This window comes from Molossus molossus, unplaced genomic scaffold (genome assembly GCF_014108415.1).
Source record: "Molossus molossus isolate mMolMol1 unplaced genomic scaffold, mMolMol1.p scaffold_m16_p_12, whole genome shotgun sequence".
NCBI lineage: Eukaryota > Metazoa > Chordata > Mammalia > Chiroptera > Molossidae > Molossus > Molossus molossus.
Window position 1 is genome coordinate 56,995,371 of NW_023425347.1, and position 288,358 is coordinate 57,283,728.

General features: G+C 37.5%; 3 protein-coding genes across 10 annotated transcripts; 1 reads left to right on the plus strand and 2 right to left on the minus strand.

Annotated features, from left to right (window-relative positions):
* The first annotated feature begins 25,198 nt into the window (after positions 1-25,198).
* Positions 25,199-222,159, plus strand: DOCK7 (dedicator of cytokinesis 7). Of its 8 annotated transcripts, none has more exons than XM_036255522.1 (50): positions 25,199-25,341; positions 45,228-45,333; positions 52,021-52,196; positions 52,388-52,456; positions 56,282-56,411; positions 56,512-56,724; positions 57,078-57,163; positions 63,172-63,238; positions 65,526-65,675; positions 74,804-74,884; positions 76,596-76,761; positions 83,782-83,924; positions 88,504-88,597; positions 89,250-89,412; positions 117,909-118,026; positions 121,186-121,256; positions 125,125-125,263; positions 125,722-125,823; positions 133,299-133,385; positions 135,943-136,174; positions 140,738-140,902; positions 142,697-142,866; positions 152,142-152,234; positions 153,414-153,503; positions 154,451-154,546; positions 156,465-156,605; positions 156,694-156,807; positions 156,919-157,089; positions 160,530-160,669; positions 165,844-166,013; positions 167,097-167,251; positions 177,107-177,289; positions 177,395-177,557; positions 181,622-181,718; positions 184,375-184,471; positions 184,811-184,945; positions 185,814-185,966; positions 195,182-195,340; positions 196,159-196,259; positions 197,264-197,456; positions 199,616-199,759; positions 203,025-203,156; positions 204,671-204,685; positions 211,328-211,453; positions 212,971-213,060; positions 213,165-213,401; positions 213,745-213,888; positions 215,037-215,143; positions 218,460-218,627; positions 221,711-222,159. In XM_036255522.1, exons 1-50 carry the CDS (start codon positions 25,304-25,306, stop codon positions 221,751-221,753), a joined length of 6,423 nt encoding a protein of 2,140 aa, XP_036111415.1. In that variant the 5' UTR covers positions 25,199-25,303; the 3' UTR covers positions 221,754-222,159. The 8 variants fall into 8 exon arrangements, with proteins under 8 accessions (XP_036111415.1, XP_036111417.1, XP_036111419.1 ...); XM_036255524.1 differs by having other exon boundaries at positions 177,395-177,530; XM_036255526.1 differs by lacking the exon at positions 152,142-152,234.
* Positions 97,962-106,902, minus strand: ANGPTL3 (angiopoietin like 3). Its single transcript, XM_036255531.1, has 7 exons — positions 106,359-106,902; positions 105,602-105,712; positions 102,723-102,837; positions 101,733-101,846; positions 101,207-101,302; positions 98,592-98,858; positions 97,962-98,235 (listed from the first exon to the last, which is right to left on the minus strand). The coding sequence occupies exons 1-7, from the start codon at positions 106,851-106,853 to the stop codon at positions 98,051-98,053; spliced, it is 1,383 nt and encodes a 460-aa protein (XP_036111424.1). The 5' UTR covers positions 106,854-106,902; the 3' UTR covers positions 97,962-98,050.
* Positions 222,160-224,584: 2,425 nt separating the features above from the next.
* USP1 (ubiquitin specific peptidase 1) lies at positions 224,585-238,701 on the minus strand. Its single transcript, XM_036256874.1, has 9 exons — positions 237,594-238,701; positions 235,317-235,555; positions 232,655-232,775; positions 231,967-232,071; positions 231,214-231,374; positions 228,970-229,658; positions 228,088-228,258; positions 227,251-227,452; positions 224,585-226,030 (listed from the first exon to the last, which is right to left on the minus strand). The coding sequence occupies exons 2-9, from the start codon at positions 235,484-235,486 to the stop codon at positions 225,298-225,300; spliced, it is 2,352 nt and encodes a 783-aa protein (XP_036112767.1). The 5' UTR covers positions 235,487-235,555; positions 237,594-238,701; the 3' UTR covers positions 224,585-225,297.
* Positions 238,702-288,358: the final 49,657 nt, after the last annotated feature.

A 288,358-nucleotide genomic window follows, 5' to 3' on the forward strand; every position in this document is an offset into this window, starting at 1 on the left:
ATCAGCGAGCATCCTAGTAGGTCAGTTTAGCAAGAATTATCCTACTCCCCTTCATAATTTTCCATTCACTGACGGACACCAACACCTACCTCCAACCCCCACCCCATCCCACTGTGCTCCTTGCCTATAAATCCCCACTTTTCCTTATAGTCCTGGTGAAAATTAACTGGAACTTTGAGAATACACAATCAATGGAAGGGTTAATGGGTGGAGCTAGGGCTTTTGGAAGTTGTCAAACTCTAGGTAATTGTGGAAACCCTACATGTAAGAACCCTACAGGAAGAAATCTATGTTTATAATAAAGCTTTATGGTTCTAACTTCCCCTTTCTTTAACTTCCTTTTCCTTTCTATAAATAGCCCTCCATCTTGGCATGCAGGCCAGAGTGTGGGTGTGGCTGGCCGTGTCTGCATGCCCTGAGTTCAGCCCTTTCTTTTTCACCTGAATAAATCCTTTTTGTTAACAAAACACCTAGTCGATATTATTTTTCAGTCAACGGTCCAAATTGAGCCTAATTCTATACTGAGGTCTCTTTTTCCCTATTGCAGTACTTCCTAAATAAAATCTGTTTATACCACTTTGACACTTCCCAGCTCTGTTTTTTCTGGGACAATCCACTATGATAATCCTATGTTGTAGTTACATTGAATTATTCTCCACTTCTGAGAACATTTCTTGCTTTTCCACTCCTGCCTGCCTCTACACCTGCCTAGGAATGTCATTGTTTTACTCCTCTGCCTGGTTGACTCCTAGTCATTCTTTAAGAGCAAGCTTACATCATTTATGAACCGAGTTCCTTCCTCTCCATTTCTAAAATCACTGCCAGAGCTCAGATCCTTAAAATTTCTTGGCTGGATGGCTGCCAACAACTTACATTCACCAGGTCTTTGGTGTTGAACCCTTTTGAATTTATCTTCCACACACCAGCCAGAGCAATTTATTTAAAACACAAATTGGGCCTGGCTGGTGTGGCTCAGTGGTTGAGCACTGACCCATGCACCAAGAGGTTGCTGGTTAGATTCTCGGTCAGGACACATGCCCAGGCTGTGGGCCAAATCCACAGTGGGGGGCAAGCAGGAGGCGGCCAACCGATGTTCTCGCTCACCAAGGTTTCTATCTCTCTCTCTCCCTTTCCCTTTCTCTCTATCTAAAAATCAATACAAGAAAAAAAAATAAAACACAAATTTGATCATCTTATCTTTAACTTGAATTCTTAAAGTCTTTCCATCAACTACAAGGTAGAGTCTAAGCTCTTTAACATAGGATATAAAGGTGATTCTTGAGATTCCTCCTGCCCTAGTCTCCGCCATTTCCTCTTTCACCTCTTCTTTCCTGCTACTTTTCCCTCAAGTAAGACCAAATTGCATGAGCCTCCCTCTGATACACATTCTCTACCTCTTTTCACTACCAAATTATTTCTGTGTTATATCTTTGCTTAAGCTGGTCTCCAAGAAATTTTTCCTAGTACACTGCTGGTGAGAATGCAGACTGGAGCAGCCACTGTGGAAAACAATATGGTGTTTCCTCAAAAAGTTAAAAATTAATCTGCCACTTGACCCAGTGATCACACTTCTAGGAATATATTCTAAGAAGCCTAAAACACCAATCAGAAAGAATATATGTACCCTTATGTTCATAGCAGCACTATTTACAATTGCTAAGATCTGGAAACAGCCCGTGTGTCCATCAATAGATAAATGGATAAAAAAGCTGTGGTACATATACACAAAGGAACACTATGCAGCTGTAAGAAAGAAAGATCTCTTATCCTTTCAGACGACATGGAGGGACCTCAAGAGTATTATGCTAAGCAAAATAAGCCAATCAGGAAAAGACAATAATACATGGTCTCACTTATTTGTGGAATATAATGAACAAAATAAGCTGATGAACAAAATAGACCCAGAGACATAGAAGTAGGGTACAGACTGACAAACCTCAGAAGAGGGGGGCAGTGGGAAGGAAAGAGATAAACCAAAGAACTTATATGCATGTATGCGTAACCAATGGACATAGACAACAATGGGGGCCTGGTGCCAGGGAGATTAGGAGGAGGGTGTCAATGGGGGAAAATGGAGGAACATCTGTAACAAAAATAAATTAATAAAATAAATAAATAAATAAAAGTAAAAGATATATGGGGGAAAAAAATAAATCTTTCCTGATTGCCTCTCTTCGAATATATAGAAATATTATATATGACATATACATTTAGGAGGAAAATGTATATTCTTAAATGCATATAGGAATGCTCTCTATATACATATGTGCATAATACCCTGTATATACATCACCATTTCTGCATTTACTGAGTTGTTTTCTATTTATTAACTTTTCTCTGTCTCCAGAGAGGTGATCACATTCTAAGGGCATGGACCAGGTCTCCTCAGTTCCTAACCTACTCTGTGGTACAATGTAATCTCAATAAAATGTATATTAAGTGAAGAAATTAAAAAATGCTAGAAGTTCCTTTTTTAGTATAACCTCAAGATTTTATTGTTTTTATAATAAAAATATGAAGATTAGAACTGGGTCACTTGGTCCTTTCTCTAGTTATCTTCTCTGGTTCAAATGCTTGCACCTTGCCCTGGTCGGTTTGGCTCAGTAGTTAGAGCCTCGGCCTGCGGCCCAGAGAGTCCCGGGTTTGGTTCCCGCTAAAGTCGCATACCTCGGTTGCAGCTAAGGTCGCGTACCCTTGCAGGTAAGGTCGTGAACCTCGGTTGCAGTTGTACCTCGGTTGCAGTTTGTCCCCGGCCCTGGTTGGTTGTGCGGGAGGCAGCCACTCGATGTGTCACTTTCACGTTGATGTTTCTCTCTCTCCCTCCCATTCTATCTGAACAAAAAAAATGGGAAGATGTCCTCAGGTGACGATAAAAAAAAAATGCTTTCATCTCTTAACAGTTGGGCTCAATGCATTCAAGCCTCAGTACAATTTTCTTTGTAGTTTTAGACCTTTTGCTGAAAATTGGTTTAGTCTGCCCGCCATGGCCACTCTGCTTCCTGTTGTAACACTGCTTTCCTTGTGCATACAGAGAATCCTTGCCCTTATGGTACTGTGTCACTTTGTGGGGTGCTTGCCAAGTTCTTACAGAAAGCCTGGCTGGTTTTAGGAACTTCACCATGTTGGCAAGAGCGCTATCAGCATGGAAAGAAAGAGCTCAAAGTTACCATATTTTAAAAGTATTTTTCTCCACATACATATTTTACTAACTGGGGATTTATTTGCATCATTAAGGTTCTCTTTTTACTTGCCAACTTTCAAAGAGGAAATCCATCAGTCATCCACACTTCAGTGTGAATTACTTTAAACTACTGAATACCTGGCTCAGATCAGTAGGAGTTGAGTGGTTAACTGGAGTTGAGTAGTATACTTTTGTTATTCTTATTGGCTGCACAGCACCTTTGAATACTCTTCATATGTTTGAATAGAAGCCAAACCTCACTTTCTCAGCCTTTCCTGCATGTATGCTCCTCCAGTCCCATACATTTGCACCAGACTTTGAACTGGAGGCTAGGGAAGTAAAGACTCAGGCAAGACCCAGTCTAGCAAGAGTGAAGCAGGTGTGTTCGGGTTCCCAGGAATCAGTAGCAGAGGTTCTGTTAGGAGGGTCCATGCCCCACATCAGAGTCAGTATTAGAGACTGTGATGTTTCCCTGGTGGAATTCTGTCATATCTTTTTTTTTTTAATTCTCACCCGAGGATATTTTTCCATTTATTTTCAGATAGAGAGGAAGAGAGGAAGAGAAGAAAAGAGAGAGAGAGAGTGAGCGAGAGAGAGAGAAACATTGATTGGTTGCCTCCTGCATGACCTCAACTGGGGCTGGGGACAAACTGCAACCGAGGTATGTGCTCTTGACTGGAATCAAACCCAGGATTCTTTGAACTACAGGCTGACACTCTAACTGCTGAGCTAAATTGGCCAAGGCTGTCATATCTTTTGGGCATTGGTCCCCTGAGCCTGGTTCTCTCATGTTCTGGGAGATTCTGTGAACTTCTTAAGGTCCTTTAATATCCTTTTCTGGCTCTGGGTCAGTGGTTAGAGCATCAGCCTGTGCACTAGAGGGTCAAAGGTTCAATTCCTAGTCAAGGGCATGTATCTGGGTTGCAGGTTTGATCCTTAGCCCTGGTTGGGAAACCAATCGATGTCTCTCTCTCACAGTGAGATCTCTCTCTCTCTCACTCTCTCTCTTCCCTTTCCCCTGCCTTCTACTGTCTCTAAAAATCAATGGAAAAAAATATCCTCCAGTGAGGACTAACTACAAAAAAATAGTAATAATAAAAATAGTAATAATAATTTTCTGCTTAAACTAGCCAGAATATATTCTTACATATTCTTTCTAATATCATTGAGTAATAGAAGTGGGAAGGAAGAAGAAAGTACTTGTCATGGTGTTTTGGGAAAGACAAACCAGAAGAAGGATAGGGGACTTGGGACCAGGGTACAGCAAATGTAAAGACCATGAATCCTTGGAGGAGCAGGGGAAACACCAAAATTTGCTTACTTGGTTAATTTTGCCTCTGGTATTAGTAGGAGCCATTATGGACCTAAAAATAATCCCTTATCTATCTTTAGTGAGTGATGTATATGCTGAGAAATAATGATATCTATTGGTTTAGCAAACTGCAGGTTTGAATCTTCTCCAATCTGCTCAAGCTCCCTGGTCCAGAGAACCCTGACTCTTCTAATGCAGATTGGTCTCTCTAACTTGGTGTAGCTCTTTTCTATGCAACTGCTGTTCCTTTTTCCATGAGGAAGAAGGAGAGAAGGATAGGAGGGAGGAGTAGCAGCAGCTACAGCAGAGGACAAAGACAGGCAAGAAGGAGGGGTAATAGTGTGTGTGGAGAGGAGAAAATGCTGGGGAGAGAAGGCATGCAAATACCCATTGGAAAAGGAGCATAGTCCTTTTTTTTAACCGCCTCTTCTCTTCTTGGTAGTCCTAAAGACTTTCCCATTTGAAAAGTCTTCCAGAACATATTTCTTCGCAAATATTAAGGCTCTTCTCTAAACGCCAACTTAGATATAGACCATCTAAATACATGTGAGATTTGGGAAGAAAGTATATTTATTTATCCAACAAATATTTATTGAGACCCTTTATATACGGGGCACTAAGCTCAGGAGCAGTGCTGAATAAGATAGATAAAGGCCCTTGGGAGTTTTCATTAGCATTGAACTCATCCATACTCTCATGTTTCATAATCTATTAAAATAAATGTCCTCTCCTGAAATCATAGCAGTGGTAAAATGGCAGATTAAAGTGTCTATCTCAAGGTTACATACAGGTAGGCTCTTGGTATAATTGCTTTGTAATGATAAAGTGATGATACTATTAAAACTCTGAGTATAGGCAGGGTAATTTCTTGAACTTTATAAGGCAATGGAAAAAATAAATTTTTATCAAGAATATTAGAAAGAGCTATAAATCAATCAATTGGGACCTTCTAGATAGACAAATAGATGTATTTAACCTGTGAGTATGCTATTAGCGTTATTGAAGATACTTCTTTCCTGGTCCTGATGTTTCTTCTATTTGACAGGAGCTCATTAGTGTGCATATTAGTATAGTGCTTCTGATCTTCTGCCAAGTCTGCACTCATTCCATTCTGTTAGTGACGTTGGAAAAAAGAAATCAGGCATGAACAACTCAGCTTCTTCCTCTTGGGATAAAGCTGAAGAGAGGGAGTATGTGGGACAGGCACTACCCATGCTGGGGCCAAAGCAGGGGTCTGCCCAGGTCCAGCACTGCTGCGATTGGGTAGGTGTGGCTGAATAACTCTGGACTCAGTCTTAGGAAGTCCACTTGCTTGGACATCAGCTCTCCAACCTAAATTTTATCAGTAATAAAGATTATTTCTTTTAGCTCCCATTGCCTTACTTTTAGGTCTTGTTTTTCCATAGATTTAGAAATCAGATGAGAAAAGGGGGCTAGTTATTGGCCCTTCAAATTAAATAAAGATTGTCCCAACTATTAAGAAAAATGTAAAACTTATTGGAAAGAACCCCAACTCTGACATCAGACCTGAATTTTGAATCCTGGCTTTGTGGTCTTGGTTAAACCACTTAGCCTCAGAGAATCTCATTTCTTCTTTGGTACCCTCAGAATATTATGTCTAGTATCATTGCAAAGATGAAAGGTAATGTATGTACAGTACTAAGCACAATGGCCAGCATTTAATAAATAGTAACTCATGGTGGTAGGGAGGGCAAGGGGCTGATTTGGAATATCCAACACTGGGATATTTACAAAAGTATTATTGTTTTTATGAAAACTTACCTCTTTAAGAAATAACACTAAAATTTTATTTCTAATGTTTTAACCAATTAACTAAAAATACATTCTTCATATAAAACATTGCATGTTTTAAATAATTTGGTAACTCAATAATTCTTTTGGAATTCAGGGGAAATAATGAGGATAACTGGGGTGAAAATGATTATTTCCAGTTTATTAACCTCCCTTGACTATCGTAGAAGAAAACTTTGCTAGCAGTAATAAGGTCTTCCTCTGAGTCAGACAAGATGAGGGAATGCTGGGAAAGAACAAACCAGGCATCTTACTTTTGTAGGCTATTTGTGTCCCTTCATTTTTAAAGCTAATGTTCCATGTATGAAATTGTCTGTGAGTCAACATAAGATATCTGCTCCCCGCCCCCCTTCATAGGCATATTTCTGAACAGAGTTTTCATCATCCTTGCCCATCTCTGCTGATTTCAATTCATCATTGGCAAAGGTATGGCGTGTTTTGTGGCTGGATAACAGATTTATGAAAAGAATCTAGATATGTTTCTATTATTTTTCTGATACATGCTTTCCAAGGTTCATTGGGTTTGGAGATTTTCATGTTTAGCTTAAAAAAAAAAAAAAAAAGGAAAAAATCCTGTATTAATTTGTGACCTATGACTCTACTGAAAAGTAACATAAATGGATTCAATTTAGATTGTGCTATTTGTTATGAAGATACTTTTTATTCACATTTTCTTTGTTGTCCTGAAAGTTCATATTTAGAATATTTCTCTGCAAACTGACTGTTTAGGCAAAAAGCAGGTAAGGATTTTCCTTTTGCCTGTTAATGCTTTCACAGTTTATATTCTTCTTTAACAAATCTACCCATCAGCAACTACACAAATAAAACTAGAATTAAAGAAACTATTTCTTTTGTGCTTACAAGTGGAAACTGTGTTTTTGCAAAGCACTAATGAGCAGTTTCTAACACTATGAGCACAGATTATAGGAACTCCATGCTTCGGCATTCCATCATGGAGGGTTCATGTAAGGAGTCAGCCTCTGCAGAGGGAGTTCTTTTGGATTGGAGCACTCACCCACAGTGGAAGCCATGGGAATACATCAAGTGCATCAAATAAATGACTGGAAACTTATATCTGGTAAACCCAGACAAACAGGGATATTTTAATAACTGAATTAAGTTTGATTTCTGACACTAGCATAATAAAATAAAGTGATTTCCCCCCCTGCTTTTAACCAATATTGCCTAAAACAAAATGTTCTCTGATGGACTCCCAGGGAATCAGGTTTTCAGATTGCTTTGTCTCTAACATTTTCTCCAGTTTCCCCCAATGGAGAACGACTTATTTACTGAATCAATTTTGCTAATGAATATTACAACTCTCTTAGTGACAAGCATCAAAAACTCAACTCCGAATGACTCAAGCAAAAACATGAATTTGCTGGTGTACATTCGTCAGCGTTAGATAACTTTAGTCATGGCTGGATTCTCAAACCAATGCTGTTCAATACAGGGTGGGGCAAAATAGGTTTACAGTTGGAAATAATACAATAATACAAGAAAAAACTGTCTTTCACATATGCACAACTGTCAACCTATTTTTGCCCCACCCTGTATAAATACAATAAAAACCACAAATGTGAACCACATATGTAATTTATTAGTCACATAAAAAAGGAAAAAAAGATGAAATTATTTTTGCCAATACATTTTATTTAGCTGAATATATCCAAAATATCATTTCATCCTGTAATCAATAGAAAATATTAATGAAACATTTTACATTCTTTTACTCATGCTAAATCTTTGAAATCAGAGAGATTTTACACATATCGCACCTCTCAGTTTAGACGAGCCACATTTCACATGCTCACTAGCCATGGCGGCTATTGACTATCATACCGGACAGTGCAGGGTAAAGCATCGCATCAGGAAGGTATATCTTGCTGTGGCTCCACTCGGCTTTTCTCTCCTTTGGCCCCAGCATGCAGCCTCATCTAACTAACTCCTAGTTATTCTCTCTCAGTTTTCAGTTTTATACATCCTGCTTATGGTGATCTTCTCTCTTACTCAGCCTTATTTACTAGAGACATGGCAGTGTTTGAACAGGTGTTCATTATTATTAACAGGGGAAAACTCAGGTACTGATCCATACAGAAGGAAGATTTCACCAACTCCTCACTCCGACTCCGACTCCTATCTAGGCTCTTTCCGATGTAGGAAAGACACAGAGAGTTAGTTGCATCATCTGCACAATAAAAGATAGTGTCATTTATGAAACAGTAAAACTATGTCTACATTTAGAGGAAGAGTCATTGTTGTTTATATTTGTTCTACCTCAAGAGAATTGGGAAATTTTTTTTTCTTTAGAGATTTGAAATATAGCAAATGAGAGCTGGGGAGGCTGGAATCAGAGCTGTGCTAGAGGCTGGCATCTGTGCCAGGCACTGTGATAAGCACTTTATTTTTTATTTTTTTATCCTCACCCGAGGACATTTTTGCATTTATTTTCAGATAGAGCGGGAGGGAGAGAGGGAGGAAGAGAAAGAGAGAGAAACATTGATGTGAGAGAAACACATTGACTGGCTGCCACCCTCACGACCCCAACCAGGGTTGGGGACGAACTGCAACCAAGGTACGTGCCCTTAGTGGGAACTGAACCCCAGACTCTGGTCCACGGGCCCACGCTCTAACTGCTGAGCCAAACTGTCCAGGGCCTAAGCACTTCATATACATTGTCTATCTAGTCCTCACATAAGTCCATGATGTCACTACCTCTTGTGTTGTTATCACTCCAATTTTACAGACAAAGAAACTGAACTTTAGTGAAATTAAAAAAAAAAAATGAAGGTGCTAGCATTAGTATGCCTCAGTGCTGACCCAAGTTCTTAACTACTATGCCATAAAGTCCTCTAGTAAATGTGATGTCTTTTAAAATATGTAAGAAGACACACAGAAAGGCTTCGTCTAACTACAGAAAGGACCAGAATGAAGCAGAGAAACGCTTTTAAAGTGACTGGAATCTGCTCAACCAATCTTAATATGTAGTAGTTGATGTCTCTCTCTTTCTCTTTTTTAAAATATGTTTTTATTGATTTTTTTTTTTAAGAGAAAGAGAAGGAGAGAGCTAGAAACATCAGTGAGAGAGAAATGTCAATTGCCTGCCTCCTGCACTACCCCTCCTGGGGATGGAGCTCACAACCCGGGCATGTGCACTGACTTGAAATCAAACCAGCGACCTCTTGGTGCAACTGCTAGTTGTCCTCTAGAAAATTCAACCAACTGAGTCACACCAGTGGGGCAGTAGTAGTTGGTTTTATTATATGAGAATTTGTATGATAGCCGGAACCACTGACTTGATCAAACCAGTAAGGTTGCAAATAGAGTTCAGATTACCCCAGTGCTCTTAATACACTGGACATAGTCACTGTGGTAAAAATAGGTGAGAAATAAAGATGGGGGAGGACGATAGAGGGATAGGGAACAGGAAGCACATGACGGGTAGTTATTAAATAGATTCAAAATACTACTAATAATAATTATTTAAAAAACAACAAAAATAGCTAATATCTACTGAGCACTTACTCTGTGCTAAACCCCTGAATTATTTAATTGTGTCCAACAATCTATAAAATAGGTGTCATTATTGCTCTCATTGAGGTTCCCTAACTTTAGAAAGCAGTGGCTAAACTATCTTATCAGAAATCTCCAGTTTGCTCACCATTTTCCTTGGGAATTTTCTTCCATAATGCTCTGGAATAATTTTTATAGTTCCTTCTTCTTCAAAAGTTCTCCTTCTTTGGCTTCTATGACATGACATCCCCTCCTTCTCCTCCTGCTCCCATTGTCCTTTCTTCCTATCCTTTTCCTTGGTATTTCTTCTCCACTTTTCTCTTATAAAATGTGGTTTCTGATCTCAGTCTGTTCTTCCTTCTCTCAGTTGACATATTTCCCCTGCTCTCATAGCTCAAGTAACATCTGTTTTCATACCATAAACTTCCACATAGATGCTGATGATTCCAAAGTTGGCCTACTGGATGGACATTTCTGCCTGAATGTCCTACAATACACTTCAAACTCTATTTATGCAAAACTGAGTCCTTTACTTCCTCCCTAAATCTCTTCTCATGTGCCCTTACTCAGTAAACGTTATTCACCATTATGCACCCAGGTGCCCAATCAGAAACCTGGGTATTATCTCTGGCCCCATCCTTTTTCTTATCTCCTATAACCAATTGTTAGCTGAGTCAACTCTATCTCCTAATAACCTCTCAAACTGGCCCATTCTCTTCATTTCCACCACCACTACCTTGGTTCAGGCCCTCTTTTTTTTTTTTTTCTTACTTAGTACAATAGAAACTGCTCATTGTCTGTTGGAAAATCCGTTATCCCTTTGTTTATGATGATAAAATCATTTTTTTAATTGGACATATGGCCTCAAAGAACAAAAATTATATTTTCTAGCTATCCTTGCAGCTAGGTAATGGTCATGTGTCTAAATTCTGGCTAAGGGGATTTGAGCTGAAGTGATGTAAAACTTCTAAATCATAAACTGAAAGGGAAATGTGTCCTTTTCTCCTTGTTTCTATCTGTCCGGCTGTACGTGAACGTGGTAGTGGTGAAGCATCTTGGAACGTGCAGATGAGGGCAATGCCTGAGAGTCCATGGCCTGAAGTGCTCTACCAGCCCTGGATTGCTATGCCCAGGCTACATGAGCAATACATGTTTCTCTAGTGCATATCCCTGTTATTTGGAGTCTGTTACAGCGACCAGATTTATAGACTAATACCCTTGCAATAATGCAACAGACTTTTAATTGGTCTTTCTGCCCCCACTTATAACTTCTCTTCAAAACTGTTTTCTTCATTAAAGTCAGAGTAATCACCATAGAATTCAAATTTGATCAGATTGTTCCCTGCCATCCTCCACTTGCCCATGCCATTTCTTTCAGTGTGTACTTTATATTCCATAGCCTGCATACCAAACCCTTCATTAAAATAGCCTCTGCTCTATCTCTGCAGTCTCACTTCTTATCATTGCCTACCTTGTATGCCAAGCTCAAGTCATGCAGAACCATTTGCAGGTTCACCGAGTAAGCCAAGCTTTCATAGCTCATTGCGTCTGAACATGATGTTTACTCTGCCGGGAATGCCCAGTCCCACACTCACTAGATTCTCTGCCTGGTTGGTTTCCACTTCTCCTTTTGGATTTACATCACCTCCTCTTGGAAGTTTTTCTTGCCCACCCAAGAATTGGTGATAGTTCCCTCTTATGTATTCACAAAGTCTTCTTTGCATTCTTTTATCAAATAATTGCTTATTTAGTTGTCTATTTTCCTCCCTAGCTGTTCCCTATCAACTTCCTAGAGAGCAAGGATTCTTTTCTCATTAATACCGTATCACCATGCCTTAGCACAGACCCTGGCAAACAGAAACACTAAAAAAATATGTATTCAGCCCTGGCCGGTTTGGCTCAGTGGTTAGAGCGTCAGCCCGTGGACCAGAGAGTCCCGGGTTCAGTTCCTGCTAAGGGCATGTACCTTGGTTGCAGTTTGTCCCTGGCCCTGGTTGGAGTCGTGTGGTGTGGGTGGCAACCACTCGATGTGTCTCTCTCACACTGATATTTCTCTCTATCTCTTCCTCCCTCTTTCTCTCCCGCTCTATCTGAAGATAAATGCAAAAATGTCCTCGAGTGAGGATAAAAAATTAAAATTTATTCAGTGAGTAAGTCAATGAATGAACGGATACCATGGAGGCATGAAAATAGTATTTGAATGGAAGAGAGAGACCTGAGTTTTGTCCTGCCACTGGATAGTCTGAGTTAAAATAATTTCACTGCACTTCACTTGAGACAGATAGGCTCTCAGTTTCCTTCCAGGTCTATGATTTACAAATACATTATATAGGGATAAGTAAAAGTATGCAAACTGCCTGGCCGGTGTGACTCAGCGGATGAGCATCGACCCATGCACCAAGAGGTCGCTGGTTCCATTCCCGGTCAAGGCACATGCACAGGTTATGGGCCTGATCCCCAGTGGGGGGCATGCAGGAGGCAGCCAATCGATGTTCTCTCTCATCAATGTTTCTATCTCTCTCTCCCTCTCCCTCCCTCTCTCTCTCTCAAATCAATAAAGAAAAAAATTTAAAATGATAATAATAATAAAAAAATAAAAGTGTGCAAACTTATGGAACTGACAATCTTAAGGGGCTGGCTAGGTACTTCTTGTACTAAAAACTATACTTTGACAGAAACGTCAAATAAAAGTGAACTTTTACAGCAACATTGTAAGTTATTTCTACTTACAGCTTTCAAACTATTTTTAAAGAATCAATTATTTTAACAAAACCTTTCAGAAATATCTATTGTAATCTCTGTTTGAGAAGTACAGGGTGTAAGATTCAGTGATATTAGGTTAAAGGGTTCCTGGACCCAATTCCAGTGTGTGTGTGTGTGTGTGTGTGTGTGTGTGTGTGTAGGTTTCCCCACACCAACAATGCTCAGACACCAGCAAGGTATCCAAGAACTCAGCTCTGTTCTGACTTGCCTACCTGGAGATAAAATCAGATTCCACGGTTGAAAGGCTCAGTCCCACAAGACCACCTTCCACTTCAGACACCACTCAAATGCCAAGGTTGCCCTGGCCAGTTTGGCTCAGCAATTAGAGCGTCGGCCTGAGGTCCAGAGAGACCCAGGTTCGGTTCCTGCAAAGAGCACATATCTCAGTTGCAGTTTGTCCCCGGCTCTGGTTGGGTTGTGCGGGTGGCAGCCGCTCGAAGTATACCTTTCATGTCAATGTTTCTCTCTCTCTCTCTCTTCCTCTCTCTCCCTCCCACTCTATGTGAACAAAAAATGAAAAAATGTCCTCGGGTGAGGATAAACAAACAAAGCCAAGGTTGTTATCTGTGCTTCTGATCCAGGCTGCAAATTGGCAGCTCCAACAACCCCTCCAACTCAAGATGCCAATTGCAAGTCCAGGTTGTTATCTGTACTTCTGACTGACTGGCTATAAATCAGGGGTTCCCATGACCCCCTCCTTGGATTTGATCAACTTACTAGAATGGCTCACAGAACTCAGAGAAACCCTGAGATTACTGATTAGATTACTACTCACTAGCTTACTGATTTATTACAAAGAGATTAAAGGATACAAACCAACAGCCAGATGGATAATATGGCTAGATCCTAAACAAATGAGTTTCTGTCCTCGTGGAGTTTAGGGCCCAGCATGGTGGCAAGTGGAAGCTTTCCAATGAGGTAACTCTCGGAACCCTCCTTTTTTTTTTAAGTAGGGGCTTCATTACATAGGCACGATTGACCATTGGTGATCGATTCAACCTCTATTCCCTCTCTCTTCCCATTACTTTTTTTTTTTTTTTTATCATCCTCACCCGAGGACATTTTTCCATTCTTTGTTCAGGTAGAGTGGAAGGGAGAGAGAGGAACAGAGAGAGAAACATCGATGTGAAAGGGACACATCGAGTGGTCGCCACCCGCACAACCAACCAGGGCCGGGAACAAACTGCAACCGAGGTACGTGCCCCCAGTGGGAACCGAACCCGGGTCTCTCCGGACCGCAGGCCGACACTCTAACTGCTGAGCCAAACTGGCCAGGGCTCTCTTCCCATTACTTGTATCACTCGGGAAATTCCAAGGGTTTTGGGAGCTATGAACCAGGAACTGTGGATAAAGACTGAATATACATTTTGGTCAGCTGAATAACGAAATATATATATTTCTTATAAATCACAATTTCACATTAGATAATTTATTAGAGCCAGCAGCAAAGACAGAAGCAGAGTTAGAATCTGACTCAGAATTGTCTTGATAGTGTTGGGGAGGGTGAGAATCCTAACCCCGCCACCACACACACACCCTTACCCTTCTTTAGTTCTTACAGCTGAACAATAAATGGACACAAGACCAGGTTAACAGGAGAAAAAACAATTTAATACATGTTCACAGGACATTCATAAATGGTGCTCAGAGAAATGATGAGCCAGGCAGCGTTTTATACTTCTTAGAGGAAGAAACAATAATATTTTGAAAAATTGACAGGCCAAAAGAAAAGTGCTCATTAGGAAGGAACCTATGCAAGATTTGGGTATTTGTTGGTGAGGAATCTAAATAAAGCTTGCGTTTGCATTGTAAATCAATAAAGAGGCAATAATGTCTGTACAGGCTCTTCAGCCTGAGATCTCTCAGCTCTAGTGATAATGTTGTCTCTCCAGTCCTCCTGGAGCAGGGGCACCTTTTATAGGAGAGATTTATTTTCTGCATTCAAGGAGACAAGGGAGAGTCAAGTTACCCTTCTGACACCGGCCGCTTGTCAAATAACTTTATTTCAAAATAATCAATATGCCATTATGGGGTATTTGGGGGCAACCTGTCTTGGGCCCCAGCAACAGGCTTTCTATCCCACCTATTGTAAAACGATTGTGTGATAATATAGAGCAAAACCAGTAAAGAAAGCAGTTAATTTTAAAACAAATTGTAGATAGATTAAAATAGCAAATACCAAAGCTACGGTACAAGATGACTTCCTATTTTAGAATCACGTAATTATGGGTTTGGCAGCATTCTTAAGGGATAAGTGTCTACTTTCCCCCTATTGTTAAGCGAGGCTACACCAGTAGTCCCAAAACAGAGCAAGCTGTGCAATTTTCTAAAATATTTGGAAAAAGAATGGTCTACAATTTGTTTTCACACTTTTTCTAGTACTATATGACACTGATAGCAGAGAATTTTTCTTTACCTTAATAATCATCTAGTTTTATCACCTTTATTTAGTAGCTGAGGATAAAGAGTCCCAGAAAGGTTGTGATTTGCTTAAAGCTGCATAGCAAGCTGCAGAACTAAAACTCCAGTCCCCTACTCCACCTGTATCAGGAGGAATTGTGACTTTCAGGACCTTCTGAATTTCACTCTCCACATCTCTTGGTAAGTGTTCAGTGTGGTCCCTTGCTCCCCAGCCAAGGCCTTAGCTTTTCATTCATAGACTGAATCAGTTGTAGCAAGGACCCCATGCATCTGGGATTCCCTCTTTTCCTAGTTTTGGTAGGTAGATGGCCTCCAAACATCCTTCCCCTGGTATGTATGTTCTGTGTATGCCGTCCCCAAGTGGGTGGGTGGGACCTATGTATACGATGAGATAGTCGCTCCCTTGATAGGCTACATTATTTAACAAATGTATAATGGTGGTCACCTTTGATTACATAGTGATAGAAAACAAATACATCAGCATTACATGGTTATATTTAGCGAGAAAATGGAATGCTATCTGAATGTAGCTCCCTCGATTTCCTTTATTTCCACCTCCAAAATGCTGCATGGTTTTCCATCCTTTTCTTCCCTCCCTGGGTAGCAGATAAAAGGTACCTTTTTCTCTCAAAGTTGTCAAAAGTCTCTCTCTTATATTTTCTATTTCTCTCTCTTCTCTTAGTTCTTCCCTATAACCTACCAACATGTAGGGTCTCCTACCCGACAAACCTTCCCATGACTCCAACTCTTGAACTTTGGTGCTTCTTCCTTTCTCTCTGTCAGACCTGTTTGTTCCAGATCTACCCTGCTGTTCCTAAAGAACACTGAGCTCAGCTGGACCCAGATCCAGAATCAATAATCCCCAGCAGGTTTCAGATCCTAGCCCACTGAAATCAAATGACAGCACAACAGGGCACCACTGACATTGGTTCCAAGCTGGCCCTTGAGCCAACAGTTCTTCTACTTGCTTTCTTTCCTTAATCCCTGGTTGCTTAGACCTTCTAGTCTGGCTACATGATAGAATTATTCTGTGAACTTTCAACTCTCTTTCTAATCAGCAGGTTGGCTTCTCCCTTCTGACATCATACTAATTTTTTCTCCTCTTTTTTTTTCACTTAAGAAGAATGATATAATGAATCCCAATATTTCCTGTCACCCAGCTTCAGCAATCGTCAACATAAGCCCAATGTTAGATGATTATTTTTTGTGTGTGGCCAAAAACGCATACCATTAAAATTACTATCTTAACATTTTTTAAGTGTAAAATTCAAAAATAGATTCACATTGTTGTGCAATAGCTCTCTGGCACTTTGTTATCTTTTAATACTGAAACTTTATACCCACTAATCATTACTCATGTTGGATTGTTTTTAAAGCAAATCCCAGAACGTTATGATTTAATTTGTAAATACTTCAGTATGTATAAAGAAATAGAGCTATCTCTCTCTCTCTCTCTCTTTCTCAGTAGTACAACCACAAAACCCTTATCACACCTAAATCAAGAGTTCAACAGGATAACACACTCAAAATAAGATAACTTGAAGAGGGTTTATTTAAGTGGGTATAGGGGAAGGAACCACAATGTATAGTGAGGTGACCTAGGGTAAGTGGCTAAGTTGGTACTGCCTGCAGGCCCACGGGGCTAAGGGGAGGGAGTGGTTACCAGAACCTGGAAGGAGAAAGCATCTAGAGTTGGCTTTTCTGAGAAAAGCAATGTCCTTTGGTCAAGAGACACAGCAAGCACGAGGTGACCTTGCAGGGAGAGAGGCAGGGGAATAATACCTTGACATTACTCTCCTTCCTCCCACGGTTCTCTTGCCAGTGTTTCTCACTGGTCAAGTCCATCTAATGGCTAAAGGGCACAGAAGCCCTGCTGATACAGTTTATTTAGGCCAGCCTTCTGGAGAAGAGAGCAGAGAGTGCATCTGGAGGAACAACTGGAAGATATCCAGAAAACAGTCATTCTTGTTACCACTTAATACCCTGTTAGTGATCAGAATCTGCCGACTACCTCACAAATGCCTTCTATTTTACAGCTGATTTGTTTTCTTTGGACCCAGAAAATGCCATATGTTGTATTTAGGTTGGTATGTGTGATGGTTAATATTATGTGTCGATTTGACTGGGACACAGGGAGCCCAGATATTTGGTCAAATTTTATTTTGTGTGTTTCTGTGAGGGTGTTTTGGATGAGTTTAGTATTTAAATCAAGACTGAGCAAAGCAGATCACCACCCTCCCTAAGGTAGGTTGACCTCATCAAATCAGCGGAAAGTCTGACTAGAACAAAAAGGTTGACCTTCCCCTGAAGAAGAGAGAATTCCTCCTATCTGATGGCCTTTATCCTGTTAACCAGGGGAAATTCCCTTTTTACTGTATGCAACGTTTGACGTATTTATGCGTCCCGCTCGGTTAACAGGTTAAGTTGGGGGCTTCAGTTTTGTCCTCCTTTCAGACAACTCAGAATGAAATATTGCCTCTTCCTGGATCTTGAGCCTGCTGGCCTTCAGACTGGAACAGTCTCAGGTCTCCTGGTTTTCATACCTTCTGACTTGGACTGGAACTACGTCATTGGCTCTTCAGGGCATCCAGCTTGCCAACTGCAGATCTTGGGACTTCACCTGCTCATTTGCATAAACCAATTCCTTATGATAAATCTCTCTCTTTATCATATTGGTTCTGTTTCTCTGGAGAACCCTGACTAATATAGTATGTCTCAAGTCTATTTTATTCTCTTTTTTTTAACGATAGCTTTATTGGAATATACTACAATAAAAAATACATATTTTTGGACTTTGTTTCTGATTCCTGACAAATATCTTTTAAAAGCCTAGAATTCCTGAGTGATAGAAGTGACAGGAACCTCTTTGTTATTATACAACCTCCTTTCAATCATGTCTAAGTTTATGCAAATGAGGTGACTCTTGGTAGGCCCCAAGATAGCTTTAGGGTGGGGGCTGGTTGTCAGAGGAACCAATCTTTTGATTAGAAGGTTGGAACTTTCAGCCCCACCCACAGACCTTTGTAGAGAGGAGGCGCTGGGCATCGAATTCAATCACCAATGGCCAATGATTACTCAATCGTGCCTACATAATGGAATCTCCATAAAACCCCCTAGATGATGGGGTTTGGAGAGCTTCTGAGTTGATGGACACATTCATGTGCTAAAAGACAGGTATACCGCAACTCAATAGGGACAGAAGCTCCCGTGCTGGGACTCTTGCACCCACCTCACCCTAAGTATCACTTCATTGGGCTGTTTATTCCTATCATTTATAATGAACTAGTGATAGTAAGTAAAGTATCTTCCTGAGTTCTGTGCACCATTCTAAAAAATTATTGAACCTAAGGAGGGGAACCCACTGAATTTAGAGCTGGTTGGTCAGAAGTATGAGTGGCAACTGATGTCTGAGGTGAAGGCAGTCTTCTGGGATTGAACCCTTAACTTGTGGGATCTACCTTAACACCAGAAAGTTAGTGGCAGAACTGAATTGAATTACAGGTCACCTGGTTGGTGTCCAGAGAGTTGGAGCATTGGTTGGAGTGGAGAAAAAACTTCACACATTTGGTGTCAGAAGTGTTGTGAATAAAAACAGTTTAAGACATGATTCACATATCATACAATTCACCCATTTAAAGTGAAAAATTAATAGTTTTTAGTATATTCATAGAATTGGGCAACCATCACAATTAATTTTAGAATATTTCATCACCTCCAAAGGAAGCACTATACCCATTAGCAGTCATTTTCCATTTTCCCTTCTTCTCAGCCCCTGAAAACCACTAATCTTTCTATCTCTATGGGTATTTATTGTGGACATTTTATAAAAATAGAATTATACAATTTATGGCTTTTGTGTCTGGCTCCTTTCACTTAGCATAATGTTTTCCAGGTCCATCCATGTTGTAGCATGTATCAGTTCTTTCTTTTTATTGTCCAATAATATTCCATTGTATGGATATACCATATTTTATCCATTCATCAGTTGGTGGGCATTTGGGTTGTTTCCACTTTTGGGCTATTATAAATAATGCTGTTACAAACATCCATGTAAAAGCTTTTGTGTGAACATGTGTCTTCATTTCTCTTGGGTATATACCTAGGGATGGAATTGTTGGGTCATAGGATAACTATGTTTAACCTTTTGAGGATCTGCCAAATTCTATTCCATACTGGCTGCACCACTACACATTTTTACCAGCCATTTACAAGGGTTCCAATTTCTCTACCTCCTTATCACTATCTGTCCTTTTGACCCAAGTCATCCTAGTGGGTGTGAAGTGGTATCTCACTATGGTTTTGATTTACATTTCCCTGATAGCTAATAATGTTGGCCATATTTCCATGTCTTTTGGTCATTTGCATATGTTCTTTGAATTGTTGGCCCAATTAAAAATTGGGTTATTTTTGTTTTTATTATTGATTTATAAAAGTTGTTTATATATTCTAGATACAAGTTTCTTATCAGATAAATGACTTGCAAAATTTTTTTCCCCTCTTTGGTTTATTTTTTCACTTTCTTGATGGTGGTATCTTCTGAAGCACAACGATTTTTAATTTTGATTATGTCCAATTTACCTTTTGTTGCTTGTGCTTTTATTCTATATTTAATCTTTTTAAAAAATTCCCTGCCACTTATTTTGTTAAAAGAGCCAGGTTATTTTATCCTGTAGTGGTTTCCATTTTCAGTTTTGCTGATTGCCACCCTATGGTGTTGCTTAACATATTTCTTCATCTTATAGTTTATAAACTCATGATTGGATCTAGAGGATCAGATTTGGGTTAAAATGTTTAGCAGGAATAATTTCATAGTGCTGTATACATCCTAACCATCTCCTCTTTACATCACATAAAGAGGAATATATTAACAACTTGACTCCTTTTTATTTGTGATGTTAAGATTGACCAGTTGGTTCTATTCTCATTGGCCTGAACCAACCATATAAAATTCCTCATAGGCTTTTATTTAATGGTTTATCAGCTATAATCATTTGATCACTGTTGTCCAATAGAACTTTCTATGATGATAGAAATATTCTACCTGTACATTGTCCAAGATGGTAGCATCTAACCACATGTGGCTATTGAATACTTGAAATATGCCTAATAGATCTAAAAAGTAAATTTAAAAAAATTTTTAAATCCTCACCCAAAGATATTTCCCATTTACCTTCAGATAGAGTGGGGGGGGGGGGGAGAGAAACATTGATGTGAGAGAGACACATCGACTGGTTGCCTCCTGCACGAGCCTGACCAAGGCCAGAGACGGAACCACATTTGAGGTACTTGCCCTTGACCGGAAGGAATCAAACCTGAAACTCTTTGGACCATGGACCACTGAGCCAAACTGGCCAGGGCTAAATTATAGATTAAATTTAAATGGTCACATGTGACAAGTAGTTACTGAACTGGGCAGTACAGGGCTGGATTCATTATTTCACCAGAGCTGCAATTCCTTCTGCATTTGTTAGCTAGAATTTTTCTAAAAGAACTTTCGCTTATCAGACCTGAATACCTTGATATACAGTTCATTCAGGAAAAACATACTATGGGCCTATTTTTTTACGTGGGCACTGAGCCTGCATTACAGGCTATTTTGATTGCAGTGGCCTGGGGTAGACTTTCAGTCCTTCCTAGCTCTGTAAAGCAGCAGAACCATGAAGGGTAAATACATTCTATTCTGGTAGGATTGCAAATGTAGTCTCTGCATCACTTTCAGGGGGTCAATAATACATGGCATTGGTACCCCATACTTCTTCCCCACTGCTCATCTCTGATTTTAGCTGCAGCTGTGGTGGACAGTCATGCACACAGATGGCTTTCCACATGAAATACCTGCCATATCTCTCAGGAGCATGGAATGTTAATGTCCCCAGGGTCAGCCTTCAATCAAGGAGTTTAGAAGTCATTAGCTAAATACTCAACTTCAGAGTGACAATTCAGGTGCAAACTACATAATTCTTCAGAGGGGTTTGCAGGCAGGATTGAGCCTTGTTGACCTTTGTGGTAACACCTCGATGACATGCCCTTTACTGACTTTCTCCTCTTTGTTCCACTCTCTCTACTCCCTCAGACCAGCTTTGTAGGATCACTTCCTAATAAACTACATGTCCAAATCCTTGTCTCAAGCTTTGCTTTTGGGGGAATGTAAATTAAGGCAGGAACACAAAATATTTTATTTCATGGCATTTATTTGCTCAAAAATATTCACTGAGTGATTATAATGAATCAGACAGTGTACTAGATACTGGAAATACAATGGTGAACATAAGACCAAGTCTAATGGGTTATACGGTTTAATAGGCAATGATTGAATGGTGTAGTAAGCAATATAACAGTAAATATAGGTGCTATTAGTTGTGAAGTGTGGGCAGCTTTAGAATCCCTGAATTGTCCCTTGCAAAAATCATATTGCTAGATATTAAGAGAGAGTGAATGACAGGACAGGCAGACAAAAGAATCCCTAGCTAAGACTTTGTGCCCAACTCCTAGACTTCAGTCTGGGGTTGAGGTAAACCCCAGTGGCATGCCCCAGTCATCCCTTCCTCTGGGCCACACTCATTGGATTTCCTAGAGCTTTCTAGTGGAGGGAGCCTCATGTCAATCTTATGCATGAATCCAGTGGCGCTTAATAAAAGCTCAAGCTTGGAAAAAGGTATAGCTCTCTATTCTCCCCCAAATCCCCAAAGAGACTACATTCTGCCTGCAAAGTCAGAAATTTATCCCTCACAACACCAAAACTCTGTGGCCTTAGAACCTTGACCTTGCCAAACGGTCATCTCCTTAGTGCTGAATTAAAGGGGAAAATTGAACTCAGTAAAGGTTAGAATGTGAAACTAATATGAATCCCTCTCCCCTTTTATCTTCTTGCCCTAAGTCTTCTGCTTGAAGGACTTTAGAACAATATGTGTATCTAATGAGAAAACTGTCCTGAGGTTTTTCTTACTTAAAAACTGTTTTGCTCTGTCCAGTGTGGTTCAGTTGGTTGGGTGTTGTCCAGTGCATCAAAAGTTTACTGGTTTGATTCCTGGCCAGGGCATATGCTGGGGGTGGGGGGAATGAGGAGGGTGGTGTGCAGGAGGCAGCTGGATGACGTTTCTCTTTCTCCCTTCCACTCTTTCTAAAAGTCAATGAAAATATATAATTTTTAAAACTCAGTGCTTTGAGGCTACTCTGCCAAATTGGTCCTGGCTCTTGGTAAGTAGTTCCTTTGCCAGTATCTTCCCTTCAGGGGGAGACTTGGGTTCTAAATCCATCAATGGCTGAGCCATCGATGCTCCAGAGTTCCAAATAGTCTTTCCACATTTTTAACAGGGTTGAACATGGAGTTAAACTCCATCTAGTTTTCATTACCTTATGTAAATGAACATCCTGGTGATAATCTAGTCTTTAACTGATGCTATCTAGAATTTACATGGAGTGTCCTGAATTTTTCCCATGTTAGTACTTACCATACATTTTACTTCTTTATCTCTTTAACCAGACTCTAAACTCTTTGAGGACACAAATAGTGTTTTATTTACCATTATATCTCCAGGGCCTAGTAGTACTGGTTGACTAAATAAGGCCTCTATCAGGTAAGACTCTTGCAGTTGCTAATGACAGAAAACCAAATTAATTCAAATTAGGGTAAGCAAAAACCACAAACCCAAAACAAAACCTCAGCATATTACTCTATGTAGCTGCAAAGTCCAATGATCAATTAATGTTATAAGGAGCCCATTTTTTGCTTTCCTCTCTGCTATTTGACTTCACTTTCAGGCAAATGAGATGGAGGTCCCTGGTATAGCACATGTAATTTTTAGTTCTGATTGGGCCCATTGGTCTTGGCTTGATTCACATGCCTATCTCTAAACTAGTTACATAAGTCAGGAGAATGCACTGCTCTGCTTTCCAAAGCTTGAGCCATGCACACTAATCCTTAAAACTGGGAGGGCAAAGGGGGCAGGAGGAATTAGCTCCACAGAAGCATGGCGGGTTGAAGGTGTGTGTGTGTGCAGGGGGTCGTATGGGAAGCATGAATGCCGGTTAGCCAAAGCAATTCTATTCTCACTTCCTTTGTTGAGCTCCCTTCATTTCCCTGAGATTGGACTCCTATGGCACATGGATATCTGCCCACACTGGACTTGTCTGGGACTGTCAGCTCTTCCCCAGAGGTGGGGGCTACCACTGTTGCTTGGAGTATTCCCTAAACTTTCTATCCTGCATATATCTTGGTCCTGCAAATTCTCTTCCTGCTCTAAATGGTCCCAGCAAGCTGCACAGTGCATGCAATGTCCTTCCAGACACTTTGGCAACTAGTGAGTCATGTATACAAAGAACTATTCAAAACAGAATGTAGTCAATTCTCTGTGAGAGTAGTGAAAAGATGTTTGGAGAGCAGAGATAGAGGCATACAACATCTGGCTGGGAGCTTGAGAGCAGACAATCGATTCAGGGACTATGAAGCACCCAGGACAAGCTTAAGTGTAATGATGAATAATGATAATAACAGCAGCTAGTGTGTGTGTGTGTGTGTGTGTGTGTATATATATATATATATATATATATAGTACTTACTGTATTTCCTGTTTTAAGAACTTTACATGAATTAACTCGATGAATCCTCACTATACTCTTTCAAGTAGGTACAATTATTTTCCCCAATTTAGAGTTGAGGTTAAGTAATTTGTCCAAGGTCACACAGGAAGGAAGTGGCTGAATAAGATTGGGTTCCTATTCAGAGGGTCTGAAAGGCCACAATACAGTGTTAGCTTTGATTTAGTTCTTTGAGTAGCTGTTTCATCTTTCCCATGGACTCAAACTTCCTGAGAGCAGGACTGAGTCTTATCTACCTTTGTGTTCTCTAGAACCCTAGGTGGGCTCTACACTTAGGTAGAAGCTAGATACATATCCTCTTTGAGTAAACTATCTTTACTGGAATAAGCATTGTTATATAAAGTACATGAATGAAGTCCTCCACAGTGGTTAGAGCAGTGGACAGGAAGTTCTGGATCTGACTAATTGAGTCTTTCACTTCTGACTCAGTGAGTGACTGAGCAAATAGCCTAAGGTTTATGCTAGAAATTTTCCAACTGTAAAGGAGGAAAACAAGTATCCCTCTTTCTTCCCAAAGACACAGTGAGAATATAATAATAAATAAATGAATATGTGTATTAAATTTTTGCAATATTTAAGAGGAAAAGTACAAGAAACCAAATATTTTTCTTGTTTTCACTGTAATTTCACTTATCAGCAATTATGCATTGGGAGCCAAACAATCTAGACACTATGAGATTAAAATAGAATAATAAAACATGGCTTTTCCTGGTCCCTATTTAATAATTGGATTTAATGGGCAAGATCAGTTAGAGTGGTAAACAAATAAATTATTTAATATAATGTGAAATTGGTAAAGTAGGTAGAGCTCACTTCGTCCAACATATATAAACGGAAAATGAGATCCAAAATGGGGAAGTAATAGATTCAGGAAGAGTACTATCAAGGCAGAAACTCTTCTCAAAGAAAAGGCCTGAGCTCTGGGCTTGAAGGTCAGTTGTAGTGGTTGCTATCTGTGTGACCTGGAACCAGTAGTTTAATTTTCCTGCACCAATTTCCTTCTCTCTAAAATTGTGATTTAACAACTTACTTCAGAGAGCTGTTGTGAATTTTAAGTAAGATCGTGCGTGCAAAACTTTAATCCAGGGCCTGACTAAGCACCACAAGTCAATTATTATTACTGTTACTTCTGTCGAAGATAGGTCTCTTCTGGCTCTTTTTCTATAAGACAAACCGTCCTTTCTATAGTCGGACACCATTCACAAGGTGGAAACAGAACAGAAAGCGCTTTTAACAGCCCGGAACTCGAACCAAGCCACCCCGGACAGCAGAGCACAGCCCCGCTCAGCAAAAGTCCATCTTCCATTTCCTTCTCTTCTTTTTCGGGAAGGGCCCCCTTTGCCCCCCCCCCCCCCCCCCCAGGTCGCTGGCCCAGTCTGGCTCCTCTTTCTGTCTGTAGGTCGTGCAGGCCACAGCAGCGAGACGGCCAGGGCTGGCCTCTCCATGCCCCCAAGCCCCCGTCTTCCCCTCGGTTCCCGAAGCCGGCTTTCCTGCGGGGATTGACACGCTGGGGGAGGAGCGGTTTCTTGCTGCGCTGCTCTCAGGAGCATTACGGCAGGGCTCGTTCCCGGCTCTGGCCGCCAGCCCCAGCCTCCCGAGTCCGGAGCTAGGACTGGCGGAGGCCGCGAGCAAGGGAGCGGGAGCGAGGAGGCACGCGCCCGCCGGTCCGCGCCCAGACCGCCGCTGCCGCCGCCTCTGCAGCCATGGCCGAGCGCCGCGCCTTCGCCCAGAAGATCAGCAGGTAAATCTCGGGCTTGGGACGCGCCGCCGCAGCTGGAGGGAGAGCCCTGGAGTCCTCCCGGCCCGGCCTAGGAGGCGGGTGGGTGTGGCGACGCGGTAGCCGGGATCCTGCGGCCTGGCCTGCGGCTGGGCGGAGGGGCTCGCAGCTGAGGCCTCGCGCCGCCCCGGACCCGGGCTTCAGCCTCGCCTAGTCGGGGGGCCTCGGGAGCCCTGGGCGCCCGCCTCCGCCGGCTCCTTGCGGCCGGGGCCTGGAGTTCCGCGGCGGCTCGTGGCCGGGCGGGCGAAGCCCAGCGGCAGGCTGGCTGCTCGGCGCTTTCCACATTCTTTGTATCCCCACCCCGGAGCCGGCGCTGCGCCCCCTCCCTCTCCCCGCCCACTCCCCATTTGCCCCCTGCAGGGTGCGGGCGTCCGCCCTCCTCTCCACCCCGACAAAAGGGACGGCGCGCGGGCTCCGGCCGTGGGAGGCCGCCGCTCCTTCGCTCTTCTTTCCTTCCTGAGAAATCTGACAGGGACCCTCTTTGCACCCAGGAGGCCAGTTCAAAGTGGGCTCGTGCACCCAGAATCTATGGCCAGGATTCAAAGTTGGGAACCTGTGGTCTGCACCTTCGGCGTGCAGCTGCCGAATGTTCGGCGAATTGTAGGCTGAAGCTTGATGTTAATACCATGTGCATTTCAATGTGCCCTGTGTTTCTCATAAGAGCCGAGGAAGATGGATGGTAGGCAGTGTGCTTTACACACTGGCCCTCTCGTGTTGTAGATGAGTGGAAGTGAGCCAGCCATCAAGGGTGAGGTTTCCCAGCCTTTTACCTCTTTGTGGTGGACTGATTGCCGCCTTTCTCCCCCTCAATACGAAACATTGAATTACTGTGCAGGATTCTAGTATTTGTAGGATTTCTTTGTGGAATATACCAACGTATAAGACACTAGACATTTTTTGTTTCAATAAGACTGTGTTTCTATGAATTATGATGTCCCAAGAAAATAAGCATTCTGATGTATTTTTTTACAATTATATTTCTATGGGTCTTTTGAGTTTGCTGATGTTTCTTAAAGATGTTTGGATCTCCCAAACAGGTCCTTTCTTAACTGCCTGAACTTCATAATGTTACTTTCTAACATTTCTTTGATTTAAGCTTTGTGCTTATTTTTTTTCTTTGAAGTTTTAAGACACATATTTCATTTTCTCTGGAATAGGCAAAACAGAAAATGCTGAAGAACGTGGGCTCTAGTGTTAGTCTGTGACATGAGTTCAGATCCCTACTGTTGTTTTCTAACTTGCCACTTGGCCAAATTGTTTAAGGTCTGTTAAGTTTTAGTTTCCTTCTTTGGAGAATGAGTATAATAACAGTACCCAGATCACAGAGTTGAGAAAATTAAATGGCATAATTTATGTAAAGTTTTTAGCATAGTGCATGGCTTATACTAGCCATCATTGAACACTTAAAATAATCAGCATATCCTAGAGACTTGGATAGATTTAATACGAAATTCTTGCTTTTTTTTTAAACAACTGGGTCTTGTTTTTGAAGGCAATGTCATTTTTAAAAAGTTGTGTTACTTGACATACATGCTTAGAATTTATCTTTAGTGGAACCAAAAGTTCATCTCTGAGAACATTGTGCTGATCAAGAATGTGCACATTAGGGAGTTAAATATGAAATATATACAATGTCTCTTCTCCAGCTAAGGAGTTGGTTCTCAGATGGGACAGGACAACACACACACACACACACACACACACACACACACAGATTCAGTTTTGCAAAACAACAGGAAGTTCAAATTAATATAGCCTTGTAAAGTTGTAAAGTTAAGGCAAGGGAAATGAAGAGCCATGCATTTATTAGACAGATATTTAGGAAGTAGACATGGCAGTGATTGGTGATTAATTGGATATGGAAGGTGAGGAAGACTGAGGAGTCTGGGATGACATTCAGGTTTCTGACTTGGGCAACCAGGTGGATGATGGAGGTAATTATTGAGGTAAGGGAGTACAAGAAAGAAGACGTTTGGCGGTGGAAATGAGGTGGAATGGAGATGATGATTCAGTTTGGACATTTTGATTTTGAGATGCTCGTGGAGCATTCAAAGAGAAATGTCTAGTAGGTTGTTGGTGCAGGTTTTAAGGTACAGAAGAGATTGGGCTAAAGATCTAGATTTGGGAGTTATCAGTAAATTGATTGTAATTGAAGCCGGAGTAGTAGATGAGAGTCCAGGAGAAATGTGCAGACCTAATTTGGAGGGAAGACCAAGGACAGAACTGCTATAGATGCTTATCATGAGTGAAAGGTACTTTCTTCCTTGTTGCCAAATATGGCTGAATAATATTGTGAATAAATTCTTGTTCTGCTTCTTAGTTTCCTACTAGAGGAAGTATAATAGTACAAACTCTGGAGGCAAACTGCCTGAGTCTGACATCCTAGCACTGCCCCTCATACAGTAAACTTGAGCAAGTTACTTCACCTCATCATGCCTCATCCCTATCTATAGAATGGGAAAGTAGTAAGACTTACCTTATCGGGTTGTTGTAAAGATTAGATAAATCAATACCTGTGAAGTGTTTAGAACAGTGCTTTTTACTAGTACCCACTAAGTATCAACTTTTTTTTGTTATTACAGTATTTATAAAATGGCTTAGGACCTTTTCTTGGTAATGATAATCCTTTTTATGATGTGCATATATGAAGTATGTTGCTCTGAAAAACCTGTTGCTATTTGAAATCTTATCTTCTTTCTTTTTTTAAAAACTTTATAATGGCCAGAAACCTGTACTTTAAAAATAATTATGCTGATTTCTTTTCTGGCTAAGTTATTTCCTAACCCTTTTGCTGTTATTTTAGTGCTGCTGTATTTTGAAGCTATGATTTCTCCAAGCTCTTTATTCTGTATCACTGATCATACTATTTACCTCAGCTCATCAAAGAAAAGCAGCATTGTTCATATCAAGTATTGCCTCTTGTCTCCCTACTCTTCGAGGCATGTGCATTGTTAACCCTTCCAATTATCCCCAGCATATAATAGGTACAATTTTTGGAATGTTGACTGTGGATTAATGATCTAGGATTTTGTTTGGATTATTTTGTCCAGTCACTTGATATTCAGCAGTAATGATAAGCATTTGTGTATTCTTTTTTTCTTTTTTTTAATGTTTCCTTATTTATTTATTTATTTATTTTTTGGTATGTGCCTCTAGCCGGAACCAAACCTGGGACTCTGGTCTGCAGCCAACGCTGAGCCAAACCAGCCAGGGCAGCATTTGTGTATTCTTAAAATACTTTTTACTACATTTTCATTTTCATAACCAGAGAGGCAGAAGAACATAGTAAAAAAGAATATAGGTCCCAGGGCACATTGTACAGGTTGAAATTCTGCTTATATAACATAATAGCTATGTGATTCTGGACAGTTGATTTAACCTCTCCGTCTTCGTTTCTTCATCAGTAAAATGGGGATAATTGCCTCTACAGGGTTAATGTGAGGATTAAATGAATTAATACATGTAAAAAATTTAGAACTGTGCCTGAAACATAAGAACCATTAAAAAAAAAAAGTGTTTCCTGCTATTCTTATTCCTGTATTATTTTCTGTTATTATTTTTTTCATAATCAAGATGAGGTATTGAGGTTTACAGTGCATGAGATTATTTGCCAAGATTGGGACGCAAATCCTAGTCCTCTGATTTCAGGTCTTAAGGTCTTTTTTTTTTTTTTTTTTAATTTATTGGTTTGAGGGAGAGACAGCGAGACATTGATTCACTGGTTGCTTCTTGTATGTGCCCTGACCTGGGATTGAACCATTAACCTTAGCATATTGGGAGGCAGTTCTGACCAACTGAGCTACCCAGCTAGGGCAGATCTTTTACTTTTTAATCAACTGTATTTTCTTTCTGCAAAATGTTTTCAGGAGTAGTTCCAGATTTTCTAACAGTGCCACCGTTAGCATCTCAAAAGTTATCGGTGCCTTCTTAGTCTTGCCTTTGTTAATTTAGTACCATTTTGCTGCCAAAGAAGCAGAATTTAATGAAAGGCTTTCATCAGATTTTTATTTCTTTTTTTAAATTTTTTTATCCTCACCCAAGGACATTTTTCCATTTTTTTTTTGTTCAGGTAGAGTGGGAGGGAGAGAGAGGAATAGAGAGAGAGAGAAACATCGACATGAAAGGGACACATCGAGTGGCTGCCACCCACACAACCAACCAGGGTCGGTGACAGACTGCAACCGAGGTACATGCCCTTAGCGGGAACCAAACCCGGGTCTCTCTGGACCGCAGACCGACACTCTAACCGCTGAGCCAAACCGGCCAGGGCAAGATTTTTATTTCTGATGAAAATGTTATGAGTAGGGTTTCCTAGGAATAGGCTTATTTGTAACCTCAATTGTTTTTAGTCCTGAACCTGTTAATAACTCTGGTTATTAACCTAGTCTAGTCTTTCAATCTGCTGAATCTGCTATGTTCAATTCATTATCTCACTCCTGATCAAAGTAAATTTTTTTCGATTAGTATCAACTAGTTCAGTGCTACCTGTTTTATCACTTTGGACATATACTTCATTGACCTTTTGTTGTGCTCATCTCACTAACTCTTAATGCTGAATATCTTATAACCTGTTTCTTTTTTTTTTATCCTCACTCAAGGACATTTTTCCATTTTTTGTTCAGATAGAGTGGGAGGGAGAGAGAGGAAAAGAGAGAGAGAAACATCGACGTGAAAGGGACACATCAAGTGGCTGCCACCCACACAACCAATCAGGACCGGGGACAAACTGCAACTGAGGTTCATGCCCTTAGCGGGAACCGAACCTGGGTCTCTCTGGACCACAGGCTGACGCTCTAACCGCTGAGCCAAGCCGACCAGGGCCTTATAACCTATTTCTTACATATGAGCTGCAATGTAGTGTTAGAGGGAGACTAGAACAGTCCAAAGATGATCTTTTATAAATTAATGGTCTCTCATTTGAGGTTTACTCCAAGTCATTTCTCTTATTTCTCATCTTTGTTTCACTGCACCATCTTTTACTGAAAAGTTCAACATGAGTTCTTTATTTTAATCTCAGCATACTACGGTGCCAGTATGTCATTTAACCATTTTTCTCTTGAGCCTGAAAGGTGTCTTATGCCTAAAGCTTACCTATTTTATTGTACTTTGAATCCCATACCTACCACCTCCCTCAGAACCTTGATCTCACAATTTTTCCTTTCCTTTCTAGCATCTTCAATGTATTCCTTTTAATGGATGCTTCACTTAAACCATAAGACTTATTATGCCTTTCTCATCATAAAACAAAGAACCATTGAGTCTTCTGGCCTTTCTAGCTGCCAGCCAGTTATCCCTTTTTCTTTTCTGGTCATATTTCTCACTTGTTTGTGGTATAGTCATGATTACTTCCTGCTTATTCTCATCAATCCTTGGACCATGTGGGTATGCTTACCCTGGTACCTTATATGTATTTGAATTATAGAACTCTTGGAGATTAGGAACCTTTTACTTTTTTCTTTTCTTCATCACTGATTTCAGGAACTACTGCTTGTTTAAAAAAAATTTTCCTTATGCTTCCCTTCCCTCTTCATCCTATTTTATGCTGTTTTTCAGAGCTCTCTGATGTTTGGTCTAGGTCTTTTTATCTTCAGTGCTTAGCAGAGAGTCTGTATAAACTGGACACATAAACAGTGTTTGAATGAATGCCACCCTGACTCCTTGGAGCATCTTTCATTGCCTCACTTCTGGATGACCACAACAGTGTGGAACTGATCCCCTCTCCCTCTTCTAATTCAAATGTATTGCAAATGAATTCTCCCTAAAACACAGCTTTTGTCATGGCATTCTTTTGTTCAAAAATGTATAGTGGCACCCTGGCTGGAGTGGCTCAGTTGTTTGGAGGGTCATCCCATACACCCAAAGGTTGAGGGTTTCATCTCTCCCTTCTCCCCAACGTCAGAGTACCTGCAGGAGGCAACCAGTTGATGTTTCTCTCTCACATCAATGTTTCTCTCTCTTTCCCCCTTCCCCTCTCTCTAAAAAAAAATCAATGAGCATGTTCTTGGGTGAGGATTGAAAAAAAAAAAAGAGAGAATATATAATGGCTTTCTACTGTGTTAAATACAAACTCTTGCTTCCATTTTAATATCATCTATAATCTTGTCCATCTGTTGTTGACTTATTCTCTAGCTTGCATTTTGAACCAGTTGATCTGGGGTTTGCACTGCATACCCACAGATGCTCTGCTCATTTGTATCTCTATAGCTCTTTTGTTTTTTCTTTTGATATATCCAAACTCTTTTCCAAATCTTACCCTTTTCTTTAGACCATTCTAATCCACTATCCTTACTTTTGGGATAACTATTTTCTTGCTTTTTAAAATTTTATTTTTTTTAACCACCTATTAATGTATCCTTAAGCAATGTAATTTTTTTCTGTTTTTTTAAATTCATTTGAATTAATCATACTGTATGTTTATATGCTTTACTGTCTTCTTTTGTTCAAAATTATATCTGTGTCTGTAATTCATTCATGATGTTATGCATAATTGAAGTTTATTCATTTTCATTGCTTTATATTATTTCATTGTATAAATATACCACAATTTTCCATCCTACAGTAGATGGACATTTGGGTTATTTCCAGTTTTTGGCTGTTAGAAACAATGATCCTAATAACATTCTTATACAATTATTCTGATACACATGAGTTTTTCTATGGTATACCAGGTATGGAATTGCTGGGTCTTAGGTATTTATTGTTTGTCATAGCAGTTTTATTTATCGTCAAGTTTATTAGGTAATACCAAACTGTTTTCTAAGATAGTTGTAGAAATTTTCACTCCCACAATAATGTTCTTAATATAGTTACATCATTGGTATTGCCAACTTTTTCATTTTTGCCAATCCAGTGGGTGCGTGATGCCGTCTTATTGTATTTGCTTGATTACTAATGAGATTGAGCTTTTTTGAATGGTTATTGACCATTTGAATACTCTTTTGTAAATTGCTTATTTACTTCCACCTTTTGCTATTCTCCCTCTTTGTTTTTATTCCTTTGGAGTCTGTCTTTTTCCTACTGATTTGTGTGAGTACTTTGTACACATTTACTGTATCAGTCCTTTATTGATTATATGTGTTGCAAATATATTCATACTCTGTTTTTAATCCTTTTATGGAGTCCTCAGTTTTAATGCAATGTATTAGTCCTTTTTTATTGGATGGATTTTATATTCACCTATATACCATGCTAAACTCTTGTTAATTCTAAAAATGTATTTGTGGATTCATTTGTATTTTCTATATGGACAACCAAATCATGAATTTTTGTTTCTTCCTTTCCACACCTTATAACTGATTTATTTATTTATTTATTTATTTATTTATTTATTTAGTCTAGCTCTATAAGCTATAACTTTGCATTACTGTGCAGATTATTATTATTATTTCTATTCAACATTGTATTGATATTGAGAATCCTTATTTTGTTTATGATCTCAAAGCCTGATGGTTGCTGTAGTTTTTTTGGTCTGGGTTCCCTAGAAATGGAGACTGAGATAAGGATTAAGAGTTAAGGCTTTATCTGGGAGGCATAATTCCAGGACATCAAAAGAGAAAAGGGAAGTGAGGCAGAAAAGGAAGGGAAACAATATAGGTGATAACTTATCTCATTGGCCACTGCTTCCCAAATTGCTGGAGAGAAATTGTTGACACAATTTGGCTTGCTTGGCCACACAGAATATCTTTTCATGAAGGAACAATTCCTTAAATCACTAGATGGGAGTCTGGAAGAAGAAATGTATCTACCTGCTTTTCTCCTGCATCCTGTTTTCCATTAGTCAGTGCATTCTCCTCAGAAAGATAACTCCTCTTCACTTCTGGGTCGCATCATTTGGACCCCTTTGGCAACCATTCTAGATGTCTCACTACTTTTTCAGTGGCTTTTTACAGAGACTTTTTGGTTGCAAGGGACAGAAACTCAAATCAGATTAATTTGCACACAAAAAAAGTGTTGACTCAATAACTGAGTGAGTACATCAGGTCCAGAGATAAATATGATGTCAGCAGGCCTCTTATCTTCATGTCTTGAATAGATTTTCCATTGAGTTACAATGAGAGTTGGCAACCCCAGGCTCCCTGCCAGTTTAATTCTGGCAAAAAAGATCCATCAGCTCAGTTATTGGTCTGGCTTGGGTCACATGTTCTTTGAACCAATTCCTATGTATAGGGAGGGATATAAAGGACTTTGACAGGTACTGGGTCACATGTCCTTATTTATGGCTTGGAGGAGAGATGTGATGATGGTGTCAGCCCCACCCAATGTCAAGTAATGAGTTCCTTACCAAAAAGAATAGGTTTCTAACCAAAAGAAGGAGGGTAAGTGTGTTCACACCAGAACAACTGATGTCTTTAAAATTAGTCATTTTAAGTTGCTCAGCATTACTATAATTATTTAAATATACAGCTGTACAGTCAGCTTTGTTACCTACTAAAATTTAAATGTAACTTGTGAAATAAAAAATACAAAGGAAACCAGTGTAACTTGATGCCAGCTGTGGATCCAGTCCTTTAACTTGGTTTAGTTCTGACTTTTATGCTATCTATAGCCCTTCCAAGGAGTTGTGCTTGGTTTTGTTTTTTTGCTTTCCCTTGCATCTACACTCCTGCATCATCATGAGGTGTTTCTTACTTGTCCTGTGACACCAGAAAACTGAACTTCTTAACTCATATGATCCATTTAATGCTTTTCATAAACTTTGATAGAGATGTAGAGATTGTGGTAAGGCATCTCAGGATACAAAACTTTCTAGAGATTCCACTTCAGTTTCTCTTTTTCCTGTTGTTATCATTCTTATTCTGACTAATAAACAGTTTCTTCCCCTTAACTTTACAGAGTAGTTCTAATCATACTCAAGCTCTTAAAAAAAAAATTATTGAGGTATAATTCACATAAGATTAATTTAAGTGTATATTCAATGAATTTTAGTAAATATATAGAATTGTGAAACCATCACCCACAATCCAGTTTTAGAGCATTAAAAAAATTTTTTTCCCTTTATTGATTAGAGAGAGAGGGAGTGAGAGGGAAGAAACATTGATGAGAGAGAACATCGATTGGCTGCCTCCTGCATGCCCCCCACTGGGGATCGGGCCCACAACCTGGGCATGTGTCCTGACTAGGAATGGAACCCATGACCTCTTAGTGCATGGGTCAGTGCTCAGCCACTGAGCCACACTGGCCAGACCAGTTTTAGAGCATTTTTATCACCCCCTAAAATCCCTTGTGACAGTTTATAGTCACTTCCTATTCCCACCCCAAGCTCCAGGCAACCACTAATATACTTTGTCTCTTCTCTCCAGATTTGCCTTTTCTGAACATTTCACATAAATAGAGGCATACAATATGTGGTCTTTTGTGTCTGGCTTCTTTTTTTTTTTTTTTTTTTTTTTTTTATCCTCACCCGAGGATATTTTTCCATTTTTGTTCAGATAAAGTGGGAGGGAGAGAAAGGAAGAGACAGAGAGAGAGAGAGAGAAACATCGACATGAAAGGGACACATCGAGTGGTTGCCTCCTGTACGACCCAACCAGGGCCGGGGATGAATCGCAACTGAGGTACACGCCCTTGACTGGAATCGAACCTGCAACTCATTGGTTCCATGGGCCAATGCTCTAACCACTGAGCCAGACCCGCCAGGGCAATGTGTCTGGCTTCTTTTAAAAAAAATTTTTTTTAAGTTACAATTTATAGTCAATATTGTTATTTCAGGTGTACCACATGTTAAGACAATCAAGCACTTTACAGAGTGTTTCCCCTGATATTTCCAGTACCCAACTGGTACCATACCTACTTATTACCATATTATTGACTATATGTCCTACACTGTGCTTTATATCTCTCTAGCTAATTTTACTTAGCATGTTTTTGTGAGTCATTCATGTTGTAGCATGCATCAGTACTTCACTTGTTTTTATAACTGAATAATATTTTATTGTATGTATATAGCACATTTAGTTAATCCCACCATCTAATGTCCATTAGACATCTAATGTCCAATGGACATTTAGGTTGTTTCTACCTTTTATTTTGTGAACAGTGCTGCTATGAACAGTCATGTACAACTTTTGTTTGAACACCTGTTTTCAGTTCTTGTGGGTATATTCCTAGGAGTGGAATTACTAGATCATCTAGTAATATTGTTTAATTTTTGAGGAACTGCCAAACTGTTCCACAGTGACTGTACCATTTTACATTCCCACTAGCAGTGTATGAGAGTTCTAATTTCTCCACATCCCTACTAACATTTGTTATTGTCTTCTTTTTGATTATACATTCAAATGAGTGTGAAGTTGGCATTTTATTGTGGTTTTGATTTGCATTTCCCTAACGATTAGTGATGTTTTTCTTGTGCTTATTGACCATTCACAGATCTTTGGTGAGATATCTGTTTAAATCATTTGTTCATTTTTAAATTGGATTATGTGTCTTGTTTTGTGTTGTAAGAGTTCTTTATATATTCTGGATACAAGTCCTTTATTAGGTATATGATTTACATTTTTTTTCCTATCTGGTTTGTTTTTCATTTTTTTAATGGTGAATTTTATTTTGTTTTTTTTTTAAACTCACCTGAGGATATTTTCCATTTATTTTCAGACAGAGTGGAAAAGGGGGAAGGAGAGAGGAAGAAAGGGAGGGGGGGGAAAGAGTGTGAAAGAGAAACATCAATGTGAGAGAAACTCATTGATTGGTTGCCTCCTGCATGACCCCTGAGCCAAACTGGCCAGGGCTTAATGGTGAATTTTAAAGCACATTTTTAATTTTGATGAAGTCCAATTAATCAATGTTTCTTTTATGGATTATTATTTTGGTGTTGTATTTAAGATTCTGCTTAATTCATAGTTGAGAAGATTTCCTTCTCTGTTTTCTTCTACAAATTTTTGTAGTTTTAGCTCTTACATTTAGGCTATGATCCATTTTGGAATATTTTTTGTGTATGTGTGAGATGAGAGTCTAAATTCATTTTTTACATGGGGATGTTCAATTGTTGCAACACTCTTTTGAAAGGACTGCCCTTGTCTCATTGAATTGCCTTGGCACATTTGTCAAAAAATCTGTTGACCAGCCCTGGCCCATGTGGCTCAGTTGGTTGAGTGTCATCCATGCACTGAAAGGTTGCTGGTTTAATTCCTGGTCAGGGCACATGCCAGTATTGCAGGCTTGATCCCCAGTGAGGGACGTGCGGGAGGCAGCTGATCCATGTTTCACTCTCACATCCATACTTTTCTCTCTCTCTCTAAAAATCAATAATAATCTGTTGACCATAATGTAAGAGTTTATTTCTTGATGCTCAGTTGTGTTTCATTGATCTGTATGTCTGTCCTTACACCAGGACCACATTGTTCTGATTACTGTTACTCTATAATATATTTTTTCAAAAATTTTGCCATTCTGGATTTTTTATATTTCCATAAATATTTGAGGATCAATATCAACATAAATTTTGTTATGTTGAATCTATAGATTAGTTTGGGGAGGACTACCATCTGAACAATATATATTTATTCTTGACAGATAATTGTTACAGATGTTTCTCTTTCCCCCTCCTTTACCCTCCTCCACCTAGTCCACATCCTCCCTTTCCCCTAGCCATCTGAACAATATTGAATCTTCATATTTATGAACACAGACTGTCTCTTCATTTAATAGATCTTACTTGATTTCTCTCTGCAGAGTTTAAGTTTTCAGTGTGTACGTTTTGTATTTCTTTTGTTAGATCTATTTCTAGGTATTTTATTGTTTTTTGTGTTGTCATGAATGGAATTAAAAAAATATTTTTGGTTTGTTCATTGCTAGTAGATAGAAATACAATTGATTTTTGGATATTGAACTTGTATCCTTTGATCTCGCATAATTCATTGGTTCTGGTAGCTTTTTTTTTTTGCTGTGGATTTCTTAAGATTTTTTACATACAGGACCATGTTATCTGTGAGTAAACATAGTTTTATTTCTTCCTTTCCAATCTGAATGGCTTTAATTTCTCTTCCCTCCCTCCCTCCCCTCCCTCCTTCCTTCCTTCCTTCCTTCCTTCCTTCCTTCCTTCCTTCCTTCCTTCCTTCCTTCCTTCCCTCCCTCCCTCCCTCCCTCCTTCCCTCCTTCCCTCCTTCCCTCCTTCCCTCCTTCCCTCCTTCCCTCCTTCCCTCCCTCTCTTGCACTGGCTAGAACCTGCAGTATAATGTTGAATTGAAGTGGTGACAGCAGACATTCTGGCTTTCTTCCCTTTCTCAGAAACAAGCGTTTAGACTTTCAGCGTTAAGTATGCTGTTACTTGTAGACTAGACGGATGCCGTAGGAAAGGGACGGAGGGGACAAAGATTTGAGATCTAAGAGTTAGCAATTCATTGTATATAGTTCATGCCAGCATATAATTTGTACGTTCGTGGGTAAGAAGATTCTGGCTTTATTTTTATGAAGGAGGGTGGAATTGAAGATAAATTGATCTCCTTTTGGGAGGATGGACTTTTTTTTTTTTTTTTAATTTTTATTGTTAAATGTAGAATGTATTGCAGATGTTCCACATGTTTCCCCCATTGACCCCCTCCTCCCCACTCCCGCCCCCCTCCCGCCTTTTCCCACACTATTGTCTGTGTCCACTGGTTATGCATATAAGTTCTTTGGTTTATTTCTTCCCACCCCCCAACCCCTTTCCCTTTGAGGTTTGTCAGTCTAGCAATGAATTTGTACTTCTTAATCCCTTCACCTTTTTCACCCATTGCCCCAACCCCCCTCCCATCTGGCAACCAACAAAATGTTCTCTGTATCTATGAGAATGTTTCTGTTCTGCCTGTTCATTTTGTTGGTAGATTCCATTGTTGATAGATATGTACTCATTGCCATTTTGTTTGTTCATATATTTTATCTTTTTTATTCAAAAAGACCCTTCATCATTTCATATAATAACGGTTTGGTGGTGATGAACTCCTTTAACTTTTTCTTGTCCGGTAAAGTCTTTATTTGGCCATCGATTCTAAATGACAGCTTTGCAGGATAGAGTAATCTTGGTTGTAGGTTCTTGCTTTTCATCACTCTGAATATTTCTTGCCACTCCCTTCTGGCCTGCAAAGTTTCTTTTGAGAAATCAGCTGACAGCCTAATGGGAACTCCCTTGTAGGTAACTAGCTGCCTTTCTCTTGCTGCTTTTAAGATTCTCTCTTTGTCTTGAACCTTTTGCATTTTGATGATGATGTGTCTTGGTGTGGGCCTCTTGGGGTTCATCTTGTTTGGGACTCTCTGTGCTTCCTGGACTTGTATGTCTGTTTCCTTCACCAAGTTAGGAAAGTTTTCTGCCATTATTGTTTCAAACAGGTTTTCGATTTCTTGTTCTCTCTCTTCTCCTTCTGGCACCCCCAAGATGCGAATGTTGGCACACTTGAAGTTGTCCCAGAGGCTCCTTACACTATCCTCATTCTTGGGGGTTCTCTCTCTTTTTGTTGTTCTGATTGGGCGCTTTTTGCTTCCTTATATTCCAAATCGATGGTTTGCTTCTTGGATTTACATACTCTACTATTGAATCTGTGTAAATTATTCTTTATTTCAGTTAATGCCTCCTTCAGTTCTGACTGTGCATCCATCATTTCTGACTGGTCCTTTTTTATGCTCTTGAGGCCCTCACTAAGTTCACTGAGGTTCTCACTAAGTTCATTGAGCATCCTTATAAGCAGTGTTTTGAACTCAGCATCTGTTAGGTTGCTTATCTCCATTTTGCTTAGTTCTTTTCTTGGGGTTTTGTTCTGTTCTTTCATTTGGGACCTGTTTCTTTGTCTCCTCATTTGGGCTGCCTCCCTGTGTTTGTTTCTGTGTATTACTTAACGAGAGGTATGGGGCTAGCTGAGACCAGATGCTGCTTGTTTGAAAGAATTTAGGAAAAACCTGAAGCAGGATCCAAGACAGGCCAATCCTATGGTTAAGCAAGTGGCAACAGCTTGGGTGGGCCTGAAAGCTGGGTGGGGTGTGGCGGGGCCTCAGGGAGTCACCAGGGCGGGGCTACCAGTGTGAGCCAGGTTGCTGGAGTCCCAGGTATGGCGACTGTCTGAGGCCCCAGGGAAGGGCTCACCAAAGGAACAAAGGCCTCTGACAGCACGTTTGTCCTGGAGAAAGCCCCCTCTCCAGCCCTCGCTCCAGTGCCAAACAGCTCAGTTCTTCCCTATATGTCTCTGGCGCCCCTCGAGCTGCCTCCCCTCCTAGTTTAGAGGGAGTGAGTCCGATAAGTTTGTGTGCGGGCCCTTTAAGGAGCTGCCTGGGGCTCCAGCCTCTTTAGCTTCCCTGAGCCTCAGTTCCTGCTGGTTTTTCCAGCCAGAAGTTATGGGGATTCTCTTCCTGGCACTGGAACCCTGAGCAGGGCACCTGGTGTGGGACGGGGACCCCTCAGTCCTCAGGGAGGACTTTCCCAGCCGAGGTATCCCCCTAAATTTTATCCGCATACGTGGGTGTGGGACCAGCCCGTCGCACCACCGCCACCCCTCGTGCCGCCCTTCCTACCAGTCTGGATATGGCTGCTGCTTTAATTCCATAGTTGTAGGACTTCCATTCAGCTTGATTTCAGGCGGTTTTGAATGATGGTTGTTCTGTAGTGGTAACTTTGATGTGGTTGTGGGAGGACGAGATACTGCCTTTACCTATGCCGCCATCTTGACCGGAAGTCCTCATGAACATATTTTTTTAAAGATGTCTTCTTTCATGAAGTTGTTTTCTTTGTCTTCTTTCCATATTGAAAAATCTGTTTATTCTGCTTCTCATAGTAATTTTTTTTTTTTTTTTTATCCTCACCCGAGGACATTTTTTGTTCAGGTAGAGTGGGAGGGAGAGAGAGGAACAGAGAGAGAGAGAGAAACATCGATGTGAAAGGAACACATCGAGTGGCTGCCACCCGCACAACCGACCGGGGCCGGGGACAAACTACAACCGAGGTACGCGCCCTTAGCGGGAACCGAACCCGGCTCTCTCAGGACCGCAGGCCGACGCTCTAACCGCTGAGCCAAACTGGCCAGGGCTGCTTCTCATAGTAATTTTATTTGCATAATTATAAAGCTTGAAAGTAGTTCTCGAACCAGCCCTTTGCAGAGATGTCAAAGATGTATTAGAGACTACTTTGAGATAGGTAACCATGTGATAGATCATGTTTAAATACTGCAAAAAAATTAGAGTTTCAGTAGTAGTTTTTTATCTTACCAGTTTACACGGGAAAATAATCATGTCAGCTATGCTCTTAAAGAAAGGGGTATGGCCCTGGCAGATTTGGCTCAGCAGTTAGAGGGACAGCCTGTGGACAGAGGGGTCATGGGTTCGATTTACAGTCAAAGGCACATGTACCTGGGTTATAAATTCAATCCCTGATGCCAGTTGTGGTTTGGGAGGCAACCAGTTGACATGTCTCTCTCACATCAATGTTTCTCTCTCTCTGTCCCCCTCTCTCCCTTTCACTCTGTCTTAAAAAAAAAAAAAAAATCAATGGAAAAAATATCCTCTAGTGAGGATTAACAAAAAGAAAAAAAAACAAGAAAAGACTATACATTTATAAATCTCCTATGGAGCTCTGGCTGGTTTGGCTCAGCAGTTAGAATGTGATTGCCCATGGACCAGAGTCGTGGGTTTGATTTCTGGTCAAAGGCAGGTACCTCAGTTGCAGGTTCGGTCCCAACTCCTACCCTAGCGTGGGAGTGTCTTTCTCACATCAATGCCCCCCCCTCCAAGTCTATCTAAAAAAGTCAATGGGAAATATCCTCAGTTGAGATTTAGAAACAAAGAAATCTGTGGATTCAGATTTTTCCTCCTAGCAAATATTTACCTATTTGACAGTAATAGGTTAAAAAAAGGATATGTTCTTGTCCCTTTCCAGTCAGTTAGAAACCAACTGTGCTTATAGATTAATTTACTCTTAAAAGCATTTGGAAAGTTCATATGTGATGTAGTTTCTAAATACATTCTTATTACCTGCCTCCTTTTCTCTATTTCCAGTCTTATACCAGTCTTTATGTGTTGGGCACTCTCTCTTTCTTTTCAAAATTTTTTTTCTTTATTGACTTTTAGAGAAGGGCAGGGGAGAGGGAGAGAGAGATAGAAACATTGATGAGAGAGAACATCGATTGGCTGCCTCCTGCAAGCCCCCCACTGGGGATTTGGCCCACAACCTGGGCATGTGCTCTGACCAGGAATTGAACCAGTGACCTCTTTGGTGCATGGATTGTTGCTCAACCACTGAGCCACACTAGCCTGGCTCGTCTCTCTCTCTCTCTTTTTTGATGTCTCTCTCCCTCCCTCTTTCCCTTCCTCCAAGAAGCTCACATTACTTGTTCCATTCTAGCATTCTTATTGAACTACTTTTTTGGGGGGAGGAACTATGAATTTCTCTTTATTCCCATTTTCCAATTTAGCTTTGTAATTCTTTATGTGTTGGGCACTCTGCTAAAGGGTGCAAGGTAAATAATGTGAAGACCTGCTTTTTAATTGCTTAGTTCCTTCCAAGGAGATAGGTAAATAGACTTAAAAAACAATTTGATATATGCCATGATTAAGGTGTTGTTCAGTTATCACAATGAGGTAATAAAGAGCCACCAGACAGTTAAAGAATATACAGGGTGGGGCAAACATAGGTTTACAGTTGTGAGTATGCAAAACAGAGTTTATTCTTGTATTATTATTTATTAATGATTGTATTATTTGCCATATGAACAACTGTAAACCTACTTTTACCCCACTCTGTAGACTTTCTTTAATGGCAGCCATTAACTTGCTTTGGGGCATTTATACAAAATAAGAGATAGCACAGCATACTCCAGTCAGAAGTGAAGTGTTTTCCTGTCCTTCCAAATTCCTCAAGGAGCTTGCAGAGATGCCCCTGAATAATGAGAGTGCCAGGCCTGAGAAGCCAAATTCTTGATACTTCACTGTACCTTTTTCTTTTCCACTAAATTTTATAGTTGAGGGTTGCATCACCGCTATTCCAGAAAAATCGACTTTGCAGTTTATTTGCTTCTTTTATTTATTTATTTATTTATTTATTTATTTATTTATTTTCCTTTTTTTTTTTTTTTTTTTTTATCCTCACCCGAGGACATTTTTCGATATTTTGTTCAGATAGAGTGAGAGGGAAGAGAGAGAGAGAACATCGACGTGAAAGCGACACATCGAGTGGTTGCACCCACACGACCCAACCAGGGCGGGACAAACTGCAACCAAGGTACGTGCCCTTAGCGGGAACCGAACCCGGGTCTCTCCGGACCGCAGGCCAACGCTCTAACCGCTGAGCCAAACCGGCCAGGGCTTCCTTTTTTTTTTTAATCCTCACTTGAGGATATTTTTGCATTCATCTTCAGAAGAGTGAGAGGGAGAAAGGGAGGAAGAGAGAGAGAGAAACATCAATGTGAGAGAGAGACAACTGGCTGCCACCCACATGACCCCATCCCGGGCCGGGACAAACTGCAACCAAGGTACATGCCCTTAGCAGGAACCAAACCCAGGACATTCTGGTTCGTGGGCCGACGCTCTAACTGCTGAGCCAAACTGGCCAGGGCTTATGTGCTTCTTTTAAAGGGAATGTTTACAAACTGGGCTTTCCTGTTGTTGAAATCAAATTCTCTGTCAGCAAGGCCAGATTCTTCTAATACCATAGTGGAAAGCAGTCTGGCCAGTCTGCTGCCAGTCTGAACTAGCCTCCTAGAAACTTCATTTCTTTGAATGTATATGGGTAAACACAGAGTACTTTGAAAGCACAGAGTAGTGTCCAACCTGAGTGAAAGAAACGGAACAGAACTAATCAGGCATGGCTTTATGGAGGCTGTGATAAACCAATTGAAGAGTATATGCCCCATCTGTACTTCATATTTAATTTGTTAGTTTTCCTCATTAAGCTAGAGTAATAATAACAGCTGAAGAGTCTAAGATAAATTACAGGTAGCCTTTTCAGATTGGCTTCTTTCACTTAGCAGTATTCTTTTAAGCTTTCATAATTTTTTATGGCTTGATAACTGAATAGTATTTTGTTGTATGGATGTACCCTAGTTTGTTTATCCATCTACCTGTTGAAGGACATCTTGGTTACTTCTAAGTTTTGCCAATTATGAATAATGAATTAGCTTTTTATAAAACACAAATGTGATCTAAAGTACCTCAAGTTACCCATAGAAAAACAGTTGAGCTAATTCCGTATCTTAAGCCTTAAAGAATGATAATTACCTTGTATCAAAAATTTCTGTTATGAGTAGTTGGCGCATGACAATACTCAATAAATGTGTATGGAATGATTGAGTATGAAAAAAAGCAAGGAGATATAAAAGAGGAGAAAGGGGGAAGAGATATAAAAAATCTGGATAATTTTTAGAAAACGAAATTGTTTAGAAATTCAGCTGGAAATTTGAATGGCGAGGGGGACCGAGATGTTCAGGGCTCTGAATTCAAACATAAGCTTCAAAACACTTCAGAACAAAAGTTTTTCAAGCTGGTCCAGAAACCAGTCATGAAGCATATTTCACTTTATGTGCAGTGTAAATGATAGGAAGAAAGTAGGGTTTATTTTTTGAAAAGGAGAAAAAGAACAGAAGGCAAGTCTTATAAAATAGAGAAGCGGCCAGTTGATTGTTGATCATAGAGTAGAGGTTAGGCATTGACATCAGGAAAATAATTGCACAAAATCTATTGATAGTGGGCTTTATTTTGTATTGTTGAATTATATTTTCTACTTAATAAAAATATTACTAATGCAAGGAAGTTGTTTAGTTATTGGATTTAGGACTCACTGAACATTTTGGTTGATAGTTTTGTGGAATCTAAGGACTATACTATAGATATTAATGAGCTATAAAGTCATTTGAATATCTAACATTGATTTTAGAAATGCTATTTAAGTACATATATTTTACTAGTATGCCCTCAGGGTCAACAACCAGCTTGAAATTATAGAATTTCTAAACTCTAACCCTGATTCAAATAAAGACTTACCTGTCAACTTATGTTATCATAATGCCTTGGTGGTTTACTTCGTTTGTCAGTAAGTTCAGTAATACTGTATTTTTCATAAGACTAAACAGTTACCTGTTTTGAGTACCATTTCTTAAATATTTTAACGAAAACAAAATAAATGAAATGACTGCCTCTGTTTATATAGAACATACATGAAACATGGAAAAATAACTAGGAGGAAAATGCATGTTAGGTTATTATAAATGCTCTAAGGGTTTTAAAGAAGGGTGATATTATTTTTAATTGTAGTGAGTCAAGAAATTTATATGGAGGTCTTGGCATTTGAATGCTACCCTTACAACTAGTTAAGAATTGAATTTGTGGAGAGAAATAGTGTTCTAGGAAACAATTTATGTACAATGACCAGAATTTGGGAAAGGATATGTAAGGCTAGAAAGGTGATTAGGATGAGATTATGGAAAGCCATTAATTTGAAAGTATAAGAACATTTTTTATTAGTTAAGAAAAACAGAATAGTTTTCTGGAGCATGAATGATGAGTTAGTAATAATAGAAAGAAAAAAAGAAGTTTACTCCTAATTTTTTTCATATGTTAATTTGTTAAAGTATTTTAGAATTAATTTTATATCCTTAAAATATATATACTTTAATATATACATCTTCTTATAACTTCCAGCTCTATCATAAGCCAAAGTATATTCCCTGAAATGCCATATACAAAAAAAAAAAAGTCTTATATAAGTTGGCTGTCAGCATTATAAAGATATTCTTCTGTAATTATAAGGAATATTTACTGGTATTTTATAAATTTGTAACCTTATTGATATGCTGAGGTTTTGTTATTCTTTAAATGAATCTTTAGTATATTTAACCTTTCTACCATCTTAAACCTAGGTTATTTTCTTTTTAAAAATAATGTATTTGCTTTCCTTGTTATAGAACTGTGGCTGCTGAAGTTAGGAAGCAGATCTCTGGACAGTACAGTGGTTCTCCCCAACTGCTTAAAAACCTCAACATTGTTGGCAATATATCCCATCATACCACAGTAAGTAGCATATTTTAAATATGGTATATTACTAGTATATTACGGACTAGGCCATGAAAAAATAATGGAAAGAGCCAGTAGATTAGGTAGTACCACTAGTTTCATAACCTTATTTGTTGTTTCTCTATTCTTTTCCTGAAATGTGAGTTGGGGAGAGTGTTAGGAGGCATTACAGAAGTGTTCTAATTCTGAAACTACTTTCAAGAATTAATCAACTCTGAAATTTTAACTTTGTTTTTATGCCATTGACTTGTTGAGGAAATTGGATTAGTTGTCTTAGAGAATTTCTTGCCTTTTGTATTTTATGTTTGCTTCCTTGTAAACTTATTTCTCTGTCTCTTGTACTTCCTATAACTGATTAGATTCTGGTACAGCTTTTTTGAAATTTCTTCCTTGTAGACCTGTTTTTCTGTATTTCCTGTAACTGATTAGATTCTGGTTCAACTTTTTTTTTTTTTTTTTTTAATAGCTTTATTGAGATTTAATTCACATACCATACAATTGACCCATTTAATTTACAAGTCAGTGGATTTAATATATTCGTAGATATGTGCAGTCATCGCCACAGTCAAGTTAGAACATTTTCATCACCTCAGATAAACTCTTTAGCTATCATCACCCTTTTATCCTTTTTCCCCCAGCCCAAAACAACCACTAATTAAATGCAAGCAGTTTTTATGGCACTAGCAAAGGATTGAAAGAGCTCTTCACACTAAACATGTCAGCCAGAATTCCAGTGCAGTGATCGCTGAAGAAGACAAGTCCTCACATTACCCATGAGATTGAGTGCTTCACTCTTGCTTTTCTTCGTCACCCTGCAACCCTGCTTACTGCCCCATCACTCACTCGCTTACAAAATCATGTTGTGGTCTTCTCCCTTTGTCGGTAAATATAGGACCTTTCTTTGGAATCATGTAAAATTGTTTATAGTTGTAAGCAGCTCATCACTGCATTCCAAGACTAACCCAGGCTGCTGTGTCTCCACCAGCATCAGAGAGAATGGAGACAGTTATAGCAAAAATAAATTTGTTTCCTTGATCCAGGTTTAGCTAACATACTTTGAAAGCCAATGACCTTCTCTATAAGTTATGGAAACGACTGTTTATCCTCTATTTGATTTAGTGTTTTTAACAGAGTATCATATATCATGGCTTCCTGTCCTACCCTAATACTCACTCTTGATATGGTTGGCCTTTCTTTGAGGAAAGATTAAGTTTGAGTTAGACTTATGTAAGGACTCTCAACTTTTGTCATTATTTTCATTGAGTATTCATTAGTGATACTTTAAATCCTGAAAGGTATACTGCCCCCAACATAATACCTGGGTGGAGAAGCATTGACTTGAGTTATAAAAAAATGTTCATTTAAATATATTTTATCTGTCTGTCTATCTATCTTGTGGTAAAAGATATATAACATAAAATTCACCAATTCATTTCTAAATGTATAATTCAGTGGTGTAAAGTACATTCATAATGTTGTGCAACTATCACCACTATCCATTTCCAGAACTTTTTTATTATCCCAAATTGAAACCCTGTACCCATTAAACAATAACTCTATGTCCCCTCCCCTCAATCCCTCGTAACTTCTGTTTTCTATCTCTATGAATTTGTCTAGTCTATGTCCCTCATATAAGTGGAATTGTACAGTATTTGCCTTTTTATGTCTGGCTTATTTCACTCAGCATAATGTCTTCAAGGTTCATCCACTTTGTATCACATGTTAGAATTTCATTCCTTTTTAGGGCTGAGTAATAAGTCATTGTATGTGCATACCATTTTGTTTATCCATTCATCTGTTGATGGACATTGGGTTGTTGCCACCTTTTAGCTATGGATAATAATGCTGCTATGAACATGAGTGTGCAAAATCTGGTTTTTTTTTTGTTTTTGTTTTCATCCTCACCCAAGGACATTTTTCCATTTTTTGTACAGATAGAGTGGGAGGGAGAGAGAGGAAGAGACAGAGAGAGAGAAACATCGATGTGAAAGGGACACATCGAGTGGCTGCCACCGCACGACCAACCAGGGCCGGGGACAAACTGCAACCGAGGTACGTGCCCTTAGCGGGAACCGAACCCAGGTCTCTCCGGACCGCAGGCCGACGCTCTAACCGCTGAGCCAAACCGGCCAGGGCGCAAAATCTGTTTTTGATTTGCATTTACCTCATCCCAAAAATTTTATGTTGTATTTTTATTTAGTTTTTTTTTTTTTTTTAAATCCTCACCCGAGGACATTTTTCCATATTTTGTTCAGATAGAGTGGGAGGGAGGGAGAGGAAGAGAGAGAGAGAGAGAAACATCAACGTGAAAGGGACGCATCGAGTGGCTGCTACCCGCACTACCAACCAGGGCCAGGGACAAACTGCAACCGAAGTACGTGCCCTTAGCGGGAACTGAACCTGGGTCTCTCTGGACCACAGGCTGATGCTCTAACCACTGAGCAAAACTGGCCAGGGCTATTTAGTTTTATATATTTTAAAATTTTTACTTTTCAAATTTCTATGACTCATGGATTATTTGGAAGTGTGTTAATTTTGTGTCCAAGTGTTTGGAGATTTCCCTCTTATTTTTATGTTGCTAATTTCTGGTTTGATTACATTATGGTTAGAGAACACACTGTATAGTTTTAATTCTTTTAAATTTGTTTTAGTTGCCCTGGCCAGTTTGGCTCAGCAGTTAGAGCATTGGCCTGCGGACCAGATAGTCGCAGGTTCGGTTCCTGCTAAGGGCATGTACCTTGGTTGCAGTTTGTCCCCGGCCCCTGTTGGGGTTGTGTGGGTGGCAGTCAGTCGATGTGTCTCTTTCACATTGATGTTTCTCTCTCTCTCTCTCTTCCTCCCTCTCTCCCTCCTGCTCTATCTGAAGATAAATGCAAAAATGTCCTTGGGTGGGGATTAAATAAATAAATAAATAAATAAATAAATTTGTTTTATGGGTCAGAATATGGTCCAGCTTGGTATATGCTTTTTTGGTCTTATTCTGAAAAGAGTGTTTATTCTGTTGCCATTGAGTAAACTGTTCTATAATGTCAAGTAGATCCTGCTAGTTAATAATGTTTTTGAGGTTTATCATATCCATGTTGATTCTGTCTGATTGTCTTTCAGTTGTTTAGAGAGATGTCTTGACATCAACTGTAATTGTAGATATGTCTTATTTCTCCTTTTAGTTCTATTAGTTTTTGCTGTTCACATAATTTATAGTTATGTTGTTTAGTACATACACAAGATTGCTATGTTTTCTTGTGGATCATATCTGTTATCATCAGGTAATGTCCCACTTTATATAACGTTTTTTTTTGCTCTGAAGTCTACTTTATGTGATAATAATGTAGCCACTTCTGCTTTCTTTTGATTAATATATTTATGGTATATATTTTTTCATCCTTTTATTTTCAACCTCTTTATATTGTCTTATTGAAGTAAGTTTTTTTGTTTGCCATATATGTAGGTCTTGTTTTTAAATCTGTCCTGCTAGTCTCTTATCTTTTTTGTGTGTATGTAGACCATTTAAATATAATGTTATCATTATTTTGCTGGGGCTTTCATATGCCATTTTCATTTTTATTTGTTCTCACTGTTTTTGTTTCTTTACTTCTTTTTCTTGTGTTCTTGTGAGTTACATTTTTTAGAATCCATTTTTATTTATCTGTAGTGTTGAGCGCATATCTTTGTATAGCCTTTTTAGTGGTTGCTTAAGGTATTATATTATATATACATATCACACTACTGATGTTGATATTTTACCCATTTGAATGAAGTGTAGAAGTCTTATGTCCCTTTTGACCCTTTACCCTCTAGGTATTATATTATATTATATTATATTATATTATATTATATTATATTATATTATATTACATATAGACTTCCTCTGACACTGTCCCAGCAGTAAGGAGAAGGGATGCCTTGTTATTGCTGAATGGGAGTGGATGTCCAGATTCCCTGTGTGGTCTCCATTGACACTGGGTGGGGGATTCATTACCTCCCATTAGGTATGAGAATCTCAGCTCCCGACTCTGACTTTTCTGACACCATGCTGGTTGGAGTGTTGGGGTGCCTTGTTACAGCTTGGTGAAAGTGAAGTCTACCTCCTCATTTGGCCTTTGCTGGTATGAATATGACTGGACCACAGTTTTTCATGTGATGTTCCAGAGTATAGCAGTTATTGTCTAAAAGTTTCTATTGTACTATGCTGCCCCTTTCTTGGTCCCTTAGGCTGGGGAGAACAAGCTTTTGTTTTGTTGGAGCTTTTTTACCCCTGTGCTCCTTGACATTTCTGGGTGGCGGGCATCTTTAGCTCCAAGTCCAGATTATATAAGGCAAAAAGAAATTGTGCCATCTCTTAGGTCTCAAGGTCCCAGCTGGTCTGCCTTTTTCTCTCCACCTTTCAGAATCTTCTTATGTTTATTTTATATATAATGTCTGAGGTTTGTAGTTGTAATTAGAGGGAAGAATAGGGGAAAGTATATCTACTCCATTGTCCCAGAAGTGGAAGTACCTCCTAGTGACTTTTGATGTTGAGCACTTTTTCATATGCTAACTTGCCATTCATTTTTCCCCAGAGATATCCAATTGTTCCAGCAATAATGGTTGAAAAAGATTTCCCTTTCCCTATTGAATTGCTTCTTTCCCTCTCTTAAGAACATCATCATAGTGTATTATATACTTAATAGAATAGGTAAAATAGAATGCTTATGAGAGGGAAACCAATGAATTTTAGAGCTTGAAGACCCAGTTTTAAATTTTGCTTTTTTGTACATATTATAAACCATAAATATGTAAATATTTCAATAAATATATTATCTTTTGGGGAAAAATTGTTCTATCATTTTGTGGCTGTTTTATTTTCAGAAGTTGTTTAACTGAATATAAATGCCTTTATTTATAGAATTAAAATAGTAATTATCTCTAACTTGTAGGGTTTTGGGGAAATTTAAATGAAAAACATAATAATAATAATAGTGCAAAGAAGCATAGATTAAAGCACCTTCCTTTTTTTTTTTAATTCCTCACCCAAGGACATTTTACCATTTATCATCAGATAGAGTGGGAGGGAGGGAGGGAGGGAGGGAGAGAGGGAGAGAGAGAGAGAGAGAGACAGACAGAGAGACACATCGATGTGATAGAGCCACATCGACTGGTTGCCTCCCACACGACCCAACCAGAGCTGGGGGCGAACCGCAACTGAAGTACGTACCCTTGACCGGAATCGAACCTGCGACTCATTGGTCCGTGGGCTGAAGCTCTAACCGCTGAGCCAAACTGGACAGGGCAGCACCTTTTTTTTAGTAACACATACCTGCAAGAGAGGCAGGTCCCAGTGTTTTTACCCAGTTAAACATCTTGAGAAATAACATGTTTTTTATTTTCATTGGTCCGCATCTACACATTTGTTATATAGTCCTTCATAGTTTTGCCTGAATATTTTTTCTTTCTTAAATCAGAAAAGAAGTTGGGTGTTTGGAGTGTATTTTCAACTTGGCTAAGGAATGCTGTGAACATTCTGTTATTACTAATAGAAACTTTTTTTTTTTATCCTTACCCGAGGACGTTTTTCCATTTTTTTGTTCAGGTAGAGTGAGAGGGAGAGAGAGGAACAGAGAGAGAGAGAGAGAGAGAGAAACATCGATGTGAAAAGGACACATTGAGTGGCTGCCACTCGCACGAACAAACTGCAACTGAGGTACGTGCCCTTAGCGGGAACTGAACCAGGGTCTCTCTGGACCGCAGGCCGACACTCTAACCGCTGAGCCAAACTGGCCAGGGCACTAATAGAAACTTTTAATAGGATCTGTGTACTAGTTTCCTCTGGCCAGTGTGATAATTTACCACAAACTGGGTGGCTTAAAACAAAATGAATTTATTTTCTCACAGACTTAAGTTCAAAAGTCTGAAATGAGCATCAGTGGGCTGAAATCAAGGTTTGGCAAGGCCACACTCCCTTTAGAGGATCTAGGAGAGAATTAGTTCCTTGCCTTTTCCAGATTCTGGTGGCTGCTTATAACTGCATCACTTCTCTCTTTAAGGCCAGAATCTTCAGCTCTCTCTTTGCTATGTCTTCAGATGGGTTTCTTCTCTGTTGGCCAACTTTCCCTGTGTCTTCATTTGAGGATGTATATGATTGCATTTAAGACCCACTCAGCCAATTCAGGATAATGTCCACATTATAGATCACATCTTTTATTTTTTATCTTAATTTTTTGCCATGAAAGGTTCATGGATTGGTATGTGGAGATCTTTTGGAGGGCCATTTTTCAGCCTGACACAGTCTGGTTATATAATTTTATTAGGATAATCAACAATAGCAACAAATAAAAGTACTGTTCAGAAACTTAGCAATGAAAACCCCAAAGATACAAAAAAGAGAAAAGAATTCCTTCAATGAGCATTTTGTTACTGTAAAGTATTATAAAGCTGTTAATGATCATTGCTGGCTTTACATGAGAGGCATGGGTAAAGTCTAAGCAAGAGTGTTAAAGAGAGTATAACCCAAAACATGAAGGGATATTAGAAGGTCAACACCTTGTGGTTTCTTTAGTGCATCTGTTGAAAATTTAGAAATAGCTAGGTTAAAACATGTTATATTTAAAATAATAAAAAATTTTTGCTTACAGTTTGAACATTCTTCACATTCACCTCTTCCTTTCTTTTCCATTCACCCCCCCCCCCCCCCCAATCTGTATAAAGGTGCCCCTTACGGAAGCAGTGGATCCAGTGGATTTGGAAGATTACCTCATTACTCATCCTTTAGCTGTGGATTCTGGGCCTTTAAGGGATTTGATTGAATTCCCTCCAGATGATATTGAAGTTGTTTATAGTCCAAGGGACTGCAGAACCCTTGTTTCAGCTGTACCTGAAGAAAGGTAAGGAGACATTTACTTATTTTTGGTTTCAGTTTAACTACTGAAAGGCTACCTTCTGTTATTTGATTTGTATTCTATTTCTTGCAGTGGGGGTATTTTCTGTTATACAGACAAGAGCTGTAGCAACCAAATTCACCAACATCACTGCTTTCCTGTCTAAACTACAAATATGTTTTCTTTTTTTAAAATAGTGAAATGGACCCACATGTTAGAGATTGTATAAGGAGTTATACAGAAGACTGGGCAGTTGTGATCAGAAAGTAAGTTATATGTTTATTATAACATTTAAAAATACTGAGTAAGATCTATAAATGGATTAAGGTAAATTAATAATAATTATGAGACCTGAAAGTTTATTTAAACAAATAGCTGAAGAAGCAAAAGATGTCTTCAGCTAGATAGATGTCTTCTCTTTAGGAGTTCCCAATTACTTCTACATACTTTCCTTATAAAATAATAGGTTTGTGGGGATAATATTTCTATGTTATCATAGATTACTAATAACTAATAGTATATAATGATAATGATTTATAGTCTAATTCTTTTGGGAAATCATCGACAGATATTGATAAATAATTTTATTATTAAAAAAGAATCCAATTTATTGAAACTTAAATAGCTAAATTAAATTTAACATCCGCTTTTCCAGATCAAGTTGTTTGAAACAACTCTGCCTTTTATTAACTAAATTTTTATATATTTTTTATCTATATATTCAATCAGGTAAATATTTATAAAAATGATGTTCTATTTTACCAGAAAATTTATTATTAGTTTTTATAATATCCTTTTTTTTTTCTCCATTTTTATCTTCAGATAGAGCGGGAGGGAGAGAGAGAGAAACATCAATGTGAGAGAGACACATCGAATGGCTGCCACCCACAGGACCCCAACAGGGGCCAGAGACAAACTGCAACTGAGGTACATGCCCTTAGCAGGAACCGAACCTGGGACACTCTGGTCCCTGGGCCGATGTTCTAACCACTGAGCCAAACCAGCCAGGGCCAAAATTTATTTTTCTAATGGATGGTGTTGAAATATAACATCAGATTAAGAAATATAATAGACTCCTGTGAACATAATGTTATCTATGGCATAAAACTTGCAGGTCCCATCAGCACCTGCCATGCCCTGACCGTGGGTCTGAGGGCTGGTACCGTCAGGATGCTGTGTACTGGCCCCAATGTACTCTTGCTGTGTAAATTCACAGAGAAACATGAATGGATAGCAACAGAAAATGGTATTGGAACAGTGGGAATGAGCAATTTTACACAGGAATCTTTGGGAGATGTTTATTGTAGTCTGCCTGAAATTGGAACAAAATTGAACAAACATGTGAAAGCTGCTAGTGAACTCTATTTGTCTGTATCAGAAGAAATAACTGAAGTTAATGAAGCTCTTGCAGAAAATTCAGAACTTGTCAACAAATCTTGTTATAAGGTGATTGGCTGATCAAAATGACACTGAGTAACCCTTCACAGCTATGTGAACCAATGAGTGAAGAAGCATCTGTTGAGGAGTGCAAATGAACACTTTCCCCTCCCCGAATAAAGTTAGCATGAAACTACTTGATCTAGCATAGTTGTCTTAAATTAGTGGTGGATAGAAGATTTAAAATAGTAACCTTTAGTAATACCAATGGAAGAAGAAACAACAATGCTGCTGGAAGAAAATGACCCAACTGTCTGATGTTTGCAGATAAACATAATATGCATCTTTTTACAACACCCTATGAGTTTTAGGCTAGGCTGCAGTTATAATATTCAAAATTTCTGAAATTATCTGGGTAAAATCTAATTATGAAAATTATATAATTCAAGGATAACATTGTTATCTTAAGCCTTATATAATATTGTAACTTACATCTGTCTCTGGATATGGGTCAAAATACTTAATGATATTTTCATTGGAAATAATTAGTAGTGGAGAAATTCTTTGTTAGTTGTTACAGTGTCAGATGATGAATAATACTGTCTTACTTTGTAATATACAGTGTTTTCTGGTGCTATTTTTATACAGTGAAGCAATAGCTTTGGGGGGGGGGTGGGAAACGAGAATTTAGTAATAAACATTCAGCTTCTTCAAATAAAACTACTTTTGCTGATTTGCATAATGAAGAGAAGAGTCTTTATATGAAGTTCTAAGCCTTATTTTATTTTTTTAAAGGAAATATGATGACTGAAGTAGTGGAGAATTCTTATATGACATAGTTTTCAGAAATGAAGTAATTTGTGCTCAACTGTAGTAGCAACAGTGATGTATCCATTGCTTATTGTTTTGCCCTTATGGCTACTGTCTTATTTCACTGGGTTTAATATTGTGTTAGCATCACTCTCGGGGACACTACTGACATGCTTTTTAGTTTTTCAATGTGACCTAATAAAAGCACAGGCTGCTACTCTATAAAGAAGAGCTATTTTTATGAACTTACAATTTTGATAAGAATATCAATAACCAGATTTTAGACAGTGAAGAATACAATTCCTCTGTCAAATAATTCAAAAGTCTTTACCTCTATACCTGTATGTTGGGAACTTATAATCAGAAATCTTAATAAAAAGAGTTTAGTTGTAAAATATATTAACCTAGAATCATGGAATCTACTACTTAATTCTAATCATTGTGTTGCCAACCTTGATTTAGGCAACAGGGTAAGGTAGTTAATATTTATGGGTATTTACTATATGCTAGTCATTTTCTTGGACACTTGACACTCTTCTTATTTAAGGTTCCAACAGAAAAGTAGCTTAGGCTCAGGGTAGTTAAGTAAATTGTTTGAGGTCTCACAGTCAAATAGTGAGATAGCCAGATTAGAACATAGGGGCATCAGATTCTAAAGCTTGTATATATTTTTTGTTATACTAGATATTATTTATTATCTGCAGTGATAAATGGAAGACAAAAAGGGTACTTTTGATAGACTAGATATTTTAAAGATCCATGAAGGATAGAAGAGAGGTGTGATTGGAACATAAGAGGAAACCATAGTACAGAATAATTTGAGAAGATATATGCAAAAGCTATATAGGGTTCGTAAGAAGGTTTACAGTTGTTCATATGGAAAAAAAAAACAAGGATAAATTCTGTGTTTAATATACTCACAAATGTAAACCTACATTTGCTGCACCCTGTATATAGTGTTCTAAGCTCAAAAGCAAGTCAATACAGGCAATGGAAGAGGAGTCTGGGGTAACTGTTGGGCATTTGTTCACTTTGAAACCCCCTGTACCATGTGTGCGTAGCTCTGGCAGCAAAGGTATCTGCCTTTTTATTCATTTATTTTTAAATATGTTTTTATTGATTTTTTTATAGAGAGAGGAAGGGAGAGAGAGACAGAAACATCCATGTGAGAGAGAAACATCGATCAGCTGCCTCCTGCATGCTCCCTACTGGGGATCAAGCCCACGACCTGGGCATGCGCCCTGACCAGGAATCAAACTGGGACCTCTCAGTCCATGAGACTACACTCAGTCCACTGAGCCACACTGGCTGGACTCATTTTATTATTTAACCTGACTTCCCATCATTTATTTTTACTGACCTATTCTCTGAATTGAGAGTACAACTTTCAGTTATATACACATGGTTGTCATGAAAAGAAGGAGAATATAATTTTCTTCCAGAAACTCATAATCTGCTTTCTAGTTGGATTAAAGGAACTTTAAATGGAAGTTTTTCTTAAACATCTAGTTAAATGTTTAACACACTCAAAACTGCTAGAATATATCTTTATTATGTAAAGAAATAATTCAGCCCTGGCCGGTTTGGCTCAGCGGTTAGAGTGTCGGCCCATGGACCAGAGAGTCCTAGGTTCGGTTCCCGCTAAGGGCACGTACCTCAATTGCAGTTTGTCCCCGGCCCTGGTTGGGGTTGTGTGGGTGGCAACCACTCCATGTGTCTCTCTCACATTGATGTTTCTCTCTTCCTCTACCTCCTGCTCTATCTGAAGATAAATGCAAAAATGTCCTCAGGTGAGGATTTAAAAAAATAAATAAATAATTCAGAGATTATTTGGCTTATTATATAATGAAAAAGTGAAAACTTTTCAAGAATTGATATTTATGTAACTGTTTTATTTTTAATAGATATCATAAACTGGGAACAGGATTTAATCCTAATACATTAGATAAACAGAAAGAAAGGCAAAAAGGCTTGCCAAAACAGGTCTTTGAATCTGATGAAGGTCCAGATGGCAGCAACTACCAGGATGAGCAAGTAATACTTTTATTTTTAAATGACTATAAGATGTTATTTTAAAATAGTTTATGTTTTATTCATTAATTAATATATTTATTTTTATTGTTTTGCACAACAGGATGATCTTAAAAGACGTTCAATGTCAATAGATGATACTCCAAGGGGTAGCTGGGCTTGCAGTATTTTTGACTTGAAAAATTCACTTCCTGATGCTCTGCTTCCCAATTTACTTGATCGAACTCCAAATGAAGAAATAGATCGTCAGAATGATGACCAAAGGAAGTCAAACCGTCACAAGGAACTCTTTGCTTTGCATCCATCACCAGATGAGGTATAGTTATTTGGGAATAAAGAAGCAAATAATTATGAAATAGATATTCTGGGAGTATGAATTACATATAGTACAGTATTATAAAAATGTTGAGAATATAACTTATCTGAAACATGGCTAAAATTTTTGTAAATGAAATATACTTTTTACTCTAATGAATTTATTCTTAATGAGTAACGTGAATTTAGCACATTTATGATCTAATGACTTATGTTCTAGACTAGGTCATTCTATTTTATGTTCAGTTGTGAAGACTAAAAGTATTAAATTAATAAAATAAGTTCTTAAAGAAATTGGAAAGGGTTTAAATATGATAAGCCATGTTCATTTTAGTGTTTCTTGTCAATTTGTAGGAAGAGCCAATAGAACGACTTAGTGTTCCTGATGTGCCCAAAGAACATTTTGGTCAAAGACTTCTTGTAAAATGTTTATCACTAAAGTGAGTATTTATTATGTTTCTGTATTCTTTTGTTTACTGTGTCCTCTTAGAAATATTGTTGCTGGCTTGGGAAATATAAAGACAAAGTATCTTTTTCCTTAAAAAATTGATTGTACATTTTTTACATGGTAGGCTTTTTGTTTTTGTTGTTGTTGTTGTTGTTAATCCTCACCTGAGGATATTTTTCCATTGATTTTTTTAGATAGAGTGGAAGGGAGGGAGGGAGAGAGAGAAAGAGAGAGAGGAAGAGAGAGAAATATTGACGTGAGAGAGACACATTGATTGGTTGCCTCCTGCATGGGGCTGGGAATCAAGCCTGCAACCCAGTATGTGCCCTTGACCAGGAATTGAACTCACCGTCCTTAGGCCCTCGGGCAGACTTTTCAACTGCTAAGCCAAACCGGCCTGGGCAGGCTTTGTTTTTTGGAAATAATATTCTTTTCCTTTTTTAAAAAAATTAAATATTATATTCACATTTAAATTTTGCTTCACAAAGTGCTTTCTCTTATTTTGTTTCATGCTGTCTTCAGAGTAATTCTGTAAGGTAGATATTTTGTTCATTTTACAAATGAGGAAATCAGGGTTCAAAAGCATTAACTGGCATACTCATTATTATGCAACCAATAACTGAAAACAAGCCATGCTCTTTTCATTCTTTTATGTTAATATTATCAGTTAGCTAGTTATTTGTTCTGACTTGTGAAAAAAGTAGTTTCAATTCATAGAGCTTTTTGAAAGATGCAACTCATAAGAACAGACCACTTCTATGTTTAGATAACATGGGCAGTTTTCTTTCTTTGAAAGCTAAGACTTCATATATTTATTTATTTATTTATTTATTTATTTTTAATCCTCACCCGAGGACATTTTTCCATTTTTTGTACAGATAGAGTGGGAGGGAGAGAGAGGAAGGGAGAGAGAGAGAGAGAAACATCGATGTGAAGGGACACATCGAGTGGCTGCCACCCGCACGACCAACCAGGGCCGGGGACAAACTGCAACCGAAGTACGTGCCCTTAGCGGGAACCGAACCCGGGTCTCTGCGGACCGCAGGCCGACGCTCTAACCGCTGAGCCAAACTGGCCAGGGCTATTTATTTATTTTTTAATAATTAATTTATTTATTTTTGTTACAGATGTTTCTCCTTTTCCCCCCACTGATTCCCCACTTCCTCTCCCTCCCCGCCCTGTCCCCAGCTTTGTTGTCCATGTCCATTGTTCATGCATACATGCATATAAGTTCTGAGATTTATCTCTCCCCCACCACTCCCTCTTCTGGGGATTGTTAAGGACTTCATATATTTAATTAGATTTACCTAGAAACCTGTTAGATTTAGTGCACTGAGTCTTTTGAATATCTGGACATAATTGCTTTTTTAAAACAGCTTTATTATAATGTAATTTATCTGTCATAAAATTCACCCTTTTAAAGTGTACAGGTTTGCCCTGGACAGTTTGGCCTAGCAGTTAGAGTGCTGGCCTGCGGACCAGAGAGGCCTGGGTTCGGTTCCCACTAAGGACACATACCTTGGTTGCAGTTTGTCCCAGGCCCCAGTTGGGGTCATGTGGGTGGCAACCACTTGATGTGTCTCTCTCACATTGATGTTTCTCTCTCTCTCTCTCTCTCTCTTCCTTCCTCTCTCCCTCCCCCTCTATCTAAAGATAAATGCAAAAATGTCCTTGGGTGAGGATAAAAATAAATAAATAAATAAAGTGTACAGGGTTTTAGTATGTTCACAGAGTTATGCACCTATCACTACTGTCTGATTCCAGAACATACTCATCACCTTGGAAAGAAACTCCATATCTATTAGTAAGTAGTCTGCTCAGGCTTCCATGACAAAACACCATATCCTGGGTGGTTCAAACAACAGAAATTTGTTTTTTTTCCAGTTTGAGACTGAAGATCAAAGTGCTGGTGGGATTGGTTTTTGGTGAGGCCTCTCCCTGGCTTGCCAATGGCCACCTTCTTGCATGGCCTTTCCTTTATTTTGCATGGAGAGAGCCATCTCTGGTGTCTCTCTCTTTTTTTGCGGGGGGGGGGGGGTGTTAATTCTCACCCGACGATATTTTTCCATTTTTAGAGAGAGTGGAAGGGAGAGAGGGAGAGAGGGAGAGACATCAGTGTGAAGGAGACACATCGACTAGTTGGTTCCTGCATGAACCCTGACCAGGGCTGGGGATTGAACCCACAGCTGAGGTATATGCCCTTGACTGGAATCGAACCCATGACTCTTCCTTCCATGAATCGCCACTCTAACCACTGAGCCAAACTAGTCAGTGTTCTCTTTATAAAGATACCAGTTTTACTGGATTAGGGCTTCACCATTTTGATCTCATTTAACCTTAATTACCTACTTAAAGACGCTATCTCTAAATATAGTCACAGAAGTTAGGGCTTCAACATAGGGCTCTAAATAAAGTCACAAAAGTTAGGGCTTCAACACAGTTCAGTCCATTATAATACCAATTAGCAGCATTCTCTATTCTCTCTGCCCTTAGCAACCACTAATTTGCTTTCTCTTTCTATGAGTTTGACTATTCTGCATAATTCATATAAATTGAATTATATAATATGTGGCCCTTTGTGTCTGGCTTTTTTCACATAGCATAATGTTTTCAAGGTTCATCTATGTTGTAGCACATATTAGTGTTTTATTCCTTTATATGGCTGAATAATATTCCAATGTGTATATACCACATTTTGTTTCTTTTTTATTTTTATTTTGTAATCGATTTTTAGAGAGAGAGAGAGAGAGAGAGGAACATCGATGTGATGTGAGAGTCAAACATTGATTGGCTGCCTCCTGCATGCCTCCTATCTGGGACCAAGGGCATGTGCCCTGACCAGGAATGGAACCAGCAACCTTTCAGTGTGTGGAATGACGCCCAGTCAACTGGGCCACACCGGCTAGGGCTTTTCTTAAATTATTATTACTGATTTTAGAGAAGGAAGAAGGGGAGAGGGAAACAGTGACAGAGAGAAACATCAATGGGAGAGATACATCGATTGATTGCCTACTATATACACCCCAACCAGAAATAGAACTGTAATGTAGGTATATGTCCTGACCGGGAATCGAACCCGGACCTCTTGGTACACGGGACGATGTTCTAACCAATTGATTCACAACAGCTAGGGCTATATACCACATTTTGTTTATGCATTCATCAGTTGATGAACATTTGGGTTGTTTTTATTAAAAAAAAAAAAAAAAGTAACAGCTTGAGTTATAATTCACATATTATATAGTTCACCCAGGGTATACCCAGTTTATAGTTGACTTGTAAATTCACCTAGTTCACCCAGTGGGTTTTAGTATATTCACACATTTGTGCAATTATCATTACAGTCATTTTAGAACACTCATCATCCCAAAAGAAATCCCATACCCATTAATAGTCACTTGGTTTTCCCCGACTCCTCCAGCCCTGGCAACCACTAATCTACTTTTTGTCTATATAAATTTTCTTTTTCTGGTCATTTCTATAAACAGAATCATACAATATGTGCATCTTTTTGTCTGCTTTCTTTCACTTAGTATAATGTTTTCAAAGTTTATGTGTGTTGTAACATGTACCAGTACTTCATTTCTTTTTATGGCTGGGTGATATTCTATTGGATGGATACACCACATTTTGTTTCTCTATTCATTGGTTGATAACCATTTGGGTTGTTTCCATTTTTAAGCTATTATGAATCATCTTGCTTGGACATTCATGTACATGTTTTTGTATGATGTATATTTAATTTCTCCTGGATATATACCTAGGATTGGAATAGTGGTTGGAATGGTAACTCCATGTTTAAATTTTGGAGGAACTGCCAGACTGCTTCACAAAGCAGCTGTACAATTTTATATTTCCACCATCAAGTACAAGGCTTCTAATTTCTCCACGTTCTCATCAACACTTTTTATTGTCTGATTTTTTTGTTTGTTTGTTGTATCATAGCCATCCTATTGAGTGTGAAGTGAAGTGGTATCTCATTGTGGTTTTACTTTATGATTTTCTTGACTAATAAAGTTATAAGTTTATTATTTCTTCCTGAATGAAATAAAATACAGAGTGATTTTTCACATTATGTTCTTTAGCTTTAATTTGATCAGCTCTTGTTAAAAATTCTGAATCAAGAATTATATATGTATATATATGTAATCTGATTTACCTCTGGTTAGGAAAATCTAGAATTAGGATAAGGGAGAACTTGTTCACATTGTAATTTCAGAAAAGGTCCAAAGTAAAAGTTTTATTTTAGTCAGTTATAGAAATGAATACATTTTTGAAAATAATTTCTTTTACATTTTGTTCTCTAAGAATAGCCTTCCCTTATCCTGCATGAGACAAAATTTTCTAATATTAAGAAAACTATTGGTCTAGACATTCATGGAAACTCCCTCTGGGCACAGTCATATGAGAGAGAAACAAAATTTCCTCTACCCTCAAGATTTTTTCCTCTGGTCTAATAATCAAATGAACATGAGACAGATTAAAAAGAGAAAATAACCAAATGTAGTACATACATAGGTATGAGAACTTCACATATACGAAAGAGTCAGGTCTAACTAGGGATGAGGTAATGCACCTTAAGGGTTTCAAAGGGTCATTGGAATGAATATTTCTCTTACCTTTTATTTTTGTTTAATTTCAGCTGCATCTAAAATTTTTGTTGAAAATGCAAAGGGTCAAAAGGAGGTAGGGCAGTTTTGAACAGCTTTACAAAAACAAGCAGATAGCGACACTTGTATGGATCCACATAATTGAGACACTACAGTTTGTATACAGTTAGACAAAAAGGCCAGTGGAATAGAGCTATACATACATGTTTGATTTTTTCATACAAGTGGCACTATAGACAGTGGGGAAAGGGTAACCTTTTCAATAAGTTGGCAGGACAGTTGGAAATCTGTTTCTCTTTGTCTTCTTTCCCCATCCCCCACTCTTTTTTCTTTCTGTCTTCCTTTCTCCACCCCTCCACTATACAGAGGGAGAAGATATTTCCAACACATGTACTTGACAAAGTGCTCATATCTAGCATACATAAAGAGGTATAAAATGATGAGGAAAAGGTCAAACAATAAATAGAAAAATAGGTCAAAGGAGGATATCCAGGTGAAAATTAAACATGAAAGGATTATTAAAAATCCAATGTAATACCACTTACCTACTGGAGTGGGTTAAAAAAAGATGGACAAGCCCGGCAGGTGTGGTTCAGTGGTTGAACGTTGATCCATGCACCAAGAGGTTCCCAGTTCAATTCCTGGTCAGGGCACATGCTCTGGTTATAGGCCTGATCCCCAGTGGCAGGCATGCAGGAGGTGGCCAGTCAGTGTTCTCTCTCATCTATGTTTCTATTTCTCTCTCCCTCTCTCTCTAATGTCATAAGTATTATGATTAATATTTATGTTATCCATAAAATATTAAGTTGAAAAAGCAGACTACAAAATATATATACATTCTATGTTTTAAAAAAGTCATCTATTTAACAAGTGCATTTATACGTAGAGAAAAGTTTGGTTGGATAGGCACTGAACTGTTAATTATGATTCTCTCTGTGTTGTGGAATTTTGGATGTTCCTATTTTCTTCCAAATATCTTTATGAAGCTCCTGAATTTTTTACATTGAATATGTGATTTATATTCTGAAGAAGAAAACATTAGGACTTTTAAAGTTTATTTAAAATCTAAGATATCTACATACATAAATAACCAAACTATCAGTTAAAAAGTCCTTAGTGTCAGAAAATAGACTTAAAATGCCATGAGCTTCTAGGCAGAGATTACTTGTAGCTGGAGAAATTAAGAAAGATTACCTAGAGGAGGTAATGGTTGATATAAACTGAAAGATATGCCTGAAAAAGTGTTTCAGGAAGAAGGGGATAGCATAGATGGTGTAGCACAGCTGTAGAAAAGTACAAGATACTGAGATTATTTTTGGAATGAGCATTTCTCTCCAATTATGCATTTTATATTTATTTTTAAACAACTTTATTCCTTTTCTTCCTAAAGATTTGAGATTGAAATTGAACCCATTTTTGCAAGTTTGGCTTTGTATGATGTCAAGGAAAAGAAAAAGGTAAGCTTATATGATTTAAACATAGTTTTTTGTTACAATCACAGGTTTCAGAAACCTGACTTTAAATTGTTTTGTAAGATAAATAAGTAACAATTTTTTGAGAACTGTTAAACAGGGGTCTTTTAAAAAGGAAAATAGAAATTTAAGACTTGTTAAATATTTTCTTATTATGAAATAATTTAGTTGATACCTAGTTTTTATTTCATTGAAAGAGTTCCAAAAGCCAGTAGCAGAAGCAACTTTTTAAAATTTTATTAATTTATTTTTGTTACAGATATTTCTTCTTTTTCCCCCATTGACACCCTTCTCCCGATCCTGCCTCTCCCCACCTCCCCAGCATTGTTGTCTGTGTCCATTGGTTACACATACATGCATATAAATTCTGTGGTCTATCTCTTCCCTCCCCATCAACCCCCTCTAATGAGGTTTGTCAGTCTGTACCCCACATCCATGTCTATGGGTCCAATATGTTCATCAGTTTGTTTTGTTCGTTATATTCCACAAATAAGTGAGATCATGTGATATTTGTCTTTCTCTGCCTGGCTTGTTTCACTTAGCATCATGCTCTCCAGGTCCCTCCATGTCATCCCAAAGTATAAGAGATCTTTCTTTCTTTTTTTTTTTTTTTATCCTCACCCGAGGACATTTTTCCATTTTTTGTACAGATAGAGTGGGAGGGAGAGAGGGGAAGAGAGAGAGAGAGAGAGAAACATCAATGTGAAAGGGACACATCGAGTGGCTGCCACCCGCACGACCAACCAGGGCCGGGGACAAACTGCAACCGAAGTACATGCCCTTAGCGGGAACCGAACCCGGGTCTCTCCGGACTGCAGGCCGACGCTCTAACCGCTGAGCCAAACCGGCCAGGGCGAGATCTTTCTTTCTTACAGCTGCATACTATTCCATGGTGTATATGTACCACAGCTTTTTTATCCAGTTATTTATTAATGGACAGTTGGGCTGTTTCCAGATCTTAGCAATTGTAGATAGTGCTGCTACGAACATAGGGGTACATATATTCTTTCTGATAGGTGTTTCAGGCTTCTTAGGGTATATTCCTAGAAGTGGGATCACTGGGTCAAATAGCAGTTCAAGTTTTAATTTTTTTGAGGAAACACCATACTGTTTTCCACAGTGGCTGCACCAGTCTGCATTCCCACCAGCAGTGTACTAGAGTCCCCTTTTCTCTACACCCTCGTCAGCACTTGTTGTTTGATGATTTGTTGATGGCGATCATTCTGACAGGTGTGAGATGATACCTCATAGTCGTTTTAATTTGCATCTCTCTGATGATTAGTGATGCTGAGCATTTTTTCATATGTCTCCTGGCCATTTGTATGTCCTGTTTGGAGAGATGTCTGTTTAGGTCCTCTGCCCATTTTTTAATTGTCAGAAGCAACTTCTATTTTAAGAAATAGAAAAGATAGTACAAGAAAGTTATTTTAGGCAATCTATAAAAGATAAGAGTGATGATGACATTAAGTTTTTGTTGATGTAACTTTCAGTTTCTCACTAGACAACAGATCATTTATGTATATTTTAAATATTCTGTCTTCAATACTGCTGTTAGTTTTATGATCATAGTTTACAGAAGGCTATCTCATAACCGCAGTTATTAATTTAATATTGTAAGCCTAAGGTGTAGTGGAAACTTGAAGTACCTTCAGTAACTTCTGCTGTCAAAATATTATGGTTTTCTGCAGTGGCACTCTGCTAGAGCAACCTGTATTTGCTAAATCAAAACTGCTGATATATTATTCATATAATTTAAAAAAATTTTTTCTTTATTGATTTTAGAGAGAGAGGAAGAGATAGAAACATCGATGAGAGAGAACATCGATTGGCCACCTCCTGCATGCCCCCCACTGGGGATTAGGCCCACAACCTAGGCATGTGCCCTGACTGGGAATCGAACCGGTGACCTCTTGGTGCATGGGTTGATGCTCAACCACTGAGCCACACTGGCTGGGCTATTCATATAATTTTTAAAAGACAATAATTCATCTCCATAAAAATTTCTTTGTATACTTTATTAGAGGTTACATTTCTAATCAAAAGAGTTTGGGATATGCTTCTTTAGACTATGTGTATTGTATTGTATTTCCCAAATAGTTTGTATATTTCTTTTGTTTTAGACATGTAAAGAATGGTCAATGACATATGTGATAAACTGTTACAGTAAAATATTTTAATATCTGTAATAGTTTAAGATTGGGTATGTATGATTTTTGTGAGTTTTTATAAAATGTACAAGTTTAAAATTTTAATATATGGTTGTATTTTTTAGATTTCAGAAAACTTTTATTTTGACCTTAATTCTGAGCAGATGAAAGGATTGTTACGCCCACATGTACCACCTGCTGCCATTACCACCCTGGCAAGATCAGCAATTTTTTCTATCACTTATCCTTCCCAAGATGTTTTTCTTGTAATAAAGGTGAGAAAAATGTTAAATATATTTGTTTATTTGTGTAGTGTCTATGTACTCATCTTCCTATCAATGTTGCAGCTTTTAATGGGCACAGATTTTACCTTTACTTTTTTCATCTTAATATTCCTTGACATACACTATAGGTGCTACCAATTTTTTCTTGAGTTAGGGGTTATATTAGTCAGGGTTCTCCATAGAAACAAACCAGTAGGATGGACGCCCACCCACACACACACAGACACACACACGAATTGGCTCATGTAACTGAGGGCTAGCAAGTCTGAAATTTGTAGGGCAGGCTGGCAGGCTGGAAATTCAGGTAAGAGTTGATATTGCAGTCTTGTATTTGAATTCCACAGAGTAACATACTAGAAACTCAGGCAAGTAGTTCTGAGAATGTTTTTTTTTTGAAAAACCTCAGTTTTTGCTCTGTGGCCTTCAGCTAATGGGATGAGGCTCACCCACATCATGGAAGGTAATGTGCTCTACTCAGAGTCTACTGATTTAAATGTTAATCACTTCTAAAAAATACCTTCATGGCAACATTTAATCTGGAATTTGATCAAACAACTGGTCAAATTGACTTATAAAATTAACCATCACAGGAGCTATACTGTAATATTATTATTGAGTTCCTAAATGATAGAAATACTAAACTCTTAATTATTGAGGTTATGGAGCATTATGGTTTAACTGTCAACCAAGTAAGAATAAAGATCACAAATCCTAAACTTTGAATATTACTAAGCTACTTAGCTTAGGGCAGTGATCTTACACCTCTTTCATCTCATAACACACATAAACCAGTTACTAAAATTCTGTGGCATGTCAAAAAATGTATTTTTTGCCGATGTGACAAAAAAACAGGTATAACTTTGATTGATTTACAAAATAATAATAATAATAGTAATTACCTACCCTTTTTGCTCCAAAGTGACCTTTTTTTAAAAAATCCTCACCTGGCCCTGGCCAGTTTGGCTCAGCGGTTAGAGCGTCAGCCTGCGGTCCAGAGGGACCCGGGATCGGTTCCCGCTAAGGGCATGTACCTCGGTTGCTGTTTGTCCCCGGCCCTGGTTGGTCGTGTGGGTGGCAGCCACTTGATGTGTCCCTTTCACGTCGATGTTTCTCTCTTTCTCTCTGTTCCTCTCTCTCCCTCCCACTCTACCTGAACAAAAAATGGAAAAATGTCCTCGGGCGAGGATAAAAAAAAAAAAAATCCTCACCCGAAGATATTTTTCTGTTTGTCTTTAGATAGAGTGGAAGGGAGGGAAAGAGAGAGAGAGAAACATCAATGTGAGAGGGACACATCAACTGGTTGCCTCCCATACGATCTTGACCAGGGCTGAGGATGAACTGCATCCGAGGTACGTGCCCTTGGCCGGAATTGAACCTGTGATTCATTGGTCCACAGGCCGATGCTCTACTGCTGAGCCAAACCGGCCAGGGCCAAAGTGACTTTTTAAAAAATCAAGTGCCTATACTTGTATATAAGAATTTCTGGTACTAAGAATTAACCAGTCAGGTGCAACCTTATTATGAAAGTGAGTGTATAAGATTCAACTATATTATATAACCAATATATTTATGATTCAAGACAGGGCATTCACACCAGATGACTATTGTGTTGGCTGTTGTCATTTTTTTTTTTTTACTTGACAATCTAAGGGAAAGAGGTCAGTGCCCCTGACTATTAGTCAGGTATTGCATGTTTTAAAAATTCTTGTGGCATACCAGTTGAAAATTGCTGGTGTAGATGTATGTTTAGCATAAATATATCAAAAAGTTTCCCAGAGGGATTCAACATTTTACACTGTTACAAAACTGAAAATTTGTCAGTCTTCTTAATTATAGCGATTCTGGTATTCACTGTTTTTTATTTTCATTTCCCCTGATAGTACTGATTTGACTATCTTTATATGCTTATTGGCCATTGGATATTCTTTTTTTTAAATCCTCACCTGAGGACATTTTTGCATTCATCTTCAGATAGAGCAGGAGGGAGAAAGGGGGTAAGAGAGAGAGAGAAACATTTATGCGAGAGAGCCACATCAACCAGCTGCCCTCCACACAACCCTAACCAGGGCAGGGGACAAACCGAAACCGAGGTACATGCCCTTAGCGGGAACCAAACCAGAACTCTCTGGTCTGCAGGTTGACACTCTAACCGCTGATCCAAACCGGCCAGGACTGGATATTCTTTTTTGTGAAATGCCCATTGAAATCATTTGCCCATATTTTTATTGGGTTGGTTTGACTTTTATATCAATTTGTCAAGATTCTTAATATATTCTGGATGTTTGTTGGTGGTTATTTTTATTAAAAATTTTTTTTATTGATTTATTTGAGAGAAACATCAGTTTGCTGTTTTACTTATTTATACATTCATTGGTTAATATTTGTATGTGCCCTGACTGGGGATCAAACCTGTAACTTTGGTGCATCAGGATGACGCTCTAACCAACTGAGTTACCCGGCCAGGGCTGGCTGGTTATTTTTATTTTATTTTATTTTATTTTTTTATCCTCACCCGAGGACATTTTTCCAATTTTTGTACAGATAGAGTGGGAGGGAGAGAGAGGAAGAGAGAGAGAGAGAGAGAGAGAGAGAAACATCGACGTGAAAGGGACACATCGAGTGGCTGCCACCCGCACGACCAACCAGGGCCGGGGACAAACTGCAACCGAAGTACGTGCCTTTAGCGGGAACCGAACCCGGGTCTCTCCGGACTGCAGGCCGACGCTCTAACCGCTGAGCCAAACTGGCCAGGGCTGGCTGGTTATTTTTATACCTCACATTTTTTGCCACTCTGTGCTTGCTTTCTTCCAGGATGTTATTTTTTGATGAACCAGAGTTTGTAGTTTTACACAATGTCTAATTCATCAACCTTCTTCTTTATGGCTGCGGTATTTTGTATTCCGAATATGAATTTTTTGCCTCCCCCAAAGTCAAGAACATAATTCTCTTAAGTGATCCCTTGGTAAGATTAATCATTTTATCTTTCACATATAAGTCTGTAATCTATGAAATTGACTTTTGTGCCCTGGCCAGTTTGGCTCAGCGGTTAGAGCGTCGGCGTTGGCCTGCAGTCCAGAGAGACCCGGGTTCGGTTTCCGCTAAGGGCACGTACCTCGGTTGCAGTTTGTCCCCGGCCCTGGTTGGGTTGTGCAGGTGGCAACCACTCGATGTGTCCCTTTCACGTCGATGTTTCTCTCTCTCTCTCTCCCTCCGTCCCTCCCACTCTATCTGAACAAAAAATGGAAAAAAATGTCCTCTAGTGAGGATTAAAAAAAAAAAAGAAATTGTCTTTTGTGTTTACAGTGAGGTAGAGATGAAAATTAATCTCATTCCCCCTTCCCCAAATATGGATAACCAAATACTATTTATTGAAAAGACTGTGTTTTTTTCCCTACTACTTTTGCAAAGTCTCCTTTGTTATAAACCAAGTATTCACGTTTGTGAGCTTGTTTTTATCAAGTTGTTTTTTTTTTTATTCCACTGGTCTATTTATCTTTTCTTGCTGGAATGTTGACTGGGATTACATTAAATACAGAAAGTTTACATCTTAAAATGACTGAATATTTTAGTCAGTGAACATGGTATATCTCCCCATGTTCTTAGGATTTTTCCTCTCATTTCTTCCTGGTAATTTGATAATTTTAATCCTATTTTAAATTATATCATTAAAATTTGTTAGTTTTTAAGTATATACAGAATTTAATTTTGTCAGTGGTATATAGAAATTCAGTTATCTTTTCTTTATAAACTTTTATTTACTCTTAGTAACATGAACAAAGTATACACTTTCATTAATTTTTGTATACTTAACTCAGTAACCAACATCCAGATCAAGATATAGAACATTACCCAAAAGACTTGTTTGAGCTCACTCCTGCTATTCTGACCTTTATTACTATGGATTAGTTTAGACTCTTTTTGAACTTCATGGAAAAGAAATCATGTGACATATATTTTTGTTCTCTGGTGTGCTAAAGAATTATGACTGTAAGATTCATGTAACAGTAGTTTGTTTTTCATTTTGTATAATATTCTGTTATATGAATATATCATAGTTTGTCTATTGTAATTGTTGATGGACATTGGTGTTATTTATAGCTTTTGGATATTGTAAGTAATGCTGCTATAAACATTCTCACATATGACTTTTGGTACAAGTATATTTTCATTTCTATTTAGTATATAGATAGGTGTTGCATTAATAGATAACAGTGTGTTTATAGTTTCAATTTTAATAGAAACAACCAGTTTTCCAACATGATTAGTCCAGTCCACTACCATCAGTAGTGGCTGAGAATGTCAGTTGTTTCATTTCCTTTAACACTTGCTATCATTAGATTTTATTGTATTTTACATTTTTATTTTATTATATATTCTTTTTTATTTCTGGTGCATCTGCAAGGATATATCAGTTTGGTTTTAATCTATCATTTCCTGGTGATTAAGAATTTGAGCCATTTGTGGCCTTTTGTTGTTGTTTTTTTATATTTTTAAAATCTTTATTGTTGAATGCAGAATGTATTACAGATGTTCCACATTTTTCCCCCATTGACCCCCTCCTCCCCACTCCCGTCCCCTCCCGCCTTTTCCCACACTATTGTCTGTGTCCATTGGGTATGCATATAAGTTCTTTGGTTTATTTCTTCCCACCCTCCAACCCCTTTCCCTTTGAAGTTTGTCATCTAGAAAAGAATTTGTACTTCTTAATCCCCTCACCTTTTTAACCCATTCTCCCAACCCCCTCCCACCTGGCAACCAACAAAATGTTCTCTGTATCTGTGAGAATGTTTCTGTTCTGCCTGTTCATTTTGTTTGTAGATTCCATTGTTGATCGATTTGTATTCATTGCCATTTTGTTTGTTCATATATTTTATCTTTTTCTTCAAAAAGACCCTTCATCATTTCATATAATAACGGTTTGGTGGTGATGAACTCCTTTAACTTTTTCTTGTCTGGTAAAGTCTTTATTTGGCCATCGATTCTAAATGACAGCTTTGCAGGATAGAGTAATCTTGGTTGTAGGTTCTTGCTTTTCATCACTCTGAATATTTCTTGCCACTCCCTTCTGGCCTGCAAAGTTTCTTTTGAGAAATCAGCTGACAGCCTTATGGGTACTCCCTTGTAGGTAACTAGCTGCCTTTCTCTTGCTGCTTTAAGATTCTCTTTGTCTTAAACCTTTTGCATTTTGATGATGATGTGTCTTGGTGTGGGCCTCTTGGGGTTCATCTTGTTTAGGACTCTGTGCTTCTAGGACTTGTATGTCTGTTTCCTTCACCAAGTTAGGAAAGTTTTCTGCCATTATTGTTTCAAACAGGTTTTCGATTTCTTGTTCTCTCTCTTCTCCTTCTGGCACCCCCAAGATGCGAATGTTGGCACGCTTGAAGTTGTCCCAGAGGCTCCTTACACTATCCTCATTTTTTGGATTATTTTTTCTTTTTGCTGTTCTGATTGGGTGTTTTTTGCTTCCTTATATTCCAAATCGATGGTTTGCTTCTTGGATTTACGTACTCTAGTATTGAATCTGTGTAAATTATTCTTTATTTCAGTTAATGCCTCCTTCAATTCTGACTGGTCCTTTTTTATGCTCTTGAGGCCCTCACTAAGTTCACTGAGGTTCTCATTGAGTTCATTGAGTATCCTTATAAGCAGTATTTTGAACTCAGCATCTGTTAGGTTGCTTATCTCCATTTCGCTTAGTTCTTTTTTTTGGTCAGAATTTGTCTTTTTTTTTTTTTATATCCTCACCCGAGGACATTTTTCCATTTTTTGTTCAGATAGAGCGCGAGGGAGAGAGAGGAAGAGAGAGAGAGAGAGAAAGAAACATCGATGTGAAGGGACACATCGAGTGGCTGCCACCCGCACGACCAACCAGGGCCGGGGACAAACTGCAACCGAGGTACGTGCCCTTAGCGGGAACTGAACCCGGGTCTCTCTGGACCGCAGGCCGATGCTCCAACCGCTGAGCCAAACCGGCCAGGGCCATTTCGCTTAGTTCTTTTCCTGGGGTTTTGTTCTGTTCTTTCATTTGGGACTTGTTTCTTTGTCTCCTCATTTTTTTTTTTTTTTTTTTTTTTTAATCCTCACCCGAGGACATTTTTCCTTTTTTTTTTTATTCAGATAGAGCAGGAGGGAGAGAGAGGAACAGAGAGAGAGAAACATCGATGTGAAAGGGACACATCGAATGGCTGCCACCCGCACAACCGACCAGGGCCGGGGACAAACTGCAACCGAGGTACATGCCCTTAGCGGGAACCAAACCCGGGTCTCTCAGGACCGCAGGCCGACGCTCTAACCGCTGAGCCAAACCGGCCAGGGCCATTTCGCTTAGTTCTTTTCCTGGGGTTTTGTTCTGTTCTTTCATTTGGGACTTGTTTCTTTGTCTCCTCATTTTGGCTGCCTCACTGTGTTTGTTTCTGTGTATTACTTAACGAGCAGTATGGGGCTAATGACTAATGCTTCTGTAAACAGCTGTTTAAATATCTGAGTCCCTGCTTTCAATTTTATTGGGTATATTCCCATTAATAGATTTCCCGAGTTACATGGCAGTTCTGTTTTAAAAATATATTTCTTATTGATATTTGGGGAGAGAGGAAGGGAAAGGACAGGGAGAAAGAAAGAGAAACATTATTGTGAAAGCAGAACATTGATTGGCCATCTCCTACATGCTGCCTACTGGGGATGGAGCCCAAAACCTGGGCATGTGCTCTAACTGGGAATTGGACCAGGAATCTTTTAGTGCGCAGGGCAATGCCCAACCGACTGAGCCACACCAGTCAGGGCTTTAGTTCTGTTTTTACTATTTGAGGAACCTTTGTACTAGCTTCCATAGTGGAAGTATCATTTTACATTTTCACCAGTAGTGGCCAAGGGTTCCAGATTTTCCATATCCTTGCCAGTATTTGTTATTTATTCATTTATTTTTGACAGTAGCCATTGTCATGGATATAAGATGATATCTTACTGTGGTTTTTATTTTCATTTCCCTGATCATTGGTGGTTTGAGCATATTTTCATATGCCTGTTAGCCTTTTGTATATCTTTCTTGGAGAAATTTTTACTCAAGTCCTTTGCACATTTAATAATCAGATTATTATTGTTTTGTTGTCAAGTTATGGAATTTGAAAAAATCTATTCTGGATATTAACTCCTTATTGGATACATGATTTCTCTCATTTATTATCTTTTCACCCTGTTGATTATGTTCTGTGATGCACAAGTTTTAAATTTTGATGTAGTTTAATTTATCTGTTTTTACTTTAGTTGTCTGTGCTTCTTTGTATGTGTCTCAAATCTATGAAAACATTGTCATGAAGCTTTCCTCTATTTTTCCTTCTAACAGTTTTATTAGGTGTATGTTTAGGTCTTTGTTCAGTTTGAATGAATTTTTATATATGATATAAAGTACAGATCTGCCTTGGCCGGTTTGACTCAGCTGTTAGAGTGTCGGCCTGCGGTCCAGCGAGTCCTGGGTTTGGTTCCCGCTAAGGGCACGTACCTCGGTTGCAGTTTGTCCCTGGCCCTGGTTGGGTCGTGTGGGTGGTGACCACTCGATGTGTCCCTTTCACGTCGATGTTTCTCTCTCTCTCTCTTCCTCTCTCTCCCTCCCACTCTATCTGAACAAAAAACGAAAAGGTATCCTCGGGTGAGGATAAAAAAAAGTACAGATCTAACTTTATTTTTTGCATTTGGATATCTAGTTATATTTTAACACCATTGGTTGAAAAGACTGTCCTTTTCTCATTGAATGGTCTTGGCACCTATACAAGGGTTTATTTCTGGGCTGTATTCTGCTACATTGAACTCTATATTTTATTCTTTCTTATATTATTGTAAATGGAATTATTTTCTTAATTTCCTTTTTGAATTGCTCATTGTTAGTGTATAGAAATGCAACTTATTTGTATCCTGACACTTTGCTGAATTCATTTATTAGTTCTAAAGTGTTTTGTTTTGTTTGTTTTTTTGGTGTGTGGAATATTAGGCATTTCTGTTGTGTGCAACAGATAATTTTACTTTAAAACAAATTTTTTTTATCCTCGCCTGAGGAAATTTTTCCATTTTTGTTCAGATAGAGTGGGAGGGAGGGAGAGAGAGAGAGATTAATGTGAAAGGGACACATTGAGTGGCTGCCTCCCGCACAACCCCAGCCAGGGCTGGGGATAAACTGCAACTGAGGTACATGCCCTTAGCGTGAACTGAACCAGGGTATCTCTGGACCACAGGCTGACGCTCTTAACTGCTGAGCCAACCCAGTCAGGGCTTTAAAAAAAAATTTTTTTTTTCTTCTTTATTGAATCTTAGAGATTGGAAGGGAGAGAGAGAGAGAGAGAGATAGAAACATCGTGGAGAGAGAACATTGATCGGCTGCCTCCTGCATGCACCCCACTGGGGATTGGGCCTGCAACCTGGGCATGTGCCCTGACTGGGAATTGAACCAGCAACCTCTCAGTGCATGGGTCAGTGCTCAACTACTGAGCCACACCAGCTGGGCTACTTTTTTCTTTTTTTTAAAAATGTTTTTTTCTTTATAGATTTTAGAGAGAGAGTAAGGAGAGAGGGATAGAAACTTTGTTGAGCAAGAACATCCATTGGCCGCCTCCTGCATGCCCCCCACTGAGGATTTGGCATGTGCCCTGACTGGGAACTGAATTGGTGACCTCTTGGTGCATGGGTCACTGAGCCACACCAGCTGGGCTGCTTCTTTTTTTTTAATTTGAATGTTTCTTTTTGCCTAATTGCTGACTCAGACTTCCAGTTACTATGTTGAATAGAATTAGCAAAATAGCATCTTATTTTGTTACTGATCTTAAAGGAAAAACTTTAAGTCTTTTAACACAGAATATGATATTATCTGTGGGTTTTGAATATAAGGGCTTGGTTATGTTGAGGTAGCTTTCTTCGATTCCTAGTTTGTTGAGTGTTTCTTTCATGAAAGGGTATTGAATTTTGTCCTTTTCTGTATTACTTGAACTGATCATGTGGGTATTTTTTGTCATTCTTTTAATATGATTTATTACATTGATTAATTTTTATATGTTGAACCATCCTTGCATTCCATGCTGATAGCTTATTTTATTTTATTTTTTTTAAGTTTAATCTTTAATTTTTGCCTTTGACAGCTAGAAAAAGTCCTACAGCAAGGAGACATTGGAGAGTGTGCAGAACCATATATGATTTTCAAAGAAGCAGATGCCAGTAAGGTATAGAATATCATGCCTCTCATTGCCCCCCACTGTTATATTTATTGCTTGTTATTTCCATTCTTCCCAGGTTTCCAACCCCAACTCTAAATAACCTGTAATTTCCCAAATTGTAATTTGGGAGACTACTATATAAAACATATTAAATAATTTAACTAATTTGTTTTTTCTCTTGACCTACTCAGTTTCTTTCTTTATTTGCTTTGTCACCTAGCTTGTGCCATGTGGTGTTCTATCTTTAAACTTTCCCTCACCAAATACTAATTGATTCTTTAAATTATTTTCCTTGTAGAAAACTAATTAATTCAGTTGAATTTCTAAATAATCAATTTTTTTCTTATATTTACAGAATAGTGATATTGATGGAACTTTTTCTAGCAAAACAGAACTATTTTAGACTTCCATCTAGCTGTAGATAATTAAGAATGTGGTAAAAATAGGAAATATAATTTCTGTTTTACCATCAAATGACTCATTTCTAGAATTTGGATAAACTACTTAAGCAAAAATAATTGGTCAACAATTGGTGCCAAATTCCAGATACCCTGAGTTAGGTATAGGAATAAAAGATGATCTTGGATCTTTTAACACATGATTTAATACTTGAAATATCCTGGAGAGTTATACTTGAGAAATACTTGACAAACTAGAAAATGTTTTGCTTTCTGTTTTTCTGAGGTTCAGAACAAGAATAGCTTTTTCTGCTATTATAGATAGATCCGAGCACATTATAATTTTCTTTGAACCCTGCCTATCTGGTTGAAAGCAGGTTTAAAGTATTCTGGATTTCCCAGGTTGTCATTTACAAATTAAATTTGTTCTGTTATATGGAGCTCTTAGGTATAATAGTAGCTTATTCCACATTTCTTCTTATATATTTACATATGCTGATAGAATTAAGTATACTTGATATCTAGGCTTTTAAAACAAGAACTTATGTTTAAGGTATACTAGGTATAGCAATAGAAGTGCTACCATGTAGCTATCCTTCCATCTTTTCCCAGCCCTGAATCTTAACACAGGACACTGTCAATAGAGTATACCTCACCAACAGACATACTGTATGGAAAGAATATGTGAGGAATTTGATGTAGATTTTCACACTTGGACCATTGGTTGCCTATCGCCTTAGTATTTGTTTCAAGAATAGCCTAAACATTGAGCCAGCCTCAAGATGTCTTCCAGATAGGCATACACTGTTTGGACTATTAGTCTTCTTCCAGGATTTAGTACTCTTATAGTACATTTTTCTTTGCTTCTTTTATTACTGTTCTGAGCTTGTCATTGCCTATTTGTGCCCTACACTCCCACCTCATGGTTGCTCTAAGGGATTTTTTAAGAATATTTAAAATGAACAAGTCATAACCTAGGATACTTTATAGTTTGCCGTTGCTGACTAGAACATGGTTATGTTTCCTTTCGTAAAATAGCACTTACAATGCATCAAGAAGTTTAATACTTGCTCTTCTTTCTTTTCTCAAATATTAGATAATCTCAAACAAAAATTTCAAAGACTTATTCTATACATACATTTGTAGAACAGGTTGAGTTTGTTCAGTGGTTAAAATAATACACTGTTAATTGATCTCTGAAAGGTAGATAGTTGCTGAGAATTGAGAATTCTTAATCTGTGTATTTATTTATTATGAAATAGCCTTTAATTCATTTCTTTTGAGCATAATCATATAATGTATAAAGTTTTGTTTTGCAGAATAAGGAAAAATTGGAGAAGCTGAAAAGTCAAGCTGATCAGTTTTGCCAAAGACTTGGGAAATATCGTATGCCTTTTGCTTGGACTGCGATCCATTTAATGAATATTGTTAGCAGTGCTGGGAGTTTGGAAAGAGATTCTACAGAGGTAGAGATAAGCACTGGAGGTAAGAGTGTTTTATATGAAATACTTCTAAATGTATAATTTTTTCTTACATACGGTTGTTTTATTTGTAGACTTTGCAATATGATGAAGCATAAAAAGGGTTTTCATATTTTGCCTTTTAATAAAAGCTTTAACAGCTTTATTGAGATGTAATTCACGTACCATACAGTTCACCTATTTAAAATGTATAATTCAGTATTTTTTATAGTAGTCACAAGGTTCTGCAGCCATCACTGCAATCTAATTGTGAAATGCTTTCGTAATCATTAGCAGTCCCTTTCTCTTCTCCCCAAATTCCCAAACCCAACCCTAAACAACTTCTAATCTTCTTAGTCCATATGGATTTTCTTGTGCCAGACATTTCATATCAATAGAATTATGTAGTAGTTGGTCTTTTGTGTCAAGCTTCTTTCACTTAGTATAATGTTTTAAAGTTCATCCATGTTGTAGTGTGTATCAGTATTCCATTTTTTATTGCTGAATAATAGACCATTGTATGAATATACCACTTTTTATTTATCCATTCATCATTTGATGGACATTTGGCTTGTTTCAACTTTTTGGTTATTATGAATAATACTGGCATATGTTTTCATTTCTCTTGGATATATAGCTAGAAATGAAATTATTGGGTCATATGATAATTCCATGTTAACCTTTTGAAAGACTACCAGATTGTTTTCAGGTATAGCTCCACCATTTAAAAATTCTATGAACATTATAAGAAGGTTCCAATTTTTTCATTTCTTCATCAACACTTTAATTATGTCCTTTGATTATAGCTATCCTGCTACAGATGAAGTGGTGTCTTATGGTTTGGATTTGCCTTTTCCTGATATCTAACAATGTTGAGTATTGTTTTGTATGCATTGGCTATTTGTATATCTTCTTTAGAGATATATGTAGTCATATTCTTTACCCATTTTTAAAAAATTTTAGTGATATTTATTTATTTATTTATTCTTTGGTACATGCCCCTAGCGGGAACCAAACCCAGGACTCTCTGGTCTGCAGGCTGACACTCCAACCGCTGAGCCAAACCGGCCAGGGCTTCTTTGCCCATTTTTTAATGCCTTTTTTTGGTCTTATTATTTAGTTGATGCCCATTTCTTAAGTGGTTTTTTTATTCTTATCATTGAGTTATATGAATTTTTTATATTCTGGCTACAAATCCCTTACCTAAGAAAGAATTTGCAAAGATTTTCTCCCAGCTTGTTGCTTCTAGTTTTACCCTCTTGATGGTACTATTTGCAGCACATACGTTTTAAATTTTGATGAAGTACATTTTATCTGTTTTGTCTTTTGTTGGTTGTGCTTTTGGTGTCATATCTAAGAAAACATTATCTAACTCAAGATCAAGATTTACTTCTATAGTTTTGTTTAAGAGTTTTACAGTTCTAGCTCTGACATTTCTGACATTTAGGCGTAATCCATTTTGAGGTAATATTTGTAAATGGTGGAGGTAAAGGTCGAACTACATTCTTTTAATAAAGATACCGAGTTGTTCCAACACCATTTGTTGAAAAGACTATTCTTTTCTCAGTTGAATAGTGTTGGCACTCTTGCTGAAAATCAGTTAGATATATGAGATGTAGATGTATGAGTTTATTTTTACACTCTCAAGTCTATTCCCTTGATTAGATGGCTAACTTGTGCTACTCCTATACTGTCAATTTTAGCATTGCATTAAGTTTTGAAATTGGGAAAAGCAAGTTCTCCAACAATTTTTTATTCTTTTCAAGATTGTTTTGATTATTTTGGGTCTCTTATATTTTCATATGAAATTTAGGATTAGCTATCAATTTCTGTACAAGGCAGCTGGAATTTAGATTGGAATTGTGTTGAATCTGTAGATCAGTTGGGGAGCCCTCTTAATAATATTAAGTTTTGCAGTCTATGAACAAGAAATGTTTTCTCATTTATTTAGATCTTAAATTTTTTTTCAAGTGTTATAGTATTCAGTAACAAGTCTTGCCCCTTCTCTTGTTAAAAGAATTTTATTGTTTTCTGATACTACTTTAAATGGAATTGTTTTCTTAATTTCATTTTTCAAAATGTCTATTTTTAGGGTACAAAAATGCAGTTGCCTCTTAAATATTAATTTTGTAATTTGAAACCTTTTGAACTTGTTTATTAATTTCGATTATTTTTTTCTGGATTCTTTAGGATTTTCTGTATATGTACATGATTATATCATCTATAAATAAGAATAGGTTTATTTTTTCTTTTCCAATTTAGATGTCTTTTGTTTCTTTTTCTTGTCTAATTATCTTGATTTGAATCTTTACAGTATTAAGTAGAAGTGGCAAGAGTGGATATCTTTGTCTTGTTTTTTATCTTAGAGGGAATGCATTCAGTCTTTCTTTCACCATTAAGTATGATGTTGCTGTAGGTTTTTCATAGGTGTAATTTAGTCAGTTGAAGAAGTTCCATTATATTCCTAACTTTTTTTTTTATTCCTCACCTGAGGATACTTTTCTGTTTATCATCAGATTGGGAGAGAGGGAGAGAGAGAGAGAGACAGAGGGAACATCGATGTGATAGAGCCACATTTACTGGTTGTCTCCTGAACGACCTGACCAGGGCTGGGTACCAACCACAACCTTGGCCAGAATCGAACCTACGACTCATTGGTCCACGGGCTGATGCTCTAACCATTGAGCCAAACCGGCCAGGGCTATATTCCTAACTTTGTGAGTGCTTTTACATGAAAGGGTGTTGGCTTTTGTCAGATGCTTTCTCTGACTCTATTTAGATGATTTGTATGTTTTTTGTCCTATACTCTTTTAGTATGGTGTATTGCATTAATTGATTGGTTTTTGGATATTACACTAATCTTACATTTCTGGGAGAAGTCCGACTTGGTCATGGGATGCAATCTTTTTATGTGTGTTGTTAGAGTCTGTTTCCTAGTTTTCTTTCTTGAGATGTCTCTGTTTGGTTTTGGTATCAGGGTAATACTGACCTCATGGAATGTGTTGTAAATTGTTCCTTCTTCTGTTTTTGGAAGAGTTGGTGAGGGATTGGTATTAATTCTGCTTTGAGACTTTAGAAGAATTCACTAGTGCAGCCTTCTCGCTTGGGCTTTTCTTTATGGTTAATTTTTTCATTACTAATTAGATCTCATTACTTGATTTAGCTTTATTCATATTTTCTCTTTCCTCTTGAGTCATTTGCAGTACTATGTATCATCCTGAAAATTTGTTCATCACATCTAAATTATCTAATTTTTACCTAACTGTTGACCTACAAGTATTCATAGTATTGAAATTTCTTTTTCTCTCCAAGGTCTGTAGTGTTGTTCCCTCTTTTATTCCTGATTTTAGTAATTTAAATCTTTTCTATTTTTCTCTTCATCAGTTTAGCAAAAGTTTTAAAAATTTTATCTTTTTGAAGAAACCAGATTTTGATTTTATTGATTTTTTTTCTAGTTTTCATTTTATTTCCACTTTTTTGGCATTCTTTCTAATGCTTTTTTGGGGTTTAGTTATCTCTTATTTTTCTAGTTTCTTAAGATGTAAAGTTAAGTTACAGATTTGTGATCTTTTTAAAATAGGCTCTCAGCCCTGGCCAGTTTGGCTCAGCAGTTAGAGCATTGGCCCACGGACCAATGAGTTGCGGGTTTGATTCCGGCCAAGGGCATGTGCCTCAGTTGCAATTTGTCCCTGGCCCTGGTTGGGGTCATGCAGGAGGTAGCCATTCGATGTGTCCCTTTCATATCGATGTTTCTCTCTCTCTCTCTCTCTCTCATCCTCTCTCTCTCCTTCCCACTTTATCTGAACAAAACTGGAAAAAAAAGTCCTTGGGTGAGGATTAAATTAAAAAAATAAAATAAAATAGGCTTTCATAGCTATAAATTTCCCTCTGAGCATTGCTTTAGTGATATTCTATATGTCTTGGGATGTTTTGTTTTTATTTTTACACATCTTAAGTATTTTCTAATTTTCCTTGTTATTTTCTCTTTGACCCATTGGTTATTTAAGAGTATGCTGTTTAATTTCTACATGTTTATTCATTTCCCAAATTTTCTGTTGTTACTGATTTATAGTTTAATTGTGCTGTTCTTAGAAAACATATTTTATATGATTTTAGTCTATTTGAATTTATTGTATTTTGTTTTATGGCTGGTACAGGCATACCTTGGTGATATTTCAGATTCTGTTCCAGACTACTGCAGTAAAGCAAATATCTCAGAACAGTGAGCCATACAAATTATTTGGTTTCCCATGCATATAAAAGTTACGTTTAAACTATACTGTAGTCTTTTAAGTGTGAAATAGCAATATGTATAACAAAATAATGTACATAAATTAATTAAAAATACTTTCTGCTAAAAAATGCTAACCAAAAATGCTAAGCCTTCAGTGAGTCATAATCTTTTTGCTGGTGGAGAGTCATACCTCATGTTAATGGCTGCTGACTGATCAGGGTGGTGGTTACTGAAGGTTGGGGTGTCTGTGGCAGTTTCTAAAAATATGACAGCAATGAAGTTTGCCGCATCAGCTGACTCTTTTACAAATGATTTCTCTATAGTGTGCCATGCTGTTTGATGGCATTTTACCTATAGTAGAACTTCTTTCAAAATTGGAGTTAGCTCTCTTAAACCCTGCTGCTGCTTTATCATCTAAATTTATGTAATATTCTAAATCCCTTATTGTTTAAACAGTCTTCACATTGTCATCATCAGGGGTAGATTCTATCTCAAGAAACTACTCTCTTTGCTCATCCATAAGAAACAACTCCTCATCTAAGTGTTATCATGGGATTACAGCAATTCAGCCACTTTTTCAGGCTCCAGTTCTAATTCTAGTTCCCCATGTCTGCAGTTACTTCTTCCACTGAAATCTACAACCAGTCAAAGTCATCAGTGAGGGCTGCAATCACCCTCTTCCAAACTCCTGTTAATGTTGATATTTTGACCTCTTCTCATGAAGCAGTAGTGTTCTTAATAACATATAGAATGGTGGATCGTTTCCAGAAAGTTTTCAACTTACTTGCCAAGATCCTCAGAGGTATCTCTAACTATGGCAGCTATATCCTTGCAAAATGTATTTTTTAAATAATAAGACTTGAAAGTTGAAAATACTCCTTGATCCATGGGCTGCAGAATGGATGTAGTGTTAGCAGGCATGAAAACAACATTAATGTTGTTGTACATCTGCATTAGAGCTATTGGGTGACCAGGTGCATTGTCAGTGAGCAGTAATATTTTGAAAGGAATCTTTTCTTCTAAGGTAAGTCTTAACAGGGGTCTTAAAATAGTAAATTATGTTGTAGACAGATGTACTATCATCCAGACTCTGTTGTTCCATTTATATAATATAGACAGAAGATATTTAGCATAATTTTTAAGGGCCCTAGAATTTTTGGAATGGTAAGTGAGCCCTGGCTTCAATGTAAAGTCACACCAGCTGCATTAGCTCCTAACAAGAGAGTCAGCTTTTGAACCTTTGAGGCCAACATTAACTTTTCCTCTCTAGCTATAAAAGTCCTAGACAGCATCTTCTTCTAATATAAGGCAATTTGTCTACACTGAAAATCTGTTTAATGTAGCCACCTTCATTATCTTAGCTAGATCTTCTGGGTAACTTGCTGCAGCTTTTACATCAGCACTTAACTGCTTCACTTTGCAGTTTTATATTATGAAAATGGCTTCTTTCCATAAAACTTACGAACCAGCCTCTGCTAGCTTCAAAGTTTTCATCTGCAACTTCCTCATCTCTCAGCCTTTATAGAATTGAAAAGAGAGTCTTGCTGTGATTTGGCTTTGGCTGAAGGGCATGTTGTGACTGGTTCAATCTATCCAGATCACTGAAACATTCTCTATATCAACAATAAGGCTGTTTTGCTTACTTTTGTGTTCACTGGAGTAGCACTTTTACTTTCTTTCAAGAACTTTCCTTTGCATTTACAACTTGGCCAACAGTTTGGTGCAAGAGGCCTTTGCTTTCAGCATATCTTGGCTTTTGACATTCCTTCTTCACTAAGCTTAATCATTTCTAGCTTTTGGTTTAAAGTGAGAAACATGTAACTCTTTCTTTCACTTGAACACTTAGGGGCCATTGTAGGGTTATTATTTGGCCAATTTCATTATCTCCAGGGAATCTGGAGACCCAAGGAGATGGAGAGAGATAGGGGAATGACCCATTGGTAGTGCATTCAGAACGCACACATCATTTATTAACTTTGCCATCTTATATGGGCACAGTTTGTGGTGCCCCAAAACAATTACAATACTAATATCAGAGATCACTGATCACAGATTACCATATAATAACAATGAAAAAATGAAATATTGTGTGAATTACCAAAATGTAACACAGAGACAAGTTGAGCAAATACTGTTGGAAAATTGGCACCAATAGATCTGCTTAACACAGGGTTGACACAAATCTTCAATATATGAAAAATGCAATATCTGCAGAGGGCAATAAAACAGAATGCAATAAAACAAGGTATGCCTATATTTAATCTGTCTTGGAAAATGTCCTATGTGTGCTTGAGATGAATGCGTTTTCTGCCCTTTGCTTAGTGGAGTATATCATAGATGTCTATTAGGTCTAGTTTGTTTATAATTTTGTTTAAGTCTTCAACATAGTTCTATTGGGTTTGAATAATAGGATTATCTTGCAAAAACTTGGAATGAAAGTTATCTTAAAATTCTGTTTCAAATTCAAGTGCTAAGACTGAGGGACCATATATACTATATATTATATAGTGACTAAAATTTTTTGTTCCTCATAGCTATTCTTCATAGTTCATCTTTGGTCATATGCATGATCTTTGTGCGTAAAGGCTCTTCTGTACAATGGAGAATTTTAAAAGGGAATCAGAAGATTTGGATGTAACGTTTCCTTACCGATTTCCCCAGAAGCGAAATTCTTAAATTCTTCTACTATAATCAGTATACTTAAGTGGTTAATTTTCAACCTCAGTAGATTTTTTCCCCTGTTTGGAAAGCTGCTTTAAAATAAAATTTAAATATTATAAAAATGAATATTTTACTTTTTTTTCTTGGTAGAACGAAAAGGGTCATGGTCAGAGAGGAGGAATTCTAGTATTGTTGGCAGACGATCACTTGAAAGAACAACAAGTGGAGATGATGCTTGTAACTTGACCAGCTTTCGACCTGCTACGCTAACAGTGACAAATTTTTTTAAGCAGGTATTGTTCTGTCATGTAGGAATTCTAGGGGGCTATTTGTAAATTTCTTTTGGTTTCAGAAAAATTGTGATTGTGTATGCACATGTAGTACATGTACATATAATAGTTGATTGTGATTTTAAGAATTAAAAAACTTTAAGAATAAAAATAAAAAGAATAAAAGTATAAAAATAAAAATATAAGTCATATACCTGTTGTTTTATCATTATATTGACATTGACTGGTAATGTATCAGAATCAATCCTCCATATCTATATTCTGTTTCTTACTTTTTTTGTTAATCCTCACTCAAGGATATTTTACCATTGATTTTTTTTTTTTTTTTAGATAGAATCAAGGGAGGGAGGGGGAGAGAGAGAAAGTGAGAGATACATCAATTGGTTGCCTCCTACGTAGCCCTGACTGGGGCCAAGGATTGAACCTGCAACCCAGGTACATGCTCTTGACCGGGAATTGAACCTGCGACCCTTCGGTCCATGGGCCAACTCCATGGGCCAACACCCTGACCACTGAACCAAACCAGCCAGGGCTATGTTCTATTTCTTAATTGTAATATTTTAACTTTTCTTAAATATTGATAGTTTATGGGTTTTTTTAGAGTGATTATGTGCTTATATCTATCCTCCCAACCCAAGATTTTATTTTCCTTTCTTTATCCTCACCCGAGGACACTTCTGCATTTATCTTCAGATAGAGCGAGAGGGAGAGAGGGAGGAAGAGAGAGAGAGAAAAACACCAATGTGAGAGAGGCACATCGACTGGTTGCCACCCACAAGACCCCAACCATGGCCAGGGACGAACTGCAACCGAAGTACGTGCCCTTAGCGGGAACTGAACCCAGGTCTCTCTGGCTGCCGCTCTAACTGCTGAGCCAAACCGGCCAGGGCCCAAGATTTTATTTTCACCTACCCTGTCAAATCCATGGTACATGGAATAGAACTTTCAGTTCATAGTGGTGCATCTCTGTACTAAAATACCATTGTATTTTTATAGATGAATTTGTAAGTCCAAGAAGTTCTTAAACATATTTTATTCTTTGCAAGAACATTCCCTATACTTCAAATCATCAACCAAGTCAGTATTTTTCAAATACTGGTCATGATCCATTAATGGTAATACAAATTTAGTATATAGCACTCAGCTTAAAAAACAAACAAAACAAAACCCTAGTAGAATAGAAATATAATACTGCTTCAATGAGCTTTATTCCCCCTCCTTTTTTTTTAGTGTATGCGCATACTGGATTTAGATGTAAAATAAATTTTATACTGCGAACCAAGATCAGAACATTTTGAAAGCCTTTGTCTTGAGTATGCAGATGACCAGAACCATTTAGGAATGAAAGAAAATTTGTATTAGCGTGACAAATCAGAGAAGTGCCATGCATGTGTTTTAGAGCAGATTAAAGGAAAATGCTCAGTACTCTCTCAAAATTCCTCTTTTTGCGATGTTATTCTAAATAAAAGGAGGAAATCCTGGCCTACTGACACCTTGTAACTTGAGAGCTAGATTTTAGGGCAGGGTGTTCTATGTGCTTGAAGCCCTTTCACAGTTACCTAGCAATAGCATTCATAGGCAGCTGCTGGGAGATACTCAAATGGAAAATTAAGCAGGTAAGAAGTGTCCAGGGTGGTAAGGGTCTTTTTATTATGAATTGTGGTACAAGAAAGAGTCTAGAAAAGGCCTCAATGTTACTTGAATGAGGTGATAGCCAAGTACAGCTGTGGAACAGTAGAGCAGTAGATTTCCCCGATACAATGACACAATCTTGTAGCTATGACATTTTTCTTTTTGTACTTCAGCTGCTACATCAGTTCTGTCAATATTTCCAGCGCTCTTCTTTAATTTCTTCAGCTGCTTTATCATTGAACTGGGATTGTTAACTCAAATCAATAAGTTTATCCATCCACCTATCTACCTATTTATTCAAATGTATTTTTTTTTTTTGAGCATTTATCATGTACTGAGCATCATTGTACCACCTATGTGTTTATCCAGCAAACACTTTTTGAGCACTCACCATGTACTAGAGACCAGTAACTGGAAAATAGCACCAAGTAATTGTGAAAATTTAAAAATCGATTGCTGGAGACACAGAGCAATGGAAATCATTAACACTTGACTTTGTAGAGCTCTGTAATTTTTTTAACTATTAGTATGTACAATTTTATAAGTATTTTTTAAATAGCTAGAATATTATATGTCAGACAAATGCAAATTAAGTAAAAAGCAGAGATTAAGCAGATATTAATAAAGTAGAATTTAGGGCACAAATTTCTTCTAAAAAAGATATAGAAAGCAATTTTTTTATATAAATTGATGAGCAATTACTATTCATGATTGGGATATGGGCATCAGTATTTATGTACAGATTTTAAATGTGACAAGCTAAAATTATTAGAAATACATGGAGGTTTAAAAATAAAATAAAATTCACACATTAGTTTTAAGGGCATTTTTTCTATTTATTAAAATATGTGTAAGTTATCTATTGCTTTAGGAGTACACAGCAGAAAATATGCAGTGCAGAGAAGAGGTTGTCAGTGAGGTTCATTCACATGTTTGGAAGTTGACTGGGGTCAGCTTATCTAGACAACTTCTATTGGGAAGGCGGAAATGACTCAGATCTGTTTCATGTTTCTGAGGTTGTACTCTATCATCTAGTAGGCTAGGTTGGTCTTGTTCTCATAGCAGTGGCAGAAGTTCAAGAGGGAGGCCCAGCTCACTTTGTGTAAATGTTTTTCAAGTTTCTGCATCACCTTTGCTTATTGGCCAAAGCAAGTCACATGGCCAGGCCTAGGGAGGGAATTAGTGTCCTCTCTAACAAAAGATATGGAAACAGCCTGACCAGTGTGGCTCAGTGGATTGATTGAGCATTGTCCCATGGATTGAGAGGTCCCAGTTCGATTCCCGGTCAGGGCACATGTTTAGGTTGTGGGCTCGATCTCCAGTCGGGGGGTGTGCAGGAGGCAGCTGATAGATGTGTCTCTCACATCGATGTTTCTATCTCACTCTCCCTTCCTCTCTCTCTAAAAAAATCAATAAAAACATACTATAAAAAAAAGAATGGAGATCAGTAATATAATCACTTTAATAGGTTAATTAGAAATAATTGAATCTAGAGATAATCTTAATGTAATATAAATAAGGACCGTTTAAGATATATATTCTCTATTCAAAAGGAGAGAACATACTGTTTAGACAACTGATAAAACATTTACAATAATTAATTGTATGTTAGATCACTGAAAAAATCTTCATAAAGTCAAATTTACTAACCACAACTCAATAAAACTAAAAACTCTTTATAAAATTATTAACGAAAATCTCCAACCTCTTAGAAATTAAAAAATCACTTTTTTAGATAGTGGGATAAAAGATGATCAATTCTGTACCCTGTTCAGAATAAAGTTGTGAGCAAATGGGATATTGCTAAGATTGAGCTCACAGTAATAAAGTAGCTTTAAATATATTTAAGATAAAAAGGTAATAAATGAACTATGCATTAAAAGCACCAATAGATCAAGTGCAGGAGGTTTGGGTTAATAAAATCTTAAGACTAACTCTTTAATTAAAGAATAAAATCAATCCCTACCTATTTTAATTGGCAAAAAATTACCTTAAATTGAAAATTTTCTATTAAAAATTTTAAATTAATTTTTAGAGAGAACGGGAGAAGGAAAGAGAAATATTAATGTGAGAGCAAAACATCAGTTGGTGGCCTCCTGCAGGCCCCTACGGGGGATTGAGCCCACAACTTGGTCATGTGCCCTGACCCAGAATTGAACCAGCAACCTTTCTGTGCACAGGGCCACACCTAACCAACTGAGCCACACTGACCAGAGTTCAAGAGAAGTTTTTGTTGTTACTTCTTTTCTTTTTTAAATTTAGTCAATGCTGTGTTTTTGCATTTGAGAAAATTGGTGTTGTAAAGTTGAAAAGACAAATATAAATTCAGTGTAACAAATTTATAAGATTGTAATTATATGTCTGTTTTATGTCTCTCTATATATTTTTAATCCTTTTCCTCTATCTCTGATTTGTATTGATTTTCTATATTTTAGAGCGTCCTGTAATACCTTATAGACATAATGGGCTATAAATAAATATGTAAAATTTACAACAGCAGTATCATAGCTTTTAATAAAATTTGAAAACATATAAAAGGAAATAAGTCAACATATTGATTTTTAATCATGATTATATTAATTTTACTTTTTTTTTTTTTTTTTTAATCCTCACTCGAGGACATTTTTCCATTTTTTGTTCAGATAGAGGGGGAGGGAGAGAGAGGGAGAGAAAGAGAGAGAAACATCGATGTGAAGGGACACATCGAGTGGCTGCCACCCGCACGACCAACCAGGGCCGGGGACAAACTGCAACCGAGGTGCATGCCCTTAGCGGGAACTGAACCCGGGTCTCTCTGGACAGCAGGCCGATGCTCCAACCGCTGAGCCAAACCGGCCAGGGCTTAATTTTACTTTTTATTTTGACTAAATTGAAGGGAGAATGGTAGGCAATATTTTTAATCTACCATTTTTGTATTATTGAATAATTTTTTCTTTGTTTTTAAAATCAGGAAGGAGACCGTTTAAGTGATGAAGATCTGTACAAATTCCTTGCTGATATGAGAAGGCCATCTTCTGTTTTACGGAGACTAAGACCAATTACAGGTATTTTATAATTTTGAGTAGAAATGATTATAACTGTTATCATCACAAATATATCATATTTATTTGTAATTATATATTCCTCTTTTTACTTCTCTGGCCCCTGTGTCTTTCTGTGCTTAATGCCTGTCTCTCATTTTACTCTCGTGTGGTCAAACAGTTTGGATGCAGGATTCAGCACCTTTGATAATTTGAATACTGAAATGAGAACGATGAATAATATGGCTTAAAATTATTCTCTTGAGGCAAAAAGAGTACATGAAATGGTAAAATTTAGAAACTGATTCATACTATGATCAGAACAAACCATTCCAGAGTAAAACTGTTTTTAAGCCTATCAAGTTTAAATTAAGTATGTAACCTTTGAAATGTTGGCTTATTCCTGTGTTAGATTTCTGTTTGTGTTTTTTTGCTGCTTCCTTCTCATTCATTCATTCATTCTTTCAGTATTTTACATGTATTCGTGTCTGTCTCAGTAATTTATACCTTTGAGACTTGCTAAAATGAAATAATTTAAAGGTCTGAAATGATGGTAATTTTGGTGTCTTCCCAGACTTCTTGCAAAAATAGAATCTAAGTTCTTTCAAAAACATTTTAACATGATGTTTTTATGTATTATGTTTACATTGTTTTTATAATCTATTTTTATATGCAGCTCAGCTGAAGATAGACATTTCTCCAGCACCTGAAAATCCTCATTATTGCCTAACCCCAGAGCTGCTTCAAGTGAAGCTTTACCCTGACAGTAGAGTGAGACCTACCAGAGAAATTTTGGAGTTTCCTGCCAGGGATGTCTATGTTCCAAACACTACTTACAGGTAATGCATTTTAATTTGGGAGAATTTTGAAATAAGATACTGTATATTCTAATATTACAGTAGAACTAGAATGAAACTCTCTAAAAATCTTTTTAGTTTTGTTACATATTCCATTTCTTACATGATTTTATTACTAGCTGTAATGTATGAAGCTTTTACTATGTGCTAAGTATGTTAATTATCATATATACATTATCATATTTAATTATTGTGACTTGACGTATGTGTTACCTTCATTTTAGAAGTGAATAAACTGAAGGATAGAGAGGTTAAGTATTCTTTTCTTTTTTTTTAAATAGTTTTTTCTTTGTTGAATTTAGAGAGAGAGATAAAAACATCAATGAGAGAGAACATCGATTGGCCACCTCCTGCATGCCCCCCACTGGGGATCAGGCCCACAACCCGGGCATGTGCCCTGACTGGGAATTGAACCAGCAACCTCTTGGTGAATGGGTCAATGCTCAACTAGTGAGCCACACCAGCTGGACGAGAGGTTACGTATTCTTGAGTGTGGTGGAACTAGCACTTGAATTGTGGGCTGTTAGTTTAAAATATTTGAACTCCTAGTTCCTATATTTTTTCAAATGCTCTTATTAGTAGAATCTAGCATTACACATGAATCAAGATTATTTGCCTACACTGTTTTCTAACAATCAACAGTATTTGGTGAATATATACTAGAAAATACTTGACATGAGGTTGTTGAATAGGCTATTTAGGCTGAACACTACATAATGCCAGGGATACTATTTACATATACTTTTTATGAATGATTCTCCCTGCATTGTGAATGCTGAGATTCTAACCCAAACTTCCCCACCTTAGCATATTTCATCACCATTTCCTAGTTACTGAGGCCAACATTTTGGGAATCAAAATTATTTCTCTTTTTTTTCTTACTCCTCCATTTACTCCTATGACAAGTTTTGTAGGCTCTACTTTCAAAATGTATCCCAACTTCAGTTTTTCTATGCCTTCCACCTTAAACTGAAGCCTAAGTCACCATCTAGATCAGCACTGTCAAATATAAATATAATGGGAACCATATTTATAATTTAAAATTTTATAGTTGAACATTAAAAATACAAAGAAACAAGTGAAATTAATTTTAATTATGTGTTTAGCTCAATATACCTAAAATGTTATTTTGACATGTTAATAAATGAAAAAATTATTGAAATATTTTACTTTTTTTCTCTTCTATTAAAGTCTTTAAAATCCAGTGTGTATTTTACTTTTAAAACACATCTCAATTCAGCCACATTTCAAATACTTAAGAGCCATGTGGGGCCAGAGGTTATCATAGCTGCTGATCTTGAACTTTGCTGTACCTTCCTAATGTGATCATCTTGTTTCAACCCATGCCTCACTCAGTTCTCAACATTGCAGCCAGAGAAGTTTTTAAAAGTTTTAAATCGGATAATTTATTTCTCTCTCTAAAACCCTCTAGTGGTTTCTATTATATGCAAAAAATAAATAAAATTTTTTTTATAATTGTCTATAAGACTCTACATATCTGACTTCTGCCTTTCTTTAACTTCTTGTCCATCTAATTAATATCTGCTTTGCTTATTTTATTTTAGCCTTAATGGCCTTTTGGTTCATCCTTGTACAAACAAAATTCAATTCTGCCTATGGCTTTTCTATTTGTTCTTCTCTTTGCCTGTCATGTTTTTTCCCAGACGTTTGCATGGCTTGGTTTCTTTTTCAGATATATATCTGCTTAAAGGTCACTTCCTGGAGAGGCATACTCTCATCCCTACCTAAAATGATCCACTGCTTTCCTCCTTTAGCTCTTTACCCTTGTGTTTATTGTTATCGGCCATTATAATATGGAGTTATGTGATCATTTTTTGTCTGTCTCATTAGAATATCTATTTTGTTTACCACTTTATCATCAGCATCTAGAATAGTGTGCTAGCACACAGAAAACGCATAATAAATAGTTCTTCAATGAATAAGAAACTAGAAACTATACACTGATCTAGGGTGGAATTTAGAGTCCCCTACAGATACGAATTTATAGAAGTAGTTTTTATGTTTGAGATGGAATCCTTGATCTTCTATTTTTAAAAAGGTCATTAAAACCTCATTTTGTAAAGGCTCATTATTGTGGGAGATAGTTAGTCCTACTTTCATAACCTTGAACTGCATATTTCACACTAATTGAGTAATTTTGACCTTTGATTTTCCATGAGAACACTTTTGACTTTGATAAAAAGGCCAACTGTTGTCCTTTCAAAAACTGTTGTTTTGCCCTGGCTGGTTTGGCTTAGCGGTTAGAGCATCGGCCTGCGGTCCAGAGAGACCCCAGTTTGGTTCCCGCTAGGGAGACGTACCTCGGTTGTAGTTTGTCCCCGGCCCTGGTTGGGTCGTGTAGGTGGCAACCACTCGATGTGTCCCTTTCACGTCGATGTTTCTCTCTCTCTCTCTCTCTCCCTCCCACTCTATCTGAATAAAAAATGGAAAAATGTCCTCGGGTGAGGATAAAAAACAAACAAACAAAATGTTGTTTTGGATGATCACTTGGTAGTTCATGCATAAATGCAATGCTTGTGGTTGTTAGCAATAGGGAAAAAACCGAGGACATTTGATTATCCTATAATAGAAGGTGGAATATTTAGCAATACATATTTGGAATAGGTTTCATAAAGGAGGCAAGTAGTAGGTACTGAATAAATACTGGTTAATGAATACATTTTTGATTAATGAATGAGTTAATTGATTTTTGTGAGTTAAAGAAGAAAGATTCAGGCATGAAAACATGCTGATTCTAGGATGAGAGAGAGTGGGTAAACAGATTAGGCTAAAATAGGTAACCCTAACAGAGGAAACCTGTGTACTTTGCTCTCAGTAAAATTCACATCGGTTCACAGTAAATTTTGGTTTAGAAATTTTGCAGTATAGTAGTCTCTCCTTATTAGTAGGGGATAAGTTTCAAGACCCCCAGAGGATGCCTGAAACCCCTGGGAGTGCCAAACTCTGTATGGTAAATCCTCACTTAATTGATAGGTTTTACAACTTTAAGTGAAATAAGGCTATTTTACCATAGTCTAATTGGTATAAAAAGAGTTAAGTTTTGCCCCGGCTAGTTTGGCTCAGCTGTTGGGGCGTCGGCCTGCCATCCAGGGAGACCCGGGTTCAATTCCCACCCGGGCACGTGCCTCGGTTGCAGTTTGTCCCCGGCCCTGGTTGGGTCGTGTGGGTGGCAGCCGCTCGATGTGTCCCTTTCACGTCGATGTTTCTCTCTCTCTCTCTCTCTCCCTCCCTCCCTCCCACTCTATCTGAACAGAGTATGGAAGGAGTGTCCTCGGGTGAGGATGAAAAAAAGATAAAGAAAAAAGAGTTAAGTTTCTGCAGCATTTCACTGACTTCAGAATAAAACTATGTTGAATGAAATGATGTTATTCGAGGATTTGCTATATATTGTATTATGTTTTTTTCTATATATACATACTTATTATAAAGTTTAATTGATAAATTAGGTCCAGTAAGAGATTAACAACAATAACTAAAATAAAATAAAGTACTTATAACAAATATACTGTAATAAAAGTTATGTGAATGTGATATCTGTGTCTGTCTCAAAATATCTTAGTGTGCTGTATCACCCTTCGTGTGATGACATGAGATGATACAAGTGCCTATGTGATGAGATGACGTGCCGAGAATGATATAGGCATTATGATATAGTGTTAGGCTACTGTTGACCTTCTGACAGTACATCAGAAGTATCATTGAGCCATGATGATATGTCTTCCAGCAATAAATTTAATGCCCTTTCCCTCTTATCTAAGCATTTATCATGCACTGGGGCTAGAACTTTGGCAGTTTGAGATGTGACAGCAAAACTAGCATAACATTTCTTTTTTCTTCTTTACAATTTCATGGCCAGAAGATTTGTTCTTACTGTAGATTTAGCAACCTCAGAATATGGTATTTTTTCTTTCCTTATTAGTCTAGTACTTGCACCTTTCACTTAAAGGAAGCACTTTAAGGCTTCTCTTTGGCATATCCTAATTGCCTGAGTCACTACTTTTGTGCTTTGAGACTATTATTAAGCAAAATAAGGGTAACTTGAACATAAGCACTGCAATCTACTACAGTCCATCTGATCACCTAGGTAGCTACTAAGTGACTAATGGATGTGTAGCATATACAGCTCAGCGATGCTGCACACAGGGATATTCACATCTGGGGCAGGATGAAGTGGGATGATGTGAGATTTCATCCTGCTACTCAAGACAGTGCACAGTATAAAACTTGTGAATTGTTTATTTCTGAAATTTTTAATTTAGTGTTTTTGGACCATGGTTGAGCATGGGTAACTGAAACCGTGGAAAACACGATCACAGATAAAAAGGGGAACTACTGTAATTTACCGAAATCAAATAGATTGCTTGTCTTTGCTCTTGGTGTTTTTATTACTTCTTTTCACAATTTTTATTATTAAGTTTGTCAGATTTACTTTTTTGTCTTTTCTTCGTTTGCTAAATGTCAGTTGAGGGGTACAAGCAGTAATGCTGCAAGGTTTCAGGGGAAGGAGTCTCCATTTACTAGATAGTGATAAGTGAGAGTATCTGTAACTTGAAGTATAAATAGGACCTAGCCAAACAGAAAGGACTAGGGAGGCATTCTAGACAAGTGGAATGACATTAGGAAAGTAGTAGAGGATGTTTAAAAGTAGATAATTTTGAGTAGAGCTGAGGGTTTGTGTTGGTCAAGAGGTAATTAGGGGTCAGATTATAAAAGTCCCTCAGTACCGGGAAGAGATTTGAATTTCTTTCGATAGGGTTATGCTCTTTTAATTGGGGTACATTTTTTTGTGAGGGCATAGCTATATGGTATATGCAAGTCCACAGGATAAACATGACATATCTTTCAGGAACACCACTTTTTAGAGATTTGGGGAGGAAGTAACTATTTTTATATGAAGATAGATTTGTGGAGTAAAAACACAATTCACATGTAATTTTAAGATATGATTCTAAAATTTAAGATAAAATTCTATTAAGATTATAAAAGAAATCTGTGCTTATATTAAGCCATTTTATCCTATAACCGCAGAATCTATGAGGATATGTTTTCATTATCTTTTGTTGATACTCTTTTTAAATATATATTTTTTTCTTTATTGAATTTTAGTGACAGAGGAAGGGGGGGAGAGAGAGAGAGAGAGAGAAACATTGATGAGAGAGAACATCAATTGGCCACCTCCTGCATGCCCCCACTAGGGATTTGTCTCACAACCCGGGCATGTGCCCTGACCGGGAATCAAATCAGTGGCATCTTGGTGCATGGGTCGACACTCAACCACTGAGCCATACCGGCTGGGCTGCTACACTCTTTTGATATGTTTTTTTTTTTTTTTAATTTATTTTTTAGAGAGAGAGGAAGGGAGAGAGAGAAATATTGATTGGCTGCCTCCTACATGCCCCCTGCTAGGGATTGAGCCCAAAACCCAGGCATGTGCCCTGACTAGGAATTGAACTGGGACCTCTCAGTCCATGGGACAATGCTCAGTCCACAGAGTCACACCAGCCTGGCTGTTGTTCCACTCTTTTAATAGATAAGTTTGAGTGACACAGGTTGAACTAGTATACAGCCAATACAAATTTGTTTTAGGAAGACTTAGGGGAGAAAGACATATAATTAGGAGCCAGGCAGGAGACTGTTTAGATAATTTTTTTTTCAGCCTTGTCAAAACAAGGCCACCAAAAATTTGGTTGCCTCCCCCCCAAAAAAAATGGGAGAGAGAGAGAAGATTGTTTAGATAATTTTAAGACTCTTGTTTAGGCAGTCTTTGGTAGGTTTTAGGCCGTAGAAATGGGAAGAAAGCATATCTGATTAAGAGGCTTTTCAAAAGATGATTATAACAGATTCACTGCTCTATGATACAGGAGAGATGGTTTACAAAGTTAAGTGAAAAGCCAGAGATGTTTCTTGGGTTTTAAGCTTCTGTGACTGGGAAGCATGGTAGTGCCATTAATGGGTATAATGAAATAAGGAGGAGCATGGGATAGGGTAATAAGGGAGGAAGGACCAGCAGAGGCAATAAAGCGTTGATGGATTTGTAATTTGATATGTTGAATTTGAGGAGACTGTAGGATATCAAAAGAAGAAATGGCAGGTAGGCAATAAGAAGAGGAATTGGAAAGAGATCTGGAAATAATATGCAGATTTTGGATCTTTATTCATGGAAAATAAATGAGTCTGTGAGAGTAGATTGAGTTTCTGAAGGTCAGAGTAGAAGAGATGATTGAAGATTGTACATTGGACCACAATACTAATTACTAGGAGGGAATAGGACTATAAAGATGGATTCAAGTTAGGGATAATTGTTAGAGAGTGTAATAATATTGTAGAAGCAAATTGAAGGCCAAATTTGAAAAAAGAATATTGTTGCCCTGGCCAGTGTCAGCCTGTGCTCCAAATGGTCACGAGTTTGATTCCCAGTCAAGGACACTTACCTGGATTGCAGGTTTGATCCTGGCCCAGTCTTTCCCTTGAGGGAGGCAACTGATCAATTCACATTGATGTTTCTTTCTCTCTCTCACTTGCTCTCTCTTCCACTTTCTCTAAAAATCAATGGAAAAAATATCCTCTGATAAGGATTAACAACAAAGAATATTGTTATTAGTAAGTAGTAGGGAGATCAAAGGGTATGCAGACTGAGAAAAGGACTTTAGATTTGACCACGTGAGGCAGTGGTGAAATTACAACACTTTTGGCAAAGTAGTGTGGAGAGAAGGGCACGGTTCTGTGAACAATAAAGGAGAAAATTATTTTTCTTTCTCTACCAGAATTTTCTCTCAATTTGAGCTTTATATTTAAAGCAGAAAAAAAAAAAACTAATAGTACTCCCAAAAAGAACAAAATGAAATATATTGTCTGAGAGTTGTTAAAAATTGAAGAACGAAGAGAAAGTAATTGGTATATTAAATAATACATTATTTTGCATTTTGGTGTTCTGGCTCTAAAAAGTCAATTTTGACAGTTTGCCTGTGGTTCTGAAAAGTAAAACTTACTCTATATTTTGTGTTCTTTTGGAACAAAATATTTATGTAGGATCCACATAGATCATACATGTATATATTATGTGATTTTTATATATGACACATATACTGGGTACTTTAAAATATATAATGCTGAATATTTATTGACTGTGTTGACTCATATAATTTGGGCACTATATCCTTTTAAAACTGGATTTAATTCAAATTTTTATTTCTCTTTGGTAGTTTCAGAAACTTACTTAAAAATGAATGCTGACAAGTGATATCATTGTCAAAAGTTTTGCATCTATTAATCCTGGAGGATTTAGAATTTAAATTAGAAATAACAATCACACTTCTGGTGGATATGTATAAAACAACTACAAGAATTTAAATTTCTATAATTTAGGGGACCTGGGTCTTTATTTAATTTAGAAACATACATACACATGTCTCAGGCTATTTAAACATTCAATAACTTGAATGATTTTTAATTCTATTTGAAAACCTACATATAAGTATTAGACTCACACATGTCCAGAATGAAGTATTTAACTTGATATCACAAATACATTTATCCTTATTGTATTCTGATAAGATTTCTTAAAATATTTTTCTCAGTATTAAGTGTTAACTTATATAAATTATATACATTATAGATAATAAGTTTGATAATATATGTTAAGATACAGTGGTACCTGATATTAAAGTCAGCATGACTTAGTTATCATGATGCACTGAGTTTAAGACAGTGCACCTATTTCAATACAGTATTTTATTCCACTTCATAAATAAAGCATACCAAACATTTGAAACTCCAGATTATTTTGTAGCAAAATGAAGCACCTGTTTTAAAATTTATATTATAGATTTTTATATGTACTATGAACTGAGTGAATTTTAGTTTTGAAATTAGTAATATTGTAGCATTTAAGAACTGTACATTATCAGTCTTTCATACTTATTCAAGTTTAGAATTTTACAAAGAAAACTAGGCTTTTTTAACTTGGGAACTTGTGTAAGTAGTCCACATGATGACTTTTAAAAGTCTCTTTGTAAGTTTTATTTTTAAAAGTTGTTTAAAAATTCACCCAGGTCAAAATTTACATTGTGACCATCTAAAATTGATTTCCATATCACAAAATAAATGAATAAATAATATCATAAAAATTTGCTGGAGAAGGTAAATGTCTTTTAGGTAATGTGATGATATGTTTAATCTTAAATTGATAGTGGCTTTAAAATAATCTTTTTCTAGCCCTGGCTTGTTTGGCTCAGGGGTTGGAGCATTGGCCTGGGCACTGAAGGGTCACGGGTTTGATTCCTAGTCTAGGGCATGTGCCTGGGTTGTGGGTTTGACCTCTGGCCCTGGTTGGGGCACGTGCAGGGAAGCAACCAACAAATGTGTCTCTCTCGAATCGATGTTTCTCTCTCTCTTTTTTCTCCCCCCCACCCCGGCCTGCACTTGCTAAAAATCAATAGAAAAAATATCTTCAGGTGAGGAATAACAAAAAATAATAAATAAAATTTTAAAAAATCTTTTTCTAAAGCCTTCTGTTGGGGATTTAATACTAGATTATTAAAACACAGTAACTTGGGATGATTTTAATATTTAATTTATTGGCTTTTTAATTTGCCTTACTTCATTCAGAGCTTTCTGAATCTGTTGGATGGATCAACATTTTGGTTGATTTGATAGAGTATAACTTTCCATTTTGAGACTTCCAACATATTCCTCTTCTCTTCTCTGGCTTAGTTTTTGCTCTTTGCTTGTTATATTTACCATTTAGGTTGTTTTCCTCACATACAGCATGCCACCACCAGCCTCCTAAAGAAGATAGATATGAAATTTAATGGCTAGAAACTCATATGTAGTTACTATTACTGTATTTCCCCATGGGTATATCTTCATTTTTTAGAAATATTACACAGTATCTACATGTATCTTAATCTGTACAAGTCTCACATACCCCACCAAAAATAAAATATCTGAGCAAGGTTAAAGATAAAAAACTGACTTGAATTAGAATCAAATTAATGCTTATATTAAGATATTTTTACTTATAAAAGAGTGTTTATTTGGGGTTCAGATTTTAAAGAATGGACATTGTAGATATTAGCTAATACTTTGGGAAGATAGTTTGAACATAGAAAAACAAAGTATGGATATTAAGAAAAGGATACCTGAATAATTTTCTGGACAGTTGAAGTGTCCTTTTGCTTTGTGATCCCAAGTAGAAAACTCCAAGTCTTTGTTTTCCAGGAGTGCGTTGGGGACATTGCCGGTTATCTCAACTAGGTGTAGTTTATAGTTGGTTTCATGATTTCCCAAGTGAAAAGAATATTCGATATAATACTTGGTGTTTTTCCAATCTTCCAGCTCAATGCGTAAAATATAATTAGATTGCTTTACTATGGAGTATATCTTCTCTAGACCCAACCAAAATTCTCCTGAAAAGAGAAGTTGTAAAAATCTGTGGATTGTTAACTGCAGATTAGGTACTGACATTTTTTGGGGGGAGACAGTTTTTCACTAATGTAAGTAAATGAGTTGATTTAGTCTCAAATTCCTTGCTTATTTTAGAGTCTCTTAAAATATTTATTTTTAAAACAATTTTATTGAAGATAGTTACATGTACAGAAAATGTTAAAAATATTAATAGGCTTGCCTAAATCTGATTATCCTTTCTAAAATAGATATTACAAAACATATTTCATGGGTTAAACATATTAAGTATTTTTAGGTCTGATCATTGGTAAAATATTGTCTCACCCCTAGGTCCTTATATGTACTTAGTTTTACTATCAGCTATTTATTAATACCCGTATGCTGTCAAGAGGTTTGTTAATAACAGTTATTTTCCTCACATATAGTCTTGGCCTTTGATATTTGCTTGATATATGTTTCTTTGTAAAAAAAAGAAAATAAAAATTTTAAAACACTTAAAATTAAAAGGCCTACTTTTAAATTTCTCTATAATTAAATTTTTTTTGCAATTAAACATAACATAAATACAAATAGATCTTTTTTCATTATCACAATCCTTTTTATTATAAAAGTATTTAAGGAAAAATGTCAAAATTTTCTATTGATAATTGAATTAGTAAGAGACTTCATTTTAAGGATTGCAAGTACAAATGGCTTTTTTTTTTTTTATCTCAAATATAATTTAATGGAAGGCTGACAAAAACAGGCTAAGCACTAAGATTATTAGCAAAGATGTTAAATCAATATTGCTTATGACTAGAAACCAGGAAGCAAGGGAAAGTTGGCTTTTCACCAAGCATATAAGTATCAACCACAATCAATGGAGGGAAAATTGCATACATGGGAAATAGAAATTTGGTACCAAAACTGACTTTCTAGGTGCTTCCAGTGGGTTATTATAAGAAAACCCAAATTTAAAGACATGAACAGAGCCACATATTGGGCACTTGTTCGTTTATAGACCTTGAATGCATTATAAATAGCTTACCTTCTTACCGAAATAAATGAGTACTTTGAACTTAACTGTCAGCCTTTTATTTTGGGGTTCGTTCACTCTGAGAAGAAGATTTGAAGCCACAAAATATACTACTGAATATACCTTTCAGTTAGGGATTTAACTGGTAGTTTGAGTACAAAAATATTTTAATGCTCAAATAGTATTGTTTAAAAATTTGATAAAATAATGAATGTTTTCTACTTTATAAATATGTACTTGTACACCATTCATGAATTTTTTAATGTTTTTTGAATTTTAGATCTGTTATTTATTTTTATTTTACTAATTTTATTTTCTAGTTTATTCTATGATCACAGTATAATAATTTGTATTTAGTTAACTAATTTAATTAATTAATTTATTTATTTTTAATCCTCACCTGAGGATATTTTTTCAAATATCTTCAGACAGGGTGGGAGAGGAGAGAGAGAGAGAAAGAGAGAGAGAAACATCTATGTGAAAGAGACACATCAATTGGTTATCTTCTGCACAACCCTAACCAGGGTCAGGGATGAACTGCAACTGAGGTACTGCCCTTGGCTGGAACTGAACCCGCGACTCTGGTCTGCAGGCTGACACTCTAACTGGCCAGGGCTTAACTAATTTATTTTAAACCACACATCTTATAGTATACATATATAATTTTAAGTAATTGAAATCTAAATGTTTTATACTGTACATCTGACAGCTTCATTTTTTCCATCCTCCAAATAATTGAAATCTCAAATGTTAAGAAAGTAGAGTTACTGGTGATATCTTCACCCGAGGACATTTCTCTCTTTATCTTCAGACGGAGCGGGAGGGAGAAAGAAAGAGAGAGAAACACCAACGTGAGAGAGACGTATCAAGTGGTTGCCACCCGCACGACCCCAGCCAGGGCTGGGGACAAACTGCAACCGAGGTACGTGCCTTTAGTCGGAACCAAATCCGGGACTCTGGTCCACGGGCTGACGCTCTAACTGCTGAGCCAAACTGGCCAGGGCAAGGATGGTTTTCTTCACTGCTCATTCATAGCATTTACCATGTATCAAAGTACATAGTACTTAACCAGAATTGTTTTTAATAATTACAATTATGATAATTAGAAGCCATCAAATTAAATTATGGTAAGTATACTTAAGAGCAGATGCCTAGTTGTGAATAGTATAATTCAAATACAGACTTAGTAAGTGTAACTACTAACAAATGTGTAACTGTAATCCTATGATGGCTGGGACTGTTCTCATTCACTGTTGCATGCCTAATGCCCAATTCATAATAGGTTTTCAATAAATATTTTTAACAAGTAAATGAATAAATATGAAGTCACCTTACCATCAAGCCGCCCAAAACCGTATTTGTAATTTTCCCAAGTTTCATTGAAGTTTTGTGATCCATCTATTCGGTGTTGAATTAATGTCCATGAACTACCTGAATATAGTGAACGAAAATGTGCATTTTTAGTAGATTGGTGCTGACAGATATGACAAAATATACTTGGTTTGGTTTGAATTGGTGGCTGTGTAAGATAGTTATTAATGTTGTTATGGTAATAACATTTTATTATTTATTATGGTCCCAAGAAGTTAAGTAAAGGACAACTAATGAGTTTATCTTAATAAACTTACTGACAGTAGTAATTTCAGATTATTTTATGGAAAAAGATGGAGAATATTAAATATAAGCATGAGTAAATACATAAGGAAAGACATATAAGTACTAGATCTGTATAACTACTACTTATGTTATATATATTTCATTTGATATACATTCAGAATAAAGTTAACAGAATTAGTCTGACAGGTAGTAAGTAACCTAGACTAACTACTGTCTGACCATTTTCTTTGTAGGCTAGTTTTACCTGATTTAACATCACAGTAGACATTAAAAACTTGAGAGTCGCTGGGTCTAATAGAATAGATGCCACTTGTATGTTCACCTTTGTTATAAATGGTGGTGCAATCAGCAGGAATGTCTAGAATCAATAAAATGTTATTACATAAGATACAGTAGTCAGAATGATATCTGTAAAGCTTGAGATTTTACTTGACATTTTATGGAATTATAGTGAGTGCAGCCTTGAGCCTTTTTCAGTAATGTATTGCTGAAATTAATGTATTACTGCAAAAGTACTTTATGTGAAAGCATTTTTATTAGACAGCATGTTATGCAAAGAATATCAAAATGGTTATTACCAAAGTGATTTTTTAAAGAAAAGCGACAAAATGAGAATTTTAAATACTTTTTTTTTTGGCTAGATGTAGGAAGAATATAAATTTAATACTACATATGAGACATTGGTATAATGTTTGGCTTATAGAAGGTGTCACAGATGTAGGTAGAAGAGTGAACATACATGGAGGAAACTAATAGATACCTTTTTTTTTCTGTACAAATTACATAAAAAATAAATGTGTTTTGAAAATGTATCATTTTAAGTTTGATTGGGACTGGAGATTTTGTTCCTCCATCCTTTTGTTTTTCTTAATGAAAATTTCAAGCAAATGAAAGAAGAAACATTGAAGAGAACACCTAAATCTTTCCACTTGTATTCAACAATTAACATTTTGCCATAACATTTTATAAACACACATACTTTGTTGTGCTATTTGAAAGTAATCACGAATGTTAACCCCTTAGACATTTCAGCATGCATCTCTTAAACATGAGATTATTCTCTTACATGACTACAATACCCAGTATTACGCCAGGATCCAATTTAGGTTGACATTGTATTGGGTTGCTTTATCTTTTGCTCTCTTTTAGTCTAAAATAGGTCCTGAAAATAGGAAATTTTTTGATGGAAGAAAAATTTAATAATAGCTTCAAGAAGGAAACCAAATTATCTTACCATCATATTCTACATTTTTTGTTTCATTGAAGTGAAGAGTGGGAGTAGTTCTGGGTGCTCTTGGTTTTGCAGAAAGAGAATTTTCTGTGGATTCTTGAATACCAGTTCTTCTTAACTGATAAAAGAATATAAATCTACTTTTAAAAATGATACTGAATAGCCCAGCCGATGTGGCTCAGTGGTTGAATGTCGATCCATGCACCAAGAGGTTGCTGATTCAGTTACTTGATCTTTAGTGGGGGGCATGCAGGAGGCAGCCAGTCAATGTTCTCTCTCATTGATGTTTCTATCTCTCTTCCTCTCTCTTCCTATTTCTCTAAAATTAATGAAGAAAAAAAAATTTTTTTTAATGGTACTGAATATAGAATTAGGGGAATCCTAATGAGAATATTGAAAGTACAACTTGTATACATCTTTTAGTTCATTATGTTTTATTGCTTTTGATTTTTAAGAGGGATAAACAATGCTGTACAGATTATACAGATGGTCTGTTCTCAAAATATTTAATCAGGCACATTATTTAATGAGTTAAAAATAGAGAAAGAAAGAGAAAGACAAAGAAACAAATTGGTTTAAAAACAAGACTAAAGGAAGAGACTGCATAAATATTTTAATATATTCTATTTATTTATATGAATAGAATATATATATTCAGTAGCAAAGCATTTTAAATGTAATAATTCTCAGTTGTAGGTCTTACAGCCCTGCCATAGAGCCACACCATATAATTTGAACAAGGCTGCTTTCTTGATAGTTTTTGACAGGTAAACATATCCCTGAAGATAACAAAATGGCAGGTTTATGTACTTACTTTCAATATTTCATTGTTAGTTTAGCAGTAACAATTTATTTAAAGTGCGAGGTTTGTATTTTATTGGCTGATAGCTTTTCTTACTGATTGAGAAAAGCAGAATATGTATGTAACATCTGTATTATTAGTGTTAGTTTTTTCAATGACATTTACTAGGACCTAATTCATAAGAATCTGTTATACACTTCACTTATCGGGTATCAGTCTTTTCTACTAAGTAACTGTGTCATCCTATGGTCACTTAACTTTTTAGAATTTTGGTTTCTTCATTTAAACTTAATGAAGTTGGAAGAGATGAACTAAGGCTTCTGCCAATTCAGAACTTTGAATTCTTCATACATTTTATTATTTGATGTATATCATTTTATAATAATAACATTTTACATTTGTGAGCAGGTTTGTTTAATCATAATAAAAGATGTAGGAAAAAGAATTTAGAAAAATAACAAAATAAGAATGAAATTATGGAAATCAGAACTACTTGGCAAAAAATCTTTTGGACAATTAGCAAACATAACTCAGTTATGATTCATAAATTAGCAAAAATAACCTAAAATTAAGAGTCACAAAATTACTGAAACATATAATTATATGTTTGTTTACTGGAAATTGGTAATAATTGTTTTATAAGTCTTGGCAGCTATTTTATTTAAATCAGTTTCTCCAAGTCTGTGTTATTTTTGGAACCCTCTTTAATTACTGTTTAATAGTATTATTAATATTGTGAACTGTGGTTACTATATATTGGAATGCTTAGATTCTGACAGCTTTATTCTAAACAAGTATCTTCCTCACCTACCCAGTTGTTTAACTGTAGATTAATTTTATTGTTGAGGCCCTGGCCGGTTTGGCTCAGCGGTTAGAGCGTCGGCCTGCGGTCCGGAGAGACCCGGGTTCGGTTCCCGCTATGGGCACGTACTTCGGTTGCAGTTTGTCCCCGGCCCTGGTTGGTCGTGCGGGTGGCAGCCACTCGATGTGTCCCTTCACGTCGATGTTTCTCTCTCTCCCTCCCACTCTATCTGTACAAAAAATGGAAAAATGTCCTCGGGTGAGGATAAAAAAATAAATAAAAAAATAAAATAATTTTATTGTTGAGAATTAAACTTGATTTTCAGGTACACAGTCTCTAATAATAATAGCAAGTTTTTATTGACTTTTTTGTGCTGAATATGACGTTACTTTTATTAATTCAACATATATTTATTAAGTGCCTACTAAGTTTCAGACAGTGTTCTATATTTTGGGGCAACAGCAATTTAAAAAATGAAAGAAAATCCCTGTACTCATGGAGCTTACATACTAGTGCAGGGACAGACAAATAACTAAAATACATGTTATGTTAAATAGAGGTAGGTGCTAAGGAAAAAAGAATAATGAAGGAGGTAGCAGGTTTCAAGGATGGGAGTAGTGGATTCTAATTTTTAAGTGACCTGAGAAGATTTCATTGAGAATTCTGCATTTGAGAAAGACCTAAAGAAAGTGAGAGTGGGTCATGCAGAACCAGGGAGAAGAGCATTCCAGACAGGGAACAGCAAGGGAGAGGCTCTGAGATGACAGCATGTTTGATGTTTTTCAGTAACAGTGAAGAGTCTCGTATGACTAGAGTAGAGTGAAGTCAGTGAGATAATACAAGCTCAGCTGGGGTCTTTACAGGCCAGTATGAGTGACATGAGAAGCCACTTAAGGGTTTTGAACAAAGAGAAACGTGATCTAATTTAAATTTTAATAATCACTTTGGCTGCTATATTGAGGACATACTTTACATGAGTTAATTATTTTTTCTCACAACAATCCTATAAGATAGTTTCTTCTTATTATCTTCATAGAGTAAGTGAGGAAATGAGAGACAGAGGGGTTAAGTAATTTATTAAAGGTCACACAAGTTTTAGAGTCAGGATTCCAATCCTGGTAAGTTTATCAGCTTCAGAGGCTGCAAGTGTAACAATTATGCTGATGTGATCCTTTTACTCTTCAATTATAATTATTTAAAATAATTTTAGGGTTCAATGTTTTCATAAGCCTAAAATTTATGTAAAAGATTGGTTATACCATTAAAATATTGACTTACCTGATTCTCTATTTCTTTTATTTGACTGTGCTGTTGGTTTAATTGTCTATATTGCTCTTCCACGGTCTGGAGAAGGTCTTTGATGCTGTTATCTTGCTGTTCTACAAAAGTCTGGACATAGGTTATAGGTTGATTAGAAGTTTCTTTCTTCTTTCATTTTTGTTAAATTAGACTTTTTAATTTTCCTATAACACTATCACAGTCTAATTTTTTAAAACTAGTAGTAGATTAAAACATGAATATTGGTAGTTTTTTTTCTCTTGTATGCTTCTTTCAAATAGTACATACTTTTGTTTTTATGTTTTATTTAAAATGTACCATCTTTAAAATCTGATTTTCTGAACTTTAAACTATTTCAATTAAATGGAGGGGGGAACGAAACTCACAAACAACCCTGTATTTTAATAGGAGTAAATCTTTACCATTTACTTTTACTTATTTTAAACATGGAAGAATAGTTTCAAGTTATATTCCTTTAACATCTTGCCTCCAATAATTTGCAATACTGTGTTCTATATTATATAACTGAGTTGTAATTGTCATCTGAAAGGTAAATTTTAGTTATTTTCATATATAATGCTAGAGAAACAAAAACACTTAAAATTTAAGGGAAAATTTTATTTCCTGGAGGCTTTTTTTCTTGGAAAAAATAGTACAGTATTTTAACTGTGCAACAAAGTATTTAAAGTAGCATGTCTTAAAATAGTATTTTAAAAGATTCACAATGAAACATAAACACTTTTTGGTTTCTACTTACTTTAAGTGAAGTTACTTCTGGATGTTCCTGAATTTCAGGTTGATTTTTAATTAAATTGGTTAATTGCTCTTCCAGATACTTCACTTTTTGTTGAAGTAGAATTTTTTCTTCTAGGACATTTTCAAGCTTTGAGTTGAGTTCAAGTGACATATTCTTTACTTCTTCATTTTTGACTTGTAGTTTGGATGTAGTTTTTCTAAGGTTCTTTTCTTCTTCTTTGATTTCATTAGTTTGCAGCGATAGATCATAAAAAGACTGATCAAATATGTTGAGTTTTTCAAATATGTCATTAATTTGGCCCTTAGTTTTATGGACAAAGTCTTTAAGACCATGTCCTAACTGAAGAAGGCCATTGGCTAAAATTTTTACATCATCTAACATAGCAAATCTTGATTTTGGCTGTGGAGATACAGAATCAAGTGGTGAATAATCTTGATCAATTCTGGATGAAATAACTAGAGGAACAATAAAAAGAAAGAGCTTAATTGTGTACATTTTTATCTTAATTATTTAATTTTAAGAAATTTTGGACAGTTTTCTCCTGTAAGCAGACCTAGATTTCTAAACGCTATATATACCACTGTTTGCCACATAAACAGTAAGGTTGGTAGGTGAATATAGTTAATCATTAATTTGTGTAAACTTGTACGAATGTAACCTTCCACACTGAGTTAGATCAAATGCTAAGTGTAATCAAAGAAATGAGCAACTAACTTAATAGGTCATTCTAAATTGTTACTGTACTTAATTTTGGTATATTATAAATTACTTTTTCAGTGTTATGAGATCTAGCTGTTTTTGAAAGCTCGTTTTAATTTGTCACGATTTTTAGAGATTTAAAAATAAATCCTTTGATGGGTAAATTCATCATTAAAGTTGAGAAAAATTAATGAATTAAGTATGAATTTCCCAAATTGTATTTTAGTTTTTATGGTAATGGTGACCAGTCCCTAAAAATAAATGCCTTCTCTGTGAAGCCTTCTTCCACTTTTTGGGGGGCTATTTATGGTTTTCAGTACCGTACTCCCATGGTACTATGTATAAGCTAACATATGATTATATATTTCTTGTTGTCACTGTAATTATTTGTTAGTATATATATTTGCTTCAAATGATCTATCTTAACCATATTTTTACATTAAATGGCATTTTACCCCTTTTCTCCATTATGTTTTGTCTCTGTGTTCTAGCCTGTTTTCTATGTATATACCCACTGAAAGACCAATAGATTGTGGCCTTCTAAGGTCAAACCAGAATTAAATACTTCCAGTGTCAGAAATGATTTTCCCATTATAAATTTTTCTGAAGTTTGTGAGCTTGGTAACAATTTTGATAATATAAATTAACAAAACCAAAAAATTAGTAGTATCTTTAAAAATTAATGTTTCACTTTTCTTCTTCTAACTTATGGATAAAAGGAAAAATACTTAATACTTTGGTTAAATTATAAGTGATTATCCTTCTTGTGTATTCATATTAAGAACTTTTTGAGAAAATAATAAATCCTTTAAAAAGTCCTTATTTTGACAAATTAGTATAGTAAAATTGTTAAGAGTATGGGTTCTGGAATCAGACTGTCGTTTGGATACAAAAGCCAACTCTTGCTCTCTGGTTTTGGACAATTTACTTAAGCTTCTCATACCTCATTTTGTTCAACTGTAAGTTGGGTAGTTACATATAGTACACACTTTATAGGGTTATGAGAATTAAACTAAGTAATATGTATACAGCACTTAGGACAGTGTCTGGCAAATAGGAAGTACTCAAAATGTTAGTCATTATATCACATGGAATGATTTTTAACCTGTGTGTGTCTGTAAAATCAGCCCTTTGTAAAAGAGATTTTGTATGAAGTTAATAGCCTTTATTATACAAAGGGAAAAGCTTTAAATTGTTAATTGTCAAGTAACACTTTACAAAATGAATCATTTCTAAATTTCTACTCTTAGAAATGCCTCTTCCTGGTATAAAATAGAGACCCTTTCTTTTGATGATTTAGAATTAAGGACTTTTGGATATATAATATTTACAGTAGAGGTATATGCTCTAGTGGTTGAGTATGATTATGGAGAGAGACTGGCTGAATTGGAATGCTCTGCTATTCTTCAGCTGTGTTACTCTTGGTCAAGTTACTTAGATTTTCTGTATCTTTGTTTTCTTGTCTGTCAAGTGAAGTTAATACCTTGGGTTGTATAAAGATTAAAAATTAATATTTTAAACACACTTAGAATACTACCTGATATTTAGTAAACATTGCACAGTATTATATATTAGCTTTTTTTAGTAATTAGAAACAATGCATTTATGTACATGCTGTATTATTTTGTTGAATATTATCTAAACTCATGTTAAGATGACATAAGTTGGGAAATTTTACTAGAGTCCAGGTTTTCTGAGTCTTGTTCTTTTGGACTTTAGTAGTACAAAGAATTATAATGGTTTTTGTTTAATCTGTGTATATTTTTTCTAAGTATTCAGTACAGAATCATGTAAATATTTCTGTTAAAGAGAAATGAATACAAGTAAATAAAAATATATAAGCATTTCCACTAATGAAGAAGAAAAACAAAAACATTTCCCTCATACTTTATATTTATCTTACTCTTACCAGTGGTACATGTTATGGAATTATAAAAGCATATATTGAACTAGTAAAGAAATTAGAATTTTCTCCCTCTTTTTTTTAAAGGGAAAAGTTAGTGTTGTGATCATTGGTCATGAAGGGCATATTTCGAAACTTCTCTTAACTAAACTTGTCTACTTTTCTGCCTTAAAACTATTGACCCTGATATTTTCCCCACTTTTTAGTTGAGGGGGAATTGAAATGGGCCAACTACTCATCTCTATTGTACTATAAGCTGTTTATTGGCAAGATCTGTACCTGTGTTTAATTTATATCCCTTATAGCACATTAATACAGTGCCTTACTTGTTGGAGAAAAAATAAATATTTACTGAATTAATAAGAGAATGATAAAGTCATAACGTGAGAGTTTTCCAAGTATATATTTTTCATATGGTAGATGTTCACCCCTTTTTGATATAGGAATGTGAAAAGTAGCCCCTTTCAGAGCATAAAAGTAACTGGACATTAATGTAAAAGAGTCTGTGTGAAGGAATTTTCTTCCATTTGGGTTATTGTACTAGAATATTAACATTTTTTGCACAATTTATACACTTCCTCACTTGTAATACTAACAGATTGGAGACAAGTCACATATTCTTGGCTTATGGTGTATTGTCTCTGGGTGGAAATATTTGGATAATTTTTAATAGTAGTTTGACATGCTATTGAATATAATTAAATAATTTGCCTAATTACAAGCTGTGTAAGAGTGTCAACATGGGAAATGTGATGAAGGTAGTAATTTTATAAGTGCTTTTATATTTACCTTTCAGTACTACCTGTCAGAGTACACATTATTAAAGGCAGAATATAATCTTTGTTGAACTCGTGCCTATTTAAATAGAACCCTGATCAACTATAACCAGTAATGTTATAAAACTAAAAAATTTTTATGCCAAAGAAAATAAGAAACTAAGCAAAATTAGAGCTGAATCTAAGGATTTCTAGTTTCTAAGAACTAGTATACAAAATTTTTAGCAACATAGAAATTTAGGTAGTTTAGGAGCCTTGTTTGAATTCCAAGCAAAGCAAAGTCCCTTATCCTCCCCCAGGTTGGGCAATCTTTTGCAGATAGGACTTCCAAATAAAACACATGGTATTTTTAATCTTTTGAATATAATATCCTTTTAATTTCTCCCTTTTTAACTTTAATTATTTGTTTTGTTTTAAAGACATAGATATTTATTTATTTATTTTTTATCCTCACCCGAGGATATTTTTCCATTTTTTGTACAGATAGAGTGGGAGGGAGAGAGAGGAAGGGAGAGAGAGAGAGAGGAACATCGACGTGAAGGGACACATCGAGTGGCTGCCACCCGCACGACCAATCAGGGCCGGGGACAAACTGCAACCGAAGTACGTGCCCTTAGCGGGAACCGAACCCGGGTCTCTCCAGACCGCAGGCCGACGCTCTAACCGCTGAGCCAAACTGGCCAGGGCTATTTGTTTTTTTCAATTAATATATTTGGTAGAAAGATTCTGAAAATAACTGAGAAAAACACATTTGTAAATGGAAATGTTTATATTAAATAAAGAATAATGCACCCTGGCCGGTTTGGCTCAGCGGTTAGAGCGTCGGCCTGCAGTCCAGAGAGACCCGGGTTCGGTTCCCGCTAAGGGCATGTACCTCAGTTGCAGTTTGTCCCTGGCCCTGGTTGGTCGTGCGGGTGGCAGCCACTCGATGTGTCCCTTTCACGTCGATGTTTCTCTCTCTCTCTCTCTTCCTCTCTTTCCCTCTCACTCTATCTGAACAAAAATGGAAAAATGTCCTTGGGAGAGGATAAAAAAAAAAAAAAGAATAATGCCAGAGTAATTCATTAGCTCCCGTTTCCTCTCTTTGTTCAGAACAGCATTGTCCAGTGGAAATATAGTGAATTATATAGGTAAAAAAGCTAAAAAGAAATGAGTGAAATTAATTTTAATAGTATATTTTACTTAATCCAATATATCAATTATTTCAACATGTGATCAATATAAAAATACTAATTAGGTATTTTGCATATTTTTTCAAACGTAGTCCTCTAAATATACACTGAGTTGGTATATATTTTATTTTTCAGCATATTTCACTTAGAATAGTCACACATCAAGTGCTTGACAGTCTCACTAGACTATTTTATTGGACAATGCAGATCCAAAAGATGTGGGACCTTTCCAGGAATCATTTTATTTAACTTACTTGCTTTCATGTTCACTGCTGATAACTGTTAAATGTTTTATGTTGAAAATACTTATTGTGGAAACTCAGATATTTCAAAAACCTGTTAAACATAAAAATCCTGACTTCCATTAACATTTTGGAGTCTATACCAGATCCCTTGGATGATTACTAAACATAATTTTTTAAAAACACAAATGGGATTGTGTTATATGTAGCTCATGTTATACTGTCCATGTAAATCAATTCAAGACCTTAATATTTTAATAATTATTTTCATATGAGTATGGATGGATTCACCATATTTTAGTGGCTGCACAATCTTTTATTATATGGATGTACCTTAATTTAACCATTTCCCATCAATGATCATTTAAGTTGTTTTCAGTTTTCTTTTTTTAAATTTATTTCTCTTTATTATTGAAAGTATTACAGCTATCACTCCTTTTTATCCCTCATTGACCCCCTCTTCCCTGCCTTCGACACACTATTGTGTGTGTGTATTGTTTATGCATATATGTATACAAGTTCTTTGATTTATCTCTTCCTGCCCCCCACCTTCCCTCTGAGGTTTGTCAGTATATTCCCTGTACACAGAAAATGTCTTTATATGTGGCTATAAATATTTTCATACAATAAGTTTGTAGATGTTGACTTTTAAATTATTATTTCTCTTGTCAGATTATCCTTCAAAGGGGTTGTGCCATTTTACATCCCTACCAAGAATATATGAGAGTTCCTCTTTTCCCATGAATTTTTACCAATGCTTTGAATGAGAAAGACCAAAAAAAATTTTTTTTTAAATCAATAAATATAATAGGCAAATAAATCGAGTTTATTTTGCTGGCCATCTATTTTGTTCTATTTGTGAATTACCTGGGAATTATGAAAGTGCCCCCCATCAAACTGCTAACCGCCCTTTTTGTTTGTCTCTTTCTGACTATTTTAGGAATTATTTACATAGTTGAGATGCTAACTTTGTCATACATGTAACATACAGTGTTTTTCCTATTTTTCATTTGTTTTCCTTCTATGTTTATGGTATTACCTACCCTGTAGAGGCTTTAATGACTTTTATGGCTCATGCTCAGAAATATCTTTCTCACTTATAAAATATGGTCTCTTCAAAGCTTTCCTAGTACTTTTGTGGCTTTATTTTTATTATTTAAACCTTTGGTTAATCTGGAATTTATTTTGAGGAGGGGATAAAATATGAATTCAGCATTTCCCCCTAAATGGCTAGTTATCTATCTCAATACTTTTCATTATTTTACTTTCTCCCTGATTATTTAAAATTTCTCTGAAGAGTATTATAATACAAGGTAAAGACTTACTAGAATTATATGGGAATTTATTAGTGGAGTTAGTAGTCAAATGGAAAAGAATCTGGATTCAATTGCATGCCTTTCACCTTTAGAGACAAGTTAAATTTTAAAATGTAATACATCTAGCCAATGGAATATTATTCAGTACTAAAAAGAAATGAGCTATCAAGTCATGAAAACACATGGGGTGAAGTTAAACGCATATCCATAAGTGAAAGCAGCCAGCCTACAAAGGCTACATACTGTATGATTTCAACCATGTAACATCTGGAAAAAGCCAAACTACAGAGACAGTAAAAAAGATCAGTGGTTGCCAGGGGTTTTGGGGGGAGGGATAAATAGGAGCACAGAAGAGTTGTAGGGCAATACAGCTACTCTGTATGATACTGTAATGTTGAATACATGTAATTATACATCTGTCTAATATCATAGAATGGTCAACATGAAGAGTGAACTCACCCTAATGTAACTTACGAACATTAGGGTTAATTAAGATGTGTCGATGTAGATTCATCAATTGTAACAATTGTACCACTCTGGTGGGGCATGTCTGTAATGGGGAGATTATGTTTGTGCGAGGGCAGGCGGTGTATGGAAAACCTCTATACCTTCCCCTCAGTTTTTCTGTGGATTTAAAAGTGCTCTATATAGTCTATTAAAGTTAATAATAAAAGACATACAGGGAATATAAAAAAAGTATTGCTTATATTGGAAAGAATGCTTAGCTTATATATAATATTCAGTTAATTCCCATTTAACCTGGAATCCAAACTCCCAGAAGTGTTAACTAACTAAATATTTGTGTGTTTTCTGTACTATTCATTTGTTCGTTCGTTCATTCATTCATTCATTCATTCATTCACTCATTCAACACGAGACACTGTTTTAGGCATTGGGAATACAGCGGTTAAGTAGGTAGATAAGGTCCTTTCCCTTATGGAGTTTGGGCTCTATTGAAGGAGATATATAAACAAGAAATAATATAAATGAACAAGATAAACTAGGAATACCCCTAGCAAATTCTTTAAGAGCTGTATTGAGCCCTGGCCGGTTTGGCTCAGTGGTCAGAGCGTTGGCCTGGGGACCAGAGAGTCCCGGGTTCTGTTCCCACGAAGGGCACATACCTCGGTTGCAGTTTGTCACTGGCTCCGGTTGGGGTCGTGTGGGTGGCAACCACTGATGTGTCTGTCTCACATTGATGTTTCTCTCTCTCTCTTCCTCACACTGTATCTGAAGATAAATGCAAAAATGTCCTCGAGTGAGGATAAAAAAAAAAAAAAAAGAGTTGTAATGAAATAACAAAGTGATGAGATGGTAGGGTAAGGCTTTCTGAGACTTGAAAGATGGGAAAGGCCATGCATGTCCACAAAGCTAAGACAGTGGTAATCCCAATGCAGAGATTCCGAGGGGTGGAAGAAAGCATGATGAATTTTGCTTTTCCGTGTGTTTTGCATGTCTGTTCTACTTGCAAATTTCTCACTGAAATTTGTGTGTAGATTCTTTAGTCTCATGTCCTCTTATGGGTTCCAGTGACATTCCATGTTCATAGTGCTTATCATACTACATTATAGTTATTTACTTGTCTGATCTAGCTCATGAGTCAAGGACGTCATGTCTTTTACCACAGTATTCTCAATATCTTGCATACTGCGTACTCAATGAATGTTTGTTACAGTGAAGAATTATAAACATAATTAAGGCCAGTCTGTTATCACGTGCTCTATATTCTGTTCTCTCCCACCATTTCAGGAATTTTACATTCTTGTTCTAGTATATACAAACAGTCTCAACTGGATTCTTTTCATTAGGATTTAATCAAACTCAAAGCTTTCCAATCTTAAAAAAAAACCCAGATTCCTATATTCTGTCTCCAACTGTTGCATTATCTTTCTCCCCTTCACAGCCAAACTTTTCAGAATTTCACTTATTTCATTTTCTTACCTCTTACTTGCTCTTGAACTTGCTTTATCTGTTTTCAGCCTGAGATTATTAGTGACTTTCATGTTTTTTCAATTCTTAATTTTTTTTTTTTTAATCCTCATCTGAGGACATTTTTCCATTTTTTATTCAGATAGAGTGGGAGGGGGAGAGAGAGAGAGAGAAACATCGACGTGAAAGGGACACATCGAGTGGCTGCCACCCGCACAACCCAAGCAGAGCCGGGGACAAACTGCAACCGAGGCACATGCCCTTAGCGGGAACCGAACCCGGGTCTTTCGGGACCACAGACCGACGCTCTCACCGCTGAGCCACACCGGCCAGGGCTGTTTTTTCAATTCTTAACGCATTTGATCCCTGAGTAGCACTTGACACTTAACTATTTAATTCTTATGTTTTCTTTCCCATTGGCTTCCACGCCACTGCACTCTCATGATTCCCTTCTCCTTCTCTGTGGGTGCCTTCTCGGCCTTCTTTGCGAGTTTATCCTCTTCTGGCTGACCACATAACTTTGGAGTTCCTTAGACTCCATTCTTAGAATAACACACATAAATAATTAAGTGTTATTTTAATTTTCTCATAGTTGATGTCCTTGAAAATGATTCTTAGCATGGGAAAATGATATATAGATACAGGATTGAAAAGATGAACTAAAAACCTTATAGTTTTGCATTTAAAATATCAGTATTGTTTCAGGAAATATTTCATGTTAAAAGCAGTTACCCCTAACTTTTTATACTTCAATAGCCTAGAAACCATGGGAAATCCACAATGGGAGTCCAGATTATAGCTCGGAAAATCATTTGTCATATAAACAACTACAGCTTCTTGGAGAAATGGCTGAGTCCAGGTCAGGGGGAAAGGTGTGCAAGAAGAGCCTGAAATATTCTTAACAGAGAGCAAGAAGTCATCAGAGACTTATGACTGAATCAGAAGGATTCAGGAGCCAGTTTGAATTGGCGTTTTCATTTGCCAAAGATGGGACAATTTGAACACCAATAAAGATAACTTCAGTGTATTGAAACCTATTAATTAGTATGTGTGCTCCATGAGTTTATAAGTGATACTAAAAAAAAAAGACTTGATTGATCCCTTTGAGAGAATTGTAATACACCAACTGATTTTTTTGAAAACTGACAAATAATGGAAAAGAATCAAGCATTTATTCTGCCTCTCAGTGATGACTCACTGACTAAGCAAATAGTAGATGAGGAAAAGTACTCTTCAAAGAGATATTCCAGTTACTAAATAAAGAAGGAAGGTAGAATATTACCTTTTTGCAACCTTTAATTAGTTCATGGATTTAGGTATTGATCACAATTGTCTACTAATTGCACAAAACGAGAAACAACAACCAAACATTTCCTTCCTGATAGAAGGACACAATACCATTTATGAGGGGATCTTGCTAAAAAAATTGAACCTCAATGTGACCAAGGCTCTAGATCCAACTCTCAATTTACAGAAAATACAAAGGAACATGTAAAATGTTACTACTGGGATGCAGTCAATAAGATACAGCCTCTGGAAAAATCAACACAAAAATAATCCAATTTCTTTAAAAAAATATATTGCAAAGGTAGAAGATGAAAAGACTTTCCCACAGTCAACTGTTTTCCCCTTAGCTTCTGCATAACCCTCGTGACACTACAATGTTTTGAAATGGTCTGTTTATAGGCATTTCATCCCATGAGACAGTATGGACAGAGAAGGGCTTCTTAATCTTTCTTTACTTTCCTGATGCAGAATCAGTAAGTATTTCCTATATAAAATTTTTTGATGACTTAAGTGGTTAGTCAGTCATAGTTGTCTTTGATCCTTAGTTCTTTTATTAGGAAACTGACCAATCATAACCTTTCCATATTTGCCTAATGCACTTTTGATTTTTTAAAAAAATTTTCAGTTGAGGATATGTTTTGATTGATAGTTTTAGAGGGCAAGGAAGGAGGTGGGGGGAGGAGAGAGAGAGAAAGAGAGAGAGAGAGAGAAACAGAAACATCAATGTGAGAGAGAAACATCTATCGGTTGCCTCCCATAGGTGCCCTGACCAGGAATCAAACCCACAACTTTTTGATGTACGGGACGACACTCCAACCAACTTAGCCACCCAGCCAGGGCACTTTTGACTATTTTTAGTACAAATGACTCTTCTCCATTTCTTTAGTGATTTTCAGATTGTATTCTTGTTGTCATACATACCTATTCTCCCACCTTAGAAACTACTTTATTGCCTTTTCTCATTGTAGAGATCATATATTCTCACTGTAAAAATATTCAAACAAAACTATAAAAAAGAAACTAGAGACATCACTATTAACCACTATGAATATATCAGAAATATCCTTTTTACTCTTTTCTTTAACAACCCCCACCCCTTCTTAATTTCTACAATCAATTTACATCCTATACATCCTGCTCTGGAACCTGCTTTTTTCATCCAACATGCTGGCTATCTCCTTCTACATGAATAAACACGACTGTACATTGTCATTCTGGGGGCTCCATACTATTTCTTATTAATATGTATTAATTAATCCAGTACTGATGAGCATTATGTTTCTTTATAATAATTATGTCTTATTATAACAACTGTAGTGAATTTTGTTGAACACACCCATTTGTGTAGTTTTCTCCTTAAGACTAGAGGTGGGTTTTTTGGATCAAAGGGTGTGTTCATTTAAAATTTCTGTATTGCCCTATTGTCTTCCAGAAAATTTAGACCTATTTTTGTTGTTCTAGCAGGATTTTGTTGTTCATTAGCAGGATTTTATTACAGTTAAAGTTTTGTTTATCACCTGTCAAAGCTAGTCTCTAGGTAAAGCTAATTCTTTTTTTTTTTTTTAACTCTTTCTTTTGGTGAGTTATTGCTCCTCTGTGTTCACAGCAGAGACTATTAAAGTGTGTGAGATGCAAGGTCATAAACTGGACATAAAGTCAAATACAGAGTAATAATACATGATTGTTTTGTAGTAACTACCTAAAACTGTTCATTATACTTACCATATTGTCATACATGTTTTTGAACAGTAATGTGGAATGTTATACCTCTTAAATTCTTGATAACTCTTATACAAAAGCTACATTTTAAAATATCCTACTTATACTGCATGGAGAAACTAAGAGAATTTTAGAACTGTCTTTTAATTTCTTAATAATGTTTTAGTTTATACTCATTTGTTTCCCAAAAGACTCTTGTAAAGGAGAGAAAATGTGTTTGGAAGTCTGACTGACCTGTATTCTGATTTAAGCTTACAACATACTTGGTTGTATGTGAAAATTACTTAACTTTTCTAGCCTTAATTCATCTGCAAAATTGGGGTGTATTTGATTGCTGTCTGTTTGAATGATTGCTCTAAGAATCAAATAAAACATTGTAGGTGAAAATATTTAGCATAGTGCCTAGCAAATATTAATAATTCAGTATTTGTTCATCTATCTCTTTGGTGACATGTTGTGATAGTGTTAGATATATATTCACTATTGTGTATACTGTTGCCTTCACAGAAATCTTCTCTACATATACCCTCAGAGTCTCAATTTTGCCAATCGTCAAGGTTCTGCCAGAAATATAACAGTAAAAGTCCAGTTTATGTATGGGGAGGATCCTAGCAATGCCATGCCGGTAAGAAATGTTCTTTACTTTTCCTATTCTTCACATATAGTTCAAATGTACATTTTTGGGGTTTCACTTGGTTGGCAGCTCTAACCTGGAAATTAACGTGCTCTTTGTAAACCAAATTTGTAACTGCATTGCTTTCTATAGGTAATAATAAATTTACTTGAAGTCTTATTTATTGAGGATTTGGTATATGCAAGGCACTACAGATACAAAGATGAATAAGACTTGTAATCTAGAGGATAGAAGACAAATACATAAAATTCTAAAATACTGACTTTCTAAAGAGGATCAGATCTGAGTTACCTAGGGTACTCGAACAAGGCACAGATACTTTTCCTCTGTCTTGGCATCTGGATTCTGATTCTCCTCGTTTAAAATGAAAGGCCAGGCAAGGGAGGTGGAAAGTAATGGGTTGTGGTATAGTTTGAAAATGTTCTCCAGGTGATTCTAATATGTATGGTTCTTCCCACCTTTGTTGAGAAACTTTGGCAATAGTTCTCAACCTTGACTGCATATTACACTCACCTGGGGAGCTTTAAAAACTATCAGTGCCCAGACTGAATCTCATTCCAATTAAATTATAATCTCTGGGTGTGGGAACCAGGCAGGTATCAGTATTTTAAAATCTCCCCTAGAGATTCTATTTTGCAACCAGTATTGAGAACCAAGGTGTGTGCTAATTATAGAAGATTGGTACAGGAATTCAAAAGCATAGGTGTTCAGTGGTAGGGGAGAATGTCTTAAAGGTGGTGAAAATGTTAATAGCAGTAGGTGTAGATGGTGGGGGTAGTATAGCAATTCAAGTTGGAGAATGTCCTTCAACAGAGTTACAGGGTGAGTTGCCAGTGAGCCAGAGCAAAGGAAGATAAGTCAGAAATAGTAGATTGAGGCCAGACTGGGGAGACGTGACCAAATTATGATTTAGTAGTCTGGGACACTGATAAATGCAAGTTCCATGAACGTAGATTTTTGGCTCAATTTGAAGTTAGTATCATATAGAATAGGAGCACAACTGTCACTTTAGATGTTCAAATTCTGACAACCCTAGTGGAATGCAAATGAGCTAAGAATAGATGCATTGTTAACAGTTTTATTTTAGCCATCTCTGTCAGTCATTTGAATCAAGTTCTGATTTTGTACTAACTAGGAAAGCTGTATATTTTCTTCTTCCCTATTACCTCAATTTCATCAGCATTTTTAGATATTGATAGCAGCAAGCAAAAATTATTCTTCTTTGTATTCTATGGCAGCTGTTTCAGATCCTTGCATATAATACATGTTGAATAAATATTTGTTGAATATGTAGAATTTATTTTTGAGATTTGAATTAGCATTTTGTGTTTTTTTACTAGCTTTTTATTTCTGCTGAAAGAATGAATGTACTATCATAGTTGATGAAAAGGTACTGCATTGTGAAAATAACTGCTTTGTTATCTTATATGTGAATTGCCATGTGAATTTGAGTTTATGACATATGTAATATATGTAAAATAATCTGTTCTATTGTTTGCCTAACAAACTCTTCCTTGTCTTACCATCTATACGGCCTCCTCTATGAGCCCTAGGTGCATCCAGCCACGTTGCAGTTAAACTACTCCCTGTTTTGGTGCTACCGTAGCATCTTCTCACTTCTGCTATGGGCCTTATCACTTTACGATTATGTATTTATTTCTTCATCATGTCCACTAGACTGTGAGCTCCTTGAGGGCAGGAACTTTATCTTACTCATATTTATTTCTTGATGCCTATCTTAGTGTTTGGCACATAATTGGTGCTCAGTTCATATTGATGCATGATTAAAAATACATGTCAAATGGTTAAAAAAGGAACACTTTCCTCTGTATATCATTCATGTTATGAAAATAAATTATTTACTCTGTAAAAATATGATAGCTTCCCAGAGGGAAAAAACGGTACTGCCCTTTATTTGTATAATATTAGCTATACAAAAATACAATGCTTTTATGTTTATGTGAGTGGTTGGTTTGAAAGAGTGTATAAACAGACACATTTTGCTTGCTTATATATATTTTTTAAAAGGACTAAGATAATTTTTTGATTGTATAATGTTAATAGAACTATAAATTCTAATTCTGGCACTGAAACAACCTTTTATAAAAATATAGTATCATATTCTTAGCAAATTGATGAAATTAGAGTTCTCTAAGAGAGTCGTAATTATTACACTTTACATACCCTTTAAATAAAAGGGCCTGCTTGAGATACTGCAAAGGAGACAAAATACCTGCTATTGTGTTATTTTTATTTTGGGATGGTGCCAATTAATCCCTTTGTATACTGAATAAACTTTGAGCTGTTTTAGCAGTTATGTTGATGGAAGTGTGCTGACATGTCTGCATACCTATTCAGGCATATGTAGAGTTGGCTGGCCAGATGTAAGTGTTTAATCTATGGCTAAATAACATAGCAAGCCTAATTGTCTCCCACTGGAATCATCGCTATGACCATGACATCAGTCAGCCACTGGTCTAATTAGCTGCCCTAATTAACCACTACTTGCTGTTAGAATTCAAGAAGCAAATATATAGATTGTATTATTTTACTGCTAAACCTTCTCCAAAAGTAGTATTGTATTTTTTTAATGTGGTGGATTCTTTTAATACATATGTAAGAATATAAAAAGGAGCTCCCCTCCATTGAAGAATAGCTTGCAGGGAGTACTAGAAACAAAGGATGCCTAAAATAGGATTTTAAAATATCATTTATAAATAATATATTTGACTTTCAGAATGACTGCTCTGTTGGTGGAGAAGCCACCAATTTGTATAGTAGACATATGCTACCATTTTAGGACCATGTTTCTTATATAAATTCCAAATCATGTGCTATTTCTAAATGTTAAAATTAATTTTTTATCATCTTAAAAAAAGAGAAAGAAATGTACCCTATTCCCCAATATATATAAATATAATGGATAGAAATTTTTTGAATGTTTGAATGTCAGATGGGTCTATAGTTGAAAAAAATTTTAGAATTAAGCAATTGAACTTATTAATGAACGTCAGTAGGCACATTGTTCTTCATTGGGCTGATTTTGCCCATTGTTCTCAAATAGTTATTAAATCAGACAAATTCTTACATAGATATAAAACATCCAGCATTTATTACAACAAAGTTTCAACATGCTGTTATTTGTTACAGGTAATCTTTGGTAAATCTAGCTGTTCAGAATTTTCAAAGGAAGCCTATACAGCCGTAGTATATCATAACAGGTACTGAATTCAAATATTTCTTTCAAAGTTACTCACTTCTCAGTGGCATTGTTAGCACTCACGTTAGTGTGTTTACCAAATGCTTTGCTGCACTGAATGTGCAAATTCAAGACAGCTGACATCAAAGTTATAATTTTCAACATGTGGATCCACATTTTCTGTAGACATCTCAAATATAAGACTTTCAAAACAAAACATCTTATCTATCAAATTCTCTGATCCTTTCATTTTTATAATATTACTGATCATCTTTGTGGCTTCTGGTTTTTTCATCTTTCCCTGTTATATTTCCCTAACACTTTGCAGCTTTACTTAACTCCGCTAAACTTCAACCCAGTTAAATTGATGGTATTTTCAACATCCAATAATGCTTTGATTTAGTGCCTTTCCATTTTACTTCTTTGAGAAATTGTTAACTTTGGATAACCTTTAATATCTACTTTTGTTCTTTCTCTCTTTTTTAATGGAATGCTGTTTGAGAAAAAGCACAAAATTGTACCAGTCAGGGATATCAGAGTATTTTATCATATGATGGGGCTACAGTAACTCATTTTACTTTATTTTATCTTTTTTTGGCCCCCAGAGATAACTTTTTGGTAATCTTTTTGTCACTACTTTTTTACCCTCTCTCTCATTTTGCAGTAGTTATTTTAAGTTTTTCTTCCTCTCCCTCTAGCTCCTACCTCTTTCTTGTTTGCTTTACTTTTAACTTTCCTACTTAATTAATTTGATTGAGTCCATTCCACTTGAGACCCATAAACTTTTCTGCTGTTCACCTCAAATATCTTTGTACTGATCTGCTTTTCCTTGTGTTACAAAGGCAGTGATGGCCCACATCCTGCTCTGTGTGAATCTGTCTATTTCTGCTCTCAAATAGTTTTATTCAGCTTCTTCCAGAATATGACTTCATCACTTATCCTTCTCTTGGATTAGCAGTCTCCTGTATTATTAACTCCATCTCTTATTGTCAAAAAGAAGCTTACGTTTCTTATTCTTAAAAAACAAAACAAGTCTCTCTCTAGTGCTGTTGTGTAGCATGGTTTTTCCTTGCCCTCCTTAAAACTTTCTTCTTTCTCACCTTTATTTATGGTTCTCTCTCAGTTTCCATCTATCTCTTTGAATACTTTTTTCTTCTGTAGTAATTATTCTAATTTTTCCTTTTCTTTTAAGTTTAGACATTCCATACAAAACACTAAGATTTTGTCCTTAACCCTCTTTTTCTATAATATTCTCTCCCTAAGTAATTTTATATGTATTTCTCAGAGTTAACAGTCAATGAAATGCTACTACTTTTATCTTTATGTGGACCGTTCACAACTTTCATTTTTAGTCATAACCTTCTTTCTGAGGTACAGACATGTATTTTCAATGGCCTGTTGGTAATATTCATTTGGGTTCCTGCTGCCTTCTCAATTTCTGTGTATTTTTTCCTGGCTCTCATCCAGACCCTCTGTTTATTTTTATTGATAGTGCCACCAATTTTCCAGTTACTCTGACTCAAACTTTAAGACATTCTTACCTTCCTTCTTCTTTTCTCTAATATTCAGTCATATTTTACATCTTGATCATTTTCTTTCTGCCTCATCACCAAACATAATATGTGCTGTCCTGTTTCTGGGCCTTTCTGTTATACTGATTCCCTCTACTTATTGAACGTTTACTCATTCTTTAAGGCCCATATTATATATCTCTTCCTAAATACAATTCCCTGACCTAAAACTTTAAGGACTCTGTTGAACTGTTCTTGAAGCATTTAACCTTATATGCTCTATACTAGGGGTTGGCAAACTTTTTCCACGAAGGGCCAAATAGTATATATTTAGGCCCTGTGGGCCATGTGGTCTCTGTTGCAATTACTCAGCCCTGCTGTTACAGTACAAAAGCAGCCATAGCCAGTAAGTAAAGTTGCAAATGAATGGACATGGCTGTCTTCCAGTGAAATTTTATTTATGGACACTGAAATTTGAATTTCATAAAATATTTAAAGTGAAATATTATTCTTTTGATTTTTTTTCAACCATTTAAAAATATAAAAACCATTCTTAGCTTGCAGTTTATACAAAATCAGGCAGTTGACTGGATTTGGCCTGTGGGCCGTAGTTTGCCATCCCCTGTTTTATTTATATTTCGACTAAATTATATATTTTTGAGGATAATAATTTTTTTAATCGTCATCTTTTATTATTGTTGTTGTTGTTGTTTATCCTCACCCGAGGATACTTTTCCACTGATTTTTTTTTTTTCAGACAGAGTGGAAAGGAGGGATGGGGAGAGAGAGAGAGAAACATCCATGTGAGAAAGACATATTGATTGGTTGCCTCCCACACGACCCTGACAGGGGCCGGGGATCAAACCTGCAACTCAGGTACATGTCCTTGATGGAGAATCAAACCCTTCGGCCTTTCAGTCCGATGCTCCAACCACTGAGCAATCCAGGGATTAATCTTTAAAGCTACCACAAAAGTAATACAATGCCTAACCTAAAGGCGGGCACTTTACTTGCTGATGAATAACTGGTAGATGTTTACTTTTCCATCATAGTCTTCACATAATGTAATTTGAGGAAAGACATGAACTGAAACACTCAATACAAGGAAAGATACTGATAAAGAAAGTAGTAATTTCTAAAAGTATCTCAGTTTGTGGCTGTCTTTATTTTTGTTGCTGTTAGTATTAGTAGAATTAAAATGACAGTATCGCCTAACATTGCTAGTAAACTCAACTTTCTCATAATTCAGTGGTGACTAGTGAGATCGGTAATAAGATGTATAGCATCTTTTACTCACCAAAGTCATCAGATTCTCAGATGGTTAGCATTAGCTATCTTTCATGGGGGTATTAAAAGCCTCATTCCACTTACTATTTCTGCGATCAAATCTACACCCGTTAGCATTTTTGAGGCTTATTTGAGAAGGTATTTGACCTATTAGCATCAGAGAAAAATACCCTAATTGGTTTTTGGTGGGACAACCTTCACTTTAAAGATAGTTGGAGTTACATGGTTTGGATGCATTTTCATTAAAGAGAGCTCTAAGAGGTACTAACTCAACATGGAAGATTGGGATGCTCAGGTTCTATCCCTTTTAAGTCTATATCATAAATAGCAGCATGCTTTCCTATAAAAATTCTCTGAATATTGAGATGAAAATTCCATTGGTTTCATCAAATATGATATTTGCTGTATTCTTATAGTGGCTAGAAACACTTCTAAAATGTGGGACAAATGTAATTTGTGGGTATTCCATGATATTTTTTCTTTGAGCTGTTAGTTGATACACTAGTCCATGTTTTGATAACCTTATTTATTTCTTTAGCAATGGTATAATTGATAAGACATTTCATAGAGAGCCCCACTTGATACTAAGTTGTCTAAAGATACTTATTTTCTTTTTTACAAAAGGATAATACCAATTAATCTTAATTTCAAGCTATACTTCTGTAACAGAAAAATGTTTTTCTATGGTATGGTTTTAAAATATACACTTATAAAAATTTATATTATGTTGTGTGTGATGTGCATGGAATTGGTATAGAAAGCTTTGCCCCAGTCTCCTCTTTTATAGTTTCCAATCTAATGAAGATCTCAGCATCAAGGTGGTAATTATTAATGAATTTTCAAATAGTAGGAATATTCAGCCCATTAATAAAAATGGGAGGAGAAATTTTAGAAACAGTGACAGTTCCCTCATATGTAAATAGGAGTTAGTTACTTATTTGTGAATAAAGAAAAATATTTGGACTAGAAGAAAAGTTAATTTTAAAATTATTCAAGTGTACAAATGCAATAATTATTTATTTTGAATAAATTACTGACTATTGATCTGGGTTTTTTTGTTGTTTTTTTGTTTTTGTTTTTTTATGTATGAAGGTCTCCTGATTTTCATGAAGAAATCAAAGTTAAACTCCCTGCTACTTTAACTGACCATCATCACTTGCTTTTTACTTTTTATCATGTTAGTTGTCAACAAAAACAAAATACTCCTCTTGAAACTCCTGTTGGATATACAGTAAGTATATTTTTATTAAATACTTAGCTCTTTGGTCTTAAAAATAGGTACAGTAAATATAAGATATAGTTAGTATATTTCTTATCTGATTCCCCACATTGGTTAGAATGCATTCATATCTAATCAAATAATTCTTACTTACATTGACACTATTACCCCAGTTTAAAATTGATACACTTTGTGGCCTTTTTCTGCTACCAACTTTCCCTTGGCTAATAAGGACCTTCTATAGATTTAAAAATTGTATAGTTAGTTAGTACTCGTAATATCTTAGAGTATCCTTAATAAAATATTGTCAGGGAAATTATGAAGACTCATAATTATGTAATTAAATCACTTTGGTGTTTGGGGATGTGAGACAAATGTGGCTCATATCAAGTTCTTAAAATAGATTTTCCAAGTTATTACTTTTGTAACAAACATATTTAAATGAATATTGTTTTCTTTTTATTTAAAAGTGGATACCAATGCTTCAGAATGGACGGTTAAAGACTGGGCAGTTTTGCCTTCCCGTCTCACTGGAAAAACCACCGCAGGCTTATTCTGTGTTGTCGCCTGAGGTCAGTATCTCTCACGTTAAAATTCTCCAGACTGAATGAAATGGGTTATTCTTTACAAAGTGTTTTTCTCAAACAAGACCTTGAGATTCTGTTAGTATGTTGATAATGAAGTAATAATATTATTTTCTCTTAAAATTATAGAATACTTAGAAACTTTCATACTTTTTTAAAAATATAAGAATATTCATTTTAAAAGAAAAATAAGACATGTAATATAAACTCAAAGGAAAGATAAATTTGGAAAATTTTTATATTGTAATACAAGAAGCTTGAAATAAATAAATTTCTTTTAATAGATAATTAACTAAAAGGCTGGAGGGAGGAGAATAGATTTAAATTAATTTTTTAGAATCTTTTTGTAATTGATCATATATGTGAAAATAAAGTAGCTATAAACATGCTGCTTTATTTATTTATTTTAAACTTTTTTTCTTTATTGATTTTAGAGAGAGCGGAAGGGAGACGGAGAGGGATGGAAACATCGATGAGAGAGAACATCAATTGGCTGCCTCCTGCATGCCCCCCACTGGGAATTGGGCCAACAACGTGGGCATGTGCCCTGACTGGGAATCGAACCAGTGACCTCTTGGTGCATGGGTCGATGTTCAACCACTGAGCCACACCAGCTGGGCACATGCTACTTTGCTACTTTTATTTTAAGAGACATTAGCAGCTTTAATGATTATATGTGACTTGAAAGAAACAAAAAACATTGGAAAAATTTTGCTCAAGAATCAGTAGCCATTGTTAAAAAACCAAAGTGCCCTTTGAGAGAACTATTACATGATGATTATCAATGTCATTTAATACTTTGACCATAAATATAAACGTTAATCTGAAATATATATTGTGAATGTTGTCCTGGTGGCATTTATTTTCATAATAGAACTCGGAAAGTATTAAAAAATATATTAGTTTTGTTTTTATTTTTTTTAAAAGAAGAAGCAATATAGTGCTACTGCTTTGACTTCATTTCTCCTCATTGTCTCACTCTGCTCTAGCCACATAGCACAACACCTTTGCTATTCCTCAAACATGAAAAGAGCATTCCATCTCAGCCCCTTTGCACTTCCCTGTGCTGGCAATGCTTTTCACAAGGCCTGCTAAGTCATTTCATGCAGATAGCCACTAAATGCCACCTCTTCAAAGAGGTTGTCTCTGATAACTGTTATAAGTAGCAGCTTCCACCACTTTTTATCCCGTTACTTTGCTTTATCTTCACTTATCACTGACTTTATAGATGATGTATCTTTGTTGATCTATTTATTGTTTCTAGAATATAAACTTTGTGTTGCTTGTGCATTGCTGTATCTGCAAGTACGTACTTAGAATACTGCTTGGCTCATAGTAGGCAGTCAATAAATATTTATTAAATGAATGAATAAAGATAGTAGGAATTAAGAATATGACTCTCCCCCTCCTTCCCAAATCTGTCATTTAGTTTTCCAGGGACACATTTTTTTTTTCAGTAAATAAGTTAGGCTTCTGCCAGGAGTAACATTGTATTTCAAAAAGAAGTATTTTAAAAGAAAATATGATTTTATGGAAGTTATGTATTTGTTTTTTCCTTGACTTGCAAATGCTGTCAGCTTTCTAAAGGGAGGGTGGTGGTTTCTTTCTAGCTGTGTTGTGTATGCTTATATATATAAAGAATATGGCGATGATTTGGATTTGACTATAGACATAAGTATGGCTGATTGATATGTGAGATAAACCACCTGATTAAAAGTACTTCAACTTTTGCATATTTTAGTTACTATATTAAAAGAACAGTATATATTTTTAGCTTTATTATTATCTTTAAAGAATATTAAATATTATGAGTTTTAGTGCTTAATTTAAAATATGTGAGAGTTAAGTATTTAAACATTCAACTTTTATAGGTCATTGCTTAATACAGTTTTGTATTTACTTCCCTGGCTGAGGTTGAGCTTTGTTTGATTCAGAAGGTCAGAGACCTTCTGACATGTGCTGAGTTCAGTAGTTCTTTGGGCCTTAGAATCTGAAACTTGCTATATAAGCATGCTTAGATACTGATAAAATAATTTCTATAACCAGTGAGCTATTGTTTTATGATATTTGACTCAATGACCATTTCCAGTGATCAGTGGATCATTTTATTATTAAAACTGGGTAAAAAAGGAAGGTAAACCTTTGTGTGGCTTTGTTTTGCCTCATCTTCTTGGTGGTTAACTGTTTCCTTCATAAGTTTTCATGATCCTTTCACTCTGAACCTGTAAGCACTCTTCTTAGGCAGGACGGCTGGCTTCAGTTCACGTGAACAGTACTCCCAAAGTGTATAACTTGCACAAAAATCAAGTTGTTCATGACCCCTACTGTTATTTGATGATTCCTAAATTTACTTCTCTGCTCATCATCCAGTTTTTGCCAGTTATTTGTCTGATAAAATGCCTAGTGATGTCTTTACCAGGATCTTCCACAGACACCTTAAGCATAAAATGTCCAAAGTTAGATTCACTCTTGTTAAATAACTTTTGGAAACTTATGGTGAGAGAAAAAGCATGGCCACCAATGTACTTCAACAGAATTATGGTATTTTGATGAATTTACCTAAGTTCAGTGTCATCAGCTTTTTAGGATCAATGTTTATTGGACTCTAGGAAGCAGATTCATGCTTTGAAAACTCATGGAAGATTGATGTATAGACCAGCATGGCAGTCTGTCACCAGATTTTTTCTCTGTAGGATTATTGTAGTCAGCACTCATCATAGTCGCTTGGACCTTAAAATAGTTTTGTTTGATTGTTTTTGCCTGGTGTATGTCACAATGAAAAATATACATACCCTTTTTCTCGTGAATTATACTTCTAAGTATTTATCCTACAGATATATTTGCATAGCTGTGCAAAGATCAGCATATACCATATTTTTATATTTAACAGTGGTTAAATCTATATATAGACAATTACATTTTCAATGTATTATTATTTTATTTAATACTACAATAAACACTCATGCATCTACCATGTACTCCAAGAGCTATAACAGTGACAATAACTTACATCATTTATTTGTTCCTCCCCATCCCATATTCTTTTCCCCCTAACTATAAAAAAACTAGCTTTCTTTTTTTAAAAATTTGTGGTAAATATACCTAACATAAAATTTACCATTTTAAAGCATACAGTTCTGTGGCATTAAGTATATTCACATTGTTTTGAAAACTAGCCTTATAAAATAACTTTTTAAATAAGGTATGTTTATGACTAAAGAATACAATTTTACTTTGCTTATTTTATGAATTTAATAAAAAGTTATTATTATGTATATAATCTTCTAAGACTTGCTTTGTCCATTCAGCATTATATTACCAAGATTTAGTTTTTCTTTGTGATCAAAATAAGATATTCCTCTGGCCTTTCATTGTATTTAAAATATAATCCATATTTTTTTGCCCATGACCTACAAATCTCTGAATGATCTGAGGACTTGTCCACCTCTCCAACATCATCTTTTACCACAGCTGCAGCCTTATCTCTGTACTTAGAGTTTCTCCCCCAACTTTTTTTGCCTACAGGCCTTTGAATTATCTCGTTTCTTATCCTGTTCTTCTGGATTCTTCTCATTACCTGAACTGTATATAAAATAACACCTCCTCAGAAAAGTCTCTCCTCACTTCATGAACTTTCACCCTGATGATGTACTCTATTATTTTAATCCAGTGGTATTTACTTAATACTTATTACTGTCTGAAATTATTTATTTACTTGTTTTTCTCTATTTCTGCTAGATGGTTGGTTAGTTGACTCAGAACAGACCTTATGTTTACCATGAAACCCCAGAATTTAGAAAACTAGATAGAGACTTTAGTAAATATTTATTGTATGAGTGAAATAGAAATTATTGGTATTAGCAAAAAATAAAATATGGAAATTACTTGGATATAGACCAAAAGGTTTTTTTGTTTTTCTTTTTGCATCTTGTTTTTTATTTATTTATTTTTGTGTTGCAATTTTTATTAATTTATTTTTGTTACAGATGTTTGTCCTTTTCCCCCCACTAGACACCCTCCTCCTGATCCACCCCCAGCCCCCAACATTGTTGTCCATGTCCATTGGTTATGCATACATGCATATAAGTTCTTTGGTTTATCTCTTCCCTCTCCCCCACTCCCCTCCTCTGAGGTTTGTCAGTCTGAACTGTACTCTTTTCTATGTCTCTATATAGATCGCAAGTTTAATGTTTAATTAATTTTTTGTACATCCAGCCCTGGCCGGTTTGGCTCAGTGATTAGAGCATTGGCCTGCAGACCAAAGAGTCCTGAGTTTGATTCCGGCCAAGGGCACGTACCTCGGTTGCGGTTCGTCCCCGGCCCCATGCAGGAGGCAACCTATCTATGTGTCTCTCTCACATCGATGTGTCTCTCTCTCTTTCTCTCCCTCCCACTCTGTTTGAAGATAAATGTAAAAATATCCTCAGGTGAGAATTAAAAAATAAAAAGTAAAAAAAAATTTTTTGTATAGCCATACAACAAGTGGTACAGTAGTAAGAGGAATGATGTAGATTTAAAGATCCCAATAGGATATTTATAATAAAACATAAAAACAAACAATAGAGTGACAACCAAACTTAGTATGTTATGTAGGTGTAATCCGTAATTGTATAGGAAATAGTTTGGCAAATACACATCAAATTTAACAAAGTTAGTTCTTGAAGGGATATGAGATGTGAAAATTTTTGTTGTTTTAAATCTCATATACTTTGAAAGATGGTGTGGTGAAATTTCCAGGGCTTTACTCTTGACTCCACCCCTTCAGTTGTTTGATCTTAGGTAAGTTTCTTAATCTCTCTGTTATGGACTGAATTTTGCCCCCCCCCCTTCCCCCACATCTCCTTGTATGTTGAAGTACTAACCCCCATGTGTGATAAAATTTGGAGGTTTGGCTTTTGAGAAGGAATTAAGTTTCGATAAAGTCACGAGGGTGGGGCCTCATGATAGAATTAGTTATAAGAAGAAACACCAAAGAATTTCCTTTCTCTCTTGTGAGGACACAGTGAGAAAGTGGGCATCTGCAAGCTAGAAGGAGGTTCTCACCAGATACTAACCATGTTGGTACCTTAATCTTAGACTTCTGGTCTCCAGACTGTGAGAAAATAAATCTCTGTTTTTTAAGCCACCCAGCATATGGTATTTTATAATAGCAGCCGGAGGAGCTAAGACATTCTCTGTGTCTGAATTTCTTCATCTGTAAATTGAAGAGAATAATAAATGCTTATAATAAAGGCTATGTTGATGATTGAATGATTTAATGGTATGCAGAGCATTTAGACTGGTGCCAAGCACATAAAAAGTATTAGAGTAGTATTTGCTACCATTATGCCTTTCCTTTTACCACACTGCTTGTTTAGAATTTTTTAAGACAGTAGTTCTTACTTTTAGCAAGCATCAAAATCACCTGGAGAGTTTGTTGTAACACCAGTTTTGAATTCCCCCTCAACCCCGCAGTTTCAGATGCAGTAGTTCTGGGTTGGGGGTTAATTATTTACCCAGATAATGTTTGTGTTGCTGATCTTTAGTTCAGACTTTGAGAACTACTATTTTTAAAGTAGTATGTATTCACATTTTATTTGTGCATCCGACTTTTTTTTTGAACTGAAACAGTATTTTGGGTTGAAAGAACTAGTACTGTTTCATTTCACCAACTTTTTTTTTTTCAAAAAATGTTTCCAAACCTATATTATTTGCCTCAGGAGAGGCATTACATTTTCAACCTATTTATATAGAATTATTTAACAGGAAACTGGCTTTATTTGATTTTCTTCACTACACATAAAAATATGAAACCATGGAAAAGAAATCCCCCTTTTTAATTTTTTTACTTTTAATTTTTTTTGCTGAGACTTTGTATTTTTGTCATTTGTTTCACGGATATTCATAATTGCTTGATGTAGTTCTTTTGTAAATGATGGATGTTTTGAAATAATGTTAAACCTGTCCAACATCTGTGTCATCTTAGTATTGGTGTCTATTGTCTTTCTTTAATTTAAAGAGATTTTCCTGGTTCTTGGTATTATTCATGATTTTTTATTATATTATGAACATTTTAGATATTATGACTCTAGATCTTATTTATGTCTTGTGTTTTAGCAGTGGGGGTAGGGGAAAGTAAAGGTCCACATTCCTCACTCTGCAATGTGTTGGGCTGAGACTTGGATGTCACGCTTCTCACTAGGCTATGCTGACACCTCTCTGGCTGTGAGGGGGAAGGGGAACCTTGTTACTGCTTTCCTCTTGTCTGCTGACACCACAGTTGGTGGTGGTACCACTGGGCTGGGATCAGCTCCCTCACCTCTGTCTTCTCTGATATCACCCAATGTGTGTGGGAGGGGTGGGGATCATACATCTCATTACAGTCAGCGGAGGGCGGAGACCCAGGCTCCCCACTCAGCCTACGGAGGTGGGATAGATTGCAATTTGTTTTTGACAGAGTTGGTCAAGTATTGGCTTTGACTAAAGAGAGCAGGTTTTTTTGGAGCTGTTTTTGTCTGTTCCTTTTGGCATTTCTGGCTCATCAGCTTCTCTAGCACCTAGTCCAGGACATATGAGGCAAAAACAAAACCCAGGAAATACTGCCTTATAGTTCCTCCCATGCTGAGGGTCCTAGCCTGTCTTCATTCTTCTGTCCACCTTTTAGTCTTTATGTTTATTTTGTGTATCATGTTCAAGATTTTTTTTAGCAGTAATTAGCAGGGATATTAGAGAAAACTGATACACTCTCTTCTAAAAATAAGATTTTATTATATAATTGTAATTAATTCCTAGCCCTCCAAAAATGTTTTCTCATCTTTAAAACAGACTTCCTTAACTTGTAAATATTTTAAAGCCCACTTAAAATGTAATAGGAGTGTTTTACAGTGGTTCTCAACCTTCCTCATGCCACGACCCTTTAATACAGTTCCTCATGTTATGGTGACCCCCAACCATAAAATTATTTTCGTTGCTACTTTATAACTGTAATTTTGCTACTGCTATGTCTTAGGCAATCCCTGTGAAAGGGTCGTTCGACCCTCAAAGGGGTCGCAACCCACAGGTTGAGAATTGCTGGTTTAAAATAAAACCATTAAAATGACATTGTGGACGTGAAAAGAGATTCACGATGTAATACGTGAAAAACAGGTTGCAAAATAATCTCTTAGATATCACCTATGTAAGGATGTGTATAAAACTGTATTTGCATAGAGGACGATTTAGAATTATATAAAGGGGTATATCTTTGGGAAGATAGAATTTTGAGTGTATATTTTCTGCTTTTTGCTCTTTGAGCCTTTTAATTCTTTTGTAAAAAACATTGATTTTGTAATAAGAATAAAACATAAGTTTTACATTTATTTACAATGCATAAAAATATTATTTCATGGTATTTTTTCTCATTGAGACATTGTAATTTTAAAATTTGTTTTCAGAGTTCATAATCAACTTAAGTATCTGTTATCATTGAATTTTATATTTTATAGGTTCCCCTACCTGGTATGAAATGGGTAGATAATCACAAAGGTGTTTTCAATGTTGAAGTTGTTGCTGTTTCATCTATCCATACACAAGTAAGTGAGTGTTAGTAATTTTTATGATCAAAGTTTACTTGAATATGGAACATACTGTTTAGTTCTTAGATCAGTTTTGTTGCCTGCTGTTAAGACTCGGGAGTATAAAAGTCAGTTAAAAATTTATAGATTTAGAAATTACTTTTTATCAACAAAATGTTACTTAATGTCAATAAAAGCAAATATTTTACTTTTCAAAATGTTATTAACTTCATGTTGAACAATTAAGTAATTTTGTCCCTAAGTTTCTGGTACATAACAGTACTGTAGAGTTCAAAATGCATCATCCAACATATTTTATTTCTTGTAGACTCAGGTATTTCAAATGGAAAGAGTTCTTAGGGTTCATGTATTTCAAATGGAAAGAGTTCTTAGGGATCATTTACTCCATATTCTTCACTGAATTTCTCGAATATGCCAAGCTCTCCTTAAAGCCTTTACATTTACTCTTTCTCTAGCTGTAATGCCTTCCCTCATGACATTCATTTGACCTCTCTTCATCTTCTTCTTACCTGAGAGGCCTTCTCTGGTGACTCTTTTAAATACAGCAGCCCCATTACTTGTATTGTCTTACCCCACACTTATTACTGCCTCTGCTCTCGTGCACTCTCGCACTTCTTTCTGTGTGTGTGTGTGTGTGTGTGCATATACATACATAATATGCATTTGTTTATTGGTTCTCTCATTAGACTGTAAGCTTCATGATGTCAGGGATGATGTCATTACCTGTCCAGGAAAGAGACTTCCCTTCAAGGACTTTACAATAGGGGGACATGTAAAAATAATTACAATACAATAGAATTAGTACTATATTAGACAAATGAACTAAATCAACTGCTAAATCAAGAGAGAGTTGTCTGTTTTGCTGGGAACTGAGGTATTGCACTGATAAGTAGGCATTTACCATACAGGGAGAGAAGGTGCACAGCTTAGAAGATAAACGCAAGTGCAAAGAAACAGTAATCTATCTAAGAACAGGCAAGTGATCTGGTGTGATTGCAATTAAAGTGCATGGGAAGTTGTGATGGATTAGGGTGGAAGACCAGGCTGGTAACAGATTATGAAGGAATTCGAATGCTTTAGAGTTTAGAGTCATGCTTTATTTTATTCCTGTAATCATTGTTAGTTTTTGGAGTTGGTAGTATATTTATGCTTTACTCCTAACTTTGTTTTTATGGAGATAGATACATGTGTTGTTTTTATGTGACAAAGACAGATTTGAGGCAAAATGTGTTATATAGATGATTCAGAAGCTATAGAATGTAGGGAAAGAATAAAGTAGAAGTCTACTGTGTAGGACCCTAGCCTTCATAGTCCTGTTGACTAATATTTTTCTGTTTATCTTCAAATAGGGTGTGAGTGAGAGAGAGAGAAACATTGACGTGAGAGAAACACATTAATTGGTTGCTTCCCGCACAACCCTGACCCCAGGGCCAGAGACTGAACCACAACCAAGGCATGTGCCCTTGACCAGAATCAAACCCGTGACTCTTTGGTCCGCTGGCTGATGCTGAGCCAAACCGGCCAGAACTTAAAATATGTTTCTATTGATTTTTTTAGAGAGAGAGGCAGAGAGATAGAAACATCAGTGTGAGAGAGAAACATTGATCGGCTGCCTCCTGCACAACCCCACTGGTGGTTGAGCCTGCAACCCAGGCATGTGCCCTGACCGGGAATCGAACTGGAACCTCTCAGTCCATGGGATGATGCTTAATTCACTGAGCCACACCAGCTGGGCTCATGATCTCTTTTAAAGGATCAGTTGCAGGCAATAAATAATTTCTTATGATGTTTTATACTTTGCTTATAGATCTTTGAAATTTACTGGATGTGTTGTTAGAACTCCATAGAATTAATTTTTACTCATTTAAAACATACATAACAAATTAGAACAATATTAGAATTATAAATGTGAAGCTGTTCAGCATTATTACCTTTTCTTAAAGTGTATTTTCATTGTTAACTAAGTAAAAGCCTTTCCAGGGTTTCAATAGACTTTTCTCACACCTCATTGGTCAAAATTGTAGCACATGGTCATCTCTAGGTATAATGAAGTCTGGGAGAGCAAGCATATATCCTGGGACTGGGCACTTACTACTTTTAATTAGACTGGTTCTGCTAGTGTACAGGAGGTTAAATAATAGTCGGAATTTAATCAGGAGGTGGAAACAGCCAGTCATTTGAATGGAGAAAATTTATATATAAATAATTGTTAACTAGGTTAAAGGTGATTTACTACTAAATGGGGTCAAAGAAAATACTGTGATTGTAACTGACCTAGCAATTGCAGAAAATGACAAGAAAGCAGTTAAGAGTATGCAAAATAAATAGTTCTTGTATTATTATTTATTAATGTATTATTTTTTTTATAGAAACAACTGTAAACCTACTTTTGCCCCACTCTGTAGATGCAGTGTTTGATTGGAAACAATGTTTGTATATACTGATATGTACATTTTTGTATTATCAGTTAATATGATGTTTTATTTGTGGTTCAGTGTTTGAGGAATTTACAAAGCTATACTTGTTTAGTGCTTTTGTTCATTCTTTGTTTTAGGATCCTTATCTTGACAAGTTTTTTGCTCTGGTCAATGCTTTGGATGAACACATGTTCCCAGTCCGAATTGGAGACATGCGAATCATGGAAAATAACTTAGAAAATGAATTGAAGAGCAGTATTTCAGCATTAAATTCATCTCAGTTGGAACCAGTGGTCCGATTTCTTCATCTTCTGCTTGATAAACTGATACTTTTAGTTGTTAGACCTCCAGTCATTGCTGGCCAAATAGGTAATATACTTATATCGGGGGAATCATAAAATTTATAATTTGGTATTCGTAGCTTTTCTAAAATAGAACCATGATTCCTGTTTGCTATCTATAAGGACTGCATTTGATTGGGGGTGGGGGTGAGGAGATTGTTATTTATTTGTTTCTAATGCCAAAAAATGATAACTTATTTTTTTTTAATAAAATGTGCCCTATAGCCTTTTACTCAATTGTGGAAACAATTTAATTTAATTAAGCACCAAGTATTTTATTTATTTTTAAGTCTCACCCAAGGACATGTTTTTTATTGATTTGAGAAGAAGGGAAGGAGGAAGAGAGAGGAACATCGACCAGTTGCTTCCCATACATGCCCCGACCAGGATCAAACCCACAACCTGGGTATGTGCCCTGACTGGGAATCGAACACTCTACCTTCAGTGTATAGGGTGATGCTCCAACCAACTGAACTGAGCCACATCGGTCAGGGCTCACCAAGTATTTTTTAAGCCCTTTCTATGTACCCAGACACTGATAGACACTGTCCAAGGCATGGTTTCTGATTTTTTTTTCAATCCTCACTTGACATGTTTCCATTTATCTTCACACCAAGCAGGAGGGAGAGAGGAAGAGAGAGAGAGAAACATCAATGTGAGAGAGACACATCGACTGGTTGCCATCCACATGACCCCAACCGGGGCTGGGGACAAACTGCAACCAGGGTATGTGCCCTTAGTGGGAACCAAACCCAAGACTTTCTGGTCCACGGGCTGACGTTCTAACCACTGAGCAATACTGGCCAGGGCCATGGTTTCTGATTTTAAGGATCTCACAGACTAGTTGGGAAACAGGCAAACATAAATTATGTTGCATTTATATGACATATGGTATACCTAATCTACATTTTCCCTCACATGCTCACCTCTATTTAATACAGCTGTTCTTCCCTTTATTAACTCAAAATCTCTATTTTTTTCCTTCTGTGTTCTAGAAGGAGAGGTATTTTTGTTTTTCACCCCTTTCCCAAGATTTATTTCTTTACTTTTGCTAACATCTTCCACCTAAATCCTGCAAAGTTGTGGAGCTTATTAAAAATTTTAGCTAACCTGTTACAGAAATTTTGTGCTAAGTGCGAGAGGAGTATTCATTGCCTTGGGAATTTTTTTAGAGGTAATTCTTGAGTTGAGTATTTAAAGATGAGTAGGAGTCTGGCAGGTAAATAACTAGTCCAGGGAGATGAAACAGCATGTGCATAGTACACAGATGAACCTGCAAATGTTGGGGGAATTATGAGTAATTAATGATAAATTGGAAGGTTGGTGATTAGAGATGATAGGTGGTAGGGGAGCTGAAGTAGGGTCTTCCCTGACATTTCAGGGAATTCGGACTAGGATGCTGTAAGGAATCAATAGCCTTTGAAGGATCTGGTCTTTTTTTTTCTTCTTTTTTTCTTTATTGATTTTTGAGGGAGAGAGAACATCGATTGACCACCTCCTGCATGCCTCCACTGGGAATTGGGCCCACAACCTGGGCATGTACCCTGACCGGGAATCGAACCAGCAACCTCTTGGTGCATGGGGTCCTCGCTCAACCACTGAGCCACACTGGCCAGGCTAAAAGTGGGAAAATCTGGAGTCAGGGAGACAAATTGGGAATCTTATAGTATTTCATATAAAACCTATGAGGTCCTGATAAAAGACAGGTGATGGGAGGATGGAGAAGAGAGATAGCATGGAGTAAGTACCATTACAGAAGTCATAGGAAAAGGTTTTAAGGAAAAGGTGTTAACATTGTTGTAGACTCTCTAAGAAAAATAAGAATAACGGTAGTAACGAACATTCGCATAGCATTTACCATGTACCAGGAATAGGGCTGTGTGCTTTGTTTATAGTAATGTCTGAAGTCCTCACAGCTCGGTGTAGGTAGCATTAGTGCCACCATTTCATGAATGAGTAAAGTCATGAGCAAAATACTTAAACAATTTGCTCAAAGATTCAAACCCAAGCAACTGACTCCAGAGTCCCACTCTTATCTACTATACTAGCAATTTTCCATCATTTTCTTTTCATGCCACACATAAACTAATTACTAAACTGCGATACAACAAGAAATATATTTTAGCCAATCTGACAAAAAATATAGGTATAATTTTGATTCATTCACACAGGACCCTATTGTTGTGTTGGCTGTTGTCATTTTTTTATTTGACAGTCTAAGGGAAAAGAGATCAGTGCCCCTGACTAAGTAGCCCGGTATTGCATGTTCTGAAAATTCTTGCGGCATGCCAGTGGGCCTCAGCACACCAGTTGAAAATCGCTGTACTTATACATAAGAAGTGGATGTGGGGGGAGGGAAGAGATAAACCACAGAACTTATATGCATGCATGTGTAAACAAGGATGTGGACAGTAATGCTGGGGGTGGGGGATTGGGAGAGGGTGTCAGTGGGGGAAAAAAGAAACATCTGTAACAAAAATAAATAAGTAAATACAAAAAACTAACATTATACTAAAAAAAAAAAGAAGTGTCCACTGGTGAAATTACCAAGAATAGTTTTAGTCAAATAGTGAAAGTAGAAACCAGGTTACAGAGAATGAAGTAGTAAACAGTAGATGATGAAAGGAATACAAAAAGCATATACTAATCTTTAAAGATATTTAGTTAGAAGAGGAAGCAAGGTTGATTAGGGTATAAGAATGGAAAGATTTGAGCATATTTATATGTTTTGAGCAATAGTTGTGGGAATGGGGGTGTTTTAAGTTTACAGGAGTGCGAGAGGGTGAAGCAAGCCTGTAGGACAATAGTGAAGGTGCATAGATCATTCTTATGTAGGAGAGGAACACTGCTTTCCTTGAGAAAGCGGTAAAAATGCTTTGATTCTTATAAATTTATAGGAAAAATTTGTGGTCTTTCATCCATTTCTTGAGAGCTAAAAAGCAAGATTGCTGAGAAGAGAGTAAGGTAGACCTGAGTTTTGAAGGGGATTCTTTTTTTCTTTTTCATGTTTAATGATATTTATTCAAAAATTGGGATTTCTAGAATTTTAATAAGGCATGCTTCTTTTTATTATTTTATTTAATATAAATATTTTTATTGTTGAAAGTATTATAGATGCCCCCTCTTTTCTCCATTGGCCCCCTCCTTCCCGCTCCCACCCCTCTGCTGCTTTCCCCAACCTAATGTCTATGTCCACTGGTTGTGCATAAATGCATAAGAGTTCTTTGGTTTATCTCTTCCCACTCCTCCTACCCCCTTCCCTCTGAGGTTTGTTAGATTCTGATGGTTTGGAATAGCTACTATGAGGGAAAGTAATTAACCAGGAACACAAGTAGGATTATTAACCCCCACTTTGGTTTCTCTGTCTCAAGTCTCATTCTCTTCTAGTTCAGCGTATGTAGATAAATCTTCCTAAAATGGCCGCTTTGTCTGATTATTCCACTTTTAGGAAACTTAATTGGTCTCATTATCTGTTCATAATTTCCTGTCTTGATTAAATAAATCATAGAATCAGAAATTCCATTGCTCATAATGGCTGTTTGGTTTACCCATTTATTCGGTGTGTTACCAGACTTCCCAGTTTTTGCAAAAATTTTTTTGTATACTGACTTGAATGACTGGGTAGGTATTGCCTGGCCTGACATTTAAAATGCTGTACAGTCTTACCTCAACCTGTTTTTCTAGTCTTCTTCCCTTCTAATCCTTTTACAAATTCACTCATTTCAGTTAAGTTGCTTATTCACTATTCTCTTATTATCGTAAATTGATATTTTTAATAATCTACTTTTATTGTTAACATTTTTTATTTTTTTTAAAACAAAAGTCATGTGTTCATTGTATGCTATGTAGGTTTTCAGGGTCATTTTTAAAGTGATAATTTACTTCCCACAGGTGTTATCCAAGATAGAGTTCTTTATATTCTGTGTGCTTTGTATTGTTTTACAAAATTATAGGTACCTGTGGGATTATTTTTGTTGTTGTTGTTTCATATTTTTTTTAATCCTCCCCCAAGGATGTTATTTCCTTTGATTTTTAGAGAGTGGACGAGGCAGTGGGGGGGTTGGGGAGGAGAAGAAACACCAATGTGAGAGAGACACATCAGTTGGTTGTCTCCTGCATGCACCCTGACTGGGACCAGGGATTGAACCTGTAACCCAATACGTGCCTTTGACCGGGAATTGCTCCCATGACCCTTTGGTCTATGGGCCAATGCTCTAATCACTGAGCATAACTGGCCAGGGTGATGTTTTATCTTTTTGACTAAACAAACCCATACAATTTTAATGTTATATTAGTAAAATGAGTTTTTTCTCATTTTGTTTAGAAAAATAATTTTGATTAATCTAATACAAGACAATCATTAACATCAACATCAAATTATTTAATCACTATGTTGTACACCTGAAACTAATATAATATTGTGTGTCAGCTGCAATTGAAAAATAAATATAAAAAAATCAACCTCAAATATCTTAATGCAATTACTGTGTATAATCACAATACTTGATGCATATAAAGATGACAAAATCTTGATCTTTTTGGAACTCATAGTCTAAAAAAGTTAATGCAAAAATATTTTCTTTCTTAAAAGTTAATCTAGGTCAAGCATCTTTCGAAGCGATGGCATCAATTATAAATCGGCTTCACAAAAATCTGGAAGGAAATCATGACCAGCATGGCAGGAACAGTCTTCTTGCATCATATATCTATTATGTTTTTCGCTTACCAAATACCTATCCTAATTCACCATCACCAGGTATTTTATTCTTTTTACTATGAACAGCAAATGTTTATTGAATGCCTGCTAAGTACCATGGACTATATTAGGTGTTGGAGCTAAGAAGATAAGTTACATTTTAAAGCATCATTATTTACACAGCTTCCTTTCATTTGAATTAAATCTTAAATTAATTTTTTTGAAATGAACTTGAAAATAACTTCTTGTCTCTGGAAGCATTTTTCTCATTTCCTGTTAAGATAAAGGGAATGTCGTATTTGTCATTGGAGTGCTTTTGGACATTAAAGAAGAAATGTGGTGGTTTAGTAGTTCCCTGATAACCCTGTGAAACCTATTATAATAATATAAAAGATTATTCTCTAGAAAAGTTCTGATTTCTCCATTGTTGATAAAATAATATAGCCTTTCAAAATATTAGAGCCCTAAAGGTGGTAGTGGAGGTGGTAGATTTCTTAGTTTGAATACAGTCAGCCCTTGTTTATCGCGGTTACTCAGTTCCAGACTCTACCGCGATAAACGAATTTCCGCGAAGTAGGGTTCTTTATTTATACAGTCATCCCTCGACACTTCGTGCTTCAACTTTTGCGGCTTCACTCTATTGAGGTTTTGCAAATAATTTGAAGCCACGAAAGTCGAAGTACAAAGTGGTGAGAGACGACTGTAACTCTTTAGTTGTTCAGTTAGTTTATTAATGAATATATTATGCATACCTTTCAACTTGCTCACATATTTGTCTGTGTGAATTATCATCCATCACTAGTAATAATGGTATGTACCCTTTCCAGCAATTGGCAAGGTTAATATTAATTATGACATTCATTATGAAAACTAAGCATAACAGTAATCTGACTCTGAGTTTTAGCTCATTGTTTTTCTTAATTGTAGAAACAGTAGTAATTGACTTATATTATGGTTTATAATTTCCTATCTTGATTTTTAAAATTATAGTATTAGAGGCTCTGAGTGTATAAGTGATTGTGAACTATATATAATACTCCTCCATTTACTCTTTTATTCAGTACACTGTTAGAATACAACAGATTGTGTAAAACCTCTTTTTTATATGTTGACCTGAAAGACTTATAATTAGTTGACACATATGTGTCACTTGCAAATATGACATTCAGAAAGATTTCTTTAAATAAGAAAAATGGAGATAAATTATGGATACAATCTCTGGGTATTTTAATGTTTTTAGAACATTGTGGAATGATAGTATCAGGCTTGATAATTAGATGAAAACAGTTATTTTGCTTTTTTACATAAGGTGGGCTCTTAGAAGAGTTATCTTTAGTTTTTTATATGTATATCATTTAGTTATATTTAGATAGTCACTGATGAAGATAGAGAAATTAAGCATAAATTTATTCAAGAGCTGTTGACAGTAAATTGGCTGTCTCTGTAGTGACTGTATCAGAGGCAAAGCAAGAGGGGTAGGGAAAAAAGAAGAGACACAAGCTGAAGCATTTTAGGTCGTAGATACACCTATATCTAAGTAAAGGTAATTAGTGAGTATTTTCTATTACTTTTGTTTTTTATTATACATGTAATCTATAATCATAGAAACACTGAAGAGAATTATGTTTATAATTCATATGGTTTTGCTAACTGCTGTGAAATAGAATATCTTTGGGTATCTATCATTAGGTGTTGAATGTTTTTCTTTCTTATTTATAATATTTTTCATTTAGAAATATTATAAAGCTGTTCATTGTCTTGGTGAAATTTTGTAAAGTGGCAGATCTTATTTTCAGGTTCTTTCTTGACTAATTTTCTTTGTTTAATTATGTGCTGTTTTATATACAACTGTAGGTCCTGGGGGTTTAGGAGGATCAGTGCATTATGCCACAATGGCTAGATCTGCTGTGAGACCTGCAAGCCTTAATTTAAATCGTTCTCGAAGCCTTAGTAATAGCAATCCAGATATATCTGGGACTCCCACGTCACCAGATGACGAAGTACGGTCAATCATCGGCAGTAAGGTAAACTGAAGATACGCGCCTATAAATTTGATTTTCAGTTCATGAACAAATGAGAAATGTCCAAATGTTTTAACTTATTCTTAACTTTCAAATGTATTTGAGTTAGTTATAAGCAACAAATTGTATATTTCTGTTCTATCAGTAAACACTAAGTGTTTCATGTTTCTATTAAATATGCTTGCTATTACAAACGGGTTTGTGCATCTGCTCAAAAAAATATGCCAAATTCTAAAATTTGTCCAGGATGACCAGTCACATATTACTCACTTTTTTCTGTCTAATACTTTATTAGATGAAAAATGATTTTGTATAGAATTAAAACAGACCTATGTGACTGCTGTATGGAAGGGACATATCATCAGTGATATAAATATAAGTCCTTCTTCTCCAAAAAAAAATCTAGAACAGTGATTAGCCTTGATTGGTAATTGAGCTACATTTCTTATGGAAAACTCTATGTAAGATGCATCAGGATTAGAATAATATTATTTGTTTAATGATGGTTAATGATTACCCCAGATAATAAGGAAGATGTCAGCTAGTCTAAGATCTAGCCATATTTTACTTAAAGCATTAATCTTTATTACTCAAAGAGATATACTCAAGGAACAAAAAGTTATTCCCTTTCTATATGTAAAGTACAAAAATAACTCAGAGTTTAAACAAGCTGGACAAAAGAATAGTAAGACTAAGGCCAAGAAATCACACCACATTGTGTTTTGACCAAACCATGTCAAATGTAAATACATTTGCTATTGAAAAATAGGAAGATATCGTTTTATGGAATCATAGCCAACTTTTCTTTGGCATTTTAGTCTGGTAATAAGGATATGAGGAAGAATTACTAAACATGTTTTAGGATCTGTGTTTAACACTTAGCCTGAACTACAAAGAATACTTTTTAAGGACTGGTTTTATTTGTTAGGTGAAATACTTGAACATTGTTCAAAGACATCAGAACTACTTATATCTATTCATATAGTTACAGAAATTTTACATTTTCAGAAGCTTCTGATGAACTTAAAGTATTGCTCATTTAAAAATAACTTTTAAGCAATTTTTTTTTTTTTTTATCCTCACCCGAGGATATTTTTCCATTTTTTGTACAGATAGAGTGGGAGGGAGAGAGAGGAAGGGAGAGAGAGAGAGAAACATCGACGTGAAGGGACACATCGAGTGGCTGCCACCCGCACGACCAACCAGGGCCGGGGACAGACTGCAACCGAGGTACGTGCCCTTAGCGGGAACCGAACCCGGTCTCTCCAGACCGCAGGCCGACGACTTTTAAGCAATTTTTTAAGTAATTTCTTACAGATCAAAAATATGTTTTGTAGCCTTACTCCACATATATTTCCATGTTTGGGAAAAGAACTCAAATTTTTTAATCCTTATCTTCATTTTTAATCATGTCTCATCATAATAGAGGTAGTACTTAGCATTATTTACATATTGTAAAATACAGTTCTTCAGTAGAATAGATCTGATTTGTGATTTGTGAATGTGAATTATAAGAAATTTTCCTATTAAACTATAGACAGCATTTTCTTCAGAGTTGTACTTTTAAAATGTCTCAGTTTCTGTAAGATTTGCATTGTGCCTCATGTAGCATGATGCTAGAGTTTTGTTTTATATGATGTATTTGATAAATGATAACATTTCCAGTACATCAAGATTTAGAACAAAGGTCTTAATATATATTGGAATGATTATTTGCCTTTTTTAAAGTAATTTATAAAATGGGACATAATAACATAAAGTTACTTTTGATGATATATAATGATAAATAACTTTTGAGAAAGCCATCATAAGATGAGAATTTTTTTTATGACAACACAGCCTGTGTGATCAAGTTGTATTTAACTGGTTTTTATGTTTTCTCTTTGTAGCAAAATTTTTGCTAGCTACCTTTATCTAGGACTATCATTAAGTCATAATCCCTAATATTAACAGTATGTAATTTTATTTTATTAAAAAATTGTAAGGAACGTTGAAGTTTATTTATAGCTGCTTTTCATTAGTTTGATTTTATTGGCCTAGAAATTTAAGTCACTCTTCTGTAATGATTTTGTCTTTTACCTTGCCTCAGCCATGGTCATAACCTAGATCTTGTCATTACCAATTACCTTAACCCTCATAATCTCAATTTCATGCATTTTGTTCTTTGACCGTTAGCTCCTAGTTTTCTCTTTAGTATCCCAATTCCAACAATTTCTCTACTTCTCCGCAACCTCCATTTATTTGATCCTATAACCTTTATGCTATGTCTTACCCCCCCCAATGTTATTTCTTCCAGTTGAGCCACCTAAAATGTCATTATCAATCATTATAATTATCCCATTATAATCAGACCTCAAATCCCTTATCCTTTTCTCACTTCACTGTACTTGCTTAACCAAATCTCAAACCATAGTTCAACCTAGTCGACTGCCTGTGCCATGTCACCACCTGTACCACTGAGCATGACTTGAGAAATGCCATGGTGACTGGTCTCATTGGAAATTAAAGACCATAAACCTCAGAGAGCCTTAATATTATCAAGCAGTTACATATATTCTGTATTCTGTTTACTTCCCCATTCTCTCAGGAAAAAATTTCTTTTTTTAAAAAAATCTTTATGGTTGAATGTATTACAGATGTTCTTCATTTTTCCCCCATTGACTCCCTCCTCCCCACTTCCTCCCACCTCTAGCCTTTTCCCACACTATTGTTTGTGTCCATTGGTTATGCATATAAGTTCTTTGGTTTATTTCTTCCCATCCCTCAACCCCTTTCCCTTTGAGGTTTGTCATCTAGAAAAGAATTTGTACTTCTTAATCCCCTCACCTTTTTCACCCATTCCTCCAACCCCCCTCCCATCTGGCAACCAACAGAATGTTCTCTGTATCTATGAGAATGTTTCTGCTCTGCTTGTTCATTTTGTTTGTAGATTCCATTGTCGATAGATATGAATTTATTGCCATTTTGTTTGTTCATATATTTTATCTTTTTCTTCAAAAAGACGCTTCATCATTTCTTACAATAATGGTTTGGTGGTGATGAACTCCTTTAACTTTTTCTTGTCTGGGAAAGTCTTTATATGGCCATCGATTCTAAATAACAGCTTTGCAGGATGAGTAATCTTGGTTGTAGGTTCTTGCTTTTCATCACTCTGAGTATTTCTTGCCACTCCCTTCTGGCCTGCAAAGTTTCTTTTGAGAAATCAGCTGACAGCCTTATGGGTACTCCCTTGTAGGTAACTAGCAGCCTTTCTCTTGCTGCTTTTAAGATTCTCTCTTTGTCTTGAACCTTTTGCATTTTGATGATGATGTGTCTTGCTGTGGGCCTCTTCTTGTTTGGGACTCTCTGTGCTTCCTGGACTTGTATGTCTTTTTCCTTCAACAGGTTAGGAAAGTTTTCTGTCATTATTGTTTCAAACAGGTTTTCGATTTCTTGTTCTCGCTCTTCTCCTTCTGGCACCCCCAAGATGCGAATGTTGGCACGCTTGAAGTTGTCCCAGAGGCACCTTACACTATCCTCATTTTTTTTTTTATTCATTTTTCTTTTTGCTGTTCTGATTGGGCGTTTTTTGCTTCCTTATATTCCAACTCAATGGTTTGCTTCTTGGATTTACGTACTCTACTATGGAATCTGTGCAAATTATTCTTTATTTCAGTTAATGCCGCCTTCATTTCTGACTGTACATCCATCATTTCTGACTGTGCATCCATCATTTCTGACTGGTCCTTTTTTATGCTCTTGAGGCCCTCACTAAGTTCATTGAGCATCCTTATAAGCAGTATTTTGAACTCAGCATCTGTTAGGTTGCTTATCTCCATTTTGCTTAGTTCTTTTCTTGGGGTTTTGTTCTGTTCTTTCATTTGGGACCTGTTTCTTTGTCTCCTCATTTTGGCTGCCTCCCTGTGTGTGTTTCTGTGTATTACTTAACGAGAGGTATGGGGCTATCTGAGACCAGATGCTGCTCGTTTGAAAGAATTTAGGAAAACCTGAAGCAGGATCCAAGACAGGCTAATCCTATGGTTAAGCAACTGGAACAGCTTGGGTGGGCCTGAAAGTTGGGTGGGGCGGGGCCTCCAGGAGTCACCAGGGTGGGGCTACCAGTGTGAGCCAGGTTGCTGGAGTCCCAGGTATGGGGACTGTCTGCGGCCCCAAGGAAGGGCCCACCAAAGGAACAAAGGCCTCTGACAGCACGTTTGTCCCGGAGAAAGCCTCCTCTTCAGCCCTCGTTCCACTGCCGAACAGCTCAGTTCTTCCCTGTATGTCTCTGGTGCCCCTAGAGCTGCCTCCCCTCCAAGCTTAGAGGGAGGGAGTCCGATAAGTTTGTGCGCGGGCCCTTTAAGAAGCTGCCTGGGGCGCCAGCTGATTCAGCTTCCCTGAGCCTCAGTTCCCGCTGGTTTTTCCAGCCAGAAGTTATGGGGACTTCTCTTCCTGGCACTGGAACCCTGAGCGGGGCATCTGGTGTGGGCTGGGGACCCCTCAGTCCTCAGGAAGGACCTTCCCAGCCGAGGTGTCCTCCTGATTTTTATCCGCCACACGTGGGTGTGGGACCAGCCCGTCTGCCTCCACCCCTCCTACCGGTCTCGATGTGGCTGCTGCTTTAATTCCGTAGTTGTAGGACTTCCATTCAGCTTGATTTCAGGCGGTTTTGAATGATGGTTGTTCTGTAGTTTAGTTGTAACTTTGATGTGGTTGTGGGAGGACGCGATACCACGTTTATGCCGCCATCTTGACCGGAAGTTCAGGAAAAGTTTTCATGCCACTTTTTGGTACTTCAAGCCTCCTCACCTCCTCACCAGTCCTCCTTCTCACTTTACCTTTTACTTCATTATGAAAATTGAAGCCATCAGAAGTAAACTTTAATAGACTTTGACCATGGCATCTGCCTACCTACTACCATCTACTACTACCTGATACTTAATATTTTCTGCTATAGATTAACGATCCATTTTATCCATTTGTACACAACCTCCCACTCCCTCTTCCCTGCTCAACACCTTTACTTCAGCAGTTTCTTCATTTCCGTTTCTCCCTGTTTACTAAATCATCCTAGCCATATGCAAGCATGCTATTATTTCTCCCATTTAAAAAATCTCTAGTATTTCTGCTTTTGGTTCCTTTCGTAGCAGAATTTAAGAGTTTTCTATACTTGCTGTGTCCAATTCTTTTACTCCCATTCTCTTTATTCTACTTAAATCATATATTTCTCCCATCTTCCACCCAAACTGCCCTTGTTGATGCCACCCACGCTCTCTGTGTTATAAACCCAGTGGTTAATTCTCAACATTCAGCTTACTTTACCTTCTAGCAGCTTTCGACACAGTTAAATTCTCCCTCCTCCTTGGTTTAGATTCTGTTTACTTGTATTCCAGGGTACAACATTATCTTAATTTTTCCTCTTGCTTTACTGGTTACACCTTTTCAGACTTCTATTTATTTATTTTAAAAAATTTATATATATATAATCTCCTCACAAGAGGACATTTTTGCATTTATCTTCAGATAGAGCAGGAGGGAGAGAGGAAGGAAGAGAGAGAAACATCAATGTGAAAGAGACATATTGACTGGTTGCCACCCACATGACCCCAACCGGGGCCGGGGACAAACTGCAGTCGAGGTACGTGCCCTTCAAGGTAACTGAATCTGGGACTCTCTGGTTCACAGGCTGATGCTCTAACCACTGAGTCAGACTGGCCAGGGCCACCTTTTCAGTCTTCTTTGTACATTCTTATTTTTTCTTGGTCTGTTAATCTGGAAGTGTCCTTATTCAAGGACAGTGCCTGTCTGTATCTAAGGGATGAAATGTTGCAGGGATTTGATAAAAACAAAAACACTTTATGCACACTGTGTGTATATTTAGTTAATCTTTTCTATGTTAGTTGGAGATCAGTAAACACTAAGTTATTACCTTAGGAAATCACATTGATGAATTTGCTTAATGAAGGTCTGTTTGATATAATTCTTTGCTTTTACAGCACCTAATTTATGGAAGTGATTTGCTTTATAAAATAATTGGCCACGCACTGGCCAGTTTGGCTCAGCGGTTAGAGCATCGGCCTTCAGTCCCGAGAGACCCGGGTTCGGTTCCCACTGAGGGCAGGTGCCTCTGTTGCGGTTTGTCCCCAGCCCTGTTTGGGTCGTGCCGGTGGCGGCCACTCAATATGTCCCTTTCACGTCGATGTTTTTCTCTGTTTCTCTCTTCCTCTCTCTCCCTCCCACTCTATCTGAACAAAAAAATGGAGAAGTGTCCTCGGGTGAGGATAGAAAATAAAAAAATAAATAAATGGCCACAAGTTTTCTTTAATTAAATATAATAACGATGTAATTATAACCGTTTAAGAGCCTTAGTATGGTGGATACAATATATAATTAATGGCACAAAGAGATGTATTGTTTATTCTCACATTACTGGTTAACATGCACCTTAGTTTTAAAGGAAAATTTTAAGCAAAGAGTTTTAAAAAGTGAATTTAAGAATACAGCAAAGGGCCCTGGCCGGTTTGGCTCAGCGGTTAGAGCGTCGGCCTGCGGTCCGGAGAGACCCGGGTTCAGTTCCCGCTAAGGGCATGTACTTCGGTTGCAGTTTGTCCCCAGCCCTGGTTGGTCGTGCGGGTGGCAGCCACTCGATGTGTCCCTTCACGTCGATGTTTCTGTCTCTCTCTCCCTTCCTCTCTCTCCCTCCCACTCTATCTGTACAAAAATATCCTCGGGTGAGGATAAAAAAGAAAAAAAGAATACAGCAAAGGCCTGGCAAGTGTGGCTCAGTGGTTGGGCATCAACCCATGCATCAAGAGGTCACTGGTTCAGTTCCTGGTTAGGGTATATGCCCAGGTTGTGGGCCTGATCCCCAGTGAGGGGCATGCAGGAGGTGTCTCATTGATGGTCTCTCTCATTGATGTTTCTCTCCCTCTTCTTTCCTCTCTCTCTGAAACCAAAAAGGGAAAAAATATTTTATTAAAAAAAAATGAATACAGCAATGTTATTGTTACTTTTTTTATAGAAATGTATGGTAGAGAGAAAGGCACAGTTATAATTTTGCAGAAATCAGGTGCTCATATTTTGCTATTTTTGTGACATGAGTAGTGATTCTAAAAATTGAAACTGTCAGGAAGAACTTTACACTTACACAGGGGACTTAATTTATGAGACTGGTGAAAAATTTTGTATTACCTGAAAAATGTTATGTGGTGGTTTGCTTTTTTTTTTTTTTTATCCTCACCCGAGGACACTTTTTCATTCTTTGTTCAGATAGAGCAGGAGGGAGAGAGAGAGAGAGAGAAACATCGATGTGAAAGGGATACATCGAGTGGCTGCCACCCGCACGACCAACCAGGGCCGGGGACAAACTGCAACCGAGGTACATGCCCTTAGCGGGAACCGAACCCGGGTCTCTCCGGACCGCAGGCCGACGCTCTAACCGCTGAGCCAAACCGGCCAGGGCTGTGGTGGTTTGCTTTTATTTGAGACAATATAATGGGAATCTGAGAAGACAGATACTTTATTTTAAATATATCTACTGATAACATAATTTTATTAGTATTTGAATATTGTCTAATTTACTTTGCTAGGAAGCATTTTTAAAATATGGGAAAGCTTTTGTTAAAAGTATTTTTTGAGCATTTACTATATTTGAGGCATTGTACTTAGTAATTTACTTTATTATTTAATTTTATCTTTACACTATGAGAGAGACACTCATATTCCTAATTTATAGCTAAGAAACTGAAAAAGAGGTTAGGAAATTTACCTTAGATTTTACAATTAGTAAGCAGTAGAACCTCGATTTGAATTTTAACTCTCATCTTATTCATTCAGTGTCAAATGTATGGGTGATTACTGTATCGTCATTTCAACCTCTTTGCATTTTTAGAAAAAATAGGGACAAAAGAAGGATACATTCTTCCTAAAACCTAAGCCCTAGAGAGGTGGTAGGCAGGTTTCTTTCCCTCCTCCCTCCTCCCCCTCCCACTTTTTTCTTTTCCCCTCCCCCTCCTCTTCTTCCATCCTCCCTTTCCCTTCCTTTCTCCCTCCTCTTCCCTCCTTAGCTTTCCCCTTCCCTCCTCCTGTCCCCATAAATCTCTAATCTAATTGTTTAGAGGTAGGGCCCTGCTCATTTGTAGTGGTTGTTAAACTTCCTAGGTGATACAGTCTATAGAATTGATTAACATTGTGACTACCCTTTCTTTTCTTTTACCTATCCTTCCTTTGGTGTTTTCTGGTTTGAGTCCATACTTATGTCCAGATATTTGCAGTCAGGTTCTCTTGGGTTGTCTTTCATAAATCTTACTCCAACATCCTCTAAAAATTTGTTGTAACTTGCTCCAGGTCTATTAGCAGATTCCCAGGCCCCAGGCTCAGACTGCTGAATCAGGATTTTGGGGGGGTAGGGCCCAGAATCTGAATTTTATAAACCTTCCCAAGTAATGCTCAGTCAGGTTTAAGAAATGAAGTAAAACCCCAGCTCCCTTCACCTGGAATCATAATAACCTCTTTCAGAGACAGAGAGAGACACAATTCACTTTTGGTCATACATGTTAGTAGCATATTAAATTAACTTTAAATTAGTGGTAGTGATGATGATGATGATATATTTCCTATAAATTGCTCCAGCATGTTTTTTTATAGGATTTATATAATATAGTAGCTCATTAGGTTTAATTACAACAAGCACAGTACAACTGAGCACAACCCCAAATTTACCATCATTTTTAGGAATGAGCAAAATTAGGCTTTTTTTTACCTTTTCTTAATAGTTTAATTTATTTCTCCTAATAGTCCCTAAAAGAAATTAAAAGAAGAAGCAAGATCAAATAGAATTATGGAGTATCACTGCAGAGAAGTTTTCAGTTGATGACATATGGAATGAAATTAAAGTCCTTTAGGAAAGAATGGAATGTTTTTACTTCCATTTTTTTCCTTTTAAACTCTAGTTATATTCAGAGTAAATTATCTGTTGTTAACTCATACTATCTTTAAAGAAAACTGGTGGGGCTGGTGCTGTGGGAACTTTAGTTGTTGTTACTTCAAGGTGATCCCTTTACATAAAGAGAAATTACCTTTAAATGCTATACTTAATGTTCTTGGTGATTTTTTAAAATTTATATAGTAAGATAATTTTGGTGAACTAATACTCTATAGATGCCTAAAATTTTTGGTTGCTTTAACAGTACTAATTTTAAAAATGTTTGCATTGGAAATTCTGGGTTTCTTTAGGAATAATTTATAAGCATGCCACATGTAATATTTCTTTCCTTTCCAACTGCTTTCTATTATATGCTTAGGGTTTAGATCGCTCCAATTCCTGGGTTAACACTGGTGGTCCAAAAGCTGCCCCATGGGGATCCAACCCCAGTCCAAGTGCAGAATCAACACAGGTGGTGTTTATATTAGAGGTTTCTTTATTGGCTGCTGATGTTTCCCTTTAGAACATTACTTTTTAGTATATACTATGATTTCAGTGGCTTGCTTTTTTAATCATTAAAAAGTGTGTATTTTTGTTTACTTAGCACATTTTTCAACTACTATGCATGAATACCACCAGTTGCACCAGTATTGCTCTGTTTTCCTATTTCCTGTCTCCTTCTCCTTTCCTCCTTATACACTTTATCAATATTTCAGTGCCTGCTGCTTCTGCATTGATGACTTTGATAACTTTCTATTTTAGGGGGGGGTAACGCATCTTCAATAGGAATTCTAAAATTTTTTGTGTGGAAAACCTGACAGTTTTCCATTTGCTTTTGGTTTAAAGTGTAGCTATGTATAATTTCTACTTAGCATTTACTATCTTGTCATTTTTTCATAATCACTGACTAAAAATACTGGTAATAAAGCAGAAATTAAATATGAACAGTATATGCTCCCCATTCTGTGAGATTAAATACCAGAAGCAAAAATCTGTTTATTCTGTGTTGTGTTGCAAAGTATGAAATTTATTATAACTTAGTTGAATTAGATTTTGCTTATTAAGTCTAATTGCTTGATAGCTAATACTGCATGATACCTTAAAATATACTTCTCATCTGTTTATTGGCTTTGGAGGAAAATGCTCTTGTTCTTGAAGAAACAATTACATTTTAATATTAGAATTGGTTTATATTTCATGTAATATATGGCAAACCTGAATAGTTTTAATAATAATGAAAAGTGAAAGAAATTATTCTAAACATTTTATAATTTTTTTATTGAATATAAAAATTTGGAGGTTTTTTGGGGGGGGTTGAGAGCAGTTGAGAAGTATGTTTTACATTTTCTTACTAGATATGTGCATGTGTATAGATCACACAAATAAGAGTTTCATTCTTTGCAGCACTCTGAATTTATATAATTATTAAAATACTCATCTTTTTAAGACTAAAAATATTTAGAAGCCATTTTGATATTTTTAATGCATTAAAACAGCTTAAACTAGTGAAAATGAGATGAGCAATAAAATAGATGGTTGCTGAAACCGCAGTAAAACACTTTTTAAAAAATTGTATGTATTCCTTGAGCTGCAAAGTCATCCACAGCAGACTTTAATGTTATCTCGTCATTCATTCATCTTCACTCCATAGGCTATGGATCGAAGTTGTAATCGTATGTCTTCGCACACAGAGACGTCAAGTTTCTTACAAACATTAACGGGACGTTTACCAACTAAAAAGGTAGATTCATATGAAGACAATTCATATAGGGGGAAACCAGTTCCAACAATTAAATAGATATAAGATTTATTTACATAATCAGCGTGAGATGTTGCAGTATTTGCATTGCTTTTAAAAATACATTTGAGCAAGCACTGCTTGTCTGATGCCTTTTGGGGCATACTTTTCCAGCTTAGGCTCTTTTACATCATTCTAATGTGTATATCTTTGGGACCAGCTGTTTTTAGACTTTAGTGAGTTGAAATTTGATCATCAAATTTTAGTGCCAAAAAATGTATCCTCTCTTAATTCTGTTTCTGTAACTACTTCTGTTTTGTTTTAAATCTCCAGGAAAAGGAAGATGAGTTAGAAAAATTATCACACTTAGTAAGATATGTTGATTTGCTTCCCTTATGCACAGTTTTGTTAGTCCTTTTTCATATTAATATACACTACTCTGCAAATGCTTTGTATGCATATCCATTACAAGGCAAGAAATTTCTGCCATTTTTAGAAAAAGACTTTAAATACCTGAAAATTGAAAATTAATGTCTTATGTCAAAATTTAAAAATGTAAAGGTATTTCCTAAATTGTACCAGCAAAGTTCATAAATGTATTTGCATATGTTGAAATATATGTAAGACACAAATAAGTTTCTATTTGTAACTGTGAGGTTTTGGTCTAGTTTCTGTTTGCAGGTACAATTTAGGAGGCTATTTCCCACCCGTTTTTTTAAAATTACATTTTACTGCAAGATAACATGTAATTTTTCAGCTATTCAACATGCCACTGTCTTACATGCATAAATAGCCGTTTCGTTAATGGGTGTCTTCACTGCATTGTTGAATGGTTCACATGCCTTATTTTGCTTATTCTCATTATATCTTCATTTGCAGTTCATTATTATTTGATTTGTGTTATTAACAGACTTGACTTTGATAATAACTTTGGATTTACTTCTGCGTAGCTTTTTCATGAGGAGCTGGCTTTGCAGTGGGTTGTTTGCAGTGGCAGCGTTCGGGAATCAGCTTTGCAACAAGCCTGGTTCTTTTTTGAGTTAATGGTGAGCAAAATAAACACTTTCTTTCTTTTTTTGTTAATCTTCACCCAAGGATATTTTTTCCATGGATTTTTTCTTAGGGAGAGTGGGAGAGAGGAAGGGAGGGAGGGAGAGGGAAATATCAGTGTGAGAGAGACAGACACATCGATTGGTTGCCTCCTACATGTGCCCTGACGGGGACTGGGGAACAAACCAGCAACCCAGGTATGTGCCCTTGATTGAGCCACAATGGCCAGGGCAAAATAAACACATTCTTTAATATTGTTTTCCTATTGAACACTTCTGTGTTAGTTCATTATTTTATACTAGAAATCTCTTTCTATTGTCCATCTTATGGTTTTACATATTCTTTCAAGGCAAAATTAGATATATCTCTAAATAAACATTGTGAACACTCAGCACAATTTAGTTGGAATTACAAAGCTCATTTTTGGTGGGGGGTGGGGGTGAAGGGTGTTGCAGAAGCTAGCTATTTTTTTAAAGTACCTGTGAAGCATTCTTTTTTAATTTATACATGCTACTGTATAATGGCAGAACTATAGATTTCATACCAAACATAGATAAAAGGAGCTTTATAGATAGTTAGATAGTTATTGGTTGTATGGTTAGAAAGCTCTTAGAGAAATGCCAGTTACAGCCAATTAAAAAAAACAAACAAACAAAAAAAACGTTTTGCTTAATTCAATAAATGATATTAAAAACGAATGAATTAGTATCTTGATATTTATACACACATAAATGTTTATTGCTTTTGTGTATATATGTGTTTATCAAGTGCATACAGTGTGGTATCACTGTCTTCATGGGCTAAGTATTACCAAGGAACAAAGAAATTAAGTAATTTTAAGTGTACACTGGTTGTAGATAGCAGAATTATTTCAAGTGCAAGCATTTGGCACTAGGGATCTTCTTCATTAGCCTCTAGAAAGCTGAAATCATTGAAACTTTTTCCTCCAGAAAAGATGTAAAAGAAAATGAAAGGAAAACAAAACAGAAAGAAAGGTAGAAAAGAAACAAAGAGAGCTTCTAGAGTACATCATAGGGTCATTCTCAGCATTGAATGTTACCTATATTGGGGATAAAAAGCCATTTCTTCTAGGGATTTACTAATCAAATAAATAAATAAGGGACCATACATAAATGATAGGTAACTCATTTTTACCTAGATAATAAACAACAAATTTGTAATTCACGTGCTTTTAATATAAGATCAGAATTATAATTTTGAATTATTTTTTGATAGTCTTAAATGTATGTTCAGATTTCTTAAATATAAACTACTCAAAAGGCTATCGTTAAGGCTTGGCTGTGCTATTTACTAAATGTAGAACTTTGGCTTCAATTTCCCTGAATCGAAAATTTTTATTACCATTACCACTTCGCTGTGATGAGAATCTGTATCCAAAAACATTTTGTAAATTTAAATCACTTTGTTAATTTTTACCTAATATTTTATTTAAGTAAAATATTTAGTGTCTCATATTTAATAGATATCCACCATTTGACACTGGATGCTAGATGCCAATGACACTACAGTGAAGTCAAGGTTCTAATCTCTCAAATCTTACAGTCTGGGAGGTATGGAATGGCAAAATTATTGAGTCTTAGAAAGATTTAATTTAAAACAATTTTAAAGGGTGATTTTATTTTTCTTTTTTATACACAGAATTTTTTTTCCCTCTTCACAGCCAGGATTATTTTATGAAGGTGATGCAGTGATTGGATTGGATTTATTTGATATTTCTTTGGAACATACAAAATATTGTAGTGAACTTTTCAAAATATTTGAGAAGCTAGAAGTATTTTAGCCATTCATTAAATCACATGGTACATTGAAAAAATAGCCATACTGTTTAAAAGTCTCTATAACTGTTAATTGCATCCATAAGAAATTGAACTATTGGCTTATTTATTGTTTCAGGTGAAGAGCATGGTGCACCATTTATACTTTAATGATAAACTAGATGCACCAAGGAAAACTCGTTTTCCAGAGCGTTTCATGGATGACATTGCTGCTCTTGTCAGTACAATTGCTAGTGACATAGTTTCAAGGTTTCAGAAGGTAATGATGACTTATTTTGTTTTTTATCTTTTTCAAGTCGACATTAAATTCTCATACTTTTATTTGTTTTTGCTTTTCTGTTTTTCAGGACACAGAAATGGTTGAAAGACTCAACACAAGTCTTGCATTTTTTCTCAATGATCTGTTGTCTGTTATGGACAGAGGATTTGTCTTTAGTCTTATAAAGACTTGCTATAAACAGGTAATTCATACTTAATAATAATTAGTAATCAAATAACCTAAATACGGTGTTTGCTCTTTTTACAGTTGATATATTCAATTGATGTTCTCTTGTTTATGCAATGCTTACAAGGTGTCATCAAAGCTTTACTCGTTACCAAATCCAAGTGTCCTCGTGTCTTTGAGGTTGGATTTTCTGCGAATCATCTGCAGCCATGAACACTATGTTACATTAAACTTACCCTGCAGCCTGCTTACTCCACCTGCATCACCATCACCTTCTGTTTCTTCTGCAACATCTCAGGTATGCAAAGTGTATGAGAGAAATATTCTTAAAGTCCACATTTGTTTAAAAGAATTTTAAACACTGGAAAAAATTATAGGTAACACTATTGAAAAAAGCAGTATAATAGGTTCTATGTTAAGTTCTTTATAAGTATTAATCATTTTATTCTCAGAGCAACTCTAGGAGGTAAATTCTATTACTGTCCCCATTTTACCGATGAAAATACTGGAACACAGTAAGGCCAATACCCTTACCCAAAGTTACATGATAAAATGGCAGAGCTAGGCTTTGAACCAAGGCACATGTTGGCTTTATTTTATTTTAAATTTATTTTTTACCTCCAGTTGACAGAGAATATTATATTAGTTTGAGGCATACCACTAGTGACTAGACATTTATATATCTTGCGAAGTCATCACCCCTGTTATCTAGTACCCACCTGGCACCATACATAGTTATTACACTTTATTCACTATATTTCTTATGCTGTTTGCATGTTGAGTTTATTTTAGAACCCAAGTTCTTAACTACTATGTTACATTCTTCTTACAGATTGTGCACATGAGTGAATTCACCTACATAAACTCACTTATTTAGATGTTTTCACAAGATGGGTTTTCTTGAAGCAAATACAGACTGAGTTTGGGTTGCAAGATGTTTATTAGGAATTGATATCAGTGAAAGGAAGGGGGATGAAGCATAATTTAGCAGAGAAAGAAGTCAGACTGTGGCAGAATTACCTCCCCAGATGCAGGTTGTGTACCCAGTGCACTAGCAGGCCTAAACAGTGAGCCACCAGTCCTCGGAGACAGAAAGGTCCGTTTGATTTTGTCAGAACGAGAGGATGGGTGCGCAAGATCTCTCAAATCTGTCTCTCAAAAAGCAAAAGTAGGGAGTTTCTATGTAGCCAGGCAAGGGGGTAGTTCCCAGGGAACTAAAGAGATAACACTCTTTCGAATCAGACTCCTAGGCGTCAGCAGCTGGTTGCAGCTACCTTGAAGATATTCTTTCTTCCTACAAAACAAACTCATAAATTCTGCTTGAGACCCTGAAGTTACCTCCTCCTGCTTGACAAAGAAACAGTACATCAGCAGCACAGAATTGTATAGTGAGAACAAGGGGTGCTGGGTTGAAGGACCAAGATTCTGTAAAATATCTCATAACTGTATGTCAGTGGCATTATCTTTAAAAGACAGAAACGTGATATCTTATGACTATTGCCACTGTTTAAACTATCATTATTTGTGCTATATTTTTCTGTTATCTCAAGCAAAGTATACTTGTAAACATTTCTCCTGGAACTTCATGTACAGGCAGTCCCTCAGAATATGACTAACATACTTTCTTAGTCTGACTATAAGCTTTGTGACAACCAAAGAAACATTTGGTTAAAGCTTATATCCTAATTAAGAATTAAATTATTTAATTCTAGCTGCCAAAAATATACTAAGGGCATTAAAATCACAAAGGACTGGGCTACAAAACTGCAGTGCAAGCCTGAGGGAGCCCTGCCCACCGCTCTTGTATCCAGAAAGGAAACTAGATGGATGTTTATAGATTTATTGGGTGGTGCTTAATTTCAACAGCTAGTAGTATCTCTGAAGATGAAAAAGGGTTATAGCAATTAGACGTATCCTGGCATACAGATTGGGATTATAGGATTTTGTGGTTTTAGTACCAAAGATGCCTAGATTTTCCCTCCTAGTGAAACGTTCTTTCTGCTATGTAATTCCTGAGGCAAACAAGCTTCTTCCTTAAGCTCTTGATGTCTAAAGTCAAAGTTGATCTTAACTCTTAATTTTGTTTTTGAGATATTTAATTTTTTAATGTAATTCTCTAGACTAGATCAATGTCAGATGCTTGATAAAAGAAAATTTTAAACTTCACTTAGACTGGAAAACATCAGAGAGCACACACAACTATTCACTCGCTTTGCAAAAAAGTCTTATTTCCACATACTCTTTTTACCTGGCTAGCACACTCTTCTTCCTATAATGGATAAAGCTAGTCTTTTGCTTTCTTCCTGCATCCTCTTCCAAAGATATGGCTACACAGTCAAGTATATATTAAGCATAGCTACAGAAACCTTTGATGAAACACATTTGTTTATATCTAACTCCCTGCTGAACATCTTATTCAGCCAAGAAATTCACAAAATTTCTTTCATTATCTTGTTCCCCACATTGTCATCTAACTACAGTACATAATTTTCAGATTCTAATATATGACAGACACATCACTCTTTAGGGGTAGGGAGCAAGAGGAATTTTATATACTAATTAGGAAGATGATTTCTCCATAGAGAAATCTGAAATCTGTTCTAAGAAACCTCACATGGATCGTCTTGAATTATGGATTAGAGGGGATGAAGTTGAGGACCTTCTTACTTTGAACTGTATCTTGGGGGATGCTATTTTTCACTATTAAAAAACTTTATAAAAACTCAGTAAGTAGACCATACAATGATAGTGATTTTCTAGAAATAGTATTTTCTCTGAGAAACAGTTTTACCCATATTTGAAATTTCTCTGGAAACCAATAGCCTTGACCATGAATATTTCCCTTATACTCAGCAGTGAATACATAATACAAGGTGGGGCAAAGGTAGGTTTAAGTTGTTCATGTGGACAGTAATACCATAATTAATAAATAATAGCCCTAGTCAGTGTGACTCAATTGATTGGAGTGTTGTACCATGCACTGAAAGGTTGCCGGTTAGTCAGAGCACATAGCCAGGTTTTGGGTTCCATACGGGTCAGGGTGCATGTGGGAGCCAACCAATTAATGTTTCTCTCATCATTGTTTCTCTTTTTCTCCCTTCCTCTCTAAAATCAATAAAAATATATTTTATACTTTTTTTTCTTTATTGACTTTAGAGAGAGAGGGAGAGAGAGAGAGAAACATCAGTGAGAGAGAACATTGATTGGCCTCCTCCTGCATGCCCCCCACTGGGGATCGGGCCCACAACCTGGCCATGTGCCCTGACCGGGAATCAAACCAGTGACCTCTTGGTGCATGGGTCAAAGCTCAACTACTGAGCCACACCGGCCGGGCAATAAAAACATATTTTTAAAAAATCTAGCTTTACAAAAAAAAGTAAAAATAAATAAATAATAATACAAAAAATAAACTCTGTGTTTTGCATACTCACAACTCTAAACCTGCTTTTGCCCCACCCTGTATATTATATTAATTTAGTTGCCTTTTTCGCCCATTCATAGTATAACAGTAAAACATCAAGTGGCTAAAACAAAAAAGAAAAAAACAGATAAGTAAGAGCAATTACTTTCTCCAATGCTAGAAATAATGATTTATAATAAATCCTAGGCAATAAATTACCCTAGGAAAGTACATCTCACTTTCAGATAATGCTCACATTTTTATTTGCTGTAATGTTATATCTGTGGGATGTTTTGTTGCATAGCTATTATAGTTTGTTCTACCTCACTCCCAAACAGAGTTCTGGATTTTCCACCAATGTACAAGACCAGAAGACTGCAAATATGTTTGAATTGTCTGTGCCTTTCCGCCAACAGCATTATCTGGCAGGACTTGTATTAACAGAACTGGCGGTGATTTTAGACCCTGATGCTGAAGGGTAAGTAGGCCAGTTTTTGCCTTGTAAAATATCAGTTTGATTTTTGACAATGAGACAGAAGTATCCCATTTAAACTTCCTAAGTATCAAAAGAATCCTCTTTCCCACTCTTCTGCTTCTCTATTTACTAAGGTCTATACCCATGCTATTTCTGGGTTTTATCAATTTTACAAAAGACATTTTTTCTTTTTTTGTCATCTCTGAATTTGAGATTTGTCTTAAAATTGGTGGTGTATCATGGTTTATTCAGTAGCATTTTTTTCCTTCTTAAAAGTACACAAAATATTTGTGCATTCAAGTAGATGGACTCAGATTTGTTGATAAACAGTAGGTACAGTTCACCTGAGGAAAATAGACTAGGCTTCTCTTTTATTTATTGTGAGGAGAATTTATCATTTAAGTTGCCCTATAAAGAGAATCCTTAGGTTTTAAAAACTTTTAATATTGAGTACACTTTTAGAGGATTTTTGGAAATTGATATAGTAAGAAAAGGATGATTTGATGATTTTATAAAATAATTGTGTTGTCTGATGAATAGAATTTATAGAAATAGCTTGATGTGTTGTAGTATAGCATCCCTATAGGGTATTTCCATCTTTAATAGTAATTTTCAGAAATCTATATGACCATGACTCATTTGGTAATAATTGCTTTCTTTTTCAGTTTTTCTTATAATAGGATTATGAGAATGCAGTTCTCATATAATGTAATTTAACCTCAAATTTAAGAGCTCCAGAGAACAAAAGGGGATATTACCTTTACACAGGTTTTGCAAGAGTCCTCCGACATATTTATTGAGTGAGTGAAAGAAGAGCTTTGAAAGTTCTTAGCAATTGTCAGGGCCATAGTCAATGCTCAATAAATTGTGAAAGGCTAAATCTTTTGACAATGAAAGGCATGCCTTTTTTTATGATGGCACTTCCCATTTTAGGAATATGTATACATACTGTGTTCTGCAAAACTAGAGGGTTCTTAATGGGTTTCCATGTAGGATGGGGTGGGAGAGGACAGACTAAGTGAGCAAAGCTGTGGGGCTCCCACCCCTGCATGCCACCACCTTTATATTTTGCCATTTGACATATAAATATGACATCATTTGGTTTTAGAAAAAGGGGGTATTTATTGTTTAGAAAAAACAATTTTGAAAACAACTCTTAAACATACTAGCTTTCTTTAATAACTGGTATATCTCTCTCTTTTTTTTTAATCCTCACCCGACGACATTTTTCCATTTTTTGTTCAGATAGTGTGGGAGGGAGAGAGAGAGAAACATCGACATGAAAGGGACATATTGAGTGGCTGCCACCCGCACAACCAACGAGGGCCGGGGACAAACTGCAACCGAGGTACGTGCCCTTAGCAGGAACCGAACCCAGGCCTCTCTGGATCGCAGGCCAACGCTCTGATAGCATTGAGTTGATTAACATTTATTTGTTCTCAGACTGATAACAAAACAGTTTGCTAACTGGCTGCTCTAAGTAGCAGGGCCAATCTAATTAGGATCTACTCCTGACATGGCATTGAGTCAGCTTCTCCTTAGTCAAAGGGGGAGGAATGTATATCTGAAAAAAATTGAGTTATCCTAATAAGGAAGATGGGAAATAGATGTACAGGTGTTCACTAGTGTCTGATATAAAGAGTAGAGAATTCGAACAATCAGCTGTTTCTGCAATGAGCATTGTTTGTTTTTTTTTATGTCAAGGATCAATTTTTTTTTAAGTAGGTTTGTTATGTTTCTGTGAAACAATATAGGGCTTATGAAAGAATTCTTTATTGCTTTTTTACCTCAAGCTAGAATGTGTTGGTTTTTGACACTTGGAAGGATTTTTGTGTAGTCCATAAAGCAATAATTGTGCTCACTGCCACCTTTTTGTCTTTTCAGTTAAGATATTGGAAGAACTTTAAATAGTAGTACACAGGATTATATTCTAAGTTTTTACTGTTGCTTATTTCTTCCTTTTCCCACTCTTTTCTACACCCAGTCCATTAACAAATTCCACAGGTACTACCTCTAAAATACATCCCAAGTTCACCCACTTCTCTCCATCCTTACTCCTACTTCCCTAATCATGTTTCTGTTCTTGTCTCCCTAAATGCCTTTTCCACATAGCAGCCTGAATGACCTTTCAGAAATGAGAATCAGATTTTCACTTATTGCTTTAAACTCTTCAATGTGAGTTTAAAATCCAAACTTTTAGTAATGGTCTTCAAAGCCCTATATATCTGACTGTTATTGACTCCTGCTACACTCTTCCTGAAGTTTATGAAGTCTGAAGTCTAGGCATCTTGTTCTTCTTCCTGTTTCTCTAATGTGCGAATTCATTCCACCTTAGAGCCTTTGCACTTGGATTTTTCTCTGCAGGAACCAGTGTTCATATTGGCCTCGGATCTTCACATACCCATTTCCTTCTTGTGATTCTTCAGGTCTCCGATCTTCTCAGTGAGGCTTTCATTGACTACCCGGTTTAAATGGTCCTCACCCAGCCATTCTTAATCATATAATCCTGTTCTATGTTCTACCCACACTTAGCTGTAATTTGCTAGTTTATTATCTGTTTCCTCCCATTGGAATAGGAGCTCATGAGAGCAGGCACTTTGTCTTCCTCGTTCACTGCTCTATTTCACTGCCTTAGAATTGTGTCTGGTACAAAGTGAACACTTGATAAATATATGTTAATTTAATGAATGGATACTTGACTGTAAGAGACTACATCTCGTCTCTAAATTTTACATTTCTTTAGTGGTATATAGATAAAATATAAGATAATTGTCTTAGATAAGATTCTTGAAAGGAATGCTTTTCTTTTTATATTTCAGCTTGCTAAATAATCAAGAAAATTCCATGAGTGGCAATACTATGTTCTAATATTGATCACAAATTTGCTCTCTAGAAACTTTCATTATAGGAAGAAAGTTAAGACTGAACCAGTACACATGGTTAAATTCTAATCTTGTAGTACTGACATGGTTCTGTAGAAGATCAGTGTCTTTATTACAGCAATTGTAACATTGAATTATTATTTTCCTGTCTCTTCCTCTTTTACTAAAACGAACTCTTTAAGAATAGGGACAATGTAATATCTCCAAAACGTAGAGTAGGATATTGCAGGTCCTGTATAAGTGTATACTTCATTACTGAATGTGATTGAGTAATGTAAACATATGAAAATGCTTTATGAAGATGAGTGGGTAGAGTTTAGGTAGGTTGAGGTCTGGAGTTGGTAGCTGTTGAGGGAGAAGGATACACGCTCAGGTTTGGGAATCATCACTGGTGATACAGGAAGTACAAAGCGAGAACACAAAAAAGCAGATGACGAATCTGAGACTTGGGAAGAATGATAGTATGAGGAAGGGGAGGAACTCTTTGGAGAAAACATTGAGCTCTTCTCTAACATATAAGCCCTGGCTGGTTTTGCTCAGTGGTTGGAGCGTCGGCCCGTGGACCAGAGTCCCGAGTTCGGTTCCCACTAAGGGCACGTACCTTGGTTGCAGTTTATCCCCGGCCCGAGTTGGGATCGTGTGGGTGGTGGCCACTCGATGTGTCTTTCTCATGTTGATGTTTCTCTCTCTCTCTTTCCCCCTCTCTCCCTCCCACTGTACCTGAAGATAAATGCAAAAATGTCCTTGGGTGAGAATTTTAAAAGAAAAGGAGAAAACATATTAGATGACCAAGTGTCAAGTAGAAAGGTAGATGATGAAATCTGAGATATGTTCAGTAGATGTTAATTCTTGACAGTGTTTAAAAATATAATTTCTGAATAAAAATCTGGAAGGGAGAAGAAAGAATGTCCAGCTAGATTTCATAGGCAGCTATATAAAATGGCAGCTAAAATCAAGGGCTCTGGAGTAAGACTACTTGGTTTCAAATCCCAGCTTTTAAATCTGTATGATTTTAAAAGAGATTAAAGCTAATATTTACTGAGGAAGGCAATATACAAGGCACTGTATTAGTTATGTTACATAAATTATATAACTTAATTTTCAAAACCACCTTAGATAGGTTATTACCTATCTAAGGAATAGATAAGGAAACAGAAGTTAAGTATCTTCAAAAAATCATTTAGCTATTAAATGATGAAGCCAGTAAGTACCATGTTGTAAATTTTCAAATACTGAATGAAGTGGGAGGGGGCATTAAGGCAATTGAAGAAAGATGGGATTCTTTGAACATATGGGGAAATTACATTCTGAGAGAAGATACACCTTTTTCTGACACAAATGGAAAGATGATCTTATAGCTATAAAGATGGAGATGTTAAGAGATGTGACTAGAACAAATGCGGAATGACTTTCTTTCCTAAAATAAGGAAGTTGGAGGTAAGGTCTTTTATTAAAATTGATGGGGAGAGGCTTAAGGAGAGAGAATGAGGTAGAGCATTAAGAGATATTTGAGCCCTGGCCGGTTTGGCTTAGCGGTTGGAGCTTCGACCTAGGGACCAGAGAGTCCCGGGTTCGGTTCCTGCTAAGGGCATATACAAAAAAAAAAAAAAAAACTATTTGAAGTTGTATGAATTTTTAATTAGAATGGTTTGCATAGTCAAAATACCTTTAATTTAAGAAGAGAGACCCCCCCCCCCAAAAAAGTGTAAAGATGAGAGTGACCCTTGCTAGTGCATTTGCCCAGTGGTGCAGGTAACTGAGAGTCTAGAAAAGTTGTGAGGGTCTAAATGAGGCATATGAGCAAGGAATTTCAGTTTAAAGAGATGTCAAAGGCAACCCCAGCCTATGGACTACATAATCCATTAGGTAGAGGATTTTTCTTTTGGAAAAAGGAAATAAAAGTTTACTTTTGGTAAATGTGGAAAGATTTCATTTGATGAAATAATATTTATAGCTACTTAAAATTTTCCTCTTTTTTTTTGCTTTAAAATATAACCATAATTACTCTTAAGTTATTTAATATTAAAATACACTAATAAGGAGTTAATGTAAAAATATTCAGGTTTACTCCTAAGTGAATTTGTATAACATTTCTTTTTCTTCAATTCTTATTTATGCAGAGAGGCATTTATTAATTTTAAAATGAGAAGTGTTGTCATAGGAATACATGCAAATATGTGGCAAAGTTAAGTTGAACAAAATTGATTCCATACCATGGCTTACTGTTTGCTTTAAAGATATTAACTAATCTTTGTGACCTTACTGCTTCTTTTTCTTCATCTTCTCTTTAAATAGACTGTTTGGATTGCATAAGAAAGTCATCAATATGGTACACAATTTACTGTCCAGTCACGACTCAGACCCACGGTACTCTGACCCCCAGATAAAGGCTCGAGTGGCCATGTTATATCTACCTCTGATTGGCATTATCATGGAAACTGTTCCTCAGCTGTACGATTTTACAGGTACTTAGTATATTTAAGACAAATTTTTAAAGGCAAATCTCAATATATAAAAATGTTAGAAAATTTCTCAAGAATAAAGATCTTATTTTAGGAAAAGAAATTTAAGGACATGTACACTGACATAAGTAAACTGTAAATATTTAACCATATTACTGAAAATCTTTTGACTTTGTGAGAGAATTCACTGCAAGTTTTCTGTAAGTAGTTCTTATGACAAAATTTAAAATAATGGTTGGATAGTACTTCTATTCCTACTTGTTAGGAAGTAGGATTTTTGTGTATATACTGTTCCTCTAAAAAAAAAAAATGTACACGAAAACCTGAGAGCTATCTACTACCCTCAGTGTATCAGTAATCAGGTTTATTGCTAACATTGGGTTAATAAGATGAGGTTTTGTTGCTGTTTTAAAAATTAAGACCTACAAAGTTTTATTACATTTGCTTTTCATATTTAGAATTTACTTAAATTCCTTCATTTACTCTAAAGAAAACATTGTAGGCTGCATTTAAACTAGCTACTAACTTGATAAAATACTTCAAGTTCAATAAAAACAAAAATAAACATGTACTAAGTACTTAACATGTATTAAGAACTTCAGTAGGTGCTGGTGATACAAAGATAACCAATTCCTTTCCTTTAAATGACTGACAGTTGAGTCCAGCCGGTGTGGCTCAGTGGTTGAGCACTGACCCATGCACCAAGAGGTGGCCAGTTTGATTCCCAGTCAGGGCACATGCCCAGATTGTGGGCCTGATTCCCAGTGAGGGGCTTGCAGGAGGAAGACAATCGATGTTCTCTCTCATATCGGTATTTCTATCTCTCCTCCTTTCCTCTCTCTCTCAAATCAATAAAGAAACAAAAATTGTAAAAAAATAGTAAAGGGCTGACAGTTGAGTAATTTTTCCAGTATTTTGCTCACTAAAGTGCATTTACTTATTTGAAGGCAAAAATGTTTACATTATTATATCAGTTTCTCAACTAACAAGGCCCATCAGTTTCTTTCTCACGTGCTCAATAACTGTTAGTTAAACTAAATAGAAATTTTATTTTTTTTAATTTATTTTGGATTCTTTTTCCCACAGAAACTCACAATCAACGAGGAAGACCAATTTGTATAGCTACTGAGGATTATGAAAGTGAGAGTGGAAGCATGATAAGCCAGACAGTTGCCATGGCAATTGCAGGAACATCAGTTCCTCAGCTAACAAGGCCTGGCAGTTTCCTCCTCACATCAACGGTAAAAACAACCCTCCTACAGAAGTTTGTTTTCTGGAAAGACAGATATTTACCAGGATGTACCTTTCAATAACTGAGGTGATTTATTGTATTAGCTGATGCAGAAGAAATCTGAGCTTAATTTTTTGTGGAAACATGATTCTGAGAATATTACCTATCTTATACCAAGTTATTTTAAAAAGTATTAATGGTTTTAAGTAATAAGGGTTTATGGTATAAAGCTCTGTATTCTGTCATTCAGAATTTTGAAAGTTGTCTTATTACATAGCCTGTTTTTTCAATCTATTTTCCCCCTTTTTATTAAATTTATTGGGGTGACACTGGTTAACAAAATTATACAAATTTCAGGTGCACAGTTCCACAACACATCATCTGTAACATTTTGAGAAACTTCTAAACTCATTTTCACAGTGGCTGCACCATTTTACATTCTCATCAGCAATGAATAAAATGTTCCTGTTTCTCCAAATCCTCGCCTACACTTGTTATTATCTTTTTTAATTAGAGCCACCTTAGTGGGTGTGAAGGGGCATCTCATTGTGGTTTTGATTTGCATTTCCCTAATATCTACTAATGTTGAGCATCTTTTCATTTGCTTATTAGCAATCTTTTTGTACATCTGTCTTATTTAGGGGAAAGTCCATTCAAATTCTTTGCAATTTTAAAATTGTATTATTCCTCTTTTTGTTATTGACTTGAAAGTTCTTTATATATTCTGGGTACAACTCCTTTATATATGATTTCAAATATTTTCTCTCATTCTGTGGATTATCTTTTCACTTCCTTCATGGTGTCATTTAAAATGCAAAAATTTTTAATTTTGATAAATTTTAATTTAACAGTTTTTTTCTTTTATTCCTTGTTCTTTTGACATTATACATACAAGAGACTATATAAAGTACATGTACAATTAAAGTAAAATAATAGAAGAAACAGCGGTATACCTGCCACCCAGCTTCAGAAATAGCATACTGCAGATACTTTGGAAGTTCCCAGTCTGCCCTCAATTCACTCTCTCCCTCCCTTCAAAGTGACCATTATTCTCAATTTTATTGACTTTTTAAAACTTTTCTTTATATACTGCACATTAAAAAGTACATGAAACATAAATGTATAAGTTAATAAATGTATAAAATGAACACGTTTGTGGCCGCCACTCAGGACAAAATATAGAACATTGACTTCCTTTTACAAACCTTCAGCATGCTTTTCTTCATCACAGCTATTTACCAAGCTCCCATTATTCTAATGAAGTAATTGCTTAATTTTATTTACAGTTTTACCATCTAAGTTTGTATCTCTAAATATTATAGTTTAGTTTTTTTGTTTTTTTCTGGTACTTTTATTATTTATTAATTAATTTTAAATTTATATTTATTGTTGAAAGTATTACAGATGTCCTTATAGTTTAGTTTTACATTATGTCTTTAATATTTATGCAAGTTACAAATTGTAGCTATAATTCACTGATTTTATTTTTGTATGATATTCCATTATCTGACTAGATAGATGCATGAATGGCTTCTGATCTTTTGTTATTACAAATACCAACACTATATATTCTTTTATATGTATCCTGTATGCAGGTATATACTATTATTTAGGGTATTTACTAGGAGTGGAATTTGCTGGGTCATAGAATATGTTTCTTCATCTATACCAGATAATGCCAGGGTATTTTCCGAAGGGTTTGTCTCAGAGAGTTTCCATTCGTTCAAATGTTCACCATCACTTAGAATTTTCAACTTTTGTCAATCTGGTAATTTATAGTTTCATTTCCCCGTTGTCTTAAAAGGGTGCAGCACTTTTTCATGTGTTTGTTGGCCATTTGGGTTTTTCTCTTTTAAAGTGTCAAGGTTTTTGCCCAATTTCCATTGGGTTGCCTGCCTTTGTTTATGATTTGCAGAAGTGTATATGTTCTGGATCAAGTCTGTTGTCAGTTATAAATGGGCCTTGTATTTTATAATGACTTGGTTTATCACCAAGTAAATTTAGTGATTGGAATGTCAAATTTGTCAGTCTTTTCTTAGTATTTAAAAAAAATGTTTCCTATTTGAAGATTTTGAAGGTATTAATTTAAGTTATTTTTAAATGCTTTTTTTGTTATTTTGTAACAATCCCAAAATCTACAGGGAATTTATTCTTATGAACAGTGAAATTGGGGGGGGGGGGGTCCAGATTAATTAATTAATTTTATATATTATACAAAGTCATCTCAACATTTATTAAAATATCATTTTCCTGCCCTGGCCACTGTGGCTCAGTTGGTTGGGTATCATCCTATGCACTGAAATGTTGCCCATTTGATTCCCTGTCAGGGCACATGCCCGGGTGCAGGCTCCATCCCTGGTAGGGGGGCATGCAGGAGGCAGTGATTAATGTTTTGCTCTCACAGTGATGTTTATCTCTCTCTCTTTCTCTTTCCTCTCCCCCCTCCCTCTCCCCCTCTCTCTAAAGATCAATTAAAGTGGTTTTTAAAAAGAAAGACTATTTTCCCTACTGCCCTGGAGTACTACCTCTATATGGTCTATCATGTTGAGAAAGTCCTCATGCATTTTGAAAGTTTTTCTTGGCTAATTCTTGGTCCTTTGTATTTCCACATAAATGTTAGAATTTCCTTATGAAGTTCCACTAAAATAAATAAAAGCCAATGAACCTGTTGGGATTTTGGTTGAAATTGTATTGAATCTATGGATTAATTTTTGAGAACACCAATATGTTTAGACAGACTATTGAGTCTCCAATTCTTGAATGTGATAGATCTCCCCATTATTTAAGTCTTCTTTAATGTCTATGAATACATAAACTTTTATTCAAAGAGGCCTAGTACATATTTTATAGATGTATTTTTGGTCCTTCATATTTTTTGACATTTTTATTATATATATTATACTAAAGTAATACATATATTTATATATAATCTTATATCCTTATAAAAATGTTTTTCAAAAATTCTGTTTTCTGTTGATTGCTTTTATGTAGAAATAGAATTGATTTTGTACAGTGATGTTTATTTCCAGCAGAAATTGCTGATGTAATAACATGTATAGATGTCTTTTTATACATATACAATCATCTGTGAATAATGACAGTTTCATTTCTTCCTTTTATTTTTTCATAACTTATTTTTATTTTTTTCATTACTGGCTAGAACTGCCAATATAATATTGAATAGAAATGATAGTTGACATCCTTAAAAGGGAAAATTGCAACTTTTCATTCTTAAACATATGTGCTATAGTTTTTTTTAGATACCTTCTTATATAATGGAAGTCGCCTTCTGTTCCTAGTTTTGCTAAGATTTCTGGGTTTTTTTGTTGTTGTTTTTTTATTCTCACCTGAGGACATTTTCCCATTTTTTGTTCAGATAGAGTGGGAGGGAGGGAGGGACGAAGAGAGGGGGGGTGGAGAGAGAGAGAGAGAGAGAGAGAGAGAGAGAGAGAGAGAGAAACATCGACATGAAAGGGACACATCTAGTGGTTGCCACCCGCACGACCCAACCAGGGCCGGGGACAAACTGCAACTGAGGTACGTGCCCTTAGTGGGAACCGAACCTGGGTCTCTCTGGACCGCAGGCTGACGCTCTAACCGCTGAGCCAAAACAGCCAGGGCAAGATTTCTGTTTTTTAAGAATTACTTTTACCATTATTTTTTTTACATCCATTGAGACAGTCTATTATTTTGCTTTTTGATCTTTTAGTGTGACCCCTCTCAATTCATTTTCTAGTGTTAAACCTACCTTGAATTTGTGAATTAAACCTAACCTTTTCATGATTGTATATTAATGGGCTTGATATGCTATAGTTTGTTTACAATTTGTACATTTATGCTTATAAGTAAGATTGCCTGTAATTTTTCTTTCCCATAATGTTCTCTTTAGGTTTCGGAATCAGGCTTATGTTAGCCAATTAAAATGAACTAGAAATTTTTCCCTTTATTCTGTTCTCTGCAAGTACTTGTTTAAAATTTGAATTATTTTTTCTGGAATATTTGGAGAACTTGTCAGTGAAGCCATGTGTACCTGCAGTTTCCTTTTTTTGAAAGTTTTAATATTACTGATTTAATTTCTTTAATAACTATAAGAGTTTTCAAGTTTTCTATTTCCTTTTACACTGGTTTCTGAAAATTTTATTCTACTGGAAATTTATTCAAATTTTTTCAAAGTGGTTTCAAATATCTTGTATGATCTTTTTAATGTCTATAGCATCTGAAGTTAGGTGTAAATATGTTCATTTCTGTGACTGGCTTTTTGTACCTTTTGTCTGAAGTCATTCTTAACAGAAATCTGTATATATCTTAAGTCTTTATAAAGAACCAGTTTGTCAGCATTGTTGATCCTCACTTCTGAATGTTCATTTTTATTATTTACTGTCGTATGCTTTCTTTGGGTTTATATTTACTGTCTTCTATTCTAACTTCTTGAGATAGATGCTTGATTCATTAATTTTTATTCTTCTTTATACATATTTTAAGTCTATATACATTTTCCTTTAATTATCATTTTAGTTACATGCCACAATTTATACATGGCATTTTCATTACTTAGTTCAAAATATATCTGAAGTTTATTGTGATTTCTTTTTCCATTTTGGGATGTTACGTTGTTTTGGTTTATAAATTTCCAGTCATGTGAAAATTTCTAGTAATCCTTTTGGTTCTAATTTTATCCTAATTGCATAATTAGAATTTGCTGTATATGATTTCAGTTTGTTATGTTTGTGGCAACTGGTTTTATGGTCTAAGTATATGCTTAGTTTTTGCAAATATCTCTTATATTCTAAAAGAATGAATATTCTACCCTAGCCAGTATGGCTTAGTTGGTTGAGTGTTGTCCCTAAGGTCATTGGTTTGATTCCGATCAGGGCACATGCGTAGGTTGTAGGTTCTGATCAATGTCTTCTCTCTCACGTTGATGTTTTTCTCTTGCAAGGATATTTCTTTCTCTCTCTCTCTGTGCCTTTCCTTCTCCCCTTCTGTCTCTCTAAAGTCAATTTTAAAAAAGGGAACAATAAAATAATGAATATTCTTCAGTTGTTAGTTCTAGTGTCCTGAATTTGTCTGTTACTCCCATTATATCAAATTTGTTCATTCTATTGTTTAAATATTTTTTTTTATTGAATTCTATCTGTTTATTATAATAGCCCACTACAGCTGTGGTTTTGTGATTTCTACTTGTCAGTCTATCAGATTTTGTTTTATCTCATTTGAGACATTATTATGAAATAATAATAATGAAGTAATAAAAGTTTGAATTATTATATATGATTTATCATTTTTTTCTTTCCAATTACAGGTGACATACATTATTATATTCATTTCTGGTATATACCCTAGTGATTAGACATTACATAACTTAGTAAGTGATCATCCCAATCTCATACCTATCTGACACCATACACAGTTATTAGACTACTATTGACTATATTCCCTATGCTGTACTTTACATCCTCATGACTATTCTGAAACTACCAATTTGTACTTCTTAATCCCTTCACCTTTTTCACCTCCCCCCCAAACCCCCTCCTGTCTGGCAACTCTCAAAACATTCTCTGTATCTATGATGTTTTCTGCTTGTTCGTTTTTTTTATTTTTTCCTGATTCAGTTGTTGGTAGATAGTTATTTACTGCCATTTTATTGTTCATATATATATTTTTTTAATCTTCCTCTTCATAAAGAAGACCATTTAGTCCAACTGGTGTGGCTCAGTGGTTGAGCATCGACCCATGCACCAAGAGGTTGCCGGTTGCATTCCTGGGCAGGACACATGCTCAGGTTGTCAGCCTGATCCCCAGTGGGGGTCATGCAGGAGGCGGCCAATTGATGTTCTCTCTCATCGATGTTTCTCTCTCTCTCTTCTCACTTCCTATGTTCTAACCACTGAGCCAAACCAGCCAGGGCCTTTTTTGTCTTATATGTTAAAAATCTGGTCTGTTCATCTTTGTTTTTCACTAGACTTCCTAATCCATTTTCATTTAATACAATTAAAATTAATATATTTAACATTTTAATTTTACTTCAAATTCTCCATTCACTGTATTTCTTTATGTCTCATTTGTCTTCTTTTGAATTATTTTTTCCCTCATTCCATATTTTCCTCCAGTTTGGAAGTTATTCTGTTTCTATCTTTTTGTGATTATATTGCAAATCATATTATGCTTCCTTAAATTTAATTACAGTCTAATGTAAATCATTATCTTTATGTTCACTTTGGTTAATAGAAGGATCATAAAACTGGTTGACTTTATTTACCATTCTCCCTACTTACATGCTATTTTTATGCATTTTTAATTTTGCATATCATTAAACCTCACAAGATATTATTTTTATTTTTCTGGCCATTAGTATCACTTATCAGTTATCATTTAGATTTACCCATGTGTTCACCACTTTATTTGTTCTTGATGCTTTCCTGAATTTGTCACCTTCTACAAGAGACTTTTCTTCTTTATGAAATAATTATCCTTTATAATTTTCTATGCTGTGTGGTGATGAACTCCGTGTTTCTTTGAAGAATGTCTTTATTTGACCTTCATTATTTAGGATTAAAATTTATTTTCAGAAATAGCATCTGAGTTTTCTATCTTCTTTCATCATGCTGAGAACATTGTTCCTACTGTCTGCTCATTTCCACTTCTGCTTTTGATAAGTCAGCTGTGTCAAACTCTTGCTTCTTTGAAGATAATTTATCTTGTATAATAAATTTTGTATTTGCTTCCTTCTTTATGTTATTCTCCTTAAAATTGATTTTCTGTGGTTCCACTCTGTTAAGTCTAGTTTTGAGTTTCTTTATATTCTGCTTCGTAATTTTGAATTTCTTAAATCTGTGGTTCAGCATCTTTCTTCTATTCTGTGAAATTCTTGGTTATTATCTGCCCAAATGTGTCCTCTTAATTCTGTCTCCTCTTTTTGTGTTCCATTCAAACATAGGTTTATTCTTTTTATTCCAACCTCTATGTACCTACTCTTCTGTATATTCCACCTGTTTGTTAATCTGTATTCAGGCTGGATTCTTTCTTTTGAACTACCTTCCAGTTTACTAATTCTTTCCTTAACTGTAACTGATATTGTATTAAAACAATCTGTTGAGTTCTTATTTTGGTTACTGTGCAAGTCTTTTATTTTATTTTTCCGTTTTTCTAAATTCTGTTTGTTTCTTTATTTTTCCCCAAGAAACTTTTTCTTTATACTTTCAAGTTTCCTCCCAAATTTCTTAATATAATTTTTGGGTATAATATTTTTAAATATTTTGTGGCTTTATTATCGGATAATTTCAATATCTCAAGCCTTTGTGTACCTTTGTCTGTTGTTTGCTTTGAGACTTCTCACTCATGATGTGTTGCTTTCTGTGTACAGTCGGCCCTCGTTTATCGCGGTTACTCAGTTCCAGACTCTACCCTGATAAATGAATTTCGCTAAGTAAGGTTCTTTATTCTTACAGTCGTCCCTCGCCACTTGGCGCTTCCACTTTCGCGGCCTCGCTCCATCGCGTTTTTTTCCAGTACTATACTATATTTGAAAAAGCGGCCATAGAGTGAAGTCGCAGATGTCCAAGTGCGAAGTGGCGAGGGACGGCTGGGGCTGGGGCTTTGACTCTGTACTGGACTTTGTAATTGCAATATTGTTTGCAGGTATAAGAGTCCTGGGCCCAGCTAGCGTGGCTCAGTGGTTGAGCCTCGACCCATGCAGCAAGAGGTCGCAAGTACGATTCGCAGTCAGAGCACATGCCCAGGTTATGGGCCTGATCCCCAGTGGGGGGCATGCAGGAGGCGGACAATCAATATTCTCTCTCATCGATGTTTCTATCTCTCCCTCTTTCTCTAAAAAATTAATGAAGAAAAAAAATTTTTTTTTAGAGTCTTGGGATTGTTTTTTTTTTCCTTCAGAGATAATTTATTGATTGCTAATACCAGACTAGAATTATCCTTTTTAAAAAAATGCCTCTGTAGAATGGGGAAAATAGCCGCCCCCCCCCGTCATTTTTTGGAGAGCTTAATTCTCTCATGCAGCCTTGGGTGAGAAAGACTGTTCTGGATACTAATCTCAAGTTGGTTTTATATGCAGCAATTTTTGATGTGCCTTTTCTTTCTGACTGTCTGTCTGTCTATCTATCTATCTATGTGAACACAGAGTAACAATTTTAATTTAGGCAAATGAACCATCTTTTTTGTGGTATATGGTTTATTCTTTTTAGGTCTTATTTAAGAAATTCTGTTCTACCCCCAAGATCATAAATACAATCTCTTACATTTCCTTGTAAAAGTTTTAAAGTTTTGCCCTTTACATTTAAGTTCTTTCTTTGTCTTGAATTTATTTTTTGTACAATGGTGCAAGGTAGGAATCTTATTTTCTTCTCTAGTGAATCAGTGATCTCAACTGCATTAAAGTCCATCCATCCATCACTGATTCATAGTGTCAGCTCTATTATAATCAGATTTTCATATATGCATGAGATTTTTTATACTTTCTATTTCATTACATTTTTTATTTACCCATATGCCAATATCAAGCTATTTTAATTATTCTAACTCTAGTAAATTCTACTTAAATATTGTTTTTATTGATTTGAGAGAGAGAGGAAGGGAGAGGAGAGAGAGAGAAATGTTGATGAGAGAGAACATCAGTTGGCCATCACCTCCTACATGCCCCACACTGGGGACTAGGCCCACAACCTGGGCATATGCCCTGACCTGGAATTGATCCAGCGACTTCCTGATGCAACCATTGAGCCACACCAGCCAGGCTTTAGTAAATTATAGTAAATTCTACTTAATTTACTAGTTTGAGATCATGATTTCAACAGTTAAGTATGTTCAACTTTTCTTTCTTTCCTCTCAACATCTTTTCCATTGCCTTTTTTTATTTAGTATATTTATTAACCAAATATGAGAATGTAGTATAAGGTAGAGAGAAAGCTTTGGAGTCTGATTAACCTGTACTAAAATCCTGGCTTTACTTTTTCTTCGTAGGTGATTTAGAGCAAATTACTTAATCTGTAGCCTTTAGTGTTCTTACCTGTGAACTAGAAATAATAACAGTTAATACTGTCTCATAAAATTATTATGAGAGTTAAACCAGAAAAAGTGATTACCATATTGTCTTAGCACATTTCACATTTCGTTAGGTTTTATAATTATTCTCATCGTCATCATCATTATTGTCATCCTGTATTCTTGTCTGTAAAATTGAGATGATACCATCTGCTTGGCAATATTGTTGGAGGACTAAATTACATAATGTATGTAAAGAGCTTAGCATGATGAGTGGAACAGAGTAAATATCCAATAAATGGTACTGTAAACAAGTTCTTATTCTTAGTTTTTCATTTGTATGTTACATACTGTATACTAATGCAGATTGAAAATTGAAAATGGCACCTTAATCTTTTATGCTGTATGTAAAAATGCTTTTTACTTATATAATGTCTTAGACTTTTCCTTTTTGTCAATGGCCCTTGACAGGAAACAGCGGTGCTCTAAACCTGATAAACTTCTTATTACTTTCTATTCTTATACGTCTCTTATTTTCATCATGTTTGATACTGTGTGGTAGATATGTTAGTTTTTAATCGTAGGGTCTTTAGTTTTTGCTTTATATTTTCTATTAACACTTGTTGGAAGCCCTACCACAAATTAAAACAATCTTCTATTGCCCGGAAAGGTTCAATAAACTTCAGGACCTTAAGTCTAAGGTTCTATACGACTTATGCAAGCATTGTCTAAATCAAATGGTTCTTTTTTAATATTTGATTTTTAAGCAATTTTTGTTTTATTGCTTTTAGAGGAAAACAACTGACAACCCCCCAAAAAGAAATGGTCATTGATCAGTCTGTCTCATTCTGCTGTTCTTGATTTTCAGAGTGGCAGGCAGCACACTACCTTCTCAGCAGAATCCAGTCGGAGCCTTTTGATCTGTCTACTTTGGGTTCTCAAGAATGCAGATGAGACAGTTCTACAAAAGTGGTTTACAGATCTCTCAGTCCTGCAGCTAAACCGGCTATTAGATCTGCTTTATCTCTGTGTATCTTGCTTTGAATATAAAGTAAGTGATCATTATGCTATTGCAAAGAGGATCAAGGAAGAAAACAAGGTGGAAAAAGAAGAAACTTTATTCAGTGCCTCTTCTTTTCTAATGTTTAAATTTTAGGGAAAGAAAGTGTTTGAAAGAATGAATAGTTTGACCTTTAAAAAATCAAAAGACATGAGAGCTAAGCTTGAAGAAGCTATTCTTGGGAGCATAGGTGCTAGGCAAGAAATGGTGCGCCGAAGCCGAGGACAGCTTGGTACGTACACAGTATCTTCTCCTTCTGGTGAGAATTGCTTCATTTACCTTCAAATTTATTTTATAATGATCATTGTTGCAAATATTCAAAGACAATTCTACACTTTTTAAAAGTGTTTTAAATGTAACTGTGAATTAACCTGAATAACCATTTCTCTGCAGGAATTCTAGTTAGAATTCTGAGTTAAGTAGTGTAAACACTACTTTGTGATTTGCTCTGGATAGTCTCAGTTCATTCCTGTTGCCTTTGCATGATTATTAATAGCATCCTTTATTTTAAAATAAGAGACTATTTTTAGAGCAGTTTTAGGTTAACAGCAAAATTGAGCCAAAGATACAGAGATTTCCGTGCCTGTATATATACAAAGCCTCTCCCATTATCAACATCCCCCACCAGAGTGGTATACTTGTTACAACTAATGAACCTACACTCACATATCATAATCACCCAGAGTTTATAGTTACATTAGGGTTTATTCTTGGTGTCATAAATTCTATGTAGCATCACCTTTTACTCATAAAAGTTTCCTAGTTTGCACAATGAATTAATATACCCTGTATCTAAGGCAAACTCAAATATGAAGAAGAAACAGTGGCCTTGAAGGCCTGTTTCTAAGCTAACCATTAGCCATATAACCTTGACCAAGTCCCTTAATCTCCCACTTCCTTTTCCTCATACACTTGTCATAGTTTGGAGAATTTGAAAAGGTAGTGTAGCCCTGACAGGTTTGGCTTAGCAGTTAAAGTGTCAGGCCGTGGACCGAAAGGTCACAGGTTCGATTCCAGGTCAAGGGCATGTACCTGGATTGCAGTTTGATCCCTGTGTAGGAGGCAACCAATTGATGTGTCTCTCTCACATCGTTGTTTCCCTCTCTCTCTCTGCCTCCCTCCCTTCTATTCTATCTAAAAATCAGTGAAAAAATATCTTTGAGTGAGGATTAACAACACACACACACACACACAAATATACATATACATACATATATATACACACACACACACAAATAAAAGGTAGTGTAACTAACTGATTTTATCATCTTTGTAGTGACCGTGTGTTGTAAACATTTCATAAATTCTAAGGTGACATACAAATAATATTGTTGCTGACATCTCCTTAAGGTTAGGGCCATGGCTTAGTCATCTGTGTACATGACACATGCTAACAGTTTCATATATATTTGTTGACTTAAAATATGAATATATATTTACATGAATATTTTTTATTTATTGTTTTCCACAAGGCTGTTAACCATAGTGATCATTTATTTAACTGAACTTAAATATTCTTTATATGCTGTGTGTGGTTGGAATTTAATAGTAAATAAGATAAAGTTTTTGCCTTTAATGGAATTAATAGAACACTGTTTTTTTCACTGTAGTCGTATACAATTCACAATGTACTTATGGATTTTCTTTTAACTCATTTATTATGTACAACAATCTTCTGAAAAGATATGAAAATTAATTTTAACTAAGTCATTTAATTATTACCAAAACCTAGTGAATAATTATCCTCATCTTTAAGATAAAATAAAATTCATAGAAGTAAATAATAACTCTGCTAAGATTATAAACTAAGTGACAGAACCAGGATCTTTTGATTTCCAATTTAGTGTTCTTCTTATTGTACCACAGCTCTTTCTGAAGTTTATTGTTAGAAAGACTGGAACTGTTAACTGTACGTTTGTTACGTTTTTAAACCTGTGGCTTTAGGACAGTTGTCATCATTTGAATTAAGAATTGAAGTTCTATATGTGGAATGTAAAACAAACAAATAAACTGAACTTATGGAGAACAGGTAGATGGTTGCCAAAGGCAGGGGTGTGGGAATGGGCAAAATGGTAAAGGGGCTCAAAAGGTACAAACTTCCAGTTATAAAATACATAAGTACTGGGTATGTATTCTACAGCATGGTGACTGTCGTTAATAATACTGGATTGTATATTCAAAAGTTGCTCAGAGAGTAGATCTTAACACATTTTTTACCGCTCACGAGTTAACTCGTGTTTTCCTGCCCAAACGTTGAGGACCGCGCATGAGTAAACTCGGGTTTGCACTTGCATTAGCTATTTCAGTTTTTGAAACTCAGGGTAATATAGGAGGGTCAAAGTTCGAAAAACAACACACCGGTCTATATTCTTGAAGTAGCTAGAGAATGGATATCTGCTGGTTCAAATGAGTGCAGCTCAGAGCCTAACGTGCAGTTTGCCCAAAAACGTGCGGACCCTGGCGTATGTCTTAGAGATTTCTATGCGGTACACAATGTGTTAAAAGTTCTCATCATAAGAAAGAAAAATTCTAAATATGTGTGGTGTGATGGATGTTGACTACACTTAATGTGGTGATCACTTCATTATATATACATATATCAAATTTATTATGTTATACCCTGAAGCTAATGTTGTATCTCAATTTAAAAAAAGAATTGCAGTTCTAGCCCTGGCCGGTTTGGCTCAGTGGTTAGAGCGTTGGCCTGTGGACCAGAGAGTCCCGGGTTCAGTTCCCACTAAGGGCACAGACCTCAGTTGCAGTTTATCCCTGGCCCCAGTTGGGATTGTGTGGGTGGCAACCAGTCCATGTGTCTCTCTCACATCGATGTTTCTCTCTCTCTGTTCCTCCCCTCTCTCCCTCCCGCTCTATTTGAAGATAAATGCAAAAATGTCCTCAGGTGAGGATAAAAAATAAATAAATAAGAAATAAAAAAGAATTGCAGTTCTTCTTGTCTTAGAAAAATTAGACCTTTGTGATTCTTATTTGCATTTGGACATTTAAGTTAGGTCACCTAATGATAGACATTCTTAATTAAGGAGATGAAACATTTCATGAAAAAAAGCTTATAAAACTTGAAAATGTAAATAGAGCACGTATTTATTCATTAACTGTCTTAATATAAGCATATTATTTTTGTTTTCTTTTACAAAATTTCTTAAAGATAGAGATTTGAAAATTAAAAAGAGGGAAGGAGAGAGGAAAGAAAGAGAAGGAAAAGGAGAGAAAGAAGAAATACCCAGATATGTCTTCTATTGTGTGGCAAATTATATTTGTTTCTCAGTGTTTTCTAAATTTGTATTTGAACTCTGAAGTTTTACTTTTATTTTTCTTTCCCTCTTTTCAACCAATTTAAGTTCTCATGTTTTTCAAAAAGGAGCACGAGTTTTCTCATTGAAAGCATTAAATCATGACCTTCTATTGATGCAATATTTTTATATTTCTGCACAATTCCCAGTGCCTTCTTCGCTTCTGCTGGATTTGTATGAATTTGTTCTAGTGCTACTGCCCCTTAAAAGAGTCTGTACTATTCAGTCTGCCTTCCATTCTAGACACCTCTTGGGAAAAAGCCTCTGTTTTTCTCTTGTTCTGCCTTCTGTTGTCCAAAAGAAGTAAATTACTTTAGGAATTCTTATTTTCTTTATTTATCAAGCAAAAACTTATTGAGCTCTCACAATGTGCCAGAAACTTTGTCAGTTCCAGACATCAAGTAGTGGACAAAGTAGACATAGTCTCTGTTCTTAGTAGCTTAAAATCTTGTGTTTATAAGTGCTATGGAGAGAAATCATGCAAATTAAGAGGAAAAGACGTTTTGGAGAGTTGGGAAAGGCCTTTCTGTGGAGATGAAGAATGATTGGCCAGTGAAAATGTGGGAAGAACAATCTGGTAAAAGAAACAACCACCCTTGAACAGGTCCTAAATCAGGAACATAGATGATGAAACTATATACAGAATACACACGCACACATGCACACAGTAACTGGTGGTGTAAGCAAGATGAGGAGTGGTAGGGAATAAGGTTATATCATGTAGGGCCATAGAAGCCATGGTTAAGATTTTGAAAAAAGCAGTGTTAGAAAGTTTGCTTATTTAAAAGGATGTTGTTCTTTTTGTAATACATTAGCAAATATATTTCTTTGGTAACTGTTGTGAAAACTTTTAATAAAAAGCACCTTTGTCAGGTTTTTCCATCTGTATTGAGGATAAAATGGCTGTGTATAAAATTAATAACATTGTCAGTGTTTCTTAAATGTTTGCAACTATACTTATATGTGGTACAATTGAAATAGCATTTATAAAATGGTTTTGAAATTTATTTCACAGAGAGAAGCCCATCTGGAAGTGCCTTTGGAAGTCAAGAAAATCTGAGGTGGAGAAAGGATATGACTCACTGGCGTCAAAACACTGAGAAGCTTGACAAGTAATACAGCCTTCTATTTTATGTTACTGATAGACTTATAGGATTTCAAATGCAAGAGAAAAATGATTAATTTTAGTGTTATTTTATATATATGTTAGGCATTCAAATCTTAGAAGACAAAATTGTATTAATTTTTAAATTAAAGATTTAAAAGATTTGGGGGAATAATTTTAATGTGTGATAGTCAATCAAAATATTGCATATTTTAAATGTTATCCCATTTTCCCCAGCAAACCCTGCCCCCCACCCCTTGGAAAGTTGCATTCTACAACTGTTTTAGAATATATTTTGGATGTCATTCTGAACTAAATATTTCAAGTATTGCCCTGGCCCATTTGGCTTAGCGGTTAGAGCATTGACCTGCGGACCAATGAGTCTTGGGTTCTATTCTGGTCAAAAGCACGTACCTTGGTTGTGATTCGTCCCCAGCCCTGGTCAGGGTCATGCAGGAGGCAACCACTCAATGTGTCCCTTTCACGTCTATGTTTCTCTCTCTATCTCTCTCCCTCCCTCCCTCCCTCTCCCCCTCTCCCTCCCTCCCTCCCTCCCTCCCTCCCTCTCTCTCCCTCTCTCTCCCTCCCACTCTATGTGAACAAAAATGGAAAAATATTTTCGGGTGAGGATTTTAAAAAAGAATAAATAAATAAATATTTCAAGGATTACAAAAAATTAGAAAACTAATTATTTGCCCTCTTGGAGCTTAAAATATAATTAAAGAAAGACAAAACACTCTGGGTCTTCTGATTCTAGCATGGAGGCAAGCTAGGTACACTGACTGATTCTACTGCAAGAAAACAACTGAAAATGCACTACCATGAGTCCAGGTACCTAAAGAGAACTAGAAATAAACCTTTCTCACTGCCTAGGTGACTGACTGCAGGTAAAATTGCTTGGTTTAAAACTTGGCATTGAATCAAGGGGATAAATATTTTCTCTTGACAATTTATAATTACAAATGAGCCCTCAAGTAGCTTGACTGGCCGGATAAACTTTAGAATATGGTGACCGCCCTGGCCGGTTTGGCTCAGCGGTTAGAGCGTCAGCCTGCAGTCCATAGAATATGGTGACCAACTCATTTTAGGTTTGCCTAGTACTCCTAATTTTAGCACTGAGTGTTTCTTATCCCAAGGAACACCTCCTCAGCTCTGTCCTAAAGTAAACCAAGATGATTGGTCACTCTGTCTGAAATCATCTGCAGCCCAAGTGTTAGAGGATTCTTATAAATGAACTTTCAGAAATTAGTTCACAGACAGTGAAATCATAAAACACAAGAAACAAGGTCCTGTAGAAGCTAGTAGAGAAAAAATAGAGCAGACTCAGAACCATATAGATGAGAGTTTGGAATTACCAGAAATTGTCTTAGTCTCTTCAGGCTGCAATAACAGAATACCACATGCTGAGTCACTTATAAACAATAGAAATTTGTTTCTCACAGTTCTGGAAGCTGGGAAGTTCAAGATCATGGCACCAGCAGATTTGGTGTCTGAAGGCTCTCTTCCAGGTTACAGATTTAGGATTTAGGGGGGATACAAATATTCAGACCATAGCAGATACTGAGTATAATAAAAATATGCTAAAATTGTAACTTCTCTTTTCTTTGTCTGCCCAAGTCCATTTCTTTGATTGTTTTATCACGTGTTGTGGCAATCACAAAGCAGCCAGATGCTATACTGTCTGTATATTGCTTTATTTCTGCACTTGTATAATGTATTCTTCGTGCTTGTCTTGCTGTGCTCTAAGGAATGTTGCTACATGAAGCAGAACTGTTCTCTTTAGTGGTAGTAATAATGATTCAGACTTGAACATCTATGCACTTCAGAAAGTTAGCATTTAGTGTGTCCTTGCACTTTCGCTTTGATTTGTGTGTTGTTTGGTCTATTTACATGTAATACATAGTTTAGATATATGTATTGCTAGTAAAACAAATGTCAATTTTACCCATAAATCATCTGTAGTTTTCCTTAAATTTTTAAATTTTCATTAAATAATACTTTTGTAAATATTGGATATTCAAGTAAATGACTTGGCATCAACATGTTTCTAGTGAGTGGTTCTATCCAGAGTCTCATTGAAGAGTTAAATTGTTTTCTGCATCAAAATTTTTAAATTTTGGAAAATTATGAAATGTTAGAGGGGGGAAAGTACTTTTATCCTTGAACATGAAAATTATGAAATGTTAGAGGGGGAAAAGTACTTTTATCCTTGAACATGAAAATTATGAAATGTTAGAGGGGGAAAAGTACTTATATCCTTGAACATTTTGAATGTTGCTGCATGAAGCAGGTCTAAATGCAAACCCACATAGCACCACCTAGTGTCTATGCCATTCAGAATAAAATACTGTTTCCTGTGTTTGCTTTAAATTTGGAAGCTAAGGATTTCTGCTTTTGGTGGCTTTGTAAGACTGTAATAGGGTGAGAAAATGTGTATGGGCATGGTTGACAAAATTTAGGATAAAAGAAAACATTAATATGTACAATATTGTCTTTTTTCTTATTCTCTTATAATTTTTCATTTAGGCAAATATTTTAAAATGGTTCCAAGGGTTTGGTTTGGTTTTGTTTTAATATCTATGAATCTTTAAGTCTTTTTAAAATTATGGATATATTATTGTTGTTTTAAGATAAATATAATTTCTTATGCTATTTTGCATTAGGTCAAGAGCAGAGATTGAACATGAAGCACTGATTGATGGAAATCTGGCTACTGAAGCAAACCTGATCATTTTGGATACACTAGAGATTGTTGTCCAGGTGAGAACACAAAAAAGAGGAATTTAAAGTACAGATTTGGTAAATCGGGATTTGAGGAAAAGTATGTATTGAGTCATATAATTACATTTAAGTATCAGTAGTTCCTAAAAGTCATATCCTGACTCTTCCCTGCCCCACCCCCCCTTTTAAATCCTACCCATTCTGTTTTCCCCTTTTCTTCTTTTATCCAAATCCTGGTAATCTTTTTTTTTTGAAGTCCTTCTAGATCTTATATTATCATTTTCCTATTAAAATATATTTGTTTGTTTATACATATTTTGTCTCCCTAACCAAATTGCAAGTACATCTCTATTTTATTTATTTATCTTTAAACTGCAGACAGTTTCAGTAACAGAATCCAAAGAGAGCATCCTTGGTGGGGTGCTAAAAGTTCTACTACATAGTATGGCCTGTAACCAAAGTGCCGTTTATCTACAACACTGTTTTGCTACACAGAGGGCCCTGGTTTCAAAGGTAAGTTGATTTTGTACCTGTAGTCTTGTCAGACTTTATTAACATTGTCTAAGATCATTTGACATGTTCATTGGTTAATATATTTATAGTTAAAGTTTTAATAAAAACCCAAGACCCTTGATTCTTTTTAGTCTCCCTTCTACTGCTTGCCTTTTGGAATTCTTATTTAGATCACTCTACCCAGTTTCTGGCTTAAAAAATAGGAGTTTTGATGTGGAGAAGGGCCTGAAATAAATAGCTACTTTTAAATTTGGGGCTTTGCTTGTTTTCTTCTTATTTTGTCTGTTCCTTATTAACTTGCTTTATCAAGAATTCAATGTATAAGTAGTTCAGTCCATTGAAATTAACCTACCCTATGGTGAATGGAAGAGAAAGTACATTTGTTTAACTACTTCAAATATTTATTTCCTATGTTAGTTTTCCCCTAGAAATAGGTATATTCTTAAATCTGAAAGGTAGCTATTTCATTTTAGTCATCTTTTAAGATGGAATACAGAGCTGTTGATGAAACTTAACCAGTGAAAATGAGTTATATTACTATTTTATAATAATAAAAACACATTATAGAATTATTACATGTTGGTTACTATACTAAGTGTTTTATCCACATTATCTAATATAAGATAGTCCTATAACCCCATGTAGATAATATTATTAGGCCCATTTTATGGATGAGAAAACTTGTCCAAGGGCACAGTGTTACTAGCTAGTAAGTGGCATAGTTAGTATTCAAACCCAGGTCAGGCTCTGGTCCATATTATCAACCATTTGTAAATGTTGTCCCTTAATCATTTATTTAATCCTTGGCTATACTAACAAATCTCTAGTTCATTCTGCTTCAATTCAGTGTTGGTGGTGTTTTTCACAGTTCCCTGAACTCCTGTTTGAAGAAGAGACAGAGCAGTGTGCTGATTTATGCCTCCGTCTTCTCCGACACTGTAGCAGTAGCATCAGTACAATACGGTCACATGCTAGTGCCTCCCTTTACCTACTGATGAGACAAAACTTTGAAATAGGGAATGTAAGTATTGTGACTCTGGGTTTTATCTCGGTTCATAATGAAATAGAACTCCTGCAGCTGTCTATTAAATGGATTTGGGGAAAAGCATGAAATTATTTTGTATATTTTGAGCCTAATCCCAGACTATCTTTATATTTCTCATTCTCTGGATAGCTTATAAAAATTCAGATTGCTAATTTTGCTTCCTGTACTAAAAATAGCATCTATGGACTTCTGGTCAAGATGGTGGTGTAGGTAAACGTGGTATCGCGTCCTCCCACAACCACATCAAAGTTACAACTAAAGTACGGAACAACCATCATTCAAAACCGCCTGAAATCAAGCTGAATAGAAGTCCTACAACTACAGAATTAAAGCAGCAGCCATATCAAGACTGGTAGGAGGGGCCGAGGCACTATGGGCTGGTCCCACACCCACGTGTGGCGGATAAAAATCAGGAGGATACTTCGGCTGGAAGGTCCTCCCTGAGGACTGAGGGGTCCCTGTCCCACACCAGACGCCCCACTCAGGGTTCCAGTGCCAGGAAGAGAATCCCCATAACTTCAGGGTGGAAAAACCAGCGGGAACAGAGGCTCAAGGAAGCTGATGCGCCTGGAGCCCCAGGCAGCTCCTTAAAGGGCCTGCGCACGGACTTATCGGACTCACTCCCTCTAAGCTCGAAGGGTGTTAGCTCGAGGGGCACCAGAGACATACAGGGAAGACCTGAGCTGTTTGGCACTGGAGCGACAGCTGGAGAGGTGCCTTTCTCTGGGACAAACGTGCTGTCAGAGACCTTTGTTCCTTTGGTGAGCCCGTCCCTGGGGCGGCAGACAGTTCCCATACCTGGGACTCCAGCAACCTGGCTCACACTGGTAGCCTCGCCCTGGTGATTCCCTGATGTCCCGCCCCACCCAACTTTCTGGCCCACCCAAGCTGTTGCCCGTTATTTAATCATAGAATTGGCCTGTCTTGGATCCTGCTTCAGGTTTTCCTAAATTCTTCAAACAGGCAGCATCTGGTCTCAGATAGCCCCACACCTCTCATTAAGTAATACACAGAAACAAACACAGGGAGGCAGCCAAAATGAGGAGACAAAGAAACAGGTCCCAAATGAAAGAACAGAACAAAACCCAAAAAAAAGAACTAAGCAAAATGGAGATAAGCAACCTAACAGATGCTGAGTTCAAAATACTGCTTATAAGGATGCTCAATGAACTGAGAATCTCAGTGAACTTAGTGAGGGCCTCGAGAGCATAAAAAAGGACCAGTCCGAAATGATGGATGCACAGTCAGAAATGAAGGAGGCATTAACTGAAATAAAGAATAATTTACACAGATTCGATAGTAGAGTACATAAATCTAAGAAGCAAACCATTAAGTTGGAATATAAGGAAGCAAAAAAACACCCAATCAGAACAGAAAAAAGAAAAAAGAACCCAAAAAAATGAGGATAGTGTAAGGAGCCTCTGGGACAACTTCAAGCGTGCCAACATTCGCATCTTGGGGGTGCCAGAAGGAGAAGAGAGAGAACAAGAAATCAAAAACCTGTTTGAAACAATAATGGCAGAAAACTTTCCTAGCTTGGTGAAGGAAACAGACATACAAGTCCAGGAAGCACAGAGTCCCAAACAAGATGAACGCCAAGAGGCCCACAGCAAGACACATCATCATCAAAATGCAAAAGGTTCAAGACAAAGAGAATCTTAAAAGCAGCAAGAGAAAGGCAGTTAGTTACCTACAAGGGAGTTCCCATAAGGCTGTCAGCTGATTTCTCAAAAGAAACTTTGCAGGCCAGAAGGGAGTGGCAAGAAATATTCAGAGTGATGAAAAGCAAGAACCTACAACCAAGATAACTCATCCTGCAAAGCTGTCATTTGGAATCGATGGCCATATAAAGACTTTCCCAGACAAGAAAAAGTTAAAGGAGTTCATCACCACCAAACCGTTATTGTATGAAATGATGAAAGGTCTTTTTGAAGAAAAAGATAAAATATATGAACAAACAAAATGGCAATGAATACATATCTATCGACAATGGAATCCACAAACAAAATGAACAGGCAGAACAGAAACATCCTCATAGATACAGAGAACATTCTGTTGGTTGCCAGATGGGAAGGGGGTTGGGGGAATGGGTGATAAAGGTGAAGGGATTAAGAAGTACAAATTCATTGCTAGACTGACAGACCTCAAAGGGAAAGGGGTTGGGTGGTGGGAAGAAATAAACCAAAGAACTTATATGCATAACCAATGGACACAGACAATAGTGTGGGAAAAGGCGGGAGGGGGGCAAAAATGGGGAGGAGGGTGTCAATGGGGGAAAAATAAGGAACATCTGTAATACATTCAACAATAAAGATTTTTCAAAAAATAAAAGTAGCATCTATGGTAGTAGACTTAGAATATAAATGTATGTTGCGCTTTTATAAATTTTAATTATAATCATTAAGTAAAATGAAAGTAATAATATAGAAAATTAAAAGTTTAAATATCTTGGCTTGATATTTTGTGATTATATGCCAGACTTTGAGTAATTCTATTTTTTACATTTGAGTTTTTATTTGACAATGTATTCATGTGTTATATATATATTTTTAAGTTTTTTTGAGACAAATGTTTAATTCACTTATTTTTACTCATGGAAGTATTTAAGAATTAAATTTTAGAATTTTCATTTGAATACTACTTTTGGCATATTATTGTTTCTGATATGTAGTATTTTTAATATTCTAATTTTGTAGATATTTGTAATTTCAGTTTGCATTTTCTTTTTAACCCAAAGAGTTGATAAAGTTGTTGTTGTTGTTTATTTAAAGTTGTTTTTTAATGCTCACCCAAGGGCATTTTTTTTTTCTTTATTGATTTTAGAGAGAGGGAGAGAGATAGAAACATCAGTGAGCGAGGACATCTATTGGCCGCCTCCTGCATGCCCCCACTCGGGACTTGGCCCACAACCTGGGCACGTGCCCTGACTGAGAATCAAACCGATGACCTCCTGGTGCATGGGTTGACGCTCAACCATTGAGCCAGACCAGCTGGGCATTGAGGACATTTTCTTCCATTTATCTTCAGATAGAGTGGGAGGGAGGGAGAAAGAAAGAGAGAAAAATATTGATATGAGAGAGACACATCGACTGGTTGATTTCCTCATGACCCCAACCAGGGCCAGGACCAAACCGCAACCAAGGTGCATGCCCTTGACCAGAATTGAACCCATGATTCTTCGGTCCATAGGCCCGCACTCTAACCACTGTGCAAAAACCAGCCAGGGCTTAAAAAAATTTTTTTTTAATGTCTTCATTTTAATATTGATATTAGAGGAAGAGGTGGGGACAGGTCGGGGGAGAGAGAGAAACATCAATTTGTTTTCCATTTATTTATGCATTCATTGGTTGATTCTCATATGTGCCCTTGCCGGGGATCAAACCCACAACCTAGGCATATTGAGATGATGCTCTAACCAACTGAGCTACCCAGCCAGGGCTTGTTTAAAGTTTTGATGTTAGTTTTATTGCAGCGTGATCATACAGTGTGTATCTCTTTAGTACCATGGATGTGTGCATTTGTGTGTTCATACATACAGTGTTTTTATAAATGTTACACAAGCATTTAAAAGAAGACATATTGAGCCCTGGCCAGTTTGGCTCAGCGGTTGGAACGTCAGCCTGTGGTCCGGAGAGACCCGGGTTCAGTTCCCGCTAAAGGCACATACCTCAGTTGCAGTTTGTCCCTGGCCCTGGTTGGGTCGTGTGGGTGGCGACCACTCGATGTGTCCCTTTCACGTCGATGTTTCTCTCTCTCCCTCTCCCTTCCACTCTGTCTGAACAAAATATCGAAAAATGTCCTCGGGTGAGGATAAAAAAATAAAATAAAATAAATAAAAAATAAAGGAAGATGTATTCTTTATTTTTAAAGCGTTGAGTTAAACAAACAAATATACCTTATTAATTACATTATTCTGTTCTTTTATATTCTTATTTAATTTTTATTCTTTTGGCAGACTGAAAACTGAATTTAAACCTACACATTATATATTTTTCTCCTTTAGCTCTTATTTGGTGGATTGATATTCATCTGTTACATCTTTTTATAAATTATTATTCCCTTTAGAACTGAAGAGGGCCTGGATTGGCTTTATTTAAAACTTTCATTTTTTTAGCCTAAATTCTACCTTGTGTGGTATTAAGATACTTCTACTTTCTTTTTAATTTGAACTTGCTTTAGTTACCTTTGTCTGTTGTTTTATTTTTATTTTTATGAATCACTTTATTATAGGTGTGTCTCTCATATATATAAGATAGAGTTGAGTATTGGATTGTAATCTACTCTCTAAGTTGAATGAAATCTTTTTACACTTGCTATTATAACAGATGTGTCCTGGAGTTTTATTATACCTCCACTTCCTCTCCTTTGAAAAAAATTTGTTAGTTGTTTTTATCTTGAACCATCTGGTCAGTTCACCCTATGTTTTGGGTGTAATGTTTATTATATTCAGTAAAGTTTATATTGCTCTAATGATTACCTTTATAATTATATAATATCATCAGTCCTCTATTTCTTTAGATTATGCATTCTTAGTGGGGACAATATTGCCACCAAACACGTAAATATTGGTTCTTAGGGGGATGAAAAAAAATCTTAGATATCACAATGGTTTGTAGCTTTACAAAGTGCAACTCTACCATTAGCATCTCACTCTTTAGTACAGTTGACCCTTGAACAATGCGGGGCTTAGGGGCACCGACCCTGCACATTAAAAAATCCATGTGTAACTTTTAACTCCTCCAAAACTTAACTACCAATAGCCTACTGCTGAACAGAACAAAAACATAAACAGCCGATTAACACATATTTTGTATGTTATGTGTGTTATATAATATATTCCGATAATAAAGTAAGCTAGGGAAAAGAATATGTTATTGATATCACAAGAAAGAAAATACATTGGCAGTATTTACTGAAAATAATCCATGTATAAGTTCAAACCTTTGTTCAAGGGTCACTATATTTCTCTAATTGGGTTTTATTGGGAATTACATGAGCAGCATTGACATTAAGTTCATAAAAGATAAAGAACAAAATATATGCAAAATTCATGCTACAGAACTATGGAGAATATATGACTGTGATCTGGGGGCACTTTCAATCAGTTGCTGGATCCCAAAGTCATGTGGCAAGAGGTGGTCTGTATGTGCCTGTTGGCTTCATTGGCTTCTTTATGGGTGGTGTTTATGTTTGATCCTCAGTGTTTCTGTGTGTGAGTTGGGCTTTGAAAAAAAAATTTTAACTTTATTAATTCAGAAACGTTATTCACCTTATTAATTATGTCAAGTGCTGAAAAGAAAAATGTCATCCATATCTGAATGAATATCAAGCAGCTAAATACAATTCTTGGGAATAATATTCCCTAAGTTCTTGATTATTCTAAGTTGTCTGTACTATTTGCTTTCCCCTTCTTTCCTTCTATTGATTTTCTATTTTATTTTATTATTTATTTATTTATTTTTTATCCTCACCCGAGGACATTTTTTCATTTTTTTGTTCAGAGAGAGTAGGAGGGAGAGAGAAAGAGAGAAACATCGACATGAAAGGGACACATCAAGTGGTTGCCACCCACACAATCCAACCATGGCCGGGAACAAACTGCAACCAAGGTACGTGCCCTTAGCGGGAACCGAACCTGGGTCTCTCTGGACCACAGGCTGATGCTCTAACCGCTGAGCCAAATCGGCCAGGGCAATTTTCTATTTTAGCTTGTCTTTGCAACTCTTTTGTGTTGTTATGAATCCTCACCCCAGGATATTTTTCCTTTTTTTTTTTTTTAGACAGAGTGGGAGGGAGAGACAGAGAAACATTGATGTGAGAGAGACACATTGATTGGTTGCCTCAAGCACGACCTTGACCAGAGCCAGGGATCAAACCTGCGACCCTTCAGTCCATGGGCCAACACTTTAACCACTGAGACAAACTGGCCAGGGCATATCATTTTTGAATATATGCATTATATCAGTTTCTTTATTTTGCTGAAAATAGATTTATGGATTTTTTTTTTCCTATTTATCTTTTCTTTTTGTATGAAATCCAGAAGTGGGAAATTACCGTCTCACACTGTATTTTTACTAGAAGCCAGGTCCTCTTATTTTTTATTTTAAAAATAGCTTACTGATATTTTTTAGAGAGAGAGGGAGAGAGAAACATTAATGTGAGCACCATCAGTTGGCTGCCTTCTGCACGCCCCCTACCAGGGTTTGAACCTACAAGCTGGTCATATACCCTGACCAGGAATCAAACCAGTAACCTTTCGGTGCACGGGACAGTGTCCAACCAATTGAGCCACATGGGCCGGGGCAAGGGTACTCTCTTCCAAAACAGAACAGTCCAGTTACTTTATTGATTTTGTCTAGGTTTAAAATCAGGTTTCTAAAATTTGACCACATTTGAAATTTTCTTGATACATTTTTCTGTTATTTTAGGAAAGCTTTACTAGTAGGAAAAATAATTTATCATCTTAGTGTCAGGTAGTACCTCTAAAACAGAACAGGTAATTTAAACTGGCACTGATAACAAAGTATTAAATTGTATACTACATACTCTAGTAGGCATTGGGCAAACATAGATAAAAGGACAGTCTTTTTTTCCAAGTACCTTAGCATCTACTGAAGGAGGAAATGAACAGGTAATGCTTATCTAATAATGGTATTAAGTACCTACTTCAGATGGTTTTGTGAAGATTATATAAATTAATATTAAGTAAAATACTTATAATGGTAGCTGGCATTGAGCAAATGCTGAATTGTGTTTGCTGCTGTTAATATAATGAGAGGTTAGCACAGAGCTAACTAACTGTAAGCACAGAGAAAAATAGCTTATGCATTCAGGGATGGGTTTTCAGAAAAAGATGCTTGAACTGAAGATGAAGAATTGCCCAATCAGATGGATAAGTAGGTGAATAGAGCTTTGTACATAATTAGAAAGGGGTGGAGACAATAGAAGGAAACAGGAAAAAGGAAAAAGATACTTTCTAGCACTTCTTGGTGGTTATGACCATATAGTTTGACACATTTACTGAGTTGTTACTTGCATTTTATCCTTAAAACTATGCTCAGCCATTGGAAATGTATGTTAAGAAGAGATGGGTATAGATTTGCATTTTACAAAATTTTTTATAATGCTCTTTGGAAGATAGACTTGGGGGATAAGAGAAAAGGCAGAAAAATCGGTTAGGAAGTTTTTACAGTAATTCAAGTAAGAGGTGGTAAGGGTATAAACTAAAGCAATGGCATTGGGAATGGATTAGAACAGATTAGGGGATAGTGTGAATTAGATATATAGTATGAATAATGAGGGAAGAATGATTTCTAGATTTTTGGCCCGAATCACTACAAAAATAGCGCCATTCATATAATCATTTAGGCAAAGCAGGTTATTTTAGAAATGTTAAAATTGAGGTACCCATGAGACATCCAGATGGAACCATCTGGTGAAATATAATAGCCTGGAGCTCTAGAGAAAAATATGTGCTGAAGACATTGGCATGTATCTATACTAGTGGAAGGCAAAGAAATGGATGAGGCTATATAGAATATGACAGAAAAGGAGTGGATAAAAAATAGGAAAATCAAGATAAAGTGATACCACTGAAGATAAATTAGGAAAATTTTAAGGAAAAAGTAATCAATACATTTAAATATACAGAGATGTCAAATAGAATATTGACAAAAATATCTTCAATTTGACAATTACTATGTTATTATTGATAACCTCTTACGATGGTTTTATAATGGGGAATGGTGTTTGTAACAAATCAATTTACACTAAAAAGGGAAGAATATAAACTGTTACAGGCATCATTCTGAAGATTCTACCTTTAAGTTACATTATTCATGAATTGTATTAAATTACTTTCATCATAATAATGGACCAAATGAAATGGGCCAGAGTTTCAAGACTACACCAGCCACTTAAGAATTCTGTGATGTGCCTGACTGGTGTGACTCAGTGGTTGAGCATCAACCCATGCACCAAGAGGTCACTGGTTCGATTCCCAGTCAGGGCACATGCCCAGGTTGTGGGCCAAATCCCCACTGCAGGGCATGCAGGAGGCAGCCAGTTGATGTTCTCTGTCATCGATGTTTCCATCTCTCCCTCCCCTCCCTTTCTCTCTCTCTAAAATCAGTAAAGGAAAAAATAAAACAATTCTGTGATGTTGGTCAGGCTCTTTCATCTAATCTGTAAAATTGGTGTTATTATTGCCCTGGCCAATTTGGCTCAGCGGTTAGAACATTAGCCCTTGGATCAAAGGGTCGCAGGTTTGATTCCCAGTGAGGGGTGCATGCCTGGGTTGCAAGTTCGATCCCTGGCCCTAGTTGGAGTTGGGCGGGAGACAGCCAGTCAGTGTCTTTCTCACGTCAGTATTTCTCCCTCCCTCCCTCCTTCCCACTTTCTCTAAAAATAAATGGAAAAAAAAAAAAAATCCTCGGGTGAGGATTAAACCACCCCACCAAATGGTGTTGTTATTAATAACATATATTTCATATATAAAGCCTTAGGCAAAACTTCTAATTGTTCACAGCAAAATTCTAAGGTTTTTTGTTTTTTTTTATCCTCACCCGAGGACATTTTTCCATTTTTTGTTCAGATAGAGCGGGAGGGAGAGAGAGGAAGAGAGAGAAACATCGACGTGAAGGGACACATCGAGTGGCTGCCACCCGCACGACCAACCAGGGCCGGGGACAAACTGCAACCGAGGTACGTGCCCTTAGCGGGAACCGAACCCTGGTCTCTCTGTACCGCAGGCTGACGCTCCAGTCGCTGAGCCAAACCGGCCAGGGCCAAAATTCTAAGTTTTATGTCCCTTTTAAAATAAAAGTTCAAGCCGGGCCTATGTGGCTCAGTGGTTGAACATCAACCCATGCACCAAGAGTTCGCTGGTTCGATTCCCAGTCAGGGTACATGCCCAGATTGTGGGCCTGATCCTCAGTGGTGGGCATGTAGGAGGTGGCCAATCAGTGTTCTCTCTCATTGATGTTTCTGTCTCTCCCTCTCCTTTCCCCTCTCTCTAAAATCAAAGAAATTTTTAAATAAAATTTTAATATGCATATTTCAATACTTTAAAAAAATATTTTGCTTACAGTGGTATTTTTCACTAACTTATATTTTCTTTTTAACAAGTAAAAAAAAACATTTTTTTAAGCTCTCCTATATTAAATTGTAACCTGACAATTTCTCTGTTACAGAACTTTGCCAGGGTTAAAATGCAGGTAACCATGTCACTGTCTTCCTTGGTGGGTACATCTCAGAATTTTAACGAAGAATTCTTACGACGTTCTCTGAAGACTATATTGACATATGCTGAAGAAGATCTGGAATTGAGAGAAACGACATTTCCTGATCAGGTCAGAACTGCCACTTTCTAGATCATTAATTGAAATAGGATTATAAAGTAGGCACCTTTCCAAATAGTTTAATCAAACTTTGTTTTTTTACTGGAGGGACCTGTATTTTTCTTTCAATCTACATATCATATGCCACAGGGATGAATTTTTTCATTTCATTAAGCTACTCTTCCTTCTTGGATTAGTTAATAAAACATGTTTAATTCTGTGAATTTGTAACAAAAAGAAAAGTAGGCTTAGGCAGTGTGGACAAACAAAAACTTTATGATGAAACATTTCCACATATTATTGAAATAGTAATTTGCCTTAAAAACTCAAGTTTCTACCTTTTTGGAAAATCAGAAACAGCAGAGAATTTTCTTTTGTGTTTTTTTTAAAATATGTTTTTATTGATTTTTTTTTAGAGAGAGAGGAAGGGAGAGATATAGAAACATCAATGTGAACGAACATCGATCCGCTGCCTCCTGCACGCCCCCTACTGGGGATCAAACCAGGACCTCTCAGTCCATGGGACGAGGCTCAATCAACTGAGCCACAGCAGCCAGGCTTCTTATGTTCTTGTATCTACTCTATCCCTATATTTTATTTGTACTTATAGTTGTACTTGTTTCCAGATGAGAGATTGAATAAAACAGTCTGCTGAGGAATTTGTATAAAGTTTAGTACCCTTAACTCACCATACCCCAGCATGCATACTCTTAACTATATCAGTATCAATTATTTGTTTTGATATTCATCTGAAATGTCTTCCAAACTAATTTAGTGATTGTGAATGAATGGCAACTGAAGAATGTTTTTCATATGGTTCTCTGCTGCAGGTCCAAGATTTGGTTTTCAACCTTCATATGATCCTTTCTGATACTGTTAAAATGAAGGAACACCAGGAGGATCCTGAAATGTTGATTGATCTGATGTACAGGTAGCATTTGTTTGATTCACTTACACCTTGTATAATGGGCTTAAATTAGTACAGTACAGGAAACATTAGATAAAAAAATAAACACACAAATATTAAGTCATTTTCTAATAGTAGAGTGAAAAATCTACTGAAGTCAAAATGCACTTATTCCAGGCTGCTTTTTCAGATCGCTTGTGTCACTTCTTCTTTTAAGAACTATTCATAATTGTTCTGTATATTTATTGATTATCAAAACAAGAGGATTTTAAAAAATAATCATAACACATTTAATACCTTAGTGTGACCCTAGACTTCCTAGGAAGGCCCAAGACCCATATTGTAAATGTAAAAATCAGTCCTGTAGGAAGAAAATAACATATTTCTCAATATATGTTAAATATATTTAAAATAACATATCAATATTAACATAAATATTAATATTTATCATAACATTAATTTTTTTCTACTTTAAACATGGTTATGCCTATAGAATAATATTTCTAGAAGCATATTTTGAGAATTTTATAATTCCTGTTATATATTGTAAGATGTAAGTAAAACTTGAGACTTTTTCTTTGCCACATGACCCTCTCTTTTCACGGTCTTGAGAGTTCTTTAAAGACACGAGTAAGACAGATTTTTTTTTTAAATAAAGATGATGCAATGAAACTATCTTTTGTAAATCTTTTCTTCTTGAATATGAAATTTTCTGTTTTTCTGTAATGAACACTTAAATTCTCAGTTTTTCCTTTACTGATTGTTTTCTTTAATGACCAGATTTCAATATGGCATGTCTTTTTTTAGTGCCCCCCCCCCCAATAAAAACCTTGCTATTACCCATTCCATTGGCCCACGGCTATTTTCTCTAAGCAACACAAAGACATTTCCATACCACTAAAAATCTTGTCTTAATAGGCTGTGTTAGCAAACAGAAACCCTTGGAGGGAAACACTGAACAGGCAGTCTAAACTCCCTTTCAGCTTGGGAAGCAAATGCTAATTGGGAAGAATTTCTGTTCTGATTAGAATTGCCAAGGGCTACCAGACCTCTCCAGATCTGCGACTGACCTGGTTGCAGAACATGGCTGGCAAGCACTCGGAGCGCAGCAACCACGCGGAAGCCGCGCAGTGCCTGGTCCACTCAGCAGCGCTGGTGGCTGAGTATCTGAGCATGCTGGAGGACCGCAAGTATCTTCCTGTGGGCTGTGTAACATTTCAGGTAGGAATCTGCCAGATTTGCATGAAAGCAAGGTATGTCCTGTTTTGGTTTTGGCTTTCCTTTTAGATTAATTTATCTTGTAAGGAAAGCATAAAGATGGGAAGTGTGCTTCATAAGATGGATTAATGTTTCACTATCACTGTCATTAGTACATTGTTTTTGTCACAAGAGGCTATTTTTTCCACTGATTTTAAGAGAGCGTGGAAGGGAGGAGGGAAGTGGAGGGAGAGAAAGAGAGGGAAATATCGATGTGAGAGAGACACATCAATTGGTTGCCTCATCAATTGGTTGCATACACCCCAACCAGGGCCAGAGATTGAACCTGCAACCCAGGTACATGCCCTTGACAGAATTGAACCTGAGACCCACCGGTACTCAGGCTGACACTCTAACCACTGAGCCACGCTGCCCAAGGAATTAGTACATTTTTATTTATTTATTTTCTTTATTGATTTTAGAGGAAGAGAGAGATAGAAACATTGATGAGAGAGAACATCGATTGGCCGCCTCCTGCATGCCCCCCACTGGGGATCAGGCCCACAACCTGGGCATGTGTCCTGATCAGGATTCGAACTGGTGACCTCTTGATGCATGTGTCAACGCTCAACCACTGAGCCATAGCAGCAAGACACATTATACATTTTTAAAGAGGGCTTCTTGTTAATTCTTTCCACATGTTCTTAACCTCTGAATTACCTGTGCTGTATGTTTATTCTCTTTGCCTATACTGCTACGTATGGACTTGAATGTCATTTATGGAATACACCAAAATACTGAGAATCAGAATTTGGTAGAAACTCTTACTTTTACTTAACACACCAGATAAACCAACAGTCTCTGTTCCCAGTATAAAATATGCTAATACTATGACTCAGAGTTAATAGTTTACTCTCTCGTGGGGTTATATACTTCTGATTCACTAGTTGAATTATTTGCTTACAAAGAAACAGTTATGAATTGCTTTTCTTAAAACCTGTTAATGCCAAGTTTGGGAAATTTCAAATTTTGATTAAATATATCTTCTGATGAAATCCGAATGCAAAAAGAAAGCGAGTTATTGTTTCTCTGAAAACGAAGTCAAATAATTTACAAGGACTTGATAAAAGTGAGTCTCCAGAACAATTGTTAATTTTGGACAAAATATAAAAGATTGCAGGAAAAGCTGCTAGAAATATAGAACAATTTGATAATCTCTTTAAGTTCAAATGTTTACTGTACTTTAAAGAAACCAAAACAGCCCTGGCCAGTTTGGCTCAGCGGTTAGAGCGTTGGCCTGCGGTCCGGAGAGACCCGGGTTCGGTTCCCGCTAAGGGCACATGCTTCGATTGCAGTTTGTCCCCGGCCCTGGTTGGTTGTGCGGGTGGCAGCCACTCGATGTGTCCCTTCACGTCGATGTTTCTCTCTCTCTCCCTTCCTCTCTCTCCCTCCCGCTCTATCTGTACAAAAAATGGAAAAATATATCCTCGGTGAGGATAAAAAAATAAAGAAAGAAAGAAACCAAAACAGAAAATATTAAATGATGGTTGCATTACGGGTATTTAGTCAAGAGAAATTACATGGAACTCTGATCTGGAGACCCATACACAAAGAAAAAGCCTTAGACCTACTTGGAAAAATTGACAAATGAGTATATATCTACTGTAAATGTTTAGGTTAAAATAAAATATTTAAGGTATGTATGTATCATTTCTTTTTTTAGAACTAATGTTCAATTCGAATCTTATAGGGTAAATGGATTTTACTATACCTGAGTATTTTCATGAACTCAGTGAATGTTGGGCAAGTCAAAGAGATCATTCTTTGTGCTTTAATTTCCCTCATGGGGAGTTTTGACAAGATCCATTAAATTAAGTACTATTTAAGTCTCCTTAGATATCCTGTGTCATATCACTATTTTTCTTAGCCCATGATTTTTAAAATTTTTCTTTCTCATAACTTTTTATTTATGGAAAAGTTTTCTAGCAATGGTGTTTCACTTTATTATCATCTTCAAATTACAAAACGTGTTTGGATAGTTGTTTTGTCTGTGCATTGACTACCCTTTTTTTAACCTAAGCTGATAACTATATTTCATCTTAAATTACTTCTTTATGTACATCTTTCATGCTAAGAAATTAGTACTGTTTCACAAAACTTTTCTTTTTCTTTTCTCTTCCTAGAATATTTCATCTAATGTTTTAGAAGAGTCTGCAGTCTCAGATGATGTGGTATCTCCAGATGAAGAAGGTATCTGCTCTGGAAAGTACTTTACTGAGTCAGGACTTGTGGGATTGCTGGAACAAGCAGCTGCTTCTTTCTCTATGGTAGATGACTCTTGTTCATTCTCTTTCCCCAGTTACATACCTCTGCATTGTTAGTGATGTGTATATTTATTGTCTCTGCTTATGATCTTGCTTTTCCTTTATGATCGTTTTCTCTAAGTACCTTAAGAACAATGTAGGAACAAATTTTTTTCATAGATTCATTGTTACTTACTCCGTTTTCTTTTATCTTTTTTTTTTTTATTTTGTTAATCCTCACCTGAAGATATTTTTCCTTTTTTTTCCTTTATTCTCACCTGAGGATATTTTTCTGTTTATCATCAGATAGAGTGGGAGGGAAGGAAGGGGGTAGGGGGAGAAACATCGATATAAGAGAGACACATTGACTGGCTGCCTCCCATACAACCTGAGTAGGGCTGGGGACAAACTGCAACCAAGGTACATGCCCTGGACTGGAATCAAACCCACAACACATTGGTCCACAGGCCGACACTCTAACTGCTGAGCCAAACCAGTCAGGGCGTTCATTGTTTTTTAGATAGAGTGGAAAGGAGGGAGGGCGAAAGAGCGAGTGAAACATCAATGTGAGAGACAGACATCGATTGGTTGCCTGCCGCATGACTCCAACCAGGGCTGGGAATTGAACTTGCTACCCAGGTGGGCTGGGAATTGAACTTGCTACCCAGGTACGTGCCCTTGACCAGGAATCGAACCTCGACCCTTTGGTCCTCAGGCCGATGCTCCAAGTGCTGAGCCAAACAGGCCAGGGCTGTTTACTCCTTATAATCTTAATAATCCATAACTTCTAGTACTTTTCATTTGCTTGTTTATGGACCAACCTTTAGTCTTCAACAGATTTTTTGTGTGTGTTTTTTTACAAAACTTTTACTACTGAATATTTTCTAAAACCATAAAATTTTATTAAAAACAGAACAAAAAAAAACAAAGACTCTAGAAGACTTAGGTTTCTGTTTGGGTAGACCTAAATGGCTCTAGATATAGAGAGCTTGTTTATTGGATGAAATGGAGAATCTTTTTTTGAGTGTTCAGGAAAGTTATTCAGGAAAGTTATGGTCACTCATCCCATTGGTTTCCCTGTTAGGTAGGTGTTTGGGGCCTGGAGCTTACTTATCAGAAACTTTGTGGGTTTTTTTCTTTTAATTTTTTTTCTCTTTATTGATTTTATTTTACAGAGGAGGAAGGGAGAGGGGGAGAGAGAGAGAAACATCCATGAGAGAGAACCTTATCAGGAATTTCATTAACTACAACCTAGATCCCTGTCTGACCTACTCTGCCATGCTTTAATCCCAGTCCTGTCCCTTCCCATCTGCATGGAAATTGAAGTAGTCATGTGGATCAGAGATGAAATGTTTACCAGAGAAGGGAGAGAAATGTTTACCAGAGAAGGGAGAGATAGCTAGCTGATAGTGAACCATGGTGATAAGGTGACCTACTTTCTGTGACTTTTCTGCTGAGTGTTTAGTGTCCCAGCAGAGGTTTAGGAGACCCAGCAGAGGTGAGATTCATGTTAGCATAAGACGGTAGCTTGAGGTAATTGTACTACTATTGGAAATTGGTTATTTCTTCTGTTGACCTTAACCCTACCTTACAATATATTGGTTACGGATATAGATTTAGAAGGCATACAGCCAGAATTCAAATCCTGGCTCTGCCACCTTAATAGTTAAATCACCTCAGGCACTAATTACTCAACCTCTTGGTGCCTTTCTTTTCTTATCCATAAAATGCATCAAATAATAGTACCTACCTCATAGGAATGTTGTCAGGATTAAATGAGTTAATATCTGTATTGTGGCTCCAGGTAAGTACTAGGTGTTTGCCATTATCCTCTTCATCATTATTGGCATTAGAACCAGCTTGTTTAAATATAATGATTCTTAGCCCAGCTGGAGTGGCTCAGTTGGTTGGAGCATTGTCCCATGCACTGAAAGCTTGTGGGTTCGATTCCCAGTCAGGGCACATACCTAGGTTGCAGGTTTGATCCCTTGTTAGGACATGTACAGAATGCAGCCGATTAATGTTTCTCTCTCTCTCTCTCCCTTCCTCCCTCCCTCCTTCCCTTCCTCTCTCTAATCATGTTCTTGGGTGAGGATTAAAAAATAATAATAATTAAAAATAAATAAATGTAATGAATCTAAGATTCCAAGAATGTTAGGTGTTGGTTCACTTTAAATTTTCTTTCTTTGAGAACCTTGACAGTCCTGATTTTCCTTGAGTTTCAGTATAAGTGATCTGAACTAGCAGGGGGGGAAAGGTTTTTTTGTTATTAATTGAATATTTACACTCTGTGTGTTAATGTGTGTGTGTGTTTATAATTTTAATAATTCACAGCAGTGAATTTAGATTGTGGTACAGTGACCTATATAACAATTTATTTTGCAATAATTAGTATGCAATTATGAATTTCATTCCTTTTCAATTAATCTAATCTTAATTAAAATAATTACTGAGGCATTTTTGTTGCACTAAATATATTTCACTGTTATAGCTACATGACTACTTAAACATATCCCTGTTAAATGACTGGAAAAGATAAGAACCACATGTTCACTTGCTTGGGAACGTAGGGTTACTGATTTGTGAGGCAGTGGGGCTCAGTGGCTCTTGGAGAGCTCTGTCTCCCCTCACACAGCCACAGTCCATGGCTGAGGACGAGAGAATGGAAGAGCAGTACAGATACACTTGTCACTCACTCTGAGTATGACCAGAGCAACCCTTGGCGAACCAGTGGTCAACTAGCCACTAGTGGAATAAAACCTGACTGACTCAGAACCTTCTCATGTTTTGTTATAAATCAGTTATATTTCCATAGGAGATTTCCAATGCCAATTTAATATTTTGGAAATGTTAAATAATTTTAGTTTCATTGGGAAGCCTCTGTGACCAGTGTAATAATTGGATTTTATTTCTCTGCTCAGAATTTGTTTCTGCAAAAGTTAGTGTGCATATATAAGCACACACACATTTACCTTAGTGAATTACTGAGTAGATAGAAGCTGAATGTCCAATTCAAATTATATAGGAATATAAATATGCATATGTGTGTTAAGTGCTCACACACACACATACATGTATATGCATTCATCTAGAGGAAATAATACATTGTGCAAAATTCTTCTATTAAGCTATAGTAAAATCAAAAATTAGTACTGTTTATTTTTATGTCCTATTGGAAAAGCTTCAGTTGGTATTGTTTTAGCAGAAATATTGTGAATTCATAAATTTTAAGTATTTACTTTCTTATTGATGTAAAAGAAAGCAATATCTTATAACATTATTTTTACAGGCTGGCATGTATGAAGCAGTTAACGAGGTTTACAAAGTACTTATTCCTATTCATGAAGCTAATCGGGATGCAAAGAAACTATCCACAATTCATGGTAAACTTCAAGAAGCATTCAGCAAAATTGTTCATCAGGTAATGTTTGCAATTTCTAGCTTCAGTACAAATGGAGAAAACTGTCTAAAAGCATTAGCGTTGCATTGTACTGATGTCAAACTAGATCCAATGGAATGGCCGTTTTAATCAGGTTACAAATGAACAGTGTCAAAATGATGCTTCAGGACCAAAGCAAGGCTCATTAACAACAAAAAAATTTACCTAAAGTAGATTAAGAGAGCATCCTAAACTTCCCACATAGCTTTTCTTTTTATTTTCTTCACCTTTTTTTGAATTATTACTACTTAGCAAATTTTTTTAAATTGTGAGTTTTCTGTTTCATAGTGTTATAATTATAAACCTGATTTTTTAAATCAATTTCCAGTCCTTTGCTGCCAGAAATGTTTTTATATTTAAGTTAATTTTTTATTAAATGATATGAGAGTTTAATAAACCCCTAATATTTTGTGATTTCAACTGGACTTAGCTGTCTTTCCTAGATGTTTCCTTTCAGTCATTCTTTGATATATTTCTAATATGAAAATAATGAATAAAATGGTTGTCTTCTGTTTATTCAGTTATAATAGTAGGACTTCAGTACTTGTTTATAGTTCATAGAGTCCACATATTATCACAGAAATTAAAATCAAAATAAACTTGGTTTAAAAATGGATTAGACTATTAGCAATTGATGTCCCTGAAACTGAATCCTTGGCTCCATTTAAATACTCTGGAATATCCTTGAGCCTTCTCCTCCTCCACTGTACTGTCCCCTTTCCTGTGCTACCCATGCTATCATCTGCTACTGCCATCATGTGAGAAGGAAGTGGAGTATTGAAATCCACTTTTGTATTGAGTACTAGTTCTTCTTTATTGTCTGTCAGCTTGAGTTCTTCTTTCTTGCCATGGACTAAGCTGTTCTAGATGAATTGTTATAATCTCAAATTTTAACAGTCTTAAAATAGGACTGCTACACTGTTATACCAGAATTTTATTGTCATCTACTAAAATACTGAAATTGCAAAAGACTTACTAGGATTCATGATCGTAACAGGTGGATCTTTTTTATAATTAGTTATACATATACTATCAAAGAAATCTTATCCCAGCTTCTAGAGCTGTAAACTGCAAATTATATAGGTCTGGCCTGGAACATCTAGAGCTAACAGATTCCAAGAAACTTCCATTTGTACCGAAGGCATTTGAGCAAAATTGCAACTTCTGTTCCAGTTTACCCTGGGTAGTTCAGTGAAGCACCGCTGAGTTTAGTTAGAGATCTTTTCCTAAAGTGTGTATTTTCACTTTTAACATTTTTAAAAGGTAAAATTTTAGCTATTAGGTCTTGAACAAGCAATTTATAAAAGTATCAGAGGTCTTAAAAGTGAAAGAATATGGTGTTTAAAAATATCCTAGTGTCTTCTGTTTATGGAGAAGAATTTACGGTATATGGTGCCTTTAAACTACTGAACTTCCTTTGGCCTTTTTTTGTTCTTTTTAAACAGTTTTTTTTTTTTTTTTTTATGACCTGCCCTTTTTTACTTTTTATTATACAGAGTACTGGCTGGGAGGTAGGTAATGTTTTAGTTAGTTAAAGACACTAATAGATTGATTTGATCAGATTTCTTATGCCAATGCTTTGCCCACATGTGCTAGCTGTGGGCATTCTGTTGCTATCTGCTATCAACTGAATTCATTAACCAAAGAAATTTTGTTAAAATACTGTAAGTTATTTTTTAAATTTATTATTAAGAGGTGTAGGCAGTGCATGGAAATCCGTATTACACTAATGAGATTCTTTGGTAAATGAGCCACTTTGTCATCACTTTAGTTTGTTTTTATCCTTTGAAGCATTTTCTTTCATCAGCATTTACACACAGATTTCTTTTTTTAACCATATTGTTTCAACTCATTTTACAGAGGTCGATTTATGTGTTATTGCTCAGAGGTGTAAATAGAAAATACTAAATTTCATTTGATCTAAGATGCCATCAATTGTAAGACATCCCATTAATTTGTATGCATTTAAGAAACAAAAAAGAAGCCTGTGTATTAAACCACAACATCCTATGAATTGAAAGATGAATGCCAACTAGTAAAATGTAGGCTAAAAAATGTGCATCTTAGAACTGATGAAAGAATGTGTTAATTTGATCTTGAATCACTTCACCTTGAGTATACGGCACTCCTGAAGAAAGAAATTCACTTTGTCATTTAAATTTTGTTGGGGGGAGGAATAAAGAGATAGAGAGAACTTAAAATTTAATTTGACCTCATATTCTGACAGTGTTTGATAATTAGTGTTCAATGAAAATTACGTGTGCTTCCTTTTATGTAGTAAGTAGTTAGGCTCACGAAAGTTATATAAATCAAGTTTTACCTGAAAATGCCAGGAAGAAATTGATTGCTGTTGCTTTAAATTTTTCTGTAAAGGAAAGAATTCTATAAAATGTGTTCTAATTTATTTTAATGAGGTAAAGCAAAGTATTCGTAAATCAGATTTATTTAAAGGTAGGTGTACTTTTAAAGTTGTCTGCTTTGCCTTCTCTCTTGGTAGTCAAGATTATGTTGACTAATCAGATTAGGCTTTCTGTATTGCAGTCCTTGTTTTGGAACCCAAATGGAAAACCAGGAATAAATATTACTACTGCATTGTCTTCCATTTCTGAATTGGTTCCCACCTTTTTCTTTTGTACTTTTATATCTACCTTAATTCTCCAGATTAAATGTCTATGATGACTTTATTAATACCTAGTATAGAATCCCTCGCTCAATAAAGATATATGTAAAGAGACTTGCCATGGTTATCTATGAGTGATAAAGTTCCTTATGGATTTCCTATCATGAAATGGAATTAGCTGAAAAGTAAGCATAAAAGAAGATATATGGAAACCTCTGAGCAGTTTATTACTAGTCTGCTTGATGCTAAATCGACCCCTGAAAGGTATAATTTTCACTGGTTATGACATTAATATCATTCTGTCTTCATGTTTATTGCATGTAAAAGTCACACAGACTTTATTTTCTTGTTTATATCTTGTTACTACCTTTCACTGGACCTTTAGCTTTTGTAGCTTCTAAAATTGTTGCACGCTTGTTTTTTGCTTTTTCCTTATAAAATTTAAATGGATGCTTGCATTTTAAAAATATGTTTGCTACCATTTGCTGCTTATTTGTTTTGAAATTTCCCTAATTAAAATGCCTTCTGTTTTCTCTTCTCTCTTGCCCCTGGTTGCTGACCCTACTCCCTACTTTTACTATTGTCTATTGTGGTAAGTTCCTATCTTGTGAATATTTTTCTTTTTGACTCAGAAAACTTGAGTAATTTCATTTTTTCTAAAAAACTGTTTCCTAGCTAATTTCCTAGTATTCTCAAAGAACTCTCACTGGGTTGAAATTCAGTAAGGGTAATTTATACATTGTAGAATGACTCTGACTTAGAGGAAAGCCTTCTGTGCTTTTATGTTGTTACATATAACATCCTGCTCTTTGATTTGGTATAAATTGTTTGAGTTGGCAAAGCTTTTGGGGGATGTGTATATGGGTTTGTGTGTGTATGTAAACGATAACTCTAAAACTTGACACCTAGCAATTTGTAAAGTGTTTACCATGCAAAATAACAAATCAGGAACCTTCATGAATCGTGGTGGCTGTCAACCTGCTGGCCAGTTTCAGTATCTTGATGGCTGTTCATTGTTCACTTGTATTCTTTTCCTTTTCCCAAGTCCATTTTTTTAAAACAATAGGAAATAAATGTGCTTTAATCATTTCTTATTATTGCATTTTAAATTATTTTTATAAAGAAATGTTGAATTTGTTTGGAAATTTTTATAACCACCTCATATTTTGTGTGTGTTTAATTTTAAAAAGATACATTTATCTCTCTATCAAGTAGTGATCAATTTGGGTTCAGAAGCAGACAGTCTGTATTCATAATAGGGGACAGTGTTGTAACACAGAGGAAGACAAAATGTAAGGAGAGAAGTACCAAGTGACTACTCAAGGAAATTCTCAAAAATCTCAAGGAAAACCCCAGAGAAGTGAGATGTACATGTACTTGTGTCCTAGTGCTTGTATACCAGTGTATAGATCATGAGGGCTATACAGCCTAATTAAGAACTTGGACTAAGTGTCGAATATATTGGGATTTAACTCCCAACTCCATCACAGATTGGTCTCCAAGTGTGACCTCAGGCAAGTTATTTTTGCTTATCATAAAATAAGGGAGAAAATAACGGTACCTCGCTCAAAGTTGTAGTAAAAATTGACATAATGCATGCACAGTGGATAACCAGTATCTAGCACATACTAAGTACTCAAAATAAGGTTGGAGATTATTATTTTTGTTGTTATTGTATTTATTAGTATCATTATTATTACTACTATTACTTAAAATCTTAACAAAATTTGGTTAATAAAATCTAAGAGATGTTATGTCCCCAAGTTGAGATCTGAGACTAAATAAACTGATAAAAGTATATGTGTTCTCTTTTTTTTAAATGTAAGTTACTTTTTTTTAAGATTTTTAAAAATTGATTTTTAGAGAAAGGGGGAGAGAGAGAGATAAAGATTGATGTGAGAGCATAGCATGGATTGGCTGCCTCCTGCACACCTGGGGATCCAGCCTGCAACCAGAGGTGCCCTGACTGGGAATTGACCTGGCATCTTTTTGGTACATAGGACAACGCCCAACCAGCTGAGCCACACCAGCTAAGGCTATTTGTTCTCTTAAGAGGAATAGATCTAACAGAAGGGAAGGGAATTACTAGTGAGAAATACTGTATGCCTATATGGAAATAAGTTAACTTGAAGGAAGCATAGTGGAAAACAATTGGATGAGAATAAAAGAAGTTATAGAAGTGATGCCATTATATAAATATATAACCAGTTCAACAGAATGTTTCTTATGAAATATAGATTTAAGATATATTTGTCATGCTCGGCTGGTATGGCTCAATGGTTCAGCATCGACCCATATACCAAGAGGTTGCCTATTCAATTCCTGGTCAGGGCACATCCCCAGTTGGGGGCATGGAGCAGGCGGCCAATGTTCTCTCTCATCGATGTTTCTCTATCTCTCTCCCTCTCTCTTTCTAAAATCAATAAAGAAAGGAAAAAAATTTTTAAAGTGAGATATTTGTCCTAAGAAATTTCAACCATTAGGGACATGGATAGATGAGTAGATGGATTTTCTTGTCTGGGATAGTTTCATCACCCATAAAATCGTGGAATCAATAAGAACTTGCTAAGGAAGAATAAGTTGAAGTGTGAGAAGGATGAGAAGTTCAAAAAGAGTTCATAACAGTAAAGGAAGATAATAGAAAATCATAGGCTACATTATAGGAAAGTGGATGTTTTTAAAAATTCAAAGGAAAACAGATATCATTCTGTGGTCCAAAACTCCAAAGAGAAAATCAAGATTATATTTTTCCTGAAGATGAAGCTATGTGTCAGTGCTTTCTTGATCCTGATAGGGTCACTGGTTTGACACTGGAGAACTCTGTAAGTTGACAGTAAATTGACTCAGACTCTTAACTTCCCTTCCTCTGCTGCTCTCTCCTTCACTTTAGAATACACACATTCCTTTTCAATTCCAGTAACTCCATCGGTACCTCTTTGATCTTATCCCTCTGAACTCTGCTTCAGTCACACCGGCGACCTTCCTGTTCTCCAAACACATTAGGTAGGCTCCTGCCCTCCTACCTTTGCACCGGCTCTTTCCTCTGCCTGGAATCCACTTCCCCCAGAGACCTACAGGAACAAGTCTCACTTCCCTCATGTCTTGGCTCGGCTCTCACCTTCCACTGATCACCTGATCACCCTCTTTGTCTCTAGTGTTTATTAATTTATCACAAATATCTAGAACAGTTTGCTGACACATATTAGGCACTCAAATATGTGAATGGATGGTTTCCCTTACATACATTCTGTTTCGTGACTTTGCATTTTCCTTTCTTTCCCGCTTTCCCCTGTTTCTGCCACAGCGCCCTTTCCTGTCTGTGTGTCACCTGTTTGTGACCTGGCTCCAATAGAATTACTATTTCTGGGTACAACTTGTTAGCACATAATCCTTTGTATTATAGTTATTTGCATGCATTTTTTACTCTATTCGGGAGCCAAATCTTGTTTTTATATTCCTGTTATTTTGAATAGTGGCTAACACATCATAAGTAGTCATTGTCTTTTCTTAAACTGAATGTTAGCGTGGAAAATAAATGGTTGTACATGGCTGCTAATAGTTCAGTTTTAAAGTGCATTAGTAAAATTCAAGTCCAGATCCAGGGAGGCAGTGAGCCTCGCTGATCAGATGAGATCAGATCAGTATTGTGTCTATTTCTGAGGTACCACACTTTAAAAGGTGGCACGGAAAAACAGATAAAATGCACACAGGATAGTAATTGCTCTCACGTGAAGGTGATTGAGAGCTGGAAAGTTTAGCTAAAGGAAATAAATTGTAATAGCTGTCTTCGAATATTTAAAAGGCCACAATATTGAAGATTTGAAATAGTATTTTAAATTGAAAACCTCTAAGAGGAGTACAGCCAGAATAACAATATTTTAATATTTGTGGGAATATTTATATATGATATATTTTTTTTATTTTTATCCTCACCTGAGGATATTTTTGCATTTATCTTCAGTTAGAGCGGGAGGGAGAGAGGGAGGAAGAGAGAAAGAGAAACATCAATGTGAGAGAGACATACCGACTGGCTGCCACCCACAGGACCCCAACCGAGGCCGGGGACAAACTACAACCGAGGCACATGCCTTTAGTGGAAACTGAACCTGGGTCTCTCTGGCCACGGACCGATGCTCTAACCACTGAGCAAACCAGCCAGGGCTATATATGATTTTTTTCAAATAACAGTCACAAATTATTAGTTTTCTTAAGTAACTTTTATTCTCCATGCAGTGCTTTCTTTGTTCCTTGATTATGTAAAAATGTTCTATTATATTATTTCATTTGCATGTTGATGATGTTAATCAGAATTTTGGTTGAATACATTTAATATAACTAGAAAGATTTCCTTTGTTATAGAGATCAGTTAATTTTTATGTCTGTTAAATTTTGAAATAAAATAACTTGTGAAAAAATTTTTATAAACCTCAAGTTTCTTTAGCTCCAAAGACTTTAATTCTTCTGGACAAAATGTGGGGTATTTTTAGTAACAGTACTGTTTTTCTTTTCTGTATTATAAAACTGGTAAATTAAGGATCAGAGTTTCCCATTTTGCTGGATTATCTGTGACATTTGTGACTTATTTTACAAGCCCCTTTGCCTTTTCAGCAAGAATTCAATATAGGAAAAGTAAATATAGGACAGTTTAGGCTTAAATAATTATGTGTGTATGTGGGAACCACCACAAAACCCTTCTGAAATATCTTTATATCTAAATTGAAAGAATTGCATAGAAAGCTTTCAACTATTTTATCTTTGTTGAAGGAATTTGTTTCCAAATGCACCATGTAAAAGTGACCGTGGTATAGTTCATACTAGAAATGAACGTGTAGTTAATGTATGCAGGGGGTGGCTTGGGGACTGTAGAATTTTTCCCTTTTATCTTTCAGTCTTACATTTTTCCCTTTCTATTCCATTTTTAGTTACTCATCCAAATAAAAATATTTTTATCGGCACAGGGATTCTAATTGTAAATTTTTGTTTTAGTGCTTTTGGATGATCTTGACATTTACTGATTGTCTGCTATATGCCAGGTGCTATACTTGGCTCCTACCTTTTATGATCTGATATAATATATGTAAAAAGCTTCTATAAAGCTGTTAACTAAAAATGTTAGTGTTTTTATGTAATTTGCTCTAATTTCAGGACAGTTAAGACACAGTTCAAGTTATACCAAGCATCTTTTCTTGCAATAAGGAAAATAAGTGAATTTATTTAAAATGTGTGGGCTTAAAACATAAGCCAATGTGAAGTAGTCACTTGGTACAAACCTTAAAAAGCATATACAGTGCCATATGTGATCTTTTCGCTTTGTGAAAGCCAATTACATAATGTTATTTGTTAGAAATAATGAAAAAGGAAAGATTATTTGCTTTGTTTTCACCTTCATTTGAGAAGTAATAAAATATAATTTTTAATTAAAACTTTTTGCAGCGTTTTGAGAATTTTATACTATAGTAATCTAAACATATGGTGAAAAACAAAAAGACTTTGTATTGAAATTTCTTTCTTTTCCTAAACCTAGGATGGTAAGCGGATGTTTGGCACCTATTTTCGTGTTGGTTTTTATGGAACCAAGTTTGGGGATTTGGATGAACAGGAGTTTGTTTACAAGGAACCTGCAATCACCAAACTTGCAGAGATTTCGCACAGATTGGAGGTGAATGCTGTGGTGGTTCATAAAATGTCCTCTTTAATTAATTTGCATTGATGAATAGACTTTCAGATCCAGATCTAATCATCTAATAATCCAGATCCTGCCAAATAAAACTGCCCTTTAGAGTACAAGGATAAGCACTATAATCCTCTTTTGAATCTTTCAAATCATTTATGACAGCAGTAAAATACTAACTTTATTTTTTTTGAGACTCTATTTTCACACATATTTTAGAAACACTTGTACTCCAGAATTATTGTGATTTAATGGAGAAATGTATATTGTATTGTCCACATTTTGTTTAAAAAGGAGGGTTACATAAGGAAGTAGCAACTAATGATGGAACTAGAACCCCAAGAAATGTCTGACCTCAGAGCTTTATCTCTTTGGCTTAAGTGATTTCCAGTGAGATATCTTTAGAATTTTAAAGCCTAAAATCACACCTTGAAAATACTTCTTAGAATCCCTTAACTTTTATAGTTTCTGAATTTTCCTGCTTATAAGGCTGATCCATCTTTTCCGCTATATAATCCTTTCCAACCTTTCTCCATTCTTGTCACCGGTTCAGGGGCCAGAGGCATGGGCATCACCTGGGAGATGGTTTGAGATGCAGAATCTCTGGCTCTATCCCAGACCTTCTGAATCAAAATCTGCCTTTTTACAATATCCCCAGGTGACTTGTATTCACATAAGAGTTTGAGGAGCACTGCTCTAGGCTTGTTTCTGTTCTCAACTGATGTTAATTTCTTAATATTTTATTCTATTGGCGACTTGACTGGGCTCTACTTCCATAGATTGGCTTAAACTATGACTTGTTATTGTTTAAAAGGCTAGGTACGTCTTGGGAAATACTCATTGAGACAGTATTTCTATTTAATAATAAAAATTATCTTTGGGGGAAGAGTAGGTTTTTTCCCTTGAAGATTCAGATTTAATTTTTCCTTTTGAATAGCTCTATTCATTGCCCATACTGCTACTCAGTGTCGTGTGGAAAAGTCACTGCAGTCTTGACCCAGGGTTGCCTTTTCAAAATCTAAACCTATATAAAATTTTAACAGGTTAATACTTTTATTTGACATTCTGGAACATTGCTTTTAATCATTCATAAAAATGAATGCTTGTTCATTGACCTATGTCTGCAAGAAATCAAGTCACATCAAACTCAATAAAAATAAGATCCTATACATCAAAGATACTAAGTTTCTTTAGTCTCTGTTTCTGCTTCCTTTTTGTTTTTCTTGAGAACCTCTTGTGGAACCTTGTATTTTTATTGTAGCAAAGTGTTGTTTTCTTCTACTTGGTGTTATTTAAAGTGAGTAGATGGGGGTAATATTTTCAAATAAATATGGACTGAGACTGGGCTAATTTTTAGGCAAATATAATTTACTTTGTAATTATTAATGTGGTTGTACAAAAGCTTAGTAAATGGCCTAATTTCACTTAGGAGTCTCCCTCAGAGGCCTTCTCTAGTCCCTGCTACTGTTAACTTCATATAAAAGATTTATTTTTCTTTATTGTAGGGATTTTATGGAGAAAGATTTGGAGAGGATGTAGTTGAAGTAATCAAGGATTCTAATCCTGTAGACAAGTGTAAATTGGATCCTAACAAGGTATGGTTGATTATACTGTAGGCATATTTTTGAGACTCTGATTTTGTTGAAGAAAGACTGAAGGACAATTTAACAGTGAGAAAATGGACTTTTCCCTTTCCCAGGCATATATTCAGATTACCTACGTGGAGCCATACTTTGACACGTATGAGATGAAGGACAGAATCACATATTTTGACAAAAATTATAATCTTCGCCGTTTCATGTACTGTACACCCTTCACGTTAGATGGTCGTGCCCATGGGGAACTTCATGAACAATTCAAACGGAAGACCATTCTGACTACTTCTCATGCTTTTCCTTATATTAAGACAAGGGTCAATGTTACTCACAAAGAGGAGGTAAGTTCACAAGAGGGAAACAGAATTAATGAAACAAATACATTGGAGCCATGTAAGAACAATGTGGGTGTACCATTATGTGTACCACCCCTCACTTGGTAACATACTAGAACTGTACCGATCTTTGAATCATTAACTTTAGGCTTTTTTTCTACGTTCCTAGTTCACTCCTTTTACTTTAAAAGGTGATTTTTCATTAAGGCAACCAAAGTTGGGGATTTTATTGTTAGGTGACAGTTTATAATTGGTCTGCACTTTTTTTCTTATTTTAATTAACTATATATGAAGCTCATTAAGTAGTTTTCTATCAGTACACTGACCTAATAGATGTTATTTCATCCAGATCATCTTAACACCAATTGAAGTTGCTATCGAAGACATGCAGAAAAAGACACAGGAGTTGGCATTTGCCACGCATCAGGATCCTGCGGATCCCAAAATGCTTCAGATGGTGCTCCAGGGGTCTGTGGGCACAACTGTGAATCAGGTCAGTGCCTTCTGCTGGTTCTGTTTGACTCAGTTATAAATGGAATTTGGGAAGATTTTATTATTACCTTTTACAAAGATCACTAACTAGTAAGCGCTAAATCAAGTGAAAAAGATGTGTTAAAACTGGTTACAAAAGCCACTGAAAATATAAATAAAGGTAAGCTGGAAAAAAAAATGTTAATGTAATCTCAATTGTAAAGATTTTCACTCCTGCCTTCTACCTACCTGTTCTTAAACATTCCATTAAGAAGAAATTGATTAGCTTAAATTAGCCTTTGCTTTAAAAGTTTGTATTGAAAGAATGCACTCTAAAATGGGTTTTTCAGAGCTATATACATGCACGTGAATGCCTGCTCTCTCAGATACTTACTGATGTGATTTTCTCCAGATCTCCACAGTGAACTGTGAGGAGTAAATAAGTAATGTGAAATCATTTTGAAAATTATAATATATGTACACCAAATATTACTGTTGATTTGTCATGTGTATATTAGAAGGCATCCCATTATCTCTTTGCTGATGATTAGGGAATATTCCAAGGTAAGAGAAAATCCTTACCCTAGGCTTCGAGTAAGATTTCACATATGTCCTACCCTATTTTCTAGATTAAAGGAATAAAGCTAAAAAAGGCCCTACGAAAACAGAAGCAAACACTTGAAGACCATTATACCCCCTAAAACATACGTGATTTGGAGATTACCTCCAAATAATACAACTTACAAAAGATTATCTTTGTTAATTTACAGTCTTGGGAATATATCTGGAATACTGAGGAAATGTTTCAGGAAATCAAGTCTAATAATCTGGATCGACAATTGACTGCCAGTAGCCTGACAACTTTTATTGAGGATATATTAAAGAATGTAAAAAATACAGGGTGAAATACGTTAATGAACAGTCAATCCTTGAGCTTCTACTCTTCTTTGAAAAAATGAACTAACGATTTAAATGTAGTAGGCAAGAATATAGAATCGACATTAGGAAAAATGAAAAACATGTTGCCAGAATCTCTCTGAAGTTTTAATATGGGCATAGATATGTGCATTAAACTTAAATGCAGCCATCTCAGTGCGAAGAAAATCAGTCGGGTAACTTCTCTCTAATTTAAGAGAAGGCAAAACACATCTCGTTTTTCTTATTTTGCAGGGGCCTTTGGAAGTTGCCCAGGTTTTCCTATCTGAAATACCCAGTGACCCAAAACTCTTCAGACATCATAATAAACTGCGACTTTGCTTCAAAGATTTTACTAAAAGGTATTCAGGGCTTCCCAATAAAGATCTTCACATTGAGAATGTGCAAAACCACAGTGTAAAATAAGGGTCTTAAAGGACAACTGAAAAGAGAAAATACAGGAAAGTTGTTCACAATGAAAAATAGTCTGTGTATTTCTCCATTTACTTAGATCTTTTAGTTTTCTTAATATTGTTTTAATTTTCTGTAGAGGCCTTGTATATCTTGACTTATTCCTTGGTATTTAATACTTTGATGTTTTTGTTAATGGTATCTTTTAAATGTATATTTTGTTTACTGGTATACAGAAATGCATTTGAATTTTATATTTTACATGAGAATATTGTGAAACTCACTTGTTAATTCTAATAATCTGTAGAATCTTTTTACAGTGATGTTTAGGATCTTTGGCACTATGTTGAACGGTACTAGTAATAGAGGCATCATTTTCTTGTTCCTGATCTAAAGGAAATATTTTCACCATTGAGTGTAATGTTTATTTCAGTTTTTTGTAGATGTTTTAATTAGATCAAAGAAAGACACTCACCTATTTGTAGTTATGCTAAAAGTTTTTTGTCATGACAAGTTTAAAACTTTTATCAAATGGGTGTGTGTGTGTGTGTGTGTGTGTGTGTGTGTGTAATTATTTGGTGAAACAGTTTCTATTATTTTACTTGGGAGTTTTGCAAATGTTTTCATGGGTGAGATTGAAATACAACTTTTTCTTGTAGTCCCCATTAGGTTTGGGTATGCCAACCTTGAATGAGTTGGAAACTCTTCTCAGGAATAGTTCTTTTATTCCCCCCATACTCTGGATTTTTTTTTTTCTCTTAATACTTCAGAATAATTGTTACATTGGGATTATATGTCTTTACAAGTGTTTGGTATAATTTACATGTTGGTGTTTCCTTTGTGGATAGATTTGGAATTTGATTCGATGTATTTGATGGTTTTAGGATTATTCATGTTTTTTCTTAGTAAGTCTGTTTGGTTAATTATATTAGTCTAGAAAAGTATAATTTCAGATGTATTTGCATTAAATTGTATATAATATCTTCTGTGTCTTTATAATATTCTCTGTGCCTTTATAAGCTTCTGCTGTATTTAACCTTATGTCTCATTTTTAATTTCTAGTAGGGCATAGTTAGCTTTCTTTCTTTCTTTTTTTTTAATCCTCACCTGAGGACATTTTTGCATTTATCTTCAGATAGAGCAAGAGGGAAAGAGGGGGGCAGAGAGAGAGAAACATTGATGTGAGAGAGACACATTGAGTGGTTGCCACCCACATGACCCCAACTGGGGCTGGGGACAAACTGCAACCGAGGTACGTGCCCTTAGTGGGAACCGAACCCAGGACTCTCCGGTCTGGGGGTCGACGCTCTAACCACTGAGTCACCAGGGCACTTTCTCTCATTTAATCTTGCTAGGACTTAGTCTGTTTTTTTTTCAAAGAACCAACTTTTGTATTTATTGATATAGAGCTATCATACTTTTTTATTTCCTTCCTTATACTTCAAGTTTATTCTGTCCTTTTTAGGTTGCTTATAGCTCTTCAGTTTTAGCCTTCTTTACTAATGTAAGCATTTAAGACTATATTTTCTTTTTTTTTCTTTTTTAATCCTCACCCGAGGACATTTTTCCATTTTTTGTTCAGGTAGAGTGGGAGGGAGAGAGAGGAACAGAGAGAGAGAAACATCGATGTGAAGGGACACATCGAGTGGTTGCCACCCGCACAACCGACCAGGGCCGAGGACAAACCGCAACCGAGGCACGTGCCCTTAGCGGGAACCGAACCCGGGTCTCTCAGGACCGCAGGCCGACGCTCTAACCGCTGAGCCAAACCGGCCAGGGCCATTTTTCCATTTTTTGCACAGATAGAGTGGGAGGGAGAGAGAGGAAGAGAGAGGGAGAGAGAAACATCGATGTGAAAGAGACACATCGAGTGGCTGCCACCCGCACGACCAACCAGGGCCGGGGACAAACTGCAACCGAGGTACATGCCCCTAGTGGGAACCGAACCCGGGTCTCTCCGGACCGCAGGCCAATGCTCTAACCGCTGAGCCAAACCGGCCAGAGCTAAGACTATATTTCCTCTAAGCATCACTTTAGCTACATTCTGCAAGTGATGATATGTATACATTGCCTTTTAATATCCTTTTATTTATCTGAGTCCAGATATTTTTTTCTTAGATATATGAATAAATTGTTATCAAAAGCTATTCAATTAAGAAACATTTATTTGCACCCTGGCCAGTTTGGCTCAGGGGTTAGAGCGTCGGCCCACGGACCAGGGAGTCCCAGGTTCGGTTTCCACTAAGGGCACGTATCTCAGTTGCGGTTTGTCCCCGGCCCCAGTTGGGGTCCTGTGGGTGGCAACCACTCAATATGTTTCTCTAGCATCAATGTTTCTCTCTCTCTTCTCTTTCTTCGTCCCGCTCTATCTGAAGATAAATGTAAAAAAAAACAAAACACTTATCTGAACACAGGCAAACTGCTGTGCCTGATGTTATCGATGCCTCATGAATGAGGACAGTTAGATCCCTTCTAGTTCAGTGGTGATATGTGGGAGGATGACTTCAGATTTAACATTTAAAAATATACAATTTTCTTTTCCTTTTTAAATTTTCATTGAATAAAATATGTAATTTTCAATTAAATGAAAATTGGAAGTGAATGTTAGATTTTTTGAAAAAATTTTTTTTCTTTATTGATTTTAGAGAGGAAAGGAGAGGGAGAGAGAACTAGAAACATCGATGAGAGAGAACATTAATTGGCCGCCTCCTGCATGCCCCCCACTGGGAATCGGGCCCACAACCTGGGCATGTGCCCTGACCGGGAATCGAACCAGTGACCTCTTGGTGCATGGGTCGACGCTCAACCACTGAGCCGCACAGGCCGGGCTGAATGTTAGATTTTTAAGGAACTTGGTTGATCATCTGTTTCCTTTCTTTTTTTTTGTTCATCCTCATCAGAGGGTACTTTTCCATGGATTTTTAGATAGAGTGGAAGGGAGGGAGGAAAAGAGAGAGAAACATTGATGTGAGAGACACATCGACCGTTGCCTCCTGCACAACCAACCAGGGCTGGGGATCAAGCCTGCAACCCAGGTATGTGCCCTTGATTGAGAATTGAACTTGAGACCCTTCGGTCCATGGGCCAGGGTTCTAATTTCTGAGCCAAATTGGCCAGGGCTGTTCCCTTTCTTAAACCTAATATAAGACAGGATATTAACATTCAACCAAGAAACTAAATGTCTTCATTATGGTGAATATATATATATAGCACTAAGCCCTCAAAGTATGCCAGAAGAAATTTTTTAACATACACTGTTTTTACTAGGTGTGAGGATGCCTTAAGAAAAAATAAGAGCTTGATTGGGCCAGATCAGAAGGAGTATCAAAGGGAATTGGAGAGAAACTATCATCGCCTTAAAGAGGCCCTACAGCCTCTGATAAACAGAAAGATCCCTCAGTTATACAAGGCAGTATTACCTGTCACCTGCCACAGGTATGCTTATTTTTCTGTTATTTGGGACATGTTCATAAAAATAAAATCTGCTTGAATTATTTGTTTTAATAATGAATTAATATAACTTTTATTACATGGTTTCAGATATTGTGTCTCCTTACAAGTTCAATTAATATAAGCTTTTCATCATCTCTACATGAATCAGCCTCCTCCTCTCTGTAATTCAAGAATCACAAAGTTGTGTTTACTCATGCTAACCAGTTCACCACACATAAGTAGTTTGGCCTCTTAAAACTGTTCCTTCTAAAGTCCTGTCACACTTTCTGGTATTTTTGTGGGAAAATTCACTGGAATATGTCAGGAGCCAGGTATTTGTTTACCTCAGCCCTGATGTAAATAGTATGCAGTGTTCTTCTAGATTGGTGTTAAAACAGGTAACCCCTAATCAAGAAGGCTTCAGTTTTTCTCCACTTTCTGTGTGACACAAAGTTAGAAATGAAAATAACTTGGGAGGGGGGTGGTGGGGGAGAGATAAACCACAAAACTTATATGCATGAACAGTGGACATGAACAACAAACTGGGGAAAGGGCAGGGAGGGAGGGGGAGGGGGGAATCAGTGGGGGGAAAAGGAGAAACATCTGTAACAAAAATTAATTAATAAAAATAAATAAATAAATTTTAAAAAAAAGAAAAGAACTTGGAATTTTCTACAACTGACCCTAGTTGTACTTGAGCAGATAATTTAACCTAATATTTAGATTTCTCCTCTAAAATGTTTTACCTTGAAAAGGTTGTTGTGGACATTAAATGGCATGTAAATTTCCAAGGATGGTGCTTATTAACATTTTACTTTTTTATACCTGAATTCTGGTCAGGGCATGATAATTGCTAAAGGTGAACTGCTATTCTTTTTCATTTTGAAATCCATATGTATATACAACTTGAATATATTGTGGCACCAAAATTTTACTACCGTTTTCTTTGGATTAATAACAGTAAAGCCATTAAATTGTACTTACCTGATGAATATTTGGAAGGCCTTTGAAGTTGCTTATAAGAAAACAATGTGAATGCATGCTATAAAATACTACAAAAGAAAGTTAAACTGGCTATTTGATCATCTGAGTATTAGTCCTTGTTCTTCAGTAATCTAATATTTCTGTACTTCTAGACCTTTGAAAAAAATCATATTCATTCAAAAAATGTCTACTAAGTGCTTGCTGTATGTCTTGTCCCCTACAAAAAGCACAGAGATTATCTGAATCTATTCCACAATCTAAGAACAGAGGGAGACCACAGGGCCTGTTTTAGATCCTTCTCTGGCAAAATACTATTTTGCTTCCACCATCCCATACTGATGCGAGCACCCTAGGTGACTCCCTCTTAAAACTGCCAATGGGAAGCAACACTAATCCCCTCCACTTTGGGCTTCTCCAGTCATTCCGGAATTTCTCTCCTCTTGCTGCTGCCTGTAACCCCCTCCACCAGTTAAAGGTCCTGGAGTGAGGTTGCTGGGTCCCTGAGGCAGGCAGTATCCTAATGCTTGTCTCACTTTCTTCATCTCTCTCCAGCTCTTTGCAGTGGGAAGACTGGGTTCTCCCTATCTGAAGGACACTCCCTTACATTATTATCCTGAGCTTTTGCCTTCTCTACTATCTGATTATGATTAATCCTTCAGGTTTCAGTTCTTAAAGTTTGCAGGAAGTGTTTTGGAATTTAGAAAAGCTTTCTTATTAACAGTGTCTAGCTTTTAACACTGCAACTTTCTGTGGAATAAAAAAAAAACACACTTTGAAATTCAAGGCTGAACATGACTTTTTTGTACCTGCCCTCTCCTTTCTTGAAGATTGTAAACCTCAGAGCTTTACCTTAATAGCAGGAAGGATAAGCAAAAAAAAATTAATTTCAGGATAAAGGAAAATACATTAAGAGGTATTGAAGAATATTCTTCTTCTTGCTATTAACATCGTCAGAACTTAGAAGATAAAACTTACTGAGAATTTGCTATTTTCATTTTGCTGATTTAAAAAATCTGAAATATTAATTTTTTATGAAGTATTAAGGTAGTAGTTCCAGATTGTGATCTGGGACTACTGTGGGAGGCTGTCCCTGAGACCCTTGCCGCAGGTTCCCGAGTCAAAACTAATTTTATATGAATACTGAATATTATCTGCCTTTTTCACTGTCATTCTTATGAGAGTACAGTGGTTTTCCAGAGCCTACATGCAATGTGATATTGTAAAAGATACAAGAGTCCAGCCCTTCTGTTAAACCAGACAAGATATAAGCATATCACTAGCCTACAATTTTTACAAGTAATTTTTTTTGTTAATCCTTACCCAAGGACATTTTTCCCTTTGATTTGTAGTCTGGGAGGGAGGGCATTGGGGAGGGAAACATCGACATGAGAGACACATCAGTTGTTTGCCTCCCACACGCACCGTGATGCAACCCAGGTACATGCCCTTGACTGGGAATCGAACCCGAAACCCTTCAGACCACGGGCCATTGCTCTAACCACTTAGCAACACACCCAGGGCTCTTGCAAGTTTTTTTTTAATAATGCTATTGATGTAATGGGTTATTTTGTAAAATAATTTGAATTTTTCTTAGTTTTAATTTCTGATATGGTACATATCTATAATCCACACAAACAAAAGCTTCCTGGGGTCCTCATTTTTAAGTGTAAAAAGGACCTAAAACACAAAAGTTAGAACCACTGATTTAAGACTTTGAATTTAATGTTTTAAATAAGGAACACCTGCCTTTTGCCTTTTAATACCACCTCCAAAAAAATCTTTTCCTGAAATCTCTCCCATTATCCCTTAGTTCCTTGTTTTATAATATTGAATGCATCTATTGGACAAGTAAATAAATAACTGATGCACTTGGTAAAGTGGTTACTGTAATGTACCTTTAATCTATAGAGAAGTCTATAAACCAGAAAAAATATAAGGCAGTGTAACTGCAAAGTTAGTAACAACTTTGGTGGCAAAAGGTTTTTAAAGTTATTGTTTTTGGGTGCAAAAGTTTGACATAACTCTAGCATAAAAAAGAAAAGTAAAATCTAAAGAAATAAGCAACATTTATTTGCTTATAATTATATCCTTTTTCTCCCCAGAGATTCCTTCAGTCGAATGAGCCTACGCAAAATGGATCTCTAAAATAAACGTTTTACTTATTTGAAAAGAGCCACATATTCAAAATTGAGTGTGAAAAGAAGATCTATTGAAAATTAAGACTTGGGACTTGATTCTGGAAATTATAGCATTAATTTACTCAATGAAGAATGCAACAGCCAAAACAATATCAAATGTAGATTGTGGAAGTTTGAGAATCATGGCTATGGCTTCTAATGTTCTGGTAATATGCTGTTATCTTTTTTAAAAGACATTTTAATGACTCAAAGGTACACTATACATTTACCATTATTTATACCATAGCTAATGTTAAAATTATTTACTTTGTCTTTTTTAATTTATATGACCATTTATAGGTTAATTTTGGAACCATTTTAAATGTAGTAATGCTTATTTTAAAGGTACTATTAAATATGTGAATGTTTACACTAATTTTATTGAGTGGGACTTTAAAAATTTTATTTGACAAAGGTAGAGAATAAAGTTGAGAGTTGATTCAAGAACTAGTTCCAAAACTAGCAAAAAGAAAATAAAAATTGGCAGTGAAAATAAAAATATGGCCCCAGAGTCCCAAATTAAATGAACTAATGGGTGACGATATTGATAACTGGTTTGTGAAATCTTAAAACTGGTTTCTAAGCTATTTTCCAGTTAGACACCAAAAAGAGGGAATTTAATGAATTGCAGAAATAGCTTTATTTAACTAAGTAGTGGGATAACTAAGTAATACCAGTGACAGTAGCTTGATCTTTGACTCAACTTGATTATGATACTCAGCAACTAAAATGAATGATTCCTGTGTTTCAGATTAAACAAGCCACTCATCAGTTTTTTAGTGATCTAAACTGTTAAATTAGAAATATGCTTAAATTAGAAATATGCTTTATAACACCGAGACCTGCTGTTTGATTTTAACCTACCAGCTGAGTGAGAAGTTATATTTTCATACTTGTATAGATTTTACAAAGTACATGTAAAATTAGTTTTAATTGAAATTAAGAACCAATTTAAAATTATAACTTTTATAAGCAACTAATGCAAACATTTTTTTGAAAATATATTTCAATTACTTGGCAAGTTTTTCTAAGAAAATGCATTATTTCTGGAAGTGTTTTAAACACTTTTTGGTGTATTATAGGTTATAGAAAGTTATCATTTATAATCTGTTCCTTTGATCTACTAACAAGTGTTACATGAATCACTTAGAACTGATGACATTTAACAGTGTCTTCATTCTGTAGTTGATGTTGCAGATAAGGTCTCCAAAACATCTGCTTGTCCTGAGTGCATGGGTAAGGGCACAGTGGTATCTACCCCTCCGTCTACCTTTATAACAGGCAGTGTCTCTCAAATTCCTCTTATCCACATCAATTTAAAGACTGAATTATGAAAAGGTTTTTCAGATGAATCTACAATGTTGCACCACAGGGGGTTAACTGAAGAGTCAGAAAGGTATAACTTCGAAAATACTGTATACTTGGGGACAAAGGATCCAGGTAGACAATAAGGAAAGGTAGGAGTTAATGGAAACTCATTAAAACAGAAAAGGTAACATACTTTCTTCCATGGGTAGAGAAAGGGGGAGGTAGATATAAGGGAGACAATATTAAACCCCTAGGTCATTCCCCATTAAGTTAAATTTATGTGAAAGTTTGGATTGTTTCACACAAATCTGTGACAGTATCAGTAATATTTATATAATTATGATTCAATTATTTCAACTTGACCCAGAAGCTTCCTTTTACCCTTAAAACATGAACACTTGGTAACTTACCATATACTCCAATTTAAACTTTCTCATATCAGGAATCTATACTAGTTCTTAACCTTGCTGTCCTTTGAATATTAGAGGCCCAGGCTCTATATCCTAGAACTGCTCCATCAGAAGCTTGTGGCTAGTGTTCAGTGCTATTTCTTTTGAAACGTTCTATTAGTGATCCCTACGCCATCAAAAGTTACAGGTAACGTTCAGAGCTATTTGTTAAAACATTCCATTAGTGATTCTGAATGCAGAAAAGAGGTGAGAACCATGACTTTTTATATCACACTATTTTGTGGAAGAATATAAGACATTATTTAACTATGTAACTAATTTATTAGTTGACAGGTACTCTTTTGTTGAAATGGGGTAAAAGTGTTATTCCAATAGCATATATTGTTTAGAATGATTTTGAATATTAATACCAAAAATGTCCTTTATCAAGTCAAAAGATAATTGATCACTTACCAACACAATATACTATATTTGAAATGAAAATTTAACCAAGTTTTTATGTGTGCCCAAAGTTCTCTAGTTCTGGATCCCATAATGTTATATGTCTACTTTAAAGGACAACTAAGGATTTTTTTTAAATCCTCACCTGAGGACATTTTTTCATTTATCTTCAGATGGGGGGAGGGGCACATCGAGGTGAGAGAGACACATCAAGTGGTTGCCACCCACATGACCCCATCCGGGGCGTGGGACAAACTGCAACCAAGGTACCTGCACTTAGCGGGAACCGAACCCGGGACACTCTCCGGTTCGCGGGCCGACGCTCTAACCACTGAACAAAACCAGCCAGGGCCAACTAAGTTTTTACTGTACTTCTAAGGATGACCACTTAGATGGACTAAGTAAGCACAGTTTGAATTCTCCTACTTAAAAGTTTCTTCACTCCCAACTATCGAAAGTATTGAGTATTATTAAAGATAATTATGCCTGTTTATTCCCTTCTATGAGTGTGTGTACAATATATTATACATTCATGCACCTATTCTGTTAGAGAACCCAGCTATATTTATGGTAAAATATGCAAATCAAAAAAAATTCGAGCATTTTGTATAGTTTTAAAACATTTTAAATTTTATTGACCTTCTGATTTTTAAAAAAAGTTAAACTTAAGGTCACACCTCTAAGTTTGATGTACTATATACAGATCGTGCAGAATGACTATGAAGAGATACAAATTAGTCCATGCCCCAAAAGATTTACTAGAGAATCATCTTCATAAATACATATAAAATTCTTGTGAAGATAGGACTGCCAGGTTTTCTGAGACACTTTCAAAGCAACGCAAGGCACAAAATGTACACCATTGTGAATACACACATATTCCAGACTTTGTGCCTCTAACACAGCCCATCAAAGATTTGGCTTCATGACTTATAAAACTATATATACTGAAATGATATTCTGCTTCTTAGCTGAAAAAACCACAGGACCTATAAACATCATGTAGATAATTACTCCAAAATATGGAGATACAAATACAAGCACTTTATTTTAAAAAGCGAACACAAAAAGGTGTAAATTCAAAAGTGTTTAAATGTTTCTATTTTGGATAATTGAATTAAGAACCTATACAAGTTTGTTCCCAGAAGCTAATACATCACTAGTCTCTACTAAGGAAAATGAATTCTAAAAATTAACATGGTTTTCAGTAATTCAAATTTCACTATATAAAAACCTAGAGACCAATAATAATTGAATAGCTTCAAAAGATAAGCTAGACTTTTTGATGTAATCAACTTTACCGATGTTTGTCTGGGTCTGTTTATATATATACACAAGGAAAATGTACTCACTCTATAGTTTCTTATAAAATAGCAAATAAGGAGTAGATGTAGGAGATGTAGAAGGGGAAAGAGAATTCAAAAAGTCCTTCTCTTCAGTAACTTTAACTTCAGAATCATCAAAAAGCAACCACTTCCCTTCATACTCCTTTAAGCTTTGCACTACATATGAAATTTTGTTCTCAAATCCACTAATGTTAATGCCTGTTTGGTCACTGGATTCCTTGTTTCCATCAGATTCGTGGGTCCCATTAGTAATGTTAGTCTCAGAATTTCTATTTTCAGCAAATGCTGCACTGGCACCTTTATCAGGATTAGGTACTTTGTTGTATAGCTCATAATCTGCTTTGCTCTTTTGTCCTCCAAGAAGTCCAACAGCTTCTACGTTTTTTTTGTTCAAAACTTTACTTTGCTGTGTGTTTCCACTGACTCTACTTGACACTTCTTCATCGTAATTTTCAACCACACCCCTTGCTTCGTCCTCATTCAATGGTTCTGGCTTACCCATTTCACACATTTGGTCAAGCACAAAATTTCCCTTATCTAGTTCTAAACTGTTAAGGTCTGTGACTTTAACAGAAGCAGTGTAGTGCCCACTACTAATTGTAATGCCACTGTGCATCACAACTGCAAATAATCCATAGCTGTCGTTGGTTGGCTTTGTACTCCATTCTTCTAGTGACAATTTAAGAGGTGTCAGTAGAGGAGTGTTGATCTTGGAAAGTCCACCACCGTAACAATCAAACCTTCAGAAGGGAGAAAAAGAAAAAGGTTTTCTGCAATTGCACTTTATATACCCAATGTGAAACCAAGAGTCTGAATGAACCCTTAATATTTAATACTCTTATGAATAAACGCAAAATAATTTTTAAAAGACCCCAATTTATATACTTAAATATCTACACAAAGAAAAATACTGGGGGGGAAATTGCTAGTATTCAGGGATTTCTGTAAAGGCTCTAAGGTATTTTCTCCCCTTTTCCTCCCCACCCCCCAATTTTGTGCAATAAGAAAATGGCATTTAAAAAACACACTAAATTTGCCCTGGCCGGTTTGGCTCAGCGGTTAGAGCGTCGACCTGCGGTCCTGAGAGACCCGGGTTCGGTTCCCGCTAAGGGCACGTACCTCGGTTGCAGTTTGTTCCCGGCCCTGGTCGGTTGTGCGGGTGGCAGCCACTCAATGTGTCCCTTTCACGTCAATGTTTCTCTCTCTCTGTTCCTCTCTCTCCCTCCCACTCTACCTGAACAAAAAATGGGAAAATGTCCTCGGGTGAGGATAAAAGAAAAAAAAAAACACACTAAATTTCAAACCAAAATCCTTTTTTATTAAGTCATTTTGATGTAAAATCTATCTCTGCTAAGATTTGGGGGAAAAAATTAAAGTACTGTAGCAAAGAAAAAGTCCACTGAAAGAAAAGACCATATGCCATTCTTCTGGCACAATAAAGTATGTGGAGAGACACCAGGAAGCTCACAGTAATTTCAAACAATTCATTGTTATAAAAAGGAATAAAATCTACAATGACATGGACACGTGTCAGAAAAAGTCAGGCTATTCAAAATGTAAGTGGGATTTAATTTTTAATTGATTTTAGATATAAAAGAATCTCTCAAATTGCTCAAAGATTAGTTTGATTTCCTTCCTGGCTTACCTTAAAACTAAATAATTTTGCCCTTTTCTACCCTCAAAAAACATCTTGATGTATATAAAATGTGCTCTCTGCTTTAATCAATTCAGTGTATCTAATAAGGATTGAAAGATGTGTGAAGAAATCACAGAATATGTCTTCATACCAAAAGTATTTAAACTGATGCACTCTTACAGGAAAACTTAGTAAGAGAACAAACTTTTCTAAGGCAATCTTTATAAATTACTTCATTTCAGTAGTTTGTATTATACCATTTTGAACAAAATTTCCTATATAACAACTAATTTTCTTCATATAGCTTTTATTTATAATACTCACTCCAAGCCACTAGCAGCAAAACACTTCAAATGAATGGTTATAACTTCAGGCATTTTGTCAAACAAAAGACTTCGTTCAGCTTCAGTGTAATGATGGCAATTTTCACAGAAATATTTATCTTCTCCTACAATCCTCTCCACTGAAGCAAATTGTGAAATTGCCCATCTCAGGGTCTTCATTTCTGGTTTTGGCTCTGGAGAAACTACATAAGAAAATCCTTTCATTCAGACATTTAAAAATCAAACCACATAGTTCAATGTTCAAAATTAGCATGCAATTTCAATGGACTGATCCTTCCAATAATAACTATAAAGACATTTCTTTTTTAGTTTCAGAAACTTATAAGTTCACCCTCAACAATGCACATATTTTAAATAGTTGTATTTGGTCAACCAAAAGAAATCATTAAGATGTTAGAGACAGGAAAAACATGACAATCCTAGTCAGAGTAGCCAATTTCCAACATCTGAACAGGTAAACCAGTCTCGTGATCATTTCGTGTAGTATTTTCACACTTTTTGTGGTTTATACTAGACAAAACAGTGGCTCAAATACTGTGTTAAAAACATCCTCAGCAGCTCTGAGAAATTCAGGTAACCAAATGTTAACTTATCAAAGCATTTCATTCTCTCATTACACTCTACGCATCAAGATAATAGTTATTAGCATCTGGGAAATTGTAGAGTCTTTAACAAGTAAAGCTATATAAGCAGAAAGGTTTTATTATACCAAAGACACTAAAAGATAACTTCTCAATGTTATACAAGCTATTACTAGACTGTGCTTATTGGAGAAAATTATTCCATGGTCCTTACAAATACTCCAATTTTTGCTTACTTTCAGAACTCTCCTCTACTTTGGAAAGTTCATCTTCTTGTACTGGCACACTGATATCTTGAAAATCTTCTCTTCTTTCTGTTAAACTTTCACATTCTAAGCAACGAGTCCTTAATACCAGCTGACCTTGAAATAATTTCTCTACAAGCTCAAAACCAATTTGCTCTGTGCCTAAAACAAAAATAGAAAAATGTAAATCTATACATTAGTTTTTCAGTATAGTCTGAGTAACCAATATTCATTTAAAGCTTGTGTAAATAAAAGGCTCATCTTTAAATTTCAACTTGCTTATTAGCATTAAGAGGTGCCTTATTCATGAAATATAAATTCTCTGTAAAGATAGTTTAGAATATGAATTTGTCTCTTAAAAAAAATGGAATAAAGTTACAACTGTGTCTTCATAATTTCTTTCCCAAAGATTAACCCCCTACAGAAAGAATAACCCCAAAATAAGGATAACACTTTTGGTAAAATCATAACCACCTCAATACTAAACATTTTCCCTGACAGCTGTAAATCTAGAAGTAGGCAGAAATCCAGTTCAAGTACAGTGCAACTACTTAGTTCTCTACTTTTAAACTGCATTATGTCAAATATTGCTTATGTAAGAGGGTAAAGTATTTTCTTCTTTCCATTAAAATTTACTGAACCCCCTTCACTGATAAACCATAAACTGACATTACCTTAAGACTAAGATTTGTACATACACAAAATACATCTAAGCACCGTGCCTAAAACACCCCAGTTCACAGTGTTAAAAGAGCTCTTTCTTTTTAAACAACTTTAGCCAGATCTATACTGTACATGTATCTAAGAGAAAATTCCACTTCTGCAACTGTTAATCTGCCTACTTATCAATGTCTAAGAATAAATTATACTGACCTTTGTTTATGGGCTTAACTTCATTACCATTAATGGGCTTAATATTATTTCCTGGAGATTCAAGTCTACAACCATTAATTATGTTATCATTTTCATACTTCCCAGAGTCTTCTTCAAGATCATTTTCATTTTCTTTAGATTGTCCTTTGGATCCTTGGTTTGTCATTTTCCCCAGACTACAGAATTTAGAAAGAATGCTGGGTTGCTTAGTTGTAGACTTTAACCAGTTTATTTTAACTTTTGATTTCTTCTGTGAGGGTCTTATATTCTCATTTTCAGAAATGTACTTGGCAACTATTTTAGGAGGAACCTCTAATGTATCACCTGTAACTTTTCTTTTTGATCTGGTTTGTCTCTGGTTTTCTTCCAGTGACTGGTGTTCCTTGGATGCCTTAATTTTTTTCTTCACATTACCAAATTCAGTGTCACTTTTTCTTTTCCCATTTCCTTTTGGAAGTTTTTCTTTATAGTCTTCAGAATGCCTCATATTGTCCATTTCTATGCTGTTAACACCACTAATTTCCTCTTTCTGATGAGGTTTTTCTTCTACCTTGTTAGATAATTCTGCCACATTTTTTACTTCTTCTTTTTTTAGGAGTTGGCATGTTTCTTGAATGTTTCCCAAAATACACTGTAGTACTTCCTGTGCATCATGCTGTAGATATCCTTCATACATAGGGTTGAGTTCCCTATAAATAAAAATTTCCACTTCATATATTCTAGTTTTAAAGATATAATACAAAACTTTTTTATATAGAAATGAATTCATATTTATAGGAATAACATAACTTTATTTTTATTTTCTTTTAAACCCTCTCACAAGGATATGATTTCACTGAGTGAGAGAAAAAGAAAGACATCAATTGTTTGCCTCCTGTTGGAGCCCCGACTGGAGATCAAACCTACAACCTTTTGGTGTAAGGGCTGACACTCCAACTGATTCACCCAGCCAGGGCTATAACTTTATTTCTTAAATCTAAACAATTATTCAGCTACAAATGTGAGACTTATCTAAACTTGTAACTAAAAGTAGAAATAAATTTTACCTGATTTTCATCATCACAAATATTTTGACCTTCTGATTAAAATATTGTTAATAGCTAGTATGTATAGCATTTGGCATGCACTAGGTTTTATTTAAAATGCTTTTTATTTCTGGACAGTGTGGCTCAGTAGTCAAGCACTGACCCATGCACACAGAGGTCGCCGGTTCAATTCCAGGTCAGGGCACATGCCTAGGTTGTGGGCCAAATCTCCGGTGGGGGCATGCAGACGGCGGCCAATCGATGTTCTCTCTCATCCATGTTTCTATCTCTCTCTCCCTCTCCCTTCCTCTCTCTTAATATCAATAAAGAAAAAAAATTTTTTTAAAGAAATATATATATATATAGTAAATGTTTTTTATATTACATGTATACCATAACTCTCACAATAAACCCTTGAAGTGGATACCAGATTATTACCACTATTTATAGATAAGGTAACTTGCCCAAGGTAACAGAATTAACTCAGCTACAAAGCCAGGATTCAAACCTGCTCTCAGCCACCGTGCTACACTGCCTCTTAGATGGCTACACTGCCTCTTAACAAATATATAGCAATTTATGACACCTAGATCTATTCCTAAACCAAATGATTAATTTTTTAAAGACTTAACTTATATAACATTTTAAACAAAGCTATTTTATATATAGAGTAAAATTTTATTTTTAAAGACAATACTACAAAGAGATCTATCTAATCCAGTTAACTAAGTTATCTTCTAAGCACACACAACAATAGAACATTTGGAATTTATAGTTCCTATACATAATATATTTTGAATATAGACTTGTAATTCATAATCTGAAATTCTTAGGACAAAGTATGTTTGGGAATTCAGAATTTTTCAGATTCAAATAAAGACAATATGGCACATAAGTAAAATATTTATCACCAACATGATAGGGGGCAGTATCTCATAAGTAAAACCATTACTATTTCTACAGAAAAATGTATGGCTATTCACATTACAGATAAATATGAATAAAGACTATAAACTCATATAAATTAAATGATTTAATAATACCAAACTTATGAAAAGATTTCCAGTTTTTAGAGTCTGATATATTAAGGACTATACAACTGTAGTTTATATTTTCCTTGCCCTTTATTACACCCCCATTTGTTCATGTATCACTATCCTCCAAGGAAAGCAGTAAGAGCTACATTAGAACCCTAAAATTATATTACAGGCTATTATACCTGAGTGTGTTGAGTAGTCGCCTTGGCTGAGTAGCAAGTTCATCAGTATATTTGTCCGGATTTAAGAGAAAACTAGCCTGAAGCTGTTCAACTGAAATGATCAAGGACTGTAAACTGCATATTAGTTCATAACTTGCCAAAGAATCTTCTTTACAATTTCCCTGTCAAGAAAGAAACACACAAATCAATATTTTTATTTATGAACAAATGAAGTACCTTCCCCCATGACTTTGTCTCATTAGAAGAACTAGCTTTTCTAAATTTAATTTCATTATAGCACTAATTGTATGGAGGTATACAAATACATTTTAAGGTTTTTTTATTGCTGTTATCTTTTATTATATGGGTAATAAATGGTTTTCTATTATGTAAGTTAACAGTTCCTTTATATTTACTTAAATTTTAAAAGTGAGTCAATTAGAAAAACAATAGATGAGTAACAGGTGATACAAAGATATGATAAACTGTGATGGTGTTCTACAAATGACAATGTTTATTGGTAAACAATAAATTAAAGACCTGGAGAAGACACTCTCTAAATGGGGATAATCTAGTTAACTACACTGTAAGAATGAAAAATAACTGCCCTTCTGCCAATATAAACTACTGAGAAATTCAATTCTCAGTTACAGTTTAACTGAGATAATCTTTGTCATCCTCCTCCCAGATCTGTATACCTATTTTTTATTTAGAAACAAGTGAATTTCCATTAACTTATTTTTTATATTATTTTCTGTCACTTTTATTTTTTACCTTCTCTTTTTGATTGGCTTCATCTTTAAGAGCTTCTTTCTTCCTTGAAATAATATTAAATAAGTGCTTCACTCCAGATTTAAAACCGGGACAAAAATATAATACCTATAAAAAGTGAGATTGTCTGAGTATTTACTAAACAAACAACACACCTAAGATCATTCAAACACTATCATGCTTTTTGGAGAGTACTTTTAAATGTGCATTACTTAAAATTCTGATATTAAGATCTGTGTCAAAATTGTTCACTATTTCATCTTCTTTCTTCCCTCACTGGCAATAAAGCAATGAGCCTGAACAGATACTGCTAAGACTTATGGTTGTAAGGGTACAACATGAAACAGATACAATTCCAAGGGTTAAATACTTAATCACCACAGCACCAGGAATTGGGAAGAAAAACTAAAGGTTTGGCATCTTCCACCTTAACCAAGGTCTACTCAAATTTTGCTCTCCCAATTCTATTTAATGCATCACTTTCTCTTACCCCAAAAGACGTTTATAACATACAACTTAGAATCATTATTCTTATTTTAGCCCATTCTGGTTTATTTACAATCAAAGGCAAAGAAAGAATAGTACAGACAATTAAAATCCTCTAATTATCTGAAATTCTCAGGAGCATTAAATGTTATATTATCCTCTGCCTACTAAAGTTTTATTATATAACGAAATAGTCAATTTTTACCTGAAGTATACTATTAAGATAACAAGTATTGCCGAGATTATTCAGTCCCACAAATGGTAACAAGTTTTCCCTCTTCTCACAGTTTATAGGTGAGGACTGTGCTGCGGGAACAACTTGGTCACTATTAAATAAAGAAGGGAGGAGAAAAACATAATGAAATAGTATCTTAGAGAAACAAAGTAGAAATATTACTTCCCTAGATATAATCTTTTCCCAAAAGTTGTATGATCTGGAAAGTATATGGATTTTACTCAAGAGATGACATTTTGTTTTGTTTTTGGTTAATCCTCACATGAGGATATTTTTTCCACTTATTTATTTATTTATTTTAGATAAAGTGGAAGGGGGGGGAGAAAGATACACATCGATGTGAAAGACATCAATTGGTTGCCTCCCACATGACCCCAACAGGGGCGGGGGATTGAACCTGCAACCTAGTATGTGCCCTTGACAGGGAATCAAACCCAAGACCCTTTGGTCTGGTGGCTGACACTCTAACCACTGAGCCAAACCAGCCAACACTCAGATGACATTTTAACAAAAGAAATATGTACAAGTAAAAAATTTGCTGTACATCCAGATTAAAAATTTTATCAGCACTTTATAAAAACATTATTACAATTAAGAAGCCTCGAAATTTAATTCCAGCCCAGCCAGTGTGGCTCACTGGTTCACTGGCTACTCAAGAGGTAGCCGGGTTCGATTCCCGGTCAGGGCACATGCCCAGGTTGTGGGCCCAATCCCCAGTCGGGGGCAGTCAATTGATATTCTCTCTCTCACTGATGTTTCTATTGCTCCCTCTCCCTTCCCCTCTCACTAAAAACCAATAACAACAAAAAAATGAATTCCAGAGGCTAATAATCCCATTTTACAAAGTAGAAAATTGAGGAATTGATGGTGATTTGTTAATCATGACACTTTTTTCAAGTACAGCTGACCCTTGAATAATGCATAGGGTTGGAAATTCCCTTATAGCTTTCGACTCCCCCAAAACTTAACTACTCATAGCCTACCAGAAGCCTTACTGAAAACAAAAATAGTAATTTAACATATTTTGTATGTTACATGTATTAGACACTATAGTCTTACAATAAAGTTAAGCTGCCCTGGACAGTTTTGCTCAGCGGTTAGAGCGATGGCCTGCGGTCCAGAGAGGCCGGGGTTCGGTTCCCTCTAAGGGCACATACCTCGGTTGCAGTTTGTCCCCGGCCCTGGTTGTGTCAGGCGGGAGGCAGCCATTCGATGTGTCCCTTTCACGCTGATGTTTCTCTCTCTTCCTTTCTCTCCCTCCCATTCTGTCTGAACTAAAAATGGAAAAATGTCCTCGGGTGAGGATAAAAAATAAAATTTAAAAAAAAATAGTTAAGCTAGAGAAAAGAAAAATGTTAAGAAAATCGTGAGAAAATACATTTTACAAAATACTTACTGGAAAATAGCCCCTAATAAATGGACCCACACAGTTCAAACCCATGTTCAAGGATCAATTGTAGTTTAACTATGAATAGAAACCTGGGAATAACTTGACTATGACAATATTTGGGAGAGGATGCACTAAGATGTCAGATTCTATTAATAAAAGAGTAAGAGGAAAGAGAGTCTATGAGAATTATACAGCTGTCTCACTTAAAAATGAATTGTTCAAGTTTATAATTCTATTTACCTCACTTTAACAAATATTAGGTCATCTCAGCATTTTTATCTTATAGCTGCTAGCTATTACTCTAGCACCTCAAAGTTTTATAGGCATGAATACTGGTGAGCTCAAGCTTCATACAAAACTCCTAAGCTGATTATTGGTTAATATTAGGAAATTACACATAAAGCCAAATCTACTTTAGTCATACAGCAGAGTGCTAATCGGTTCAATACGGACCTAGTGTAGACTCTAACTGGAGCACCTATTGATGGAATAAAGTATTTCATTTTATTCTTTTCAGTGACTGAAGGATTTGTATCAAAGGCATTTGTTTTTGTTTATTTTTATCCTCACGTGAGGACATTTTTGCATTCATCCTCAGATAGAGCGGGAGGGAGAGAGGGAATGAGAGAGAGAGAGAAACATCAATGTAAGAGAGAGACATCAACTGGCTGCCACCCATAGGACCCCAACCGGGGCCAGGGACAAGCAGCAACTGAGGTACATGCCCCTAGTGGGAACTGAACCCAGGTCTCTCTGGTCCGCAGGCTGACACTCTATCTGCTGAACCAAACCGGTCAGGACTTAAGTTTATCTTAAATATAATTTGCAATTGTACATCCCTAACAGGTTTGATAACTCACATATCAGATATGATTATAAAGTTTAAATATCTCAGGCAACTGTCAAGTATTCTTAAACAAAAAAAATCACCCATTTCTTTACCCTTACACTAAAATGTGTTATACTACAATCAAGTTTAAATTGAAAAACAGTTTCAGTCAATAAAGATTTCTCCAAGTTAGTTGAACGGGCTGAGCACAATTTAAATGAGTTAACATTTCACCACCAGTTTTGCTCTGTTTCTACTATATACTGCTAGACTTGTCTCACAAAAGCGTATGGGATTTTTTTTTTGCCTTTATGGACTATCAGGTAGTAATGCCTAGAAGTATCAATCCAATTTCACCGCTTCTTCATTGATGCAGAATTTTTAAAGTACAGAAATATACCTAAGATACCTACATTTCAGATCCTCTGTATTCAGAAGCTTTTTCTTCATTTTCTTGAGAATCAGTGAAATCCAAGGCTCTCTTAGTGTCCTTTTTCTGAAAAAACTTCAAGGAAAGCCTGTTTTTCTTTGATGGGCTACCTCTTGAAAGCCCATTACTTTCACTAGGTATGACACCAGGCATTTTCTCTTCAAATCCCAAAGAGTTGACAAGTATTAATTTATATAGGGGCGTTATAATCACCAATCATATCTGTTAATCACAGAAAAGGTTTCATTAGTTTGCAGTTATCAGCTATAGGCAATAAAATGAATTTTGAAAACAAGTTTACCAAGGAATAATACTAATTAGAACTTCATATTTGCAAACCTAATGCCTGGCAATAACAGGCACTCGATGTTCTGCTTGCCATTTGTCCTTAACCTTCTTACACAACAAAAAGAATCAGATAAATGGTATTTTTTTAGAGTAAGAGTCACATCACAAAATATCCCATATTAATATATAATACTAGTATATTAAGAAAACCTTAATTTTTATTATAACTTATTAATTCACTCAGAAAATATTGACTGAGCAACTACCAGCTCTAATTTACAAAGTAGGGGGTCGGAGAGAGGAATGAATGGGAAATCTAAGGATGCTGGAATAAGCCTTCCTTCCAGGGCGTTTTCTTATTAATATGAATACATGAAATAAAGTCTCTTTAAAGTATAATTTGAATACAAGATAAGGCATAGATCAGGTGTTATATCTAAAAATTTGAGTGCAAAATAATAAAAAATGAAAGTTGGGATAGTGGGCAATTTTGTGTACATAAAATTCTTATGCATTAGAAACCACAATATACTACTAATTTTCCAAACATTTTTTAAACTACAGGTTTTAAAAAATAATGCTTTGTGTAGGAAAAAAAGGTGATTTGGTTTGCCTTTTGCTATCTTTCCTTTCAGTTATAAAGTAAAATTTTTAGATTAAATGGCACTATTTATGTTATTTTATACATCAGTCCTATTTTTCATTAGGATATCTGGGGGGAAATTATCTAAGAGAATTTACTTAGAACTCAAAAACCCAGCAACGACTTTCAAATATAGATACAGAATACTACCATGAACTAAAATTCACTCAAATTCCTTCCTAAGCATTTCACTGATTTCATCTGATCTGGGAGTTCACAACACTGAACTCGGCAGTGAAACCACATTTTTGAGACTAAACTCAGGAATGTGGAAAGTTGACCAATTTCCCCATCCCCTCCTCCAACTCAGTTGACTCTCCTGGCCACTTAAAGCTACTGATGAAATGCTATCATGAATGATAAACCAGCCTGCGCTAAGTTGTCAGGGCTCTGGAAGCATTCAAAAGGTTTTCCTTGGGAGCCAATTATAATAAGTAATGGAACCTGGATGGATTCTCTAAGAAACAGAGTAACCAGACTTAAGCACATAGAGGAAAAACAGATCAAGCAACTGAAATAACAGATTATCAACCCTAATTAATAAACCAATCGTCCTGGCTCCCTCAAAGCAATGATTAAACATTTAACATTACTGCGAATATAACATTTCTTGCTCCTGGCTTTCCTTAGAACTAGGGGTTGTTACCTAAAGAAGTGTTTCTCCTTTAAGTCAAGTTTCGCAGAAAACACAATGAAGCGAACATTAAATGTTCTTGAACAAATGACAGCATGAACACTCAAATCCCATTAGTTTTAAGTTCTTTCCTCTGTAAAATGACACGACTCAATTCCAATTTTCCACGAAAAATGCAAAACAAGAATAACACCCTTGACAAAGGTTTGAGACACGTGGCGTCCTAAATACTTATAGAGAAATTAAAACAAACTGCGCGGTAAAATTTAGCAGTTACCGACACAGGACAACGCAAGTGGAAACACTTCTCCTTCGTCCGAACCACTCCACGAACACAAAACAAAGTGAAAGATGACGAGACTGTGTTGATGTCCGTGCCCGTCACAGCACGGGGCACGGCGGGAGGCACGGCGGGAGGCTGGCCCGTGGCGTCCTTGGCCGGAACCACCACTCCCGGCCCCCACGCCCGTGGGGATGGCCAATTGACGCCCAACCCGCACCTGCTTTCTCGAGTCCTGCCGCGGCAGGAGGGGGCGCCCCGCCCGGCGCCAGAGGGCTCCGCTGGCAGCTCCGTAAGGGCGCAGCACCTCCCGGGGTCTTCCCCGCCGCCGGGGTCCCGGAGCAGCCCCACTCGGGAGCCCGCCCAACTTGCGTCGGCGCCCCGCAACGGCCTCTCCTCCCCAGGCCCTCCTTACCTGGTCATGGCCCAAAGCAAGGTCCACAGCGGTGACGCCCACGAGTCCAGCCGGGATGAGTGTGGGTGCGACAGATGAGACCTTGTCCCGAGACCGCGGAGTCCCCGACCCGAGGAAAAGCTGGACGGATCGCCCTCCCCGCGGGGGAGTGACCATACGCTTTCGAGAGCGGGAGCCCGGGCCGCCGCTTGGTTCTGCCTTGCGCCGGCACCCACTACATCCCCGGAGCGGCGCCCGCCTGCGCCTGCCCCGGGACAGTAAGAAGCGCACGAAGTAGTCCCGCTGGCGAAGCGCCTGAACCGCTAGGGTCTTTCCCACTCCACCACCGAGGGGAACTTGGCGCGTTTTCCTCCGTCTCAGGACCCCCGTGTTTTAGCCTCCGCCCGCGCCAGCGCTGCGATTGGAGGTGGTGTCCTTCGAAAATGCCGGTTCTAGTCTCCTCGGTGCAGAGACCCGAAAGGCAGGAGCTGCCTCGCGACCGCCACTAGCCCCCTGGCACGCACGTGCTCCGAAACCAGCTGGAACGGTAGTTTCCCCAAGATCCTAACGGGTTCTGCAGTTTCAAACAGCGCAGGCAGCGTCACGGGCAGCTCGCACGGGTCCTCGCTGAGGGCGCGCGCTAGGAGCTAGAGGCCTGGCTGGCGGGCTCGAGCCTCACGCCTCCCCCGCCTTCCCCCACTTTTTTTTTTAACCATTCGTGCGCCCGAGTTGAAGGAATGGCGTACGGATCGGGAGACGGGACAGCGAGAAGATGGGACAGGCTCCTTCCTGGACAGGGAGCCGCCAGGTGCTCAAATCCACCAATCCGTGAACAATCCTCCGGCCTCGCTCCCCCCCCAGACTCGGGTCAGAAGGAGCCAATCAGAAGTACCTAGACAAAAGCCAGTTGAGTGGGCGGGGAAAGGAAGTCCAGCCAATACCGAGAAGAAAGGATTATTAACCAATGTCACCCTAATAAATTCAATAAAATTTTTTAAAAAAAGAAAGGAGGGCTGCAGCCAATCATTGTTGAACATACAGAGTGTTTTTCAGGAGCTGTTCCCCTCCTCTGGCTCTCATTGGCACTCGCGTGCGCGCTTAGCTGCCGACTGTTAAGTTTCGCTCTGCGTTTTGTGAATCCTCAAGGCCACTGGGTGTGGTTTCCGGAGTAGGGCCCTTCGCCGCTGGCCCCGCCCCCTTTCTTGCGTACACCCTCGGGCGGGGTTACCAGGGAAACTAGTTTCGGAAAATGGCTGACCCGCTTGCTCTTTCGTGGGCGCCGGGCTTCAGCAGTGTTTTCTCTCTGGAATCGCAGCCTCAGCCCAGGCCCATCCAACGAACACAAGTAGTGCCACGGAGAGCCGAAAGTCCTCACTGGAACAGTGCAGCGCTCCGTCCTCAGTGCCCCTCGCTTTCCTGTCTGCCCCTTTCCCCTGCCGCCGGACAAGGAAGCAAAGTCGCAGATTAAGGCCCAGCTCTGGCTGGGCGAGCTGCAAAGGAGTCCTGCGCGGGCCCTGCAGAAGGGCGCAGAAACGGGGAGGCAGGCCTCACCCGGGTGTTGCTTGCTCCTGTGTTTTGTACGCTGTGTGAGGGGACCTCACAGCCTAAAAAGCAAGGGCTGCAGTTAAGCAGGATAATAAGCTCAGGCCCAATTCATTTAATCAGCAGGCCTTTCTAGGTGCTTACTGTGTGCCAGGCAGTTTTCAAGGCGTTTAGGGACACGGCGTAATCTACATCCCTTGCTCTAAAGGAGTTTGACATTGTAGACGGGGACGTAAGTTAAAGGATATGAAATTATATGAGTGATAGGGGAAGGAGATAAAAGTGTACTGTTTTAGGTAGGATAGTCTGGAAAGACCTCTTTGATATTTGAGCAGAGAGCTGAATGAAAACGGAGGGAGCCTTGGAGGAATCCAGGGGAAGGATGGCCCAGGCAGAACAGCAAGTTAGGAAACTCCCGAACCTTAACGTGCTTGGCGTTTGGGAAAGAAGCAAGGAGGCCAGGGCGCTTACAGCGCAGGGAGTCTGGGTGAAAAGATTGTGGGAAATAGGATTACTTGTGACCTGGCAGGGCCCTGATTAAGTTGAGAAAGGAGATGGAAGCCACTGGATGGTTTTACTCTGGAGAGGGGAATGATTTGTAAAGTGGTGCATAGACTGTTGACCTTAAAAAGTGCAAGCAGGGCCCTGGCCAGTTGGGCTCAGCGGTTAGAGCGTCCGCCAGTGGTCCAGAGATACTCCGGTTGGGTCCACTAAGGGCACGTACCTCAGTTGCAGTTTGTCACCGGCCCTGGTTGGGGTCGTGTGAGTAGCAACCAGTCTATGTCTCTCTCTCACGTGGATGTTTCTCTCCCTCTCTTCCCCCCTTCTCCCTCCCGCTTTGTCTGAAGATAAATGCAAAAAAGTTGGGTGAGGATTTAAAAAAAAGTGCAAGCAGGAATATCACCCAGGAACCTATTTCAATAGTCCAGGTACTAAAAGTATGGTCCCTTGCAATAAGAGGGTAGCAATGGAAATGTTGAGAACCAGTAGGATTCGGATCATATTTTGAAGTAGAGCCAACAGGAACTACTGATGGATTGTAGAGAGAGAGAGAGAGAGAAATGACTACACACACACACACACACACACACACACACATTTTTTGGTACATGTCCCTAGTGGGAACTGAACCCGGGACTCTGGTCCACAGGTCGATGCTCCAACCGCTGAGCCAAAACAGCCAGCGCTATATATATTTTTTTAACCAAAGCAACTGAGTGGTGGTTGGTTCTTACTAAAATAAAACACTGGAGATCTAGGGGGGTTGATGGGAGGGGCCATTGTTCTTAGACATTAAGATTGAGATGCCTATTTTACATGCAAATAAAGATGTTGAGCCAGCAGGTACCAATTTTGGAGCCCAGTGGAAAATTTACATCAGGGGATATACATTTGGGAGTACCAAATGGCATTTTAAATCCTGAGACAAGGAGAAATCACCTAGAATGATATTCATCCTAAAAAATCTGCAGGGAATTGATGACCTCTTCTCTTGCCAAGCCAAGAATTCAGATAACTGCCCCCTTAATGTACCCATCTTAGCCACCCCCCCAAAAAAAACATTTGAAAAATAAAACTTAGAAAACTTCTAATCATTGAGTTTATAAAAAAAAACACTATGACATGCACAGTAATCTCTAAACTTCCTAAAGAGAAGTTAATTCTGCTATTACATGGTAAAATAGGCTCCAAACAATTTTTCTTTTTTTTTACAATACTTTCAAGGGGTTGATAAATCCTATTTGAGAGCAGAAGAAGCACCCCAGCTCATTTCGAGGCCAGTATAATGGTGATGCCCCAAAGAGAAAAGGAAAGAATTAGAAAATATAAATATAGGTCAGTCTTTAGTTTGACATTGTCAGGCATTGTGTGACTGGAGTGTCTCATTCTCTCATACCAGCAAAAGCATTGCTACTTTCAGACTACTGGATAACCAATTCTAGTTTTTCTATCTCAATTGAAGTCCTGTTGTCTGTAGCCACTATTCTTCCTGTGTTACGATTCATAGTATCAGTCAAGATTCATTTTCAGAGAATAGAATCCATTCCACCTGGCCTAAGTGTGAAGGGTATTGAGTACCTGGGAATGTTGATTAAATACTCTACGTTTCAGTTTTCAGGAATGAGTCCCAAAGTCTTCACAGAACCAGGCCACCAAGTAAGCAATGGCTTTCCTATGATCAGGAAATGATTTCTGAACCATAGTGCTCCTGCAATTGCCTAGGAAACCACCGCCATCAGAAAGCTGCTTGTGTCGCCAAGGCTGTGCCCGCTGTGATCTACACCAACACGAGTATGTCCTAAATCCTTTCCGTCAAGACCCACAGAACTAGTGGCTAGATACCTAGACTTTGCTAATGTTGCTGCAGAAATACCAAACATATCTTCAAATGTGCGTATCAGAAGCAACAGGAAAGCCTGTGGATGCATATCTGGTTTGGGGTATCTCTGGCAATACAGTTCACGCAGACATTTAATGGGTTTCTAATCCTTTGGCTTTCAGTTCGTTCTGTGTGGGAGAAATCCCAGCCGGAGTGCTTCCCTAGGTATAGTTTTTAAGCTAAAAGACTCTATCTTGTATTTTCTGGCTTCTGTCACCCTTAATGACAGCTCATTTGGGGGCATCTGAAACAATGAGATTTAACAAGTCAAAGCGTTCTTAACCCCATGTTTGTCAGCTTTGTAATGCTAAGTGGCAGACATTTCCTTGCAAGGGTTTTGTTTTTTGGGTTTTTTGTGTGTTTTTTTTTAATCCTCACCTGAGGACACTTTTCCATTTTTTTGTTCAGATTGAGTGGGAGGGGGAGAGAGAGAGAAACATCCATGTGAAAGGGATACATCAAGTGGCTCCCACCTACATGACCCAAGCAGGGCCAGGGACAAACTGCACCCGAGGGACATGCCTTTAGTGGGAACCGAAACCAGGTTTCTCGGGACTGCAGGCTGATATTCTAACCGCTGAGCAAAATCGCCCAGGGCGCAAGGGTATGTTTGTTTGTTTTTTATAGGCACTTTTTCTATGTGCTTTTTATGTGAAGGTAAAGAAATAGTTGTGTTTTTGTTTTTTTCAGCCCTCTAAGACTCCAAATTTTGGAACCCTTAATTCATTTAGATTATAGACAGAACACCCCTCTTAGCAAAGCTGTATTTCTTTCCATATCTACTTGCAGATTGGCTAGCTCTGGCCTGAGTTCATTTTCCATAGAGCTTCTCTAGGAGTGGCAGGAAAAAAGCCAGTAAATACCAAGTTTATAAATTTTTCCAGTTATCTCTCTTCATGCCACAAATACCTTGCAACTGGACAAACAAGAGTCACCAGTTTTTTATCTTGCAATATCTGAGTCTTCCCAAATGCTTCCACTAAGCCAACATGACATTTCTTTTAAGGTTATGCTATGTGCAGCGTGAATGTATGGTCTTCTGGCCACTAGGTCTATACTGAGGGTTAAGTCATAGCATAACTTAGTTGGGAGGTACCTGATAATGGAGGTAAAGGACTATTCCCCTCAAAATATACAAGACCTCCCAACATATATCACCAGGAGTCTGGGGTATGTGTAGCTTTCAGCAAGTCCCAGCTGAAGGTAGCAGAGGCCTCCTAGAACTTGGCTCACTTACAGCAATGGGGGTGATTGGACCCCAAAACAATAGAGGCCAGGTGGTAGTGTTCCAGAAACCAACGAGTTACAATGATTATAATGTAGACCTGAGCCACACAGTTATGGAAATGGTTAACAGAACATCTGGGTGCTAGTTAAAGAAACACAGGCTCAGTATATGAACTTGGTGTCCCTAGGGGCAAAATAGATAAGCAGCCAACAAAGTTCTTATTCGTTTGTATTAGAATTAAAAATCAAGAGTAGATGACCAGGAGGCTAAAGTCTGTCACAATTCCTTAATCAGTTTCCATACCTAAGCCAGTTTATAGACCTGGAACCCACTGACTGAAGAGGTCCCCAAAAGGAAGGACCCGGCTACACTTCAAGTATAAATGGTATTGATTTCTCTAATCCTCCCCCAAAGTACAGAGTTGTGCAAAAGACAACCAACCTCAAAACAGCTAATAAAGCCACTATTCAGTATTTAAAATATTTTTGTTGATTTTTTTTTTTAATCCTCACCTGAGGATATTTTTCCATTTATCTTCAGATAGAGTGGGAGGGAGCGAGAGAAACATCGATGTGAGAGACACACATGGATTTGTTGCCTCCCTCATGGCCCTGACCAGGGCTGGAGACTCATCCTCAACCAACGTATGTGCCCTGGACTGAAATTGAATCTGCGACTCTTTGGTCCACAGGCTGACACTCTAACCACTGAGCCAAATTGGCCAGGGCTCCAGTGTTTAAATTTATTTATTTAAAAATTTTTTTCCTTTGGCCCTGGCCAGTTTGGCTCAGTGGTTACAGATTCGGCCTGTGGTCCAGAGAGACCCAGGTTCAGTTCCCGCTAAGGGCATGTACCTCAGTTGCAGTTTGTCCCCGGCCCTGGTTGGGTCGTGCGGGTGGCAGCCACTCGATGTATCCCTTTCACGTCGATGTTTCTCTCTCTCTCTCGCCCTCCCACTCTATCTGAACAAGAAATAGAAAAATGTACTTGGATGAGGATTAAAAAAAAAAAAATTTTTTTTCCCTTTATTTTTTATAGAGAGAGGGGAAGTGAGAGGGAGAGAAAGACAGAAACATCGATGAGAGAGAACATCGATTGGCCGCCTCCTGCATGCCCCCCACTAGGAATCAGGCCCACAACCTGGGCATGTGCCCTGACTGGGAATTGAACTGGCAACCCCTTGTTGCATAGGTCGACGCTCAGCCACTGAGCCACACCAGTCGGACTCAGTATTTAAATTTAAAGATTATTTCCACAAGTGAAAGTCTGTTTAAGAGGTGAAATCCATTGGCTTCAGGATTTAAAATTTTTTTTCACTGTCTCATGCCCCAAGGTCAGGTGGGAGGACCTCCTATGAAAGGAATGTCTTGCCCCACTTTGTATGGAAAATAACACAAAAATTAATAAATAATAAACAAGAATAACTGTGTTTCATGTACTCACAACTCTAAACCTACTTTTGCCCCATCCTGTATATTTGGTCATTTACTTGGGTAATTGTACCTTGGAGAAATGAGAATATCCAGACATTCAAGGACTATTAGACAGGTTCTGAATTGCTACCCAGAGACCAGAAGTATCATCATGGCCCTCTGTTAGAGTGGGGGCATAGAGAGGCCAGTTAATAAGTGGGGTCAAGGCAAGGTCCAGCTCAGAATAGGTCCATTGGGTCTGTGGGACACATATTGGTCATTTCCCCAGTCCCCACATGTATAATGGGACTGAGCTATTTGGCAACTGGTACAAACCCACTGGAACCTTTGCCTTGGGAGTAGAAGCTATAGTGAGGAAGTCTAGGTGGAAGCCTCCGAAAGTGCATCCTCTCCCCAGCCAAACACGGCACAGGAAATCAAAACAAGGTTGTATCTCAGCAGATGATGGCAGAAATTAGTGTCACTCTTATGAATGTAAAAGATATGGAGGTGCTGATTCCTATCATATCTCCATTTTACTGACCATGTGTCCCTGCAAAAAATAGATGGACCCTGAAAGATGACTGTAGATTATGGCAAACTCACCAATTAGTGGGCCTGACGGCAGCTGCTGTACCAGATGCAGTGTATTTGCTCAAACAGGTTAACACAGCCTCAGGTATTTGGTGCACATCACTGGTTTAGTGAATGCGTTCTTTTCCAATCCAATTGTAAGAAAGGATCAGAAACAGTTGCCATTCCCAAGAAACAGACAGAAGCACACTTCTAAATAGCTTGAACAGATCTAGACCTTCTGGACATCCTGTAGAACATGATGTTAATCTATTACATCAGTGACATCCATAAGTACATTTATTCTATAACTGTATCAGGAGAATTAAAGAACTAACAGTGTGTGTGCCTGGTAGAAGTGCACAGGAGTGTGCACAAGAAAGCCAAGCCCTTCTCTTCCCTATTGGGAACTCAGTAGATAACGGCTAACTGAAAAAAATCAAGAAGTCGAAATATGAATGTGATATTTAGATATGTGTACATAAATATCAAAGAGTCGGCTAAACGTTGAAAGTGGTTGCCTGAGGGGGTGAGAAGTTTTATTGCAAGCATTTAAATCTTTAAATCATATATGTGTATCACTTTGAAAATAGAAAAAACTTTTTAAACAAAAGCATTGGAAATGAATTGTTTTCTGATTTCATCCCCTGGGAAAGGTCAGCACAAAGAAGCTCTACAGAAGTAGGGTCACTTGGGATTGGGGGACAATTTTTCGGGCCCTTACCTTCTGGGTGCAAATTAAAGAAAGACAAGCTCAGTGTGTGAACCCTTGGCCATCATCCAACATCTATAGCACCACAAGGGGCAACCTACCTCAAAATAGCTAGTAAAGCCACTATCCAGTATTTAAATTTAAAGATTATCTCCACAAATGAAAGTCTGTTTAAGAGGTAAAATCCATTGGCTTCAGGACTTTACATTCTTTCCCACCGTTTCATGCCCCAGGGTCAGGTGGGAGGACTTCCCTGCCTATGAAAGGGACGCCTTGCCCCACTTCCTTAATGCTCGGTATCAATTTAGTAAATGAATGTCCGGTAAGTGGGTGGGTGCCGAGGGGGTAGCAGGAAGTCTCAAGAGCCTATTTAGAGCTTATTTATATTTCACGGGAAGAGAGTCTTGTCTTTCACATACCATTAACATTCTCCTATTTGTGTGTTTTACCCATCCTGAAGGGAGACCTACAATTAAACTTCAACGACAATATTTTTTCTTCTCTGAATAAAATTTACTTTAATAAAGTACTAAGTATTTGAAGAGAAATTTAATTCCCATTCTTTTCTTTTAACTATCATTATGGACTCATGGTTTTTTACATTCTTAACTTGTTTGAAGTAAGTATACGTTTAATTTCCTTTTTGAAGCAAAAAACTGTAACTCCATTTAACCTGTAGGAACTCCTTGAAAGCTGGCTTCTAAATCCTCTCAACATTCTGAAAGCATTCTTGCCTCCGGCCCATTCCAGATCCATTTCAAAATATTTTTTACTGCCCTGGCTGGTGTGGCTCCATTGGTTGGGCGTCATCTTGTGTACTGAAAGGCTGCCAGTTTGACCCTGGGTCAGGGCACATGCCCAGGTTGCAGGTTCGATCCCCAGTTGGGGGCATGCAGGAGGCAGCCTTTCAGTGTTTCACTCCCACATTGATGTTTCTCTCTCTCCCCCTCTCCTTTCCTCTCTCTCTAAAAATCAATTTTAAAAAATATTTTTTAAAATTATCAGTCCAGAAAGCATGGTCTATGGAATCAAGATTCAAAGTGACAGCTCTTTTTTCTCTTAGACATAGAGGAACTGTGTGTGGTTATGTATGTGTAAATGTGTAGGTACAAGTATTTTTATTATTATTATACTTTCACATAATGTTTTTGTCTGTCTGTTGCCATTATTTTGAAGCTTGGAAGTTTTTTTTCTCCTGTAATGGTATGCTGAAAACAAAGTTATGAGTTAAAATAATTTAATTCACAACACCTTAGCTTTATTGATTTATCACAATACCAATAACAGTTCTGTCTTTAAGTTTGCATTCAAAGCATGTGTACGCATATTCAAACAGACATTTTAAAATAATTTGTTTTTATACATCTTACCAATGGAAGATTTATGTTTTCGATTAAAAATTTTATGATAGCTTGTAAGGAACGTTTTCTAAACACTAATTTTTGAGACCTTGACACATCCAAATACCTCTTAAAAACTCAATTAGTTTGCAAAACATTTGTACAAATTGCATGACTTTTAGAACATACTCTTTCAATTCTTTGTCTTTAAAAGTAAACGACTTATTGCATTAAAAGTTTCTCATAAGTATAATTTGCTGAAATTTCTCTCATTTTGAATTATAAAATCTATAATAATTTCTGCCATTGCTTTGCCATTCTCATGACTTTCAGTCAATGGGATAGAAGAAGCAGGTTGGGCTGATACCCAGATTTGCTAAAGAACTTTGACCTGGACTTTCGGGTGTTTGAAGTCTTCCCAGCTGAGATTTCTGCAGTACTTCATTGTTTCCTCAGACATTAAAAACTCTTGTCTACTTGGGCTTTCTCAGACTTTCACGTGCATCCTTCTGTCAGCAACATCTTGTCCAAAATGATACACCGATTTCCAGCGTTTATGAATGAACAACATTTATGTTTACACTAAAAATGTTAATGGACATGTCCTTAGAACTATCCTCTATCCCAGTTCTCACACAACAAAACACCCTTGGACTACTCAGCCTTGACTTACGAGGGTATTTCCCCAACTCACTCAGGAGGGCAGTACACTCAAACTGAGTCTCAGTACTTTTTCGGTGTAAAGGCCAAAGCTTAAATCCTCATCTCTAAAAACCACTTGGAAAAGGGCTGCCAGGGTGGCTGACAGGTGCATCTCGGGGAAAATCGTCTCAGCATCTTCACATGATCAAAAGTGGCTACATCTCAGTTCATACAGGGAGTCTCACCCATTGATATTGCATTTTCCCTTAAGGGTAATCACTATTTTTTATACTTTTTTTTTTTTTTTTTTTAAATCCAAGGATAAGTCAAGAAGATCTGTTAGTGAAATGCATGATCCTACCCCAGAGTTAGGCTGTCAGGCTGCCCTCGACAGAAGGACCCCAAGAGTGATTTCAAAGGCCCTCTCCATCCAACTGTCCATCTATTAAACACAGTAACTCCAAGTCAAGGAACCACAGATTGTTAAAATAAACCAGGCTTCACACTGTTTGTTAAGATCTTCTAGACAGTATTTTAATTGGGTCAATTTCAATAACTGCTGGGGAGAGAAATGGAAAAGATGATAACTGAGAACATCTGTATGTTGAAAACGGCCTCTTATTCCTAGAGGCATGAAAGGCACATGTTATAGTGGGAGAGTCACACAGGAAGGTCACACAATGGCAGAATGAGAAGATGCCTTTGTTTTTCCTCTAGGTTTACAAGGCAGACAACTGTAACTCAACAAAGGGTCCCCTGCTCAACACACAAACACACTTGAGAGATTCACACACCGGAACATCTGAAGGTGGGCAGACTGGCACAAATAGGGGAGGCAAATGGGGGAAAAAACAGGATGGGGGCCACAGGTGCAGTCTGGTGCCTGCCTTGGCTCCAACGAGTGTGATGGGGAAGTCGGGGTGCAGCCCTCACACTCCCTCCTGGAGTATGAGAGGCAGAAAAAGGGTTCCCCCAGGAAAAGGCATCATCTTTTCCCCCTCCCCATCTTGGGAGACCCCAGCAGAGGTGTCTGGGAAGCCTTACATAGTGCAGGGGTGTGGGGCTGAGGGGAGAGCGCAGGATCCTAAACCTGCCGCGCTTGCCCCACACACCCTCACAGCAGGTAGAGGAAGCTGAGAAGGCTTAAACCCTACAGCAGTGCCAACAGCCATGGCTGGCAGGGGCAGAGCCTTGAAATAATGAGCTCGCCCCGCCTTCCTGTCCCACTCATTCCGGCAGAGCCCAGTAGAGGCAGTGGAGACACCTCCAAAACCACAGCAGGGCCAGCAGCCGGCAGGAAAAAGGAGGTCGCACTGGGAGCTCACGAAGCTGATTCTTCACAACTTGCCACATCCTCTCACCACAGTGGTGGCACCTGCAACCCAGGCGAGCCAGTCACAGAAGGGACACCCACCACCCCCGTGGGTACACAGCATTTTTTTTACCCTGCGTGATGCCACTCCACCATGACCCAGGGTTGTAAATAATGCAGGTAAGAGAAAACAAAACTTTTCATGATAACACTATCTACTGGAAACAAAAGAAAGTATTCTATGGACCTGCTGAATTTTTTAGAGCAAAATAGTATCTAAACAAGAAAAGAGTTTACTACATCAATTACTTAGAGAAATAATTTTTCGAATACTATGAACAACCATGGGAGCACAGGAAAAAAAAAGTCTCCAGCCTGGCCGGTGTGGCTCAATGGTTGAGCATCGACCCATGCACCAAGAGGTTGCCAGTTCGATTCCCAGTCAGGGCACATGCCTAGGTTGTGGGCCCGATCCCCAGTGGGGGGCAGGCAGGAGGAGGCCAACTGATGTTCTCTCTCATCAATGTTTCTATCTCTCTCTCCCTCTCTTCCCCTCTCTCCCTCCCACTCTGAAAATAAATGGAAAAATATCTTCAGGTGACAATTAGAAACAACCAACAAACCAACCAACCAGAAAGAGCCTGAACAGTGTGGCTCAGTGGATTGAGTGTCATCCCATGGACTGAGAGGTCCTGTTCAATTCCCAGTCGGGGCACATGCCTGGTCTGTGGGCTCGACCCCCAGTGGGGAGCATGCAGGAGGCAGTCAATCGATGTGTCTCTCTCATTGATATTTCTATCTCCCCCTCGTTTTGAAATCAATAAAAACATATTTTTAAAAAAAAGATAAAATCTAAAAAAAAAAAAAAAAGAAAAAAAAGAAATAATGGAGATACAGAGCAATCAGAAAACAAAAGATTAAATGGCTGTAGTAAGTCCTCATATATCAATAATCAACCTAAATGTAAATGGACTGAACTCACCTATCAAAAGGCTATAGTAGCAGGATGAATGAAAAAACAAGACTCAGCTACATGTTGCCTGTAGGAGACTCATCTAGACTCCAAAAAGAAACATAGTCTCAAAGTAAAGGGGTGGAAGATGGTACTTCAAAGAAATGGCCTCCAGAGAAGAGCCAGTGACACAGTGTGAATTTCAGACCAAAAAAGTAACAATAGATAACCTGTACCCTTGGTGTATCAGGATGACAATCTAACCAACTGAGCTACCTGGCCAAGGCATGTTTGGTTTTGAAGTTTTTAAAAGTAGTAACATTCTATAACTTGATTTTTATATTTAGCTTTATGTTTGAGGAGTTCAACTGTGATACTACTGTAGTTAACTTAATTTTTACTACTGTGTAGTATTCTGTTCTGTGACTATGCTACAACTTACACTTTCTCCTGACAATGAGCATGTCAATTACTTCTCATTTTTCTCCTATTATAATATATATCCACATATGTCATCTGGTGGACAAGTGCAAGTGTTTCTCTGTGGTATATGTTAACTTTACCAGAAAATGCCACACTGTTTTCCAACGTGTTTACCAGCTTACACTCACACAATGTACAAGAATTCCTGGTTCTGGAGGATCCCAAAATGGCGGCGGAGTGAACGGAGCTACACAGACCGTCTCCCAGAACCAAACTGGAATTACAACTAAAACACAGACAAATCGACGGGAAAAAGCAACAGAAAAGCAGCTTGCGAGGACCATATAACCAGGGACACTGACTTGCTCCTAGTAGGATTGCGAAGGCGCGAGACGGGGCCTGGGAGCCCACGGTCGGCAGCTTGGCAGAGGCCTCAGCTGGGAGCAGCGCCCTCGGGTCACACTCCCAGGCGGCCCCACAGCGCAGAGCCGGACAGAGGCTGAAACAGCCACAGCCACTCACCTTGGGCTCCGGCAGAGGGAGGGCGGACTGGACTGGAGCTGTGTCGGGACACTCGGCATCTGGAGGGCACTCAGAGCTTTTGCTGAGTGCAGCCACTCAGGACGGTGGCCGTATTGCTCCTTCCCAGGGCTCTGGGGAGAGGCAGCAGCCCCTCCCTCGGGGATCCAACCCCACCCTGTGGGCCATTGAAGTGCTAATTGAGGCTCATTAACAACCAGCATCTGCCCCACCCTCGTAAAATCCCCTTATGCTGAGCACCTGAGGGAGTTTTCCAATCAACTAACAACCCAAAACTCTTCAAGTAACCTGGACTGCTAGCCTCCAGGCAAAAAACTAGAGGATAACAGTACCTTTCCTGGGCTAGCAACTCTAACCAGGAAAGTAAGACTAGACAGTGCTGTTTAACGTGGGGCCTCCCTCACTCATCTAGACACAGGAGAGGGAGCCACAAAAACAGCAGAACACCAATACCCACAGGGAAAACTTGGCAGGCTCCAAAGCCCTCTGTGATAGCCAAAATGGTGAAACACAGAAACAAAAGCCAAATGAAAGAACAATAGACCTCCACCGAAGATGATATCGATGTGGAGCAGTTAGACAAGTTAACAGAGCTAGAATTCAGAGCCATGATCTTGAGGGAGCTCAACAGCATGAGTAAGGACATAGAGATGCTGAAAATAAACCAATTGGAAATTAAAAACCACCAAGAAGAGATCAAGAGTGACATATCAGAAATAAAGAACACATTGGAAGGTCTAAAGTGCAGAGTAGAGGAAGCTGAGGACCAGATCAGTGAATTAGAAGACAAGGTAGAAAACATCAACCAAACAGAAAACCAAAAGGAAAAAAACAATTAAAAAACAGGAAGATAGCTTAAGAGAACTGTGGGACAACTGGAAATGTAATAATATTCGCATCATAGGAGTCCCCGAAGAAGAAGAAAATGAATAAGGGTTAGAGAATATATTCAAAGAAATAGTGACAGAAAACTTCCCTAATTTGGTGAAGGAAGAAGGCATTCAAGTTCAAGAAGCACAGCGAGCCCCAAGTAAGAAGAACCCAAACAGGCCCACACCAAGACACATAGTAATTAAAATGCCACAAATTAAAGACAAAGAGAGAATCCTAAAAGCAGCAAGAGATAAGCAACAGGTTACCTACAAAAGAAACCCCATAAGGCTCTCAGCGGACTTCTCACAAGAAACACTACAGGCCAGAAGGGAATGGCATGAAGTAATCAAAGTCATGAAAAACAAGGATCTGAATCCAAGACTACTCTACCTAGCAAGGCTGTCATTCAAAATAGAAGATCAAATAAAGAGCTTCACACACACACACACAGACACACACACACACACACACACACACACACACACAAAAGGCTAAGGGAATACATTAGCACCAAACTAGCACTACAAGAAATATTAAAAGGACTGCTGTAATTAGTAGAAGAAATAGGAAGAAAAATATAACCAAACTAAACAAAAATGGCAATAAATAAGTACATATCAATAATCACCTTAAATGTAAATGGACTGAATGCTCCGATAAAAAGACACAGAGTAGCTGATTGGATAAGAAACCATGACTTATCCGTATGTTATTTACAAGAGACACACCTCACAACAAAAGACTCACATAGGTTGAAAGTGAAGGGATGGAAAAAAATTTTCCAAGCAAAAAAAACAAAACAAAACTGGGTTAGCAATACTCATTTCTGATAAAATAGATTTCAAAATGAAGACCGTAACTAGAGACAAAGAAGGCCACTACATAATATTGAATTGATCTATCCAACAGGAAGATATAACCTTGATAAACATATATACACCCAATATAGGAGCACCAAAATATATTAAAAGTCTTCTGGAGGACTTCAAAGGAGAAATCGATAGCAATACAACCATAGCAGGGGATTTCAACACCCCATTGACACCACTGGATAGATCTTCTAGACAAAAAATTAGCAAGAAAACAGAGACTCTAAATGAAGCACTAGACCAAATGGATTTAATGGATATCTACAGAGAATTACACCCCCAAACTACAGAATTCACATTCTTCTCAAGTGCACATGGGACATTCTCAAAGATAGACCACATGATAGGACACAAACTAAATCTCTACAAGTTCAAGAAGATTGAAATCATACCAAGCATCTTCTCAGATCACAATGGCATGAAACTAGAAATCAATTGCAACAAAAACATGCAAAGACAGTTGAACACATGAAGGCTAAATAGCATGTTATTAAACAATGAATGGGTTACTGAGGAGATCAAGGAAGAAATTAAAAACTTCCTGGAAACCAATGAAAATGAACACACAACAACACAAAATCTGTGGGATGCAGCAAAAACAGTTCTGAGAGGGAAGTTCATAACACTACAGGCCTACCTCAAGAAACAAAAAAAATTTCTAACTGACTGTCTAACCTCACAACTTAAAGAATTAGAAATCAAACAAAAAGAAAACCCCAGAGCAAGTAGAAGGAAGGAAATAGTAAAGATCAAAGCAGAAATAAATGACATAGAGACCAAGAAAACAATTCAAAGGATCAATGAAACAAAGAGCTGGTTTTTCTTTCTTTTTTTTTTTTTTTAATCCTCACCCGAGGACATTTTTCCATTCTTTTGTTCAGGTAGAGTGGGAGGGAGAGAGAGGAACAGAGAGAGAGAGAGAAACATCGACGCGAAAGGGACACATCGAGCGGCTGCCACCCGCACAACCGACCAGGGCCGGGGACAAACTGCAACCGAGGTACGCGCCCTTAGCGGGAACCGAACCCGGGTCTCTCAGGACCGCAGGCTGACGCTCTAACCGCTGAGCCAAACCGGCCAGGGCAAAGAGCTGGTTTTTCAAAAAGATAAACAAGATTGATGGACCATTAGCTAGACTCATCAAGAAACAAAGAGAGAGAACCCAAATTCACAAAATCAGAAATGAAAGAGAAGTAACAACTGACACCACAGAAATACAAAAGATCCTTAACAGCTACTATGAACAATTATATGGCAACAAATTCGACAATCTAAGCGAAATGGACCAATTTCTAGAAACACACAGTCTCCTAAAACTGGACCAGGAAGAGATAGAAATCTTGAACAGACCAATAACAACAAAGGAAATTGAAGAGGTTATCAAGACTCTCCCAGCAAACAAAAGCCCAGGTCCAGATGGCTTCACGGGGGAGTTTTACCGAACATTCAAAAAAGAACTAACACCCATTCTCCTCAAACTATTACAAAAAATTCAAGAAGAAGGAAGACTTCCAAACTCATTTTATGAGGCCAGCATAACTCTAATTCCAAAACCAGAAAAAGACACCACAAAGAAAGAAAACTACAGACCAATATCCCTCATGAACATAGACGCCAAAATCCTGAACAAAATCGGATCCAGCAATACATCAAAAAAATTATTCACCATGACCAAGTGGGATTCATCCTAGGGATGCAAGGCCGGTACAATATTTGCAAATCAATAAATGTGAGCCCTGGCCGGTTTGGCTCAGCGGTTAGAGCGCCCGCCTGCGGTCCGGAGAGACCCGGGTTCGGTTCCCGCTAAGGGCATGTACCTTGGTTGCAGTTTGTCCCCGGCCCTGGTTGGTCGTGTGGGTGGTAGCCACTCGATGTGTCCCTTTCACATCGATGTTTCTCTCTCTCTCTCTTCCTCTCTCTCCCTCCCACTCTGTCTGTACAAAAAAAAAATGGAAAAATGTCCTTGGGTGAGGATAAAAAAATAAAAAAATCAATAAATGTGATACATCCCATAAACAAAATGAAGAATAAAAACCACATGATCATATCAATAGACACTGAAAAAGTATTCGACAAAATCCAGCATCCATTCCTGATAAGAATGCTCAGCGATGTGAGAATAGAGGGATCATATCTCGACATAATAAAGGCTATATATGAAAGACCTACAGCCAACATCATACTCAATGGGCAGAAACTAAAAACATTTCCCTTAAGAACAGAAACAAGACAGGGATGTCCACTTTTGCCACTCTTATTTAACATTGTACTGGAAGTCTTAGCCACAGCAATCAGACAGGAAGAAAAAATAAAAGGGATCCAAATTGGAAAGGAGGAAGTGAAACTGTCATTATTTGCAGATGACATGATATTATACATAGAAAACCCTAAAGACTCCATCAAAAATCTACTAGACTTAATAAAGTAGCAGGATACAACATTAACGTCAAGAAATCGATGGCATTCTTGTACACCAATGATGAACTCACAGAAAGAGAAACTGAAAAAACAATCCCATTTACCATCACGGCAAAAAAATTAAGATACCTAGGAATAAACTTAACCAAAGAAGTAAAGGACCTATTTGCAGAAAACTACAGGACATTGAAAAAAGAAATAGAGGAAGATATAAAAAAGTGGAAGCACATACCTTGTTCATGGATTGGAAGAATTAACATCATTAAAATGTCCATATTACCCAAAGCAATCTATAGATTCAATGCAATCCCCATCAAAATACCAACGACATATTTCACAGAACTAGAATAAATACTTCAAAAGTTCATATGGAACCAAAAAACTCCCTGAATAGCCACAGCAATTTTGAAAAAGAAGGATAAAGTAGGTGGGATCACAATACCAGATATCAGGTTATACTACAAAGTGACTGTAATCAAAACAGCCTGGTACTGGCACAAGAATAGGCATATAGACCAGTGGAACAGAATAGAGAACCCAGAAATGGACCCAAGGCAATACGCTCAATTAATATTTGACAAAGGTGGCAAGAGCATACAGTGGAGTAAAGACAGCCTCTTTAATAAATGGTGTTGGGAAAATTGGACAGCTACATGCAAAAAAATGAAACTAAACCATCAACTTACACCATACACAAAAATAAACTCAAAATGGATAAAAGACTTAAATGTGACCCGTGAATCCATAAAAATTCTAGAAGAAAATGTAGGCAACAAAATTTCGGATATCATACGCAGCAGAATTTTCACGGATACATCACCTAAGGCAACAGAAACAAAGGAAAAAATGAACACATGGGACTACATCAAACTAAAAAGCTTCTGCATAGCAAAAGAAACAACCATCAAAATGGAAAGGCAACCCACTGTATGGGAGAACATCATTGCCAATGATACATCAGATAAGGGGTTAATTTCCAAAATATATAGAGTACTCATACAATTCAACAAAAGGAAGACAAAGAACCCAATTAAAAAATGGGCAAAGGAGCTGAATAGACACCTCTCCAAACTGGACATACAAATGGCCAAGAGACATATGAAGAAATGCTCAACAGAGAGATGCAAATTAAAACAACAATGAGGTATCACCTCACACTTGTCAAAATGGCCACCATCAACAAATCATCAAACAACAAGTGTTGGTGAGGGTGTGGAGAAAAGGGGACTCTAGTCCACTGCTGGTGGGAATGCAGACTGGTGCAGCCACTATGGAAAACAATATGGTGTTACCTCAAAAAATTAAAAATTGAACTTCCATTTGACCCAGTGATCCCACTTCTAGGAATATACCCTAAGAAGCCTGAAACACCAGTCAGAAAGAATATATGTACCCCCATGTTCATAGCAGCACTTTTTACAATAGCTAAGATCTGGAAACAGCCCAAGTGTCCATCAGTAGACGAATGGATAACAAATCTGTGGTTCATGTACACAATGGAGTACTATGCAGCTGTAAGAAAGAAAGATCTCTTATCCTTTGAGACAAGATGGAAGGACCTGGAAAGTATTATCCTAAGTGAAACAAGCCAAGCAGAAAAAGACAAATACCACATGATCTCACTTATATATGGAATATAATGAATATAATAGTCTGAGGAATAGGGTAGACCCAGAAACACGGAAGTAGGGTACAGACTGACAACCCTCAGAAGAGGGGGTGGTGGGGGTGGGAAGAGATAAACCACAGAACTTATATGCATGTATGCATAACCAATGGACATGGACAACAAAGCTGGGGACGGGGCGGGGGGGGGGGATGGGGAGGAGGGTGTCTCAATGGGGTAAAAAAGGAGAAACATCTGTAGCAAAAATAAAATGGGAAAAAAAAAAAAAAAAAAGAATTCCTGGTTCTTTTCATTCTCACCAACACCTAATATTGTCAGATTTATTTATTTTATTTTCTCTTAACTAGAACATATAAAATGGTAACTTACTGTGGCTTTAATGTGTATTTTCCTGATGATGCTGAGCATCTTTTCATGTGCTAATTGGCAATTTGTATATTTTCTTTAATGATGTTTTTGTTGAACTCTTGGGCCTATTTTTTTTAAATTGATTTGTTTTTCTTCCTAATGTTGTGTTACAAGACTTCTTTTTATATTCTGAATACAACTTCATCAGATACATTTTGAAAGGATTTCTTCTCATTCTGTGGCTTCCCTTTTTATTTTCTTAATGTCTTTTGAAACAAAAATTGTAAATTTTGATGAATTCTAATTTGTTATTGTTTCCCTTTATGGTTCATACTTTTAGCATTGTATCTTAAAAAAAAATCTTTGTCTAACAAAATGTCAAAATTTGTTCTATATTTTCTTCTAGAAATTTTGTTTTAGTTCTATTTTAACTTCTGTATGTATGTGAGATAAGAGTTGAGGTTATCTAATTTTGTATATAAATATTCCAGCATCGTTTTTTAAAAGACCACCTTTAGCCCTGGCCAGTTTGGCTCAGCAGTTAGAGTGTCGACCTGCGGTTCAGAGAGACCCGGGTTTGGTTCCCGCTAAGGGCATGTACCTTGGTTGCAGTTTGTCCCTGGCACTGGTTGGGTTGTGCGGGTGGCAACCACTTGATGTATCCCTTTCACATGGATGTTTCTCTTTCTCTCTTCCTCTCTCTCCCTCCCACTCTATCTGATCAAAAAATTAAAAAATGTCCTCAGGTGAGGATTAAAAAATATATAAATAAAAAAAATAAAAGACCACCTTTATTCTTTGAATTATCCTGGCACCTTGGTTAAAAAATCAATTAGCTATGTACATGTGGCTCTATCTGTACTCTATTAGTAGAGGCTATTAACTTACCTCTGTTTTTACAATATCACACTATCTTGATTACTGTAGTTCTGTGGTGAGTCTTAAAATCAGGCAGAGTTAGCCCTGTGATTTGTTCTTCTTCAAAATTATTTTAATTCTTCTAGAGGTGCTTTGCATTTTTATGTAAATTTAAAATCAACTTGTTGATTTATATTAAAGAAAAACCACAACAGTGAGACTTACTTTTCACTCTTTCTATATTTTGTTTTGTTTTAATAAATGGATATCCTTAATTTTAATATGGTCAAATTTCTTCGTCTTTTTTTATGGTTTGTTTTGTTTTTCATCTTGTCTAAGACATCCTTTGCAATAGTGAGGTTATATATATATATATATATATATATATTCCCCCGCCTGCCCCCCCCGCCCCCCCCCCCCCCGCCCCGGCAGGTGTGGTTCAGTTGGTTGGGTGTTGTACTGTGCACCAAAAGGTGGCTGGTTCAGGGCATATACCCAGGTTGTGGGTTTGATCCCTGGTGGAGGTGCATACTGGAGGCAACTGATCTATGATTCTCTCACATCAATGTTTCTCCCCCCACCCCTCGCTCCCTTCCTCTCTCTTTAAAATCAAGAAAAACATTAAAAAATATATTTTTCACCCAATATTTTCTTCTGAAAATTTTTACATTGGCTTTTATTGATTTTGGTGTGTGATCTAAGGTATAAACTCACTTTTATTTCATGTTTTCCATATGGATAAGAAGTTACCCCAGCCCATCCTTATCCCAGGGATCTGTTGTATTCCTCTGTCATATATCTAGTTTACATATATGATTCTGTTTACAAATTTTCTAATTTATTACTTGTATAATTACTATAGTTTTGAAATAAATTGCAAGCTCTGGTAGGGTGAATACTTATGCCTTGTTTTACTTCAAAAATGTTTAGTTTATTTTTGGTCTTTACATTTCTATGTAAACTTAAGAATCAGCTTGTAAATTTCCATTAAAAACCCTGAGTAGCATATATGTATGTGTTCTAGTTGGCTCTCCTTTTGAATCTGGTCTGGCCCTGGGACCTATTTTGTCTAATAGAATGTTTTAGAAGTGATACTTTGTAATTTCCAGAATTGGTCTTTAAGAAACCTACAGCTTCTTCCTTTGCTGTGTAGAACACTCTGTCTTGAAATTTAACCACCCTTAAAGGGAGCCCAAACTAGCTGTGTAAAGAAAGCCATGTGTAGAGAGGCAGAGAGGTCCCAGTCTTCCAGCCAGCTCTGCCAAGACATCAAACATGTGCATGAAGCCACTGAATGCTCCAGCACTAGCCATCAACTGACATGCAACTTCATGAGCCAGTGTCACATGAAGCAGAACTACTCATCCAAGCTTTGTCCACATTCTTGACCTACAAAATTGTGAACAAATAAAATGGTAGTTTTAAGTTATTATGGTTTTGAAGTGGTTTTTTTGTTTGTTTTGTTTTGTTTTTTTGGTATATGCCCCTAGTGGGAACCGAACCCAGGACTCTCTAGTCCGCAGGCCAACACTCCAACCACTGAGCCAAACCGGCCAGGGCTGAAGTGGTTTTTATATAGTAGGTAAAGGCCTTAAGAGCAGTATGGTGGCAAAATATTTGGCAATACTGTTATCTGCAGTATGTGAAAGAGAAAATATACCTCATAAACTTGTCTTAACTCTGCCCTCCATGTCCCTTAATTTCTTTATACATTTTTATATATTTGACCTTCAATCTGTATGCTGCATAATTTCTTCAGTTCTATCCTCTACTTCACCAATTCTCTCTTTAGCGGCATCTGTTGTTTACCTTAGCACTGAGTTTTTCATTTTTTGTGTGATATTTTTTTACTTCTTAAAGCTATGCATGTATATAAACGTTATAATTAATCTGCGTATTTTTGTTGATCTTTTGCTTCTTACTTGTGTTGTAAATTTCATTTTTCACTTACATGGACATATAAAAATATTGTTATTTAAACTTTTTTATCCAATAATTCCAGTATCTGAAATCTTTGCAGTGTGGTTCTGTTGGTTATTTTGTTGTTGTTTGGTTGAATTTTGCTCTTGGTTGCTTTTTCCTCAGGTACATTTTGTGGGATTTTTTTTTGTTCTTGTATTTTTAGATTGTAAGAACATATTTGTTGCAGATCTAGTTGTAGAAACATTTTGAGGAATGGGTTGAGGGTCCTTGTGGTACGTAGAATAATGGTTTCCCAAATATGTTGATGTTCTATTGCCTAAAACCTAGAATACATTGCCTTGTATAGGAAAAGGGACTTTGCAGACATGATTAGAGTTTAGGACCTTGAGATGGAAAGGTTATTCTGGATTGTTCAGTGGACCCAATATAATCACATGAGTCCTTAATACTGGAGAACTTCCCCCGGCTGTAGAGAAAGGAGATGTGACTACGAAGGGTCAGAGAGATTTAAATTTTCTGGCTTTAAAGTCAGAGGAAGGGGGCTATGACCCAAGAAATATGGTTAGCCCCTGGAAGCTGGTCATTTCTTATAGCAGCCACAGAAATGGAACCCACTATTTTCCTAAGGAGAATTTCTTCAATTTCTCACTTATGCCTGGAGACATTATTTTTATATATTAATTGGGGAAGCGAGAGGAGAGATTTACAGTTTTTAAGACCTTCAGAATAAATGTAGATCCAGACCAACATCGTGTGAGAGTAGGTCAATCACTAAACTTCTCAGGGGAGACTTTCTTTTTTTAAACTTTTCTTCAAGCCAAGAACAAAACAAACCATTTCCCTTGTTCTCTATCTTTGTGGGGGAGTCTTATTCTTCACAGCTTCCTGGAAATAGCCTTCCCTGGTCTGCAGCTTTGCCTGGAGTGGTCTCTGTACCTGCTCCCTGCCCTGGGTGGGTCCGAAGCTCATTTTCTAGGTCCCTCTGTGGAGTGACATTCCTGCCTGTGCTCCTCATATGCCTTTAGGATATCCGAAGACTTCACCATTCACTTCCGTAACCGATTTCACACTGATTTCACCTCCGTTCCCTAATCTCATGCTCTCCTCCCTGGCCTTAAACTCCCATTCCATTCCTGACTTCAGCAGGTTCCCTTCCCTTCTTATAGCTCCACTAACCACCAAAAGAATGAGAAAGAGGATATGCATTCGTATTTTGTTGAGTATTTTTAGATGATATCCAGCAGAAGAATTACAGGCTCTCTAGTCTCCCTACTGCCAAAATGGTCACAAACATCTTTTGAATCTGTCCCTTTCTCTCCATCTCCCGGCCTTCAGTTTGCATTCTCTACTTGGACACTTTTTCGCCAAGTTTCTATTATTTAGTCCTTTTCCACTTTGATCCATCCTCTCTATTGCCATTAGACTTCTCTTTCTAATGCACATATCTTTGCACAGAAATATCCTAACTCCTGTGTATGGTATGCAAGCCTGCCCCACATGATGTGGGTATTTTCCTATTTCTTCAGTCTAATATTCCATTGTTTCCCTATTTCCACCCTATATTCCAACTATCCCGAGATATTTGCAGTTTCCACAATGAGATATGCTGTTGCACAAATGTGTCTTCTTCCATGCCAGTTCCTTTCCTCAGACGCTCTTCTTCAGCCTCTTGTTTTTCAACTCCACCTCCACCTGTGAGCCTTGACAACCTTTTAACCCCAACACCCAGCTGGGTCTCGTCCCTGATGAACCCTTCTTCGTTCTTTCCCTCCCCTGAGCACAATTCAGCCAGACTTGATTGGCTGCTATGTTGCAGGCTCTGTGCTGGCCGAGGGGTTACAAAATAAATAAGACCAAATTTCATCCTTAAGGAACTCATATTCCAGTAGAAGGACTCACTGAGTAGTGGGTGAATTATGCCATCTTTGCTACCATTGCACATTGGTTCTTGTTCCTATTACTGTATAGGGCTTTACACTAGGCGTTGAGTTCTTTGTATACATGGGTGTCTGAGTCTCTTGATGTTTATATTTCCATTCCAAATTAATAAATTAAAAAATATTTTTTTTATTGATTTGAGAGAGAGAGAGAGGAAAGGAGAGGGAGAGAGAGATAGAGAACATCGATGAGAGAGAAAATAGATCGGCTGCCTCCTGCACGCCCCCCCTGGGGATCAGGCCCACTGGGCATGTGCCCAGACCAGGAATCAAGTGGCGACCACTTGGTGCATGGGTCGACGCTCAACCACTGAGCCACACCAGCCAGGCCAAATTAATAAATTTTATTCTGGTTTTATACGAAGGGGAGAAGAAATAACTTCTTTCTATATCTGCCTTCCCTACTAGGCTGTGAGCTCTTTAAGAAAATGACTCTTGTAGGATTTATCTTGGACACACTGCAGGCACTTAAGCCATGGGAAAATTGAGTCAGTGCCTACCTGTTCCGACATGCTGTAGTTCAGAGGTGACCCTTGCGGAATCTTACACAGAACTAACTGCTCCCTCTTCTCTTTTCTGAGTTTATTTCATATATACTTCCATTTTAACACTTAACATTTCATTATATTTTTATAGTGTTGCTCTCTAGTAAGATAATTTTTAAAATTCTGTATCCCCCATGTCTAGTGCCTGGCATAGAGAAATTGATCAATGAAGGTGGAACTAAAGTGGTATGTCCTAGCTCATAAATGCAAGCTCGCCGAGCTAGTTGTAGAAATGCCAGTTACTCAAACCACTCAAAGTTAATGTAATTTAATTCAAATTTTAAATCTTAAAACTTCTTAAGTAGTTAAAAAGACAGAGCTTGCCAGTTAAAAGAGGTACTGTGCACAGATATTTGGCCAGTTAATTTATTAACTACTGGTTAAAAGTTAAAGGGAACTTTTCAAGTCTTAACTTTTTGTTATTGTTGTTATTAACCCTCAATCAATGGATATTTTTCCTTTTTTTTTTTTTTAGATAGAGTGGAAGGGAGGGAGGTAGAAAGACAGAGAGAAAAGAGAGAAAGAAACATCAATGTGAGAGAGACACATCAATCGATTACCTCCCTCACAACTGGGACTGGGGTCAGGGATTGAATTTGCAACTCAGATATGTGCCTTTGACCAGAAATGGAACCTGCAACCCTTCAGTCCATCCGTGGTCGACACTCCAACCACTGAGCCAAACCGGGCAGGGCTCAAGTTTTAAAACTTTTTCACTAGATAATTGAAATAAGTATCATCGAAATTTCATGCCTATGGCCCTGGCTGGTTTGGCTCAGCGGTTAGAGCGTCGGCCTGTGGTCCGGAGAGACCCGGGTTCGGTTCCCGCTAAGGGCACGTACTTCGGTTGCAGTTTGTCCCCGGCCCTGGTTGGTCGTGCGGGTGGCAGCCACTCGATGTGTCCCTTCACGTCGATGTTTCTCTCTCTCTCTCTCCCTCCCACTCTATCTGTACAAAAAATGGAAAAATATCCTCGGGTGAGGATTAAAAAAAAAAAAAAAAATTTCATCCCTATGAAGATTTCTGGAATAAAAAGTAACGCCTTAAACTGAATCAAGACAGGACTATCTGAGAGTGCCTTTAAGTTTCTCAGCAGTAGGTGGCGCTCACATCATAATGTTAATCGGTCTTGAAGCCCCTTGGGTGGTTCCCTGTATTCATTTTATGTGCTGAGGGCAGAGTATGTAATAGTTATAAGGATAAAAAAATAAGTGCTGAATTAAAAAAAGAAGTATTTTAAATACTTTATCCAGCTTCTGTAGGTTAGTACTTCAGATACGTCAGCAAGTTTCTTTGCCTGAGGGTTTGATCAATAATCTGCTTAGCAGAAGGGAAGGTGAGAGTGGCAATTTAGCAGGATGTGAAGTCATCTAATGGAGTGTTTGAAAGTCTGGAATTAGGCACACCTACAGTGGTATAAAATGGAGATAATACGACTTTACCCTATCGACTGTGTACTCTGTACCAGGCACTAGGCTTAACCCTTCATATAGATGATGCCATTTAATCATCATGACAATCCTAGGAGGTAGGAGCTGGCCAGTTAAAAACAAATCCTTGTCTTGGCCAGTTTGGCTCAGTGGTTAGAGTGACGGCCCACAGACCAAAGAGTCGTGGGTTTGATTCCGGTCAAGGGCACTGTACCTGGGTTTCGATTTGATCCCTGGCCCTGGTTGGGGTCATGCGGGAGGCAACCAGTCAATGTTTCTCTCTCTCTCTCTCTCTCCCTCCCACTCTGTCTGAAAATCGATGGAAAAATATCTTCGGGTGAGGATTAAAAAATACATATATAGCCCTGGCCAGTTTGCTCAATGGTTAGAGCATAGGCCTGCAGTCCAGAGAGACCAGGTTCGGTTCCCGCTAAGGACACGTACCTCGGTTGCAGTTTGTCCCCGGCCCTGGTTGGGTTGTGCGGGTGACAGCCACTCGATGTGTCCCTTTCACGTCGATGTTTCTCTCTCTCTCTCTCCCTCTCTCTCTCTCTCTTTCTCTCTCTCCCTCCTACTCTATCTGAACAAAAAATGAAAGAATGTCCTCAGGTGAGGATAAAAAAAGAAAAATAAAGATAGAATAATAGAAATAAATCCTTCCTCAAAACCACTCATGCCCCTTTAGATCCGGCCCTTCCCTGTCCTTTACAATCAAACTCCTTGTTAATACTTACTATCCCTGTTTCCTCTCCTCCCACCCACAACCCTACTGTCTTTAGTGGGGCTTCCACCCCCATGACTCCATCGAAACAGTTTCTCCAAGGTAAGGAGCAGCCTCCGCGTTGTCTTCTGACACGGAACCTCCTTGTAACCCTCTCTTCCCCCCGCTTCTGATGGGCTGTGACGCAGGGGTCTTCAGCAGGACTCCAAGGGTCAGGGTGACGTGACTGCTGTGTTCCAGAAGGAAAGGGAAAGAGGCCAATCGTAGTCCCTTTCCCCTCGGTGCTTCCTTACTGACCGCTGAGGCGAAGGGGAAGAGTGTGGGAGAGTGTGCGCATCACCAAGTGAGAGGAAACCAGTCAAGTTAGGTTTGGGCGGGGCTCCCCCTGTCCTGGGAAGGACAGACCACACATTCATGTATGAGCTACGAAACATGAGTTGTGCAGTGTCAGTGGTTCCACATATGAGTTCAATGTTCTTACATTTGCATTTAAGATTGCACAATATAAAGATGAATGGTAATTCATGCTAGTCATTTACATTTTAAATTTTTCTTTGCTTGGAACAATAGTAAGTAGTGAATTCAAAAAGAGATCTTGAAAGAATGGAAAAAGCATTACATTTTTAGTGCCTTTAATAGAACATTATTCCTGCTTTTTGAACAAGGGACCTTATAATTTTATTTTGCACAGTGTCCTGCAAATTATGCAGCTGGCCCTGTTCACAACCCTAACTCAGGAGTTAAAACATAACTGTACTTTCATCACCCAGTTCGATTTCTGACTCTGAGCTCCGATTTTGCCTGATACAGAAACCTGATTGCTCCAATTCGAGGAAACTCAGTCCAATTCAGTAATTTCTTTGTCATCTTAGGTTCAAAACTCAGTTAATTCTGGGTTCTACCCATCCCAGAGTGGCATCCTTTGGCCCCCTAAGAGGTTTCTGGTTTGTTCTCATCCTTGGCCAGCATCTGTTGCTGATATCAGTCTTGTGTCTCATCTTTAGTGGCCTCTACTATATCCACTGTGTTTGATGAGATGACAAGTAATTGAGGTTCTTTTCTAAGTTCTTGACTTATTTCACTCATTTGATCTACACAATAATCCTATGAGGTAGGAACTGTTATTATATCCATGTTACAGATGGGAAAACTAAGGCACAGAGAGGTTAGGCAAATTGCCTATGGTCACACAGCTAGGAACTATCAGACACACTGTCCCCAAAACCTCTGTCTTAACTATACACTAGACAGCCTCTGTCAACCTGGGATTCCCCGAAGATCCTACTTGATCATAATGAATTTTTGTTGTTTGTTTTTCTTAATATAGTTTCTATTTTATTTTACATTATTGTAATTTCATTTTTAATTTATAAGAGACATTGGGCTATAATTTTATTTTATTTATTTTTATGAGTCTTATTTTATTTTTAATTTTTTTTTTTTTACCCGAGGACATTTTTCCATTTTTTATTCAGACAGAGCGGGAGGGAGAGAGAGGAAGAGAGAGAGAGAAAAACATCGATGTGAAAGGGACACATCGAGTGGCTGCCACCTGCACGACCCAACCAGTGCCGGGGACAAACTGCAACCGAAGTACAAGCCCTTAGCGGGAACTGAACCCGGGTCTCTCTGGACCGCAGGCCGACACTCCAACTGCTGAGCCAAACTGGCCAGGGCAAGTCTTATTTTATTTTAATCCTCATCTGAGGATATGTTTTATTGCTTTTTAGAGAGAGAGGAAGGGAGGGAGCAAGAGAGAGAGAGAGAAAGACAGAGAGAGATCAATGTGAGAGAGAAACATTGATTGGTTGCCTTCCATATGTGCCCCATTGGGGGATCAAACCCACAACCTGGCTCTGACCAGTACTTAAATCGGTGACCCTTTGGTGCACAAGATGATGCTCTAACCAACTGAGCCACACAGGCCACAGTGAGTTTTATTTTATTTTAATTAATTTATTTTTTAAATCCTCACCAGAGGATATTTTTCTATTTATCTTCAGACAGAATGGGAGGGGAAGAAAAGGAGAGAGAGAAACATTGACGTGAGTGGGACACATTGACTGGTTGCCTTCCACACAACCTCGACCAGGGCTGGGGACGAACTGCAACTGAGTTGCATGCCCTTGGCTGGAATCGAACCCACGACTCGTTGGTCTGCAGGCTGACGCTCTACTGCTGAGCCAAACTTGCCAGGGTGAGTTTTAGTTTATTTTAGCCAAATTGATGACAATTGCCAGGAAGCAAGATCTCAAATGCTCTTATAAATTTACTTTTGTATTTGTTTGACTATCCAAATGGCACTAGTCTCATAAAATGAGTTAGGTAGCTTTTTTTCTTTTTCTAGCCTCTGAAAAAATTGTAAGAGCCCTGGTCGGTGTGGCTCAGTAGCTAGAGTGTTGGTCCTCAGTCACAGATTTGATTCCTGGTCAAGGGCATGTACCTGGGTTGCAGGTTTGATCCCTGGCTCTGGTTGGGGTCATGCGGGAGGCAACCAATCAATGTGTTTCTCTCACATAGATGTTTTTTTTCTCTCTCTCTCTCTCTCTCTCCCTCCCTCCCTCCTTCCTTCCCTTCCACTCTAAGAAGCAATGGAAAAATATCCTCGGATGAGGGAAATAAAAAAAAAAAATTTAAAAGAGCTTATTTATAGCAGCTTTATTCATAATTGCCAAAACTCCAAAACAACCAGATGTTCTTCAGTAGGTAAATGGATAAATAAACTGTGGTACATCCAGACAAGGGAATATATTATTGGTCGTGAAAAAGAAATAAGCTAACAAGACGTGGAGAAAACGTAAATGCATATTACTAAGTGAAAGAAGCCAATCTGAAAAGGCTACATATGGTATGATTCCAATTGTATGACATTCTGGAAAAGGTAAAACTATGGAGACAGTAAAAAGATCAGTGGTTGCTGGGGACGAGCAGGGAGGGAAAGATGAGTAGGCAGAGCAGAGAGGATTTTTAGGGCAGTGAAACTGCACTTTAGGGTACTACAGTGCTGGGCACACATCACTTTACATGTGTCCAAACCCATAAAATGTACAATACCCATAAGAAGCCCTAATGCAAAGTATGGACTCTGGGTGATAATGATTTGTCAATGTACATTCATTGACTGGAACAAATGTACCACTTTGGTGGGGGATGTTGATAATGGAGAAGACCATGCTGGTGTGTGTGTGGCGGGGGGCGGGCAGGAAATATGTGGGGGAAGCTGTATCTTCCATGCCATTTTTCTGTGAACGTAAAACTGCTCTAAAACATGAATTTATGTGTGTGTGTGTTTGTATAAATATATATAACATTAATATGTGCATTTAAGTTCACGATTTTGGGGGGTGTTTCTTTTATTATCAGGTACTGCCTTTCTTACTACTTTAGCCCCAAATTCTATTTTACCTAATGTAATTTTGCTACAAAGAATTATTTTTCATTACACTTACCTACTTAGAATTAGGTGCAGCTGCAAAGAATTGAGAACCAAAATAACAATAACCTAAGTGAGAGGGAGATGTCCCCTCCTGCATGGCAGTCCCCACGTGCAGACAGGGCCGCGGCTGTCCCGGAGCTGACGGGCCATCTCGACTCCGTGGGAAGCCAGACCTCCCCGCCCACCCCTCGGGCACGGAGTCCAGCACGAGAGCTCTGCTGGCCTCTGGAGCGAGCTCCTTTGATTATCTGTCTCCGCACCAGCGCTGGCGCCAGAGCCTTCTCTGCACCTGGTGGTCCCCCTCCCCTTAGATTAAACACACATTCCTTTCCGAACACGTAGACTCACGGCTTTTAGCTATAAAACAGAGTCTGGGGGTGGAAGGCATAGAGCACCTCCATGCCGTCATGCCACTGCCCAAGACGCGGCTCCTCTGTGAGTTCCTTGTAACCGCCAAGGATGACCAGGCGGGGCTGGACCGCTTTGCCCTCCGTCTTCCCGCGGCCCTCCGCTTGGCAGGTACGTGGTCCCGTCTGGGCCTTTGCCCTGGGTCTGCGGGCACGAATAGTTAATGAACCAGTCAAGAGACCGAAGTAGTGGGCTTTGGTGGAGAGGCATCCTCGGGTAAATCCGAGTTGGCCATCTACTTCCACGTGGGGAGAGGGGCCCACCTGCCAGACACCCGTGGACTGGGCTCCGGCTCCGGGCTGAGGAGCTGCAGCTGCAGCAGGACTGTTTGTGGACACAGCTGTCCCTCTCATGGGTGCTTTGGTCGGCCACTGATGCCCAGCTAGAGGTAGAAGCCAGGGTTAGTCAATTAAAGGAAAAATGAAAACTAGGAAAAGATATTAGAATGTCTGCAACTCTGTTAGCACTGGGACTGGCCAATAAAGATTGAGGGTGGAGGGTAGAGTAAGTCCTTTTAACAGATCCACTTCTTTCATGAAACCCATGAGGTCTCTGTTTGCATCTGTTTGTATGTTCGTGTGGGTCTATATATGTGCTGTTTATGTGGTATTTTCTAACGGATGGTATTGCTAACTTCTAAAAGAGCTATGTCTAATTGATTTGAAAAGTAGACAAGTGCATAGGGTTGGGTATTCGAGAATTCTCAAAAATATAGAAACTAACCCAGTGCTTTTCAGGACCACGTGATCTGAGAAAATATTTGGTACTCAAGCTACTTTAAGTTTGTTGGCTTAATTAAAACAAACATGTCTTTGAAGTTTTTGTGGGTAACCTACTAAGATTAAAATAGATTTAATTAAATAAGTGGATTTAAATATAAAAAGTCAGCCAATACAAAACTAGAGTTTGGTTCTCTTTTTTCTGTTAAAAGGACAATGTTTTCTTGGACTGTGGGTCTGCTCCTGATAAGATACTAGACTGTATTTTATGTGTCTTCAACAGGTCTCTGATTACTTAGGAATACTGAATCTTCTCAGTGGTAAAAGTGAACCTTCTATATTTGAAATGCTCTAGCTGACCTTCATAAAAAGGCAGCAGCAACACAATCTATAAAGATGGTGGCGTTCATATGGATGAAGTCATTTGCTTCTGCAAAAATGACTTCTCAGTGCCAGACTTTTGATATCCTCCTAACATGGCAACAGTCTGCTCCTGAAGGAGGGAAATTTAAATGGGTAAACAAAGGTTGTAAATTAAATAAATAGTCGAGGTTATGGGAAACCCAACCTGGCCACTTGGTTCTTCCAGGTTCCCGGGTAAACGCCACTTGGCAGTATTTTGCAGTCCTTCAGCCACCGTAGGGCAATCAGGCTGGACTCGGTTCCACTCGGTATGTGTTATCAATATGTTCTCGTTGCATGTTTTCCAGATGGGTTGAAGCCTTCCCCTGCTGCAAGGCTGATGCCCTCACAGTGACAAAGAAACCAACAGAAAACGTGTTTTCCACTTGGGGTACACCATCCAAGTGCTTCCTCGAGGCTATTTACATAGACCCAACATATACCATGAGATAACTGCTAGAGATTTGTCTCTGTGTCCACCCCGTCCCATTGTCATACGGTTTCATTGTACTGATGATGTGATGCTAACCTCTGAAGAATTGCAATCATTGCAGACATACTTGGACATCCTGTTTGCCCATCTCCGAGCCAGAGGATGGGCCATCAATCCACAAAAAATACAAGGCCTGAGAACAGCTGTAAAGTTCCTAGAGGTCACCTGGTTGGGTAAGATGCATCTCATTCTGAGTACTGTCATCTCAGTACTCAGATTTTCCCACAACTAAATATTTTTTAGGCTTTTAAGGACACTAGCAGGCTTTCATTCCCCTCAGGCAGCAATGTAATGGCTCAATGTTTGCACCCATTCTATTGGCTAGTAAAGGAAGGCACTCATTGATATTGGGAAGGTGATCAGGAAGTTGGAATTGAGAAAGCAAAGATTCTAATAGCCCAGGCACAGGCATTGGGTTCCCCCCTTGCTGGGGTACCCATATATTTGGATGTAACTATAAACCCTGAGGGAACTAGTTGGGCCCTAAGACAAACTCAACAAGGCTAAGCCATCCCCCTTGCATGCTGGTCTCAGTTATGGAAGGGTGCTGAACAACAGATCGGGAGTATATAAACCACTGCAACCAACAGAATCCATCACTGCTATCCTACTGGTGACAGGCAGTTGGGCCTCCTACTAAAGGTTGGAGAGAAGGGTTGTTTGTAAGGCCTGCTTCAGCTATTGTCCAAGCCCCCACCTTGCAGCAACGGCATGCATATTTGCAGCAGTGCCCTTTCCACAAACTCGTTAGGCAATGGGTTGCATGCCATTTGGGTGCCAGTGTATTATGAGACCACTTTAGCCCCCACTGTAGAGTCCCCACAAGAGGTGCCCTCATCACTGAAAGTAGGCTGGCTATATGGATGGATCTAGCCAAGATAATCATGGTGTGTGGACTGCGCTAACCATCCAACCCCAGACAGACACCAGATGGTTTGAATTGGGAGTACAATAGAGTAGCTAGTGGGCAGAACTAAGGGCCACATGGCTGGCATGTACACACAAACCATGACCTATAGTCCTCTGTATAAACAGTTGGGCTATACTTAGGGTCTCAGACCTGGCTGGCACAATGGGCACAAGATGTTTGGCAGGTACCAAGGAAGCCTTTGTGTGGGGCCACAACATGGCAGAGAATCTGGGAAAGGTTCCAGGAGCCAACCGCTGCCTGACAGTCTATCATGTTTTGCTCAGTTGTCTGACCCGCTTCCCAGAAACATGGAGGTTGATGTACTAGAAAAGATCAGGACACTGGTCCCTTCACAAGCACCTGAACTAGCAGATTGGGTGCCATGCATAGTGGGCACTGCAGTGCCCAGGTGGGATGGCAAATTATGAAGGGTGCCAGATTGCCCCTCTGTTAATCTGCTACAGTGGCAGCAGTAACCAATTGCCTGGTGTGTTCTTGTTTGTGCCCCGACTGCATCCCACACATACCAGGACATATCCACAAATCATCCATCCCTACACTGGCAGGTAGATTACACTGGGTCTCTGCCAAGGACAGAAATATGCCTTCTTAACATGTGTGGTACTGCAACAGGACCCGCGTAAGCCTTTCCTTGCAAAAGAACCAACAGAACAGCCACAATTAAGGGATTAGAACAAGCTATTGTTATGTATCCTTCTCCCCAGTGTACTGGAGGTGACCGAGGTCCACAGTTCACTGGACATGCTGTCCGAGACTGCGCCCATGAGAGGGAAATAAAACAGAGATTTCATTGAGCCTATAACTCACAGGGTGCGGGCTTGATTGAAAGAAAGAAAAATGGCATTTTAAAGGCACAGCGGTTTGCCCTTTTACAATCCTCTACCTCGCACAGGTGGGCAAAGGTCATCGCTGAGGCAGTTAGAAAAATAAATGCAGCCAATACCAGCACGGGGTTGGCTCCCTAGCAACTGCTACAAAGAAAGACCCGGGGACCACGTTGTTAGAAGCTACGGCCTAACGCCCTGGTGCCAGAGCCGATAGAGGGGCAACGACAACTGCTGCCCAGAGCTCCCTGAGCCGTGAACCAGGGGAGGCGACACTTGAGTGGGGGTTGGATTAGCAGCTCCCCCAAGATTGGATAGGATATTTATTGCCAGAGAGTGAGGAGTGTCCTGGCCAGCTAAGGTGGGCCTTGTCGAGGCTTCTGGAGTCTGGGTCCAAACACTCTGTGTACCAGTACAGTAGAAAGAAACCAATACCAGAGAGCACTAGGATAGGTCACTTAGCACGGTCTTGTGCTACCCCGCTCTCTTTAAAAATAATCCCAGCACCATTGCCCTCAGGCAACATGTCCGATATGCACAGCCTGCCCCAAACCCACAGCTGCAAGCAGTTCATTTTAACCAACAAGACTGGAGCTGCTGTTGTCATGACTGCAGGGGAGAAGCCCCCCTTCAAGTACCCACTGAATGTTTGTATTTTCACCCATAGCTTCTTGTTCCTGATACTGTTCCTCCCTGCCTGTGGAAAAGTGAAATTTTTCCTACCTTGGGCTCAACATTATGCCAACGGCTTACAAAAAGATGCCTGCTGGGTCTATGGCATGTTGCCACTCTCCGGCACGCCCAGCCTGTCACGGTGAGTACCGCCCATACATCCCGATTGGTTGGAATTACCGGTATTTATGAGGGTTCTTCAAAGCCAAAGCACCACATTTAACATTGGGTTTACTAAGATGATGCATATAATTGGCCTATATATACCTCTCTTAACAACACGAAGTATGGCCAACCTTTCTCTCTCAGTGCCACACAGAAACAGGTGATTGAACTAGCAACCCCTCAGTTACAAAAAACAGAGTCAAGCTTCCCGCCATCAAGTCCCAGAACTGTTGCTACCAGGAAGTTTTTGCAAATCTGGCATGGTTGCATCTGGCTCACACCCACAGCAGGGCATCTAAGCCAAGTTGCCCATTATTCTGGGAACAAGTCAACCACACCCATGACTCGTGGGCTAATAGTACCAGAGAAATGGTACTTCCTAGACAGCAATCTGAAAATACCGTTACACTCCAAACCACGGACTGGTTTGCTACTGACTGGGCTCGGACCTTTGGCATAGCCTGGTTGGCACCAAATGGGACAGGATGGCTTTCTAGCTCCAACCTATGGCCATGGCTGTCCCTGGACTGGCTTGGGTGGTGTACCCTAGGTATTCCCTGGGTACAGAGATGGTGGACTAAAACAATGACTAAACCTGTAAATCACACCCGTTTGGCTTGTAGGTGGACAAGAAGTGTTTTCCACTGGGATGACCACCAAGCAGCTATTCCTGTGCCTTCCTTGGATACTGGGGACACCATTCGGCATACAGAAGCTTTCTCTGAGTACACACGACATGCCATGAACGACAGCTTCCAGAGCACCCCACTGATCGATACAGACATGGTTTACATAAAGAAGGATGTGCTCCAAAATTACATGGCACTGGAGGTCTTAACACCTGCTCAAGGTGGGACTTATGTCCTCATTAAAACTCAGTGTTGCATATACATTCCTGATAACTCAGGCAACGTCACCCTTGCTTTACAGGACACTCGTGAGAAGGTACACATCATGTCAAACCCTGAGCTTTCTTTTTCCCAGTGGTTATCATCATGGTTTGTGTCTTGGGGAATGCAGTGAGAACAGTTACTCCTTATCCTCGTTTTATACTAGTTGTAGGTCTCCCAGCCTCTGCTGCCTCTGCTGTTGCTGCGGTCTTGGCCGGCAAGCTGAACAGAATTACTATCCCGCGTCACCCAGAGTGTCCTCTCTGAGGCTCAGGGAACATTGCGGAAGAGGTGGGCGCAGGGGACTATCAGAGCCGATTAGACGGGTGGAGTGTGCGGACCGAACTGACTCTGTCTTGAAGCCGATCTCCTGCCTGGACTCCTGGGCAAAGCCCGGACGCTGTCCCCCTCCCCCGGGTCTGTGAGTGTTCACAAGATCTCTGCTTTGCCTCTGGACGGACACACCCTGACATTATCTGCCTCAGACCAGCTCTGGTGCCAGAGCTTCTCAGCACCTGGCGGCCCCGACCCCCTTAAGTTATACACACGTTCCTTTCCCAGCAAGTGGACTGTTTTTAGCTGTAAAACACAGAGTCGGGGTGCGGGGTACGGAAGGCATCCATGTCACCTTGCTGCTGCCCATGATGTGCCTCATATGTAAATTCCCTTAATAAACTCTTAATGTAGTGACGGAGTGGTCAGACTGGAGCGTGTCTCGGCCCCAGGGAATGTCAGTGAGCTGAGACAGGCAGCCTGGGGCTGACGCAGCGGCTCTGTCTCACATGTCTTTGGGGACCTGGTGTTCCACCTGGCTGCTCAGCCATCCACAGGGCATGGCTCACATGCTCACGGCCCTTCGTGGATCTAGGAGCCTTCTCTGCAGAACTGGAGAGGAGCCCACACACGGGCAGGTAAGACCATCCCCATGCAGGGCCACCTTTATGTAGGTTCAGGATGGCCTCTGTCTCTTTATCATCTCCACTGCAAATATCCCTCTGGCCAGTTCCCACCTGGTCTTGGCAGGAAAAGCTTGCTGAGTGCTGTGGTTGAGCATAGCTTGCCTTCTTTCCTATAACAGTTAATTAATTCAAGCTTTCAAGCTACCCAATCTTTTACCCCAGGGCTCCCAAGTTTGCCTCTGACAGCTAATTATGTGCAATTATTCTCAGTCAATTTTTACTATAATATTTTTGAAGGTGGCAGTATAGTCACATTTCAGGGTCCTTAGGTCACACGCACAGACTGCACAACTTACAATGGAAGAAGTCCCTTCATTAGCACAAGGTGTTATTCCAGGCTACAGCTGAGAATATAAATACTTTCACCGTCAAGTTGGTCCTGGAAGCATGTAGACGTCCCTCATCCTATGCCTGGGTGAATTTCATTCTCGAACTCTCCCCCACCCTCTGGTTTTTATAACCCTGGACAAGCACTAATAGGCCACCTCAGGGTTGCTTGTTTCTACCTCTGCTTCCTGGGCCATGACTATCGAAGGGTCCTGATATAAGGCAGGCTTTGTAGGAATTTATTTTTTCCATTCATACGTGCAACAGAAAACAGTCCACTTTTCCATTTGACCCAAATTTTAATTATGAAGTAAAATACATTAAAAAGTACATTATAAAGAGATCAATAATCAGAACCGACTTTCTCTGGAGCAGCATTTCTCAGCCTTTTTTGTTGTTGTTATTGCTCTCCTAAGGAATCTTTTTAGATTAATTTTCTGAGTCACCCTTCTCCCCATAAAATTTTAATATCATAGATATACTATTTATCTGCTGATAGACTGTGGCCTTTTGGAGCCCACAAACCATCTAAGATTTTGCCACCCTCGTTTGAGAATATATAAGCTAGAACAATGGACTAAGAAATTAGGAAACTAGAAAAAATTATTCACCATCACATTATAATTTTTAATCCACAGTCCCCATTTTTTTTTACCTGACCTCAGAAATGCAGTGATACTGTGGCTCCTTTTCTGGGCCAGAGCCCCACAGCACTTGCTCTTTTGGGGTGACTGGCCAGAGGCTGGTGTGGGCTCCAGCACCCTTGTGTAGTATGGGCCAGGGCTACTCTCAGGGCACCCAAAACAGCATCTTCTTGTCTGGTCTGTGTTCACTTATCCCCCCTCAAGGTCCTGCCATCTTTGTTTGCCTGACCTACTTGACTCACTACCAGTTACAGATGTCAGGGGTTGATGGGGTTTGGGGTTGAATACAATGTGATTGAGAATGTTTCCTATATAGATTGAGGCCATGAAGTCTTTTCAGGAAAAAAATCTGAAGTGGCCCATACCCCACGGCAGTGTCCTTTAGGGTACCTCTCAGCCAGCCCAGTGCTCCTAACCCGAAAGTAGAACCAATCCCGCGCAAGCGCCCCGGCATCCGCCCGGAGGGGAGCCAGTCCGGAGGGGCGCAGGACGGGGGGACTCGGAAGGCATGTAACTGAGAAAAGATAAAGCGCATACATTGCTCATGTGATTGAACATCTTGAGAGATTTATACTTCTGTTCCAGAGTTTAAAAATTAAATAATGATGATTACCTAGAAAACAAAACAAATAAAACCAGAGCCATTATTAACTCAACAGAAAATAGAAAGTTGTATAATAAAGTTAATCATAATGCACTTTATGGTTTAACTTGGAATAACACAGATTTCTAATAATATCGAGTATTCATGTTGGGCTGGGGTATATTTTTATCCCCAGTAACTCCAGTTCCTCCAGGGATACATAATACCATTTAGCACTTGCTGATGTTTCTCATAGAAATTATGTAGACTGGCCATTTATTCCCACCAGCATCCTATGAGTCACCGTGATCTTTTAACTAATGTCATTACTGGTGATGGAGAAGCGTCCATCAGGTGCTTTCTTGCAAAAAGGAGACCCTGCCCTGGCTGGTTTGGCTCAGCAGTAAAACATTGGCTCATGGACCAATGAGTCATGGGTTCGATTGCAGCCAAAGGCACATACCTCGGTTGTGGTTTGTGCCCAGTCCTAATCGGGGTCGTGCAGGAGGCAGTCAGTCAATGTGTCCCTCTTCCTTCGATGTTTCTCTGTCTCTCCATTTCTCTCCCTCTCTCTCCCTCCCACTCTATCTGAAGATAAATAGAAAAATATCCTCTGGTGAGGATTAAAAAACAAAAAGGAGACCCTTCCTTATGTTGAAAATACATTCAGCCCAGAACTGGGTACCAGCCTGTGAAGAGGGACAGCCATGCCCAGCACTGGGACACCCTGTGCTTTCCCTGATAGTAACTAACGTTTGGATGTGAGCAACCCTGAAACTTTCAGATTTGAAAGTGGGGTCTCCTGTGGTAGAATGGTATCATTGGACAAGGGTGGGTTGGGGAGCTGTTGTCCCATCAGGATTATTTTTATTTATTTATTTTTTTAAATCCTCACCTGAAGATATTTTTCCATTTATCTTCAGATAGAGTAGGAAGAATATATAGAGAGAGAAACATCGATGTGAGAGAGACACATTGACTGGTTGCCTCCTGCACAACCCTGACCAGGGCTGGGGACAAACTGCAACTGAGATACGTGCCCTTGACTGGAATCCAACCCGCGACTCATTGGTCCGAGGGCCGACACTCTAACCGCTGAGCCACACTGGCCAGGGCTCATCAGGATTGTTTAAAATTGGGATTTATGAGCTGAAAGAATCATCTCAATATTGTCCTTGCGATGCTGTTTCCCATGCTGTTGCTGTACACCTTACTAAAAGGTCAGTGGCTCAAAACCACACAAATTGATCATCTTGTAGTTCTGGAAGCCCAAGACGAAAGTCGGGGTACTCTCGGGCTGTAGGGGAGAGTCCTCGCCTTCCAGCTTCTAGAGGCTGCCCATGTTCCTTGGCCTGCGGACCCCTTTTATCTTCACAGCCAGCATCTGTATCACTCTGACCCCGATTCTGTTACCACATCTCCTTCCCTGACTTTGATTCTTCTGCTCCCCTCTTACAAGGACCTGTGGTAACACTAGGCCCACCACCTGGGTAAGGCAGGATAACCTCCCCAAATCGAGATCCTTAATTTTATCACATCTGCAAAGTCCCTCTTGCCAGGTAAGGAAACACTCTCACGGCCTGCGGAGAAAGACATGGACGTCTTTGAGGGGCCATTATTCCGCCTGTCACAGTAGGGGCTCCAGGTACTGGGTCTGGTGGTGGGGTTGAGAAGAGCGATAGTAATTGGAGGGGCTGTGACCATTACCGTCCGACCCTAGGTCTAGAAAAAATACTCAGGCCAACTGTGGCCTAGGGTTTTCTTTTAAGCCTGTGCCCCTAAATAGCTCCAACCCAGGTGTTTGAACACCATTTAGGACCTGCCTGTGTCTTCACGTGACCCAGAAAGACTTACCTACGCTTGCAGTTTCGCCATCTCTGCGGATGTGTAGTTCCCCAGATAGACTTCCCGGCCCCGGTCTCAGCATGCCACAGAGAGTCTGCGGAGCGGCCTGGGGATGGAGACATTCCATTGGGCACCTACCTTTTGACACCCTCTCCTTTGCAAACCCCATTCCCCAAGCCTGCTTTTACTATGGGTTATCCAGAGTTAACGACCCCATACTCCTACTCGTGGACTGCTTGAAGTCAGTCTAAGCCAGATCCCCTTCAGGCTCAGAATGGTGTCAGGGTCCCCAGGGCTCATGGCTCCACCTTGGGAACTCAAAGAGTCACAGGGGAAGGGGCCATGAAGCCTTCCTTGCTCACTCCTGCCTCCTCCCCTCCCGTGTCCTCATTCTGGCCTTCTTTCTAGTCATTGCCTTGTGGCAGACGAATATGGTGGCTCTCGGATGCTGGGAGAAATGGTGCATTTAAAATCTCTCAGGCCACAGGGTGTAGGGAGGGCTCAAAGTCCCTGCAGCTGACACCTCCGTCACGGGAGGTATTGTGGTCCGGTAGAGAATCTGCTAGAGAGCTCTTGGGATGGGGGGAAGACTTGCCTTTGAGTCAAGTTTGAAGTGTTACGTAATGAACTCGATAGTTTTGTGTCTGAATTAGACTGTGTTCTACTGGCTTTAAGAGTGATTAAAGTCCAGCCAGTGTGACTCAGTGTTTGAGCATCAACCCCATGCAACAAGAGGTTGCCGGTTCGATTCCCGGTCAGAGCACATGCCCAGGTTGTGGGCTCAATCCCCAGTGGGGGGGATGCGGGAGGCAGCCAATCGATGTTCTCTCTCATCGATGTTTCTATCTCTCTCTCCCTCTCCCTCCCTCTCTCTCCAAAACCAATAAGAAAAAAAAAAAAAAAAAGAGTGATTAAAAAAAACTCCAAGTTATCAAGAAGTATGGGGAGAATTTCTCCCATGGAACCCATTTAAGTGGGTGATAGAAAACAAAAAGAAATTGAGTTCTGATTACATGCCCCACGTCGGGCTTGTCCTGTACACCATACTCAACACACATCCAGTCATTTCCTCATGAGGACTCAATGTAAATGCATGTCAAGCAATTAACAACAAACAGTTCACCTACCTGCAGACTCACCAAATATTTTCTAATATATTATTTCTATTAACACCCCTTTTTTAACAATTTCTCCAATTTATGCCTGTTGGGAAATGTACTGCAAACCTGGTTCAAGTGACCTCCCCTTCCAAAGAGCAGCACCCATTCCAGGCTACTGGATCACTTTCATGGGGGACAGAAAATAGATTTGGAAATGGAAGGATTTCCTCCTTGGGAAACAATTGGCCAGTGTGGGGGCACCAGCCATCTGTGGCCAGTACAGAAGCAGCTTTCTTCCAAGAGGAATGCTGAGCGTATAGGCGCCCTGACCCTCGCTGTTCAGGCCCTGTTAGGACCCTCTGTTCTGGGGCACTGTCAAGGGACCTGCAGGTCAGCCCTGTTCTGAGGCCACGACTGGAGCCCGGGTCGCTGTGGCAGCTTTGGATCTTCAGACAGGGCCCAGTATCACGTCCCTCTACGAACCTCAGCCTGCGTCACTGGCAAAGAAGCTGGAAGATCTCGGAACATATGACTATTTGAAGGACAGGCAGAAGGAATCAGGGCCGGTCATCTCCCCCAGAGCGAGCACTGCTGGGTGCTTCACACGCTCGTGTACTTCCACCAAGTGCTCTCAGCAGCCGCAGGAAGTGGGCGTTACCATCGCCGTTTTGTGAGGAGGCTGAAGTATTGTATTGTCAGGGATCCATCAGGATTCAGGTGGCATGCCCGGGCACTTTAATAGGAGAAAGTTTAAGAAAGGGACTATTTACAGAAGGGTAAACAGAGTTAAGGGAACTAACACGATGATGAAGCCTGGAGGGATTAGCAACAGCTGGAAGCTGTCATCAATCACCCCTAGAGCTAAAGGGAAAGAAGGGAGAGAGTTAGCAGAAAGCTAGAGAGCTGGACCAGGTAGGGAGAAGGTCAGGAGCACTGCAGGACAAAGGCAGGGAGGCGGGGTGAGTGGGGTGGACTACCCTGCCCTCTCTTCGCCCTCTGCTCCCACCCCCTGGTCTCCCTCCACTGCTTTCTATTGGCCAAACCCCACTGGCAGCCAGAGACCAGGGACACCTGGATGATGCAAGGTCAGCCTTGTGAGGGGCAAATGGAGACGAGCCAGCATGTGTTCTAAGAGATTAAATGATTGGACCAAAAGTCTTGTGCTGAAATTTAAGCCTTGGTCTTCCTGAATCCAGAGCATCACTCCCATTATCTACATTATCAAGAATAGCAGCTGGAAATTGCAAGGAAAGATTGACAAGGAAATTAAATTTCAGCTCATAGACCAACCATAACGTTTGACAAAAGCTTTATTTTATACCCAGTTGGAGTTCCAAAAGTGTGTTTTAGTATATTGAAGACTGTGAGGTAATTAAACCTGTCTCTCTTCAGGTGATATTAGGAAATGTAATTTGGTGATAGTCAATTTAGATAGTTTCCTTATTATGTATTTAGCCGAAATACTTCATAAAGATAAACTTCCTATCTACTAATTGGCTGAAATACAGTATAGATTATATAGGAAGGAGGATAATTACTTGATTCTTTTCCTGATTTTCCAATGTTCAAAGTAAAGGCTGATTCTCTAGTACTCTCCAAAATAGTACCAGTGCATTTTATTGGCCAGTGAAAATCTAAGTGTATCATAATAAATTCATGGATTTTTAAAATACATTTGATGGTTTCAAAACATTGTAGTGATTATTCTTTTTTAAAAATTGAATTTATTGGGGTGACATTGGTTAATAAAATTATACAGGTTCAGCCCTGGCTGGTATGGCTTAGTGGTTAGAGCATCAGCCAGTGGGCCAAAGGGTCCTGGGTTCAATTCTTGGTCACGAGCATGTACCTGGTTTGCAGGTTTGATCCCAGGTCCCAGTTGAAGTTGTGTGGGAGACAACTAATTGATGTGTCTCTCTCACATGGATGTTTCTCTCTCTCTCTTTCTCCCTCCCTCTCTTCCACTCTATCTAAAAATCAATGGAAAAATATCCTCAGGTGAGGATTAATAACAACAAAAATATATTAATAATGAATTATACAGGTTCCAGGTATACAATTCTATAATACATCATCTGTATATTGTGTTGTGTGTTCACCGACCCAAGTCAAGTCTCCTTCCATCACCATTTATCCCCCCTTTACTCTCCTCTACCCCACCAACCCTGCAGTGATTATTCTTATTGACACTCAGATTGTTCCATCTTTGACTAGTGGGAATCCTCTTTTTTATATTTATTTATTTCTATTTTTCAACTGCAGGCGACCTTCAATATTATATTAGTTTCAGGTGTGCGGCATAGTGGTTAGACACTTATATAACTTACAAAGGGATAGTGGGACCCTTTTTACGTTAGCTCCTGGGTCCTTCTGACACAGCCCTAGTGTCTTTGATAGGTTTCTTGCTTTCTATATAGCAACACATTTCGGGCTCATTTTGTAAATTTCTGCCACAGATTTGGAATCAGCCATTTCTCCAAGGAGTCCTGGTTCCTTTGGTGGAAACAGGATTTAGAAATCACATCCAGAGTACTACATGTGCTCATTTTACTGAGTTGATTATTTGCTTCTATGAACAGAGCTAGAAAATAGTTTTGTTTTTTTAATAAAATATTTTCACGAGCCCTGGCTGGTGTGGCTCAGTTGGTGGGTGTCATACCATGCACTGAAAAGTTGCAGGTTTGATTCCTTGTCAGGGCACATGCCCAGGTTTCAGGCTCAATCCCCAGTAGGGGGTGTGCAGGAAGCAGCCGATTGATGTTTCACTCTCTCTTCCTCTCCCTTCTTTTCTCTCTACAAATCAATAAAATATTATCATGAGTTTATACTAATACTTCAATTTCAAATTCAGGACTTTGGAGTTTTTACTTAACCTCATCAGTTTGTATTTCCTTTCAGCAATATTGTTTTCTCTCACACTCATCAATACTATTTCTTTTTGGTACATGCCCCTAGCGGGAACCGAACCTGGGAGACTCTGGTCCGCAGGCCGACACTCCAACCACTGAGCCAAACTGGCCAGGGTGCATCAATACTATTTTTAAAGATGTTCAGAGAAAGAGATTCCAAAGTCTCCTGGGAACAGAACACGATTCTGTTTTCCTCCCCACATGAATCTGTAGACGAAAAAGGGGCTCAACAGAAAGGAACCTCGCGGGATGATTTGATTATAAATTCTGAGTTGAGCAGGACCTGGTGGGTAGTCATGCCCAGGAATATCACTTCTTTAGTAAAAGGCGTATCTTAGCCTTTAGCAAGCCCTGTTCATTATTTCTGTGCATTTAGGTTAACACACCTTTTAAATGCTTTTTTTCAACCCCCCAGAAACAAATCCACCCTCAGGAGAGCACATCATCTTGTTACCTATCCGGTAATCCACTCCCCACCTTGCTGTCACCCACCTTCATGCAATCTTCCTCACATCTCCTCCTTAATTCCAAATGCATAAAAAGCTGCAAACTATCGCTCTAGATCACATTTTTCTCGGTCTGTTGAGATCTTGCTTCCAGGCATATACTCTGTTTGGCTCAAATAAATTTTTATTAAAATTCTCTACAGCCCTGGCCAGTTTAGTTCAGCGGTTAGAGCATCGGCCTACAGTCCAGAGAGACCCGGGTTCGGTTTCCGCTAAGGGCACGTACCTCGGTTGCAGTTTGTCCCCGGCCCTGGTTGGGTTGCGTGGGTGGCAGCCACTCGATGTGTCCCTTTCACATCAATGTTTCTCTCTCTCTCTTTTCCTCTCTCTCCCTCCTATTCTTCCTGAACAAAAAATGGAAAAATGTCCTCAGGTGAGAATAAAGAATAAAAAAAAAGGGAAAATGTTCTCGGGTGAGGATAAAAAAAATAATAATAAAATAAAATAAAAGTCTCTACAGGTTTGGATGTTCTTACGGTGACATTTACTTGTTGCTTAAGGCAAAGATAAACCTTTTACTAAAGAAGTTACAGGCCTGGGGTGTGACTACCCATAATAACTTGCCCAATTAGGAGTTATGATCAGATCACTACGTAAGGTTATTTTTCATTGAACCCCTTCCTCATCCACAAGTCATTGATTTGGGCAGGGGCAGGGCAACTTGAATGTTACAAATTGGAACGAGGCTCTGGCTGGGCAGCTTTGTTTGGTTAGAAGGTCCTCCTGATATGCTGAGGTTGTGGGTTCAATCCCCAGTCAGGGCACATATGAGAATCAACAAGCCCTGGCCTGTGTCTCCGTTGGTTGGAGCATCGTCTCATAAACTGAAAGGTTGAGGGTTCGATTCTATCAGGGCACATATCTAGGTTGCAGGTTCAATCCCCTGTCGGAGCTCATAGGGGAGGGAACCCTTGATGTTTCTCTCTCTCTCTTTAAAATCGATAAACATATCCTTGGGTGCGGATTAAAGATATATATATCTATATATATACATTTTAAAAAATCAACCAATGAATGCATAAATAAGTGGAACAACAAACCGGTGTTTCTCTCTCTCTCTTTCCCCCTTCCTCTTTCTTTAAAAATCAATAAAAAATAATAAATAAATAATAAAATAAAAATTGAAATGAAAAGGACTGTTTGGGAGTTCTCTAGGTTTTCTTTCAGAGAAGCTAAACTTTCAGGAGTTTTTAGCCTTATCTTCCGATGATCTCAAAGGACTGGTTGGAAACCCACTCTCATTCTTTCAACTAGTTTCAGAAATAGTTAGGTTAGTCTCAGAGGGACCAACTCACTTCCAGAGAAACAGTGACCAGACTTGGTGTTTGTAGGAATTTGGGGTTTGACTGAAGGTCACCACTGTCCTTACTGCAGGAGCCATTGTGGACTTATGAGTTCTGAAGCCATGTCTGATGTTGAACGTTATCAGTCTGAGGTTTGAGGAGGAGGACAGAATCTAGGATCCTGCTTGGCCCTAGTATTTAGGAGCACACATCATAAGAGTTGAGGAGAAGAATGTTCACAGTTCTAATAAGCACAAAATAACTTGGGTTTATTGTTTCTCACAGGGCTTATCTTGTTGACTTAATGAGAAGTATGAAGATATCTATGTCATACAAACTTATCTGAATGCCCTTCATCATAGGCGAGAACCTGAGAAACAGAAATTGCCCAAGGTCTTATCTTAATGACAATAACTTCTGGCGAGGGGCTGGTGGATCTCCCATATCAATGCGTCATAGAATTACGGAATGGCAGAGTTGGAAAGTCCCTGAGTGATCTAATCAAGTTTTCAAAGTCCTTGAAGATAAGGACCTAGAGCATTTGTTTTAAAACAAACAAATGAGCCCTGGCCGGTTTTGCTCAGTGGTTAGAGCATCAGCCCGTGGACCAGAGAGTCCTGGGTTCGGTTCCCACTAAGGGCATGTACCTCGGTTGCAGTTTGTCCCAGGCCCTGGTTGGGTCATGCGGGAGGCGGCCACTTGATGTGTCTCTTTCACATCGATGTTTCTCTCTCTCTCTCACTCTATTTGAACAAAAAATGGAAAAATGGAAAAATAGCCTCGGGTGAGGATAACACAAACAAAACAAAACAAACAAATGAGCCCTGGCTGATTTGGCTCAGCGATTAGAGCTTCGGCCTGTGGACCAAAGAGTCTCAGGTTTGATTCCTGTCAAGGGCACATACCTTGGCTGCAGTTCAGTCCCCGGCCCTGGTCAAGGTCATGTGAAAGGCAACCAATCAATGTGTCTCTCTCTCTCTCCCTCCCTTCTTCCCACTCTATCTGAAGATAAATAGAAAAAAAATATCCTTGGGTTAAGGATTAGAAACAAACAAAACAAAACAAACAAATGAGCTAACAAACATGTAAGCAAGCAAACAAAACACAAATAACCTAGATCCATTTAGTCAGAATTTCAATGGAGGGTTTAGTAACCTCAATATTTAACAACTACCCCCAATGATCCTTATCTTTGAGGAAGATTTGGAAACATTATAACCTAATACTCTCATTTTCCAGATTTGGAGATAGAGATGCATGTAGAAAAAGTGATTTATCAAAGTTACCCAGCTGGAGGATAGTTTATATACCTGAAGGACACATACCATACAGTTACTATCCATGAACCTACCCACATATGGATAACCATCGTATTTCTTTAACATGTTGGTTATGTAGTTGCCCAATGGATTCACAGACAAAGAAGATCGTGTAAATATGTGTTTATGAGTCTCTCGTGACTACTTCAATGGTAAGGAAGAACTTTTTAATTTGTTGTACCTTTGTTGAACTTTATAATCTCAGAAAGGTTTTTATCATAGCAAATGTGTTTTTAGAACTTAGCGCATTGGGAAACACATGACTTTGAAATGCAAACACACCTTGCACAAAGAGGCCTTGTTTAAAGAAAAACTAACATTTAAAACCGAAAGCAAGATGAAAGCACAATACCAGGATTATTTCCCTTATCTTGGACATTGGCCAGAGTTCATTCACCTCTGTACACTCGTTTCATAAGGTCAGTGTGTCATGAAGCACATTGTTCTGGAGATGTGCTGCCAACAAAGACTTCTGATCAAAGTTTGGGAAAGGCTGCATCAAGCTACCCTTTTTTGGAAATACAGAAAGCACATTAGCCTACTGATGTTGGGCCCAATGGCAGAGTAAGAAATAGATTTACGTAGACTATGGCACAGCAAGGAATCCCCGCTATTCGAAGGAGGCTGGACTTTTGAATGCTGGTGGCCCGTCCCCAGCTCTAGGGATTGGAAAGGCAGCAAACCAACAGCTCTGGTTTCCTCTGGTTTGGCCTGCTCCTCATTCTCTGCTTCGACTCCCAGACTTCAGGCACACCCCTGCGAACAACAAGGGATGCAGCAAGGAACTCTGTCTTCTCACTCTTTTGGACAAAAAAGGAGTTCTGTAGGAAGTAACTGTAAGAACGAGGTGGTGCAGGGTCTCCAGAAAGTGCCGGTTTATTGGGAATCAGCCTGCCGGGCTACCTCTAAGGAGAGAGTAGCAACCGGCTTGTACACACTAGGGACTTTTAAACTCAGAGCTGGAAGGGTGGTGGTTCAGCCAAGGAGACGTGGTCATCTTTGATTGGTCGGGCCGGAGTCTCCCTAGTTCTTGATTGGTCGGGGGCTGGGGTCTCCTGAAACTTGTTTTTCTTGTCGAGCGACCTTTTGCAGTTTTGGGTGGGTTAGGGTGGTTTCACCATTCCGTTCCTCCTGACTGGAGTGATGGGTTTTAGTTTTCTGGAATGAAAGGTTTAGGGCAAGGTTGAAGGATAAGAGTGATGGGTTTTGGTTTCTCGGAATGAGAGGTTTAGGGCAGTAATATGGAAGTTAAGAGCTAACAGTAACCCCAAAGGGGGCTCTGATCATATATTTCTAACTGGGCAGGTCATGCCCCAGGCATATAGATGTTTTTAAAGAAAAGGTTTATCCTTGCTTTAAACAAGCCCTGTCCATTGTTTTTGTGCACTTAGACTAATATGCCCTTGCAATAAATTTAACTACCCTCAAGAGAGCACATGATTTTGTTAATTATCCTGTGATCTAATTCCTGCCTCGCCTTCTCCCACCTTTGTGTAAATCTTCCTTGCATTCCCTCCTTAATGTCAAATGCATAAAAGAAACTGCAAAACTGTCACTCTCCAGAGCGTTTGAGTACTTGCTTTTGGGCAATTGTCTTCAGTTTTGGTTCAAACAAACTCTTACAAAAATTCTCTACAGCTTGGCCGGTGTGGTTCAGTGGTTGAGCATCGACCCATGTACCAAGAGGTCCCCGGTTTGATTTCCAGTCAGGGCACGTGCCCAGATTGTGGGCCTGATCCCCAGTGGGGGGCATGCAGGAGGTGGCCAATCAATGCTGTCTCTCATCGATGTTTCTATCTCTCTCTCCCTCTCCCTTCCTTTCTCTCTAAAATCAATAAAGAAAAAAAAATTTTTTTTAATTTTCTACAGGTTTGGGTATTTCTTACATTGACACTTACAACCTTATTTTCTAATCATTACTTTTTTTGTGGGTTGTGCCAAGATGTTCTGCTACTAAAATCTAGTACTTCTGTGTTTTTCCCAATTTTCAGGAAAATACATTAAGTCGATGGTAGAATTTAAAATATTTTTAATTTTAATTTTTTCCCATAATTTCTTCTTAAAATTCGGACCTTCTACTTCTTGTGCATATTTGAGTATAGTATAAAGTGATGCATGGTTTTTACACAATGGTATCACTGGTTATTTTCAGTTCAATAGATCATAAGTAGTTCATGATGATGCAATGAGCCCTGTGGTGTTTAACCTCATCAGGACACATGGATTGAACATTCTGTTACTTGCCTTTCTTGGGGGCCAACGCCAAAAGAGGTCACTTAGATTGTGGTCATGCAGCTCCTGCACCGGCTGTCATGAAGACATTGTTCAACAGGTCATCCCATATTCGTCCTATGAGAAACCACACTGTAAATTTAGCTGAGAGTTCAACGTCAAGAACAAGTGTGTCTTTTTCCTGTTATTGATTTTGAGAGAGAGAAACATCGATGTGAGAGAGAAATATCAATTGGTTGCCTCCTGCATGCACCCTGACCAGAGATGGAGCCCCCAGCTCTAACTGGGAATTAAAACTACAACTTTTTGGTGCAGGGGACAACACTCTAACCAACTGAGCCACAAGGGCCAGGGCAATAAATGTGTCTTTTGAAGGACTGAAAAATGTCTGGAAATTGTAGATATTTACTATATTTTATTAATGGATAAGTGCAAATGAGTATGCCAAGTTCAGGGTGAGAGAAGGGAACACATGGCTTGATTTTTAAAATCAGATACCATATGACACATGTTTTCCATTTTGCCTTGGTTGCTGGGAAGCTTAGATATAAATGAAACCTTGAAACAATAGCTATTTTATCCCAGATTCCAGCCTCAATGATTGGCTTCCTTCCTGGAGGCTTTACTTATTTTTAGCCTTCTATTGCATATGCTTTTTAGTTAACAATAGCTTCAGACTGTCTTAAGAGTGATATGAGAGTTCTGAAGCTGGACACACTTCAGAGTGGCAGAGTTTTAAATTGGCTGATTTGCCTGGCTGCTGTGGCTTGAGTGTGTTGAGTGTCATCCCATGGACTTAGAGGTTCCAGTTCGATTTCCGGTCAGGACACATGCCTGGGTTGCGGGCTCGATCCCCAGTAGGGGGCGTGCAGGAGGCAGCTGATAGATGTTTCTCTCTCACATCAATGTTTCTATCTCTCTCTCTAAAAAAAATCAAGTAAAAAAAAAACACCCATATTTTATCCTCAAACAACAAGTGGTGACAAGGATGTGGAGAAAAGGGGACCCTAGCACACTGCTGGTGGGAATGCAGAATGGTGCAGCCACTATGGAAAACAATATGGTGTTTCCTCAAAAAATTAAAAATGAAATTGCCATTTGACCCAGGGATCCCACTTCTTGGAATATATCCTAAGAAGCCTGAAACACCAATCAGAAAGAATGTATGTACCTCTATCTTCATAGCAGCACTATTTACAATTGCTAAGATCTGGAAACAGCCCAAGTGCCCATCAGTAGATGAGTAGATGAAAAAGCTGTGGTACAAAAACACAATGGAGTACTATGCAGCTGTAAGAAAGAGAGCTCTCTTACTCTTTGCGATGACATGGAAGAACCTGGAGAGTATTATGCTAAGTGAAATAAGCCAGTCAGAGAAAGACAAGTACCACATGATCTCACTTATTTGTGGAACATAATGAACAAAATAAGCTGTCAAGCAAAAGAGATCCAGAGTCATGGGAGTAGGAAACAGACTGACAAACTCAGAGGGGTGGGGGTGGGAGGGGTGGGAAGAAATAAACCAAAGAACTTA

Bases quoted from the DNA above. Each gene is read 5' to 3' on its own strand.
- DOCK7 (XM_036255522.1), top strand. From the start codon at position 25,304: ATGGCCGAGCGCCGCGCCTTCGCCCAGAAGATCAGCAG. The intron at 63,239-65,525 runs GTAAGCTTATAT...TGTATTTTTTAG, and splicing joins ATGTCAAGGAAAAGAAAAAG to ATTTCAGAAAACTTTTATTT. The intron at 118,027-121,185 runs GTAAGAAATGTT...TATTTGTTACAG, and splicing joins ATCCTAGCAATGCCATGCCG to GTAATCTTTGGTAAATCTAG.
- USP1 (XM_036256874.1), bottom strand. From the start codon at position 235,486: ATGCCTGGTGTCATACCTAGTGAAAGTAATGGGCTTTCAAGAGGTAGC. The intron at 228,259-228,969 runs GTCAGTATAATT...TTTTTGTTTTAG, and splicing joins AGTTAAGCCCATAAACAAAG to GCACAGAGCAAATTGGTTTT. The intron at 226,031-227,250 runs GTGAGTATTATA...TCCCTTCTGAAG, and splicing joins TTTGCTGCTAGTGGCTTGGA to GTTTGATTGTTACGGTGGTG.
- ANGPTL3 (XM_036255531.1), bottom strand. From the start codon at position 106,853: ATGTACACAATTAAGCTCTTTCTTTTTATTGTTCCTCTAGTTATTTCA. The intron at 101,847-102,722 runs GTAAGATAATTT...TATTGATTCTAG, and splicing joins AAAAAATGTAGAATATGATG to ACATTCCTGCTGATTGCACC. The intron at 98,236-98,591 runs GTATCCTTTTCT...TATCTTCTTTAG, and splicing joins CTGTCCAGAAAATTATTCAG to GAGGCTGGTGGTGGCATGCT.